At 41.0% G+C, this 288358-nt stretch overlaps 2 protein-coding genes and 1 long non-coding RNA gene across 5 annotated transcripts in view; all 3 read right to left on the bottom strand.

The window, feature by feature from the left end:
* Positions 1–2383, bottom strand: part of LOC311294474 — a 3203-nt gene extending 820 nt beyond the window's left edge. Inside the window, exons 1-2 of the long non-coding RNA XR_014628060.1 lie at positions 2251–2383; positions 1421–1522 (exon numbers count right to left, since the gene is read on the bottom strand). This is a non-coding gene — a long non-coding RNA (uncharacterized lncRNA). The remainder of the gene's footprint in view (positions 1–1420; positions 1523–2250) is intronic.
* Positions 2384–50441: 48058 nt separating this feature from the next.
* On the bottom strand, positions 50442–241344 carry LOC311294160 (integrin alpha-X-like). 2 transcript variants are annotated; one of them, XM_084414877.1, is made up of 30 exons: positions 240718–241344; positions 238362–238482; positions 237644–237738; positions 214757–214812; positions 211479–211593; positions 210881–211014; positions 198687–198832; positions 198443–198596; positions 197800–197932; positions 180163–180236; positions 178472–178607; positions 151001–151149; positions 150658–150783; positions 136441–136659; positions 106941–107071; positions 98569–98729; positions 98323–98483; positions 96330–96458; positions 93139–93212; positions 92211–92343; positions 82043–82144; positions 77283–77362; positions 66105–66191; positions 65963–66023; positions 58285–58386; positions 57766–57834; positions 57515–57619; positions 52925–53023; positions 51649–51759; positions 50442–50998 (listed from the first exon to the last, which is right to left on the bottom strand). In XM_084414877.1, exons 1-30 carry the CDS (start codon positions 240818–240820, stop codon positions 50903–50905), a joined length of 3462 nt encoding a protein of 1153 aa, XP_084271003.1. In that variant the 5' UTR covers positions 240821–241344; the 3' UTR covers positions 50442–50902. The 2 variants fall into 2 exon arrangements, with proteins under 2 accessions (XP_084271003.1, XP_084271002.1); XM_084414876.1 differs by having other exon boundaries at positions 57515–57622; positions 240718–241321.
* Positions 241345–256741: 15397 nt separating this feature from the next.
* LOC311294319 (uncharacterized protein) lies at positions 256742–259480 on the bottom strand. 2 transcript variants are annotated; one of them, XM_084415124.1, is made up of 7 exons: positions 259120–259480; positions 258786–258914; positions 258112–258200; positions 257919–258027; positions 257731–257842; positions 257368–257429; positions 256742–257169 (listed from the first exon to the last, which is right to left on the bottom strand). In XM_084415124.1, exons 2-7 carry the CDS (start codon positions 258843–258845, stop codon positions 257059–257061), a joined length of 543 nt encoding a protein of 180 aa, XP_084271250.1. In that variant the 5' UTR covers positions 258846–258914; positions 259120–259480; the 3' UTR covers positions 256742–257058. The 2 variants fall into 2 exon arrangements, with proteins under 2 accessions (XP_084271250.1, XP_084271251.1); XM_084415125.1 differs by having other exon boundaries at positions 257928–258027.
* Positions 259481–288358: the final 28878 nt, after the last annotated feature.

Here is a 288358-nt window from a genome sequence, read left to right as displayed (position 1 = left end):
AACATAACTCCAGAAAGGCCACACTGCAGACAGGATTTGCATTTCACATGCAAATCAAATTAAATCGGCTAAATTACCTGTGCGAGCAGGCCAGCCTACAGCACAACATCGATGCACCGAAAAAATGAACAATTAATTTACTAAAATTAAATTAGAACAGAATAGGCCTATACCTTTCTAATAAATAAAAAATACAAAACGAAATAAATTAGAATCAAGTCACAAGATGAGGAGCAAATGTGTGCAAAATGCCTAAAGTGCAGGGGAACATATATTCAAAACACAAGCCACAAATAGTTAGATTAGATAACCCTGACAGATTAATAAATAAAATAAAGAAATTATTAAAATAACGATAGTAGCCAGAATTTTCAACTTTGTCTTTTTAACTGCAGAAACAACAATAAATGCTAAACTGGAGTGGCAGTCTTTTTAGCTAAAAATGTTCACAGCATCCAAAAATCAAATTAGAACCGGCTGAAAAGTTTTGAAATCACTCGTACCCTACCTGATCGAGAGAACAAATCCAGTCTTTCACTCTGTCTGTGTCCGTTGGAGTCTTTTCAAATTGTGCGCGCGGATAAAATACATTCTAACGTGAAACCCAGTCTATGCGTGAAACGTATTAACGTTGGCCGGCAGAAGTGCGATAATGGTTTTCCTGATGCTAAATCCAGCCTTGGAGAATATCCTTTCTGATGGTGTACATCCACACTTTAGATTTTCTTATCCCAGACATTGTTAAAGATTTAAATCCTTGCCGCGAAGACGCTCCTCTGTCGGTCACGGATCGAAAGTGAAACTTAAATCTGTCACGGGTGTTTGGATTTATTCACGCACGTTAAAATTTTTTTTATTAAAAGCTTCTTTCTTTGCACATTTTTATATACAGCATTATCATAATAGGCTGAATATTAACGTATTGACATAAAAGCTAGTTCTATGTGAAATTGAGCGCCCTCATGTAGCCAAAGGGGCATGATCCTCGTTTCATAACACCTCTGCGAAGATTCGACCATGAGATCGGTAGTCGAATCAGGCTCCTCCTATCGAAGCATCGAATCTTCGACTATTCGGGGTCACCCCTACAATTAATATAAACTTTCTGACAGTGTGTGTGACATCCGACAACTTTCCAAGAAGTGGCGCAACTGATTTACAAATATCGCGATAAATATGTACAGGAATTGAGGCAGTAGCCAATGACAGCAGTAGGAGTAAAAGCTGCAGGATTGTGTACGAGTATACAAATATGTACGAGTATCGTACGAATTTGACAACTTGTTAAATCTTGTGAATTATTAAGACTTTCAGACTATGTTTGTACTGATTGGGCTATGGGATTTGTGAGAAAAGTTTTAAGAAACAACAAATGCTTGATAAAATGTTTGATTTAGGGTTAAAACCAACACATACATACCATTGCGAATATTTGCCTTTGCAGCTGTCCGTCTTCTCCGTTTACTTCTCCTCAAACAATAATGGAATGACTGAGTCCGAAAGGCCCTTTTGGTCTTTTCAGCTGAAAAAAGAGAAAAGAAAATATCATTATGTATAATATATAGGATTATTTAAAGGGAAAAGTACTGATTTACCTTACAAATATTGGATGTTACATTATAAAGCCTTACAAGCATGGCAAGTGTTGTGGTTAATATGCATTTACAACAAATATCACTTTAAAACTATCAATACTGAGGTAAAAGCATGGTAAGTTTTGTGATTACTGTCCTTACTAAACCAATCACAGTAAAACTAAGGTTACTGAGGTTTAAAGCATGGTAAGTTTTGTGGTTACTGTCCTTTTACCACACCTATCACAGTAAAACTATGGTTACTGTGGTAAAAGCATGGTAAGTGTTGTGGTTACTGTGCATTTACAATAAGTACCACATTAAAACTACAAATAGTGTGGTAAAAGCATGGTAAGTTTTGTGATTACTGTCTTTTTACTACACTTATCACAGTAAAACTAATGTTACTGTGGTAAAAGCATGGTAAGTGTTGTTTTTACTGTGCTTCTACTACAAATACAACTTTGGAACTAATTGTACTATTTTTAATCTGATATGAATATCTAGGCCTATAGCACGTCACGTGACAGGCAGTGTTAATCACCCTGTTTTGAATTAGAAAGCAATGAAACGCAAAGTCTCCGTGGAGATGGCAGATATAATGGCAGATTAATATCGACAAACAGAAAAGACATGATATCACACATTAGGATAGCGTATTTAGGTATTTACTTACCAACATCTGACACACGTGAACTGATGCCAAATATCGCGATGTGTTCGGAACGAGACTTCTTCAGCGCGATTTCCTACTGATAAAATATAATTTTAGAAAATCAATAAACAGCAAAGCAAACCAGCTTCCCTGGCAATAAGACCGAAATAATAACATTAAAAAATACATAAAAATACATAAGATCTCGTGAATAAATGTTGATTAAACAGCTTCTCTGCTGCAGCCGACAGCCAGGCAGAAAGAATCGTGCTGTTATTATCACGAAAGACGCTTCCCATTGAAAATACATTAGTTTAAAAAACGTGCTGGTATTACGAAAATAACGCAATAAACGTGTCCGTGGCACGAATCAATAGATTAAATTACGTGACCATATCACGAACTGCCGTGAGATCACGTGCGTTGTTAAACTCACCGCTGAATCATCACGTGCGTTGTTAAACTCACCGCTGAACGCGCTAAACCTTTGCGGGGACTTTGATATCAGATTGCGAGGGGTTTTAAACATCAAAAACCAGTTGGAGGGCCAGATAAAAATGATCTGGGTGCCGCCATTTGACTCGCCCTGGCATAGATAATATTTTGTAGCCCAATGAGTAAATAATTAAAACAAAATGAACAGCATTAGCTGCTACGTGTGAAAAGAAACCTGCTTTGGATGTATTATGTTCAGGACAAACGTAATAGCACTGCAATAGATTGGCTATATTAGGTTAAGGACCAACGTAATAGCACTGCTTATATTAGGTTAAGGACCAACGTAATAGCACTGCTTATATGTTGGCATGTAACGTAATTGCGATTTGCAGAATAGTTTCCTCAGAACGTATTTCATGTGATACAGGGTTGGCATTGCATTGCACACCAGAACTAACTCCTTCCCATGTTCATTAAAGAGAACATGTTGCATTGCATTGCACAAACGATCTAACTTTGTGCGTTGAAGAATAACATTCTTTCATTGAAGAATAACATAGAATAACATTCTTGCATTGAAGAATAACATATAGGCTATGCACTTTTTGCATTGCATTGCATTGCACACCAGAACTAACTCCTTCCCATGTTCATTAAAGAGATAAAATGTCGCATTGCATTGCACAAACGATCTAACGTTGTGCATTGAAGAATAACATATAGGCTATGCACTTTTTGCATTGCATTGCACACCAGAACTAACTCCTTCCCATGTTCATTAAAGAGATAACATTTTGCATTGCATTGCACAAACGATCTAACGTTGTGCATTGAAAATAACATATAGGCTATGCACTTTTTGCATTGCATTGCATTGCACACCAGTACTAACTTCTTCCCATGTTCATTAAAGAGATAACATGTTGCATTGCATTGCACAAACGATCTAACGTTGTGCATTGAAGAATAACATATAGGCTATGCACTTTTTGCATTGCATTGCATTGCATTGCACACCATAACTAACTCCTTCCCATGTTCATTAAAGAGATAACATGTTGCATTGCATTGCACAATCGATCTAACGTTGTGCATTTAAAAAATAACGTATAGGCTATGCACTTTCTGCATTGCATTGCACACCATAACTAACTCCTTCCCATGTTCATTAAAGAGATAACATGTTGCATTGCATTGCACAAACGATCTAACATTGTGCATTGAAGAATAACATATAGGCTATGCACTTTTTGCATTGCATTGCACACCAGAACTAACTCCTTCAAAAGATCATTAAAGATATAACATTTTGCATTGCATTGCACAAACGATCTAACGTTGTGCATTGAAGAATAACATATAGGCTATGCACTTTTTGCATTGCATTGCATTGCACACCAGTACTAACTTCTTCCCATGTTCATTAAAGAGATAACGTTGCATTGCATTGCACAAACGATCTAACGTTGTGCATTGAAGAATAACATATAGGCTATGCACTTTTTGCATTGCACACCAGAACTAACTCCTTCCCATGTTCATTAAAGAGATAACATGTTGCATTGCATTGCACAAACGATCTAACATTGCATTGCATTGCACAGAAGAACTGACTCCTTCCCATGTCCATTAAAGAGATAACATGTTGCATTGCATTGCACAAACGATCTAACGTTGTGCATTGAAGAATAACATATAGGCTATGCACTATTTGCATTGCATTGCATTGCACACCATAACTAACTCCTTCCCATGTTCATTAAAGAGATAACATGTTGCATTGCATTGCACAATCGATCTAACGTTGTGCATTTAAAAAATAACGTATAGGCTATGCACTTTCTGCATTGCATGGCACACCAGAACTAACTCCTTCAAATGTTCATTAAAGAGAGAACATTTTGCATTGCATTGCACAAACGATCTAACGTTGTGCATTGAAGAATAACATATAGGCTACGCACTTTTTGCATTGCATTGCATTGCACACCAGTACTAACTTCTTTCCATGTTCATTAAAGAGATAATATGTTGCATTGCACTGCACAAACGATCTAACGTTGTGCATTGAAGAATAACATATAGGCTATGCACTTTTTGCATTGCATTGCACACCAGAACTAACTCCTTCCCATGTTCATTAAAGAGACAACATGTTGCATTGCATTGCATTGCACAAACGATCTAACATTGCATTGCATTGCACACCACAACTAACCTCCTTCCCATGTTCATTAAAGAGATAACATGTTTCATTGCATTGCACAAACGATCTAACGTAGTGCATTGAAGAATAACATTTAGGGTATGCACTTTTTGCATTGCATTGCATTGCACACCAGTACTAACTTCTTCCCATGTTCATTAAAGAGTTAATATGTTGCATTGCACTGCACAAACGATCTAACGTTGTGCATTGAAGAATAACATATAGACTATGCACTTTTTGCATTGCATTGCACACCAGAACTAACTCCTTCCCATGTTCATTAAAGAGAGAACATTTTGCATTGCATTGCATTGCATTGCACAAACGATCTAACGTAGTGCATTTGTGGTGGGAAAGCCCTTTACTTTCCCTTATAATTATAGGTGGATTGTAAGCCAATTAGCTGTCCCCATGGGGATATAAAGTGCGACAGACTTGTGCTTGAGGTCAACGTCATTTGTTGACGTCATTGGCGCGCCGCAATGACGTTACTGTGGCTGCTCCCGGCATTAGGTGTGGACATTAGAGAGGTAGGAATGCTTGGTGACTTTATGAGATGGTTTCTAAAATCAGTAACTAATTGTCCTTGGTTGCATGTGTTTTCTCACACCTTAGTAAGCTCTTGATTGCGTGATTGCCATTTCCTCTCGTTAAGTGCAAGCCAGCTGTTCCGTCCCTCGTGTGGATCTCGCACTACTGCTGTGACTGCCGTTATTGGGTGTGTGCGCTCCTTGAGTATGCACGCATCATTCGTCATTAGTATGTCCAACAGGCGTTTACTAGGTTCGGTGAGACTCTATCATCGTAATATTGAATGGTGACATTCTATTTTATTTCAGGTGCTCTCTCTGAAACGTTGGAAAGCGTAAGCTGATTGCTTGATCGCTATTTCCTCCCGTATGGTTCAAACCAACGGATTCGTTTCTCCTGCAGATCCCGCACACTGCTGTGACTGCTAGTTGGGCGCGTTTCACGTCCTGCCCACGGTTTTAAAATACTGCTGCACGGCTGAAAATATTGCTGTTTTGATTCTGTCCTGTTCTGTTTTGTTTGTTTTGTATTGATTTTGTTTTACATTTTCTATTTTTGTAAAGAGCTTTACTTTTCTTTTGGTTTAGTTTTGCAGTGCATCTATTTTGGTGTGGTTAATTTGGTGTGTCTTATTATATGTAATTTCATTATTTTTTTAGTTTGTATTTTGGTTTTGCTGTTTAGTTAATGATCATAACCCGACTGAGATCGGTTGGTTTATTTTTCAGTACACCGTTGGAACCAAGTGTTGTATTTTTCTGCAAACTGTTGAGACTAATTTGGTTTATTTCTTGTAACCTACAATCCATTGCCTTCTTTTAGATTTCTTTAATTTCTTTTGTTTAGTTCTGTTTAATTTAACTTTACCTAGGGCAATTCAGCACCTAACTATTCCATGTGCATTTTAATGACTCTTATTAAGATCTTTTTGCTCTGTGTCGCAGGATCTGGGTGCCAAAGGCAGGGAGGCCAGCTTTATTCCCTTCTACGTGGTGGTGGTGTGTTGTTCACAGTGTGCCGTGTCCATCCGTGGAGTATGGTGTGAGTGCGTGTGTTTGTGTGCACCGGTGAAAGGAATGATTTTTTCTGCTATAAGCAGCATAAACTCCGAGAGCCTGACCCTGCTGGTAAGCCCCAGTTAGCTGGTGTCCCGGTGACCTTTTCTTTTTTAGAGTCAAGACCTTTATGATGAGCTGTGCTTGATTGAGGCCTGATACATTTCAATGACTGCTTTAAAGTGATTGTGTCACTAAATAAAATCAATCATTTTGTATTTCATGTCTCTGAGCGATTATTGATGAAACGAACTTGCGTGTCCTTTTAAAAGACACTAAATTCTCTGGGTGTAACTCCCTGAGTGGCGTAGTTGGCAAATTATTCTCCAGGTCCACCTCCGGGTCGCTACACATTGAAGAATAACATTTAGGGTATGCACTTTTTGCATTGCATTGCATTGCACAACCAGAACTAACTCCTTCAAATGTTTAATAACATTTTGCATTGCATTGCACAATCTAACTAACGGTGTGCATTGAAGAATAACATATAGGCTATGCACATTTGCATTGGATTGCACACCAAAACTAACTTCTTCCTATGTTTATTAAAGAGATAACATGTTACATTGCATTGCACAAACGATCTAACGTTGTGCATTGAAGAATAACATATAGGCTATATGCATGCATTGCATTGCATTGCACACCATAACTAACTCCTTCCCATGTTCATTAAAGAGATAACATGTTGTATTGCACTGCAGAAATGATCTAACGTTGTGCACTGAAGAATTACATTTAGGGAATGCACTTTTTGCATTGCATTGCATTGCACACCAGAACTAACTCCATCAAATGTTTATTAAAGAGATAACATTTTGCATTGCATTGCACAAACAAACTAACGTTGTGCATCGAAGAATAACATGTAGGTTATATACATGCATTGCATTGCATTGCACACCATAACTAACTCCTTCCCATGTTCATTAAAGAGATAACATGTTGCATTGCATTGCACAAACGATCTAACATTGTGCATTGAAGAATAACATATAGGCTATGCACTTTCTGCATTGCATTGCACACCAGAACTAACTCCTTCAAAAGTTCATTAAAGAGATAACATTTTGCATTGCATTGCACAAATGATCTAACGTTGTGCATTGAAGAATAACATATAGGCTATGCACTTTTTGCATTGCATTGCATTGCACACCAGTACTAACTTCTTCCCATGTTCATTAAAGAGATAACATGTTGCATTGCATTGCACAAACGATCTTAACGTTGTGCATTGAAGAATAACATATAGGCTATGCACTTTTTGCATTGCATTGCATTGCACACCATAACTAACTCCTTCCCATGTTCATTAAAGAGATAACATGTTGCATTGCATTGCACAAACGATCTAACATTGCATTGCATTGCACACAAGAACTGACTCCTTCCCATGTTCATTAAAGAGATAACATGTTGCATTGCATTGCACAAATGATCTAACGTTGTGCCTTGAAGAATAACATATAGGCTATGCACTATTTGCATTGCATTGCATTGCACACCATAACTAACTCCTTCCCATGTTCATTAAAGAGATAACATGTTGTATTGCATTGCACAATCGATCTAACGTTGTGCATTTATAAAATAACGTATAGGCTATGCACTTTCTGCATTGCATTGCACACCAGAACTAACTCCTTCAAATGTTCATTAAAGAGAGAACATTTTGCATTGCATTGCACAAAAGATCTAATGTTGTGCATTGAAGAATAACATATAGGCTACGCACTTTTTGCATTGCATTGCATTGCACACCAGTACTAACTTCTTTCCATGTTCATTAAAGAGATAATATGTTGCATTGCACTGCACAAACGATCTAACGTTGTGCATTGAAGAATAACATATAGGCTATGCACTTTTTGCATTGCATTGCACACCAGAACTAACTCCTTCCCATGTTCATTAAAGAGAAAACATGTTGCATTGCATTGCATTGCACAAACGATCTAACATTGCATTGCATTGCACACCAGAACTAACCTCCTTCCCATGTTCATTAAAGAGATAACATGTTTCATTGCATTGCACAAACGATCTAACGTAGTGCATTGAAGAATAACATTTAGGGTATGCACTTTTTGCATTGCATTGCATTGCACAACCAGAACTAACTCCTTCAAATGTTTAATAATATTTTGCATTGCATTGCACAATCTAACTAACGGTGTGCATTGAAGAATAACATATAGGCTATGCACTTTTTGCATTGCATTGCATTTCACACCAAAACTAACTTCTTCCCATGTTTATTAAAGAGATAACATGTTACATTGCATTGCACAAACGATCTAACGTTGTGCATTGAAGAATAACATATAGGCTATATGCATGCATTGCATTGCATTGCACACCATAACTAACTCCTTCCCATGTTCATTAAAGAGATAACATGTTGCATTGCATTGCACAAACGATCTAACATTGTGCATTGAAGAATAACATATAGGTTATGCACTTTTTGCATTGCATTGCACACCAGAACTAACTCCTTCAAATGTTCATTAAAGAGATAACATTTTGCATTGCATTGCACAAACGATCTAACGTTGTGCATTGAAGAATAACATATAGGCTATGCACTTTTTACATTGCATTGCACACCAGAACTAACTCCTTCCCATGTTCATTAAAGAGATAACATGTGAAACCATCCTACTGAACAAATTTATGGACAATGAGTCTTTGAACATTAACTTACTAAGCATACAAGACTGACTTCTTGTGATGTTATATCAGTCAGAGAGTAGTCCATTTTTGACTGATTGAACATATTTTTGGCAAAGAGTCCTCAAAAGGTTTGTTATGGTCCTCCTTCTGATGTTATGTCAGTCATGAAGTAGTCATATTTGACCCAAGGAACATATTTCTGGAAAAGAGTCCTCAATCTTGAACTTTGTATTCTCACTCTTAGACTCCTTCTGATGGTTCATAAACCACATAGAATTCCATATTTGACCTATTGAACTTATTTCTGGTCAAAGGGTCCTCAAAGGGTTTCTTATTATGTTAATTCAGCCATACAGAGGTTCCTATTTGAACTACTGAACACATTTTTGGCCAAAGAGTCTTTGAACATTAACTTTCTCTGCTTATTGACCTCTTAATAATACATCAGCCATACAAAAGCCCATATTTGACCCATTGAATATATTTCTGACCATAGAGTCCTCGATCTTGAACTTTCTAAACATACTCATAGACTGCTTCCGATGTATCTTCTATTCGATCTAATTTTATATTTTGAACATATTTTTAGACATGAGACCTTGAACTTTAAATTTCTAGACTAATTTCTTTTACAATCCTTCTGATGTTTCATTAGCCATACAGTTGTTCAAATTTGACCTATTGAACCCTTGATCGTTCTATACATACTCATAGGCTTGTTCTGATGTTTCATCATTGAGACAGAAGTCCATTATTGACCTACTGAACATATTTCTGGCAAAAGAATTATCAAAGTTTAACACTAGACTGTTTTTGATTTTATATCCACCACACAGTAGTCCATATTTGACCAAGAGAACATATTTCTTGCCAAAGAGACCTTGATCTTATTCTTTCTATACATGCTCATTGACTCATAATAATTGATATACATGATAATTGTCCACAATTGACCTACTGAACATATTTCTTCCAGAAACTTGAACTTTTTATACATAATCATTTACTTCTTCTGATGTTTCTTCAGCCGTACAGAAGTCCAGATTTGACATGTTGAACATATTTCTGACCGAAGAGTCCTTGATCTTGGGCTTTCTATACATACTCATAGACTCCTTCTGATGCTTCATAAGCCATATAATATAGATGGCCATATCTGACCTTTTAAACTTATTTGTGGTCAAAGTGTCCTCAAAAATTTTCAAACTATATAAAGTTATAGACTCCTTTTGATGATAAATCAGCTATTCAGAGGTCCCCTTTTGACCTCCTGAACATATTTCTGGCCAAAGAGTCCTCGATCTTGGGCTTACTATACATACTCATAGACTCCTTCTGATGCTTCATAAGCCATATAGATGTCCATATCTGACCTTTTGAACTTATTTCTGGTCAAAGAGTCCTCAAAAGGATTTTGTCTATCATAAACGTATATAGACTCCTTCTGATGTTAAATCAGCCATACAGAAGTCCATATTTGACCTTCTGAACATATTTCTGGCCAAAGAGTTCTTGAACATTATCTTGCTATACTACAGACTGACTTCTTGTGATGTTATATTAACCAGCCAGTAGTTTATTTTTAACCCACTGAACATATTTCTGGCCAGTGTCCATGAACATGAAGTCACTATACATCTAGACTGACTTCTCGTAATGTTATATCATCCTGACAAAAGGCCATATTTGACATACTGAATTTTTTTCTGGTCAAAGAGTCTAAACTTGACCTTTATATACTCGTTGACTCTTTCTAATGTCACATCAGCAGGCCCGGATCTGATCTGATTTGTGCCCCCTCAGTTTCATTTTTGTATTCATGGTTACAAATGAAATGTTTAACCTTTTGAGCGGTATCCGGTTTGGTCCCATATATGGGATTTTTATTTCTGTGCCCCTGAGAGTACGGTCCCACATATGGGATTTAGAATGTTCAGTGACGTGACATAAAGGCCAGATTCAAATTGTGCTTTGGTTGTGGTTGGTTGGCGCTGAGCCAGAGACGGACATACTCAGCTGATATTCAGCAGCAATAACAATCTATTCAAATATAATTTGCCGACGTGTGTTATTCACATCAGACAAACATAGTGGAAGTAACTATAAAGTTTACTCTATTCTTCTCGGAGTTCACTGGCCACTTTCTTGCACGTATTTCGGGAGAAACTGACAGACAAAAAGACAGGACTCCAAGAAACATGGTGGCGCCCATCTCACGTTATAGATCAAGATCAAGATTATTTATAAAGGTTTTTAATTTTTGAGAATCGGAATATCAGATAGGTGATGACATGGTAAGCAAGTTTGTGAATATTTTGAAATAAAAAAGGAAAAAGGAAATAAAAGCGATCTGTCATACTACAGTGTTATTGTGGCTTGCGGTGTGTCACGTGACAAATATGACGCGTCGCCATGGAAACATTAAGGGGGAACGTTCTAAAATAACAGTCGCCTTGAAAAAACTCACTCTGGGGAGTCAGTTAGAATATTTTATCAACTTAAGCGTGAAAGGGTTAATATATGCATAATAAATGACGCTGGCTTATCTTTTTATTAAGCGAGTTATCAGTGTGTTTTGTTCATTGATGGTATAAAGTTAAGCCCCCTTAACAATTTCACATGCCCCCTCAGTCATTTCATCCTGCAGCCGGGCCTGTACGTCAGCCATACAGAAGTCCATTATTGACCCAAGGAACACATTTCTGGCCAAAGAGTTCTCAATCTTGAACTTTCTATACATACTCATAGACTCTTTCTGGTTTTTCATAAGCGAAGAATTATGGAAGATGTCCATATCTGGGGCGAATTGAAAATATTTTTGGCAAAAAGGTCCTCACAAGTTAACTTACTAAATACTCATAGACTTCTTCTGATGATACATCACTTTAACAGGTGTCCATATGTGACCCTCTGAATATATTTTTGGCCAAAGAATCATTGAACATTAACTCTCTATTGACTCAAGAGTCAAAATTTGACCTCTTTTGTTCTGATTTATCATCAGAAGGAGTCTACAATTTTACATAGTTTAAAACATTTTGAGGAACCTTTGACCAGAAATAATAATAGGTCAGATAGGGACATATGTATTTATATATATTTATATTTATGAAGAATCAGAAAGAGACTATGAGTATGTATAGAAAGTTCAAGATCGAGGACTCTTTGGCCAGAAATATTTTCCTTGGGTCAATTATGGACTTCTGTATGGCTGATGTTACATCAGATGGAGTCAACGAGATGTATAGAAAGTTCAAGTTTCAAGTACCCATAGGCATGAAATATGTTCAGTAGTTCAAAAAGGGATCTCTGTCTGGCTGATTTAACATTAGAAGGAGTCTAAAAGTTGATATAGTTTAAAATCTTTTGAGGACCCATTGACAAGAAATAAGTTCAATAGGTCAGATATGGACATCTATATGGCTTATGAAGAATCAAAAGGAATCAATAAATATGTATAGAAAGTTCACGATTGAGGACTCTTTTGACAGAAAAATGTCCAGTAGGTCATTTATGGACTGCTGTCTGGCTGATTAAACATCACAAGAAGTTAATGATTTTATATAAAAAGTAAAAGTTTATGGACTCTTTGGGTAGAAATATGTTCAGTAGGTCAATTATGGACAATTGTCTGGCTGATGAATCATCATAAGGAGTCAATTAGCATGTATAGAAATTTCAAGATCGAGGACTCTTTTAACAGAAATATTTTGAGCGGGTCAATTATGGACTACTGTCTGGCTGATGAAACTCTTGAAAAAGTCAATGAGCATGTGTAGAAAGTTCAAGTTCATAGACTCGTTGGCCAGATATATGTTCAACAGTCAGTATGGACAATTGTCTGGCCGATGTATTATCTGAAAGAGTCTGTAAGTATGAATAGAAAGTTCAACATCAAGGGCTCTTCAGTCAGAAATATGTTCAATATGTCAAATCTGAACTACTGTATGGCTGAAGAAACCGCATGAGTCAATGAGCATGAAAAGAAAGTCCAAGTACATACACTCGCTGGCCAGAATTATAATTTTTTTAAATGTCATTATGGACAATTGTCTGGCCGCTGTACTATCTGAAAGAGTCTATAAGTATGAATAGGAAGTTCAAGATTGAGGACTCTTCGCTCAGAAATATGTTCATTATGTCAAATCAGAACTACAACATGGCTGATGAAACACCAGAAAGAGTCTATGAGTATGTTTAAAAAGTTCAAGATCGAGGACTCTTTGACCAGAAACATGTTCAGGAGGTCAAAAGGGGACCTCTGTATAGCTGATTTATCATCAAAAGGAGTCTATAACTTTATATAGTTTGAAAAATTTTGAGGACACTTTGACCACAAATAAGTTCAAAAGGTCAGATATGGACATCTATATGGCTTATGAAGCATCAGAAGGAGTCTATGAGTATGTATAGAAAGCCCAAGATCGAGGATTCTTTGGCCAGAAATATGTTCAGGAGGTCAAAAGGGGACCTCTCTATAGCTGATTTATCATCAGAAGGAGTCTATAACTTTATATAGTCTGAAAAATGTTGAGGACACTTTGACCACAAATAAGTTCAAAAGGTCAGACATGGACATCTATATGGCTTATGAAGCATCAGAAGGAGTCTATGAGTATGTATAGAAAGCCCAAGATCGAGGACTATCTCGACTATCTCAAGGACTATCTCAAGATCGAGGACTCTTTGGCCAGAAATATGTTCAGGAGGTCAAAAGGGGACCTCTGAATAGCTGATTTATCATCAAAAGGAGTCTATAACTTTATATAGTTTGTGAAATTTTGAGGACACTTTGACCACAAATAAGTTCAAAAGGTCATCAAAAGTTCAGAAGGAGTCTATGAGTATGTATAGGAATCCCGAGATCGCAGTCTCTTTGGCCAGAAATATGATCAGGAGGTCAAAAGGGGACCTCTGAATAGCTGATTTATCATCAAAAGGAGTCTATAACTTTATATAGTTTGTGAAATTTTGAGGACACTTTGACCACAAATAAGTTCAAAAGGTCATCAAAAGTTCAGAAGGAGTCTATGAGTATGTATAGAAATCCCAAGATCGCAGTCTCTTTGGCCAGAAATATGATCAGGAGGTCAAAAAGGGACCTCTGAATAGCTGATTTATCATCAAAAGGAGTCTATAACTTTATATAGTTTGAAAAATTTTGAGGACACTTTGACCACAAATGAGTTCAAAAGGTCAGATATGGACATCTATATGGCTTATGAAGCATCAGAAGGAGTCTATGAGTATGTATAGAAAGCCCAAGATCGAGGACTCGTTGGCCAGAAATATGTTCAGGAGGTCAAAAGGGGACCTCTAAATAGCTGATTTATCATCAAAAGGATTCTGTAACTTTATATAAGTTTGAAAAATTTTGAGGACACTTTGAACACAAATAAGTTCAAAAGGTCAGATATGGACATCTATATGGCTTATGAAGCTTCAGAAGGAGTCTATGAGAATGTATAGAAAGCCCAAGATCGAGGACTGTTTGGCCAGAAATGTGTTTACGAGGTCAAAAGGAGACATCTGAATAGCTGATTTATCATCAAAAGGAGTCTAAAACTTTATATAGTTTGAAAAATTTTGTGGACACTTTGACCAAAAATAAGTTCAAAAGGTAAGATATGGACATCTATATGGCTTATGAAGCTTCAGAAGGAGTCTATGAGAATGTATAGAAAGCCCAAGATCGAGGACTCTTTGGCCAGAAATGTGTTTACGAGGTCAAAAGGAGACATCTGAATAGCTGATTTATCATCAAAAGGAGTCTATAACATTATATAGTTTGTAAAATTTTGAGGACACTTTGACCACAAATAAGTTCAAAAGGTCAGATATGGACATCTGTATGGCTTATGAAGCATCAGAAGGAGTCTATGAGTATGTGTAGAAAGCCCAAGATCGAAGACTCTTTGGCCAGAAATATGTTCAGGAGGTCAAAAGGGGACCTCTGAATAGCTGATTTATCATCAAAAGGAGTCTATAACTTTATATAGTTTGTGAAATTTTGAGGACACTTTGACCACAAATAAGTTCAAAAGGTCAGATATGGACATCTATATGGCTTATGAAGCATCAGAAGGAGTCTATGAGTGTGTATAGAAAGCCCAAGATCGAGGACTCTTTGGCCAGAAATATGTTCAGGAGGTCAAAAGGGGACCTCTGAATAGCTGATTTATCATCAAAAGGAGTCTAAAACTTTATATAGTTTGAAAAATTTTGAGGACACTTTGACCAAAAATATGTTCAAAAGGTCAGATATGGACATCTATATGGCTTATGAAGCTTCAGAAGGAGTCTATGAGAATGTATAGAAAGCCCAAGATTGACGACTCTTTGGCCAGAAATATGTTCAGGAGGTCAAAAGGGGCCCTCTGAATAGCTGATTTATCATCAAAAGGAGTCTATAACTTTATATAGTTTGAAACATTTTTAGGACACTTTGACCACAAATAAGTTCAAAAGGTCAGATATGGACATCTATATAGCCTATGAAGCATCAGAAGGAGTCTATGAGTATGTATAGAAAGCCCAAGATCGAGGACTCATTGGCCAGAAATATGTTCATGTAAAATATGTACTGCTGTCTGGCTGATATAACATCACAAGAAGTCAGTCTTGTATGCTTAGTAAGTTAATGTTCAAAGACTCATTGTCCATAAATTTGTTCAGTAGGATTTGTTCAAAAATGGACTTTTGTATGGCTGATGTAACATTAGAAAGATTCTGTGAGAATGTATAGAAAGTCCAAGATCGATTACTCTTTGGTCAGAAATATGTGCAGCAGGTCAAAAATGGACTACTGTCTGGCTAATACAACATCACAAGAAGTCAGACAGTCTGTATGTATAGAAAGAATTCTTTGGACAGAAAAGATGTTCCGTAGGTCAAAGAGGGACCTCTGTATGCCTGATTTGACACATAACATATCACAACCTATCGCATTGCACTGAATAACTAACTTATTCATTTTTGCTTTGAAGGGAAATTATTGAATTTACCTCTTGCGTCACAATGCATAGAATAAATGTGCATGAGTGTTGCATTGCACAAACGATCTAAGAATTAGCGTTGAATAATGATGTATTATTATATCTAATTATATCAGTTAGATCTTTTATGCAATGGAATGTAACTTCCAAAAATGGTATTTCTTCAATGCACATCGGAATGAGATAGTTGCTGTATGTTTGCAATGCAAGTGCATATATGTTATTCTTCAGTGCACAACGTTAGATCGTTTGTAACAACACACATATTATCTTTTTAATGAACATGGGAATGAGTTAGTTCTGGTGTGCAATGCAAGAAGTGCATAGCCTAAATAATATTATTCATTGCACAACGTTAGATCGTTTGTGCAGTGCAATGCATCATGTTTGAAGGAAACATTTGATGGAGTTAGTTCTGGTGTGCAATGCAAAGCAAAAAGTACATAACCTATATGTTATTCTTTAATGCACAAGATCGTTTGTGCAATGCAATGCAACATGTTATCTCTTTAATGAACATGGGAAGGAGTTTTTTCTGGTGTGCAATGCAATGCAATTCAAAAAGTGCATATGTTATTCTTCAATGCACAACGTTAGATCGTTTGTGCAATGCAATGCAACATGTTATCTCTTTAATGAACATGGGAAGGAGTTGGTTCTGGTGTGCAATACAATGTAAAGCAAAAAGTGCATAGCCTATGTTACTCTTCAATGCACAACGTTAGATCGTTTGGGCAAAGCAATGCAATGTTGCATAACATATGTTATCTCTTTACTGAACATGGGATGGAGTTAGTTCTGGTTTTCAATGCAATGCAAAAAGTGCATAGCCTATGTTATTCTTCAGTGCACAACATTAGATCGTTTGTGCAATGCAATGCAACATGTTATCTCTTTAATGAACATGGGAAGGAGTTAGTTCGGGTGTGCATTGCAATACAATGCATGCATATAGCCTATATGTTATTCTTCAATGCACAACGTTAGATCGTTTGTGAAATGCATTGCAACATGTTATCTCTTTAATGAACATGGGAAGAAGTTAGTTATGGTGTGCAATGCAATGCAATGCAAAAAGTGCATAGCCTATATGTTATTCTTCAATGCACAACGTTAGATCGTTTGTGAAATGCAATGCAACATGTTATCTCTTTAATGAACATGGAAAGGAGTTAGTTCTGGTGTGCAATGCAATGCAAAAAGTGCATAGCCTATATGTTTTTGTTCAGTGCACAACGTTAGATCGTTTTTGCAATGCAATGCAAAATGTTATCTCTTTAATAAACATTTGAAGGAGTTAGTTCTGGTGTGCAATGCAATGCAAAAAGTGCATAGCCTATGTTATTATTCAATGCACAACGTTAGATCGTTTGTGCAATGCAATGCAATGTTGCATAACATATGTTATCTCTTTAATGAACATGGGATGGAGTTAGTTCGGGTGTGCAATGCAATACAATGCATGCATATAGCCTATATGTTATTCTTCAGTGCACAACGTTAGAGCGTTTGTGCAATGCAATGCAACATGCTATCTCTTTAATGAACATGGGAAGAAGTTAGTTATGGTGTGCAATGCAATGCAATGCAAAAAGTGCATAGTCTATGTTACTCTTCAATGCACAACGTTAGATCGTTTGGGCAAAGCAATGCAATGTTGCATAACATATGTTATCTCTTTACTGAACATGGGAAGGAGTTCATTCTGGTGTGCAATGCATTGCAAAAAGTGCATAGCCTATGTTACTCCAATGCACAACGTTAGATCGTTTGTGCAATGCAATGCAAAATGTTATCTCTTTAATAAACATTTGAAGGAGTTAGTTCTGGTGTGCAATGCAATGCAAAAAGTGCATAGCCTATGTTATTCTTCAATGCACAAGGTTAGATCGTTTGTGCAATGCAATGCAACATGTTATCTCTTTACTGAACATGGGAACGAGTTAGTTCTGGTGTGCAATGCAAAAAGTGCATAGCCTATTTTATTCTTCAATGCACAACGTTAGATCATTTGTGCAAGGCAATGCAACATGTTATCTCTTTAATAAACATTTGAGGGAGTTAGTTCTGGTGTGCAATGCAATGCAAAAAGTGCATAGCCTATGTTATTCTTCAATGCACAACGTTTGATCGTTTGTGCAATGCAATGCAACATGTTATCTCTTTAATGAACATTTGAAGGAGTTAGTTCTGGTGTGCAATGCAATGCAATGCAAATAGTGCATAGTCTATGTTATTCTTCAATGCACAACGTTAGATCGATTGTGCAATGCAATGCAATGCAGCAAAACATATGTTATCTCTTTAATGAACATGGGAATGAGTTAGTGCTGGTGTGCAATAACTTTGTGAAACCTTTGTGGGTGCTGGACAGGGTTTACATTTCAGTTTTTCTCAATTGTTTACACACAAATACTGGTACTTGAGACACAATGACCACAACATGTAACTCATTCACCAACCCCCTGAACCAATTCTGCTAAACTACAAGCACAATTCCTGCTTTACACTCAAATTGCAGTTCTAAAACACACTTTTTTCAAAACACTACACACAATACTCTGCTTTTGGCACAATTTTCATGCAGAAAATCTCTTGTTTTCACAAGGAACACACTGCCATTCAAATTTTCACACTGACTCATCACATGGGCAAACACCCGTCACACAGTTTTACAATTAGCAATCAGAGCTTTAGCATAAAAGAGCAACAGGTGAGCTCTTCAATGGAGCAATGGATGCCAACACTGGATTTTTTTTTTTTTTTTACTGTAACTGTATACAGTCAATTCTTCTGTTGTTTTGTATGTAGACCACTATACAGTTCACACTTTACAGTACAACTTTGTGTTAGTTTGGATGTACATTGTTTTTGTGGGAAAAATAACATATATTTGTTACCATGTATTTATGTGTTCTGAGTATAAAAACAATATTCTCAAATATTTTACAACACACTTATGTATGTACTGTCTGTAGTAAGTGTAACACTGAACAAAAAAAAGGCCTAAGTCATTATGATGAATGGAGAAGAAGTGTTTTACATTCATCATAGTGTTTTACATTGAGCACATCAGTGTTCAACTGGTTCTTATAAATGTCTATTCATATGATGGTTTGTGTGTGTCATTTGAAAACAAAATACCATTTTGAGAAGAAATAACATTGTTTTGAATGTAAAGTTTCATTTTGCAGGAGAATTGAAGGGTTTTGCCCATTGTGTGTGTGTTTTTTGATTTGTGTGTAGAGTTCTGAGAATATGAGGCATGCTTTCAGAAAATGCGTGTAAACAATCGAGAAAAACTGTAAGACAGGAGTATGCCTTAATCTAGTTAATCGTGCATTTCTTTTCTTTTATTCCACAGTTGATGTGTGCAGTTTTTTATTGCTCGCATTAAAATACATTTCTCTTGTTTTGTTTTTTTACAGTTTTTCTCAATTGTTTACACACATTTTCTGAAAGCATGCCTCATATTCTCAGAACTCTACACACAAATCAAAAAACACACACACAATGGGCAAAACCCCTCAATTCTCCTGCAAAATGAAACTTTACATTCAAAACAATGTTATTTCTTCTCAAAATGGTATTTTGTTTTCAAATGAAAACTACTCCTCCTAGGCCATCCAAAGTTCATTCTTGTTCATTTTCTGTGTTCATCATTGTTCATGTTTTTTTTTTTTTTTTTACGTTTCTTCATTCAGATCCATTTGCGATCCATTTCATTCTGAATAAACAAACAAGGCAGTTTACATGATTTGTCCTTGTTGCATTATTCATTGAATAATTAATAAATGCACGCACAATTATCCGTGAACTTGATAAATGTTGCAGATAAGTTTTACTATGCACAAACAAATGCCTTTCAACTTATGTGTGCAAAATTCAGAAGCAGTAAATTAATGTGCAGAAATTTGTACAGAGATTCTGTAGGCCTACTATATGTGTTGTAGCCATTAAGCTCATTTAGTTTCATATTTGTTAAAATATTATAATGTTATTTTTTTGCATGTTGATTATGAAAAGTGAACAGCACGAGTAAGATAGGATGCACAATATTCCGAGAGACTTGGAGTGGGTCAGACATGATTTTGACCACTTCATTAAGTTTTGTTTTGAAGAAAACCTTTCTTTAAAGTGAATTTCGTTTTGTATAAATTGTATCTTAATTTTAATACATTTTTCATCAACAAATTGAATGTATTTAATAAATAAGAAGCAAATATAGCTTAAAGTGAGATAAAAAATATCACTTGCACTGCATGTTAACTGGAGCGCATCTCATCATAAATTAACCGAAACTAAGTGTATGCCTCACAGAGAATATTAAGAAATATACCTAAAGAAGGCTTGAAATGTCTTTAAACGAAACAATTCAAAACGAAAAGAAATAGGCAACACTCTGATGTAATCCATGCATTTCTCCATATAGGTGCGCTCACTACGGAGATGGCGATCGTCAACTTCATCTTTGCTTCATCTCAACTTCCCTGGCGCCACCCCTGGTTATAACGGCCCACGTATTAAAAAAATGGTCGGGTTTAAATCGGGCTCGGGCTCATAATTACAGTTAATGTGTCGGGCCGATTCGCCTCATTCGGGCTTCGCGTCTACCGCGCCGCACGAAACGCCTTCGCGCCGCAGGACCTCCCCAGCAAACACAGAACGTTGGCACAACGTAGCCAACCTTCTAACAACGTTTTAACAACATGGCCAAAAGGTTGCTATAACTACGTTGTGTGGTGAAGTTGTTACAGCGTTGTCACAATGTTGACATTAAACCATCTTTCAGGGCCATTGCTTAAGGTTGTGCCTAGGGTGTCTGGACAACCACTATACTACATAATGTACTCGTCACTGCCCTGAAGCGGGAAAATCAGCCTTTTAAATTCCAACCACCTGTTGGGCTCATTGTGTTCTCGTTCATCATCGAGCAAGGATACGTGAGTATTGCGTTTAGCCTACTTCAGCTATCAAACACAACCTACAGCTTTAATTTCTAATGTGATTAATGAAGCATCGCTCGCACTGTTTAGTTTTTCGTTTGATTTTTCCGCTATTTAGTCTCATTCGTTTCTTTGCTCCTCTGGATTTGTGGATGTTTCCCCGGTGACACCTGCTCGGCTACTGTCCGCCATACAGACCCGGTTTTGTTCATTAAATGTTCTGATCTGCCTTTGCTTTTCATGTTTTATTTATTATACTTAAAATAAATGTGTATTCGTTTATTTTTTATTTTTTTTCACAAATGTATCACTTTTGGAAGTGCAATTTGATTAGGCCTATATGCAATTTTAATAAAGTTGAATTAACGAAACCTTCTGTCATTTTTACTCTTTAAAGTGTAGGCTACACTTGCAGGTGTTGATAGCCCCATTAAATAATATAGATAAACAATAAACGATAAAAAGTATATAATTATCTAACAAAATACACCATATAAAAATATTGTCAGAACGTCGTCTCTCAGTTGTTGAATGTCGCGCAACAACGTTGCTACAGCCCTGTCACGTCTTACAATTCTACGTTGTTACAATGTTGCGAGCACGTAGACAGCGACGTTGCCATAGCAGAAATGCAACGTGCCAGAGACGTTGCCACAACGTAAATGTGTTTGCTGGGTCTAGACGCGCGTAAACGCGTCTTTACATTGACTTAACATTGAAATCACTCGCGCCAGACACTCAAGAGTGAGTGAGTAATCAAAAAACCTTTGCGTTTAGCCTCAATTGAGTAAAACACCGTATGTGTAACTTCGGCCATTCTCAGTGGTGTGACTGGGACACTAACTCTGCTTGTCATCATAGAAACAGATAATCAGATTGTGATGTTTATTCCCGCTTCAGTAATATGCTGAATATGCTGAATAAAAAAAGACCTGCAACCGTCTGGTCTTAGCACTTACGAGGATTTTCTGCGAGCGACTTTACGAACGTTCGTGTTCATTTCACGTGCGTTTCACAAAAATGCACTTAGCACGATCGTTCGCAGCTGCTTTAAGTGCTACTTAAGAGTCGCTGTCCGTTTGTCAAGTGCTGAAATGTCACCTTGTAGAATGGCTTGTAATTGCAGCACACGCTTGCAATTTTAAATGTTTAACATAACTGTTTTCACCTGATGTGCATTTTCCACGAGGCCAATAATCTATAAAAGCACAAACCTACAAGTGGAGACACCAGCAAAATGGCTGAACCAAAAAAAAAAAAAAAAAGAGAAAAAAAAAATATATATTTTTTTTAAAGAGGAGATTAAGGTAATTTTAGAGGAGGTGGAGCTATACAAACATATCATTTTCAGCAGGTTTAAGGGAAGTCATACAAATAAACAAAAACAAAAAAATCTGGGAGGATATTGCTAGAAAACTGACTGCAACTAGGGGCATTAAAAGATCAGGGAAGGAGGTCAGGAAGAAGTGGCAAGACTTTGCCAGCCTTGCTAAAAGGAAAAGGGCTCTGCAGAGGACAACATTTAATAAAACAGGTGGTGGGACCAATGATGGCCAACCAAGAAATGCCCAATACATGGCTGGTTTTCGTGCATGTCAGCAAGTCATTGACAGATTTTTTTTTTTCATCCCTATTTTTCCCAGTCTTTGAAGCATATTACATCTTTTATTTTTATTTTTTATTCATTCATTTAATTTTGATTAAAATTATTAGATTAAATTATTTCTATTTTTTTCTGACCTTTTTAATTATTTTATACATTAATTTAACAAAAAGAAAATAGTAATAAAGTGTACAATATAGTACAATCAAAACCACATTGCATTTGAATAAAGTTAAAGGTGTAATCTGCCGGTTGTCCTGCAGGTGTCCTCATAAATCTGTCTTCTTACGATGCACTTGGGGATTTACGATTACTCCAGAGCACTCGTAGGTCTACGATGATTTTTAAGTGCTACTTAATGCTTTTTTGAAATGCACTTTTAGACAGTAGGTGGCACTGTTGTATTACATTTCACAGAGCTGCCAAGTCAGTGTATAGACTGCATTCGTTTTTGCTAGGTTTGTCTTAATAAATGCAGGACCTGAATTTCGTTTTTTAACTGTGTTTGTGCGCGCGGGAAATATGCTGCGCATAACAATAGAAAACAAGGAGAAACGCGCAGTCACATGCTCAAACAATCAACAACGTCGCTCTAGAGGTGCGTTCCATTTGACCGTAAGTGCACTTCACAGGGTATTCCGCCATCTTAAGTGAGATTCCAATCCGAAGGTAGCGAACATGTTCAGTTCGAAGGGCACTGCGCACGGCATAGGGAATAAGGGGACATCAATACATCACTTCACAGGAAGTGGAGAGCGATGATCACCCAACTGTCATTTCGCGCACCACGTCACCAGTAAGAACGGACATAACTAACGTGTGTAAGTATTCATACATTCCGCCATTGTTAAATGACAGTATTTTTAACGGTTATTGTTGTGAATATTACATATACTATTTTTGATGATTATAATTTACCTCAGTAAATGCAGCCAGCTTAGCTAGTTTGTGAAGTAAAGTGATTTTATTTTAGGTAGTTGTAAAATAGTGCAATATAATTGTAAATATATAATATAATAATAAAAATTAAAATATGATGTAGTCTTATATATATTTATGTTATATCATAATCTGTGCGACTTTCTTTGCTTTTGATGACGTTTGCAGGGCGTTTCAAATGAGCGGTTATTGTCAGTGAAGTCCACTTCAACTGATATACCGTGCTCAGGGAGTAGGGGAGCAGTGAACACTGCGTATGGACCCTGTCGAATGGAACGCACCTTAGATGTGTATAAACAAGTGGAAAGCGCGAGCGCGCCGCTCTCTCCTTTCCACAAGCTTGCTCTCCCGTGGCGTCTGTCATTGCTATGCAAGTTATGCAACCATGAACTGCGCTCTCCATGATGACAAGGAAGTATCAGCAAAAGATTAATTGATTTCTAGCCCTTGCATTAGCTTTACTACTAGATATATTTATGGAGATGAAAAATAATAAGGCTGTTCAGCTGTTCGGCCGAGCATTCAATGTTGTTATGCTGCGAGCTGATCAGTTGGTTCGTTGTTGCCGCGCTCTATCACTCGCACATCATAAAGAGCAAATTGTTTTTTAATGTTTCAATTTAGTGATTAAAATGACATAATTTGGAAGCGGATCATTTCTTCACAAACAGCTCATTATGACTCAATGTTAGAATGCTGCACCTACACTCGATAGTGTGAATAAGATCAGCGCAACGCAGACCACTGCATTGACAGCGTGAAACATGATCTGTCTACGGCCAGGGCTCAGCGGAAGACAGAGAATGCCGGTCCAGCGCTGATTGAGGAATTAAATTTGAAAATAAAAGACAGTTTGACATCTTTTTTCTCGCATCTGTGAATTTATTTTTTAATCATTTGCTCTGAGATGAAGCGAATATATTTGTGCGGGAATTTCTCGCTCTATAAAAGCTAACCTTGCGGGAATGGTTTAAATTATGCGCAATCCCCACATTCCCGCACCAAAATTCAAGCCCTGAAATGGCAGCGGGATGTGTAACTCTAGCATATGGCGCATATGTCATATAAAGTTAGGCAAGGCCAAACAGAGTTATCCATGTTGTTGCGATTGCATCGCTAGAATAAGCTAATAGTGAAACTGATAGCGTTTTTCATTTAATTACAATATGAGGACTGACGGTAGGCTATAAAAATCAGCGTTTCTTTGTAGGTGATGACAACCATCTTGACAGCAGCAATCAAAGCATCGCTAATTACGGTAGACCTTAATTTGAGATAGTAAATTTGTTCCTATTCAAAGGGAACACTCAACCACAGAACAGCTGGGTGAGTTTTGTATTGGCTTATTGGATACAGTAAATTAAGACTGTCAACTTCTTTTCAATACTATTTCATCACCCAAAACACTCCCACTCTCTGCTGTATATTCATAACCAATTATTTCAAAACCAACAACCAAGCCACATAAACAATGCCATTGGCACTAGTCTACATCGCAGACATGTCTCTTAATGCACATGAATTTTCACCTTTTTGAAACAATACATCCACACAGAGCAAATTTGAACTAATATAAACTTATACTTATGATTAATTTTCACACCAAGCAAACTAGGTAAAAAGTATGATATTTGTCTTTCAAATGTAGTGAAGTTAAAGTAAAAAGTTTCCAGAAAAAATAATACTCAAGTAAAGTACAGATACTCAAAAAGTGTACTTATGTACAGTACTCAAGTAAATGTACTTTGTTACTGTCCACCTCTGAAAGCCTATTAACAAAGATTGCATCATTTTATTATTAAATGGCCATGGGATTAAAATTGGATTTTTAATGAGTTTCAGTGGGGACATTTTTGTATTTTGTGTACCTAGTGCAAAATAGTTTTTTTTTTTTTTTTTAAATCAACTGGGGGTGAAATAGTAAAATTCCAATTAAAATGCACACCTGTGCCAAAATTTATGCAGTTGGCATTAACACAGGCAAAATGATCAAAAAACAAAACTGAAAAAGACAAAAATGTCCATAAGGTCGCACAAGAGTTAACTTATGTCTGGCCAAAGAGCCCTGGAACTTTAACTCACTATACTATCATCATAGTCTCCTTATGATGTTACAATAGGCAGACATATTTCTTGAAGATTCCTTAAACTTTAACTTTTTAATCATCATTGACTCCTTCAGATGTTACATCAGCCAGACAATTTTCCATTTTTGACCTACTGAACATATTTCTGGACAAAGAGTCTTTGATTTTCATCTTCTGATGTTTCATCAGCTATACAGTCATTTCAAATATGACTTTAGAACATCCTGTCCAAAGACTCTCTGAACTTTAACTGTATTTACATAGACTCCATCTGATGTTTCATCAGAAAGTCAGTAGTCCATGTTTGACCTACTAAACATATTTCAAGCCAAAGAGTATATTTTTGGCCAGAGACTCATCAAAGGGTAACACATATTAGGCCAAAGATTCCTTCAACTTTAACTTTCTATAGATTAATTGACTCACAACGTGGGTCACAAGGGTTAATATTCACCCTAACTAACTGCTAGTTATAGAGGTTTAAGTTTATAAAAAATGATTGATGAACATTATTTTATATATATATATATATATTATATATATATACAGTGAGGAAAATAAGTATTTGAACACCCTGCTATTTTGCAAGTTCTCCCACTTGGAAATCATGGAGGGGTCTGAAATTGTCATCGTAGGTGCATGTCCACTGTGAGACACATAATCAAAAAAAAAAAAAAATCCAGAAATCACAATGTATGATTTTTTTTAACTATTTATTTGTATGATACAGCTGCAAATAAGTATTTGAACACCTGTCTATCAGCTAGAATTCTGACCCTCAAAGACCTGTTAGTCTGCCTTTAAAATGTCCACCTCCACTCCATTTATTATCCTAAATTAGATGCACCTGTTTGAGGTCGTTAGCTGCATAAAGACACCTGTCCACCCCATACAATCAGTAAGAATCCAACTACTAACATGGCCAAGACCAAAGAGCTGTCCAAAGACACTAGAGACAAAATTGTACACCTCCACAAGGCTGGAAAGGGCTACGGGGAAATTGCCAAGCAGCTTGGTGAAAAAAGGTCCACTGTTGGAGCAATCATTCGAAAATGGAAGAAGCTAAACATGACTGTCAATCTCCCTCGGACTGGGGCTCCATGCAAGATCTCACCTCGTGGGGTCTCAATGATCCTAAGAAAGGTGAGAAATCAGCCCAGAACTACACGGGAGGAGCTGGTCAATGACCTGAAAAGAGCTGGGACCACCGTTTCCAAGGTTACTGTTGGTAATACACTAAGATGTCATGGTTTGAAATCATGAATGGCACGGAAGGTTCCCCTGCTTAAACCAGCACATGTCAAGGCCTGTCTTAAGTTTGCCAATGACCATTTGGATGATCCAGAGGAGTTATGGGAGAAAGTCATGTGTTCAGATGAGACCAAAATAGAACTTTTTGGTCATAATTCCACTAAACGTGTTTGGAGGAAGAAGAATGATGAGTACCATCCCAAGAACACCATCCCTACTGTGAAGCATGGGGGTGGTAGCATCATACTTTGGGGGTGTTTTTCTGCACATGGGACAGGGCGACTGCACTGTATTAAGGAGAGGATGACCGGGGCCATGTATTGCGAGATTTTGGGGAACAACCTCCTTCCCTCAGTTAGAGCATTGAAGATGGGTCGAGGCTGGGTCTTCCAACATGACAATGACCCGAAGCACACAGCCAGGATAACCAAGGAGTGGCTCTGTAAGAAGCATATCAAGGTTCTGGCGTGGCCTAGCCAGTCTCCAGACCTAAACCCAATAGAGAATCTTTGGAGGGAGCTCAAACACGGTGTTTCTCAGCGACAGCCCAGAAACCTGACTGATCTAGAGAAGATCTGTGTGGAGGAGTGGGCCAAAATCCCTCCTGCAGTGTGTGCAAACCTGGTGAAAAACTACAGGAAATGTTTGACCTCTGTAATTGCAAACAAAGGATACTGTACCAAATATTAACATTGATTTTCTCAGGTGTTCAAATACTTATTTGCAGCTGTATCACACAAATAAATAGTTAAAAAATCATACATTGTGATTTCTGGATTTTTTTTTTTAGATTATGTCTCTCACAGTGGACATGCACCTACGATGACAATTTCAGACCCCTCCATGATTTCTAAGTGGGAGAACTTGCAAAATAGCAGGGTGTTCAAATACTTATTTTCCTCACTATATATATATATATATATATATATATATATATATATATATATATATATTGTCACGGATACATCAGCGTCAGCGCCAGCTCCCTACACTCCGCCCACCCGATCAGCATCCCCGGAATACTAATCACCTGCACCTGTCTTCACCACCTGTCATCAATCTCCTGCCACTTCCCGCACTCCTTATAATCACCTCCAGTTCCCTCAGTCCCTTGTCAGGTCTCGTTGAAACCTACTCAACATTCTGACTCTCTCATGCAAACTCAAATACGCTACTTACCTTCTTCAGCTACTTACCTGCCGTCAGCCTGTTCTCCGGATCCTCCGTCTGCTTCAGCTATCCCGCTCCCGATCGTCAAACCTCATCCAGTCATCTACAACCTGAAACAGATAAGAGACTTTGTCAGATCCACCGCATCCATAAACTCTGCTAGAATATTTCACTACTCATCAAACTCACCTGCCGTGACTGTGCTTTGTGTCAATAAACATCCTTGCAACTTACCTGTCTGTTCTGTGCTGATTTGTGACAGAAGACCTGACCAACATGCACGAACCAACAGATCACGGCGAAGAGGAAATCCCCATTCAGAACGCCGGTGTTTCTCAAGCCATTCCATTTCCATCCGTCATTCATTCTTCTTCATCTGCCTCTGTCAGTCCCATGGCCCGGCCAGCGCCCTTCTCAGGCGAGGAGGGGGAGTGCAGCGGATTTTTACTTCAATTCGAGCTGTACATGGAAATGAATGCTTCTCAATTTCCCACCGAGAGAGCGAAGATCGCTTTTCTCATCTCTCTCCTCACAGGACGCGCTCTGCTTTGGGCACGGGCACTTTGGGATGCAAAAGGTAGTGTAACTCAAACTCTCGATAATTTCATCAGCCATTTCCGGGAAGTGTTTTCTCCAGTTTCCAATGCTCTAACCATCCATGATCAGTTGTTCCGTTTAAGACAGGGCCAATCCTCTGTTTCCTCGTATGCACTGCAATTTCGCACACTGGCAGCTTCCAGTGGATGGAATGAACCGGCTCTCATTACCGCTTACCGTCAAGGATTAGAGCCCGAGATTCGTTTACAGCTAACCATTCATGATGACATCATTGGGTTAGAAAATCTCATTCAGCGTTCCATCCGGGTGGATCAACGACGCACCGCATGTCAGCTCGATATCCCTGCACTGCCTCCTCCTCGACCTGCTACTACTGCCAGCCCTTCAGCACCAGAATCCATGGATATCAGCTCTACACATCTATCATCTGTTGAACGTAAGCGTCGTATGGACAATAACCTATGTCTATATTGTGGATCCGCTGGTCATCTGCTCCTCACCTGTCCAGTACGTCCCCCACGACCGGCGGTGAGTACAGTACGAATACATTCGCCCATTTCTCAAATGAAATATACTACTGTCCAGATCTCTTACCTCAAACGATCTCTTTCAGCGCAAGCTTTAATTGACTCTGGGTCCGCTGGAAATTTTATCTCTCTCTCCACTCTTCAAAAACTTCAAACCCGCAGACGATCCATTCCACAAACTCTTCAGGTCCAATCCATCCTCGGGAAACCGCTCGGTCGTGGGAAGATCAGCCACAGCAGTCCAACCATCACTATGAAAATCGGTTGTCTTCATCAAGAGGATTTGTCATTTCTGGTGCTGGAGGGCTCTACGGCAGAGATCATCCTGGGACGCCCGTGGCTGGAACTACATTCCCCGAACATCTGCTGGGCTACGGGAGAGGTCTGCCAATGGGGAATCCGCTGCTTTTCCCACTGTCTGACTCAAGTCAAGAAACCTCGTCACTCATCTTCTTCTTCCGCTCGGGAAATTCCCATGTGTTCGACCTCCATTGAAAGTCCAGCCACTGATCAACACCATGAAATCCCTGCCGTCTACCGGGCGTTCCAGGATGTCTTCGATAAGCAACTTGCCACCAAGCTTCCACCACACCGGCCATGGGACTGCGCGATCGACCTGCTGCCTGGGGCGGTTCTGCCGCGTGGTAAGATCTATCCACTGTCCATCCCGGAACAGAAGGCCATGGAGGAGTATATTAAGGAGGCTCTACGTCAAGATTACATCCGGCCATCCACGTCCCCTGCCGCTTCCAGTTTCTTTTTTGTAGGCAAGAAGGACGGAGGCTTGCGCCCCTGTATTGACTACCGGATCCTCAATAACTCCACAGTCAAGTATCGGTATCCCCTTCCTCTGGTTCCAGCAGCTCTGGAACAACTCCGTGGTGCTCAGATCTTCACGAAACTGGACCTTCGCAGTGCCTACAATTTGATAAGGATCAGAAAGGGAGACGAGTGGAAGACTGGGTTCATCACCCCTGCAGGCCACTATGAATATAGGGTCATGCCCTTCGGGTTGTCCAACGCTCCCGCAGTATTCCAGGGGTTTATGAACGAGATCTTCAGAGACTTCCTGCATCAATTCGTCATCATCTATATAGACGATATTCTCATCTACTCCGCCAACCTGTCAGAACATCACCGCCATGTCCAGTCTGTCCTTCATCGTCTGCGCAAACACCACTTGTATCTGAAATTGGAGAAATGTGAGTTTCATCAAAGTTCTATCCATTTCCTGGGGTATGTGATTACTCCTCATGGGATCACCATGGACCAGAGGAAGGTGGATGCCGTCATCAACTGGCCACAACCCTCCAACTTGAAAGATCTTCAGCGTTTCCTGGGGTTTGCTAACTTCTACTGCAGATTCATAAAAGGTTACAGTCAAATCAGTGCACCCATCACCTCTCTTCTGAAAAAAGGGGCCAAGTCTCTGTCCTGGACCACCGAAGCCCTACTAGCCTTCGAGAAGCTGAAACACTCCTTCAGTTCCGCTCCCACTCTCGTCCATCCCAACCCAGATCTACCATTTCTTGTCGAGGTGGATGCATCAAGCACCGGGGTGGGAGCGGTTCTGTCGCAGCGGCAGGGGGAGCCTCCTCGACTCCATCCATGTGCCTTCTTCTCCAAGAAGATGTCCCCGGCGGAGCAGAATTATGACATCGGCAACCGGGAACTGCTGGCAATCAAGCTAGCACTTGAAGAGTGGAGACACTGGCTGGAGGGAGCACAACACCCCTTTGAAGTCATCACAGATCACCGCAACCTGGAATACCTCCGTGAAGCCAAAAGACTCAACACTCGTCAAGCCCGCTGGTCATTGTTCTTCACCCGTTTCAACTTCAAAGTAACCTATCGCCCAGGGGACAAGAATGTCAAGGCTGATTCTCTTTCTCGTCTGCACCAACCTGATATCGTCAGTTCTACTCCAGAATCCATACTCCCTCCAGCCATGATTGTCAGTCCCATCCAGTGGAGCTTAGACGATCACATTACTGATGCTACCCGTACTGAACCTGCTCCGCCGGGAGGTCCTGAGGGACGGACTTACGTACCCACTCGCCTGCGTCTGTCCCTCATGGACTCCATCCATACATCTCCGGGCTCTGGACACCCAGGCAGCCAACAGACCCTCTCGCTTGTACAACAACGGTACTGGTGGCCCAATATGACCCAGGATATCTCCCGATTCGTGAAGAGCTGCTCAGTCTGTGCCATGGCCAAGGTCCCTCGACGTCTTCCAGAAGGTAAACTGGTGCCTCTTCCAGTACCCACCAGGCCTTGGTCACATCTAGGGGTAGATTTCATCACGGACCTTCCTTCTTCTGACTCTCACACCTGTGTCCTTGTTGTCGTCGATCGGTTTTCGAAAGCCTGCAAATTGATTCCTCTGCCCGGTCTGCCTACTGCCTTTGAAACGGCTGAGGCTCTCTTCACTCAGATATTTCGTCACTTCGGAATACCAGAAGACATCGTATCTGACCGGGGTCCACAATTCATCTCCAGAGTATGGAAAGCCTTCTTCAATCTTCTGGGAGTCTCAGTCAGCCTAACGTCTGGATATCACCCCCAGTCCAACGGCCAGACTGAGCGTAAGATACAAGAAATCGGGAGATACCTGCGGTCATATTGCCATGATCATCAAGACTGCTGGAGCAGGTATCTACCCTGGGCCGAGTATGCACAAAACTCCCTTCAACAGTCCACCACTGGTCTCACGCCTTTCCAGTGCATACTCGGCTTCCAACCGCCTCTGTTTCCCTGGTCAGGTGAGCCTTCCGATGTTCCAGCAGTCCATCATTGGTTCCAGGAAAGCGAGAGGGTCTGGGACTCAGCACACGTCCATCTGCAAAGGGCTGTTCGGAGACACAAGAGCCAGGCCGATGCAAGAAGATCAGCTACCCCATTATACCAACCTGGGCAAAAGGTCTGGCTCTCAACCAGGGATATCCGTCTCCGACAGCCCTGTCGCAAGCTGAGTCCCAAGTACATAGGTCCGTTCGCGATACAGAGGCAGATCAATGATGTCACCTACCGGTTATCACTACCTCCTCACTACCGCATCTCACCTTCATTCCATGTCTCCCTGTTAAAGCCATACACTGATCCTCTTCTTCCTCCTTCCACAGAGTCTGGCGCTGATGTGGTACCTCCTCCTCCCGTAGATCCCGAAGTCGACAACATCTACCGGGTCCAGGACATTCTCGACTCCCGACGACGGGGCGGTCAACTGGAGTATCTCGTGGACTGGGAAGGTTTTGGTCCTGAGGAGAGATGCTGGGTTCACCGTGATGACATCCTCGATCCCACACTCTTACAGGACTTTCACTCTGCTAATCCCAATCGTCCGGCGCCGAGAGGTCGTGGTCATCCCCGTCGTCGGTCTTCTCTGCCCTCAGGAGCTGGCCGTGGAGGAGGGGGTACTGTCACGGATACATCAGCGTCAGCGCCAGCTCCCTACACTCCGCCCACCCGATCAGCATCCCCGGAATACTAATCACCTGCACCTGTCTTCACCACCTGTCATCAATCTCCTGCCACTTCCCGCACTCCTTATAATCACCTCCAGTTCCCTCAGTCCCTTGTCAGGTCTCGTTGAAACCTACTCAACATTCTGACTCTCTCATGCAAACTCAAATACGCTACTTACCTTCTTCAGCTACTTACCTGCCGTCAGCCTGTTCTCCGGATCCTCCGTCTGCTTCAGCTATCCCGCTCCCGATCGTCAAACCTCATCCAGTCATCTACAACCTGAAACAGATAAGAGACTTTGTCAGATCCACCGCATCCATAAACTCTGCTAGAATATTTCACTACTCATCAAACTCACCTGCCGTGACTGTGCTTTGTGTCAATAAACATCCTTGCAACTTACCTGTCTGTTCTGTGCTGATTTGTGACATATATATGTTATATATATATATATATATATATATATATATATATATATATATATATATATAAATATATATCATCAAAGGATAACTTACACTGTAAAAAATTTGTAACACTCCCCAATCAAAAATTTCAATTGACCGATAACATCAAAATTTTTCAATTGGCCCAAGTGAAATTCTGTAAATTCTAAAATTAAATGTACAGATTTTTACTTGGGCCAATTGAAAAATGTAGATGTTATCGGTCAATTGAAATTTTTGATTGGGGAGTGTTACAAATTTTTTACAGTGTACCATGAATTCTCATAGATTGCTTTTGATGGTACATCAACCATATATTAGTCCAAACTTGACCCACCTTGCCAGTCAATAAAAAAAAAAGTTACACATAGGTCCAAAGTAGACAAAACCGTCAATGTAAAAAAAAAACTGTCATAGAAATGTGAAGCTTGGGAGGGTACCAAACCATATAGTAGTCCATATTTGACATATGGATCTTGAAGTTTCTATACTTATGGACTCCTGATTTTATATCCAGACGGACAGAAGTCCATATTTGACCTACTGAATATAATTATTTTGATGTTAGACAGATTTAACTGAGACAGATTTAACTGCTGTGACATAAAAAAAAAAAAAAAATCTTAAAATTAAATGAAACCACTTCTCCTAAAGTAGAACACAGTCTTCTTTTCAATGGATGATATATGCATTCTTTATAACAACTTGCATCATTCTTAATTCTTTCAAGCAGACATATTTATTTGTATAAATTAAATAGAATTAATTCTTATTAAAGCTATTAAAGAGCAGTGAATGTTTTTTTTCTTTTCTTTTGTTGTTTGATTAATATTAAGTGCACCGACTGCATTAGGTTTATTACGCACTGTCACTTTAAGACCGAATGTGCGGATCCAATTGCACTGATGCACATCCGATATTCTCACAAATATTTATGTTCTGTAAAGACATAACGGTAACACTTTACGGTAAGGGTACATGAATTACCATGAATTCATGTATAAATTCATGCATGAATTATGCATTCATTCATGCATTAATATCTCATGAATCATCAGGAACTAACACGAGTTCAACGTTTTTCATTCATGACTTCATGGATGAACAACACCTTAATTAAAACATTAACTAAGAGGAGTACATCATCATGAATTATGATTTATTACGCATGATCATGATGTTTTCTTTGTTCACAGTTATGCCACCATTAATATCACATTGTTCATGAGTGTTTCAAAGGACCTAGTCAACACTTTAGTTGAGGGGCCACACACATGATGAAGTCATTGATAGATAATGCTTAGTTAATGATGTCTACTGTATTGGACAGACCCCAAAATAGACCAATCACAGCTCATAGCACACAAATTCTGTTGACATTCAAATACAGTAGTCATCATTAACTAAGCAACAACTAAAGTGTTGACTAGGTCCTTTGAAACACTGATGAACAATGTGATATTAGGGTCATTCTATGAAAATGTCCATTTTTCTGTCCCTAGCCTTTACAGAAATATTACACTTAAAAAACACTTTAGGGTTACAATTTCTTTACATTTTAAAATAAAACAATATGCTATTTGAACAATTACACCTTCTTGAGCCATCAATGTGGCAATATTTGATTTGTATTAATTATATAGAATTCCAAGCACCACAGAAGTACTCGTCACCACCGTCATGTACAGAGGGAAAATGCTTTATTTTGAGGTCAATAACAGATTTTTACACCATTTAAAATACAATAATGTATACATAACTATCAAATATATTATGTAAATGATATATATAAAAAAAAAAAAGCAGAATAAATATTATACAATTTATAATGAAAGTAGTGGTCCCCTGGAGTTGTGTCACTGGTGTTACCGTTAAACAAAAATCTCTTATTTTGAAATAAAAATCACACTGATGACATCACTTGACTTCCTTCTTCCAATTTCCTGAATATCTATGAAGAAAGGCCCATGGCCTCTTTTCAGTTATCAAAAATCTTCTCATTTATCTCATGATTTCATATGAAGCTTTTAGTTGAACTCACTGGTATGACCTACTTTACTGTTAGGTAATTGTAAAAAAAAAAAAAAAAAAAAAAAAACCTAGAATACAAATGGATTAAACTACTTAATATAGTTAGTATACCATGATTGACAACATGAGGTTTGTTACCTTGCAGCAGTCATTTTGTAAAATGAATTTTTCATGAAAATTGTCACTGGTGTTACTGTCACTGGTGTCACCTTTCTTATGGGTAACACCAGTAACACCAGTGACTCCCATTTATAGATAAACTTTATTCAAATCTATTCATTTTTGATTATATGCCAAATGTAACAATTTAGTCTCATCTACTTAATTATAGTTGAAGAATAATGATCTTTGGTCTTATGCATGCCATTGGTGATTCATCGTGTCACTGGTGTAGTAACAAAAAAAACTTTTTTTGTAAAAAAAAAAAAAATTGAGAAAACTTAGAAGTTTAAGGCAACCAGCTGCAGGACATTTTTGAGTTTTCTCAACTTACGTGTTTGAGTTATCTCAACTTTTCTCAACTTTTTTCATGTTAAATAGTTGAATAAACTTTAAAAACTGAATTTGTCATACAAAATGTAAGTTGGATTTTTTACAGTGTGTCTTTTTTTTCTGTCACATTAAATACAATGTCACATGTAAATACAATGCCAGCAGCCATATCACCCTGTAGCCCAAGACTGGTTGCCCACTGAAGCTAAGCAGGGCTGAGCCTGGTTAGTACCTGGATGGGAGACCTCCTGAGAAAACCAGGTTGCTGCTGGAAGAGGTGTTAATGAGGCCAGCAGGGGGTGCTCACCCTGTGGTCTGTGTGGGTCCTAACACCCCCGTGTAGTGACGGGGACACTATACTGTCAAAGAGCACCGTCCTTCGGATGAGACGTTAAAAACCGAGGTCCTGACTCTCTGTGGTCATAAAAAATCCCATGGCACTTCTCGTAAAGAGTAGGGGTGTAACCCCGGTGTCCTGGCCACATTCTACCCATTGGCCCTTACCAATCATGGCCTCCTAATAATCCCCTTCCATTGAAGTGGCTCTATCACTCTCTCTCCTCTCCACCTATAGCTGGTGTGTGGTGAGCGCACTGGCGCCGTTGTACTGTGGCTGCCGTCGCATCATCCAAGTGGATGCTACACACTGGTGGTGGTTGAGGAGAGATTCCCTGATATGATTGTAAAGCGCTTTGGGTGTACAGTAGTACACATTAAAGCGCTATATAAATGCCTCATTCATTCATAGTAATAATTTGACATCCATTTAATTCTGCTACACTCAAAAGTTAAGATTTAAAGGATTGCATCATTACTTGATTTTAACTGGTTTTCAAATATTTTCATTGTTATAGCAAATAGATAATGAACTAACCTCATTCAAGCACACTTTTAACAAACCTGTTTAAAATAAATAAAACATAATCTCCTTATTTGTTGCATTATTATTATTTTTCGGTAACACTGTCTACATGTACAAAAACAAATTAGAAATAATATTTCACAAAAAAATATTTCTTTAATATTGCCAAAGTAAGGTAACACCAGTGACAACAAATGGTACATGCGGTCTTTAAATAAATGTACAAAAAATATAAAAAATCATTAAACTGTCATTTATGCGTATTCATAAAGTCAAAGGGTAGTCTAATAATGTGGTGTAAGTTTAATGTTAGAAAAAGAAATCAATTTTAAGACATCTTGCCATACCAAAAGTGGACGTTTCTGTAGAATGACCCATTAATGGTGGCATAACTGTGAACAAAGAAAACATCATGATCATGCGTAATAAATCATAATTCATGATGATGTACTCCTCTTAGTTAATGTTTTAATTAAGGTGTTGTTCATCCATGAAGTCATGAATGAAAAACGTTGAACTCGTGTTAGTTCCTGATGAGATATTAATGCATGAATGAATGAATGCATAATTCATGCATGAATTTATACATGAATTCATGATAATTCATGTACCCTTACCGTAAAGTGTTCTATCCATAACCGTGAGTACCCGTTACTTCTTCTAAAAAATAAAGAAAAAGGAAAAAAGAAAAACCTCGCAAACCATCAGTTTGTTGTTTACCTCTCAAACGTGATTGAATTGTGCAGGCGCCACTGATTGGGACAGCCTATCAGCAATCACCTTCAGCTTTCCGCCAAAGTCAACTCCATGGTCAGATTTAGATAAGAGACGAAACCATGGACGAAACAATGGTGAAGACGCAGCAGGTCCATCCCGGGAATGTGCCAACCCGTGGCCCCACCTCGCCAGACTATTTAAATTTTCTGAACAAGTTAATGATAGTTTTCGCTTCAAGTGTTTGCTGTGTTTACCAATGTAAGCACTGTGGCAGTAGTAATGCAATATTTAGAAAATGTACTCTTGTACTCTTGATACTCAAGTACTTTTAAAAACAAGTACTTCAGTACTTTTACTTAAGTAGACATCTGACTGTAATACTTTTACTTGTACTTGAGTAAAATTTAGCAAGGGGTATCTGTACTTTTACTCAAGTAATGAAGCTGTGTACTCTGTCCGCCTCTGACGTGAATACTTTCCAAAATGGACATTTAGATCTAACGTTGTGTGTATTTGTCCATTCAGATGCGAAAGTACTTGCGTGCTTGTATTGCTTTCTAAGTGCATGGCTGCATGCTTCGGGTATGGAATAGAGCTCTCTTTTGCGTCGTCACTCTTATTCAGATCTATCCATATGTCTCATATGTCTGCTCTTCTCTTTCTCCCAGACGTTTACATTAAGGCCATGCCAACTCATGTCCCGCTGGGTAGATCAGCACATTATAATTCAAATGTGCGCATCTACCACAAACGTAGGACATCAGTTCTGACCGGACATTTAACATTTTCGTCTAGTTTTTATTAGTTGACAAAAATGTCAATAGATTTTCGTGATTTTCGATATTCTTCTGAAATCATTATGGCCTGTAGATTAAGGGGAGTCTGATGTTTCCACAAATCTGCATCCAGGATAGGTCAAACTAAAGACCCAATGAAGGAGCATGTGGCACATTATGTGGGACCTTTTGATTTCTGTCTATCTCTTATTTTAATATTCTGTTGTGTTTCCCTTAGTTCCTGTTTCCCTGGTGTTTAGTTTCAGTTTCTGCATGCCCCTGTTAGTTTCTATGGTTACTTATAATAATAAGCTATGTCTTATTTAGTTAATTGTTATCTCCTACATATATATTCCCTGTTCAGTTCAGTCCTCTGTCGGTTAATTGTTTTTTGTAATGTGTAATCCTGACTATTCTCCCACGTTTATAATTACCAATACTTTTACTTTTACTGTTTTATTAAAAGTCGTCACCACTTTTGAATAAGAAACAATCAAGACTATAAAACTCGTCAAAAAACGCGCACACACTCAAACCACCTGACTGCACATCACATTTTTGACTTTATTGATTCTGCTTTTATTCATAATGCAATGGACCGGTCAACGGGACATAAATTAATCCTTAAAGGATGGGACTTTATGGGACATTTGCACAAAAAGAATAAATAACTTACCGTAGCCTATTTTATAAGTCGCTCCGGAGTCGCATATCAGTCAAAAAATGCGCCACGAGGAAGAAAAAAACATATATAGCCTAATTCGCACTGGACTAAGTCGCATTTTTTTTAGAAATTTATTTCACAAAAAATGTTACAGACAGTTCTCCGCTACGGACGTGAGCGCTCTAAAGCGGCACTAAAAGAATGTTTTAAAACTTTCACAGAGACCTCAAACTGAAAGCACAAAGCCTGTCTTTAAATTTAATTTCGTTTTGTATTAATTGTATCTTAATTTTAATCGATGTTTCATCAACCAATTGTCTGGATTTAATAAATAAGAAGTAAATATAGGCTATTAGAAAATAGGCGCTGGCGAACCTGGAGCTCGTCTCATAAATGAACCGAAACTCAGCGTAGGCCTATAAGGTAGCCTATTACCTCACAGACCAAAGACATATAGATAGCTTGAAATGTCTACTTTTAAGCAAAACAATTCAAAACGAAAGAAAACAGACTGCGCTGCTTATGTAATTCGTATGAAATGTGCATTTCTCTCTGGCGCTGCGAAGATCGCGAGTCGTCAACTTCATCTGTCTAGCCGACACTGACATAAAAAATAACTGTTTTATTAGTAAACAATTAAAATGTCTCCTGCTATATTTTACATATTTGCCTGTTCCTTACAAAACACTGACAGTGGGGTTTTTGACTGGGTTTTTTTTTTTTTTTTGAGCAGCTTACGGACAAATTCTTTCGACACACACACACACACACACACACACACACACACACACACAATATTACATAACACTCTGCGCTTATGTTTTAAAAAGATAATTTAACATATAAATAACAATTTTTAAATAGCCCACTTAAAGTGTTTATTACAAATAAATGACTAAATGCTAAAAATTAATAAATTTTAATGAACAAACATATGCGTTGCATTTACAATTCTGTGAAAACAGGGGGTGCTGCAGCATGGAGAATGCGGCCAGCAGCGCGGGCCAGCACAGTACATAAGCACATCATAGGGAGAATATAGAGCGGCTTCGCCGGTCTATGTATAGAGAGTATAACCCCTAGCGCAGCTGAGTGGAGAATAGGCGGCCAGCAACACGGGCCAGCACCAGTGCACAAGCTCGTGATGGGGAATATACAGTCTAATCTCATCCCTTAGTGCAGCTCACCAGAAAAGCTAGTAGTACACGAAAGTAGTCTGCACATGAACGACTGGGCAGAACATACATATCACTTAAACTTATAACAGTTTAGCCTGCAAGGCGGGAACTTCCAGGTTATAAAATCTCACGAATGTAGAGGGGGAGGCCCAGCCTGCCGCCATACAAATGTTGTGAATAGAAATCCCACTGGACCAAGCCCACGATGAGGCCATGCCTCTAGTGGAATGGGCTCTGATGCCCAAAGGGCACTGCAGGTGTTTGGACGCATAAGCTGCTGCAATAGCGTCCACTATCCATCTGGACAGGCTCTGTTTCGAGGCGGCGAGACCCCTGGTGCGCCCACCAAACGAAACAAAGATCTGCTCAGAACGCCTAAAGGCGGCGGAGCGTGTGATGTAAACTCTCAGCGCCCTGACGGGGCATAAGAGGTTATCACTGTCCTCGCTATCGGATGCTGGCAGAGCCGACAGGGAGATGATCTGCGCCCTAAAGGGAGTGCCAATCGCTTTGGGGACGTACCCGTGTCTCAGTTTGAGGATGACTTGAGTCATTTGGTCCGAACTCGAGACATGCAGGGCTAAAGGACAGTGCGTGTAGATCCCCCACGCGTTTTACTGACGACAGAGCTGTCAGAAAAACGGTTTTGAACGAAAGGTATTTCAGATCCACAGATTCTAGCGGTTCAAAGGGAAACTCTTTCAGGGCCTCTAGGACCAGAGAAAGATCCCAAATAGGAACCTGGCTCCTCTAAGGAAGCGGATGATAAGCTCGTTCCTTCCTATTGCACGGCTGCGCGTCGTCTCTGCGAACGCTGCAATAGCCGCAACGTACACTTGCCCAACAACGCCCAACAGCTCTTGTAGGAAGGAGAGCACCCGTGAAACCCCACATGTGTGTGGATCCAGACTCTTAGTAGCGCACCATTTAGAGAACACTGACCATTTAGTAGAAGTAGAGCCTTCTCGTGGAAGGAGCTCTAGACTGCGTGATCGTGTTTACGACCCCTTCTGGGAAATCAACGGGTATCCGTTGATTATCCACGCATGCAGAGACCAGCGCTCTGGATGGGGATGCCAGATTGATCCACCGGCTTGAGAGAGAAGATCTTTCCTCACCGGGATCGGCCATGGGGCTGAGTGCGACAGCCTCACTAGCTCTGGGTACCAGATTTGGTTCTCCCATCGCGGGGCTATGAGGAGCACTGAGTGGCGCGTTTCCCTGATCCTCTTGATTACCTGTGGTAACAGCGAGATTGGAGGGAAAGCATACAGCGGATGGCTGGGCCAGGTTTGGGCCAGCGCGTCCTTGCTCTTTGAGAAAAACGTCGGGCAGTGAGCGTTGTCTTTTGACACAAAAAGGTCGACTTCCACCCTGCCGAACAGGCGCCACAGTAGCTGGACTGTCTGGGGGTGCAGGGACCATTCTCCCGGGGGAATGTTGTCTCTGGACAGTCTGTCTGGGCCGACATTCAGGTGGCCCGGCACGTGCGCGGCTCCCAGCGAGCGCAACGAGCGATGAGCCCACACGAGAAGGCGTTCTGTCAGTTTGCAGAGATTCCTGGATCTGACACCGCGCTGTCGGTTCACGTAGGACACCACGGACATGTTGTCCGAGCGGACTAGCCCAAGCGCTTGAGCGCGTTCTCGACCGCTATCATCTCCAAACAGTTTATGTGGAGGCATTTCTCCTGGTCTGACCACAGGCCAAAGACCGGTTTGCCCTCGAAAAGAGCGCCCCAACCTAAGTTGGATGCGTCCGTCGAGATAGCTTTTCGGTGCGAGACGGCTCCCATTGTCACTCCCCGCTGGTACCAGTCGGCCGCTAACCAGGGTCTCAGTGCTGAAACGCAGCTCTGAGTCACTCTGATTCGTATGCTGCCGGACGCCCAGGCTCAGTGAGGCACTCGAGCGTTCAACCAGCGTTGTAACGGGCGCATACGCAGTAGACCCAGCTGAAGCACTGCTGCAGCTGATGCCATACAACCCAGCATCCTCTTAAAGGGGTCATATAATGCCATTTTTGTACAAGCTAATATGATTCTTTAGGGTCTAAATTAAAAGTTTGTAATATACTTTAATTAAAAATTCTCATTAGTATTGTAAGAAAACACTAATTTTACCTGGTCAAAAACAGCTCTGTTTTCAGCACGCCGTTTCAGTGCATGTGTCTTTAAATGATAATGAGCTTTGCTCACCCCGCCCCTCTGTTCTGTGGGTACACCGTATTAGACATTCTCTGACCGTATCTAACACAATAACCACGTGTTATTCGTTATAAACGTGGGATTATGAATTATATTGAGAACGTCGTACATAGAAAACATGCCGTAATGTACCCTGAGTGTAAACCTTAGACGCATTCATCGTGAAGCCTGCAGCAAGGTTTGCAAATTTCGCAAAGATTAATATAAATACTAATATAAAGGTTAATAAAACATTACACTCACATCTTCTGGAGGTTCAGCAGGAACACGTTGGTACCGATCCGTTTTTTCTCGTTTGTGAAGCTGTCTGGTGTGAAATGATTTGCGCAAACATGAAAGCACAGACGATCGTGGGGAATCCCCGTGAGGGAATCCCCGCGTCAATCCTTTGGGCATATTGCTTCAAAAACAAAACTCAGCCACTGCTTCTTCAACGGCTCGGATTTCGGAACATCCAAATGACTGCTGTGTTCCTTATTACATCTAAGAACAGAACACCACAATCGCTTAGACGCCATTCTACTCCAGCATATCAACAATGGCGGACTACTATGACGACGGCTGTCACAGCTTGCTCAGGGCGGGTCTTGTGTTGAAACACGGCTGTCAATCACAATAGCGGGAGGGGCGTACGATCTTATGACGTCACAATATCGAACGGCTTGATTTCAGAGATGGTCAAACATATAAGGAGATTAAAACAAAACCACTGGATGGATTTTTATCATGATAGGATGGTTGTGTACAGGCACTGCCAACAGACATTTCAGTGCAATCAACTTGTAAAAGTGCATGTACCATTATATGACCCCTTTAAATGTTTTTAGAGGTGCGGCGCTGCCCAACTGGAAAGACGCGGCCAGGCGTCGGATACAGCGTGCGCGCTGTGTCGACAGCCGGGCCGTCATTGCCACAGAGTCCAGTTCCAAACCCAGAAAAGAGGTTGACTGACTGGGCAGTAATGAGCTCTTGGTCCAGTTGACCGTGATACCCAGGCTTTCCAGGTGGCTGAGAAGCACTGTTCTGTGAGAGATAAGTTCTTCCTCTGACTGTGCTAGAATCAGCCAATCGTCCAAATAGTTCAAAATCCGCATGCCCTGACCTCTCAGGGGAGCGAGAGCCGTGTCCATGCACTTCGTGAATGTACGGGGTGCTAAAGACAGGCCGAACGGCATGACGTGTACTGATATACCCGACCGTCGAAGGCGAATCTCAAGAATGGCCTGTGACGGGGTATTATCTGGATCTGAAAGTAAGCGTCTTTCAGATCGAGGGGAGATAAACTAGTCCCTCGGGCGAATCTGCGCGAGGATCTGTCTGGTTGTGAGCATTTTGAACGGTCTTTTCATAAGAGCTTTGTTCAAATATCTCAGATCTAAAATCGGTCTGAGAGCTCCGTCCTTCTCGGGCACGAGGAAGTAACGGCTGTAAAAGCCTGACTCGCTCAGAGAAGGGGGTACCGGTTCTATGGCCCCTTTGCACAGAAGTTTCGCTATTCCTGCACGAAGTAGGTGTGCTACTTCCCCATTCACTCTCGTCTCGGTTCGCGCTTGAAAGCACGGGGGACGGCGAGTGCACCCATTCTGACGCACCTGGAATAGCTTCCCACACTTTTGCATGTACGGCTAGGGGCAGAATGGCCTCCGGGCTCCGATTGCCGCATTCCGTGGGCTCGAGAACCTGATTCGGAGGCGCGGGCGCAGTGCGCGCGCTCTCTGTGCTTGAATACGCCGGCTCGCAGACAGCAATGGCTGGCCGTTTTACACACGATGTCCCGGTGGCATTGGATGGGGAACATATTGTGCGAGGAACGGAGCGCGAGAGCGGCGCCGGGGGTAAAGTGTTTGTCAGTATGTGTGAGCGCTCGAGGGCGGGCACAGGACTTACATTTGTGATATGACCGGTAGGAAGTGGCCGTGTAACAGAGCGGGCAGTGAGTAGGTGCGGGCACGGGGTTGTGGATGTGTAACACTCAAGCGGCTTTTGTCCGCTTTAGAGAGTGGGCTCTGTGAGAGACACAGGGTTTATAGTGCTTGTGTGTAGGGGTGAACACAGAAACGTGGGCACATTTTCTACACTTAAAACACTAACGGCGTGAGCCGGATACCCAGGCATTACAGTCCTTTTGAGATTTCTCTGGGTCATCGTGAAAACAGCGGTTGCGTGCTGGCGAGCGGGTAGTATTCCCAGCTCGTTGGCTGCCAAATACACTTCTGCAGTAGCCTTTCTTAAGGGGACTGACAAAGCGGATGTGTTGTGTTTATCAGTAAGCGTGGGAGCTCACGGGCGGACACAAGACTTACACATAGCCGGTGTGTGTCAGCTTTATAGGTTTTGTCCCCTGGGATAAAAGTGTAGCAGAGCGGGCAGTGTGTAGGTGTGGGCACTGTTTTGTGAGCACATTCCTACATTCAACACTTGAGCGGCATATGCCAGCTCTAGAGTGGGCTCTGCATGAGTGAATGACACAGGGGGAACCGTGCTTGTGTGTAGGGGTGAACACTGGGAAGCGGGCACATTTTCTACACTCAAGACACCATCAGCGTGAGCCGGATAACCAGAACTGTACTCTTATGAGATTTCTCTGGGTTGCCGTAGAAACGGTGTTTGGGTGCAGGCGAGCGGGTTGTACAATGCGCTCGTTGGCTGCAAAAAACACATCTGCAGTCGCCTTCTTAAGGGGACTGACAGAGCGAAGTGCTTTGAAGGCTCATATGTTTAGACACTCATAAATACTCAAGCACCATCCTGAGAGCGGGAGGGTGCGAGAGGCGGGTTCGCTTTCTGTAGCATAATTTTTATCTGCCGCCAGAGCCAGGATTCAAACACGGGTCTCTGGCGCGAAAGCCTAAGATTTCGCCATTGAGCCACAGGGGGGAAACACATAAGCTTTCAGTTAGCGCGAGCATATAAGAGAGCGTCATGTTCTGTGTCGGCGTTTGTTTGCTGGCGTGCATGTATTATAACAGGCTCGTTTACTGCAATATTGATATTTCCAGTCGCCTGAACTTGAGAGGGGACTGAGAAATGTGTGAGAAATGAAGGTTGTTCCGGCCTCGGCGGGACTAACACTCTCTTTCCTCCTTTCGCCGGTGAGTGACGCACGGGAACGGTAAAGACAGCTAGCCCCGTGACCGTCAGCTTCTGACATCCCTTGCAAACGGCGCAGTTTGCGTGGCTCGAACAGAGGGAGAGAGTGGGAAGAGAGAGCGTCATCATGTTTTGCGTCGGCGTTTGTTTGCAGGCGTGCGTGTATTATAACAGGCTCGTTTACTGCAATATTGATATTTCCAGTCGCCTGAACATGAGAGGGGACTGAGAAATGTGTGAGAAATGGAGGTTGGTCCGGCCTCGGCGGGACCAAAACACTCTCTTTTCTCCTTTCACCGGGGTAGCTTTCTTGTAACGTAAAGAAGCTTGCCCCGAGACCGTCCGCTTCTGACATACCTTGCGAACGGCGCAGTTTGCGCGGCTCGAGCAGAGGTAGAGAGAGAGCGGGAAGTGAGAGGTGCGAGGCATTTGAAACAACGCCTTGTAGGAAATTTCTCTTTTAGAAGAAGAGTGTGTGTTGCAGCGGCGAACACACACAGCAGAAAAAGGATATATGACGCCGGATAGCGTAGCAGGCACGGATGGCTGAAGGCGGCGAAGACGAACGGCTTCCTCAGGCTCTGTCCTAAGCTTACTGGTCGCTTGTTTCAACGGCGGCGGCTTCTCTCAGAGTCCAGCGATGCGAAGAGCTTAGCTGAAGACATGAAAAATCTGAATTTCAGCCTGTGAGCCCCTCTTTTATACACGCTAGCCACACCCATTCTGGCGGGCTGAGGCGCGTGGAGGGCGCAAAGCGCCCTCATTGGGCGTGATGTCATGCAGGGCTTGAGATGGAAACCCTTGGCTTCAGATCTCGAGAAAAGACAATTTTACCCGTAGCGTAAGCAACTTACGCAATACGAGAGAACCTCTCGTAAGAGAAACACTTCTACAGCCAGTTATTTTACTTTGAAATGTGTGTTTCCAGGATGGAATGTTTGTTTTTGTTTTGGTCTGTGATGCTGAACATTGGCAATTTGCCAATTTTTATTGTCCATTGCGCTCGTTCCTGTTGCGTGTGCTCAAACAGGCAACCTGTGTGAGCGGCGTCGTCGAGTCTGAGGGAACAGGAGGCGGGAGAAATGACGATCTCCGATATTTTGAATTGGACTGCAGTACCTATTTCAACCACTAGTTGTCATTCTTACAGACTGCACCTTTAGAGTTATAAATGCATACCTGACAGAAGACAGACACACAGCAGTTTTGAGAGTGTTCTGAGTGCTGGACTCAAGACACTGACACAGTACTGTGTGGGGGCTTTCTTGTTACAGAATCTCCCTGACTATTCTGCCAGTGTAAATACTCAGACAAGAACAAAAGAGTTGTAAATATTTACTACACAAATGTTTCTGGAATTGTGTTGGGCCTATTTATGTGCACCAAAGGGTTGCACCTGGTTTCGGGAAGAGGAGTCATGATTATCAGATATCTTGAATGGACACTACCCACACCAGGAGAAAATAATTCTCTTAAGGTTTCAATCGTCCTCATAATACAAATGACTGCAGTGAAATTGAGACAATTTTACCAATCACACTGAGACATTTTAAATACCAAGCATGAAAAAAATAAAAAAAATAAAATAATTTATTCACAAGGTACATCATATATGGTATTTTCTAAGTGAACTTTCAGTGACTTGAGTCAGGGTGAAAGGAGGGGAGTAGGAAGGGTCGCTTATAGATAAGCGAGGAGAGAAGTCTGGGCAAGGCAGTGCTCTTTCTTTGAGATCTTCTCTCCAGATTAGTGAGTTTGATTGTTTTATTGCAGGGTGTTTGTAACAGGAAAGAAAAATCTACAAATAATAGCCTATGTAAATTTATAAGTGATGAATAATTTATACTTAAGATTAGGGGATGCAGACAGCTTTGTAAATGATTTATTCATGTGTTTACACATGACTCTTCTGTTTGCCCCAGACTGTGTTTGTCTATTTTCTGTTACATGTACCCCTCCAGGGCCCCCACCCTCCTTCCTCAGTTGTTACTTATACGGCACAAGGGGCGTAATGTCAGAGTTATGTTCTGTTTTAGTCATGTTTCTTTGTGCTATTGGTTCTGTCATGTTTGCCTGTGTGCCCGATCATTTGACCCAGTTTCCCAGTGTTTCTGATTATTGTATTCGATTCACCTGTTGTCTATGTAATTATCTTATATATGAATTTATACTCCTTGTGTTCCTGCAGTATTTGTCCTGTCCACGTCAATGTTGAGGTATTGTTTGAAGTATGTTTCCCTGAGTGTTTTTGAATTAAAGACTGTTTCCTGATTTATTTGTCTTCATGCGCTACTTATGTACAAAACCCGTGACAGACAAATGTTGTTGAAGACAAAATGCTCTCAATGACAAATGCAGAAAAGTTAGTTTATGCATTCATGACCTCAAGGCTAGATTATTGTAATGCTCTACTGGGTGGTTGCCCTGCACGCTTAATAAACAAAACACATCTCTTTAACCTGGCATACACATCAGAGTCCTGCACGGGTCCGAATTTGTAAATCCGCACCCGCCCGTACCCGCAGTGCTTAAAACCGCATCCAACCCGTTTTCCGACAGCAGCACTAATTAAAATCCGCACCCGACCCGCTTAAAATAGAACCGACCACCCGACCCATAACCGAAATAAAATCAGTTTAGACAATCACATTATAACACACTTACAAAAATGTTTATTGCCAGGTAATACAGAAGTTATTACACGACAATTAACTCAAGGACAACTTCAGCCGAAGCTGTCAAAATGAAGAACATGGCTCACGTAACCACAAAACTGAGTAGACTAGCCTTATAACATTTTACCAATCGAACAGACGTGGCTACAACACTATATCTGCCACGCAATTTCGTCTAGCCTACATCTGACAATTTTGGATTCAAACACGCCCTGCACACCACACATACTTAACAGTGTTAAATTAAAAAAATACTGTTCGATAGAACTGCTTGGTTTGTTACCACAGTTATCTGCGTGCTTCCTCGGCGATGAAGTTTCACATTTGCGGCTATCCAACACGAAAATGCATGCAGCAAAGCCTTTCACAATATTTTCTTCAGATAACTCCAAATTTATCCCACACACTGGACTTGATTTTTGATGACGTATTGTCTTTGTCAACAACTTTACAATCTCCAACTAGCTATTCTTTTCTTCAGCTCCTCAGCATCCATCTCGACGACTGCAAGCAGATCGCACGCGTGGTTATGATGAATTTTTAAAAGTGAAAGTAGGCTATAGAGACTCCTGGGAGGGCGTAGGCACAAATAAACTGATGTGTATTTTAAATTATTTTATCAACTTGAAATACAGGCATATTATTGTAGATGTGTTCCTAAAAATATGCATATATTTTTACGTTTGCACGTGATTGTTGTAAACCCGTGTTTAGACCCGTGTTTCCTCCGTGTCCGACCCGACCCGCACCCGTATCCGACACAGTTGGATATTTTTCACCCGTTTGAGCAAAATTTGCGGGTCACCCGTCGGTACCCGAACCCGTGCAGGACTCTAATACACATAACATTTATATAATTCACATCCGTTAAATTGTTACAGTACGCTGCATCAATTAGCTCAACCGGAACAGGGAACACTTCCCTGTACCCAATGTACTTGCTATATGATATAAAGAATGGCTTCTATGCTAATATTACTCTCTGTTTATCCTGAGGTTACTGTAGTCAGGCATATCCTGTCCACATCCATATCAGATAGTGGACCTGCACCCAGACATGACCACAACGCAGTCCTGAATGTCAGCAGAGATACTGTCAATTAGACAATCCCATGTGAAGGCCTCGTCGACATGACAGCCATCTGCACAGATCCCCAGCACAGACATATGAGCAGCTTTGTCTCCATACTGATGTGATAAATCTGATCTTCAAGCAAAAGGAACTGGATAAAATATTTAAATGCTACCGATCCACAATCTGATATCTGACTTGTTATGCAGCCTAAATCATAATCACACAGTGTTCGTTCATTGGCCTGAGGAGAACTGGCCCTCTGACTGAGCCTGGTTTCTCGCAAAGTTTTTTCTCCACTCTGTCACCTGATGGAGTTTGGGTTCCTTGCCACTGTCACCTCTGGCTTAATTAGTCTGGGACACTTTAGTATTCAGCAATATTATTGGTTTGACTGAACTGACACTATTGGATGAGAGTTTTCTGCAGAACTGCTTTATAGATTAAATTAACTAATTTAATAATCGATAATCTTTACAACGGAACTGAATCGGAACTGAATCAACACTGAACTGACTTCAGATGAACAGTGATTATTTTCTTTCAGAGCTGCTGTATAGCCGAAATTAAGTGTTTGCATCAATGAATTATTGTTATCACTGTAAAGCTGCTTTGAAACAATGACTTGACATTACCCATGATGCTGTACAGAATATTACACTAATCAGAAAGTCTAAAAAGGAATGCGTGCCAAAATAGCTCTTTAGCACTGCCCTCTCCCATAAAGCACTGCAAATCTCTTGTTTGTATATATATGCAAACTTTGCAATAAACTTAAAATGCTTTGTTTTTACATAATCAACATCTGTAAAAGAGTTTTATATTTCTACATATTTTTTAATTCAGTTATGCTGTTCGCAATGCTTCATGAGATTGTAGTTCTTTCCATTAGTAGCCGTGAAGTACACAGTATTGAACCTTTATCTTTTTCTCAGATTCTCAGTTGTTATTTTTTTCAAATCAAAGTTTGTAGTGTTGTGATTCACCTCGTAGCTGATTGGCTTGGTTCATGGGTTGTGGCTTTAATGAAGACTTTTTAAAAATCTCTTTGGAAAAATTCATGGAAAAAAAAATACTTTTCCGAACCAGTGTCGCTGTAAAAGTTGATGGACACTGTTGCAGTCTATATAAGGACTTTGGGTTCTCATAATGTAGGACAAACCAGTGCACACACAAATGTTGGGTTTCCATGTTTTATGGGGTCTTTTTTATAGACATAAGGATTTTTATACTATACAAACAGTATATTCTTTACCCAAACCCTACCACTAAACACAACCCTCATATTTAACCCCCCCCCCCCCCCCCCCCCCCCACACCATTTTTATCAAGCTTGTATATTTAAGTTCAGTAATTTCACTTAAATGACAATTCATAGGTAATTTTCATTGAGCTTGATAAAAATGGTCATTCTAGAAGAAAATTTCAGATGGCACTTAGAGGCTTTTGCATCTGAACTCTTCATATAGTTTTTCCTTTTTTGTATGTTTAGTTTAACCTCTATAATAAAAAGGAGCTGTAGAAAATACAAATCTTTCTCACAGTTTAAGAATTGCAACATTTTATTGCATAAAATGTATTTGGCATCAATTAGTAAAGTATTTTGAGTGTACAGTAGTATCTAAAAGCACAATTTAAACGCTTCATTAATTAACTAATTCATTTCCACGAACGTTGGGTTCAAATAAAAAAATGGCAGACTGCTATAAATGCTATAAATGAAGCTAAAGTACTATACAAATAGAATACATTGGCATCTAAGAAAACTACTTTGGTCAAAACCAGCAAAGAAGTGAAAAATCCATCAGTCAAACATCGGGATTTTGGTCATTTTTGTAAGGTCAGAGAAATACAGAGAAAATTGGCAATGATGGTTATTTTCAGTATACGATCACGTTTATCGTTGTATCGAGCAGCGAGGTGAAAGTACAGGGTTGACCTTTCCTCATACATGTACAAGTTGTCCATTAGATGCAGCACTCTCACCAGGGGCATCTGCTGTTGTTTAGTCAAAGTTGGCTGTAGTAAAAGTAGCTTCACCAGCAGATGGCGGCACTGGGCTGTCTTGGTCATCAGTTGAAAATGTTTTGAAAAAGCCCCTCTGAAAAATCCAGCAGTACAAATAATTATTATTATTATTATTATTTTTTTTTTTTTATTTAATTTTTTTTACAAATAATAGTAATTTAAAAACAACAGATCCACAGGACACAAATATCAACAGTTAAAGGTGAAGTGTAATTTCTGTGGCATAAGCATTGCAAAATATAATTCCATTTACCCAAATATAAAATATAACTCCATTTCAATCCGCCCCATTTACCATTTACATTATCTTGACCCAGTTTATTGTTCACTGACTAGTATTAGTATGCCATTCATGGGGTTTCATCTCATCTCCCACAAAAGTATAAACATTGAGCCCCCCAGGCACCAACAAAATATTGACAATGGTCTGCTCAGATCCATCAATATATTTCTAGCTCAACCTATCGTGAGAGTTTGGTGCATGTCGACTGTAGCAGGATGAACTAGAAGGGCCATGGCTGTTGCGTTACATGGGAAAAGAAAGACCTTAATTTGCTTGTTCAATGTGTTTGGTTAGGGTTAGAGACAAGCTCAGCAGGACACTGGCCCTCCAGGACTGGAGTTAAAGAGCCCTGTCTTACAGTTTTGAAAATTAATATTCAGTATTTTAGGATAAAAAATTACACTCAAGCTTCAACTGTATTATGTGTTATAAACACTGACTTTATACAGCAGCACAAAGATGATCGCCATAGCAATGAGTCCAAGGATGACGGACAGAGAGGCAATAAACACTGTGGGAGCCTGAGATGGGACCTCCAGCTCTGTCACAATCTGTAGAACACAGAGAAACAGAGAAGATGAAAAATGACTCCAACAAGGTCAAATATACCCTCCCAGAAGATGATGTGATATCACTTTCTATGAAGACCATGTTAATAATGAATTATATATCCATTTATACTTATTTATATGCAAGTATTACTGTTTTATAAATATATTTATAAAGACACATTAAGACCTATAATGCATTATAAGAACAGCACAAATTACAGCACAAAACCAGCACAAATTGCATTTATATTATTTTTTATAATTACTTATAAATCAGTGTATAATACTGATTTTCAGTGCATGCGCATTGTAAAAGCAAATGCATGACTTATAAATATTAATTACTCCGTCGTATGGTTACATGAATGTATTTATAAAGATGCAACCAGCGCTGCTATAATGTTATTACATTATAATTACAATCAATTGTTTGTAATTCAGATTTATTTCTGTTAAATAAGTGAATATATTGTTATGTTCTTATAAATACTTATTGTGAGTGATAATACAGTTACTAACCTTTATTAATAAAGTGCTTTAAATAAAGTGAAAACATAGGATGCAATTTTCCTCAAGCAAATGTTAAGAAGTCATGAAGATGTGCTCACTATACATTTTAAGTGGTTTATTTGTAAATGTAACTAATCAACAATAAGAATAATAATAAAAAAAAGAAATTATAAAAATATATATATTTTTAAATATTACATACTAGAAAAACACTGCAACAATATTTTTAAAGTATAATTCCAAACTGCTATACCATGCATATGTTTGAGGAGATATAGATTTTAACAATTAAAAATTACCATTCATGACCTCTAATGCAAACATTAGCCATTAAGGACATAATTGATCACTAATTGGTACAGCAAACAAGTGTCTCTGAAACTATTTTATCTTTGATCATTTATAAATCAATGTATAATGGATTTTGAGTATGCTTTGAAAAAGCAAATGCATGACTTTTAAATAATTATTAAAAATAATTTAAATGTAACTATAACTGTTCTTATAATGCAGTATAGGTCTTAATGAGTCTTTATAAATATATTTATAGAATAGTAATACTTACTTAATAATAAATAAGTATAAATGGGGCTATAATTCATTATAAGCATGGTCTTCATAGAAAGAGGAACTGATGATGTTTTATTTTTCTTACAGAGAGCTGATGAGAGTCATCTGGGGGATATTGGATGTACCTCTCAGTGTCAAATGAGAGAAACCCCCAGCTTATGATCCTAACCTGCAAACCAGACACCTGAAAAACAAGACTAGAAGTCAAAGACAATATTATAATAATATTATATATTAATAATAACCCAACAATATTATTGATTTTATTGCACCGACACTAGCTGGACATCACTGTTTTTCTGCAGAACTGCTTTATAGATGAAATTAACTAATTTAATAATTGATGATCTTTATAACGGAACTGAATCAACACTGAACTGACTTTAGTTGAACAATGACACTATTATCTTTTAGAGCTGCTGTACATGCAGCTGCAATGAACTGTTTGCATCATTGAATTATTGTTATCACTGTAAAGCTGCTTGAAATAATCTGTATTGTTTCAATATAAAGGTGACTTGACTTAAAGGCGGTATATAAATAAAGGTGACGACTTGACTTGACCCTACAATGTAAAAAGAAGAGGCTACAGGAAAAAAAGGGTTGGTATAAGGGATGCACCGATACCCCTTTTTCTGATCACATTATGAAATAAATGTCTTTCTCCAAAACAGTTATTGGCATCCCTAGAATCTTTTATAAGTAAAATATCTCTGAAGTATATTCCCATTAATATTTATAGTTTTTAGCACACCAGGGTGACTAGGAACATAAAATTGTCTAGCTATGACTTCTTGTTTCACAGGTGTACAAATATGAGGAAATACAAATGCCAAATTCCCTTAATCATCCATGACAATGAGTAAAACAAAAGAATGTAGTTCTGATGTGCAGCAAAAGATTGTTGAGATTCACAAAATAGAAAGTGGCTGTAAAAAGCTAAAGCATTGAAAATTCCCATTTCCACCATCAGGGAAATAGTTAAGAAGTTATAGTCACCTAAAGATGTAACAAATCTGCCTGGAATATGGACATGTGTCTATATTGCCATAATGCACGAGGAGGAAAGTTTGTACAATTTATATTGTAATTATATTCAGTTGCTGTCAGAAATAGGGGTACAGTAGGAGTCCATTTCTGTCCCCCAAGGTACAATCTACACTAACGTACCCCATAGGGCTTAATATTGGACCTCAAGGTACATATATGTACCTTTTTGAGGGTCAAAAAGCATTAAAAGGTACATATATGAACCGTTTCTTTTAAAGGTTAAGGTACAATATTGTACCCTTGAGGGTACAGCCCCAGTGACAAGCCATTGTACCCCTAAAGGTACAATTATGTACTTTATTTTCTGAGAGTAAAGGGTATATGTTTAGCTCATGCAAAGTTACTAACAATGTTATATGTAACATTGTATGCAAGTTAAATGTATTATATATATGTATTGTCCCTGTAATCTACATAGAATTTGATTTATAATTTTACATTTCTATGCCTTAAAGTAGGGATGTCCCGATACCACTTTTTGCAGAACGAGTCCGATACCGATACTTTGATTTTTGGTACTCGCCGATACCGATACCGTAACCGATCCCTGAATTTTCACTGCATTTGTAATTTTTAAATGTATTAGTAGATAAACCAAAAGAATATAAATCATATTAGTTGGCTTAATTTGTTCATCAAATTAAAATGTTCAAATGTTTGTCAAAACCAGTGAAATATCAATTATTTAATCCAATCTTGATACTACAACAAAAACTACCATCCTAATTAATGTGAATTTAAAACAAGTAAGCAGTCAGTGACAAAATAAGAACAAACAATCGAATTACAAATAGGACAAATAAATACAATAGAACAAAGAAAGGCTACAAATGAAATAAACAGTGTTTTTAGAGTTTTTCAGGTAGATATAACAGGTACAGAAATTTGAATAAAGTAATCAAATATGAAAAAAAGCATATTCATTACTGTATAAATTATATATAGATAGATATTTTTGTAAAGTTGAAAAGGGTAGCCTATTTAGTCAAGAGCAGTGAGTATTTCTTTGTCCTTTGTTTGATTAACATTAAAACACAGAAGCAGGTTTATCAAACTGCTGCCCCTTTAAGACCGAGCGCACGGACCGCATTTGAACATGGCTACGTTCATTTGAGATACTGTATAACCGACTTTATTTACAGTGGGATACTCGCCAGGACGGGCGTTTTTACATAATTTTGTGTGAATTCGTCCGTACAAGCGCAAGACGTGAAAGACAATTTAATTCAGTATTCGCGCGCTTCGGATGTTTATGTTTGCGTTCATGGACCTTCTTGACCTGCACACGTCCTGTAATAATGTAGGAAACCACGCGTTATACTTAAATCAGGTAACAGTTCATGTTTTACTTTACTTACATATACGATTTAGTTTTTTCATCCAAATAACATGTGCTGAGTGAACGATCAGCAATCAAGAGCATTCAACAGAAGTGCGCTCGCTCTCTATCTCTCTCTCGTCAGTTAACGTTAATAAGCTACATGCCTCGTTTTATTTTCTTTGCCATTGACATCCGACTGAACAAACTTTCCACTGACGTCTGTTTAAAAGGATGTGCTCGATGTGCTCGATCAGCTGTGCCGTTGCGCACTTAATCCACTGCTTGTTTTTCTCTTATCAGCTCGCGCACCACAGCTATGTTACTATACACACGCACCTTGTACGACCCCTGTGAAATGAGCCCAAACCGCCTACATTATACTTTTCTATGCCTCAGTTCACCTCCACAAAGCACTTGCGGCGGCCAGTTTCGTTTTGCAAAATGTACGTGGTATCGGCAAATTTTTATGAGTACGAGTATATGAGGACAGTATCGCCCCGATCCCCGATGCCAGTATCGGTATCGGGACATCCCTACCTTAAAGTCACCTTGCTAAATGTAATATTACCTTTGCACATAAAAACTGTGGCACTATTTCATTCCAGCAGTTTCATTGTATATTAGGCCTTTTGAGGAATCAGATATTCACAGGTATCTCAAGATAATGTTAACTGCTAAACTTTGCAGGACAGTTGGTCTTCAGGAGCAGGGTTGTAGACCTTTTTGTTAATGTACCAACATATCAGAGTTGGTTTATATAACTAGTATAAATCATATTTATATATATTTATTTCTTTGTTGAATGTTTATATATGTATATTTAGTTTAACCTCTATTAACTGATAAAAAGGAGCTGCAGAAAATAAAACTCTTTTTCAAGAATTGCAACATTATATTGCATAAAATGTATTTTATGAAAAACTAAAGAATATAGTTTTGATGTGCAGCAAAAGATTGTTGAGCTTCACAAAATAGAAAGTGGCTGTAAAAAAAAGCTATCTCATTTCCACCATCAGGGCAATAATTAAGAAGTTGCAATCAACTAAAGATGTTACGAATCTGCCTGGAAGAGGACATGTGTCTATATTGCCTAAATGAACGGCGAGGAGGAAAGTCTGAGTGGCCAAAGACTCTCCAAGGATTAGTATAGTTGAGTCTTGGGGTCAGAAAGCCTAAAAAACAAACAAAACAGCTTTTTGGCAGCAAAAATACTAGATGGTATTGGTGCAAACAGGGATAAAAAGTACCCCATGCCCAAGGTTAAATATATTGCTGGATCTTTAATTTGTGGGCCTATTTTTTGCTGGATTCAGATACATGGTATCATGGATTCTAGCAAATACCAACAGATAAAAAATCTAAATCTGACAGTCTCTGCTAGAAATCTTATAACAGGCAGTGATCGGATCTTCCATCAGGACAACGATCAAAAACAAACATCAAAATCAACACAAAAATGTTTCACTGAGCTCAAAATTAAGCTTCTGCCATGACCAATCCAGTCCCCTGACCTGAACCCTATAGAAAATGAGTGGGGTGAACTGAAGAGAAAAATCACCAACATGGAGCTGGGAATCTGAAGGATCTGGAAAGATTATGAATGGAGGAATAGTCTCTATTCTCTTGTCAGGTGTTCTCCAAACTCATCAGGCATTATAGGAGAAAACTCAGAGCTGTTATATTGGCAAAAGTTTTTTGCAGTTTCTGTTTTCCTCAAACAGCGACCCCTAGACCCCTTCGTTTACCATCAAAATGATTTCAAAGCTGTTATATTAAGGTACAAATCTTGCATAGTGTGCCTTTAATCCAAATTATGCATGTGTGCTGAGTGAGCGATCAGCAATCAAGAGCATGCAAAAGAGGTGTGTGCTCTCTCTCTTTTTACCATCAGTTAACGTTAGAAATATGTACCTCGATTTACCTTCTTTTTGATTGACTTATCTAACCGAACTACAAACTTTCCACTGATGTATGTGAAAAGGGGATGTGCACTCGACAAGCTTGAGTGTCTGTGCTGCTGCACGCTCAATCCACTCCGCGTTTCGCTTATTATCTCACGCTCAGCAGATATATATTATGTGTAAATATTTTATTTGTTTAACATTCTATTAATTCTATTTATTCATTTACTTCATAGACATCCTTCTCTGATATTTAGATTCTGCTCTCTGTTTGCTATGTTGTGTTTCTTTGTCACAAGCACTGTACATGCTGCGTGGTATCGGAGTACGAGTACACAAGCGCAGTGTCGGTGCATCCGTAGTTGGTACTAATGCATTTGATACATTATAAGATATTTTTTACCTGTGTGACTGAACTCATATTCCCAGTAAACCTAAAGCTGATTGGTTGATCACTCAACAGCTGGATGGAGCAACAGATGAGATGACACGTAATGGTACTGCAATGCTGCTAGAGAAAAAGATACAACTCCATAGTAAGAAAACCCATAGTAAGAAACCAATTCTTACTACTTACTATAATAAGAAAAAAAATACAGTAGAATTAAAGGCCAAAAAACAAAACAAAAAAACAAACAAAACAACAACACTCACCTGTGTCAGATTGGAGCTTTTGCCATTTTTGGAGGACACTTGGTTTTCACAAGTTGTACCGATTTCATTCTGGCTCACACAGAAGAAGAAGAAGAAGAAGAAGAAGAAGATCTCAGAAGAACAAGTTTGTGGCTGGTCATGAGAGTATAGTAAAAGTAAAACCATCTAACCCTTCGTTTGAGCAATAGTTGAGCAAAAAATAAATAATTGGGTTGTTATCTTTAAAGTTAAATCTTTAAATCTTTAAAACCATTGTTTTCCCACAAAAACTGTTATAAGAGTAGGTTGTGATTTGCTGTTTTCTGGGATGCACAAGGACGTTTACATCCAAATGAGATGCATGAATTGCCATGTGTGTCCCTGAACTCCTCTGAAGGTAACCTGAGTCTTGATGGAAACACAATGCATTTGTAAGATGCAAATGAGTCTGTATTTAGGACTGTGCACTTGTGATCAGATCTCCGGAGGCTGATTTTAAATTGAGTCAAATGTACTGTATGTAAATAGCCTGTCACTCACTATTTCAGGAAGAGACACACTCCATAAGATATCTAACGTCATCTCCACTGGAAATAAAAAGGAAATATTCACAGGTACAGACAACTTTCCAATGTTCTCCACCTAGTGTTATTTTTTTGAAAGGAAGAGAGAAAAGGGTTATGGATTATGAAAAGTCCAGAACTGGTTGTAAGGAAAAATGTAAAATAATTGAGCACAGATTTAGTTAACATGAAACAATATTTGCAACCCTTTTTTATTTTCACAGAAATCACAGAAATCAACTTTAATTGATTTTACAGTGAATGTTAATTTGCAGTGAACTGTGGAGGAACACCACCAGCACTCTGAGTATGGTGACACAATACAACATTCCTACAACATCCTAATACAATGTCTAAATAATGTTGTGGCTTTGGTTAACATTATTTTTTCTGCCTACATGGCTTGGTAATGTCAGATAAACAGAAACCAGCTTATTGCTTTTGGATAAAAGATTACAAAGAGAAGCATTGGTTCCCTTTCAGTCGTTCACGTTCGACATAGTCGACGTCGACTGAATGGGATCAAGCTAGGGAGCCTGTCATCTTTGAGTACTATTGAACGAGCCAATGCAAATTGCATGATTCGCATCACACACTCCGCCCCCGCGGCGCGGGTATAAATATGGAAGTGGATGCACGCACTAGTTGCTTTTTGCTTCGGAGCCGATCATTTGTGATGTCTCTAAAGAGTATTGTTGTATACAACGAGCAAGTGTGTTGGTGTTCTTCTACAGCATAAAATTTCTGTGTTTGTTGACGGCTGGTTAGAGGATGGAAAAATGAGTGCTTCACTGTTTCAGTTCACTGTTCAGTGTTGCCGTGGTTATTCCCCTGTGTGCTCTGGCACTGGTGATGGGTCCCATTTCCTGAAAGAGCAACACAGGTGCGTTTGCGTCTTTTTCAAGATGCCATTCCACCCGTGCGTTTCTGGATGCGATTGTTCCCTGTCCCCCCAAATGGGCGGTCACAATAGTTGTATCATGTGTTTGTAGAATGTATATGTATATATATGTATAATATATATTTGTATATAGTGTATGTGTATATATGAAGCATGCTGAAGCAGCTTTTATGGATAGTTTGTGTTCTCATTGTGAGGATATGAATATTGCGGTGTTGAGATCGAGACTCGCCTTCATGCGTGAAGGTGGAGTCCCCATTACCACGCCCCCCTACGGCAGCGTGTGGGATGGGTGATCAGAGGATCATAGTGAGGCTTCCCCGCCCGGTAACCAATCCCTGTGGGCCCCTCACTCCTCTATCACATCGCAGCCGGTGGAGCCCCCCGTTGAGCGCGCTGATCCCTCTGTAATGGACCGACCAGCCGTTTCATTCGGGGACTCTCCAGAGGACAGGATGCCGATTGCAGCATCGGAGGGTGAGCTGACCTCTGGAAATGATGACTCGGCTGCATTATCTCCCTCTGGGAGTGTAACGTTGCCTGAGCCAGATCCAGAAACATCAGCTATGCTGAATCGGGCCGCCAAGGGTGTCGGGCTCAAGTGGAATCCTCCACCATGTCCCGAACAGTCTCGGTTGGATGATTGGTATCTCGGGATGGGACGCGCTGGTTCTCCGCTCGCCGCCCCAGTGCCTTTCCTTCCCGAAGTGCATGGAGAGCTTACCAGGTCGTAGACGGCACCTTTCTCTGCCAGAAACTGCCCGAATAAGCTTTTCCCCCCTCACTACCTTTGACGGAGGAGCGGTGAAGGGTTGCGAGGCTGTCCCTCCAATATGGCGGTCTGGCGTCCGCTGATTTTTGGATGGGGCCCCTCGTCTCCCCCTAAAGCCTGTGAGTTCTCGCCCGTTCTGACGAGCAGAGCATACAAGGCCTGTGGGCAAGCCACCTCCTCTTGCGTGCCATGGCGCTGCTACAGGTCTATCAGGCCAGGGCACTCATGGACATGCACGAGTGTAGCCCAAACCTTGCGCTCATAGGTGAGCTCCGCACTGCATCCAGCCTCGCCCTCTGGGGCATGAGTGTCGTGGCGTGCGTGATCGGTCTGGCGATGTCCCCGTTAGTGGTCCAGGAGCACCATCGTTGGCTCAGCCTGGTTGTTATGGCGGATGCGGACAAGGTTCGGTTCCTGGTCTCCCCAATTTCCCAGGTTGGGCTGGTCGGCGATGCAGCAGAGAACTGTGCCCAGCAGTTTTCTGCCGCCCAAGCACAGATGAAGGCCATCCGGCACATCCTGCCCCGGCGGCCCGCTGCTGCCTCTACCCCGCCGCCGGTGGCAGTTCCTCCGCCTGCGCGTCGCCGAGGGTGTTCCCCTGTAGTGATGTCAACAATAATCGATTCGGCGATGCAGGGGCATGCACGATTCAGCATCGATGCGGCAAAGTGCCATAATCGATTATGTCACTGTTTTAGGGGTGTAACGGTACGCGCATTCGTACTAAACCGTTCGGTACAAGGCACGCATTTTCAAACCGAACGGTTATTTCAAATGTAAGCGCGTCGCGAGCGCGCTCATAATGTAGACGCTGGCGCGACCACAACATCAAATGGCAAACGCAATGTAAGCGGAACGAAACTGAGCTACTCGTGACGGACTGTTTATCAGTTTGGACCAACGCAGCGCGAGCGGATCTTATACTACACAACGCTAAGAGATCCAGTAAAGAAAGCATTTGAACTCGCCACTAAAGTAATAACATCGCTGCGAGATCTACTGAGAAACATTCATATTTCTCCGTTATTAACGGATCAAACAGCGCTGACGTTGAAACCAGGAAGAAACATTGTGACATGAATGAACTATCTAGTGTCCACAGATCTGCAATATTCACCATGGATTTACTGTAGTAACACTAACTGCAACTTTGGAAGTTTGGCAGGAATAGTAGGCTATAATGCTTTCAAGTAACGTTATGTCGGATTTATTTCGACATTATGAATAACATTGCTGCCCTCAAATGTTAATCTGAACTAAAATAAACATTTGTTTATAAGCACAAAATATTACATTTAATTTTTTCCAAGGAGCTGTTTTGTTTTATATGCTCCTAAGAAGAGTCAATTACAGCTCCATCATTGCTCAAAAAAAAAAAAGGCATACTTTATGATGTTAGTTCAAAAAAACAAAAAAAAAACAAGGAAATTTCTCTGGCATTTCTTTCTTTTTGCTGTATCGAAAACGTACCGAACCGTGACACAAGTGTATCGTATTGAACCGAACCATGAATTTTGTGAACCGTTACACCCTACACTGTTTATTTTCTGGCCTTGAGTTGGACAATAAAGTTGAAATTTAATTTCAAATGGTTCTCAAGCAGAGAGAAGAGAAACATTTCTCATTCAAAGCACTGAAAGCAGTGATTTATGCTTTCTTTTTCAGGTTTGAAAATGCCATATCCAATACCCTGTACCATTCAATTTTATTTTATTTAATGACATTTATGTCAAAGATACAGGAGAGTGATAATACACACATAGCAGCCAATAAAATCTGTTGTTCAATATCTGACTGCTTGTATTGCCTCATGACTGATGAAAATTTTGCCTTGTTGTGTGCAGTAGAATTTTGATGCATCGCAATGCATCGTAGAATCGAATTGAATCGAATCGTTACCTGGTGAAGCGTAATCGAATCGAATCGTGAGGACAGTGCCAATGCACACCCCCTATTCCCCTGCCACCGTTCCCGCTGAGCCTCCGCAGCAGCCTCCAGTCAGGCCTCCGCATAGAGCCGGCAGCAGTAGGGACACCCAGTCGCTCTAGGCCAAGGGCCGGGTGGAGTCTTTGTTTGTGTGTGTGTCTGTTCCACCACTGGCTCCCAAAAAAGGCGGAGCAAGCAGTACCCACTCTTCAAAGAAAGAGCAAATTCCTCTGTTCCTGGGTCCCAAGAGGGCAAGTCTGGCGGTGTGCGACCCTTTAAAGCCTTGCACCCCTCAGCCCCCTCTTGTTTGCCAGCACAGCAGCTGGGTGCGATTCGAGGACCCAGTCATCCGCCTTCTCACGCATCCCTGGCCGTCTTGTGGAGACAGTTAAGTGTTGCACTGCACACTCAGATTGCGCCTTCGGGCCTCTCGAGCCGGGTCCCTGTCCTCCACCTCGCTGCCCCACCTCGTACCATCTGTGGTTCTCTGGCCCCTGGCGCGGTTTTATGGAAGCCTAAAATGCTTCCAACCGGTCCAGCCTGACCTCAAACGGTACCTTCAGACTCGGCTTGCGATTCATTTCGCTCGGCTTCCGCCCAGGCTCAATGATATTCATCATACCTAGGTATTGAGCAGAGATGCTCCTAAAAATTTGTGAGATTCATCACACCTAGGTGTTGTGTGGTGGGTTACGACCATCTTGGATCTGTGTCAACTGAAACGGGCCCTTTTTTGAAAGCCTCCGTTCACTTGCTAAACACAGAGATGCATTTTCAAAAATGCCCCATCCCCAAGCTTGGTCTGCAGCGTTCAACTTGAAAGACATGAACTTCAGATCTCTATCATTCCGCTCCACAGGCCTCCTGTGTTCTTGCGTTCGAAGGTATGAAGTATCAGTACATGGTCCTACCCTTTGAGTGCGCCAGTTGGGTCTTCAAGTCAACTGGGAAAGAGTAAACTCGCCCAAGGGTTGAGGATCTCTTTTCTAGTATGGAGATAGTCTCGGTCCAGTGCATCTCTCAGATAGAGGTGTGTCAGCTCAGTGTTATTCAAGAAGTGAGCAAGGGTCCCACTGAAACTTTTTCAGAGGCTCCTGGGGCATATGGCATGTGGCATAAGCCACACGGCTTCCTCCATATGAAAACTGCTTCAGCACTGGCTTCATGGCTGAGTCCCGAGGTGGCTGTGGCAGAGCGACACGCTCCATGTGATAAACACCCTGGCCTGTCACCATACCCTCAGCCTGTAAACAGACCTTTCGCTTCTCCGGGCCAACGGTTCCTAGAATGAGTGTCCACTAATACCAGCTGAGGGGCCACGTATAAAGGGCATGCAGTAACAAAGGACTGCATTGGCATCTATTGCCTCAAGTTGCTTACAGTCTCCTCGCTTCGAGACACCGCTGCTCAGCGAGCATGTACTGGTCTGAAAAGACAACATTGCGACCGTCGAGCTACGCTCCCCTCACATGTTGCAACTCACACACCACCTCCTCCTTGGAGTCAGAAGCTTCTATGGTCACTTCATTCCACTTATTACTGCTGGCCTGCTCAATCGTGCCACTGACAAGCCTCACGACAGCCTCTGGCCCAGAGAGAGTGGAGACTCCATCCCCAGCTGGCCAGCTGTTTGGGACCACTTTGGGGCCGCACAGTTACATCTGTTGCCCCTCCGGACTCGTCCCTCCAACCAGTGTTTCTTCTCCGTCTGAGTGGATATCCCTCGACACAGAAAAAACTCTGGCCACAGCTGGCCCTGGGGCCCCCTCAGAAATCGTTCCCCAGTGAGCCTTCTTACACTACGGTGCTAAAATCAGGAAGAGATGGAGCAGGTCTTGCTAGTTGGCCCTTATTGGCCCAACCGACCTCTCCTCTCGACAGCCTTCCTGACTCCTTCCTCTGAGTACATTCTCAGGGATGGGGCATGATGGCACCCGCGTCTAGACCTTGGAGAATTCCAGGTCTGGTTCTAGAAAGAACGGGACGCGGAGGTTCTGGTTACTACTGCAAGAATTTTTATGCCTTAGAGACCATCACTTCTGTGAGAGCACCCTCTCAAAAAGAGGCTCGCTCACCCTTAGAAGTGGAGCCTATTTGTTGAATTGAGTCTTCTCTCCATGAGGAGATCCCGAAGGTGTTCGATCACTTCAGTGCTTCCTTCCTGCTACCGGCTGGAGTAAGGGCTGTCTCCTCCACCTCAAAATGTTGTGGCCTCTGTATTGACGCACATCATGATGCAGTAGATACAAATCCGTGGGAAGTATGACTTGATCACCAGGATCCTGAGGGGAGCAAGGAGAAAACAAATAACCTCCTTGCGTCCCCTCTTTTCCCTCTTGGGACTTATCTCTGATGCTACTGCACTGCAGAGACCTCCCTTGAGCCCTAAAGGCAGTGAGTTAAAAATTCAGTTTTTAAAGAAACAGTTCTCCTGCTTGGTTGGTCTCTATCTAGAGGGTAGGGATTTGCCCGCATTTATGGTCAACGAATCGTGCCTGGAGTTCGGGCTGGCTAACTCTCATGACACCTGAGACCCCGGCCTGGATATGTGCCCAAGGTTCCTACCTCTCCTATGGGACCAGGTGGTGAGCCTGCAAGCCCTGCCCCGGAGGAGGCAGACCCATCCCTGGCTTTTCTCTGTCCATCCGCTCCAGTGCGGTTATACATGATCAGAATGCAAAGCCTAGACCTTAGACCAGCTCTGTCTGTTACGGAAACCAGCAGAACCTGTTTCCAAGCAGAGGTTGGCCCACTACATGTGGTTGCCTTCATCTTGGTGAGAAAGATTCCCAAGATGCACATGCCCACCTGAACGGTGAGCTTCTTCTAAGCGAGGGTATTGCTCCCTCTTAGGCGTTGACACAGAGTGCCTCGCTGAACAGATGTTAAATAGAGTTTAGGGCAGGGCGACACCTATACACATTCGCTAGAGAACTAGCCTATGTGTTGAACCATTGCTTCCCGTGGGCTCCCTTCACATGAAGCCAGTTTCACTGTAAGGACAGTTCGAAGTGTCGGCTTGCTGCGCCATTCCCCTCCTATCGACTGGATACGTGTGCAATTCTTGCTCCAGTGAGTTCCCCTTATTAGCCGAACCCTGTCAAGTTCCTCCATACCCTTCGGCAACAGACGTGGCGGAACGTCCGAAACCAGGCCTATCACTCGTATGCACTGGTGGAAACTGTGTTAGGCTGGGTCCATATGTTGTGATCCCTACGGCGATCCCATATGTGTATTCTTCCACGGTACGGCTTCCTCGGCAGAGTCCGCTCTGCCGTCACAGTTCGGTTGATCCTCCCCCCTGTTATAGGCTGGAGTCATCCCAGTGACATTCCATATGATGTACTGCCGGTCATCTGTTCAGTCCATATGTGCATTCCCCACATGTCACCTCCCTTCGGGCAGGATGTGGTTTCCGCAGCGTCCCTTCCTTCCATTGATAGGGTACACTTTTCCAGTGGTCCTGTGGAACAGCAGTTGACTTCCCTGGCCTAAGCCTTGCCCTTCTCCGTCTCAAAATTGCGGGGGGGTCAGGAGGCTTTCCTCCAGGCACTGGAAGGTGGCAGCTCTAGTGGCGCTTTCCATAGCAGATCCCATTCAGTCAACGTCGACTACGTCGAACGTGAACGACTGAAAGGGAACGTCTCGATTGCATATGCAACCCTCGTTCCCTGAAGTCCTTTAGCAACTATGGCTGGACCAACGCTGACTCCGAGTTACTCTCGGCACCTCAGCGAAAAGCAACTAGTGCGTGCATCCACTTCCGTATTTATACCCGCACCGCGGGGGCGGAATGTGTGATGCGAATCATGCACGCCAATTTGCATTGGCTCATTCAATAGTACTCGAAGATGACAGGCTCCCTAGCATGATCCCATTCAGTCGACGTCGACTACGTCTCCATTCCCTCCTTCAGGGAAAGAGGGTTGCATACTCAACCGAGACGTTTCTTTGGCATAATGTGCACAAATTAATACTGCACAATGATACTAAACAGGGCCAATGTTAATTTCATGTCCACTTTAAAAAAAGCACATGATGTGTAATTAGTTTTACCGTGTATACATGCTCAAGTTGTGCTCTGTCAGGATATCTGACAAACCGAGTTGACTCTCCACTGAAACAACAAATAAGTGACATATTAGTAAATAATCACTTACTGTCAAATATAAAGTGAGAAAAGAAAGTTCACACTTACTCATTTAAGATAACATTAACAGGAAGTTTAACTACCACGGATGTAGTAGCGTGATTATCTTGGGTTGTGTCATTGTTCTCATTCTTACTGTTATGGGAAGGAAAATTTGAGGTTAGTTCTAAAAAAGCACCCTAATTATGCAGCATCTTTTTGATTTGGGTAATTAAAGGTGAAGTGTGCAATCTTTCACTGTTAAAATACATTCTAAACTCTGCAGTGCTATAACAAAAACAGCAACAGTCCCACACAAATGATTGCATTAGTTGAGCCAGTGTTGCTGTGTTTGTCAGATGGGGATGGGGAAAGCATTTTAAAAACAAATTTTCTTTTCAATTAAATCTGGTGCCGCTTGTGGTGCAAATCAAGTCACCTTTATTTATATAGCGCTTTATACAATAGAGTTGTCATGATACTGGAATTTCTAATTTCGATACGACTCCCTAAAGAATATTCATATTCTGCCATATGGATATTTTTAATATTATCTCATATTTTTTTGTCCATCCATTGAAAGTCTAGGTAATCAATATTTTCACAAAGTACATGAATCAAGCGAATCCAGGTCTTCTGAAGAGACATGATTGTTTATAATTTAAGATTTCCATGTGAGAAAATTATTAAAGTTGCCATCTTCACTTTCTCCTGTCCAGTTACCACGCAGTGCTACATTCCTCTTTGACAGATTGATTATAACATCTAGAATGGAAAGAAGAGCTTTGCGATTCACACTGACCTTCTCTGCATATGCCATAGCTGTCAACATTGAACATTGAAAATAAGGGAGATTTCCCGGAATCCATCCCCAAAATAAGGGATTTTTTTTTTTACACGATTCTTACCCAAAAACTTTAAAAAAAAGCACTAATCATTAACAGTCTAAAGAGTTTATAACTACACAATATATATTACAGACCAATGGATATGTTTAAAGAGCTTTATTTATTAACAAAGTAAACATTCAGGGTTTCTGCAGGTTTCAGTAAGTCAAATTTAAGACCTTTTTAAGACATTTTAAGACCATAAAGATTCAAATTTAACGCATTATCCAAGTTAGATAGATAGCTACCTCGGGATCATTATGTATCTATCTATCTATCTTTCTATCTATCTAGGATTATCTGATGTGTGTGTGTGAGACAGAGGGAGAGGTAGATATTTTTTTAATACCAAATTGGGTAACCCTTTATTTTACAGTCCCCTAATTACTAGGTATTTACCTAGTAAATACATGGTAAGTTATAGTTGTTTATTGGTAATTACCACAGGTAACAAGTATGTAAATGCAGAGAAACTACAAACTAATTACTAGGTATTTACCTGGTAAGCATATGGTAAATTATAGTATTTTAGTGTGTAATTACTTAAGGTGATTAGTATGCAATTACAGAGAAACTACCAGGGAAAAAAACACCACTGTTAAATATCAACTCAACAAAGTACTGTGTACTTGTTACCTGTTTAGGTTGGTAATAACTCCGATTTAATTGTGTACTTCCTCAGAATGTAGGCAGCCAATTTTTAGAAACACCTCCAGTATTACTCATCAATTCAAGTTAGGTTTGTAGTTATCCTAGGGTTATGTTGGTAACAGTCCATGTTTATTTATTACTATCTTGAAATTAAGACGTAGTTTCCAATAAATTACCTTGTCTTACATAGTTGTTGTTCATTGCTACACCCATTTATAGAGGGTTTATCAAATAATTTACCTTACACTTACCTGGTAACTACCCCGCAGGAACAGTTTTTCATAATGTCATGGCACATCTTAAATACTGGGTATGTTCTTGCAGATGTTTTCACAATTTACTCAGTAAGTAAAGTGCAACAAATGAAGCCTTGTTTATTTCCATGGTATTACCGGAATTGTACCATATAACTTGATCATTCCCTTTTCCATATAGTCAAATTTTTTTACCTCGTATGTCCTGCAACGTTACCAAGGAAAACATGACAATTTACTCAGTAAGTAAAGTGAAACTGTACTGTAAAATGAAGCCTTGTTTATTTCCATGGTATTACCGGAATTGTACCATATCATTCCCTTTTCCATATAGTCAAAAAATTTTACCTCATATGTCCTGCAACGTTACCAAGGAAAACATGACAATTTACTCAGTAAGTAAAGTGAAACTGTACTGTAAAAGGAAGCCTTGTTTATTTCCATGGTATTACCGGAATTGTACCATATCATTCCCTTTTCCATAGTCACATATTTTTTTTATTTTACCTCATATGTCCTGCAACGTTACCAAGGAAAACATGACAATTTACTCAGTAAGTAAAGTGCAACTGTACTGTAAAAGGAAGCCTTGTTTATTTCCATGGTATTACCGGAATTGTACCATATCATTCCCTTTTCCATAGTCACATCTTTTTTTTTTTTTTTACCTCATATGTCCTGCAACGTTACCAAGGAAAACATGACAATTTACTCAGTAAGTAAAGTGCAACTGTACTGTAAAAGGAAGCCTTGTTTATTTCCATGGTATTACCAGACTCTTACCACATCCTTTGCTACTGCTTAAACATTTTTGAAATCACAAACTTTTACCGTGTGTTCTGCAACTTAACTAAAACATTCCAGCCTGGTCTCATTGTTAATACGTAGTATTAACACGTAATTTTCAAAGATAGAAAACTACATAGGCTACAGTTATGAAGAAAAACAACATACGTGTAATCACAATAATTTATTTATTGCGAAAATGTCAAAACCGGTACCAAAAGTCGTTCACATGACGATGTGTTGCAGTCACAGTCCTCTCTTTCAGTATATAATAATTTTGAATGAGGTAATTTACAGAGCAGAATTTAAATGATTAATCCATGAAAATGTTAATCCGGCTTCGCTCTGTGTGAAGGCGCGCGCGGCGTGCTTCTCCATTTCAAATATAGTTTACCGACTGAAATACGACATGTCGCAATCTGTGACGAACATAGACGAACAGACGAGAGCCAATGAGCGTTTGATATCACTGCCGTAAAACATGTCGTAACGCTTCTTGAGGGCGCAATTTTTGAATTTGAATTCATCAACGAGCGCGGGTCCGCGGGATTTGACAGTTACAGACTGCGCTGTTGTTAAAGCCTGTGGAATGGAGATGAAGATCACTCACTGGATAAAGGGCTGAATTTGGATCTCTTTCTTGCAAACGTATGGATTCTAAAGATTTGGATTATATCAAGTAGGCTATAATAAAATTGATGTCTTTTGTGAATTTATGTTGGGTTTTGGTGTATTATTGTTCTATTGGAAAAAAACGCATTTTGTGTCTCACTGTAAATAAACTAAATATTAAAATGGTTAAACGATTAAATAAGGTACTTTTAAGGTTTTAAAGTGTATTCTTGTTTAACTGCATGTATGCTAATCCTCCGAAACGAGTTTGCAGCAGAAGGCACGAACAGAGCGAAATGTTATTAGTCTATTTCTTGAGTAAACTGCATAAATGCGACTGAAAACGTAATTGATAAGACATTTGAATGCAATAGAGTCAAAACATTAATGCCACGATTTTAATATGCATAAATAAGAATGCGTACAAATACGTCGGTATAGAGTTGTTCATACGTAAATAATTTATGTTTTTGTGCTGTTAATGCAAACATTTTACGTTTTAGTGCTGTAAATACTATACGTTTCTGTGTGTATAAAACGTAAGTAAATGTACGTATGGTAGAATTACACTTTACGTAAAAATACACACGTATTCTCATGAGATCACGTTGAACATTCTCAGTAAGTAAAGTGAAACTGGAACGTTACTGTAAAAGGAAGCCTTTTTATTTCCATGGAATTACTGGGATCTTACCCTATAATCTGTAATAGGTACAGTTACGTAGCTATAACAGATTATAGGGTAAGATCCCAGTAATTCCATGGAAATAAAAAGGCTTCCTTTTACAGTACAGTTTCACTTTACTTACTGAGTAAATTGTCATGTTTTCCTTGGTAACGTTGCAGGACATACGAGGTAAAAAATTGTGACTATATGGAAAAGGGGAATGATCAGGTTATATGGTACAATTCTGGTAATACCATGGAAATAAACAAGGCTTCATTTTACAGTACAGTTACACTTTACTTACCAAGAAAATTGTCATGTTTTCCTTGGTAACGTTGCAGGACATACTAGGAAACCAAATAAATAAAAATGTGACTATGGAAAAGGGAATGATATGGTACAATTCTGGTAATACCATGGAAATAAACAAGGCTTCATTTTACAGTACAGCTGCACTTTACTTACTGAGTAAATTGTCATGTTTTCCTTGGTAACGTTGCAGGACATACTAGGAAAACAAATAAATAAAAATGTGACTATGGAAAAGGGAATGATATGGTACAATTCCGGTAATACCATGGAAATAAACAAGGCTTCATTTTACAGTACAGTTTCACTTTACTTACTGAGTAAATTGTCATGTTTTCCTTGGTAACGTTGCAGGACATACGAGGTAAAAAATTGTGACTATATGGAAAAGGGGAATGATCAGGTTATATGGTACAATTCTGGTAATACCATGGAAATAAACAAGGCTTCATTTTACAGTACAGTTACACTTTACTTACCAAGAAAATTGTCATGTTTTCCTTGGTAACGTTGCAGGACATACTAGGAAAACAAATAAATAAAAATGTGACTATGGAAAAGGGAATGATATGGTACAATTCCGGTAATACCATGGAAATAAACAAGGCTTCATTTTACAGTACAGTTTCACTTTACTTACTGAGTAAATTGTCATGTTTTCCTTGGTAACGTTGCAGGACATATGAGGTAAAAAAGTGTGACTATATGGAAAAGGGAATGATCAAGTTATATGGTACAATTCCGGTAATACCATGGAAATAAACAAGGCTTCATTTTACAGTACAGTTGCACTTTACTTACTGAGTAAATTGTAAAAACATTTGCAAGAACATACCCAGTATTTAAGATGTGCCATGACATTAGGGAAAACTGTTCCTGCGGGGTAGTTACCAGGTAAGTGTAAGGTAAATTATTTGATAAACCCTCTATAAATGGGTGTAGCAATGAACAACAACTATGTAAGACAAGGTAATTTATTGGAAACTACCGTCTTAATTTCAAGATAGTAATAAATAAACATGGACTGTTACCAACATAACCCTAGGATAACTACAAACCTAACTTGAATTGATGAGTAATACTGGAGGTGTTTCTAAAAATAGTCTGCCTACATTCTGAGGAAGTACACAATTAAATCGGAGTTATTACCAACCTAAACAGGTAACAAGTACACAGTACTTTGTTGAGTTGATATTTAACAGTGGTGTTTTTTTCCCTGGTAGTTTCTCTGTAATTGCATACTAATCACCTTAAGTAATTACACACTAAAATACTATAATTTACCATATGCTTACCAGGTAAATACTTAGTAGTTAGTTTGTAGTTTCTCTGCATTTACATACTTGTTACCTGTGGTAATTACCAATAAACAACTATAACTTACCATGTATTTACCAGGTAAATACCTAGTAATTAGTTTGTAGTTTCTCTGCATTTACATACTTGTTACCTGTGGTAATTACCAATAACCAACTATAACTTACCATGTATTTACTAGGTAAATACCTAGTAATTAGGGGACTGTAAAATAAAGGGTTACCGAAAAGGGTACTTTTGCATATTATACTGTAAAAACACAGTTATTGTTGATTGTTGTTTTAGTTGATCATAACTAGAGGAAATGATAAGATGATTAAAATGACCAAAATGATCACGGTTATCACAGAATCCTGTTCAAAAAGTACTAATACTACAGAATGAAGTCAATTCAACAAGTTTTATGTCGAAAAACAGCAAAAAACAAATTGATTAGCATCAATATGCACTTTTTGTTTACGTAAACATTAAAATACCATTAAAAATGATGGCCAGATTTTAGAAGAGTGTCTTGCAACATGTTATCTACTAACATGTACAAATTCAAATAAAGTTTTGACAAAAAAGGTTTTATTCAAAGATAAACCTCATATTTCAGCCTTTAAATATTTTTTTATAAAAAGTCAAAAAAGATAAATTACTGACATTTACACATTATAGCTTATATTTATTAGTAGTGTTTGGGTGCACCCCCATCCTTCATGTTGACTGTGCTTTCAATGTTGTTATGGAAAGGGGTGATTGGTTGGTTCCTGTCACATGACCTGCGGTGCGTTTGCGGCATTCTGAAAAGTGTAGATTTTTTTCATCTTGTTGCGCCTGGTAAAAAAATTTGCGCGTCGCTTCAATTATGAGCGTGCTTGCCGCGCGCCTACATTTGAACAAACTTGAGCGCGCAAAAGACGCGATATGTGAACGGCCTCTGGCGAGCTAGCTCATATCAAGCCATGAGCCCCTGATCTAGCGCTCCGCTTTGTAGGCTACAACTCCATACTTTTTGCTACTTTGTAACAACTTTCTGCGGCCAGCGTTTCTGGAAATTAACGAGGGTAAACACTTTTTTAGATCTGTCACCTGACTAAATGAAATTTAAGACCTAGGATGAAAATCTGGCCGTTTTTAAGACTTTTAAAAATACGGGATATTTTACGGGAAAATACTAAAACGGGAAGACAGCGGGAAAAGAGTTAAAATACGTGAGAAACCCGGAAAAAACGGGAGGGTTGACAGCTATGGCATATGCATTGCTTAGAACAGAATGAATGCTTTTCTGTTGCCCTTGTGCAACTGATAGAAAATTCTCAGCAAACTCAGAAGCATTTAGGTGCCCTGGACTAGAGCTGTGGTTAGAAATGATTCCTCGCTTCTCTCCAATAGCATTTTTCCAGTCACGAAATTGTTTATGTATGAAAATCGTGTTTTTTTTTTTTTTTGTTGCAAAATGACATAAAATAGCACAGTAGGTGGAATCTTCTGAAACTAAATATCTTAGCCAAGGATATTTCTCCTCCCACTTCATATTATAGCGTAACTGCTTTTCACCAAACTTTGTTTTAGGGTAATTATGGTTATGTTTGAACCACTTATTCTTTAGAAGGCAGTACTTCTCTTCATCTGTTAGCTGTTTATTTTTCAATTTGGCAGGATCAAATTCATGTAGAAATGTGCGGTAACACTTTATAATAACTGCACGCTATTAATCATTAGTTAAGCATTACTAAACAGTTAATTCATCATTTATAAAGCATTAATAGACATTAATAAGCAGTTTATAAATACAGCTATAAATGCTTTATTCTTGATTTATAAGCATATCTATAATGTGTTTAATAATTGTATTTTCATACTTTATTAATGATCAATTTATCATTTCTAAATAAACTATAGCATTATTTACAAACCAGTTATATTATTTACCATTATTTACAAACTAGGTGTTGTCATTGATTAATAAGATCACTTAGAAAGTGTGAGTAAATGTAGTAAATGCAGGGAGTTATAAAGCATTTAGTAGTGGTCAGTTCACTATTTTGTGAGCTCATCTAAAGTGAGGACTAGTTATGCTTTGTAAAGCATTTATAAAGGAGATTTAAAGACTCAGTTATCTTCTAAACAGAAAAAGGAAACAAACACACACAGTGATACAGAACATAGAAATATTAACAGACTTTAAATCTCCTTTATAAATGCTTTACAAGGCATAAATAGTCCTCACTTTAGATGAGCTCACAAAATAGTTAACTGACCACTACTAAATGCTTTATAACTACCTGAATTAACCCTGAATTACAGTAGAAATACATGTTAATAAAGCATTTATTAACACACTAAGTAACTATTACTATATGTCTGAATAATAATATGTATTTAAACAGTTTATTAATCATTTACTTACACTTTGTAAGTGATCTTGTGAACCACTGACATCTCCTAAATAACCGGTTTGTAAATAATGCAATACTTCATTTAGAAATGATAAATTGATCATTAATAAAGTATGAAAATACAATTATTAAACACATTATAGATATGCTTTAAAATCAAGAACGAAGCATTTATAACTGTATTTATAAACTGCTTATTGATGTCTTTTAATGCTTTATAAATTATGAATTAACTGTTTACTAATGCTTAACTAATGATTAATAGCGTGCACTTATTATAAAGTGTTACCAAATGGGCCTTTTTGACTACCATCAGCTCTCTCCCCTCTCAGCTCTCTCTCTCCTCTCGTCCAGTCTGGTCTCCACTAGCATTGCTCTGTTCATGCAATTTCTCAGAGTCTTTTCCCTTTGTGTCTTCTGTGTTCTTTCTCTCAGCCTCTTTTTCTCTCTGCTTTTCATAACCTGCTCCCTCTATCTCATCTCCTCCTGTCTTCTGTTTTCAACATTACATTCTTTCTGTTCATTTCTCTCTCCATCCTGTTTTTCAATCCTCTTCCAATCAATCCTCAAAATCCTCCGACAAATTACCCCAGTATCTTACCGTCTTGCCCTGCCTAACCATTTCTGTATTGCTCCCACCTTCCATGTTTCACTACTCAAACCTGCTGCTGACCCCACTGAGGGAGGAGAGGAGAGGTCCCAGGAGCCAAGCCCCCTACCCATCCTGGTGGAAGGCGAGGAGGCCTATCGAGTACACCAGCAGCTGGACTCCAGGCGTCGGGGTAACACACTTTAATACCTGGTCGATTGGGAGGGATTAGGCCCAGAGGAACGTTCGTGGGTCAACGCCAGGGACATACTGGACCCCACTCTCACCACTGAATTCTATCATAGCCATCCGAACAAACCTGCTCCCCGACCACGTGGTAGACCCGGATGTCGTCAGCATCCTCGCGCCAGGAGTCGCTCACAGGGGGGAGGGGCTCTGTCACGATCACAGACTCCATGACCTCCCTCTCTGGCAGCCAGAGGGCACTCTCGCCCGAATACTGACTTTCCGATACGAACTCCAATTCCCATGATACAGCATTCCTGGACTGATCCCGCATCCACCTGCAATCAGTGATCACACACGCACCTGCATCTTGTTCCCTACCCACATAAAAAACACACTCACATTGCAACCAGTGCGAAGTCTTGTTTTACTGCTGTGATCAGTTCTGAGCGTTTCTCCCGTGTTTTGCCTGCCTGTGTTTGACCCATTCTGTACTGATCTTCTCGTTGCCTGCTGCCTGCCCATTGACCCACTGCCTTGTATCTGGATTCTGTCTCGCTTGCTGCCAGCCTCTGAACCCTTGCCTGTTTTCCACTACGCTTGCCTGCTCTGCCCTATTGACCTTGCCCGTGCCTGACCTTTGCCTGTCGATCATTCTCCTAAATAAAACTTATTACAAAATGGACCTGACTGATTCTGATGATTCGCAACAAGACAAACGTTTATTAGTTTGCATCCCTGATTATTTCTGTTGGTCGTTTAACATTTATATCGTAAAACAGCTGTCAAATATTAAATGTTGAGTTGTTGAGCTACTTACATCTTGCATAACCGTTAACTGAAGCATCACGCTGTGGAATTTGCACTCAGCGGCAGTCAATGCCTGTGAACATAAACCTGGCCTACTTTGATTTGATTGGTTATCTCAAATATTTTGACATTGACGAGCGCTGTTAGACTGTGCTGAGGCAGGCAGGCAGCTCTGATGAGGTCGGTTATCTTGGCGTTTTGCAATATCCTTGCAGCACCAAGGTAGAATTAATATAATTTTTTTATATACTTTATACTTTTATACACTTTCTCTCTCAACTGTTTAGGTTCACTTACATAACTGACTGTGTTTATGTGAATACGCACCAAGATGGCCATTTTCACATAATATTTTGTGTATTACCAAATACACGGCTTATTTCAGCTTGTTGCGTTTAAGAGCAATAAGTTGCGAAAAATATTGCAATTGTTTAATTTTTTATTTGATACCCGCAAGATGTTTGAGAGTTGGTTTTATGTGTGAGCGCTTTGGGTGGGAGAGCAAAACCTGCGGCAATGAGTAAAATTATATGCATACCCGCAATCCAGGATCGAAATTCAGGGCTGGTAACAGTGAATGTCCACTACAGCGGCAATATATATATACACACTGAACAAAATGATAATGGATTGGATGGGGTCCGAAAACCAGTCAGTATCTGGTGTGACCACCATTTGCCTCACGCAGTGCAATGAGTTTTCTTTCTGGTTAAATAAAGGTAATAATAATAATAAAGTGCCAGACGCCATCAAATGTGAGCATTTGCCCACTCAAGTCGGTTACGATGACGAACTGCAGTCAGGTCGAGACCCCGATGAGGATGACGAGCATGTAGGTGAGCTTCCCTGAGACTTTTTCTGACAGTTTGTGCAGAAATTCTTTGGTTATGCAAACCGATTGTTGCAGCTACTGTCCGGGTGGCTGGTCTAAGACGATTTTGGAGGTGAAGATGGCTGCTGGATGTGGAGGTCCTGGGCTGGTGTGGTGTGGTGGAGACGGCTAATGGTAGAGAAATGAACATTCAATTCACGGGCAACTGCTCTGGTGGACATTACTGCAGTCAGCATGCCAAACGCTCCCTTACAACTTGCGACATCTGTGGCATTGTGCTGTGTGATAAAACTGCACATTTTAGAGTGGCCTTTTATTGTGGCCAGCCTAAGGCACACCTGTGCAATAATCATGCTGTCTAATCAGCATCTTGATATGCCACACCTGTGAGGTGGATGGATTATCTCAGCAAAGGAGAAGTGCTCACTAACCCAGATTTAGACAGATTTGTGAACAATATTTGAGAAAAATAGGCCTTTTGTGTACATAGAAAAAGTCTTAGATCTTTGAGTTCAGCTCATGAAAAATGGGGGCAAAACCAAAAGTGTTGCGTTTATAATTTTGTTCAGTATATACATAGTATATGCAATAACTACATGGTATTGATGCCCCTCTGAAATGTTAAGCACACCCTTAGCACCCCCAAGAAAAAAATCCTGGAGCCGCCATTGTTAAACACACTGACTACAGACACACCCCAAATAGAGGAATTTTAGCATTTGAGTTTAGCCACTGTAGTGGATATTCACCATAACAGCAATACTATTCAACCAGAGTGAATGAGACGAGCGAGTGAGAGGAAGTTGCCGTGCTGTCAAGCAGCTCTAAAAAAGACAATAGTGTCATTATTCAGCTCTAGTCAGCTCAGTGTTGATTCAGTTCTTCAATACCTGTAAGAAACAACACACAGCCCAGTGTAGAAAGAACACATTTCACCTTTAAGTATCAGTTATAGTTTCTGACCTTGTGACTGATGCATTGACAACCAGATGCTCATTTACAGCAAAGGGTGTAGACACCGTGAATGACATCATTAGTGTGGTCTTAGAAAGAAAAAAACAAACAAACACAGGATATAAGCTTATTAAACTACAGTTTACTGACATATGCATCAACTAGCTGCACCTAAACAATATAATAATTAAGTTGGCTTGAGAAAGCCAACTTACTGAAATCCTATTTAAACTTATTATTATTCTGACCCAAATTTTCAACTCTAACCCCTCCTAGAGCTTTAACTCTACATACTCCAAACTCAGCTCAGACCTTCAAACTGTTCTGACTCGGTGTAATATATATCTTTTCTAACTGATCGGACTTACGGTTTTCCTAAAAATTAGGATTAAAACTCGGAAAAATCCCATTGACTTTAATTGCAGAATGTTCAAATTGAGCCAAGGCTACGGTGGCCCAGTAGTGCACAACACAAAAACTCAAATCTAAAATCCTTGAAGCCCTAGACTGAATTCAACTACAATTCTATGTACTAATAAACTCTATCTATCTATCTATCTATCTATCTATCTATCTATCTATCTATCTATCTATCTATCTATCTATCTATCTATCTATCTATCTATCTATCTATCTATCTATCTATCTATCTATCTATCTATCTATCTATCTATCTATCTATCTATCTAATTGTCAGAGTTGAGAGAGAGGACCCAAAAGCGAAAGCAGGTAATAATGTCTTTAATAGAAATTAGGCAATTGGCCGCTTTGGCTGGCAAACAGAAAGTCTCTCATAAATAATCAACAAAAGCAGATGAAGTCCCAAGGCAGGGTAAAACAGGTCCATAGATGAGAACAGCGGTGGCAAGCAGCAGCGGCCGTAGACTGGTGTACTCACGGAACCGATCACAGCATTCAGCGGCAGGTAAGCTGGGCAGAGCACAGATTTAGTGCAAACACTTAAGGCAGTGGAGGTAGACGAGAAGGTCGTATAGACCAGACAAGACAAGACAAGACTTGGTGGTAGAGAGATCAGACACATACGTATACAACGTTAATAATCTGTCAGAGGACAAAGGGAAGACGAGAACTAGAAGTAGTGGTGCTAATCAGAGAGAAAGAGGGGACAGGTGTGGAAAGGATGATGGCAACAGGTAATGAGGAACAGCTGAGTATAAGTGAGTGTATGTGTGTGTGTAAAAGGAGGGTGTGTGTGAGTGTGTGAATGAGACCAGCAGAGGGAGAAAGAGAGAGAGAGAATACCAGGATCATGACACTAATCTATCTTTCTTTCTAGCTAATCTATCTTCCTGTCTTTTTAACTAATTTATCTTTCTTTCTAGCTAATCTATCTTTCTTTCTTTTTAACTAATCAATCTTTCTTTCTTTCTTTCTTTCTTTCTTTCTTTCTTTCTTTCTTTCTTTCTAACTAATCTATCTTTCTTTCTTTTTAACTAATCTTTCTTTTTTCTTTCTTTTTAACTAATATTTCTCTTTTCAACTAATCTTTCTTTCTTACTCTTTCTAACTAATCTCTTTCTTTATTTCTTTATTTCTAACTAATCTAGCTTTCTTTTTTCTTTCTAACTAATCTTTCTTTCTTACTAACTAATCTTTCTTTCTTTCTAATTAATCTTTCTTTCCAACCAATCTTTCTTTCTAACTAATCTATCTTTCTTTCTTGCTCTTTCTAACTAATCTATCTTTCTTTCTTGCTCTTTCTAACTAATCTATCTATCTATCTTTCTTTCTTTTTTTCTAACTAATCTTTCTTTTAACTAATCTATCTATTTATCTTTCTTTCTTTCCAACTAATCTTTCTTTCTTTCTTTCTAACTAATCTTTCTTTCTTTCTTTCTTTCTTTCTTTCTTTCTTTCTTTCTTTCTTTCTTTCTTTCTTTCTTTCTTTCTTTCTTTCTTTCTTTCTTTCTTTCTTTCCAACTATTCTTTCTTTCTAACTAATCTATCAATCAAACTTTAAACTAACTTTAAACTTCGAACTACTTTAAACTTCTTCAAACTCTCTGGTCCGGCTTTCTCAAGCCAACTTAAAGTTTGTCACAACAAACTTTTTTTTTTCTAGTTGAATAATGCTTTTTGAAACTTTTTGATTATTGGGAAATGATTCATTTAAATATTTTTTTTTGCCTTTCTGAAGAAAATGTGAGTTATGTTTTCCTGTGCAAAACTCAATGCAACAAAAGATGTGGGGGATTGTTAGAGGCAAAGATGTGGTTGCTACAATGGTCTAGATGGTTGCTAAGGTGTTTTGTCGAAAAAAGTGAAACATTTTTACCTTTTGGAGCTACAACAGCTTGTCTCTGGGGCAATACCCTCAAAGTGACATCTTTGTACCTCATTTACCCCTAAATGTTCATAGTAGTATGTGCAATATTAGGGTACATATTACTACTGTAAGGTACTAAAACGCACCTTTATGGGTAAATAATGTAGGAAGCACATGTTGCGCCATTTTTTTATTTTTTTTTTGGTTTCTGTTTGATTTTGTTTTAATCAATTATTAGGGAGTTTGAGCAGATGTCTCTTGGAAGAAGAGAGCGCAGGTGGGGCAAGCGGTGGCTCAGATGGGTTAAGCTGAACCGGGTCCTTTGAGCTCTGCGCTAGGGGGAACCGAGTGTGGAGACAGATATAAACCTGCCCGAACGCGATGACTTTCCCCTGGAGCAGTCTCGAGATGAGATGCTTAAAAATGGTCCGAACCATCGACGGTCAGCTTCTTCAACCAAACCGACCGCTCACCTATCCTTATTTTGCTATTATAAAAGAAAGGTTGTACCGAGAGACCCAAGAGACATTTGTAAATGGATACAACCAAATTATTAGTGACAAAACGCCGTCGGGAAATACTTTTCCAGGTGCCTCATTGTAATCTGATGGTGGGGCATTCAGGACAGGTGTCAACACTGAATCGGCTCATGGCCCGATTTTTCTGACCGGGCATTTACGAGAATGTGCGCAGGTGGTGCGCAGCTTGTTGTGAATGTCAGATGGTGAATCCACCGGCCACTCCAAAAGCGCTTGATGTCCTTAGAGAGGCTTGGGAGGACGGACCTTCAGATAGTAAAATGGAAATTCAGTATATCCTGGACCTCCGAGAAAAAATCCACACCTTGGGACAGCTATCTATGGAAAATTTGCTGCAGGCCCAGGACAAACAGAGTCAGTTATATAACAGGGGCACCAGACTGCGTGAATTTGCACAGGGAGATAAAGTTCTTGTAATACTCCCTTTGTTTAGCTCTAAATTCACAGCTCACTGATGTGGCCAGGTTGCAAACGGAATTTGCAGACGTGTTCTCGCCCCTGCCTGGTCGAACAAACCTTATTCAGCACCATATCGATTACCTGAACATAAGAAAAAGATAGTTCAGGATGAATTAAAGGCCATGTTAGAGATGGGGGTAATAAAAGAGTCCCACAGCAACTGGGCGAGCCCAATAGTTTTAGTACCAAAAACGGATGGCTCAGTCAGGTTCTGTGTGGACTACCGCAAATGTAAGGATGTATTGAAATTCGATGCATATCCAATTCCGCGCATTGAGGGATTGCTTTATCGGTTAGGTGCAGCTTGTTTTTATTCAACGCTGGATTTACCAAAAGGTAGATATTATATTGGTAGATCCCCTTAGATCCCCTTTCAGCCTTCACCACACCATTTGGATTACATCAATTTGTGACACATCCTTTCAGGTTGTTTGGGGCAGCGGCGACGTACCAGCGTCTCATGGACAGAATCCTCCGGCCACATTCGGAATATGCTGCTTGATATCATCATTTATAGTAATGATTGGCATCGGCATATTAAACATCAGAGGGCTGTCCTGAGAACGCTGAGAGCAGCTGGGCTAACAGCAAACCCGAAGAAGTGTGCAATTGGGCGTGTAGAGGTAAGGTTTCTGGGCTTCCAATTGAGTCATGGGCAGGTGCGTCCCAAAATTAATTAGACAGCAGCGATTGTAGCCTGCCTAAGACCCAAGACCAAAAAGGAGGTGAGGCAGTTCCTGGGGCTGGCGGGAATCACTGCAATCAGATACAGGTGTAGTTGCTTTGCACTTGACCCACTTACGCATCGCTTGTCTCCTGACTCAGTAATAACAGGTGGTTTGTGTATAATAATTCGGACCTCACCAGCCCGCTGACTGACCTCACTAAAAAGGAAGGGCCAGACCTTGTCCAGTGGACGCAGCTGTGCCAACAGGCTTTCTCTCACGTGAAGGCTGCTTTGTGTGGCGGACCACTTTTACACTCTCCTGACTTCAATCTCCCCTTCTTTTTACAGACATGCGGTTCAGCTGAGTCTTCAATGGTGAAGCGAGTCAGGAGACAAGCGATGCGTAAGTGGGTCAAGTGCAAAGCAACTACACCTGTATCTGATTGCAGTGATTGCCATGGAGAGAATAAAGGCCGACAGCTTGATAGGCCACAGGGAGAGACCGGTGGACTCAGGAATGCACACACTTGTGCGCTTGAAAGCGGAACTTCTGAAGAAAGTGATTTATTGTAAGGAAGCGCATGTTGCACTGTTGTTTTTGGATTCTATTTGATTACGCACTAGTGCAGTGTTAATAAAGAGGACCAGAGTCCACCTTAAGCAGACCTTGACTTCTCATTTCAAAGACCTTTTACAATGAGCAATAGTAATAGTAATACTTTAATTAGCATGACCCAGTAATTTATACATAAACATAGTAAAAGTTTAATTTATGATGGCTTAAATGTTGAGGAAACTTGTCTGGTGGTTTACCAACCTTTGCTCTCTGGCGGAATACTGTTGCACCAAGCTTGCATGCTGTGGAAGTGACGCTTGAGTGCTCTGTGTGATTGGACTCACACCACACCTGTAAACCAGACTACATGACAAAGAACAACATTTTTATTATGTCACTGGAACTTTATTTCTATTGCATGTTACCAGAACAGGCTCCAGCATCCCCACAACCATATATTGAACAAGCGGTTCGGAGAATGGATGAATGGGTATTACAAGATCAGATTGGAATAGAGTCATTTCAATTTATCGAAAAAGACAACTGGTAAAACCTGCCAGTGAAACCAGAGGCTCTAAGAGATCCCAGCAATAAACATTTTACTTAAAGGTGAAGTATGTAGTTTCTGTGACACTAATGGCACCTAGCAGAATTACAAAAATAAAATAATATTTTCAAACAAGCTTGTAAATGCTACTTTCACGTGTCGTGCCTCCAACTCAAACATAACAAAGACAGCTCTTAGAGGTGTTTATGAAGGCATGTCTCAACAGGTAAAAGTAGACTTTCAATAAAAGGTCCAACATATTAGGAATAGTTTTAGCTGTGTTGCTATGTGTCAAGAGTAAGCAGTTGAGTAGACTTAACACTCTCTCTAGAGAAAAAAAGCATTTTGCTTACAATAAACCCATCCAACGTATCTACACCAGGAACATTATTTGACATGATGCGCCACAACTTGAGTTGTTTGAGTATGGCAAGATGTTTTGACGTTTAATCATTCCTAGGATATGATTATTATTATTATTATTATTTTTCAATAATTTTACTAGTTAAAATGCTCATTCTTGATATCAGGAATTAAATTTCCAATAGTACACCCGCACCCGCGCCTTTTACAAATCAAACAACTGTGGTGAGTAGGATCAGTCAACAAACACAGTGAGTAATGTCTTCTGTTATTGTCACTTGCACTTTATGTCACATGTATAGTATAGCATTCTCTGTCAGCAATGAAGGATTTACATGTGATAAATGCAGGGAGACAGTCAGGCTGACGGAGAAGATTTCAGAACTAGAGACATGCATCCAAACTTTAATCGAGGATAGTAAGAATGCAAGGGCTTTAGATACTGCTTTGGATGCGACTAGCTTAGTGAACTCTGTACATTGTTCGGTTCCGGCTGTAGAGCCCGTGATGGGTGACCGTGAGACCTTGTAGTCGCGGGACAAAACACCGCTCTTCCGTTCCGATTACCATAACAAATAGATTCTCCCCACTCAGTGAAACACCCACTGAGAATCCTGTTGAATGTGCCCTAGTTATTGGTGATTCAATTACACAGAATGTGAAAATAGAGACACCAGCCACCATAGTCACATGTTTGCCGGAAGCCAGAGCGCCTGACATCAAAGCAAATTTAAAAGTGCTGGCTAATGCTAATCGTAAATTCTCTAAGATTATTATTCACGTAAGCACTAATGATGTTCGACTTCGCCAGTCAGAGATCACCAAAATCAACGTTAAAGAGGTGTGTGAACTCGCAAGTACGATGTCAGGCACAGTAATTTGCTCTGGCCCCCTTCCTGTTCGCAGGAGTGATGAGATACTTAGTAGACTGTGCTCACTCAATGGCTGGCTGTCTGGTGTCCGCAAAATAATATAGAATTCATAGACTATTGGAAAAGTTTTTGGGGCATATCTGACCTGTTGAAAAGAGATATGAAGAGGTATTCATCCCTCCTGGGATGGTGCTGCTCTTCTCTCTAGTAATATGGCACATAGTCTTAGAGCTCAAACATGAATTGGGGCTTAGGCCAGAAATAGGGCTACCACTTTTATTCACTTGTGCGATTTTTGAGACATAAGTGTTCATTGAATCGACTGTAAAATCGATTTTCCATGTCTAGAGACGTTTCCATTTTAAACGCCAAATATAGGCAAATCCACGGACAACTAACAGGCATTAGGACAAACGTAAAGAGGGTGCTTGAGACGCGCACATGTCAGCAATATTTCTGATGATTTATTGGCATGAAGTTTCGTGCACAGTGACAAACATTGTGTGCAACATTCTCGAAAAACAATAAGCAGAGTGGACTGCCATAACATCAATGAAAAACATTACTGCAGGGGCCCGTTCTTCGTACGTTGCTTAAAACATCCGAGATCAAATTACACATCCAAGATGATATCATCGTGCTAATCATGATCTGGCTAATTAGGTTCTTTGAACACACGTGCCGGATATGATTAGTATAGCTGGATTGAGTTATCTGAGATAATTGTGCGTTCATGCGCTGGTTTAAAAGTGGATATGTATCGATAGTAGAAACATTGATCAGCAACGCTGCTATTGGCTGTTCAGCGTGGCCAAAGAGCGCGCACAGTTTTTCTCCTCAGCAGAGCAAGAACTAATAGTCGAAGTTTAATCGGAATTTTAATGTTTAATCAAAACGCCAGGGAACACCTCAAAGTCTGCAAAAGCCATGAGAGAGGGCTGGCAAAAAGTAGCAGACAATTTAAATCCGTTAGAAGTGGCCATGTTAGATGTTTTTATCACTTATTAGCCTATATTTTTGTATTTTAATAATTGCATAATTACTTTGTTCATTGTAATGTCAGAGTCGCCACACTAGAACATGGGAACAAATAAAAGTGAAGTACAAAAATATTCTACATAATGGTAATTTTTTGTTATATTATAGTGTCTTTTATAAAAGGCACTGTTAAATAAATGGTTGTCTGATTATAAAAGCAACCAAGAAAAAGGCTGCGAAAAAAGAAAGAAAAGATCTTAGTAGCCTACACTGTAAAATAATTTTTGCTGCATTAAATTAAGGCCATATAGTCATTTCAACTGTTAAATCTTGAGTAATGATGAATTGCTTTGACTTGTGAAAGTGAAAATTGATAAACTTATGTTAATGTAAAAATATTTTGCCATGAGTTATTGATCACATTTTTCCTTGTAATGACATTGTGTTTTCCTCTTTTGTGCACTTTTACATAATACACCAACACTTGTATCTGTTCCCAAAAAAAGTGGTGGCTGAAATATGTGCAGTAAGTGGACATTTTCTAACTTTCCAAAGGAAAGAAAGTATAAGACTTTGTAATGTCCATTTGTTTCCATTGCACTGGACAGTGAATAAACCCTCTCAGATAACTGTCATATGGAGGAACTAGCCTTCCTGCAAGTGCATAAATAACTTTACTTAATTTATACTTGTATGCTTTATGGCTGCTATATAAGTTGCAGGATTCCACATCTACAGAAAGGCCAACAGAAGAGTCTGCACAGACAGAGGAGACATAGGCCTACAGGTGGGCAGTGTATAGCCAACTTTTCCTTTTTATTTGTTGCATGAGGCATGTGTCTAATATCTCTTGTTGCAGGCACTTGACCACTGGCTTTTCTTTACAAAGAACAACTGAAATAAAACTCAAGGAACTAAGCATATTTGTCTTTTATTAAACATTTAATGAAAAGTATTTTTTGGGGGGGGGGGGGGGGGGGGGGGGGGGCAATGTTGTGTAATATGGCACATGCAACAATGTCACAGGCCCTGTCAGGTGTGCAACCCTCAGACTTTTCAGACACTGAAATCTTCCCTTTAGTTAGCCAAAGTTCATTTCATTGTGTGCCCTTGTCCTGGCTAGAGCTGCATTGTAACTGGTTTGGGTCAGGGAATGGGGTCATAAAACACCTGTCTGCAGGCAGGAACATGTCATAATCACCTATGAAAAAATGCAGTTCTGTTAGGATCAGCATAAGTGTATGTAATACAGTGAGCTTGATATTTAATTGTGGAATTTTCCTTACCACTTTCAAATAATGTGCTCAAACTCATGTGAATCTCTGAAAAGTCATGCACAGATCCTGGCCATTTTGCTTTCACATTTGTGATATGGAAGATTTTAGTCAACTGCCTTTTTTTTATTTGATATAATATTACTAATCTGGAATATTAAGAATCACAATAGTAACTGGGCTGCACATTTACATGAAGGCCTTGATGGCAGTCTATGGTCTAGCCTATAGTCTATGGTACCAATCACGTTAGTGAAGCCTAGTGACATATACTGTAATCGGCATGGTCATGATTGCATGATCTTCATAAAAAAAATGATAGCCAAAAAAATAAATAAAAATGCTTTAAAACAACATTGGGTCTTAAGTGGCTTGGAAATGCCACAAAAAAAAAAAACCTAAAACTGTTTTTTAAACCTAAAAGTGCCAGGTAAACTCCGATTGACACGACAGACAGCACTTTCCATCAAGTTCTCCGCATCTCCAATAGTGTAAAGGAAAGAGCCACTCGCAAATAATCTTAGGGCAATGCAAACAGTTTGTGCTGTAGTTAAAGCCCGACTCCGACAAGTCGAAAATAAATGTGCGTTTCCAACAAATTAATAATGTAAACGACAATCTCACGAGTCACGAGAAAAAATATATATCTCAGAAAGTGCACTATCGCGCTGCGCTGGACTTCCCGTATCAGCTCCGCTTATGAAGCCGCAGTCTAATCCTGTTAACATGAAATAAGCCTGCTCCCGAGCAGGTTTAAGCTTGCGCACCTGTTGCTATGACAGCAAGTCCAGGATGAGCGTCGAAGAACCAAACAATCCAAGATCATGCCAAATCGCCAACAATCAAATCCAGTTAAGTGACTTAGCGACGTACGAAGAACGGGCCCCAGGCTTCAACATAGCTGTGTTTACGATTAGAAATGTCAAACAAATTTCGCCTACATAGGCGATTGTAGACCGTAGCCCGAATCTGTATCTGTATGCATGAGACTGTCTGAATACTGGCAGAATTCACATTTTGTAGTAAAAAAAGACACATTATGCAGAAGTATAATTTGCTGTTATGTGTGTTTGTCAGAGCCTGCAATTGCTGTGTGACGCGTGTTCGCTGCGGGCGTATCGTGACGTGCTGGACGCGCACCTAGAGAAAGCCGTTAAAAATCGATTCCCTATTTTCCTTTTTCGAAACGTGTTGGTTGGTCCGATCGATTGTGCAATCGATTTTCAAACGTAAAGTCACAGCCCTAGTCAGGAAGCAGACAGACTGGCTAAACCAACCGTCTGCTAGCTGTCTCATGTCACCAAGGTCAGATAAATCACATCACATAGAGACTCTTTCACCTAGATATCATTGTATATAGACTGTGTCTGTTCCCCGAATTAGGACATACAAAAAACTCATAAACCCATTTAAGGGTCAAATTTTTATTGATGTTCAACAAATAAAAAAAACAGATATAATACGGATGAACAAATGATAAAGCTCGGGTTGCTGAATATTCAATCCCTTACTTCAAAAGCACTTATTGTTAATGATTACAGATTATAACCCAGATGTGCTGTGTTTGACAGAAACCTGGCTAAAACCAGATGATTACATTACTTTAAATGAGTCCACCCCCCAAGATTACTGTTATAAACATGAGCCTCATCTGAAAGGCAAAGTGGGAGGTGTTGCTGTAATTTATAGTATTATCTTCAGAATTACTGAGAAGTCTTGTTTTAAATATAATTCTTTTGAAGTGTTGGTGCTTAATGTAACACTATCTAGTGTAAATGATAAATCAAGTTTGAGATTTGTGCTGGCTACTGTCTACAGGCCACCAGGGCACCATACAGACTTTGTCAAAGAATTTGCTGATTTTCTATCAGAGTTAGTACTGGCTACAGATAAAGTCCTAATTGTTGGTGATTTTAATATACACTTAGATAAAGAAAAAGATGCATTGGGATTGGCATTTAAAGACATTCTGAACTCTATTGGAGTTAGACAACACGTGCCAGGACCTACTAATTGTCATAATCATACTCTAGCTCTAATATTATCACATGGAATCAATGTTGATGCTGTTGAAATTCTACAGCAGAGCGATGACATCCCTAGTCTTGTGTATACTTCATTTAGCCAAGGCTGCAAAGTCGACTCCGTGTTACAAATATGTTAGACCTATCACATCTGCCGCTAAAGATTGCTTTATAAATAATATTCTAGGGCTGGGCGGTATATCGAGTTTGTACAATATATCGATATATTTTTTTGAAACGATATGGAATGAGGCCATTTATATCAATACAGCAGTACGATACGAGCACATCTGAAAAATAGCGGAGGATGCAGTGTGAGCTGCTGCAGTGAAAGTACATAGTACAATTTGTCCTGAACATATTATATTATATTATATTATATTATATTATATTATATTAATAAGGGCTTCAAAATAACTGGTAAGATATAGTTAACAAGTTTAAAGCAGCTTGCCCTGCAGATGACAGATACTGTTGCTGACTGACAGATACATACTTGCGCTGTTGAATGCGTTTGAGATGTGGTGCTTTCCTCCTCAGTGCTTAACTAACATTTCACTAGTATATTATCTATCTGTAAATGTTAGAAAGTCAAAACAAATATGTCCATTTCACTGTCAGGAGAGGACGAGCCTTCAGCAAGGGAATCACCACTAACATTCAAGCTTCAAGCACATTCAAGCAAACAATAAATGTGCTATATGTGGAATTTTAAACCTAGAAGTATATTTTTATGAAAGTGACCATTATAATTAGGTAATCAAATGCATGCTAATATAATTAGTTTGTGCTTTTTTATGTTTTATTTTAATTTTTAGTTTAGCCTTTAGTCAATTTAAAAACAAAAGCATTATTTTAGTTTTTAGCTTGTAATGTTACAATGTTAAAATGTAATGTGATTTTAACCACCTTTTTGCACATAATATATTGCATAGCCTACATTACATTCACTATATTTGTTTCCATATCCTTCAATATCAACATAGTTTGTAGGATATCATTGGGCAGGATGTGAAATATATATATTTTTAAATAATAAATATTTTCTTTATCCAAATAGAAAAACGTAGAAAGTACCAAGATATATATCGTATTTAACCAAAAAATACGAAATACGAGATATGAATTTTTGCCCATATCGCCCAGCCCTATAATATTCCTGATCAGTTTCATCTCCTCAGCATCCCAGATAGCTTAGAAGAACTCGAAATTGTGACAGAAACGTGTGTCTCTCTCTTTTCCAGCACTTTGTACTTAAAGAAGATTAAAGAAAATAGAAATTAACGAATTAATGAAAAATAAATCTTCAGCCCCAGACGTTTCCAAGCAGCACAGCAGTAATGACTTTATGAACTTCTTTACTTACAAGATTGATAATATCAGGACGAAAATTATAACTATGCAGCCGTCTACTACAGTATTGCATCAGGAAGTGCATTGTAGTCTCCTTGAGGAAGAACTTGATTCATTCATTGCTATAGGAGAGGAAGAATTTTCTAAACTCGTTAAATCATCTAAATCGATAAACATGTATGTTAGACCCTATACCGACTAAGCTATTGAAAGAGATGCTTCCAGAGGTCATAGATCCTCTTCTTAATATCATTAATTCATCTTTGTCATTAGGGTACATACCAAAAACTTTTAAGCTGGCTATGATTAAAACGCTTGTTAAAAAAACGCAACTTGATCTCACAGAGTGAGTCAATAACAGGCCGATCTCAAATCTACCTTTTCTGTCAAAGATACTAGAAAAGGCAGTATCCTCACAACTATGTTCCTTTTTAGAAAGAAATGGTATCTGCGAGGATTTTCAGTCAGGATTTAGACCGTACCATAGTACTGAGACAGCTCTCATTAGTGTCACAAATTATTTGCTCTTATCATCCGATCGTGGTTGTATCTTGCTATTAGTGTTACTCGATCTTAGTGCTGCATTTGATACTATTGACCACAACATTCTTTTAAACAGACTCGAAAATTATGTTGGCATTAGTGGAATCGCATTAGCATGGTTTAAATCATACTTATCTGACCGTTATCAGTTTGTAGCAGTAAATGAAGAGATTGTATGTTCAGTATGGCGTACCACAAGGCTCAGCACTAGGACCATTGCTGTTCACTCTGTAAATGCTACCCATGGGAGATTTCATTAGAAGCATGGCATTAGTTTTCACTCTTATGCTGATGATACTCAGCTCTATATTTCTTCACGCACTGACTAAACTTACCAATTCACAAAATTAACAGAATGCATAGCTGATTTAAAAAAAACTGATGACTAGTAATTTCCTACTACTTAATTCTGAAAAAACAGAGATTCTAATTATTGGACAAAAAACTTCCTCACGTAATAACCTAGAATACTGTCTAACACTTGATGGCTGCTCTGTCAAGTCTTCGTCGTCGGTTAGGAACCTGGGTGTGCTCTTTGATACCAATCTTTCATTTGAAAGTCACGTGTCTCGTATCTGTAAAACCGCGTTTTTCCATCTTAAAAATATATCTAAATTACGTCATATGCTCTCATTGACAAATGCGGAACAATTAGTTCATGCGTTCATGACATCAAGGCTAGATTATTGTAATGCTATTATGGGTGGTTGCCCTGCAAGCTTAATAAACAAACTACAGCTGGTCCAAAATGCTGCACCTAGAGTTCTTTCCAGAACCAGGAAGTATGACCATATTAGCCCCGTTCTGTCAACACTGCATTGGCTCCCTATTAAACATCGTATAAATTTAAAAATATTGCTGACTACTTACAAAGCACTAAATGGTTTAGCTCCCCAGTACTTGAGCGAGCTCTTAACGCATTATAGTCCTTCACGTCTATTGCAATCTCAAAATTCCGGCCAGTTGATAATACCTAGAATATCAAAATCGACTGCTGGTGGTAGATCCTTTTTCTATTAAGCACCAAAACTTTGAAACAGTCTTCCTAACATTGTTCTGGAAGCAGACTCTGTCAGTTCAAATCTAGACTAAAAACACATCTCTTTGACCTAGCATACACATAACACATTATAGACTTCTACAATTCAATGTTAGGCTGCATAGATTAGGTCAGCCGGAACTGGGAACACTTCCCATAAATCCTGATATACTCATTGCATCATAAGAAGGATGGCGTCTACGCTAATATTAGTCTCTCTGTTTATCCCGAGGTTTACCGCAATCCGCCGGATCCAGGCCGTATCCAGATCTGATGAAGGACCTGCGCCTGGACGAGACGACAACGCAGTCCTGAAGTGTCAACTAGTCTCTCCCCTGTGAAGGCCTCCTTCCCTATCCCTTTACCTCTGTACAGATAAAACATTGTCGGGATAATTCCGGTTCACGTGGCAATGCGGAAGCGATAAAAAAATTCTGTATTATAAATGTTAAGGCCAGAAAAGTAGTTTGTTGAGGGTTGGTTTGTAGGGAAGGACTACACGCCTGCGCACATATATTCAAACGCACATACTTATAGACTGAACTCGTAATACGCATGTGCACACCATCAGCGTTCTCACTGGTTTGTGTTTTTAAAGTTTGCGTAGAGAGAACTTAAAGAGTTTTCTGTTAAAACGATGTTGTGTTAGCCCCTAAGTTAATAACTAATGATCGTTGCGATGGAAGTGAATCAATCAAAACTAAATTTAGCTGGACAATAACTTTATTCTAGAGCTGCTATAAAGCCAAAACAATCTCTGTTACATCTCATCTCAATCTCATCTACATTGTTAAAAGCGCTATATAAATGAAGATGACTTGACTTGACTTGATATCTTCTTCAAATAAAATATATGCAAATAAGGACACTGCTATGACAAGATGAATTATTCTGATACACTGAAGACAATGATGTATACCAAAAATACAAAGAAAAATGGACTATGCAAGAAAGAATTACTATGATTTTATTCTTTCTGTGTTAAATTGTATAATTTGTTTAGATATTGTAGTGTTTGTAAACATAATGAAAATATTATTAGACCTTTTTAAATGCTCTTATTTATATTTCACATAGACCAATAGCTCTGCATAGTTATATATTTGTTGATATTTTTAAGAATACATTTTAAAACTTTTTTGTTCATGATTAAATTTTTGTGAGTTTGTTGTCATATTTTTAAAAATACATCAAGTTGCCCCTATCTTTGTTGTTTGTTTTTCTATCTCTGCTCATATTTTAATATTCATTTGTTGATATATTGAGAGTGTTGTAGGCCTGTGTTTTATTGATTGTTAACTCCCCTCTTCCCACCCTCTACACTCCCACTTTTCCACTGCTTTACACACCCATTTCATGAGTCTTTTTCAAATCTGAGATTTGAACAACCAGTGCTAAAACAGGGGGGTTTCATGACCCTTTAAAAAGTATCTGACCGTTTTGATGTGGGTAAAGGACAGGGTGGTGGGATGATGAAGGAAAAGCTCTGTATCTGTGGAATCTTCTCCGCCATTGGACACCTCCACTGAGAGAGTTACTGGGTAACCTACAGCGCTCACTACAATATCACTGGAACACAGATTAAAAGATACAGTGCCATCAAATCCTTATAATATATAATTAATAGTTAGTTATTCATCAATGCTCTGTCAACTTTGCAGCTGTCTTGATGGTTAGACATGGAGATGTACCAGATTGCTAACTAAAAAACCCTCACAGATCATTATTTCAAGTCATTTTAAGTTTGATTTGGGTGTGACATAATGCAGTGATATCTACATATGGGTGAGAGGTTAACTTTTTTATTCATTGAGCTACTTTTTTTAATCCAACTGATTTGTGCAAATGGAACACACAAATATGTGAGGAATTATTTATCAAATTAACAGCACATTAGGCCAATCATAGCACAATGAAGACATTGCCTCTTCTCACATTACTTTTTCCTATTCATTTCCAATTACCCCACACCAGACCCATGGCACACATTAAGGGGCTCTATTAAAACTCAACGAGCACAAGGGAGGCAAGAAAGCTGCTGCCTCCCACTGATACTGATACTGCTGGTACTATAGAAATTACTATAGTACTATTTGTGATTTATACATTGTTTAATCTCATATTTTGTAAGAGGCACTGCCACCCAAACTCAGATAAAACACCCATGTTTTCTACAGTACGTAAAGTTTTGATGCCTGACTACACTAGCATGTCAAATTCCAGATTGCCAGATTCACAGAATGTGAATACTGCATATTTACTTTAAAAAAAAATTGGTGTGCAAAGTTTATATGAACAAAACTGGCCATCATATCATATTGCTCTCTTGGAGGCATCTATAACAAAAATTAAATGTACACTAACCTCATAAATGATAGAGACACATTTAAATCTGATATACACACATGATCTTCCCCGCACACTTTCTCCAAAACCACCTGGAAAACACAAACATATTCACTAATAGGGTATCATGTAACATCCCAGCAGAACATTCCTCTTAGTAACCACCAGAGGGTGACCTCTCCACAATAATAAACTTTGTGCTTGGTTCCTGTCATTCCTTGCAAAGAACTGTATTGTTTGCTTTGTCTACAATTCTAAATGTTTCTTCTATGGTCGTTGTCTCACCTGTTTTGGGATTATCTTCTTTGTTATCTGGTTGTGGTTTTGGATTTCAGTGTACTGATTGGACTGCTTTACTGTGCATGACCTCTGACTGTCAGACCTGGCAATTGTCATTGTTCCCTTTCAGTCGGGTGTGTTCGACGTAGTCGACTGATTGCGATCACGCTAAGGAGCCTGTTATCTTAGAGTATTGTAAAAACGAGCCAATGGACGTTGCCGTGTGTGAATCGCATCACACGCCCCGCCCCGCAGCGTGGGTATAATTACGTAAGTGGATGTTGTCGGACCAGTTGTCTTTCGCTTCGGAGCCGATCGGTCTCGATGTCTCTGAAGAGTACTGTTGTTTACAAGGTGCGTGAAGGTGGAGTCCCCATTACCACAGCCGCTACGGCGCCGTGTGGGATGGGTGATCAGAGGATCATAGAGAGGTTTCCCCGCCCGGTAACCAAACCCTGTGGGCCCCTCACTCCTCTATCACATCGCAGCCGGTGGAGCACTCCGTTGAGCGCGCTGGTCCCTCTGTAATGGACCGACCAGCTGTTTATTCGGAGAGAGCTTACCAGGTCATGGACAGAAACTGCCTGAATAGTTTTTCCTCCTTCACTACCCTTGACGGAGGAGTGGTGAAGGATTGCAAGGCTATCCCTCCAATGGAGCGGTCTGTCGCGACACAGGTGCACCTGTGTCCGGCGGCTGCTGCCTTTTGGACGGGGGCCCCTAGTCTTCCCCCTAAGGCCTGTGAGTTCTCGTCCGTTCTCACAGGCTGACAAAGCCTGTGGGCAAACCGCCTCCTCTTGTGTGCCATGGCGCTGATACAGGTCTATCAGGCCAGGGCACTCATGGACATGCACGAGGGTAGTCCAGACCGTGCGCTCATAGGTGAGCTATGCACCACATCCGACCTCGCCCTCCGGGGCAGGAGTGTCGAGGCTTGTGTGATCAGTCTGGCGATGTCCAGCTTAGTGGTCCAGGAGTGCCATCGTTGGCTCAGCATGGGTGAAATGGCGGATGCGGACAAGGGTCGCCGGGTCAAGCGGGCCGCTCGGGGTTGGAGTAGAGAGCTCTTGGAGATGGTCACCGATCCACTCCCTTGCCCCAGTGGAGGACCGGGGGGAGTCTTTGTTTGTGTATGTCTGTTCCGCCGCTGGCTCTCGTAAAGCGGAGCCAGCGGTACCTACATTTTCATAGAAAGAGCAATTTCCTCTGTTCCTGAGTCCATAGAGGTTTAGACTGTTGGTGTGCGACCCTGTGCAGCCTTGCAACCTTCAGCTACCTCTTGCTTTGCAAGCCAACAGTTGGGTGCGGTTTGAGGACCCAGTTTCGCCTTCTCACGCACTCTCTGAGGTCATCTAGAGACAGGTAAGAGTCGCACTACACACTCAGACCCTGTCTTGGGCCGCCTTCGGGCCTTCCGAGCTGGGTACCTGTCTCTAACCTGCTGCCTCACTCTGAGTACGTCTCTGATACCTTGGGCCCCCTGTGTTGGTCCATTGTAGCACTGAAAGGTGCTCCCGACCGACTCAGCCGGTTCTTGTATCATCAGACTCGGCTAGACGATTCAGTTCGTCCGGCACCCGCCCATGTGCAGCACTGTTTGTTCAACATCTATGTTCCGAATTGTGCTGCCGTGTGTGCGGTCATCACTTCCTACTGGTGAAGGTTGCGATCGAGCCGTTCCTCCAGCTGATATGAAGATAGGCTTCTAAGTGAGGCCTGTTCTTCATTGTACTCAAACTATAGTGAGTTAGACCATCAGGGATCTGTGTGCTTGATTCGGGCCCTTTTTCAAGCCTCCGTTCAAGTACTACACAGTACGCATTACTAACGCTCATCCCTATGAATGCTCTCCAGCGTGGGACCTGAACGACGCGTACTTCAGATGTCCACTCCTCCGTAAACACGGGTCATCCTGTGTCTCGCGTTGAGGGGTCAAAGTCTCTGTACAAGTCCCTCCCTTCGAGTGCTACATAGCCAGTTGAACCGGAGAAATGAAGGTTCTGTTGTGGTGGTTCAGCTATCTACCTCTGAAAGAGCTTAGATACTATTACTTCTGCGAGAGCTCCCTCTAAAAAGAATGAGGCTTGCTTATGATCTGAAGTAGAACCTGTTAGGTTAGAACACCTAACTTGTGTTAGGTGGGGTTTATATGTTGTGATCCCTACGGTGATCCCATATGTGTATTCTTCCATTGTTTGACTCCCTGTGGCGAGCCTGTGTCTTCCCTTGTCAGAGCCTGCTCTGCCATCACTGACTAGTTGCGTCTCCCCCCTGTTATTGGCTTGAGCCACCTCAGTGACATGCCATATGTTGTACTACCCGCTAAGTTGCTCAGTCCATATGTGTTTCTCCACGTTACCTCCTTCGGGCAGGATGTGGCTTCCGTAGCGTAGACCTTCCAACGAAAGGGTAGTCCCCTTAGTAGGGATCCCTACTAAGTCGAACGTGCCCGACAGAAAGGGAACGTCTCGGTTACGTATGTAACCCTCATTCCCTAAAGGAGGGAACAGAGACGTAGTCCCCTAGCCACTATTGCTGTACCACCGCTGACCGAGTTCTGTTCGGCTCCTCAGTGAAAAACAACTGGTGCATGCATCCACTTCCGTATTTATACCTGCACTGCGGGGCGGGGCGTGTGATACAATTCACGCATGCCAATGTCCATAAGCTCGTTTTTACAATACTCGAAGATGACAGGCTCCCTAGCGTGATCCCAATCAGTCAACACGTCGACTACGTCTCCGTTCCCTCCTTCAGGGAACAGGTTACATACGTAACAGAGACGTTATGTACCCTAATAATCTCTGCAAATGGATCACACTGCTTCCCCAGAGTCTATGTTACAACACAGTATACCGTTATTTAAAAGTAACATGACATCAAAAATGTACCGCAGTTCAATATACTACATGTATGTATATCCTACAGACCATCTCTGTGAACGTGGGCCAGCAGTCAGGGCTCAGCACTGGTCTTAGGCCTCCTGTTCCTGGAATAACTTCTGTTGTTACATTCATCTTTCCAGAGAGCAAGACTTCACGGTAGTCTGAAATACACTCCTGTACGGAACACATAACATATACAAAGAGAGGAAATATATGTGCAATATAAAATATAATATTATAAAAAATAAAAAAACACATTATAAAAAGCCCATACTAATGTCATCGAAATTATTTTGATTACTCTTCATTTTGATTGTCGACTTTAGACATTCTACTAACTATAGGTAACTTTGCAACTACTTGTCAACTAACTCTCATTAATTTGCAACTACATGTCCACTATCTCTTATTAGAGTATTAGTAGACTGTTAGGTTAGGGTTAGTAAAATAATTTGGCATGTACTTGCAAAGTTACTTATAGTTAGTAGAATATCTAAAGTGGACTACTGAAATAAAGTGTTACCATGATTTTTTTTTTTTTTTACTTTTTTGCAAGTCTTTGATGCAAGATTGTATCACATTCAATGTCTCGGTTACTATTGTAACGCCCATTCCCTGATGGAGGGAACGGGACATGGTGTCGATGTCTGACACTAGGGGTCACACTTGGGAGCCCCAAATGCTTCTGATACTTGAGAATTGGCGAGTGGAATTTGCATGCCACTCTCTGGGACATACGGGTATAAAAGGGAGATGGCGTGCATAACTCATGAAGGTTTGTGCCGAGGAGCCGAGTCAGTGTCCCGGCCAGTTCAGCGTTGTGGCAGGAGTGAAACTATTTCTTGTTCCTTCCATCAGGGAACGGAGGTTACAATAGTAACAGAGATGTTCCCTATTTGTCAGTCACTTCGACGCAATGCGCAAAACAAGGAACAGGAGGTCCAAGGGGATTGACCCGGCAGAAACACTCCCGTTGCCCTCATATCGCCCTCAGCACTAGCTGCCATAGCCTTGTGCATCAGGACGAGCAACTGAGGTAACACTTACTAGAAAAGAGTTGTGATCGCAATGTTGCTATGGTCATGTTCTCACAGTGAGGACATGAGCCATCCACAAACACTGTCTCAGCGTGGGTGAGACCCAAACACTTGAGATATTGATCGTGACCATCCGAGGTTGAAAGATATCAACCGCATCCAGAAACACACAGGCGGAAAGGGACCTTTAAAAAGACGCTCTCCATCTGTGTTTGCTCTTTTAGAGGAAAGTGCTCTCTTATGTTTCTGAAGCGCCCAGGGGAACTCTCTCTATGAGCTTGCATAGAAATGACACTCGCTCTGCTCTGAAGAACAAATCTGAATGACTGATGCACGCATTCTCCCTTTTATACGTTGTCGGGATAATTCCGGTTTGCGTGGCTATGTGGAAGCAATAAAAATTCTGTATTATAAATTTTAAGGCCAGACAAGTAGTTTGTTGAGGGTTGGTTTGTAGGGAAGGACTACCTGTGCACATATATTCACGCCTGCGCACATATATTCAAACGCACATACCTATAGACTGAACTCGTAATACGCATGTGCACGCCATCGTTTTTGAAGTTTGCGCAGAAAGAACTTAAGAGTTTTCTGTTAAAACGGTGTTGTGTTAGCGGCCCCTAAGTTAATAACTAATGATTGTTGCGACGGAAGTGAATCAATCAAAACTAATTTTAGCTGGACAATAACTTTATTCTAGAGCTGCTATAAAGCCAAAACAATCTCTGTTACTTTAATTTCCTATTATCAATGTAAAGCTGCTTTGGAACAATCTACATTGTTAAAAGCGCTATATAAATGAAGATGACTTGACTTGACTATACCCATATGTCCGGGGGAGTGGCATGCAAACTCCTCTCACCAATTCTCATTGGCCTTTTATCAAAGTATCAGAGGTGTTTGGGGCTTCCAAGTGCGGCCCCTAGTGTTAGACTCCATGTTGAAGTGACTGACAGATGAAAACATGAGGGAAACATATTTTATGTCTGTTTCACACTAACCGGGATGCTGATGGAGAGAGTAGTGCAGACAGGGGTAATGCTGCTCAAGTTGTTGTTGGGAGTCCAGAGAAATGAGGCTGATCTAGAACTAAATAACAGCCGAGGGGCTCTGGCCCAAGGGTCCAGCTCCAGAGTCACTGATACCATAGCAACAAGAGGACCTGAACCAATGGTATGCAAGAATCATTCATGTCAAACTGATTCTTCATTAGTTTAATATTGTATCTCTTTATCTGACTACCTTACCTTGTACATCACCATTGACAATCTCTTTTACGGTGATACAGATTGTAACTGTGGCAACAGGGGTGTTGAGACCGAGGGGGGCGGAGCAATGAAAGAATTTCTGATGGATGATTGGTGGGTCAACAGTGACATTTATGGGCAAACACATGACAGGCTGAGTCCTGTTAAAATGGGATACAAAATGAATGGGACTATTGACAACATAATTACTGGACAATTGACCACTAACGTAACATACAGTGGATTCAGAAAGTATTTGACTTTCATTTATTTTGGCAGCCGTATGCTAAAATGCTTTATTTATTTTTAATTTTTAATTTTTATTTTTTCAAATCTACAGTCTATACTCCATACCCCATAATGACAAAAAACAGATTTGTGATAACTTGGCAAATTTATTAAAAAGAAAACAAACTGAATTAACCGATGAACCTAAATATTAAGACCCTTCACTCAGTACATAGCTGAAACCACACTGGTTGTGATTACAGCGTCTTTTTTGGGTATGATGCAGCAGCCTTTGCACACCTGGATTTTGGATTTTTCTGCTATTCTTCTTTGCAGATCCTCTCAAGCTCTTTTAGGTCTCTCTTGAGGTATTTGATCATGTTTAAATTCAGGGTCTGGCTGGGCCACTCAAAGGCATCCTCAGATATGTCATGAATCAACTGTTGTCTTGGCTGTGTGTTTAGGGTCATTGTCCTGTTGGGAAGTCCAGCCCAGTCTGAGGTCTTGCGCACTTTAAACCTGGTTTTCATTAAGGATGTCTCTGTATTTTGCAGCTTTCCTTCCACCCTGACCAGCTGCCCAGATGAAAAACTCCCCCACCGCTTGTTACTACCACCACCACCCTTCACCTTTGGGATGTTATTGTGCAGATGGTGAGAGATGTCTGGTTTCCTTCAGACATGATGCTTGGAACTGAGGTTCATCAGACCAGAGAATCTTTTTTTCTCACAGTCTTTTTCAAAGGAAAATGCTCCCATATATGTTCCTTGACACAATCCTGTCTCTGAGCTCTGCAGGCAGACCTCATGCCTTTGTTTTGCTCTGATATGCTTTTTCACCTGTTAGACCTTATCTGGACAGGCGTGTGCCTTTCCAAATATCCAAATGTCAAATAAATGGACTCCACTTAAAGTGCAAAAACACCTCAAAGAAGAATCTGAGAAATGGAATGCACCTGAGCCAAATTTTCAGCATCAAAGGATATAAATGCTCAGGTAATTGTGACATTTCAGTTTTTTCTCTAAAAACAATGCATCATGTGATTCAGTTACAACAAAACAAAAGAAACAATAAGGACTTACCCATCTTTTTCGCCTTGCATTCCATTAAGAAATCAGACGGCTCAGTACCGACTCATATTCTGCAAAAATATTTTAGTGAATTGGAATGTGTGCAAAGGATTGTTAGTGACTGGAGGATGCAAAGTATTCACTTGGATGTGTTCTTCAAAATGTGCAATGTTAGGACACAGCACATGAGTGCGATAACACGATATGAATACTCTGCTGGAGTAACATAGAGATTAGGCAATTACTTTTGATAGTTCCTACAAGCTTGAAACACTGCACTATGTTACTTATGCAAGTCATAACCTAGAACGTCATACCTGATTATGAACTTTAAACTTAAAGGGGAGAATTTACTACAGCCGCCCCCACATTTGAGGAGAAAATGGGTAATCAAGGAAATTCTGTAAATGTCTTCAGTATTACCTTCTAAAGCAGGAAACTTTATCAGGCGGGCAACTGGTCTGATGTAAGTTTAACCACCAACAGACATTTGAATATAAGCCCCAAGCTCTTTTCATTTTGTCATCCTATTTTGACCAGGTATGGGTTGGAGCAGTCAACACCTGTTGAGTAAAAAGTTGGACAGAGCACTCAAAGGTGTTCTGGTAGCAAATCTTCCATTTGCTGGACCTTTGACTGAGCCTTCCATCGCTGACAGAACAGACAGATGATGGTGTGGAATCCAGTACTGTCCCCATATCTCGGCATAGACACTCTTGGCTCCTGGGTGTAACAGACACTCATCAAATCCTTTAATAAGGAGCTTCATTACTGCTTGTCGTGGGTCCAACACAATGGGCTGGATTTGTTCCAGGTCTGAGTTTGCCAGCCTCCTTCATAAGCCCCCAATTTTTAGCATGTTGGTCAGTGGATCCCAGTCAGGAGCAAGACCAATCGACTGTGCACAGGAACTGGTTTCTAACTTCTTCTGGAAAGCTCTTAAGTTTGCATGCCCTTAGCAGAACAGCTTCCGCTTCTCTATTAGTCATAGGATGTGGCTGCCCCTTGAAATGTTTGTTGAGTCACCTCCACTAGTTCCTGCCATATATTGGAATAGGTAGCATCAGGGAGGTTGGAAGCAGTTTTAACTGCCATTAGGCAGTAGTAGGTTAAGCCTTTCAGTTCTGATACTTCCTCTGACTGTGCAACTTCAGGTTTCTTAGACCAGTGCTCTGGGCTCTGTTTCAAGAATCCCTTGACTCCATAGACTAGATGAAGATAGTCATTTCATCCCTTGCGAGCATCGAATTGCTCGAGAGCATGAAGATACAAAGGATAGAAGCTGCCACCTGCGTAATTCTGGAGGGTTTTCACTCTGCAGATCTCTCCAAATGAAGCAGAGAAAGGGTCTGTCATATGGTAGGAGGAGATTGACCTGATGGAACATGCCGTTCATATCTGCGCTTACAGCCACATGATGCTGCCTGAATCTTAGCAGAATGCCCAACAGTGATGGTCCAAGCACAGGAAATTGCAGGAGTTGATTGTTAAGAGATAGTGTGACGAACAATGAGGACTGGATGCAAGATGCAAGTAAAAGGCTTTATTAGCTGATGTAGACAACAACAGGTCAGGCGAACACAAACACAGATGAAGACAGGTGACGCAGGGACTTCGACAGGCAACCCAGTGGTGGTGAATGGTGATCGGTGATCTCAGTGAAGCTTTGCAGGAATCCAGGAAGACGACGAGGAACAAGAAGAATCCACAACAAGGAAGCCAGGAGACGAGCACGGAACAGGGAACACACACCGGGGAAGCCACAACGATCTGACAACATGAGACACCAGTTACTGAACATATAGAGCTGGTAAGTCCCACCCCTTCCACTAACCCCACTGGACCTCTAGGTTGAAAAATCGTCAATGCAAGTGAATGTGAGAAAATAATTATTTTCTGGTCCCGTTTGAATTTTGCCATGAATGTGAACATATGTTGTCTGTGAATTTTTAATATAATTTTTCGTGTGAAGAATGCTACAATTTAGCAGGTAGAAGTTTGATACGGTTAGACTTTGTGTGAGAGCACTTTGTGGACTACAACTCTTCGCTGCTTTCGATTACATCAGACGGGAATCTGAAGAAAGAACAGCCCATTTTGTTTGAATGGTGACATTTGGGTACAAAACACACAGGCATCTCGATCTGTCTCCATAGATTATCGCAGCATTAGCACCGTGATTTGACAAGTGGAGGGAAAATGTGTTATGGGGTGACGTCACATAGGCGACATGTAGTCTTTCTCGTTATGTCTTTTCCACAACTGCTAGCCAAAGAATCATACAATATACTGTCAAACTCGTAACATGAAAAATTATATAAAAAATTCACAGACAACATATGTTCACATTCATGGCACAATTCAAACGGGACCAGAAAATAATTATTTTCTCACATTCACTTGCATTGACTATTTTTCAACCTAGAGGTCCACTTGGGGTTTTACGGATGGGCGGGACTTACCAGCTCTATAAAGGGACAAACAAGTGGTAACAGCTGGCGCTGCTAATCAGTGGTGATCAGCGGCCACGCCCACACACAAACACTCACGAGACGAGAGCGAGACAGTGAATTCATGAACCGTGACAGATAGGCCCTGGTGTCTAAACAAACAGTTGAAACCTTGGCTTGCTGTTATAATAATAATAATAATAATAATAATAGTACCATGACTTCTCTGACTGGGCTGCTTCCCTTTGGTTAAATTTGGCTACATAACCTGCCTCAATGAGCTTAGCAATCTACCCTGACTAGATTGAGGCCTTTTCATGGTCTTTCTGGAGTCTCCTTTCAGTGTTCCTCAGATTTGCAAGAATGGATTGCAACAAGCCTTTGGGTTTAAGTGCACCTGGTTTCCACAGAGGCGGGGTGGCATAATGTTGTACTGCCTTGACACTGACTCAATGAGTTTGAGACTCAAGCAGATGCATAGCCTCTTTATCTTACCTAGACCAGACACCCAGTTTGTCATTGTGAAAGTGCAGCACATCCAGTTGCCATAACCTTTCCACATTTCTGCAGAGAAGATCATCTGGGTGGGCAGTGGAGAGAAAGAAACATTGCTGCACTGGTGCATGGTCTGCGATACACATTACTGCTCAATGGAGAGCCCACTCGAGAGCTGTATGGACTGCTGCTGTTCCCCCTCTGGTTCCTTGGAGAATGGGCTCTTTGGCGGTAATGAGATGAACTTGGTCTGAACCTATGAGCACCAGTAGACGTACCTTGTGAAATGGCTGTAACGGAACTCGCACACCTAAAGGGGAGTTCCGTTACAGGCATTTCACAAGGCATGTCTACTGGTAACGGAACTCCTCTTAGGTGTGCACAACTCTTCAGAAGTGTCTGAACTGGGCATGACTGTTCCACTAGATCAAGACCAAATGCTGTGAATGCTCCAAACACTTGATAGAATTTCTCTGGGTAACCTCTTGGGGAGATTTCAACGGTGAGAAGTGTGGGGTTTTACAGTACGAAGGGCTAGAGTCTCATGTTCACTTCTCCGTTGGAGCTGCTGGATGGCAATGGGTAGGATCATGGTGCGCTGTCTCCGTCATCTAAAATAGCTGCAGACCTCACTGCAGGGTTTCTTTAAACTGCATATTTCAGGTCCATGGGAACAAGAACATTTCCAGCAGTGTTTTTCCTCTGAGATCCAGCAGCGTTTTTCCTCTGCTCTTTGATACTGCTGCATCGAGTGATGTAGTGGTTGTTTCCGCCACAGAAGAGAGAGCTGACTTTGAGTGGTGTCTTCTTCCAAGATACCTTTGGACTAAGGGAGGTTTTAGACCCTGTAGGTGCTGCACCATGATTCAAGCCTGTGATTTGGGTTTTAGGTTTAACCGCAGTCTTCTCCTTTGCACTGCTTGGAGATTTCTCATACTGGTTGCTTTGCACTAACCTACTGGACAGTCTCTGTTGCTGGACCTTGACTTGGAGCCATCCAGAAAAGTATTGCTGGTTGTGCAGGTTAATGTTTGGGGAGTTGAGCTTCCCTTGCAGCTGGAGTTAGTCCTCAAAGCCATCTCTTAAGTGCTTAGATAACAGCATGCTCATTAAGAGGGGGACACGGAGAGCAAAACTCTGGAAGCTGCGAGCAACATTTGGTTTGACCTCTGGTGCTGTGAGGATTGCCGCTATTTCACTCTGAGCCAGCTGTTGGGGTTGACCATATTGTAATTGAAGAGCGTGCATTGCCACTTAATATGGGTATGGGTGATGGCGGCAGGACTGGCCAATCATCTGTGCCTCAGGAAATTTGAGGTGTTCCAGCAAAATGTGATACTTGTATTACTTGTTGTGAGCAGCACATTCCAGGGCCCAGTTTATGGCCGGGCCCCTCTCTGTCCGCAACAGTGGACAAAGGTTTGCTACATTTTGATTGGATCTTGGTGGACTAACACAAACAAACTGTCCAAACGCCATCAGATAAAGAAGTTAGGACAACAGCCAGACACCTCTAAGAGGGCAAGAAAAAGACCTCTAGTACCAAGCCTAGGAAGGACAGGACTTCTTATTGGTCCTCATGCAGTTTCTGCCCTTCACCCATCTTAGTGCCGCCCTGCAAAGCTGAGACATAACAGATATACCGTTCTGGGTCTCCGGTTCATCCAGTGAGACATTAACAGATACAGTCTTGTTCTGAGTCTGTCCTTCAAGGATAGACAGAAACAGATCAACAACGTTCTGAGTCTCCAGTTTGTCCAGAGAGACAACAGATTCCATGATCTGAGTCTACAGCTTGTAGCAACAGATCCGGCCACGTTCTGAGCCTTCAGTCAGTGAGGAAAGAGACATTAACAAACGCTACGTTCAAAGTTTTCATTCAGCGAGACAGTAACGACTACAGCACGTCCCGAGTCTCCGTGCCAGAGAGACAAAAGTGGATTGACAAAGTCCTGAGTGTCTGGCCAAGAGAGGCAGAAGACACACAAGAGATAAGCAAATCTTCACTTCAAACTTCCTTCATCTGCTTGTTCCAAATCATTAGGGACCTTCTGCACCTATTTCAGGGCCTCATCTGCGTGTTCCAGATTTTAGGACCCTTTAGTGCTCCAGGAGATCAGCATCCCACAGATTCGTGTTCAAGACAGTTGAAACGGATTCTAGCTCCTTTCCCCACTGCATTGTCAGGCAGCACAACCAATGGTAGACGTCATTGCCATCGGACTGCTCACTGAACCACGAGGAACGTACATATCACTTAACCAAACCTCTTTCCAGAAACTTTGGCATTGTTGTACATTATCAGTTTATGATTTTCTAATTTACATTAGAGGTAATATAGCCGAGGCTAGTTAATAACAAATAATATTTCGCTTATTTGTTTGATGCATAATTAGGTTCCTCACCTTATTAGTTTCAGAGAAGATAAAACAGTTTATCTTTCCATAAGATACCGTAACTCTTCCATAGCCATACTCAACGTAATCATTTGCATTTTAGGCATCTTATGCACTTTATTCCTTTATCATTCATGGTATTCATTTAATAGTTTTGTTAGTTATTCTTGTTTATCTTTTATCTCTCATCTGTCCTTAACCCCAGGTGCTGCAGCCGCCGTGATGTAAAGTGCAGTCTTGAGCTCCTGGCCTGCAAGGGGCGATAGGGGTATGTGGCAAGCAGAGTGGGGCTGAGAGCCATGGGAACGGAGCGAGGCCGGACTTGAGTTTCTCACGGAGGATAAAAGGAGGAGGGACTACAGTGAAGGACAAGAGAGGACCAGGCCTGAAGTTTACAATGTGTTTTGTTTATTTTACATTTGTGTTTGTTTACTGTAATACAGTTCGTTGTTGTGGGAAGAAGAAGGCGGGAACCAGCAAACATTCAAAGACTTTAATAAATACAAAATGAAAGTAAAGACAGCAGCCCCTCAAGGACGACTGCCGCCACACATAATAAAACGAAACATCAAATAAAACAGTCCAGGCCTGGTCCTCTCTCGTCCTTCACGATCGTCGCTCCCCCGTGAGAGATACGAGACCGGTGCATTGCGCAGGTGTCGCTCATCAGCAATCATGCCACCGGCCTCGCGCCGTTCTCCCACAGCCCTAGGCCTCGTCCTGCTCGCCACATTTACGTTGTATTTTTGTGTACCGCTTTACTTTCGTTTTGTTGTTTATAGTGATCTTGTTGCTGGTGTGGCAGGCTTTTCACTTTGATCATCCTCCTCATCCCCATGATGTGATATGTTCCATCAGCTCCTGGCACCGACACTGTCGTTTTTCATATTATTTAAGTTTACTGTAAAGCGCAACCATGTTCATCCCTTACCTTCTCAGATATAGATTTTCCTCAGTAAACTCATACTCAAGTCTGTGGAGATTATGGCTGGATGCAACCCCCTGGCTGAAGACTGGTCATGATTGACTAGTAATGCCCACGGTGGCTGCTGCTCCTCTCTGCTCCACTGGCACCTCTGCTGTAGGTTGGGAGGAAAGAGCAGGTGGTGATGGCTGTAGTCAAGAAGATACTCCTCCAGATGCTTGGGTGTGCGGCACTGCCGTGAGGGGATGTCTAAAGTCTCAATATGAGGAAGTGAGGCTGATTGCTCCGATGACATCACTGCAGTAGTCGGTTCCAGCTTGAAGGGTTAATGCTGGGGATTGCCCCACTGAATGCTGGTGAATATGTTATTGACCGCTGCAGAACTCTGGTGAGGGAGCCGGATTCATCAGATTGAGTTTGTCCATTTATTGGACAAATACCTGATTATGAACTTAAAATTTAAAGTGGAGAATTCACAGCATGCAGGATGAAGGATGCAAAACAAAGGCTGCTTTCCAACCATCCTTCAAATTAACCTGATTGTCTGATCACCATGCACGTTCTGGGAGTCAACGTGCAGAGGTTTTTATCAGTATGCCAGGAAAGACTACAAACACTTTCACACATTTCATCAGTATTGTCAGCGTATATGAATTCAAATTCAGTACCACTGTATTACTTATCAGTCTATTATTATGAACTAAAAAACTTTATTAAAACTATTAAAAACTTTACTAGGCATTTTCTTGACTAAGTTGGCAAGAATAATCTGCAAAATATATAAACACATGCAAGCACACATACTTGCCTTAGTACTGTAACTGCCCCTCTAGAGCCCACCACTACATCAGTGAGGGAGTCTGAGGTCAGATCCCCTGCAGAGTGAAGAGCGACTCCAAAATACTGTAGGCCACCGCCTACAGCTGCTCCACTCAGTCTCTACATGTAAAAAAGAGACAGACATAGATGAAGAAAAGGCATTTCTGTATTTGAGGCTTTAAAAGTAGTGAAACCTTATGAAGCAGAAGTGTTCTCTGCTATATGGTCAAAGTCATTATCATAATCATCATTATATAGCCAGACACTTGGTGTCCCTGCCAGAAAATCTAGATAAAATCAGGTCAAAATGAAGTTGCTGTTTGTTGGTTTTCATGGTTGATATGGTCTGTTTTTTCCCTGTGGCCAACAAAGTGGCCGTTCCCACAGGATTTTTTAAAAGTTGGTCAACTTACACATATACAGCTGTGTCTTTTACGAATGCACATTTTTCATGCGGCATCATGTAATTCAACAGTCGTGATCATGGTGATTCCCGCAGGCACGCTTCTTTGAATTTAAAGGGGTCCTGTATTTTGCTTTTTCACTTTTTCAGCTTTAGTTAGTGTGTAATGTAGCTGTTTGGCCATAAAAAAAGATCTGCAAGGTTACAAAGCTTGAAGTCCACTCCAATGGGAATTGTTAAATTCTCTCTAACAAAAACTTTTCACAAACTACAACAAATGCATTGTTGGGATAACAATTAGCTTTTTCCAGATCTTGTGAAATCACAATATCCCTCAAGTCAAGTCACCTTTATTTATACACTCACCTAAAGGATTATTAGGAACACCATACTAATAATGTGTTTGACCCCCTTTCGCCTTCAGAACTGCCTTAATTCTACGTGGCATTGATTCAACAAGGTGCTGAAAGTATTCTTTAGAAATGTTGGCCCATATTGATAGGATAGCATCTTGCAGTTGATGGAGATTTGTGGGATGCACATCCAGGGCACGAAGCTCCCGTTCCACCACATCCCAAAGATGCTCTATTGGGTTGAGATCTGGTGACTGTGGGGGCCATTTTAGTACAGTGAACTCATTGTCATGTTCAAGAAACCAATTTGAAATGATTCGAGCTTTGTGACATGGTGCATTATCCTGCTAGAAGTAGCCATCAGAGGATGGGTACATGGTGGTCATAAAGGGATGGACATGGTCAGAAACAATGCTCAGGTAGGCCGTGGCATTTAACCCTCTGGGGTCTGAGGGGTTTTCTGGGCCCTGGAGGTGTTCTGACATGCTCTGACATTTGTGCTTTTTTCAGTTATTTATAAACATGTTAATGGCAAAGGTGTAAATTCACTCTATATAGCACAAACAGGGCTACCATAATATGTGATCAACATGCATGTATATGTTTGAATTTTTAAGAGAATAATGTTTATGCGTGGTTATTGAAAAAATAAAAATGAAAGTTGCTGAAATAAGACCACAAAACACATAGTAAATATGTGTCAATAAGACTTTTGACTAATGAATGTTGTCGCTTCGAGTTCTGGCTTCAAAATGATGTGAAAATCATCCTGCCTAATCGTTCACATAACACAATACATTGATTTACACTTTGTAAAACAGTTTTTTTGTCAGAAGAGGTTTATGCATGGGAGTGGTAATGGCCTATCAATATTAATGAGATTCAGACCAGGGGTGTGACAGACACTCCCCCACATTCCTAAAAAACAAAAACAAAAAAAACTGTTAGCATACATTATCCAAAGTAAACTGATGGGCAATTAATTGTTATGGACGCACAATGTATGTATATATCTGTTGATGGTCCATAGGACAGAGAAATATCACTGTGAGTATCTGTTTATGGGCCATGACCGCACGTATTTAGTGACGCACGTAATGAACGGATCGTTCGCGAACGACACATGCATTTCAAACATTTACACCTGTATTCACAAACATCTGTGCATAAGGCAGTATGGAAGCATGATAAGCAGTGTCATAGTCTAACCAAAACCATACGTTTATATATATATACAGTATATATACAGTGAGGAAAATAAGTATTTGAACACCCTGCTATTTTGCAAGTTCTCCCACTTGGAAATCATGGAGGGGTCTGAAATTGTCATCGTAGGTGCATGTCCACTGTGAGAGACATAATCTAAAAAAAAAAATCCAGAAATCACAATATATGATTTTTTAACTATTTATTTGTATGATACAGCTGCAAATAAGTATTTGAACACCTGTCTATCAGCTAGAATTCTGACCCTCAAAGACCTGTTAGTCTGCCTTTAAAATGTCCACCTCCACTCCATTTATTATCCTAAATTAGATGCACCTGTTTGAGGTCGTTAGCTGCATAAAGACACCTGTCTACCCCATACAATCAGTAAGAATCCAACTACTAACATGGCCAAGACCAAAGAGCTGTCCAAAGACACTAGAGACAAAATTGTACACCTCCACAAGGCTGGAAAGGGCTACGGGGAAATTGCCAAGCAGCTTGGTGAAAAAAGGTCCACTGTTGGAGCAATCATTAGAAAATGGAAGAAGCTAAACATGACTGTCAATCTCCCTCGGACTGGGGCTCCATGCAAGATCTCACCTCGTGGGGTCTCAATGATCCTAAGAAAGGTGAGAAATCAGCCCAGAACTACACGGGAGGAGCTGGTCAATGACCTGAAAAGAGCTGGGACCACCGTTTCCAAGGTTACTGTTGGTAATACACTAAGACGTCATGGTTTGAAATCATGCATGGCACGGAAGGTTCCCCTGCTTAAACCAGCACATGTCAAGGCCCGTCTTAAGTTTGCCAATGACCATTTGGATGATCCAGAGGGGTCATGGGAGAAAGTCATGTGGTCAGATGAGACCAAAATAGAACTTTTTGTTCATAATTCCACTAAACGTGTTTGGAGGAAGAAGAATGATGAGTACCATCCCAAGAACACCATCCCTACTGTGAAGCATGGGGGTGGTAGCATCATGATTTGGGGGTATTAAGGAGAGGATGACCGGGGCCATGTATTGCGAGATTTTGGGGAACAACCTCCTTCCCTCAGTTAGAGCATTGAAGATGGGTCGAGGCTGGGTCTTCCAACATGACAATGACCCGAAGCACACAGCCAGGATAACCAAGGAGTGGCTCTGTAAGAAGCATATCAAGGTTCTGGCGTGGCCTAGCCAGTCTCCAGACCTAAACCCAATAGAGAATCTTTGGAGGGAGCTCAAACTCGGTGTTTCTCAGCGACAGCCCAGAAACTTGACTGATCTAGAGAAGATCTGTGTGGAGGAGTGGGCCAAAATCCCTCCTGCAGTGTGTGCAAACCTGGTGAAAAACTACAGGAAACGTTTGACCTCTGTAATTGCAAACAAAGGCTACTGTACCAAATATTAACATTGATTTTCTCAGGTGTTCAAATACTTATTTGCAGCTGTATCATACAAATAAATAATTAAAAAATCATACATTGTGATTTCTGGATTTTTTTTTTTTAGATTATGTCTCTCACAGTGGACATGCACCTACGATGACAGTTTCAGACCCCTCCATGATTTCTAAGTGGGAGAAATTGCAAAATAGCAGGGTGTTCAAATACTTATTTTCCTCACTGTATATATATATATATATATATATATATATATATATATATATATATATAATGTCTAGTATTTAGACAGTAGGCCTAGGCTATCACATATTTTACCGGAGGCTGAAATATATTTAGACTAAATCACATTACACTTAAGCAGATATTCGCAAATAAGCTACATTAAACATAAGGCAGTATTTTAGCATGATAATCAGTGTTATAAGCTAATCAAAACTGAGTGAAATATATTTAATATACAAATATGTTTAGAGAGTAATAGCCTATCACATTGAAAAAGTTTACACTTGAGCATATACACGAATGTTAGGGATATTGTAAGGCAATCTTTCCTGTAAGATGTCAAAAGCTAGCCAAAACTAAGCAAAATATAGTCTGAAAATTCATATGAGTTCTATATTTTCAGAAAAATAATTATATAACAGTAAAACTTACTCCGAAATTGTGTCCTCGGCGGGATCAATTCGCTCTTCAAAATGCTGCCGTTCGTCGTCCGAGTTACAATCTTCCTCTGAGGAAAAGGTGAATTCTTCCTCGCTGTCCAGAATCATCTGAAGGGCGTCTTTACCGGAGAAGCGTGCCATACTCAAAACGCGATGAACTATCAGTGAGTCTGATGAAGAAACTGTGTTTGTATGGCATTGATCGGGGGGTGTGTGCGATGCATAGATCACCTAAACTATTTACCATGTGAATAGTGCCGGGGGCGGGGCTGCCTCAGCTCATCAGAGATAATGAAGGGAGAGCGAAAAAACAGTACCTCTCCTTGCTTTTAAAGGGACTACATAAGCTGAGAATATTTGTTTTTTATATAAATTACTTCATTTAAAAGAAGAGATTTCAAGCTTCATAAAGACATATCTCACGTGTCTGTGTGAGAAGTATTCGCTGAGTTATGGTTCATTTTCGGACGCATTTCAGAATGGACTTAACTGACAGAGAGAAGGCAGAACTCGCTTCGTGTTTATTTTTCTTTATTTGGCGAAAAGCACAACACTTTGTTTTTATTGTGAGTACACACAAAAATAATACACATTTAACAGGATCGATTGATGTATGAAACTCCAATGGAAAATCAAAGTCAACAGAGTATTTATGATTTTCTTTTACACTGATAAAAAAAAAGCGAGCAGATCACGCCGGCGTGATTGCCGACCTCAGAGGGTTAAACGATGCCCAATTGGCACTAAGGGGCCTAAAGTGTGCCAAGAAAACATCCCCCACACCATTACACCACCACCACCAGCCTGCACAGTGGTAACAAGGCATGATGGATCCATGTTCTCATTCTGTTTACGCCAAATTCTGACTCTACCATCTGAATGTCTCAACAGAAATCGAGACTCATCAGACCAGGCAACATTTTTCCAGTCTTCAACTGTCCAATTTTGGTGAGCTCGTGCAAATTGTAGCCTCTTTTTCCTATTTGTAGTGGAAATGAGTGGTACCCGGTGGGGTCTTCTGCTGTTGTAGCCCATCCGCCTCAAGGTTGTGCGTGTTGTGGCTTCACAAATGCTTTGCTGCACACCTCGGTTGTAACGAGTGGTTATTTCAGTCAAAGTTGCTCTTCTATCAGCTTGAATCAGTTGGCCCATTCTCCTCTGACCTCTAGCATCAACAAGGCATTTTCACCCACAGGACTGCCGCATACTGGATGTTTTTCCCTTTTCACACCATTCTTTGTAAACCCTAGAAATGGTTGTGCGTGAAAATCCCAGTAACTGAGCAGATTGTGAAATACTCAGACCGGCCCGTCTGGCACCAACAACCATGCCACGCTCAAAATTGCTTAAATCACCTTTCTTTCCCATTCTGACATTCAGTTTGGAGTTCAGGAGATTGCCTTGACCAGGACCACACCCCTAAATGCATTGAAGCAACTGCCATGTGATTGGTTGATTAGATAATTGCATTAATGAGAAATTGAACAGGTGTTCCTAATAATCCTTTAGGTGAGTGTATAGTGCTTTTTATAATACAGATTGTTTCAATGCAGCTTTACAGTGATAACAGGAAAACAATGCAACAAAGTTTGTTTAAGCTGTACAGCAGCTCTGGAGAAAACAGTGATGTCATCATCCAGCTCAGTTCAGGTCTCATACAATGGTGTCAATGCAGTTAGATCATATAGTTGAATATTAAAGTAACAACATGTAGTTTTTCAACCTTCATAATATATTTCCAAGACCCTTGTGATGGTACATCGACTTACAATAGGTTGAATGACACGTCTGCCAGAGCCTGACGGGGTCTGTATCGCTTTTACTGGCACTATGTAACTTCGGGGTGCGGGTAGTAACCAGAGCTCAAAAAGAACTACAAAATTCGACTGCTTTACGGCATACGTCACTTCGCCAATCATTTATCTGGTAGCTAGTAAGTTAAACACTAACATGCTAGTTTTAGATGGTTACTTATGATGCTATCGCTATCATTCTCGTTCAGATTTGAGCATTGTAATCGACATGCAAATCGCAAATGTGTGAGTTAAAATGTTTAGTCTACTAAACATGTATAAATTATGAAAGGAGGAAGATTAATAATATTATCATTGCCCATATGAAAAAAACCTGCATGCTTCATATACAGTAACAGCCCGTTCTCATCCCAAGTCGTCATATACTGACGCTTTCAAAATTTCTTCAATATCTGACCTATGTATCTGACGCACAAAGCACCCTTTAGCGTCCATATGAGACGCATAACCCTACCACAGACCTAAACCTACCCATAACCGAAGCGTCTCATATTGACGCTAAGGGTGCTTTGTGTGTCGGATATTGAAGAATGTTTGAAAGTGACGATTTGGGGATGAGAATGCGTTGACAGTAACCGTAAATCATTTTACGACAGCGGTAATGGACAATTCCGCTTCCAACCTGTAGGGCGACCGCAGAGGAAAAGTTCCATGTTGTTGCTTTAAGTGTACCCAACTAAGCAAGCCAGAGGTGACAGTGGCAAGGAACCCAAACTCCATTAGGTGACAGAATGGAGAAAAAAAACCTTGGGAGAAACCAGGCTTAGTTGGGGTACCAGTTCTCCTCTGGCCAACAAATGAACAGTGTATAATTTTGATTCAGGCACCATTACAGGTCAGAAGTCAGATTGGGATCGGAACATTCAAAAAAATTAATCCAGGTTCATCTGGATGAAGATCGGATTCATCATGCTGGTATGGGACGGGTTTTGTTGAGGATCTATGCCACTGGCTGTCGTGTCGATAAGACCTTCACAGGGGATAGTCTGGTTGACACAATCTCTGCTGACACTTCAGGGCTGCGTTGTGGTCATGTCCTCCATCTAATCTGGATACAGCCCGGATTCGGCTGACTAACGGTAACCCCGGGATAAAGAGAGAGACTAATATTAGGGTAGATGCCATTCTTCTTATGATATACAACAATACTATTTCATACATTTATTGTAACCATGTCCACACAGACGCGTTTCGGCCTAAGCCATCATCAGTGTGTCTAAGCCACACACTGATGATGGCTTAGGCCGAAACGCGTCTGTGTGGACATGGTTACAATAAATTTATGAAATTATACCTTGAGAGTGCGGTTTTTCATCTTTATTTTTGATAACTTTTTTACTACTCGCACCCATAAATGATTTGGGAGTTGAGCGCGCCTGTTCTCAATACAACAATACTAACAATCATTTAACTGATTTGATTTAAATTATCCCATGGAATATGCAAAAAAAGGGGGCGAGGCATGGTTGAGCTGCGCTAGAGAAAACAAAGAATACCTGCTTTACTACAGTTTTGTTGCCATGTCGAAGAGACACTGTTTTTCTTCCTAGAGCCGGGGACACACTAAGCTGATGGTCGGCCGCCGGGCATTGTCGGGTGGTTTTTGAGCGTCGGTCGGCTTTAGTTTTCTCGATGTGTTCTGCACCGTTGGCTCTAGTCGGATGGCGTCAGCTGTTTTTCAGCCGATTCTACATGTTGAATCGGCTGCGGAGCTCGTCGGAGCGAGAAAAAAAACGTAACTGATGAAAGCAAACAAACGACGGAGTAAAGAGGGAACTCACTCACTTGTCACTTGTCATCTCATTTGACCAGAGGATTATTTTAATAACATGGCTTTGTGGAATCAAGATATCGAAGACCAGCTAATCACCGTGATCGAGGCGCTGCTTGCTTTGTATATACACAGTTCTAGCTCTTCCGGTTTCCCTTTTAAATGCCGAATACAGACTACTGCCATCTGCTGGTATGGGAGAGTTATGTCCTCTCACGCAAGTGCAGAACGTACACGCTAGTTGGCCGTCGGCTGTAGTCTGTCTGGTGTGTTCACATGCAACTTTTTTTGCCCCTATGCAGGCGACTTGAGGCGACGCCACAGTCGGCTTTCATCAGCGCTAGTTCTTTGACGTCAGTTTGGTGTGTCCCTACCTTAAGGCAGACGAACTTAGAAAACACTGTTCCTGAACATTAAAACCCCAAAGTTTATCTGTGTGCTGCACATTTTATAGAGGACAGGTTCTAGAACCTAAGAGACTACAATGCAGGCAATGCAAAAATACATTGAAGATGCTAAATTGTGAACGGATACTAAATATCTCAAATAGTTTTGCTATAGCGAGGAATTAAAGTAATGTCAAAAAAGTAAACAGAAAGAGTTTATTAAAAATAGGTCTATTGTGCCATCTAGTGTTTTATACTATGTATAAATGGGGTTGGATAAATATTTTTTATTGCTTTTAAACAGTGTTTTAAAGTGCACTAATTTCATTTTATTCCACACTGCATTTGCATCTTTATTTAAACATGATCAAAGTCTACTTGGTCAGTTAGGATACTGTTTTTTTTGTTTTTGTTTAAAATGTTCTCTGTCTCTGTCTCCCTATGTCTGTCCTTCCCCTCCCCCTCACTCCACCAGTCTCACTCTCTCTGTGCCATGTGTGTGTGTGATTGTGGCTGGGTGTTTGTTACAGTGACAAGAGTTTAACCCTTTCATTGCTATGTGCTTTGGCCTGCATTAAAGGATAAATAAATCTCTTAGGCCTTGTCTTTTTGTCTTTGTTACCACAGGTAACAAGTATGTAAATGCAGAGAAACTACAAACTAATTACTAGGTATTTACCTGGTAAATATATGGTAAGTTATAGTTGGTTATTGGTAATTACCACAGGTAACAAGTATGTAAATGCAGAGAAACTACAAACTAACTACTAAGTATTTACCTGGTAAGCATATGGTAAATTATAGTATTTTAGTGTGTAATTACTTAAGGTGATTAGTATGCAACTACAGAGAAACTACCAGGGAAAAAAAAAACGCCACTGTTAAATATCAACTCAACAAAGTACTGTGTACTTGTTACCTGTTTAGGTTGGTAATAACTCAGATTTAATTGTGTACTTACTCAGAATGTAGGCAGCCGATTTTTAGAAACACCTCCAGTATTACCCATCAATTCAAGTTAGGTTTGTAGTTATCCTAGGGTTATGTTGGTAACAGTCCATGTTTGTTTATTTATTACTATCTTGAAATTAAGACGGTAGATTCCAATAAATTACCTTGTCTTACATAGTTGTTGTTCATTGCTACACCCATTTATAGAGGGTTTATCAAATAATTTACCTTACACTTACCTGGTAACTACCCCGCAGGAACAGTTTTCCCTAATGTCATGGCACATCTTAAATACTGGGTATGTTCTTGCAAATGTTTTTACAATTTACTCAGTAAGTAAAGTGCAACTGTACTGTAAAATGAAGCCTTGTTTATTTCCATGGTATTACCAGAATTGTACCATATAATCTGAATCATTCCCTTTTCCATAGTCACATTTTTTTTTTTTTACCTCGTATGTCCTGCAATGTTACCAAGGAAAACATGACAATTTACTCAGTAAGTAAAGTGCAACTGTACTGTAAAATGAAGCCTTGTTTATTTCCATGGTATTACCGGAATTGTACCATATAATCTGATCATTCCCTTTTCCATAGTCACTTTTTTTTTTACCTCGTATGTCCTGCAATGTTACCAAGGAAAACATGACAATTTACTCAGTAAGTAAAGTGCAACTGTACTGTAAAAGGAAGCCTTGTTTATTTCCATTGTATTACCAGACTCTTACCACATCCTTTGCTACTGCTTAAACATTTTTGAAATCACAAACTTTTACCATGTGTGTTCTGCAACTTAACTAAAACATTCCAGCCTGGTCTCATTGTTAATACGTAGTATTAATACGTAATTTTCAAAGATAGAAAACGTACGTTTCGTACGTTTGGATAGATGCTGAAACGTATGATATCTGCAACAATTAAACGTAACATTATTACGTTTTTACAGCTACAAAACGTTAAATATTTACGAATCTTTCATATCATTAAGATATCTGTATAATGTACCTTTTACCGTTTTATAGATAAATGGAAGATCCCTTAACCCTACTCCCAACCTAAACATAGCGTTACCCATTTTATACTGAATATAAAAAGGATAAAACGTACAGAGTGTAGGGAAATGGCAATTTTATTAACAATATAGCGTTAAAATATTTTTTTTTTAGCAGCTAATCCTACTCCTACCCCTAAACCTACCCATAACAATTTCTTAAAACTACATAGGCTACAATTATGAAGAAAAACAACATACGTGTAATAATTTATTTATTGCAAAAATGTCAAAACCGGTACCAAAAGTCGTTCACATGATGATGTGTTGCAGTCACAGTCCTCTCTTTCAGTATTTAATAGTTTTGAATGAGGTACAGAGCAGAATTTAAGTTATTAATCCATGAAAATGTTTAATCCGGCTTCGCTCTGTGTGAAGGCGGGCGCGCTTCTCCATTTCAAATGTAGTTTACCGACTGAAATACGGCATGTCGCAATCTGTGACGAACATAGACGAACAGGCGAGAGCTAATGAGCGTTTGATATCACTGCCGTAAAACATGTCGTAACGCTTCTTGAGGGCGCAATTTTTTTATTTGAATTCATCACGAGCGCAGGATTTGACAGTTACGGACTGCGCTGCTGTGATAGCCTGTGGAATGGAGATGAAGATCACTCACTGGATAAAGGGCTGAATTTGGATCTCTTTCTTGCAAACGTATGGATTCTAAAGATTTGGATTATATCAAGTATAATAAAATTGATGTCTTTTGTGAATTTATGTTGGGTTTTGGTGTATTATTGTTCTATTGGAGAAAACGCATTTTGTGTCTCACTGTAAATAAACTAAATATTAAAATGGTTAAACGATTAAATAAGGTATTTTTAAGGTTTTAAAGTGTATTCTTGTTTAACTGCATGTAGGCTAATCCTCCGAAACGAGTTTGCAGCAGAAGGCACGAACAGAGCGAAATGTTATTAGTCTATTTCTTGAGTAAACTGCATAAATGCGACTGAAAACGTAATTGATAAGACATTTGAATGCAATAGAGTCTCATTAATGCCACGATTTTAATATGCATAAATAAGAATACGTACAAATATGTACGTCGGTAGAGTTGTTCATACGTAAATAATTTACGTTCTCTTACGAGAGGTTCTCTCGTACTGCGTAAGAACTTACGCTTGGGGGAAAGTCTCTTTCCGTGAGATACTGAAGCCAAAAATTATCCTTAATTTTTTATATAATGCAAAACGTGTTGCAGCAGCATACAGACATAGGCGAGGCAGCTTGCGCGCCTATTGGCTGCCCTGCGGCAACTGCAGCAGCCTATCGAGAAGGCCCTCTTGACGCCTTGACCAATGGGGGTGCTTCGCGCCCATTGCATAGCGTCCCGCCGAAATAGGCGTGGCCTAGGGCTATAAATATAGCGTCGAGAGGCTGGTTCACTGATTTTCATCTCTTCAGCGGAGCTCATGCATCGCTGGACCCTGAGAGAAGCCGCGCCGTCTGAAGAAGCCTTTCAGCGGGACGAGTCTGCATCGAAGCCGCTGGCCGCGCCGCCTTCTGCTGACATTCCTGCTGCGCTATCCGGTGCACTATATCCTTTCATTGCTAGTGTGTGTTCGCCCCGCGACTCACACTTTTTTCTCTCTAAAAGAGCCGAGCGTCTTTTTTAAGATGCCTCGTACTTCTGTGGCTCGTGCAGAGCCCCTCTCAGCGACGGGGACCGCCATGTTATTGCGTTTCCTGCCTGGGAAAAAAAAAAAAGACGGGGGTCTCAGACCCATTCTAGATCTAAGACGCCTGAACAGAGCGCTTTCAAAGCGCCCTTTCAGAATGATCACGACCAGACAAATCCTCTCGCAAATTCGCCAGGGGGACTGGTTTGCGTCGATAGATCTGAAAGACGCGTATTTCCAAATACAAATAGCGTCACGTCACAGGCGATTTTTGAGATTCGCCTTCGAGGGCCAGGCATATCAGTACACAGTCCTACCGTTCGGCCTGTCTTTAGCACCCCGTACGTTCACGAAGTGCTTGGACGCGGCTCTCGCTCCCCTGAAAATTCGGGGGATGCGAGTTTTGAACTACTTGGACGATTGGCCAGTTCTGGCTCAGTCTCGTACAGAGCTCATAGAACACACGACCGTTTACTCGAGCACCTCGAGAAATTAGGTCTCAAAGTCAATTGGGCGAAGAGCTCGCTGTCTCCCAGTCAGAAAATATCCTTTCTGGGCACAGACCTGAACTCGCTGTCTATGACAGCTCAGTTACCGCCACAACGCAGACTGACCGTTCAGCGCATGACGGAAAGCTTCCGCTGGGGCGTTATGGTCCCGCTCAAACAGTTTCAAAGGATGCTAGGCCTTATGGCCGCAGCATCGCCATTGCTTCAGCTGGGCCTCCTTCGGATGCGCCCACTACAGTTCTGGCTACAAGCGCGTGTGCCGCGCCGAGCGTGGACTCTGGTCGTATTCGCCTCAAGGTCGATCAGAAATGCGTTTCAGCTCTGAAACCTTGGACGGCGACCGACTGGTACCGGTCAGGAGTAAGCCTGGGGACTTCCTCGAGTGTGAAGGTGGTGTCCATGGACGCCTCCACCTCGGGATGGGGAGCGCTGCTCGAGGGCAGACCGTTCTTTGGCCTATGGTCAGAACGGGAAAAGCTTCTACACATAAACTGCCTGGAAATGATGGCAGTCGACAAAGCGCTCAGGCGCTTCTATCCCCAGATAGCAGGACACCACGTTTTAGTCCGTTCGGACAACATGGCGGTGGTGGCCTTTATAAATCACCAGGGAGGTGTCAGATCCCGAACCCTTCACAGGCTGACGGAACACCTCCTGGTCTGGGCCCAGCACAATTTGCGCTCGCTGAAAGCAGCCCATGTGCCCGGCCACTTGAATTTGGGACCAGACAGACTGTCCAGGAACAATGTTCCAGCAGGAGAATGGTCCCTACATCCACAGACAGTCCAATTGCTGTGGAAGAAGTTCGGCAAAGCGGAAGTAGACCTGTTGCGTCTCAAGAAAACGCTCACTGCCCGATATACTTCTCCAAGAGCAGGGATGCGCTGGCTCACGTATGGCCCCGCTGCCCGCTCTATGCTTTTCCCCCCATTGTGCTCATACCTCAGGTAATAGAGCGGATCAGGGAAAATGGATGCTCGGTGCTACTAGTAGCTCCGTTCTGGAAAAAACAGGTTTGGTTCCCAGTTCTGATGCAGCTAGCGAGCTCTGCCCCATGGCCGATACCTCTGAGGAGAGACCTCCTCACCCAAGCCAAGGGCTCGATTTGGCATCCTCGCCCGGAGCTTTGGGCCCTACACGTGTGGGCCATCAATGGGTACCCGCTCACCTCCCTACGGGAGTGCTAAACACGATCACGCAGGCTAGAGCTCCCTCTACGAGACGGCTCTATTCCTCAAAATGGTCTGTGTTTTCTAGCTGGTGCACAGCCCGTGGCGCGTCGCCCCAGGACTGTGGGGTGACGGACGTTCTTTCCTTCCTACAAGAGCTTCTGGAAAAGGGCAGAACCCCCTTCCACGCTCAAGGTTTATGTGGCAGCTATAGCGGCGTTTGTTAAACCAACGCTAGGCCAGTCACTTGGGAAGAACGATCTGGTCATTCGCTTCCTAAGAGGAGCGAAGAGGTTAAACCCTCCCAGACCTCCTTTAGTTCCCATATGGGACCTTTCCACGGTCTTGGAGGCCATGAAAGGTGCCCCATTTGAGCCAATCCAATCTGTGGATATCAAACACTTGTCCTTCAAGACAGCGTTTCTTTTGGCTCTCGCTTCAGTAAAGCGTGTGGGGGACTTGCAAGCGCTTTCAGTAAGCGCGACATGTATGGAGTTTGGGCCAAATGACTCTATTGTCAGGCTCAAACCGAGACACGGGTATGTTCCTAAATCCCTCAACACACCCTTCAGGTCCCAGGTCATTTCCCTGTCGGCCTTACCGGTCCCTGACAAGGAGGAGGACGCCACTTTGCTCTGCCCGGTCAGGGCATTAAGAGCTTATGTGTCTCGCTCGTCTGTTTTCAGACAGACAGAGCAGCTATTTGTTTCGTTCTATGGGCGCTCTAAAGGGCTAGCTGTGACGAAACAGACCCTATCCAGGTGGATAGTGGATGCCATAGCGCTGGCATACATCTCTAAGGGCCTACGATGCCCATTAGGTGTCAGAGCGCACTCCACAAGAGGCATGGCCTCTTCGTGGGCTTGGTCTAGTGGGATTTCTTTACATGATATCTGTATGGCGGCAGGCTGGGCCTCCCCGTCTACATTTATCAGGTTTTATAACCTGGAAGTTCCCGCTTTGCAAGCTAAGCTGCTGTTGGTCTAATAAGCCAGTACTATCTGCCCCGATGTCGGCTCAGAATACTGGGAACTGTTTGAGCAATTCTCACGGATCGATCATGCAGCCCTGAGGGCAAGTGTAAGACCCATAATTTTCATCAGATCAGGCCAAATTTTGCCCTGACTGTGTGGAACACTATTATCTTAAAGCACCCTGGTGGGATCCTACTTATTCAGGAATGATGCTTTAGCCTCTCTTCCTGGGCTCTCTGTGAGTCCCTGATGATTATGTACCATATGGGCCCCGGGCACATGCCCTTGGGACTTTGGTATTGGATCTCAGCACGCACGGCGTTTTACATTGTGTTCCCCAAGCGTAAGTTCTTACGCAGTACGAGAGAACCTCTCGTAAGAGAACGTACTCGGTTACTAACGTAACCTCGGTTCTCTCTAGAGAGGGAACGAGTACTGCGTATCCTTGCCGTGCCTGCAGTTCGCTCTGGTTCGCTCCGGCGATGAAAACCAGTGAACCAGCCTCTCGACGCTATATTTATAGCCCTAGGCCACGCCTATTTCGGCGGGACGCTATGCAATGGGCGCGAAGCACCCCCATTGGTCAAGGCGTCAAGAGGGCCTTCTCGATAGGCTGCTGCAGTTGCCGCAGGGCAGCCAATAGGCGCGCAAGCTGCCTCGCCTATGTCTGTATGCTGCTGCAACGCGTTTTGCATTATATAAAAAATTAAGGATAATTTTTGGCTTCAGTATCTCACGGAAAGAGACTTTCCCCCAAGCGTAAGTTCTTACGCAGTACGAGAGAACCTCTCTAGAGAGAACCGAGGTTACGTTAGTAACCGAGTACGTTTTTGTGCTGTTAATACGTAAACATTTTACGTTTTTGTGCTGTAAATACGTCAGTATTATATGTTTCTGTGTGTATAAAACGTAAGTAAATGTACATATGGTAGAATTACACTTTACGTAAAAATACACACGTATTCTCATGAGATCACGTTGAACATTCTCAGTAAGTAAAGTGCAACTGTACTGTAAAAGGAAGCCTTTTTATTTCCATGGAATTACTGGGATTTTACCCTATAATCTGTAATAGCTACGTAGCTATTACAGATTATAGGGTAAAATCCCAGTAATTCCATGGAAATTAAAAGGCTTCCTTTTACAGTACAGTTGCACTTTACTTACTGAGTAAATTGTCATGTTTTCCTTGGTAACATTGCAGGACATACGAGGTAAAAAATAAATAAAAAATGTGACTATGGAAAAGGGAATGATTCAGATTATATGGTACAATTCTGGTAATACCATGGAAATAAACAAGGCTTCCTTTTACAGTACAGTTTCACTTTACTTACTGAGTAAATTGTCATGTTTTCCTTGGTAACGTTGCAGGACATACGAGGTAACTTTTTTTACTATATGGAAAAGGGAATGATCAGGTTATATGGTACAATTCCGGTAATACCATGGAAATAAACAAGGCTTAATTTTACAGTACAGTTGCACTTTACTTACTGAGTAAATTGTAAAAACAACTGCAAGAACATACCCAGTATTTAAGATGTGCCATGACATTAGGGAAAACTGTTCCTGCGGGGTAGTTACCAGGTAAGTGTAAGGTAAATTATTTGATAAACCCTCTATAAATGGGTGTAGCAATGAACAACAACTATGTAAGACTAGGTAATTTATTGGAATCTACCGTCTTAATTTCAAGATAGTAATAAATAAACATGGACTGTTACCAACATAACCCTAGGATAACTACAAACCTAACTTGAATTGATGGGTAATACTGGAGGTGTTTCTAAAAATTGGTTGCCTACATTCTGAGTAAGTACACAATTAAATCTGAGTTATTACCAACCTAAACAGGTAACAAGTACATAGTACTTTGTTGAGTTGATATTTAACAGTGGTGTTTTTTTCCCTGGTAGTTTCTCTGTAATTGCATACTAATCACCTTAAGTAATTACACACTAAAATACTATAATTTACCATATGCTTACCAGGTAAATACTTAGTAATTAGTTTGTAGTTTCTCTGCATTTACATACTTGTTACCTGTGGTAATTACCAATAACCAACTATAACTTACCATATATTTACCAGGTAAATACCTAGTAATTAGGGGACTGTAAAAGGAAGGGTTACCAACAAAGCTCAGCGAATCCTATTCACCCAGGCATGAGCTATATATCTTTATAATCATTTAAGTGTGTACTTTTAAATTATCTAATTCAAAACGAAAACAAATATTCTCTGTTTATGTAATCTGTATGAAAAGAGAGAGATGTCAGTTATTCTAATTTCAGCTCATTATCTGCTAATGTGAAGACGCCCACGGAGAGCAGGCGCTATTCAAACGCAAATTATCTGAGGCAATCCATGCAAACTTGTGTACGCCCACATCAACTCTATAAAACTCATCAAGTTTATTCCGATTCATGTACTTTACGTCGTCTTGCGACGCTGTGAGGAATAATACTATCAATAATAATCCTAGAAAATTTACCTCAGAAGTGCTGGTTTAGTTTCACTTTGAGGAGCAACGGATCCAGCTGGGGACTGTGAATAGTAAGTTCTTTATTCTTAAGTGCTTTGTTCTAATCACAATGTGGAATAGTGTCTGTAAACCGCAAAATACTGTTTAAATATGAATCGCGTATCTGTGTGAATGAATGAACTGCACAGATGCGCACTGTTGTTTACAGCACGCATCTGTGCCGTTCATTCACACTCACACTTACATTAGTATTTTTACATGAACACATCTACTAGTTTAGCTTTTACCAAACTATATTGCTATTCTGAGATTAGTAAAAATCGACTGAAATATGTTGAAATAAAATGTCTTTGTAAAAGCAACGTATTAAACTGCAAATTAACATTTATATGCCCTAATATATCATAAAAACAGTGTTACAGACGAAATATGAAAGACATTTCATTGACTAGGTTTGGATAGATTCTAAAGTTTTTACTGTAAAATAGTAGCCTGGGTGCCAGCCCGAACCCCGCCCACAACATTTTTTGGTCGGGAAGTTCGGTCTGGACTCGATCCGTTGAGGAGTAATTATGCTCGACTCCCAGAAGGCCGGGCCAATCAAATTGCCAGGGCGGGCTTTAATCGATGATGGACAGATGATCTGCGGTTACGTAATCACCCACGTCACCAAAGAGCGCTTGATTTGAATTAGTTTACAACAAAGAAGACTGCCGCTGGAGAATTGAAATTTCACGAGTTCACATTTGCAAATAAGTCAGATAGAATAAATGCGTATATTAGATTTCACGAGTTCACACAAATAAGTCAGATGCGTATATGACGTGTCCGAGGAGAGGGCTGTGGGCTCGGTATAGCCATACTCCCCCCGGTATTCCTGGTTGTGAGAGAACAAGCCAAGACAAGAGTGAGGATTCGGGGTGGTGGAGGGATGCTGAAAAACTGTCAAGGAGTGTTAGGTAAGTTGACAGAGTGAATATGCTTCCTCATGCTGATATAGGGTAACGTTAGACATGGTATTGTTTGATGACAAGTTGATATTGGATTGATTATTTGTACGTGTTCCTCCCGAACTTTGTTTATGAAACATCATGTGTAGATTCCGCCATCGCGTCTGTTATAGAAGATATCCACAGTGCATTCATTTTAAAAGAGGAACAGAGAGCCGCGACATTTTGTTGGTTGAAAATATGAATGAAGAAAATGCGTCATTTACTCCGTTGCTCTGATTGGTTGTAGGTCTATCCAATTGAGTGCAGAGTTTTTTTTTTTTCTGGTTCAGTTGAGACACGCCCCATAATTAAAGTCCTATGGAGCAGTATCAGACTCACATTCTGACTAGAATATGAGTATGACGAAGTCAGGCTAGTAAAATAGACTATATTTTAGCCTATAGACTATAGACTATAGACTATAGACTATATTTAGACTATATCCTGGAGCTCAGGTACTTCACATTGCTACCCAAATCCCAGCGATCTTAAACCATGACAAAAAAGTGGACAAAGTTGTTCTGCATGCTGGTGTGAATAACATTAGACTCCGACAATCAGAAATTTTAAAAAAGGATTTTAATGAACTGCTGGAAGCTGTCCGCTACACATCGCCTGGAACAAGGATTTTAATCTCCGGACCACTTCCAACATATAGAAGAGGTAATGAATACTACAGCAGACTATTTGCATTTAATAACTGGTTGGAATCCTTATGTAAGAAGCAGAACTTGGGTTTCATTAACAATTGGGATCTCTTTTGGGAGAGAGCGCGTTTTTATCGTGCTGATGGTATACATCCCAGCAGGACTGGAGCACAATTTTTGTCGAGAAACATCAAAGCAGCATTGGACAAAGTGTGACAAGTATGCAGCATCCCTGTAAGAAGTTATACTAGTGCAAGCAGATCAACAACATTGAAGTTGTTTTCTCCTCTAGGAATAATATAAATAGACGAAATAATCATCGGAGAAAATCGAATTTATTGATGGTGAGAAAGGATTTTAATAACATATGTGAGGCTTCTTTGATAAATGAAGGAAGAATAAAGATGGCACTTTTTAATGTAAGATCAATCACAGGGAAAACTTCTCTTATCTATGATATTTTATCGGAAAAAAGTTTAAATTGTATGTTTTTAACTGAAACATGGCTTGATCAGAATGGGGCTATATCCCTTATTGAGGCATGCCCACCAGCTTATACATTCTTGCAAAAGGCTCGCTGTGGCAAGAGGGGTGGTGGAGTAGCCGCTATAGTTTTGCAGTCATTGCCCTGTAAAGAGATTGTTTTCGATGATTTTACTACTTTTGAATATCTAGCAATAGAAATACTAGAAATTAAATGTTTAGTTGTAATAATATATCGACCACCTAAGCAAACGTGCTTTATATCGGATTTTTCTGAACTTTTAACTCTCTGTGTTACCAACTATGATAAAATCCTGATTGTGGGTGATTTCAATATCCATGTCGATAACAAAGGTGATCGTAAAGCAGTTGAGTTTTTAGAGGTTTTAAATTCTTTTAATTTTACACAACATGTCAATGGACCTACACATAATAAAGGACATACGCTTGATCTCATAATTTCACACGGCATTAATGTAAATTTAAATGAAATAAATGATTTAGCAATCTCAGATCATTTTTGTTTATTTTTTGATTACAAAATTAACACTATGCTTCATCACAAAAATAAAATAGTTAAAAAACGTTATTTTAATACATTGACTTCTGAGTCCTTTGCTAATGAGATTCTACAAACGCCTTTAACTTTAAGTGAAATGCCTACTGTACATGATATGGTTGATAGTTTTAATGCCTCTTTAAAATCAACTCTTGATGTAGTGGCGCCAGAGAAAACTAAAAAAAGATCGATATCTAAAAATATGCCATGGAAAAATGAACGCATCTGTCAGCTTAAGAGGGAATGCCGTAAATCAGAGCGTCTATGGAGAAAAACTAAATTAACTGTTCACCGTGAGATTCTTGTGTTTAATATCTCAGAATATACAAAAACAGTGCGCTCCGAACGACAACAATTCTATTCAAAAATTATTAACGAAAATAACAAAAATCCCAGAATATTTTTCTCCACTATAGATCGTCTTTTAAATAACCGTATAATTGGCTTGATCAGCCCTCGGTAACTATGTGTGAAGATTTTGCTACGTTTTTTAATAATAAAATAATACAGATCAGATCTGCCATTGATCATACTGATAATTTTACTATGGATGAACTGGGAAGTCCTTCACACCACAAAATTGAAATATTCAGGACAGTTAATAAAGAAAATCTTCTCCAAATTATCTCTCAGCTAAATTCCTCTTCCAGCTATTTTGACCCTATACCAACAGTATTTTTTAAAGAGGTATCGCACTGTTTGATAAACTACATCCTTGATATAGTTAATTGTTCTCTGGAGACAGGCATCTTTCCTAATGCTTTTAAATGTGCTGTTGTGAGGCCACTCTTAAAGAAAAGAAACCTGGATTGTTCTCTCTTTCATAATTACAGACCAATTTCTAACATACCATTTTTAAGTAAGATTCTAGAAAAAGTTGTATTGCAGCAGCTTAATAATTATTTAGATGAATATAATATTCGGGAGAAATATCAGTCAGGTTTCAGACAAGGTCATAATACGGAAACTGCAATATTAAAAGTAGTAAATGATCTGAGATTAAATACAGATAAAGGCAATGCCTCAGTTTTAATCCTTTTGGATCTAAGTGCAGCATTCGACACAGTTGATCACTGTATTCTGTTAAACAGACTGGAAAAGTTGGTCGGTCTCTCTGGTAATGTTTTAAATTGGCTCAAAACATACATAACAGAAAGGATGTTTTTAGTTAATATAGGTGACTGTATATCAAAGACGCATGAAATAACACATGGTGTTCCACAAGGATCAATTCTTGGGCCTGTTTTATTTTCATTATACATGCTCCCTTTGGGCAGCATAATTCAGGAATATGACATGAATTATCATCTTTATGCTGATGATATACAGTTATACATCTCAGTTGAGCTAAGAGATACTGTTGTATTAGAGAGGCTGGCTGATTGCCTGTCCAGCATTGTAAAGTGGATGAACAAAATTTTTTTGAAATTGAATGAAGACAAAACTGAAATTCTTATTGTGGGCCCAAAACATGAGCGGGAGAGGATAGAAGCTGGATTGGGTCCCTTGGCCATGCAATCTAAGAAAGAAGTAAAAAGCCTAGGTGTCATTTTGGACTGTGACATGAATTTTAAGTCTCATATCAATCAAGTGACAAAAATGTGTTTTTATCATCTGAGAAATATAGCCAAGATTCGTCCTTTTTTGTCTTTGGATGATGCTAAGAGACTCATTCATGCTTTTATCTTCTCTCATCTTGATTATTGTAATGCTATGTACACTGGCCTACCTAAGGGCTCTATAGCAAAGTTACAGTTGATACAAAATGCAGCAGCCAGAGTACTAATGAAATTAAAAAGGAGAGAACATATTACGCCGGTTTTAATGGAATTACATTGGTTACCAGTTCACCAAAGGATCGATTTTAAGGTTCTTTTATTTGTTTATAAAACTCAGCACAATTTGGCACCTTTATACATTTCTGACTGTTTGTCAAGATATGCTCCTAACCGTAGATTAAGATCCTCTAATGCTAATCTTCTAGCACATTATACAGTTAATTATAAACGATCAGGTGGTGCTTCTTTTAGCCACTATGCTCCAAAAATTTGGAATTCTTTACCAAATGAAGTGAAAGAGGCTACTAGCATTCATATTTTTAAAAGTCAGGTTAAGACACACCTTTTTAAAGTTGCTTATGAGTACAATAATATTATGTGAAGTTGTGTATAATGTCTTTTATTTTAAACTGTTATTTATATGTATTTTCTTTTTATATTGACATTGTGTGAATTTGTTTTTATGTTTGTGAAGCACTTTGCGTTGCATTCCATGTATGAAAAGTGCTATATAAATAAATGTTTATTATTTTATTATTATTATTATATTGCCACATCAAATAAGCTTTTGTTCGCCGATTTCTGGTTATATGTTAAATATATTGGGCCCTATCTTGCACCCAGCGCAATTGACTTTGTACACCGACGCATGTATCATTCCTATTTTGCACCCATGCACAGCGGACTTTTCACTCCACAGACGCACGTCGGTAAACTAGGAAATACATTTGCGCTCCCCGGGGCGGTTCAGCGAAAAGAGGAGGCGTGTTCCGGCGCAAACGTTCCCTGATGCTATTTTGCAGGTTTAGAAAACAATTCCTAGTCTAAACCTAGTCTAAAGTCAGTGGCGCGTTGCACATGATATTTAAATGCTATTTTAAGGGCGCATGCTTGGCCATAATCAATGTAGCGTGTGCACAACGCGCATACACTTTGCTTATCTCATCTACACAGAAGCAGCCGTTTCCATTTTTGCAAATCATACATTATTACAATAGATAGATAGATAGACAGTTTATTATAAAAGCATAAATCTAGCTTACACATTATCATACGCCTGTTTAACCGAAGTTAATTTGGGTGGGTTTCTCATGCACTTGAAATATTGTTAAAATTTTAATTGTTGTTGATTTACATGTGACAACTTTTTAATAAAATAGCTTCTCATTCAATTATTTATTATTGTTTTTTATTAGTGACACATTTGGGGGAGAGGATATATTCCAAAACTTTCTGAAAATACAGTATGAGAATTAACTGCTCAATTACTAGAAATGTTTACCTTGGATATTATACAATTTGCATGCATAAAAAATTTGTGAAAAAAAATAAATAAAAAAAATAAAAAAAATAATTGTTTCCAACTCTAACTTTGAACCAATTCTGTAGAATGGCCCATATAGCCTATTTGAACAGGATTTGTTTCCAGGTATGACTATGCACCAAAAATTTGCTTTTGATTTTCACTTATATTTGGATTATATTCTAAATAAATTAAAAGCAAAAAAAAAATAAATAAATAAAATAATAATAATAATAATAATTATTATCAGAGGCGGACAGAGTACACAGCTTCATTACTTGAGTAAAAGTACAGATACACCTTGCTAAATTTTACTCAAGTACAAGTAAAAGTACTACAGTCAGATGTCTACTTAAGTAAAAGTACTAAAGTACTTGTTTTTAAAAGTACTTGAGTATCAAGAGTACAAGAGTAAATTTTTTAAATATTGCATTACTACTGCCACAGTGCTTACATTGGTAAACACAGCAAACACTTGAAGCGAAAACTATCATTAACTTGTTCAGAAAATTGAAATAGCCTGGTGAGGTGGGGCCACGGGTTGGCACATTCCCGGGATGGACCTGCTGCGTCTTCATCCATTGTTTCGTCCATGGTTTCGTCTCTTATCTAAATCTGACCATGGAGTTGACTTTGGCGGAAAGCTGAAGGTGATTGCTGATACGCTGTCCCCATCAGTGGCGCCTGCACAATCCAATCACGTTTGAGAGGAAAACAACAAATTGAGGGTTTCCGAGATTTTTCTTTTTTCCTTTTTCTTTTTCTTTTTTAGAAGTAACGGGTACTCACGGTTATGGATAGAAATGTAGTGGAGTAAAGAGTACAATATTTGCCTCTCAAATGTACTCGAGTTAAGTCATGAGTACTCTTCAAAAATGATACTCGAGTAAAGTACAGATCCCTCAAAATTGTACTTAAGTACTGTACTCAAGTAAATGTACTCCGTTACTGTCCGGCTCTGATTATTATATATATATATATATATATATATATATATATATATATATATTGCTTATTGTTTATCATATTTATTTTGTCCTCACATTCTTTCTAGTAGTTCCCTCTCAGTGACATACCTGACTGAAAGGCTCATTATGCGGCTCATTATGCGGGTCATTGTCTTCTCAGTTGTGAATCAGAGCATTATTCATGATCATTCACGCCCCATATTGCCTTTCCAAACAAAAAGTGTCTTGCAAAATTTAAATCAATGTATTATTTTATGTGAATGATTAGGCAGGATGATTGTCAGATCATTTTGAACCAAAACCTTAGGCAACAACATCCATTAATCAAAAGTCTTGTGGACACATATTTAGTATGTGTTTTGTGGCCTTATTTCAGAAACTTTTTTTTTTCTTTTTTTTTTAATAACCATGCATAAACATTATTCTCTCAAAAGTACAAACAACATGCTCACATATTATGGTAGCCCTGTTTGTACTAAATGGAGTGTAATGACACCTTTGCCATTAATATGTTTATAAACAACTGTAAAAAAGCACAAAAAAAGCACAGGGCATGTCAAAACATCTCAAGGACCCCAAAAACACCTTAGACCACAGAGGGTTAAATTAAATTAAGATTGTATGTTTGGTTATTGAACCTGAATGAATTTAAAATGAATGTGCTATATTTCAGATCAATATATTTGTTTTCCGTAAAATTTTAACTTACACTTACTTTATTCTCCTCTTAATTATAAATAATTTATTCTATATAAAATAAAACTATCATTAAAAAAGTTTTTTTCAATCAATGTAGTATGTGTAGCGTGCACCCTGTTTATTTTCTTTATTTTACAAAACACATTTGTTGTTATTGTGAGTGTACACAAATAAAAGAAGACCCTTTATAGTTTATAAAGATGTATAAGACTTATATGTATGGCCAAAAATGACAGAGTATTTTAAATTGTTTAAGCTGTTATGGGGAAAAAACGTCGCCGCGTTCTTCGGGCTCAGAGGGTTAAATGAGTCCACCCCCCAAGATTACGGTTATAAAAACGAGCCACGTCTGAAAGGAAAAGGGGTAGGTGTTGCTGTAATCTATAGTAATATCTATAGTAATATCTTCAGAATTACTGAACTTCTTTACTTACAAGATTGATAAAATTAGAGAGAAAATTATAACTATGCAACCATCATGCAACAGTATCGCAACAGTGTCGCATCAGACAAAATGCAAAATTCAAAAATTCCATTCATTCGTTGCAATAGGAAGAATTGTCTAAACTCATTAAATCATCTAAATCAACAACATGTATGTTAGACCCTATACCTACTAAGCTACTGAAAGAGATGCTTCCAGAGGTCAAAGATCCTCTTCTTAATATCATTAATTCATCTTTGTCACTAGGATACAATTTTTTTTTATTAAACCTCTTATTTAAAAAACACAACTTGATCCTAGAGAATTAGTAAATTACATGCTGATCTAAAATCTACCCTTTTTGTCAAAGATACTAGAAAAGGGTAGTGTCCTCACAACTATGTTCTTTTTTATTTTTTAAACTGTATCTGCAAGGATTTCCAGTCAGGATTTAGACTGTATCATAGTACTGAGACAGCTCTCATTAGAGTTACAAATGATTTGCTCTTATCATCCGATCGTGGTTGTATCTCTCTATTAGTGTTACTCGATCTTAGTGCTGCATTTGACACTATCGACCACAACATTCTTTTGAATAGACCCGAAAATTATGTTGGGATTAGTGGAATTGCATTAGCATGGTTACCGTTATCAGCTTGTAGTAGTAAACGAAGAGATGTCATATCGATCACAAGTTCAGTATGGAGTACCACAAAGCTCAGTACTAGGACTGTTGCTGTTCACTCTGTACATGCTACCCTTGGCAAGCATTGGATTAGTTTTCACTGTTATGTCGTTGATACTCAGCTCTATATTTCTTCGCGCCCAGACGAAACTTACTTCACAAAATTAACGGAATGCATAGCTGATATAAAAATTTGGATGACTAGTAATTTCCTACTACTTAATTCAGAAAAAACAGAGTTTCAAATGATTGGACCAAAAACCTCTGCACGTACTAACCTAGAATACTATCAAACAATTGTTGGCTGCTCTGTCAAAGTCTTAATCGTCGGTTAGGAACCTGGGGGTGTGCTCTTTGATACCAATATTTCATTTGAAAGCCACGTTTCTAGCATCTGTAAAACCGCATTTTCCATCTTAAAATGATATCTAAATTACGACATATGCTTTTAATGAAGAATGCGGAACAGTTAGTTAGGCTAAATTATTGTAATGCTCTAATTAGTGGTTGCCCTGCATGCATATTAAACATACTACAGCTGGTCCAAAACGCAGCAGCTAGAGTTCTTACTAGAACCTGGAAGTATGACCATATTTGCCCTTTCAACACTCCCATTGGCTGCATTGGCTCCCTATTAAACATCATATACATTTTTAATATTGCTGATGACTAACAAAGCACTAAATGGTTTAGCTCATTATAATCCTTCACGTCTATTGTGGTCTCAAAATTCTGGCCAGTTAATAATACCTAGAATATTAAAATCGACTGCTGGTGGTAGATCTTTTTCCCATTTAGCATCTAAACTATTAAGCAATGCCTGCACTTTATATTTTGAGCACTTCTTGCATTGTTTTTGCCTCTTCGCGATGACTCGCTTAATTTAGTCCTAATTTGTAAGTCGCTTTGGATAAAAGCGTCTGCTAAATTACTAAATGTAAACTCTGGAACAGTCTGATTACTGAACATTGTCTAGGAAGCAGACACACTCTGTCAGTTTAAATCAAGACTAAAAACACATCTCTTTAACCTGGCATACACATAGAACATTATACATTCCTATTATTCAAATCTGTAAAATAATTTTTAGGCTGCATAAATTAGGTAAGCCGGAAACCAGGAACAGTTCTTATAACACCTGATGTACTCATTACATAATAAGAAGAATGGAATCTACTGTAACGCAGTTCATTGTTGTGGGAAGGAGGAAGCGGGAACCGGTGAACATTCAAATACTAATAATAAAATAAACAAATACAAAATGAAAGTATAACCTATAACAAAACACAACATAAAATCCAGGCCTGGCCTCTCTCGCTCTTCACTGCCGTTTATGCACTTCACTGCTTTTATGCTTCCACTCCTCCATGAGAGATACGAAACCGGTGTTGTCGCACATGTGTCGTTCATCAGTATTCACGCCACTGGCCACTCTCTCACAGCCCTCTGCCTCGTCCTGCTCGCCACATCTATGTTAGTCTTTCTGTTTATTCCAAGGTTTACTGTAATCAGCCGGATCTGGGCCGTATCCAGATCAGATGGTGGTCCTGCGCCTAGACACGACCACAACGCATCCCTGAAGTGTCAGCAGAGATTGTGTCAACTAGAAGGCCTCTGTGAAGGCCTCTTTGACAAGACAGCCATCGGCATCGATCCTCAACAAACTCGTCTCCATACCGGCGTGATGACTCCGATCTTCAACCAGATTGGAATGTTTAATATTCTGAATGTTCCAATCCAATCTGACTTCTAACCTATAATGCTGGCAGAATCATAATCATACACTGTTCGTTCGTTGGCCAGAGGAGAACTGTTAACCTTTGCCAGTGCGCCGGCACACTGAAGCGTTTTTTTTGTTTAAATAGTTCAAAGTTACTATCAGATTTAATGTTATTACCTTGACAAACTATATATCATTAGAAAGATATAAGACTCAAGTTTCAGTATTTGACCACTATTGTATTCTGAGAAACTTAAAGTGACAGTTATGTCTTAATTTGTGTCAGGAGTTATGTAATGAAAAAATGAGTCGATACCTTTATATGAATTATGAGCGTCAGCCGCTCCCATTCATAAAAAAACTCCTGTGTGGTCGTCATGAAAGCGGACGTATCGCCAGCGATTATTAATGCGATATGGCTCAGCTTGTCAGTTAACTACGGCTCTTTGTAGTAAATGCCGCTCCATCTGAAAGCAGGTGATGGCGATTTACTACTAATCAAGGAACCGGCTTTACTGACGAGATGCGCATAACAATCTCTCGATTTAAATCGCCCAGCCCTAATAGACAGGAATAATATTTATTGAATTTATACCCAAATGCGTCGATGTAATCATTATGAGCGCTGGATACTCTGATGTACTGTGTTTTCAATCCATACCAGCAGCCTGAGGGCGCCCTATGCACATTTAGTCCATATATGGAACACATGAAGAAGTGCCGTAATCATGTGACATTCCATTCCCTGACACAAACAAAGCTAACAGAGATCGCTGTAACATGCAGATAAAGACGTTTTGAAGACAATAAACATGATTGCAATGATATTTGATTTACCTGTGTTCTTCGAGCCATGTCAGGTATTTTCATAATAATAGATTATATTTATAATGTAATGCTAATCGATATAGACTTTATCATCGTGCAGAATACTATAAAATAATATATTTTCTGTCAGATTTTTTTATCTGAAGCCAAATCAGATCACAGAAGGTTATTTAAAACACTTGACTTGCGTTATAAAGTAAGTTTGGAGCAAAAACATGGTTTTAATCTCATAAATTGTCGTGTATTGATGGTGTGCTAAGCTAACATGCTAGCTAGCCCTAGGTGCACCTGCCACCTAGCCGTTATTTTTATGATTTTTTTTTTTTTTAAATAGGAATGCTCACTGAAATGTTTCTTTTTTCAAGAAGGGCATTTGATACAGTTTCAAATGTGAAGTGAGAACTTTGATAAAAGAAATGAGGGATTGAAACAGTGTGAATAGCCAGTCGTTAGTAATTATAATGCAGACAAAAGAAAAGCATATTTAGAGCCATAACCAGGCCGGAGAGGTGTGAATGTGTGCAGGGGAGACTGACACTGAATGGGGCTCATTTGCACCACAAAACAATAGAGTCAATATAGAGAATAGATGCTTAGAAGATGACAACAAACATCAGTTTGCAATTTAGAGTCTAATCAAAATGAAGTCATATGACATGATCTTGAAAAAACATTTAACTAAATACAGAGTTTTAGACTTATCATCATCAGATTTTATATATAACATGGTCAGACATAGCTGCAGTGCATTTCTAGATTGATGCAATGTCAACTTCAATTTTATTTTGAATACATTTTAAATACATTTTTAATAACTTTACAAAAATTTGAAGCTATTTATAACTATTTTTTTCATTATGACAATAATTAATTATACATTTACAATAAATTGCCAGGTGTCAGCTTTCAAATGAGATCATACTTGTGCTTTTAGTACAAAGGTTTCATGAACTGAATCTGTTTCAGTTTGGGTATGCCATTTCTGGGGATTTTTCAAAAGTGGGGTTGCAGCCTAACAGGTTAACTAAATTAATAACTTTTATACAACAAAACTGAACCATCACTGAACTTAAGCTGGACTACGACGCTATTTTCTTCTAGATCTGCTGTACAGCAGAAACAAACTCTGTTGCATTATTTTCCTGTAATCACTGTAAAGCTGCTTTAAAACAATCTATATTGTAAAAAGCGCTATATAAATAAAGGTGACTTGACTTGACCTGACTATTCTCTTTAAATTGTAACAGCACAACCTAATCAGACGCTATAATTCAGAAGAATCATCAGGAATAAACAAATATTCTTCGAAAACATTTGACATTGTACAATATTTTCAGTATTATATGCAGTATTTTAATGTACAATTACACCTGAATAGACTGAATGAGAACACACTGCTGCTGGCCCCTTACTTTTCTTTTTTAAGTGCATTCTCAATGGCCACATCTGTAGTAGACAGCCGTCTTTGGCTGTTCCACCATGTGGCTGGTCCAGTTAGCAGGGACATGTATCGACTCGTAGACCATCAAGTTCAGCCTGGTTAGAGTTAGCAGACCACTTTGGACCAGCAACAAACCAGCTTGCCCCCCTTAAGCTGTTATTACAGCAAAAGGTTGCATAACTAAAAAGTGAAATGATTTAAAACAGTATCCTACCTGACTGTATTCTGTTCTGATACCTCCTGGTTGTCCCAAAAATATGTAAATGGCTCCCTTGCCCTTTTCTTCTTGAGGTGCCCCCACCGCTAACTCTTCAAGGCCATCTCCATTCAGGTCCTTTATGGCAGCCAGAGAAGTACCAAACCGGCCAAACTCATTCCCCACTGCCCCACGGAGAAACGTTGAGCAGCTGAGTTGAGCAGTGTCAAATGGGATCTTGGGAGTTTCATGCAAACGTAATAAAGTTGAACAGTTATTTGTGATTATGATGGATAATGTGATAAAGCATATGTAAAAATATAGCTGCAAGCGGCAATTATCGGGGCCAAGCACAAAGAACATGACAAGTCATGCCAACATGTCTGGGAGCATCAGACCAACTGCAACAATGAACAAGTAAAGACATATTAAGATGATTTTAGGCAAAATGGCTGAAAAATCATATATACAGGCACTAGTAATTTGATTAAATGGTCTATTACTTTTGACCAATAGGTGGCGTGACCAAATTTATGTGGTGTGGTCAGAGTGAGGTGACAATGACACATGCAAAGTTTGGTGTAACTATGCCAAAGCATTGCAGAGATACAGCCTCAAGAGTCGTTTTGGCATCATGCCTAAACTTTGTTAATGCAGTAAACAAAAATGGTTTCGTCTATCGACACGAAATCCAGTTCCACCTTTTTTTTTTTTTGTGTCCTCAGAGTGTTTCATACATAAGCGTATGAAATTTGGTGAAAATATTTCATTTCGTTTAGGAGTTATAGACATTAATATGTATGAACACAAAAAACGACCCACACCTGACTTTAATTGCATTTTTTGACATTTGACATTAGCATATTCAACAACCTATGTTTTCAATTTTCCTACGGTAGTTTCATCTCGATCGGACTAACGGTTTTGAAGATATTTGCGAAAGTTGTTTAAACGCTAAATCACAATGCACAACCCATAAGGCAAATCCTAGCATGTTTGGTATCGTTGGACTCGGCAAGGATTCAGGAATCTAAGGAGATGATTCCAGTGAAAAGTCAACCAAATCCAAAGTTATAAGCATGTAAATATTTAATTTTACCACTAGGTGGCACTGGTTAAAAAAATTGTCAGGCTCCTTCAGGACACCGTGCTGATGACCCATACAGAGTCTCGTAAAGATACACTATTTTACTACAATATTCTAAATGGCCAACACTCAAAATGGCAGATATGGTAAAATTGGATATCATTTGATTCGGCATGCTGCTCCCAATCTAACAAGTGTACTTTTTGCTCTTTTTTGGAATTTTATGACAAACCGTTCAGAAGTTATAAACAAAAATAGCAATTTTTCGTATCTCCGGACTAATTGGTGGCACTGCGCCAAAACGCACCATGTAACCTCAGGTCATGCTTGTGATGACATGGACCAAGTTTGGTGTGAATATGATAAAGCGTTTAGGAGATATAGCCTTACGTCTACTTTTTGTCTGCATGGTCTTGAAGGAGGTGGATTTTGGAATTCACTGCTGCTTCAATGTATCTGTAATAAGTGATTATAATCAAGGTATTAATCAATATTTTTCCTTCTAAATATCACATGAGTTGAATTACTTCTCTAGGCTTATGCGATTTTACTTTGTTATAGAAGTTACCATGTGATTACTGAAATGTTCTTTTCATGTATTCTCTAATGTCTGTATTTGATGTCAGGAAAGCAGTAACAGTGCTTACTCTCATTTAGCCCGGCTTCCAGAAATGAAATATGGAAAGATGTTTTGCTTGAGAAAAGTCTTCAACATGTGTTAAACCATATATCTGTTCTTCTAGCTCACCATGATGACTATAGGTCACAAGGGTCATTGGAACCAATAGTTTAAGTGACCATTTCTTAGCTAAAGCTTTACTTTACTGCGTTATACTAAAGTGTCCTTTACTTGGGTGAAAGAACGTTTTATCTTGATGTTTTGAGAGGACTCTCCTGTTTATAGTTAGAGCCTGGCCAAATCCAACCTTGAAGAAGCTGTGTGTCTGTGTGTGTGTTAGTCTTTTTGGTTACAGGGCATTATTGGAGATTGGCTGAGTTGTTGTTCTGGACAGGCTGGCGCCCAGCAACCCAAATCTGCAACCTGGAACGAATTTAGTTCATTTATATATATAAATTAACTAAATTAATAACTTTTTTTTAAAACAAAAATGAAACTGACTTGACTTGGAAGGTCACAACGTGCCTTCAGGGTCCGAGCGTCAGCCGCATAATAGATGGAGATATGCTTCAGTCTATCTGTTTATGTGTGGAAAATGTCTATGTTTATCTATTCTTACTTAGCCAATGAAAATGATTCAACTGAAGCAAGTACGTAGCTTAGGCCTTGGTGTAGGGTATAAGTATAACCTACGGATTCCATTGAGTCTTGAAGTTGACTTCTGCTGATGAAACTGCAAACTATCTTCAGTAAAATTTATTCTATTATTATAATTCTGACACTTGTCTTAATTAATCATTTCTGGTTCTGGGTCTTTGACTGCTACCCCCTAACAGTCTGAAGATGATCTGGTTAAATTTTTGTGAAAATCGGAGCAACGGCCAAAGAGGAGTCTGAAAAAATAGTTTTTTTAGAAAATTAAAAATTTTATGACGGAAAATGACATTGGTTGGAATCACCTTGAGCCAAGGAATCAGTGGAAAAAAGTTTTGTTTCTAGGCCAAATTTTGTTTCTAGCCATAGTTATTAGCAAAAACATGAGTGCAACTTTGGACAGATGGTGGCGCTAGGGGGATCGAGTTAGAGACTCCAAATTTGCAATGGTGGCAGTGTGCCAAATTTCACAAATTTTTACCATACGGTTCTATGGGCTGCCATAGACTTCCAGAGCGGAAGAAATGTAAGAATAATAATAATAGGAGCGCCAATGGATACAATAGGTGCCTGAGCACCTTCAGCGCTTGGCCACTAAAAATGCATTAGCTGTGTTTATTGTCATGTGCGCAACACAGGAAATAGTGAAGTTATTGCATAACTCCTGTATCTACACTACCGGTCAAAAGTTTTAGATCGGTAAGATTTTTAATGTTTTTAAAAGAAGTATCTTCTGCTCACCAAGGCTGCATTTATTTGATTAAAAAATACAAACAAAAAGTTATATTGTGAAATATTATTACAATTTAAAACAGCTGTTTTCTATGTGAATATACAGTAAAGTGTAATTTATTCCTGTGATCAAAGCTGAATTTTCAGCATCATTACTCCAGTCTTCAGTGTCACATGATCCTTCAGAAATCATTCTAATATGATGATTTGAAGATCAAGAAACATTTATGATTATTATCAATGTTGAAAACAGTTTTTTACATTTTTATTTCATGATGCTATGATGAATAGAAAGTTCAAAAGAACAGCATTTATCTGAAATGGAAAGCTTTTGTAACATTAAACACTACCCTTCAAAAGTTTGGGGTCAGTAAGAATTTAAATTTTATTTTGGGGGGAAATAAATAAAAATATAGCTGCGAGCAGCGATTGCGGGCCCAAGCCGGTGGCACCGCCACCCTGGTGCCTTTAGTTACACTAAAGGCACCGGGGTGGCGGTGTCACTGGCTTGGGCCCTCCATCGCTGGAGTATATATATATATATATATATATTTCTTTTTTTTTTTTAAGTGACAAGACAGAATATTACTTATCTGAGATATATATATATATATGTCAGGATTCCATCTCCACCACGTTCATCATCACCTCCCACTCATTCTCTCTCTCCGCCCACTCAGCCTTTCTCCCGTTCATTATCGCTAGAGTTCTTACTAGATCAAGAAAATATGATCATATAACACCAATTCTATCATCTCTACACTGGTTACCTATAAAGTTCCGTATCAATTACAAAGTATTACTACTGACCTATAAAGCCCTAAATGGTTTAGCTCCCCTGTATTTAACGGAACTTCTATCGCCCTACAATCCATCGCGCTCTTTAAGATCACTAAATTCGAGGCTTCTGGTCATTCCTAGGATATCTAAGTCCACTAAAGGAGGGAGGGCGTTTTCACATTTAGCTCCTAAACTCTGGAATAGTCTTCCTGATATTGTTCGAGTCTCAGATTCGCTGTCCCAGTTTAAAACTAGATTAAAGACGCATCTCTTTAGCCAAGCATTCACATAATAATTACCTTTTATACCACAGTTGAATCAGATTGAATGCATTAATATTATGAACAGCAGCTACGCTAATTATTTCCCATCTGCTTTTCTGTTGTTATCTCGGGACGCTAGTCCCGAGATAAATACAGATCGTCAGCTCCAGTTTGTATCCAGCCTCCCATGGAAACTACAGATGCCCCAACACCCGTGAAGAGACGACTCGACGCCCGTGAAGAGACGACTCGACGCCCGTGACGAGACGACTCGACGCCCGTGACGAGACGACTCGACGCCCGTGAAGAGACGACTCGACGCCCGTGAAGAGACGACTCGACGCCCGTGAAGAGACGACTCGACGCCCGTGAAGAGACGACTCGACGCCCGTGAAGAGACGACTCGACGCTGGCGATATGTTTATGCCCTAAATCAATACATGATTAACTAACTGTATTTCTCTATGTACATTTCTGAAATGCACTTTCTGTAAAGCTGCTTTGAAACAATATGTATTGTGAAAAGCGCTATACAAATACATTTGAATTGAATTGAATTGAATTCATTATCCCCGGACTACTAATCACCGTCACCTGTATCCCATCACCAGCACTCCCTATATAATGTGCACTCTCCCTGCAGTCACTTGTCTGGTCTCGTCAATTCATGACTCACAGACTCCCTGAACACTTACCTGCTCACTTACCTGAGACGCGATCGCCTTCCATCTGCCTTCATCGATCTTCCATCATCATCATCATCTGCAAGAAAGAGAGAAAGAAAGACTTTTACTATTCAGCTAAGCATCTCTGATTATCTGTGTTGTTGTTACTCACCATTTGTCTGCGACTCCGAATCATTCTGCAATTAAAGCATTGAACTTACCATCTTGTCTGTATCATCTGTGAACCCTGACAGAAGACCAGACCACCATGCAGAATCCGTCGGAGTCTAGAGAGGATCCCTCAGCGGCTAATCCTCCGGCCGCCGCTGCATCCATTCCCCCACATTCACTTCCGCAACCTCCCGCTGCTTCGTTCACTGCCTCTGCGAGTCCCATGGCCCGGCCAGCTACATACTCTGGTGAGGCGGAGAACTGCAGTGGGTTTCTTCTCCAAGTATCCTTGTATCTCTCAATGAATGAGCATCAATTCCATAGTGATACCGCCCGTGTGGCTATCATTATATCATTGTTATCTGGTCAAGTGCTTCAGTGGGCACAGTCATTATGGAATTCAGATTCTCCAGTGGTCAAATCCTTATCGGATTTCGTTCAACACTTCAAAGAGGTTTTTGGGCAAACTGTCTCCGAACTGTCCGTTCATGATCAACTTTATAACCTCTATCAAGGAAATTCCTCAGTGAGTTCATATGCTCTCCAGTTCCGCACTCTAGTCGCGTCTAGCGGCTGGAATGAAACCGCTCTGATCACAGCTTTTCGACATGGATTGAATCCCAACGTCCGCCACCTGTTGGTTGTGTATGAAGACAGCATGGGGTTAGAGAATCTGATCCAGAAAATAATCCGGATTTCCCAGCGCCTCACCGCTTGTGATCAGTTTGCACCCACTGTAAGTTCTCCGCCCCCGGCTCCATCAGTCACTCCTCCAGCACCAGTTCCTATGGAAGTAGACTCCACCCATCTTTCCGCTTCTGAACGCCAGCGCAGAATTCAACATCACCTCTGCTTATACTGTGCTTCAGACAAACATCTCCTCAGTTCCTGCCCTGTTCGACCTCCACGCCCGGCGGTAAGTTCCATTCCTCTCCCCGAATATTGAGATTCTAACACATACCAGTGTACATATCTTGACCTCCAGTGTGTGTCTCCCAGCGCAAGCCCTCGTCGACTCCGGGTCTGCGGGGAACTTCATATCCACCCAGTGTCTCCAAAAGCTGAATATCCGTCTACGCCGTTTTTCCAGAGATCTTCCCATCCAAACCATACAAGGCAAGCCACTGGGTCGAGGTCGAATTTGCCATTATACTCCCACTCTGACTCTTCGCATCGGTTGTTTACACTCTGAGGAAATCTCTCTTATGGTGCTGGAGGAGTCCACCGCGGATATCATCCTGGGACGCCCCTGGCTAGTACAACATCAGCAAATACTCCACTGGAGAACTGGGGAAATACTCCGTTGGGGTGAAGATTGCCATGTATCCTGCCTCAGTTCCATCAAGAAAATTCATTCTTCATCTCACTCCAAGTCATCTACGGGTGAATCCAGTTTCCAGTCTGCTCCACTTCGGTGGAGAGCCCTGAAGTCCAGGTTCAAGTCGAAATTCCAGTGGAGTACGGGGCGTTCCAGGATGTATTCAGTAAGGTACTGGCAACTAAATTACCTCCACACCGGCCATGGGACTGCGCCATCGACTTGCTACCCGGAGCCACCCTTCCTAAAGGTCGCATTACCCTCTGTCCATCCCGGAACAGAAGGCCATGGAGGAGTATGTGGAAGAAGCTTTACATCAGCAGTTTATTCGACCATCTACCTCCCCTGCCGCTTCAAGCTTCTTTTTTGTGGCCAAAAAGGACGGAGGCTTGCGGCCGTGTATCGACTACCGTCATCTTAACTCACAGACTATAAAATTCAGCTATCCCCTTCCTCTGGTCCCAGCCGCCCTGGAACAGCTGCGGGGAGCATGCATTTTCTCCAAACTGGACCTTATGTCAGGGTTCTGCCCTGGCAGCGTTGTCTGTTTTGTCTCTGTTTAATGTTTCTATGTTTATGTTGTGCTTAAACACATGGCTGTGTCTTTGTTTGTGTTTGCCATGTGCTCCTCTGTCCCTTCCTCCTTGTTTCCCGATACCACGCCCCCTTGTTTAGTTGAGTCTTTGTTTGAGTGTTAGCACTTGTCTCCTCGTTAAGTCCTTGTTTGTCTGAGTGTGCTCACCTGTTCCTCATGTTCTTAGCTCCCTTTATATGTTTGCTCTTTCCCTCTTGTGTTTGCCAGTTTGTTAAATGTTGTACCTCTGAGTACTACTGTGTCTCAGTATCGTTTCTCTTAAGTCTTTAGTGTTTTGTTGTAAAAGTTTGTTAGTGCTCTGGTTACTGCCATTGGCTTTGTCTGTCTTGTACCCTGTTCCAGTCCTGTCCAGCAAGCAGCCCTGTTCTGAGCCTGAGATACCTGAGCGCCAAGCTGTAAGAAGTTCCTGTCTGGCTTTAGCTGGTAACCTCTGGTATCTCTCTGATCTGCCATATCAACACTCCAGCCTACGGACACCTCATTACATCTGCTGCTCTGTTGTTGTCATTGTCTCATCTCTACTTATAGTTTGGATTGCTATCTTTTCCCACCTCGTCGTGTCATCTGTTTGTCAATAAAGCTGTTAATTGTCATCCTGCAATTGAGTCCTCCTTCACAGATCCATAACAGAACAAACTGGCCAATACAGGACTCAGCAGGATGAGCATCAAGGTCCTGCCACCTGCCAACATGCAAGAGAGAATGGCCCGTCATCGTAGTCTCACTGCTCTTCGCCAAGATGGCTTAGGAGTTGGGGGTTTTGCCCAGATGTTTTGGACCTGGTCTAGGGGGCTAGATTATAATGATGCTGCTCTCAAGCATATCTTTAACTCCTGCCTGGATGACCCCTTGCCTGCATGGGAGATGGATTCTCTCCATATTCTGGATTTCTGGGGTTTTGCTAGTTACCTTGGTAAATCGCAGTAAGTGGGGAATGCCGCCAAGCCCACCTGCATCTGCCTTCAACTTTCCCCGCCTGTCTCGTCATATTTATGATCCTCCTCTGGCTTCTACGAGGAGACTGAGATCCAGATGGAATAGGGCAGTCCAGTCCACCACATCTACCTCAGAGCCAGTTAAACCAACCCCCACCACTTCTCAGACATCCAGGTCAGTCCCAATCACTTCAAGATCTGAGTCTCTATCTGATATTAAAGAGTCAGTCAGACCTACCACCACCATCTCTCAGACAATTACGCCAGTTCCAGTTACTTCAAGATCGGAATTACCATCTGTTATTCAAGACACAGTCAAATCTACCGCTGTCACCTCTCAGACAATAACGCCAGCCCCAGTCACTCCAAGATCGGAGTCACTGTCTATTATTCAAGACACAGTCAGATCCACCATAGTCATCTCTCAGAGAATTATGTCACTCCCAGTCACTTCAAGATCTGAGTCTCTATCTGTTCTTCAAGACACAGCCATGTGTTTAAGCACAACATAAACATAGAAACATTAAACAGAGACAACACAGACAACGCTGCCAGGGCAGAACCCTGACACCTTAGAAGTGTGTATAACCTGATCCGAATCCGGCACGGTGACGAGTGGAAGACAGCCTTCGTGACCCCCTCAGGCCACTACGAATATCAGGTTATGCCTTTCAGATTATCCAACGCTCCTGCCGTCTTTCAAGGTTGTATGAATGAAGTCCTTCGAGAATTCCTCAACCGTTTCGTAATAGTCTATATTGATGATATACTCATCTAATCATCTTCGATGTCTGAGCACCATCAACATGTCATCCAGGTCCTCGAAAAATTGAGAGAACACAGGTTATATCTGAAACTGGAGAAGTGCGAATTTCATACCACCACCGTTCAATTCCTGGGTTACATCATCAACCAACAAGGCATCCAAATGGACCAGAGGAAGGTGGAAACCATCCAGAACTGGCCACAACCCTCTTCCGTAAAAGAACTGCAACGTTTCCTTGGTTTTGCAAACTTCTATAGACGATTCATCCGGAACTACAGTCAGATCAGTGCTCCCCTCACATCATCCCTCCAAGGCCGGCCCAAGTCTCTGTCCTTATCTCCCACCGCTATCCAAGCCTTCCAGCGCTTAAAAGAAGCATTCACCACTGCTCCCATCCTCGTCCATCCCAACCCGGACCTTCCGTTTGTGGTAGAGGTGGATGCCTCTTCCACTGGAGTGGGAGCAGTTCTCTCTCAGCGGAAGGGTGAGCCACCCAAACTCCTTCCATGCGCCTTCTTCTCCAAGAAGTTAGCCCAGGCGGAGCGGAACTATGACATCGGCAACCGGGAGCTGCTGGCCATCAAACTGGCCCTTGAGGAGTGGAGGCATTGGCTGGAGGGAGCCAACCATCAATTTGAGGTGATAACAGATCATTGCAACCTAGAGTGTACCTAAGAGAGGCTAAAAGACTGAACCCTCGGCAGGCCCGCTGGGCTCTCTTTTTCACACGCTTCGACTTTGTGGTATCGTACCGACCTGGGAGTAAGAACTGCAAGGCAGATGCTCTATCACGACTTCATCATGCCTCAGTTGAAGACCTTCATCCGGAGCCTATCCTCCCTCCATCCGTAATCCTCAGTCCTATCCTCTGGGAACTCGACCAACAGATCACCCAGGAACTTGCACGCCAACCCGCTCCGCCGGGAGGTCCAGAAAGGCGTATCTTCGTACCTCCACATCTTTGTACTCCCCTTCTGGACTCAGCTCACACTGTTCCGGGCTCTGGACATCCGGGTAGCAAGCGTACCCTCTCGCTCCTCAGTCAACGGTACTGGTGGCCGTCCATCTCCGAGGATGTTTCCAGGTTCGTCCGCGGTTGCTCAGTCTGTGCCATAACCAACACCCCGAGGAGGCTCCCTGAAGGCAAGCTCGTGCCATTACCTCTGCCCCGACGACCGTGGTCACATATAGGGATCGATTTCATGACTGATCTACCCAAATCAGGAGGCTTTACCTGTGTACTCGTCGTTGTGGACCGGTTTTCCAAAGGCTGCAAGCTGATTCCCTTACCTGGTCTTCCCACAGCTTTTGAAGCAGCAGAAGCTCTCTTCCACAACGTCTTCAGGAATTTCGGCATCCCAGAGGACATTGTTTCGGACAGGGGACCCCAGTTCATCTCCCGGGTATGGCACGCCTTTTTCAAGCTCCTCGGGGTCACCGTCAGCCTCTCCTCTGGTTACCATCCGCAGACGAACGGCCAGACTGAGCGGAAGATCCAGGAGATAGGACGTTACCTGCGAACATACTGCCATCAGTACCAGGACAGCTGGAGCCGCTACCTCCCCTGGGCAGAATATGCTCAGAACTCCTTTCGGCAGAACACCACCGGGCTCACCCCCTTCCAGTGTATCCTAGGATATCAACCTCCACTCTTTCCTTGGTCGGGTGAGCCCTCGGAGGTACCAGCTGTCGACTTCTGGTTCCATCAGAGCGAGGGGGTATGGGACTCAGCTCATGTGCATCTCCAACAGGCAGTACGGAGGCACAAGGAATTAGTGGACCGTCGTCGACTCGATACACCTCAGTATCGGCCAGGACAAAAGGTGTGGCTATCGACTCAGGATATCTGCCTCCGTCTGCCTTGCCGTAAGCTGAGTCCTCGATTCATCGGACCATTTACCATCCAGAGGCAGTTGAACGAAGTGACCTACAGGCTCAACCTTCCCTCTCAGTACAAGATTTCTCCATCCTTTCATGTGTCTTTACTCAAACCTTTCACTTACCCTGTCACTCCTGTTCCCTCAGATGACACTTCCACGGATGTACCTCCTCCTCCCTTTCCAGTAGAAGAGGAACCGGTGTATCGCGTCCGTACCATCCTGGATTCCCGGCGGCGAGGTCCCCGCCTGGAGTACCTTGTGGACTGGGAAGACTACGGGCCAGAAGAACGCTCTTGGGTCCTACGTGATGACATCCTGGATCCTACTCTACTCTCCCAGTTCCACGAGGATCATCCGGACCGTCCGGCTCCCAGGGGTCGTGGTCGACCTCGCCGCCGGCAGCGCACTTCTCAGTCGTCGAGAGCCACCTCGGGAGGGGGGGTACTGTCAGGATTCCATCTCCACCACGTTCATCATCACCTCCCACTCATTCTCTCTCTCCGCCCACTCAGCCTTTCTCCCGTTCATTATCCCCAGACTACTAATCACCGTCACCTGTATCCCATCACCAGCACTCCCTATATAATGTGCACTCTCCCTGCAGTCACTTGTCTGGTCTCGTCAATTCATGACTCACAGACTCCCTGAACACTTACCTGCTCACTTACCTGAGACGCGATCGCCTTCCATCTGCCTGCCAACCATCTTCATCGATCTTCCATCATCATCATCATCTGCAAGAAAGAGAGAAAGAAAGACTTTTACTATTCAGCTAAGCATCTCTGATTATCTGTGTTGTTGTTACTCACCATTTGTCTCCGACTCCGAATCATTCTGCAATTAAAGCATTGAACTTACCATCTTGTCTGTATCATCTGTGAACCCTGACTATATATATATATATATTTATTATTATTATTATTATTATTATTATTATTAAAGTTTTTGGATGCTAAACTATTGTTTATTATAGGCTTTGTACTTCACTCAAGTTCCAATATTGAAGGGAAAAATTATCCTCTTCACATGCGCAAAAATGTGCTTGGAAACATCACAGTTGAGCGGTGATTACTGTGAATAGTATGAATTGTACTACTGACTATTTAAACAGAGCAGTGTAATTTTTATATGTTAGGTTTACTATTTTATTATAATATTTTATTAAGGCTATAATGAACAGACTGCGATGTCAAGATTGCAATGCTGGAATGTGTGTGTGTGTGTGTGTGTGTGTGTGTGTGTGTGTGTGTGGCGCGGGTGCGATATAACAGTGGACACATAAAAAGATACTCCGTCATTTTGTTCATAAAGGACATCATTCAAACTGCAAAGTGTTAACTTATATTTGTGTACAGTCGAAATAAAACACAACATTGTGCTTTTGTAAAATAAATTCAAGCAATCTGCCCCCGAAATGGCACTAATTTTAAAATTAAACTAAAATGCTCACGGCTGCACGGGCATTCATAACGGTGCGCGTCCACGGCGAGGAACGGGCAGAACAGAGTCAATGTTTTTTAGTTCATTCCTACTTCCATAGGAATTCATTGAAAACACTCGCCCTGCTCTGCACCATTATCCATGTCAGTGCGGACAAACATATTTTTCTTTCGTTTTTAAGTTAGCGATTCAAAAGCCCCCAGCGGTGTCACACGTTGATTAACCAGTGTTAAAATATTCTCACCGTCACATACCTAGTATATTTTTATATAGATACAATAGGCCTACCTGATTTTGAACACAAAAGGGCTAGCACTATGAATGACATAATTTATTTATTTTTTGGACTAAAAAAACATTCTGGATGTTTTTAAACTTAAACTATTATTAAATTGAAAAAAAAATTTAAGTTAAAATTTAGTTCTGATATTTGTATAATTTTATATAGAAATAAATGGTGTATAATTACATTTTTAGAAGATATGAGGCTTTTAGTGTTTCCTTTTTTGACATTACTTTAATCCCTCGCCATAGCAAAACCGTTTGAGATATTTATTATCTGTTTACAATTTAGCATCTTTAATGTATTTTCATCATGTTGAAAAAAGTTTGGTGGGAATAAAATAAACCACTTAAGAGGAGTGGGTAAAAATTCAGAGGCTGATTTTGCAAAGAAATCTACATTCAAACCAAAATATCTGACTTCCTGTTGCTCGGCGCTAATGACTGTAAATTAGAAAGTTGTCCGGCTTGATGAGAACAATATACATACCAAGTTTTGTCGCTGTAGATGAACCTAACCCCCCACTTTGGTCAAAAGGTGGCGCCACTGAGCCATTCCACCACGCCCGTTTCTGAAACTTTGCACATGTCTACTGGCTAATAAATGTGATGTGTCTGTCGAGTTTCATCCAATTTCAAGCATGCTAAGAGTCTCAAAAGCATCAAAAAAGAATATTAACGTTCGATGCGTTACCATGGCAACAGTATCTAAGATATCAATAATCCTTTCACAGGACTACATCTGCCGTGTGTCTACATTATACACATAAAGTTTGAAGCAAATCGGGTAAAAATAAGAGAGTGATTTCAAAGCATTTTGAAAGTGACAAACTTCCTGCTGCCAGTTGGTGGCGCTATAACTTTGACTCACAATAGTCACATCCATGTGATCGGCCTCTTACAACGAACACACTGCGGAAGTTTCATCAAGATCAGTTAATGTATGCAGAAGTTATAACACACTTCCTGTGTCCCATTATTTTTCATAAATTCGTTTCCTCGCCACGGCCAAACCATTCGAGATATCAAAAATCCGTTCGCAAGAATTCATCCTCAATGTCTTGACTTCATTCACACCGAGTTTGGTGGCGATCGGATGAATTCCCTAGGAGGAGTATTTCACATTACATTGTATGCGTTTTCCAAACAACGTATAATAACCGACTTTCTGTTGGGCTTTTGTAAAACTTAGAGCACGAAAGTTGTTCGGCCCGATGAGATCTATATGTGTACTGAGTTTCATATTATTACATGCAAGTGTGTTTGATTTATGGACCAAGTTTTCAGACACCATTCCAGGGGGCGCTGTCGAGCCCCCCTGCCACGCCCGGGTACCAGCTTCAGTCCGGCCCTGATGGCCGCAGGTTCTGACGTGTGTGCAAAATTTCAAGAGTTTTTGAGCATGTTAAGGGCCCTAAATGTGGCAAAAAGGCAAAAAGGCAAAAAATTTAAATAAAAATTCCTTCCGGAACCAAGGAATCTTCGCCCTTTCAGGGCTTGGGCCCTAATAAATCAATACTTTTATTCATCAAGGATGAGTTAAATTGATCAAAAGTTACAGTAAAGACATGTATAATGTTAGAAAATATTCTATTTTAAACAAATGCTGTTCTTTTGAACTTTCTATTCATCAAAGAATTTTGAAAAAAAATTGTACACAACTGTTTTCAACATTGAAAATAATAATGAATGTTTTTTGAGCATAAAATCAGCATATTAAAATGATTTCTTAAGGATTATGTGACACTGAAGACTGGATTAATGATGCTGAAAATTCAGCTTTCATCTGAGGAATAAATTACATTTTAAAATATATTAAAATAGAAAACAGTCATTTTAAATTGTCCTAATATTTCACAATATTACTGTTTTTTTAATTATTATTATTATTGTTTTTTTTTTATCAAATAAATGCAGCCTTGGTGAGCAGAAGAGACTTCTTTTAAAAACATTAAAATCTTATCTATCTAAAACTTTTGACCAGTAGTGTATATATCTGTATTTTGTTTCTAAATCTCAGCTCCGTCTGAACGTGGTGTTGCTCTTACCATAGAGTTTAGTGGGCATATCCGGACCTCTCCTCCAAATCCATGAACGTGATATAGCGGAGCTCCGACTGCTAACAACTCAGAAGCACCCAACACACACAACTCTGCCCCAAAATATGAGCCCAGCTACAGAGAGACAAACGGAGGAAAAGGAAAAGGTGATGTATGAAGGCAAGCATCAAGGACTGAAAGATGGGAGAGACTACAGTGATAAATGCGTGAGTATATTTAAAAAAAAAATATTGATGAAGTCAATACACAGCATGTGCCAGCTCTGATAAATACATATTATATAATGTGTATAGTACTGTATGTTGCGTATAATGTAGATAAAATTTTACACCTGTGATCCGTATATCCTATGAGAGATGGTCCAGCTGTGGTTCTGATGGTTCTGTGTAAATCCCAGCACCAGCCCAGTGTGTCTATGCCTTGGTGCTCCCGCAAAGTACACAACATGACCATTCACTGATGCCACAGCAACAGAGTAACCTGCAGTAAGAGAAAGCCAGTAAGAGAAAACAGCCACCTCCGAACTAAATACAGTGTCTAATTGGTTAGATCTCATCCAGGAGGCTGGACAAACATTTGAATTTAAAATCTTAGGACACAAACAAAGATTTGGAGTAGAAGACGATTTAGACCAGACATGTAGACATGTAAATGCGCAGGCAAAAGACTGCAGATCAAGATCAGAAGAACATGAGTTAAACAATTTATTTCAAGCCATCTATACACTCTCATCTCACTTTTCTATCTCTTACTTAGTTTCTTTTCTTTTCCGTTGATAGTCTCAGGTCTAAGTTAAGTTCTGCTGTACAGTTTCGGTCAACGATTCCACAGCAAAGCCCGCTTTCAACTTCAAAGACTTTCCATCCATCCGCCAACACACCACGTGATTGACATCAATTCAGACACGACGAGACCGGCAGCCAATCAACGAACCCGGGGGCCGACAAAGATAATCCCCAAAGGAATGCAAAAACAAACGCAAGTAGCCTCCAGACTCTTAGCAGAACTGTTTCTTTGATATAAAATTTAATAACCAGCCTAAAAAACGATAGAAGAGTTAAATGAATGATTGATGGTTTGTTCAGGTCAGGTCTTATAAGTGCATATATTGCTAGAAACTAGGGATTTCATCATCTCACCCTTAAAACTATTTTTACTGCAACTCGTATGAATGTGTGTGTCAAGTCAAGTCACATACATTTATATAGCGCTTTTAACAATATAGATTGTTTCAAAACAGCTTTACAGTGATAATAGGAAATTAAAGTTCCCTTTCATAGTCACTACGAGTTACGTCGTGACGACAAATGGGGTTTCGCTTATAAAGCCTCTCATCTTCAAGAAATAAAACGAGCCAATGGCAAGAAATGCCATGGGTCTGCGGATTTTGCATAGCGTAACTCCGCCCCACCTCGTGGGTATATAAGGAAGTACGCTGGCAACATGCAGATATGTTCTCGCTTTGGAGCCAAGAGTTCTCTTCACTCCTACAAGCCATTCGGAATCATCCTCACTCTAAGAGACGAGCGGCTTTTCAGTGTGTTGGTGCGACGGCGCGTTCCAGCGAGATCGCATTGCCTGCTACTGATCTTTGCAGTGATCTGCCGACAGTGTATGTGTTTCACTGTACTCAGCACTCTACTGATTTTTTCCTCTCTCTAAAAGAGCTGCACGCAGCACGTCTTTTTCAAGACGGTTCACCCGTATATTTTCTGGATGTGGGCGCGTGATCCATCTGCCTAACGGTCACGAGTACTGTTTTGCGTGTTGGGCTTAATCACGCTCGTCAGCGCTCGTGGATGTGTCATGTTTTCATTGCGGGAACATGACCATCGCGATGTTTATACATCGAGACTCAATGATCTCCGAGTGGGTAGAGTCCCCTCTGCCACACCCCAATTTATCTCTTCCTCGAGAGGGGATACTTTGTCTGGTGGCCAGGGTGATCTGAGGGTTACGGTGTGGCATATAACCAGCAAGTCATTCCTCGGGCCACGCCCCCCTCCACATCCACATCGTGGGGCTTCCGTGTGTGCCTGGTTCCTCCCCAGTGTTTTCATTCGGGGCTCCGGCAGATGATGTCATGTCACTCAGCTTCACAAGGCGGGCTTGATTCCTCTGGAAATGAAGATTCGACTTTGTTGCCTCCCTCGGGAGTGCCAGTGTTAGTCGAGTCAGATCCAGAGCTGACGACCATGCTTTCCCTGGCAGCTGAAAGTGTCGGTCTGCTGTAAACTGGACGATTGGTCCCTTGGCGCGGCGTGCGCTGGAAGTGCCTTTCTTCCCGGACGTGCATCAGGACGCCACCGGGTCGCGGAAGTCCCCGTTGACTTAACGCGGCCCACGGGCGTTCTCCGCCTTCACTGCCCTCCTTGGCATGGCGATCATGGTCTGTATGTTCTATGCCACTGTCGTGGCTCAGACATAGAGCCGTGGGTCATCTACACCTCCGAGGCAGTGCTGACCCAGGACTTCTGTCAGACCAGGCCCCCGCGGAACGCTCGTCCTTCCCTGGCCTACACTGTCAGAACGTGGAATCTGACCACGCCCCCACGCTGGGACGCTATGCCTCCCATGTCCGGGCTGGTTGATCCGCCACGCACTGTACCGACCTTGCTCTACGGGCGACGTTGGTCACTGTGAGTTCCCTAGGTCAGGTGATGTCCACATGTGTGGTCCAGGAATACCATTAGGGCTCAACCAGGTTGATATGCAGGAATCTGAGAACTCATTTTCTCAGCTCCCCCATATCCCAGGCTGGGCTCTTCGGCGGTGTTGAAAACTGTTGGGCGGTGTTGAAAACTGTTGGGCGCAGTTCTCAACAGCCCAGAAGTAGACTGAGGCCCTTCTGCACCGACAGCCATCTGTCCGTGTAGTTTCCTTAGTCTGCTTCCCGCCGATGCCGCCTCCCTGCGGCTCCTCCGCCACTAAGCCGGCTAAACGCCAGGCTAAGCAGCACTCCTGAGATGGGCAGCTTGGAGTTAGGGCTCAGTTCTTCTCAGGAGCTGGTAGCAGGGACACTCCTTCCCCCGGGATAATCTTTTGAACTGATGCCCCTTCCTCCAAGCCCCCAGAGGTCCCAGATGACAGTGTGCAACGCTCACGAGCCTCGCGACTCTCGTCCCCCTCTGTCGCCAGACCCCTGTCAGAGCAGGCCCCCGTGGAATGCTGGTCCTTCCCTGGTCTACTCTGGCAGGACGCGGCTAATGACCGTGCCCCCACACCGGGTCGCTACGCCGCCCACGTCCGGGCCGGTCATTCCACCTCGCTGCCCCACCGAGGGACAGTCTGTGGTTCCCATGACCCCGCTGGATCAGTTCTTGGGAGCCTGGCTAGAGCTCCCAACCTGTCCCGCTGGGTCGAGAGAACCATCAGGCTCGGCTATGCGATTCAGTTCACACGATCTCCTCCCCGCTTCCGGGAAGTCCGTTACACTATGGTGGGTGGCAATGCCCTTGTCATGCGTGCGGAGGTCGCTACCTTACTGGAGAAAGATGCGATCGAGATTGTCCCCTCCAGCCGAAATTAAGTCCGGGTTCTCAGCCCCTACTTCATTAGAAAGTAGAAAACCGGTGGGTTACGGCCAATCCTGGACCTGCATGTCTTGAACCGATCCCTTCACAGGCTTCCGTTCAAGATGCTCACGGCCAAACGCATTCTCGAATGTGTGCGGCCACAGGATTGGCTTGCAGCGATCGACCTAAAGGACGCCTACTCTCATGTCTCCGTTCTCCCTCGACACAGACCATTACTACGCTTTGCTTTCGAGGGGCAGGCATATCAGTATGGGGTTCTCCCATTCGGTCTAGCCCTGTCTCCTCGCATCTTCACGAAAGTCGTCGAGGCAGCCCTTGTTTTCCGCTATGGCAACACAGGGATTACACACATCCTGAACTATATCGACAACTGGCTGACCCTAGCTCGCCCTCGAGACCAAGTTTGTGAACACGGGGACCTAGTGCTCCGGCACCTAGTCCATCTGGGCCTTCGGGTCAACCGGGAGAAGAGCAAACTTTGCAAACCCATGCAGAGGATCTCTTATCTCGGTATAGAAATCGACTCGGTCGCCATGTGCGCGCAGCTTACGAGCGAGCGCGCGCAGTCACTGCTGACTTGCCTGAGACAGTTCAAGGGCAGGAGTGCGATTCCACTGATAGTTATCTCAGAGGCTCCTGGGGCATATGACATCCGCTGCCGCAGTAACGCCGTTCGGACTGCTTCATATGACACCGCTTCAGCTCTGGCTTCACGAACGAGTCCTGAGGTGGGCATGGCAACACGGCACACTCCGAGTACCAGTTACTCAGACCTGTCGTCAGACCTTCACCCCGTGGATGAACCTCAGCTTTCTGAGGGCTGGAATACGAGTTTCCAGGCATGCTGTTGTCTCAACAGATGCCTCCACCACGGGCTGGGGTGCCATGTGCAATGGACATGCTGCCGTGGGATCCTGGATAGGACCCCAGCGCCTTTGGCATGTCAATTGACTCGAGTTGCTGGCAGTACGTCTCGCCCTGCACCGTTTCCATGCGTTGCTCAAGGGTCAGCACGAACTAGTCCGATCAGACAATACTGCAACAGTAGCATACTTCAACCGACAAGGTGGTCTGCGCTCCCGCCGTATGTCGCCACTCGCCCGCCACCTCCTCCTATGGAGTCAGAAGCATCTGAGGCCACTTCGATCCATTTATATCCCGGGAGACCTGAACTGTGCAGCCGACGAGCTCTCACGGCTTCAGCCTCTCCCTGGAGAATGGAGACTCCATCCCCAGACGGTTCAGCTGATTTGGGATCAGTTCAGGGATGCACAGGTAGACCTCGGCACGGGTCATGCTCGGCACGGACACACTGGTGCACAGCTGGCCGCGGGGCCATCTCGCTGTGCAAGATCAGGGAGGATGAGGAGCAGGTCATTTTGGTTGCTCCTCATTGGCACAACCAGACCTGGTTCTCCAAACTAGTACTGTTCGCTACAGCACCTCCCTGGCCAATCCCTCTGAGGAAGGACCTCCTTTCTCAGGGACGGGGCACCCTATGGCACCCTCGTCCCGATCTTTGGAACCTCCACGTGTGGCTCCTGGATGGGACGAGGCAGGTTTGAGTACCCTACCACCAGCGGTGGTGGCTACCATCGCTTCCGCTAGAGCAGTGGTTCTCAACTCCAGTCCTCAGGACCCGCTGCTCTGCACATTTTGTATGTCTCTCTTATCTGACACACTCAGTTCAGTTCATGGAGTCTCTCCTAATGAGCTGATGATCTGATTCAGGTGTGTTAAATAAGGGAGACATACAAAATGTGTAGAGCAGTGGGTCCCGAGGACTGGAGTTGAGAACCACTGGCTAGAGCATCGTCCTAGAGCATCGTCCACGAGACATGCCTATGCGTTGAAGTGGAACATCTTCGTCAACTGGTTCTCTTCTCACTGAGAAGACCCTAGAAGATGCCTGATCAGTGTCATGCTTTCCTTCCTGCACATCACAACGCAGTTGAAGGTAAGTCTCTAGGAAAGCATGACCTGATCATCAGGTTCCTGAGAGGAGCAAGGAGACTGAATCCTCCTCGCACTTCTCTCGTTCCCTCTTGGGACCTCTCAGTGGTCTTAACTGCCCTGCAGAGTGCTCCCTTTGAGCCTCTGCAATCAGTGGAGCTTAAGATCCTGTCAATTAAGACAGCGCTCCTGGTTGCATTGGCCTCCATTAAGAGGGTAGGGGACCTGCACGCATTTTCCGTTGACGAAGCGTGCCTGGAATTTGGGCCGGCCTGTTCTCATGTGATCCTGAGACCCCAGCCTGGATATGTGCCCAAGGTTCCCACCACTCCCTCTCGAGATCAGGTGGTGAACCTGCAAGCGCTGCCCTCGGAGGAGGCAGACCCAGCCTTGGCACTGCTCTGTCCAGTGATTACGTAGACAGAACACAGTGGGGCGACACCTAACACATTCACCAGGTTCTATAACCTCTGAGTGGAGCCAGTGGCCTCTCATGTACTCGCTTCAACCAGCCGGTACTAGGACCCGCTAAGGTGTCTTCGCTTGCTCGCCATTCCACTCCACGGACTGGAAACGTGCGATATTCTCCTCAGGTGAGCCTCCCCGAGAGGCCCTGAGTTCCTCCAGCACTGTTGACATCAACGCCAGAGTTATGTCACTGGCAGCTTCGCGCTTGCCTAGGTGCTCAACAGAAATCGAGACTCATCAGACCAGGCAACATATTTCCAGTCTTCAACTGTCCAATTTTGGTGAGCTCGTGCAAATTGTAGCCTCTTTTTCCTATTTGTACTGGAGATGAGTGGTACCCGGTGGGGTCTTCTGCTGTTGTAGCCCATCCGCCTCAAGGTTGTGCGTGTTGTGGCTTCACAAATGCTTTGCTGCATACCTCGGTTGTAACGAGTGGTTATTTCAGTCAAAGTTGCTCTTCTATCAGCTTGAATCAGTCAGCCCATTCTCCTCTGACCTCTAGCATCAACAAGGCATTTTCGCCCACAGGACTGCCGCATACTGGATGTTTTTCCCTTTTCACACCATTCTTTGTAAACCCTTGAAATGGTTGTGCGTGAAAATCCCAGTAACTGAGCAGATTGTGAAATACTCAGACCGGCCCGTCTGGCACCAACAACCATGCCACGCTTACTTAAATCACCTTTCTTTCCCATTCTGACATTCAGTTTGGAGTTCAGGAGATTGTCTTGACCAGGACCACACCCCTAAATGCATTGAAGCAACTGCCATGTGATTGGTTGATTAGATATTTGCATTAATGAGAAATTGAACAGGTGTTCCTAATAATCCTTTAGGTGAGTGTATATATATATATATATATATATATATATATATATATATATATATATAAAAATATAAAGACAGAAAATATTACTTGTCTAACCTTATTCTGATTTTATGATACACTCAAAATATTCCACAACATTGATTAACGTTTATTAACCCGTTGATTAACCGGTGGTAAAATATTCTCACCGTCACATACCTAGTATATTTTTATATAGATACAATAGGCCTACCTGATTTTGAACACAAGAGGGCAGTATAGCACTATGAATGACATGATGTATTTATTTAAAAATAAATAAAAAAAATGCTGGCTGTTTTTAAACTTAAACAATTATAAAAAAAAGATTTTTTTTTTTACATAGAAATAAATGGTGTATAATTACATTTTTAGAAGATATGAGGCTTTTAGTGTTTCCATTTTTGACATTACTTTAATCCCTCGCCATAGCAAAACCGTTTGAGATATGTATTATCCGTTCACAATTTAGCATCGTTAATGTATTTTCATCATGTTGAAAAAGTTTGGTGGGAATAAAAAAAAAAACACTTAAGAGGAGTGGGTAAAAATTCAGAGGCTGATTTTGCAAAGAAATCCACATTCAAACCAAAATATCTGACTTCCTGTTGGTCGGAGCTAATGACTGTAAATTAGAAAGTTGTCCGGCTCGATGAGACCAATATACGTACTGATTTTTGTAACTGTGGGTAAAACTAACCCCCCCACACACTTTTGTCAAAAGCATTTTGAAAGTGACACACTTCCTGCTACCAGTTGGTGGCGCTATAACTTTGACTCACAATAGTTACATCCATCTGATCGGCCTCTTACCACGAACACACTGCTGAAGTTTCATCAAGATCAGTTAATGTGTGCAGAAGTTATACCACTTCGTGTTTCTCTTTTCTCGCCATAAATTCGTGTCCTCGCCACGGCCAAACCGTTCGAAATATCAAAAATCTGTCCGCAATTTAGCATCCTCAATGTCTTGACTTCATGCACGCCGAGTTTGGTGGCGATTGAATTAATTCTCTAGGAGGAGTGTTTCAAATTCCACAGCAAGCGTTCTCCAAACAACCCATAATAGCTGCCTTCCTGTTGGGCTGGCGTATAACTTAAGACTGCGAAAGTTGTTCAGCCCGATGAGATCTATATGCGTACCGAGTTTCATATTAATTCATGCAAGCGTGTTTGATTTATGGACCAAGTTTTCAGACCCCATTCAAGGGGGCGCTGTCAAGCCTCCCTGCCACGCCCGGGTGCCAGCTTCAGCCCGGCCCTGATGGCCGCTGGTTCTGACCTGTGTGCAAAGTTTCAAGAGTTTTTGAGCATGTTAAGGGCCCCAAAAGTGCCTGAAAGGCAAAAAAAAAAAAATTGCTGCGAGCAGCGATTGCGGGCCCAAGCCGGTGGCACCGCCACCCTGGTGCCTTTAGTTACACTAAAGGCACCGGGGTTGCGGTGCCGCTGGCTTTGGCCCTTCATCGCTGCTCGCAGCTATATATATATTTTTTTGCCTTTCAGGCACTTTTGGGGCCCTTAACATGCTCAAAAACTCTTGAAACTTTGCACACAGGTCAGAACCCGCGGCCATCAGGGCCGGGCTGAATGGCCGGGGCCGGGGGTTAGTTTTACTGTGGGTAAAACTAACCCCCCCACTTTTGTCAAAAGCATTTTGAAAGTGACACACTTCCTGCTACCAGTTGGTGGCGCTATAACTTTGACTCACAATAGTTACATCCATCTGATCGGCCTCTTACCACGAACACACTGCTGAAGTTTCATCAAGATCAGTTAATGTGTGCAGAAGTTATACCACTTCGTGTTTCTTTTTTCGTAAAACTTAGAGCACGAAAGTTGTTCGGCCCGAGCCGAACATGAGATCTATATGTGAGATCTATATGTGTACTGAGTTTCATATTATTACATGCAAGCGTGTTTGATTTATGGACCAAATTTTCAGACCCCGTTCAAGGGGGCGCTGTTGAGCCCCCCTGCCACGCCCGGGTACCAGCTTCAGCCCGGCCCGGCCCTGATGGCCGCAGGTTCTGACCTGTGTGCAAAGTTTCAAGAGTTTTCGAACACGTTAAGGGCCCCAAAAGCCCCTGAAACCTTGAAAAACAATTATAAAAGCAAATCTCTCCTAACAGACAAATCCCCCACACCCCCCCCCCCCCACACACACACAGAGACACAGATACAGAGAGAGAGAGAGAGAGAGAAAGAGAATTCTCCAAAAAATCACATTCAAACCAAAATATCTGACTTCCTGTTGGTCGGAGCGAATAACTGTAAATTAGAAAGTTGTCCGGCTCGATGAGAACAATATACGTAGCGAGTTTTGTGACTCTAGGAAAAACTAAGCCCCCATTTTTGACTAAAGGTGGTGCTACTGAGCCCCTCACCACGCCCGTTTACTGGCCAATAAATGTGATGTGTCTGTCGAGTTTCATCCAATTTCAAGCATGATAAGAGTCTCAAAAGCATCTGAAAAGAATATTAAAGTTTGATGCGTTGCCACGACAACAGTATCTAAGATATCAAGAATCCTTTCACAGGTCTACATCTGCCGTGTGTCTACATTATACACAAAGTTTGAAGCAAATCGGGTAAAAATAAGAGGGTGATTTCAAAGCATTTTGAAAGTGACAAACTTCCTGCTGCCAGTTGGTGGCGCTATAACTTTGACTCACAATAGTTACATCCATGTGATCGGCCTCTTACAAGAACACACTGCTGAAGTTTCATCAAGATCAGTTAATGTATGCTGAAGTTATAACACATTTCCTGTGTCCCTTATTCGCCATAAATTCGTTTCCTCGCCACGGCCAAACCGTTTGAGATATCAAAAATCCGTCAGAAATTTATCATCCTCAATGTCTTGACTTCATGCTGACTGAGTTTGGTTGCGATTGGACGAATTTTCTAGGAGGAGCATTTCAAATTCCAGAGGATGCGTTTTTCAAACAACCCATAATAGTTGACTTCCTGTTGGGCGGAGCTAAGAACAGAGTGCGGAAATCTTCGGACCCCGTTCAAGGGGGCGCTGTTGAGCCCCCCTGCTACGCCCGGGTACCAGCTTCAGTTGTTTTTCATAAAAAAAAAAAAAAAATCGGTAACCCTTTCTTTTACAGTCCCCTAATTACTAGGTATTTACCTGGTAAATATATGGTAAGTTATAGTTGGTTATTGGTAATTACCACAGGTAACAAGTATGTAAATGCAGAGAAACTACAAACTAATTACTAGGTATTTACCTGGTAAATATATGGTAAGTTATAGTTGGTTATTGGTAATTACCACAGGTAACAAGTATGTAAATGCAGAGAAACTACAAACTAACTACTAAGTATTTACCTGGTAAGCATATGGTAAATTATAGTATTTTAGTGTGTAATTACTTAAGGTGATTAGTATGCAATTACAGAGAAACTACCAGGGAAAAAAAACGCCACTGTTAAATATCAACTCAACAAAGTACTGTGTACTTGTTACCTGTTTAGGTTGGTAATAACTCAGATTTAATTGTGTACTTCCTCAGAATGTAGGCAAACTATTTTTAGAAACACCTCCAGTATTACCCATCAATTCAAGTTAGGTTTGTAGTTATCCTAGGGTTATGTTGGTAACAGTCCATGTTTATTTATTACTATCTTGAAATTAAGACGGTAGTTTCCAATAAATTACCTTGTCTTACATAGTTGTTGTTCATTGCTACACCCATTTATAGAGGGTTTATCAAATAATTTACCTTACACTTACCTGGTAACTACCCCCCAGGAACAGTTCTCTTACGAGAGATACTCTCGTACTGCGTAGAATACGCTAGGGGAAAATCCTTTTCCACGAGAATACTGAAGCCAAAAAATTATCCTTTAATTTTGTATTAATGTAAAACGCGTTGCGGCAGCATACAGACATAGGCGAGGCAGCTCGCGTGCCTATTGGCTGGTCTGCTGGCAACTGCTTAAGCCTATCGAGCGAGACCTAGAGTGACGTCAGACCCAATGAGGGCGCTTCGCGCCCTCTGCGTCACGTCCCGCCGAGACGGGCGTGGCTTAGGTCTATAAATACCGCTCGCAGGCATTATTTCTCTGATTTTTCATCCTTCAGCGAAGCAACTCACATCGCTGGATCCGAGAAGAAGCCGCGCTGTTGAAGAAGCACCTCAGCGGGACGAGTCGACGAAGCTGCTGGCCGCGCCGCCTTCATCGCCTTCCTGCTGCGCTATCCAGCGCCCATATCCTTTACTGCACTGTGTGTGTGTGTGTTCGCCGGCGCGACTCACACTGTCTAAAAGAGCTGCGTCTTTTTCAAGATGCCTGCTTGTGGCTCGTGCAAAGCCACACTCAGCGACGGGGACCGCCATGTCATCTGCGCTTCCTGCCTGGGTCAAGAACATGCAGCTCTCGCGCTCGCTGATGGCGGCTGCCATCACTGCGAGCTGTTGCCATTAGCGACTCTGAGGACTCGCTTGGCACTGTTCAACGAGACTGCGCCCACACCTGCTGTTGTGCCGCGCCGTAAAAAGCGCCGCGCTCAGCGAATCCCGGAGCCCTCTCTCAGCTGTCAAAGCTCGCCGGTGCGCCCGCCTGCTTCTCCGGTTTCATCAGCTTCACTTCCGGACGGACAGCGGCCGCGGTCTGCCGCCGCTTCTGTCGATGACGCTGATGAGATCGACGCGCTGCTACGAGAGGGGGATTCCTGCTCTCTCATAGCATCAGGCAGTGAGGATTGGGCGAGCTCTGAGGATCCCGCCCCCCCTGCCCGTGCTTCTACGGGAAAGAGAGCGAGCATTGAGGCGGAGCTCATGCGCGTGCTCACTCAGGCCACGGCGAGCCTCGGCCTCGAGTGGATTACGCCTGAGCAGCCTGCTCACAACCGGCTGGACGGCTACTTCCTGCCTGGGGAGCGCGTTTCACCTGCATCCAAGCCAGCGCCTTTTCTTCCTGAGCTTCATGAAGAAGTCGCTAAGTCTTGGGGCTCCCCTTTTTCGGCCAGGACACGATCCTCTGTCTCTTTGGCGTTCTCCGCTGTCGACGACGCAAAGAACAGAGGCTACCACTCCCTACCGCCGGTCGAAGAGGCTATTGCAGCGCACTTATGCCCGCCCTCTGCTGGACGGCGTGCTAAGATGGCGCTGCCCTCAAAAGCCTGCCGCACGACGTCAGCCCTGCTCCGCCGCGCTTTCTCCGCCGCCGGGCAGGCCGCGTCAGCGTTGCACACCATGGCCACGCTCCAGATATACCAGGCCGATCTCCTCTGCCAGCTGGACGAGAGAGGACCTGACGCAATCTGCGTGCCGGACTTGAGGAGCGCTACAGACTTCGCTCTTCGCGCCACCAAGTCAGCAGCACAGGCCATTGGACGGAGCATGGCCTCGCTCACCGTGTCTGAGAGACATCTGTGGCTTACGCTCACTGACATGACTGAGTCAGAGCGCACCGCGTTCCTCGACGCGCCGCTTTCCCCTGCCGGCCTCTTCGGAACCTCGGTCAAAGATTTCGCCGATAGGTTCGCTGAGGTGCAGAAAGCGACCCAGGCCATGAAGCACTTCCTCCCGAAGCGCTCCGGTTCTGCAGCAGGCCGTGCGAAACCGTCTGCTCAGAGCTCACAGCCTAAGCCTCCGCCCGCCGCCTCCTCTTCTCAACGCCGCCAAACCCAGAGCTCGAGACCGCGCTCTCACTCATCCGGCCGCCGCCCCGCCCCGCGTGGCCCGCGGCAGAAGATTGCGTTGAAGACAGAGGCCCCGAAATCGTCCTAGCATGCCTAGGAAAGCGACGGTGTCCAAGTCCCGCTGCGGCCGGACTTCCACCAAAGCTTACCGCTCGTCCAGTTCCAGGAAATGTGACTGGTCCAGCGTATTTAGCAGCCAACAAGCCGGTTCCATTACTCGCTTGCCTGCACACAAAAGCCGTTTTTACGGCTACCCAGATAAATCCCTTAAAGAGTGTATTTTCTGGTGTCCCGGCCACGGCCGACGGTGTTTCATGTGTAGAAAAAATGCCCACTACTCAGTGCCCATTCCTACACACAAGCACAGCCCTTCACACAGGGCCCGCGCACATAAAATCGACTCAGATCGATTGCGCTTCAAATGTAGCAAAAGTGCCCACTACCCAGTGCCCACAAACGCTACTTCCCACATGTCTCACGGTCCCTGTAAATACAGGACCAGTATGCATATGCTCTGCTCACGCGAGCAATGCTGTAAAGGTGGTGTATGTGCCCGCTGCTCTGCGCCCACGCCCACACACAGACATGAAACTAGCCCAGCCCTCCTCCTCTCAGCTAAACACTGCGGAGGAGTCGAGCGCGCGCCGTTATCAGCGCGCCCCCTGCCTCAGATGTCATGAGCGCGACGATCTAGATCTAGATCATACTAGATCTGCGGCAGCTGAACAGAGCGCTTATGAAGCGCCAGTTCAGGATGCTCACAACCAGAAAAATCCTCGCGCACGTCCGCCAGGGGGACTGGTTTGTGTCAATAGATCTAAAGGACGCGTATTTTCAAATACAGATAGCGTCACGTCACAGGCGATTTTTGAGATTCGCCTTCGAGGGCCAGGCATATCAGTACACAGTCCTGCCTTTCGGCTTGTCCCTGGCACCCCGTACATTTACAAAGTGCATGGACGCAGCGCTCGCACCCCTCAGATTACGGGGCATACGAGTGCTGAACTATCTGGACGACTGGCTGATTCTAGCCCAATCTCACTCAGAGCTCGTAGAGCACAGGACCATTTTACTCGATCACCTCGAGAATCTCGGTCTCGCAGTGAACTGGGAAAAGAGCTCGCTTTTCCCCAGACAGATTATATCTTTTCTGGGAATAGAGCTGAACTCGCTGCTAATGACAGCACGCCTGTCATCTCAGCGCACACTGGACATTCGGCGCGCAGCCGGCTCGCTCCGCTGCGGCGCGATAGTCCCTCTCAAAGCCTTTCAAAGGATGCTCGGTCTGATGGCCTCAGCATCTTCAGTTCTCCAGTTGGGCCTTCTGCGCATGCGCCCACTGCAGTTCTGGCTCAGAAAGAGAGTACCACGCACAGCGTGGGCCTCCGGTCGGCTTCGCGTCAAGGTCAATCAAGCATGCATTGCAGCTTTGAAACCTTGGGAGGCAAAAGACTGGTACCAATCAGGTGTAAGCCTGGGGACTTCCTCGAGAGTGATGGTGGTGTCCACGGACGCATCCACCTCGGGATGGGGAGCGCTGCTCGAGGGCAGACCGCTTTTTGGCCAATGGTCAAAGCAGGAGAAGCTCTTACATATCAACTGCCTCGAAATGTTGGCAGTGAGCAAAGCGCTCACGCGCTTTTGTCCCCTCATAAAGGGACACCACGTGCTAATACGTTCAGACAACGTCTCAGTGGTGTCCTACATAAATCGCCAGGGCGGCCTCAGGTCCCTGACTCTGTATAGGCTAACCAGGCGCCTCCTGATATGGGCCCGCAGCAACCTGCTCTCGCTGAGAGCAGCGCACGTGCCAGGGCTCCTAAATATAGGACCAGACAGACTGTCCAGGAACCAGGTTCCGACAGGAGAATGGTCTTTGCACCCACAGACAGTCCAGCTGCTGTGGAAGAAATTCGGCAGAGCGGAAGTAGACCTGTTCGCGTCTCAAGAAAACGCTCACTGTCCAGAATTTTTCTCGAAGAGCAAGGACGCGCTGACCCACGAGTGGCCTCGCCGTCCTCTCTACGCTTTTCCCCCCGTCTCCCTCCTGACTCAGGTGGTAGAACGGGTCAGGGAAGAAGGATGCTCAGTGCTGCTTGTAGCCCCACTTTGGATGAGCCAACCTTGGTTCCCAATTGTGATGCAGTTAGCGAGCACCGCCCCGTGGCCAGTGCCTCTGAGGAGGGATCTCCTCTCTCAAGCCAACGGCTCGATTTGGCATCCTCACCCAGAGCTGTGGTCCCTCCATGTGTGGGCCATCAACGGGTACCCGCTGACCTCCCACAGGGAGTGTTAAACACTATCACACAGGCCAGAGCTCCGTCTACGCGACGTCTCTATGCCTCAAAATGGTCAGTGTTCTCTAGCTGGTGCACAGCTCGTGGTGTGTCACCCCTGCATTGCGGTGTGACGGAGGTTCTCTCCTTCCTACAGGAGCTGTTGGATAAGGGCAGGTCCCCTTCCACGCTCAAAGTCTATGTAGCGGCCATAGCAGTGTTCTCTTCGACCACGCTCGGCCAGTCTATTGGAAGGAACGATTTAGTCATTCGCTTCCTTCGAGGAGCTAAGAGACTGAATCCTCCCAGACCTCCCACAGTCCCTATATGGGACCTTTCTACGGTACTGGAAGCCATGAAAGGTCATCCATTTGAGCCCTTGCAGGAGATTGATCTTAAACACCTGTCTTTCAAGACGGCGTTTCTTCTGGCTCTCGCTTCAGTGAAGCGCATAGGGGACTTACACGCGCTCTCAGTAAGCGCGACGTGCATGGAATTTGGGCCGAATGACTAGAGTTATACTCAAACCTAAGCACGGTTATGTTCCTAAATCCCTCAATACACCGTTCAGAGCACAGGTCATTTCCCTGTCTGCCCTGCCGGTCACTGAAGGAAATATGGACGAAAGCTCCCTTTGCCCAGTCAGGGCGTTAAGAGCTTATGTGTCTCGCTCGTCTGTTTTCAGACAGACGGAGCAGCTCTTTGTTTCGTTCAGCGGGCGTTCTAAGGGACTAGCCGCTTCGAAACAGACCCTATCCAGATGGGTAGTGGACGCAATAGCGCTAGCTTACACAACCAAGGGCATGCAGTGCCCGCTGGGTGTCAAAGCGCACTCCACGAGAAGCATGGCTTCATCGTGGGCATGGTCAAGTGGGATTGCCTTGCAAGATATTTGTATGGCGGCAGGCTGGGCCTCTCCGTCTACATTTATAAGGTTTTACAACCTAGAGGTTCCCACACTACAGGCCAGACTACTGTCGGTCTAGTATGGCCAAAATCTCATAACTGGCGCTGTCAGTTATGCAGCTATTGAGTATTGCAATCCTTGCTCTATGCTGCTATAAGGAAGATAGTGGCTAACCCCCCTCTCTTCCAGGATTCCCTGTGAGTCCCCTGGGTGATTATGTACTGTATGAACTCCGGGCTGTCGCCCTTGAGTCTATGGTATCAGATCCCAGCACGCACGGCGTTTTACAGTAGGTTCCCCTAGAGTATTCTACGCAGTACGAGAGTATCTCTCGTAAGAGAACGTACTCGGTTACTAACGTAACCTCGGTTCTCTCTAGAGAGAGGAACGAGTACTGCGTATCCTGCCGTGCCTGCACGCGCTCTGGTTGCTTCGACTATGAAAAACCAGAGAAATAATGCCTGCGAGCGGTATTTATAGACCTAAGCCACGCCCGTCTCGGCGGGACGTGACGCAGAGGGCGCAAAGCGCCCTCATTGGGTCTGACGTCACTCTAGGTCTCGCTCGATAGGCTTAAGCAGTTGCCAGCAGACCAGCCAATAGGCGCGCGAGCTGCCTCGCCTTTGTCTGTATGCTGCCGCAACGCGTTTTACATTAATACAAAATTAAAGGATAATTTTTTGGCTTCAGTATTCTCGTGGAAAAGGATTTTCCCCTAGCGTATTCTACGCAGTACTCGTTCCTCTCTCTAGAGAGAACCGAGGTTACGTTAGTAACCGAGTACGTTTTCCCTAATGTCATGGCACATCTTAAATACTGGGTATGTTCTTGCAAATGTTTTTACAATTTACTCAGTAAGTAAAGTGCAACTGTACTGTAAAATGAAGCCTTGTTTATTTCCATGGTATTACCGGAATTGTACCATATAACTTGATCATTCCCTTTTCCATATAGTCACAATTTTTTACCTCATATGTCCTGCAACGTTACCAAGGAAAACATGACAATTTACTCAGTAAGTAAAGTGAAACTGTACTGTAAAATGAAGCCTTGTTTATTTCCATGGTATTACCGGAATTGTACCATATCATTCCCTTTTCCATAGTCACATTTTTATTTATTTGTTTTCCTAGTATGTCCTGCAACGTTACCAAGGAAAACATGACAATTTACTTGGTAAGTAAAGTGTAACTGTACTGTAAAATGAAGCCTTGTTTATTTCCATGGTATTACCAGAATTGTACCATATAACCTGATCATTCCCCTTTTCCATATAGTCACAATTTTTTACCTCGTATGTCCTGCAACGTTACCAAGGAAAACATGACAATTTACTCAGTAAGTAAAGTGAAACTGTACTGTAAAAGGAAGCCTTTTTATTTCCTATAACTGTAGCTATTACAGATTATAGGGTAAGATCCCAGTAATTCCATGAAAATTCCATGAAAAAAAAAATCGTGTATCGCATATTAAAATCGTGGCATTAATGTTTTGACTCTATTGCATTCAAATGTCTTATCAATTACGTTTTCAGTCGCATTTATGCAGTTTACTCAAGAAATAGACTAATAACATTTCGCTCTGTTCGTGCCTTCTGCTGCAAACTCGTTTCGGAGGATTAGCATGCAGTTAAACAAGAATACACTTTAAAACCTTAAAAGTACCTTATTTAATCGTTTAACCATTTTAATATTTAGTTTATTTACAGTGAGACACAAAATGCGTTTTCTCCAATAGAACAATAATACACCAAAACCCAACATAAATTCACAAAAGACATCAATTTTATTATAGCCTACTTGATATAATCCAAATCTTTAGAATCCATACGTTTGCAAGAAAGAGATCCAAATTCAGCCCTTTATCCAGTGAGTGATCTTCATCTCCATTTCACAGGCTTTAACAACAGCGCAGTCTGTAACTGTCAAATCCCGCCGCGGACCCGCGCTCGTGATGAATTCAAATTCAAAAATTGCGCCCTCAAGAATGTTTTACGGCAGTGATATCAAACGCTCATTGGCTCTCGCCTGTTGGTCTATGTTCGTCACAGATTGCGACATGCCGTATTTCAGTCGGTAAACTATATTTGAAATGGAGAAGCGCGCGCGCCTTCACACAGAGCGAAGCCGGATTAACATTTTCATGGATTAATAACTTAAATTCTGCTCTGTACCTCATTCAAAACTATTATATACTGAAAGAGAGGACTGTGACTGCAACACATCGTCATGTGAACGACTTTTGGTACCGGTTTTGACATTTTCACAATAAATAAATTATTGTGATTACACATATGTTGTTTTTCTTCATAACTGTAGCCTATGTAGTTTTCTATCTTTGAAAATTACGTGTTAATACTACGTATTAACAATGAGACCAGGCTGGAATGTTTTAGTTAAGTTGCAGAACACACGGTAAAAGTTTGTGATTTCAAAAATGTTTAAGCAGTAGCAAAGGATGTGGTAAGAGTCTGGTAATACCATGGAAATAAACAAGGCTTCCTTTTACAGTACAGTTTCACTTTACTTACTGAGTAAATTGTCATGTTTTCCTTGGTAACGTTGCAGGACATATGAGGTAAAAAATTGTGACTATATGGAAAAGGGAATGATCAAGTTATATGGTACAATTCCGGTAATACCGTGGAAATAAACAAGGCTTCATTTTACAGTACAGTTTCACTTTACTTACTGAGTAAATTGTCATGTTTTCCTTAGTAACGTTGCAGGACAAATGAGGTAAAAAATTGTGACTATATGGAAAAGGGAATGATCAAGTTACATGGTACAATTCCGATAATACCATGGAAATAAATGTAACCCAGGTTGAAATCTGGTAATATATTATTAGTTCTGCTGCCCCTTTAAGAAGTGATCTCATGCCACCCCAGTCATGTGACTGTGCTTGGCCAATCGCGCAGTAGAGCACAAGTTTAATTAGGCTGCAGCTTCTTCCTCATTCAGAGGTGTGGGGAAGCTGATCGGCAGCTGTGGACAGGTTTGTGTTCAACAAACAATTCACTCTTTTGCTTGATTTATTCTTTTAAGTTAAACACATCATTGTAACTTTTAGAATAACATAGTGGCTGCAGGGGATTGTCACCGTCACCAGATTGCCATATGTTTACTTAGAGGAACTGGTGAGTACTCTGAATGAATGAACTACATGCTGAAAGCTAACATGTTAGCCAAATATTCACCAACTGGTTTTGATTAATTTTATGCTTTTGTGACATTTGCGGGTTACAAATATATTTGTTTTCAGTAAGTGTGTTTATATGTAGTAAGGAAATCTGATTATAGTACTGTTGAATTTATTTGAACTTTGTGCAGCCAATACAACTTTAACATTGTACTGTTTATTGTGTTGTAACATTTCTAATTTTGGTTACACACTAAATGAAGGGGATCCATTCATCTAAGATGAGAGTTAAGTGTATTTAAAGTTTTGTGAGATAACCCAAACCATTACTATATAATTCACAAAAGCAATATTATCAGCAACTCAATACAACAAGAAAGAGGATTCTTTATGCAAGAACTTTTCCGTTCAACACAAGTTCAGGTTCAGGCAGAAATAAAGTAAATCTCTCACAATACCAGAAGTAGTCCAGGCAACTGGTGCGTGTTTACAATGTTCCAAAAGTTCAATAGAAATCCATGAGTAGAAGTCCAACTTATAAGGGGTCCAAATCATAAATCAACCACCAGTCCGGGAAACAAACAAAGGCGTAGCCGTGGAATTAGAGCACAACAAAGTCCAGATGAAGTGTCCAAATAGAATGAAGTCAAAAAAGAACCCTCTAAATAAACAGGCAAACACAAATCAAAATATGCAATTGACAAATACAATAAACATAGAATTACAAAATATATACAACTTACATTGAGCTGTAGAACCAATAAGGTTCCTCGTAATAGGGTTTCTTGCGTCGATCTCAGTTGAGCAAAACACTCAAAGACCTGACAATACCTCCTAAACATTCTTACTTGTCTCTTTTAAAAGGATAGCCCTTCCTATAGAAACCTCCCTAGACCCCCTTGAGGTGGGGAGTAGCATTACAATACAAAAATGGAACAGCCTTTCATAACTGTTACACACCCCGCCCTTTAGAGAAAGGTTAGACATAACCGTAAAACTTTTTCAAATTCTCTACATGATAAGTTTCAATCTGCACGGGGTTAGCTGACACTTCGACTTTATAATTGACTTTGTTCAATTGCCTGATTACCTTTGCGGGTCCTCGCCACTTCGGGGCCAACTTTGCCATAAATGCATCCCCTGCCCGAGACACTGGATGAGTACGAACCCAGACAAGATCTCCCTCTTCAAAAGATTCTTCTCGTCTCCTCTGGTTGTAGTACTTCCTCTGTCTGTCCTGAGCTCTTGCAACATTTTCTTTAACTCTGTTCAATAGGGATTGTTGGCGCTCAATGACATTGTAGGCAGAATGATCAGGATCTGGATGATGATACTGGAATTGATCCATGGGTCCTTTCAATTTACGTCCTATGGCAATTTCCGCTGGAGTGTATGCGGTACTCTCTTGCCACGCAGAATTGATTGCAAAACGAAATTCATGAACCCACTTATCCCAACGCCGATGGTTATCTTTGACAAAAGAGGCGATCATGGTTTTGAGAGTGCGATTCACTCTCTCGGTTAAGTTGGTTTGTGGGTGATATGCTGTGGCAAGTTTTTGAACCACTCCCCACCGCTTGCATGTAGTGTTCAGTAGTTGGGATGTGAACTGGGGTCCCCGATCCGACACAAGGTAAGTCGGAGTTCCCCAGCGAGTAAAAATCTCCCTGACAAGAATGTCCGCTATGACATGCGTCTTCGCTGTGCGTAACGGGAACACCTCCACCCACTTACTGCAATAATCCACGACAACCAACAAGTACTCATTCAGTTTTGAGCTTTTAGGAAAAGGTCCCATGAGATCTAAGCCTAACATATATCCAGGTTCCTTGATGGGTGTAGACTGCAGCTGTCCAGAAAGCTTGTGAATGCGGGGTTTATACTTCTGGCAAACCTGACACTGCTTGCAATAATTCCACACATCCTGTCGAATTTCTGGCCAGTATACCACATTAAGCAACCGACGTAATGTCTTCATACGTCCCAAATGTCCGCTCAGTGGGTTATCATGGGCAAATTCCAGGAATTTCTGACGGAGATTTGTGGGAATGACTACTTGCAATCTGCTACCTTTCATTGAGTCAGGAATGCATCGGAACAAAAATTGATTTTGTACAACATAGTGGATGTGATTTGGGTCTTGTGGGGGATATTTTGCTTTTTCCCATAGATCCTGCAGTGCTTGGTCATCCTTCTGTGATTTTTCTAACTCATCCCAGTCCACAGAAAAATCCTTACCCACATCCTGAGCACGACATATTGCAATTGGGCTCGAGAGATCCTCTTCAGACAAGGCACGGGATAATGAGTCGGGAACAACATTGCATTTGCCTTTCCTGTATTGCACCGTGAAGTCAAGTCCCTGAAGTCGTATGGCCCATCTCATGAGTTTCGAAGTAGGTCGAGGGTGGTTAAATACCCAGAAAAGAGCTGCATGATCTGTGATAATTTGGAATTGTCTCCCTTCCAGATACTTCTGCCACCTTTCCACCGCCCACACCACAGCAAGGCATTCCTTCTCTGATACGGAGTACGATCTCTCTGCTCCCTGAAGTAGTCGCGATGCATATGCAATGACCCGCTCACCCAGATCCGATTCTTGGGTCAAAACAGCCCCCAAACCGATGTTGCTTGCATCAGTCTGTACTTTAAATGGTCTGCTAGGGTCTGGTGGTACAAGAACTGGGGCCTTTTGCAAAGCCTCCTTCAGCTTCTCAAAAGCAACTTGGCACTCATCATTCCAATTCCACAATGCATTCTTCCGCTTGAGAGCATGAAGAGGAGCAGCAAGTTCTGAAAAACGAGAAATGAACCGATGATACCATCCAGCAAGGCCGAGAAAGCGCTGAACGTCCTTCAAGTTTTTTGGTGTGGGAAAGTTCTTCACGGCTTCCACCTTAGTCACTTCTGTTTTGATTCCTTCTTCAGAAACCACATGTCCTAAAAAAGACAGTGATTTTTTACAGAGATTACACTTCTTAAGGTTCAGTGTCAAGCCACCTGCTTCCATTTCACGGAACACCGCCTTAAGATCTTGGATATGTTGTTGGATGTCTTTGGAATACACCACAATGTCATCAATATACACGAAGCAACATTTACCAAGCAAATCCTTCAATATTCGGTTCATCAATCTTTGGAAGGTAGCTCCTGCATTCTTCAGCCCAAAGGGAAGACGAATGAACTCATATTGATTATTCCTGGTAACGAAAGCAGTCTTCTGGATGCTGCAGTCATCCATCATAACTTGCCAATATCCACTCCTAAGATCTAAGGTGCTGAATATTGAGGCTCCGTACATTGACTCCAAGATGTCTTGAATTTGAGGCATGGGGAATCCGTCTAATGGTGTTTTGGCATTCAACGATCGATAATCTACGCAGAACCGAACACTTCCATCCTTTTTTGGTACTAGGACTACAGGAGCTGCCCATGGTGAAGTAGACGGTCGTATTATGCCTTTGTTCAACATCGATTCAATCTCCCCATCAATGAAATTTTGTTTTATAATTGGTACAGGATATGGTCTTTTCCTTACCGGGATGGAATTACTAGTCATAATCTGATGTTTGATGACAGATGTTTGTCCTAGGTCATCGGTACAAACAGTGGGCCAGTTCAGTAAGAGACCTTCTAGTTGCTGCTTCTCAGTGCACGAAATATCGGCTTCACTCACCAAATCCTTGATGATGTTTATGGTATTTTCTGACACTTGTATAGTTGATAATGCACAGTGAATGTTAATGCTGGCAGGTTGAAGATAGCAAGAAAAAGGTTGTGGTGACTCCTGTCCAGGAAATGAATATGAAGAACTGTTGAAGTCAAGTTTTAAGCCAATTGACACAAGGAAATCAAGGCCAAGAATGAGTGGAAATGATAGGTCTTGATCCCTCATGATGAACAAACGCACTTGGTATGCATTCTCTTGCAATATACACTCCCAACTGACTTCCCCTAATGCTCGTTGTACTTGACCATTGGCAAGAACAAATGACAGTCCTCTGCTGGATTTCCACGTCTCAGCCTCCTCTTTCCATCTCCTCCAGATGGACTCTTGAATCAGGGAATATGAGCTACCAGTGTCTATAACAGCATCACATGCATGTTTCCTTAAGATTACAGGAAAGGTTAACAGTTTGATGTTACTTTCTGAAAGCATAGCAATGTTATGACTTCCGCCTTTGCCTTTACCTGATCTATCAGAATCTCCTCTTCTGCCAGCTTGCTCAGCATTGCGCTGTCTCCAATAGGCTCTTTCCTCTGCCATGTCTCGTTCCACTAAAGCTCCGACACGTACCAGCTCATCAAAGGTATTGGCCGAGCTTCTCAGAATACTGGCAACTCGAGGATTGCAGTTTCTTAATGTGGCTTGAAGTATTTCTCTTTCAGTCATTGATGGCCTCAGTCTCAAACACATAGCTCTATATTGAAAGGCAAATGTCCGGATGCTTTCACCCAGCCCCTGCTTTCTTTCTCTGATTTTCCTCTCAGCTTCCACCTCATGGTCATCGGGTAGGAAGGAACGAAGGAATACCGCCTTGAATTGATTCCATGTGTTGACGTGGATTTTTTCAGCCATCCACCAGTCTTTAGCAGTGTTCATCAATACAGATGGAAGTATTGACAATATCTCACCATCACTCATTGGTCGCACTGCTAAGTACTCAGTACACCTTTCCAGGTAAGTTATTGGATCTTCAGATTCGGTGCGTCCAAACACCGGGAACTCTAACTTGACTGCTGCCTTATACGGAAATGTTTGAGATGTAGCTGTTACCTGGCCACCTGGGAATGATGTTGCAAAGGCTTGTGAAGCTAAAGGAGTAGACACAGCATTCGGGACAGAACTCATCATAGACTTAAGCTGATTATCCCTCCTCTTTAAGCAATCCATCATAGCCTTACCCATCTCCTGCATCTGTTCTTCTAAAAGTCGCTTCAAATGATCACACCTCCTCTCAATTATATCTGTCAGTTTTTCTTCAAGCGTTCGCTGATTCTGATCAACCGTCTGGGCTTGAATTATTGTCTGTTTGGTCAACTCTCGCATTTGCTCCTCTAGAGTTCCAAGACAATGGTCATGTCGCTGAAGGCAATTTTGAATGTCTTGCTCCACTCTTCTAATACACTCCATATTGTCTTTCTCCATGTTGTCCATTCTCATGCTTAACTGATTTACCCTGGTCGCAATGGTAAGACTGATGAGACTTTCCTCGTCCTCTTCCTCTACTGGTGGAGGTGGCGGAAGATCAGTCAAACCATCATCTTCCTGCACAATCGGCTCTTCAGACTCCGAGTACAAACTACCAAAGGACTGTATCATGTCCTGAATTGGTTCTCGATGAGTTGTAAAAGATGCAGCAGTGAAGTCTGGGTCCGTACCCACATCAGTCTCGGCAATAAAAGCATCCATAATTTCAAACTTACTCTCTCTCTTTACCAGAAGGTCCCTGTTCGGGCGCCATTAATGTAACATTTCTAATTTTGGTTACACACTAAATGAAGGGGATCCATTCATCTAAGATGAGAGTTAAGTGTATTTAAAGTTTTGTGAGATAACCCAAACCATTACTATATAATTCACAAAAGCAATATTATCAGCAACTCAATACAACAAGAAAGAGGATTCTTTATGCAAGAACTTTTCCGCTCAACACAAGTTCAGGTTCAGGCAGAAATAAAGTAAATCTCTCACAATACCAGAAGTAGTCCAGGCAACTGGTGCGTGTTTACAATGTTCCAAAAGTTCAATAGAAATCCATGAGTAGAAGTCCAACTTCTAAGGGGTCCAAATCATAAATCAACCACCAGTCCGGGAAACAAACAAAGGCGTAGCCGTGGAATTAGAGCACAACAAAGTCCAGATGAAGTGTCCAAATAGAATGAAGTCAAAAAAGAACCCTCTAAATAAACAGGCAAACACAAATCAAAATATGCAATTGACAAATACAATAAACATAGAATTACAAAATATATACAACTTACATTGAGCTGTAGAACCAATAAGGTTCCTCGTAATAGGGTTTCTTGCGTCGATCTCAGTTGAGCAAAACACTCAAAGACCTGACAATACCTCCTAAACATTCTTACTTGTCTCTTTTAAAAGGATAGCCCTTCCTATAGAAACCTCCCTAGACCCCCTTGAGGTGGGGAGTAGCATTACAATACAAAAATGGAACAGCCTTTCATAACTGTTACAGTGTTGTCATGCCCTTAATGTTTATTATTTGTAGTTTGTACATTTATTGATTCATTTTGTAATAATTTAGAATTGTGTGCACATGAAAATGATATCTGAGTGTGGAATGAGCTGATGCTTAGTTTCAACTTAGCCCTGTTAATTACTGGTCCTGTTGTTGTACTACAGGCCAGGTTTTTTCTCTCTGTCTGGAGACGAATGATGGCGAGCCGAATTTCTATTGCTGGGAGCCTACCATCCGTGTAGCATCCACTGAATAGCCATCCTACCGACTTAGAGAAACTTGTTCATGCTTTCATCACCAGCAGGGTGGATTACTGTAATGGACTCCTCACTGGCCTTCCCAAAAAGACCATAAGACAGTTGCAGCTCATACAGAACGCTGCCGCCAGGATTCTGAGCAGAACCAGAAAATATGAACATATCACACCAGTCCTCAGGTCTTTACACTGGCTCCCAGTTAAATTTAGGATTGATTTTAAAGTATTATTACTGGTATATAAATCATTCAATGGCCTAGGACCTCAATACATTGCAGATATGCTCACTGAATATAAACCCAACAGATCACTCAGATCATTAGGATCATATCAGCTTGAAATACCAAGGGTTCACTCCAAGCATGGCGAGTCCGCTTTTAGCTATTATGCCAGCCGCAGCTGGAACCAGCTTCCAGAGGAGATCAGATGTGCTCCTACTGTAGTCACATTCAAATCCAGACTCAAAACACATCTGTTTAACTATGCATTTACTGAATGAGCACTGTGCCAATGTTCGTCCGACTGTTTGTACTGTATTTTATTTTTTATTTTTCTAAACTGTTTTAATTATTCTTATTTCTTTTTATTATTTTAATTTCTTCTATGTAAAGCACTTTGAATTGCCATTGTGTATGAAATGTGCTATATAAATAAACTTGCCTTGCCTTGCCTTGCCTACTGGTCTGGTAGGAAGGTTGTCCACAGCCTGTCCCCCACACACTTCTCCATAGACTAGTGCTTCAACCCCACATACACATCCTTCACATGATGAACAATAACTTACGGACTTATCACTACAAACTTCCATAAAACCCTTGTGGGTTGTCGCGCTGGTCTTGTATACCATCTATTGCTGGGACAGTTCTTTTTCTTTTTGGTTTTTGTGTGTGTGTATTTGCTGTAATTTATATTAGTATACTTGAACAACAACTACCAAGTGCACTTAACTACAAACCGGTTCAACTGCAGTCTGTAAATATTTTGGGATTCTTTTCTTTTTCTTTCCTTTCATTATTTCTATTTGTAAATATTTTGTTTAATTATTTTGCAATATATGGTACCTGCACCAAATTTAAACTTATGTTTCTGTGTTGTTACTGACCACCAGCTCCTGTAGACGAATTTAGACTTCTGTTATTTTACTAGCCTAAGACATATTAATATCGGTTAACCGTCTCAAACACCCGTTACATAAACAAGGCTTCATTTTACAGTACAGTTTCACTTTACTTACTGAGTAAATTGTCATGTTTTCCTTAGTAACGTTGCATGACATATGAGGTAAAACAAATTGACTATATGGAAAAGGGAATGATCAAGTTATATGGTACAATTCCGGTAATACCATGGAAATAAACAAGGCTTCATTTTACAGTACAGTTACACTTTACTTACTGAGTAAATTGTAAAAACATCTGCAAGAACATACCCAGTATTTAAGATGTGCCATGACATTAGGGAAAACTGTTCCTGCGGGGTAGTTACCAGGTAAGTGTAAGGTAAATTATTTGACAAACCCTCTATAAATGGGTGTAGCAATGAACAACAACTATGTAAGACAAGGTAATTTATTGGAAACTACGTCTTAATTTCAAGATAGTAATAAATAAACATGGACTGTTACCAACATAACCCTAGGATAACTACAAACCTAACTTGAATTGATGGGTAATACTGGAGGTGTTTCTAAAAATAGTCTGCCTACATTCTGAGGAAGTACACAATTAAATCGGAGTTATTACCAACCTAAACAGGTAACAAGTACACAGTACTTTGTTGAGTTGATATTTAACAGTGGTGTTTTTTTCCCTGGTAGTTTCTCTGTAATTGCATACTAATCACCTTAAGTAATTACACACTAAAATACTATAATTTACCATATGCTTACCAGGTAAATACTTAGTAGTTTCTCTGCATTTACATACTTGTTACCTGTGGTAATTACCAATAACCAACTAAAACTTACCATATATTTACCAGGTAAATACCTAGTAATTAGTTTGTAGTTTCTCTGCATTTACATACTTGTTACCTGTGGTAATTACCAATAACCAACTATAACTTACCATATATTTACCAGGTAAATACCTAGTAATTAGGGGACTGTAAAAGAAAGGGTTACCAAATAATCCTTCCGGAAACAATAGGGCCTTCGCCCTTTCAGGGCTTGGGCCCTAATAATCCTTCCGGAAACAATAGGGCCTTCGACCTTTCAGGGCTTGGGCCCTAATAATAAATGGAGCAATTCCAAGAGGGTCCTCACATCGGTGCTCTGGCCCTAATTAAAACGTTTATTCCCCTTATCAAAATTGAGTATTCAGATGTCTGATATATATATATATATATATATTCCCACCTTCTGCAGTTGATATATTGCAGGTACCATGTATATCCTTAGCACTATTGTGCAAGGCTAGTTACTCACAAAAGTTTAACATATAACATCAGAGCGCTGCATGAATATGAGGATTTAAAGTTTGTGCAATAGTAACCTGTAAAGTGATGATAAAAATAAAATAAAAAATAAGCCAACTAACAGACAATGCGAATGGTCGCTTACCCAGATATGAATCTCTAATGTCCTCCTCCGTATTTGTGGCATTAATGAATGAAGAATTCATCATTTGATGAGTGAAATCCTGCACTATTCCTCCTGACCAGGAGTATGCTCCAACCGCTCCAAACATCCTCAAACCCTATAGTAAAGACAAATTAAACTTCATTTATATATATTTTTTATCGCATAACTAGGAAAGTACCCCCCTGAAAATAAAGCTTCCAAAAGGGGGTTTTCACAGTGATGCCACTGAATAACCATTTTGGGTTCCCAAATAACCTTTCAGTGAACCTTTCTTAAAATAACTTTTTTTAGTGTGAATAATATTTTAATCATCTAAAGAACCCATTTCCACTGTAAATAACATTTTGTGCAGTGGAAAAGGTCCATGGATGTGAACCTTAGAACCATAGAAACCAATTAAGAACCTTTATTTTTAAGAGTGTGGGGGTAAGGCTGGTAGACCATCTTGGTCAAGCTAGTTAAAGCAGGCAGAACATCTTGTACCAGAAACAAAATTCAGCTTAGGGGGCTACCTTATCATTCAAATAAGATTCTTGAGCTCTGTCCACATTATTTTTATTTATTATTTATAATTATTGTTGTTCTATGTACAATGCCAAATCCAGAAAACTAAAATGTAATAAAGTCAAGAATCTGTGATTTGTTAATTCTCTTTAACCTTTATTTAACTGACAAAAGTACAAAGAGACACACTAAAGTTTTCAGTTGAAAACGTTAAATGCAAACGGCCTCTAAGTTAATAAATAGAGGTCGAATGATAGGTGATTTTACAAATACCGATAACTAGGTTGATAACTTGCTGATAACCGATTAATCAACCGATAGTTTTTAAAATAGATACTGGATAAAAAACAAACATAACACTCTAAGTAAAACAGTGCTGAACTGAAACGTGCTAAATGAAATAAATATATAAATATGAATATATTAAAATGAAAAGTTCAACAGAACACATTCTACAGAAAATAATTTAAACATTAAAATATTACAGGTCAAATATGTGTTTCTTTAGCTATAACCTAGAAACATACGTACATTTCATAGGTAACACTTTGCAAGTCCCATTTGTTAACAAGAATGTATTAGCTAGCTTTCATGAACTATATGCATTATGCAATTATTTGAGCAATACAAGTGTTCATTAACTAAAGTTAAAAGATAAAATAAAAATTTACAAATGTATTAGTAAATGTTGAAATTAACAAACTAACAATGAACAATACTTCTACAACATTTATTAACCTAATGTGTAATAATGTTACAAATGGAATCTTATTGAAAATTGTTCATATAAATCCAAAGAATCATGCTTAAATATGGCCATATTTAAATATCTGCAAATACCAGAGCATTAAAATTACATGTATAGCCTCTCACTCTATTTGCTTCTATTTTAGATAACTTGACGATAATCTAATTAAATGTAAAGCTGCTTTGAAACAATATGTATTGTATAAAGTGCTTTATAAATGAAGGTGACTTGACTTGACAAAGACAAAAAATGCTTTCCAGTACTACCAGCTTACTACCAGTTCTAACCAGCCTTGACCAAAATGGAATTCATGCTAGTTTATGCTGGATTTTTCAGCAGGGTCTACTATTTATGTTAACATAAATTATCGTTTTAATTAACAGAAAACATTTTTAAAATATAGTGAAATGTTGCTGACCTCAGAGAGGGCCACACTGAAGCCGCCCTGTGATAATTCCATCTGAAAAGTGCTGAAATTCCCTGTGTCAGTTCCTACAGCAACAGAGAGAGAGAATATTAAGGATTCATCCAATCAGTGCGTAGCAGTCAGTAAGAGGTGAACTATGAATGCTCTGATGCATAATTAATAACTTTGATAGCAGATTTGTGTACTTTATTGAGTTACTCTAAGCTTGTTTGCTCGCCATCGCGGCAATTCCGGCTTCCCAAAGTTCGATTGTTATGTTATATATAATGAGTAATTTCATAGTGTGAGTAATATATCTGGGTGGATTTATGTAGTTATTTGTTTATATTTGTTTTTTTATTTGAGTTGCAGTTTCTTATTTGATATACGTTACTGCCTGTAATGAGACGCTATGGTATGTCATCATGAAATCAAAATTGACCCTATTTACTTTGTTAGCGCATATTACTAGTCTTGTGGTGAACAATTAATCTGTGCAAGTTAATAAACAGCAAAAAAAAAATTGTCACAGTAATCTTTAATCAAAATCTGAAAAGTTACTTCAGGTCTGGAATGGCATTCCTTCTCTGATGACGTCAGTTTGACGGCTTGGGTTGAAAACGCCTTAATCACTCCCCTCAAACCCTTAGTCTGCTATGAGGGAGAGATGGAGAGGATGTGCGCTAAAGTAAAACCCCGCCCTGTATTCAATATCGTTTCACTTTGAAATACGTCACAACACTGGAGAAAAGTAATTTGCAACTTCCGGTTCACAGGGACTTTAAAGGATCAGAGTGCAGAGTATCAAGTCCAAGGAGCATCAAGGAGTTCATCAACCAGCTTACTAATAATAATTTGAGTTGCAGTATGCTGGGCTGCCTAGAGCTAATGTCCTCCTGCCTCAGGCAACATAGCAACCCCCTGGGTCAGATGACTTTCAGAAGGATGATGAGGACAGAGATATTTCTATGGCCCATCCACATGCATTCAGTATTTATCAAGACAAAAGAGAAAGGACTGTTGCATCATCTGATTCTTTAGAATCACCACGCCTGGCTTTAAAGCCTTGGCATATTACCACAGATCAGTAAAACTCACTTTTATTAGTAAACTGGTTAATTAACTGGACATCTAGGGCGTGCTCCTTAAAGATTAACTGAACTGAAATAATCAAAGTTGATAATGTGTTGTTTATGACAATTAAAAGTAAATTACACAAAAAATTTGAATTAAAAATATCAATATAGCTCTTTTTTTAAGCAACACAAAAATTGCGTTAATTCCGATGACGTCACCGGCATGGTAGAACCTGCGAAGGTATATAGGCAGCTGCAGGTCCTATACACAGACGAAAATGAGTCATTTTAATGGCATGGGTATCTGACTACCACCACACGCCCGGCCCGACACATTAACTGCCATTAACCTACCATTTTTTTAATACGTGGGCCGTTATAACCAGGGGCGGCGCCAGAGAATTTTTTAACGCAGGTGCTGAGGGGGTGCTAGATATATACAAATAGTATTAATAAATGAGCAAACATAGGCCACTTAATATTTAATAATCAATTATTTTAATTATCACAATTAAAGTATTAATTGTATTCAATTGAACAAGCAACATTCAGCATTCAATCAAATATTCTTATAGATTTATTATTAATAATGATAATTAATAATTAGCCTAATTATTTCAACATAATATCTCGTTATTTCGTAATATGTAGCCTACCTACATATGTGTGCGTGCAACAAGCAAGATGTGCATTTGTAAATCCGGTGACACGCATGCATTTATTTATATTAATAAACAGTGTCGGCTGCAAAGATTAAGCTGACGATCGCCATCTCCGTAGTGAACGCCCCTACAGAGAGAAATGCACATCATTACATAATCAGAGAGTAGCCTATTTATTTTCGTTTTGAATTGTTTCGTTTAAAGACATTTCAAGCTTTCTATATTTCTCATGTGTGTAAGGCATACACTGAGTTTCGGTTTAGTTAGGATGAGATGCGCTCCAGTTCACGTGCAATGCAAGTGGACGCGCGGACGCCTCGATGATTATAATGTCTGCTATATTTGCTTATTAAATACAGGCAATTGGTTGATGAAAAAAATATTAAAATTAAGATACAATTTATACAAAACGAAATTCACTTTAAAGAAAGGCTTTCTACAATGCAAATCTTAACTAAGTGGTCAAAATCATGTCTGACCCGTTCCATATCTCTCGATATATTGCGCATCCTATCTTACTCATGCTGTTAACTTTTTTATATTCAACATAGATGAAAAAAAAAAAAAAAAAAAAAATTATATATATATTTTAATGAAACTAAATGAGCTTATTTAATGGCTACAACACGTATAGTAGGCTTACAGACTCTCTATTTGTACAAATTGCTGCATATTCATTTACTTCTGAATTGTGTACGTTGAAAGGCATTTGTTTGTGCATAAAACATATCTGACTGCAACATTTATCAAGTTAACGGATGATTGTACATGCATTTATTAATTATTATCTTAGTGAATAAATAATGCAACAAGGATGAAGCATGTAAACTGCGTTGTTTGTTTATTCAGAATGGAATGGATCGCAAATGGATCCGAATGAAGAAACGTAAAAAAAAAAATAAAAAAAAAACCTGAACTCCCTCTGTATCAACAATGTGCCCTGAGACGATGGACATCAGCTAGCTTCAGGGTGGGTAGGACATTGGAATCTGTTTACAGACCTGCTGTGGTTTTATTAGCAGCTAGTAAACGCATTATTATCGAGACGAGTCATGATTTATACGGTTTATATAGTCGGAGTGGTGGCTAGCTTGTGGAGTTTGACAAAAGTGCTTCCAACGTGTTTACGTTAGCTGCTAGCTCTTTCCCTAGGTTGGATCGTTTGGTATATAGCTTGATTTTGTTACTCAATTTCAATGAATGTGTCTCAGTTTTGTTGAACGCTATAAAGCTATATTGAACACAATATGTTTTGTGTATGTGACAACGTTACATCCAGCCCTTTGCTTAGCTTGCTATCATGATAACAGTTAACATACTTCTCTGTCCTCTGCCTTGACGTGAGTGTTTCAGCGCCCTGTCTCTGCGGTTACATAGATAGCATCGGTGGTGTTAGTACTTGCCATTGGTCTATCGGTCTGCCCTGTACTACAGCCTGAAAAGTTTAACATTGACGGAATGGCCTCAGGTTTAGCCTAACCCTCACCAGTGAACCGGTTGTATTGAAAGTACAACTCTCTAAATAGTCTGTCGCTAAAAAATGCTCACTACTGACTCGAAATCCAGGGGCTGCATGCAATGGCTGCTCTGCTAGTGTTGGTTAGCAACGGAGTAGCTTACCATTCCAGTGACGTTGCCGAATGTTGAAATCCAACATGGCGGCGCCCGTGTAACAACAACAACATTTTCAACATACCATTTTATCCCTTTTAACAAATTCTGCCACTTTAAAAATTGTACCAATGAGAATAAATAAAATACATCTGTTATATCACCTTTACTCAAAATTCCAGTTCAGTTAATCTTTAAACTTGATACTCTGCACTCTGATCCTCTGACATAATTAGTCCAGTGTAGAATGCTGCCCTCAATTTAATGCACCTCAATTTCTGACATCCAACACTACAACAATAAGCGACTACAACAGCCCCTAGAGCCTTTCCAGTAGCTGCACCATGCCACCTTTCTCCACATAAGAACAAAGATCATGCACAGCATGCATCTCCTTCAGCATTACTCAAATGCATTTGTTCCAGATAACGCAGCTGCTCAGATTCCCTCAGGCACTGTTGACTCTCACAGAGTTACCCAGGTCACATGGCAACCAATGAGAGAAAGGAGAGCTTGTATTATCACAACACCTCTTACATCTTCCTAAAGTCAGCAGCATGTAGCACCAGCTAACCTTTCAGAGATGCAGACTATTCCTACAAGACAGATGATTTATAGAGGTCCACAGCCAACCATTCCAGATTTTACACAGAGACCCTCGTGAATTTGCCCGTTTTAACCTAGCCTTGGATAACCTACCTTATGAAGCTACAGAGCTATTCAAATACCAGGTTTTGGTAGCTCATCTTCATCTTTAAGCAGTTAACAGATGCTTGTCTCATAGCTGATTCCTTTATAAATTCATCCACTCCCTACTCAAGATACCCTGGCAGCACTCACGGAAAGGTTTGGCCACCCTCACCAACTTGCTCCGAGCAAAAATGTGCCATTATGGATGCATCAGATATTTAGCTTGGAAACACTGTAGGCTTCTAACACTTTACTCTTCAAATCCAAACCCTAGTAGGATTCCATAAGACATTAGCAACTGAAGGAGACATTGGCTCGACTTTTGTCCAAACTCCCTCCAGAACAGAGTGTCCTTTCAGAGAATGTTTCCCAAATGGAACCCCATCAATCAAGGCGTGGCAAGCCGATAAAATGGTCATATAAACCCTGAGAGTGGTGGGGCATGTGCCTGCTGATAATTTATTCCTGCAGGAAGTCCAGAACTGAAGCTGTCCAGAATAGTTAACTAGATCTGCATTACCTGCAATGTACAACCACTTCTCCCTTCAAGCCTCCTCAAAAGTCTAAAATCAGATGCAACCCCCATCTTTCTTGGGAACCAGGAAGCCTGACTCGCTCTCTGGAAGGGGAACATTCTATAGCCCCTTTGACCAGAAGAGAGGTCTGAGGTCTGGCCTTTTTGGAGGCCGCTGAGAGCGGTGAGATGGTCCCCAGTCTAGACGAGGGGGAGAGAGACCTGCTACACTCTTGTTTTTGTGCCTCATGTCTTACAGATGGACCGGGGCAAGGCCAGCAGCCCTCCCCCCCCAGAATGCGGCAAGGAAGGAATTGCACAAATGTTTCTTCACCTCCCGAAACCTGCTGACAACTGGGTAACACTTTATAATAGCGTTCAGTTGTAAGTCATTTATAAGTGGTTAGTTAATGATTAACTAATCTTTTACAAAAACATTCATAAATGATTAGCAAGTGATATGCTAACATTTTATGTATGTTTTGTAAATTCCGTTACATGTCATTTACAAGTGATTAACTAATCATTTACGAAACATGAATATGCATTTATAAATGATTAATGAGTGATATGCTAATTATTTTATGTATGTTTTGTAGATTCAGTTATAAGTAATTTACAATTGATTAGTTAATGATTAACTAATCATTTACAAAACATGACTGTGTTTCATAAATGTTTAATAAATTAAGTAACTTTTTTTTTGTATGTTTTGCTCACATCAGGTGCACAGTGGTTAAAGACTCCATGTTTCAGAGAAGACAGTGGTCTATACCCTCACCAGTCAGCACTTACAATGCAGTACACACTACAGTGTTCAACACCCGTTATAGATGATGTGTAAACGCATGAATAAATCATTTACAACACTTTCTGAATCCCCTAATCTAAAGTGTAAACTATTCCTCACTTGTAAATGTGTTACACATCATTAGTAGATCTTTCTTACCTGTTACAAATGATCTATATGTGTATTCAAGGCATTTACAACACTTTCTGCACCCTCTAATTGCTACATACAAAAAAAAGTAACATGATTTATTAAACATTTATGAAAAGCATATTCATGTTTTGTAAATGATTAGTTAATCATTAACTAATCAATTGTAAATGACTTACAACTGAATAAAAAAATTTAAATAAAATAAAATTAACACATCACTTATTAATCATTTATGAACGCATAGTCATGTTTCGTAAATAATTAGTTAATCATTTACTAATCACTTGTAAATGACTTGTAATGGAATTTACAAAACATACATAAAATGTTAGTATATCCCTTGCTAATCATTTATGAATTTTTTGCAAACCGACAACTGTATTAACCGAGTCACCGAACAGGCCATAAGATGAGATCGGGGCATCAAGCAGGAACACTCTGTCCCTGTCTTTGGCCTCATTTACACTGTCAGTGAAATGTGGCCCAATTCCGATTTTTTTTCTCATATGTGGCACAGATTCTATGATGTTCTATGACCGTGTAAACAGGAAAAAAACGCATGCATTCGGATATTTCGAGATCGGTTTCAGGCCTCATTCATATGTGGAAATAAATTGGATATACAAATCAGATATGTGCCAAAGCGACTGTCATGTAAACAGGCAGATAGGATTTTCTGAGGCATTAGGCTATCAACCGCGGTTTAATGATGAGAGCAACCCCGACACGCATCTGCAAAGGGACGGATGGCCCGACAAAATGTTGTGTCGTCGTAGGAGAGGAATGTGGACAAACGTTGACACAACATATCAAAGGTCGGCTTGCTCAGCCAAAAAAATTGGACCCACTGCTCCTCGTTAAAGCCTGCCACAATATGGTCCCACGGTCCCACCAGTCCTGAGATCTCTCTCGCACACAATAACTGAAGCATATGCACAGGCTGCAATGATGGCCATTTTCCTCCTCCGCCTCAAAATCATTGTGATGTTTGGCAAATGTTGCATATATCACAAAGCTAGCATCAAGCATATTTCGTGTTCGTCCATCTGTGCAAGAGAATTTAACCCTTTAAGCATGCGCGATGTTTCAGATAGTATGGCAAGTGTAAACACATGAATCGGATGTGGGTCACATTTGAAAGAACGTGTAAACGGGTGGTCTAAAAAACTGGATGCAGGCAACAAATCAGAATAAGACATCAAGACCTGCAGTGTAAATGAGGCCTTTGATGCCTGTGAGGTTCAGCCACAGATGCCTCTCTGAGCTGACCAAAGCACCCATTGAATGATCAATAGCACAGGCCATTTGCCTAGTCTACAATGATGGTAAAAGTTTGAAGTTACACACACAAGTTACACACATATGTCACAGCTGGTCACACAAAAAGTGTGCAGCATTAAGTGCAGCTTTTGAAAGGGAACACCATACACTAGCAAGTACATGGGGTGGTGTGGCGCAATGGATAAGACACATGCCTTTGGTGTGTGTCTTTGGTGTCTCACGGGTCTCTCCCCTGTGAGAGACCCGGGTTCGAATCCACTGTGAGACACCAATGTGTCCCTGAGCAAGACACTTAACCCCTAGTTGCTCCAGAGGCGTGCGACCTCTGACATATATAGCAATTGTAAGTCGCTTTGGATAAAAGCGTCAGCTAAATGAATAAATGTAAATGTATTTCACTCAAAAGAGCTAACTGCAGAATGTACCTGGCGATATGTGAATTCCAGCAGAAATCCAGCAGATGACCTCACCCAATATTAAACTCTTTCTGATCTATCAGTGCTCAACAGATGGAACCAAGGACCATCATTCCTACTTAAGTCTGAATCAGCATGGCCTATCACTTCTCCCTTATTATCTCCTGACAACAAAACAAAAAAAGAGCAGCACAAAGGAATCTTCTGTGGCTTTATGACATAATTGGTTGTTCCTGACATTCCTGACCCTACCTAGTTAGTAGAGGCCACAGTTCAGGGTCTAAAAGATACAGGACCACCATCGGCAACAGACTACCAAACCACAGAATGGCATATCCTGCAGAAATCTAAATTAAATTTTTTTCCTGATGAGTTCCAATTGTTAAAGCTAGTAAGCCTGTACATTCCACTAGTTGACTTCTTGCTCTTTCGCCCCAAATTCGACCAATCTTGCCATCTTATCAAGTAGTGGCTGTTTATATCAAGCTGAAGGACTAGAGTTATCAGTTATACACCCTGTAGTCCTTGACACACATCCCTGGGTTACAAAGTTACTGATCCGAGACTATGATAGAAAACTCTGCCATCCAGGACCTAAGAGTCTTCAGAGAGATCAAAATAAACTTTTGGAGACTGAGAGAATGGGAGGCTATCTATAAACAACAACATCTGTGCAGGGACTGTCAAAAATGGAAAAACAAACCAGTTATTCCCAGATCTACAGTTGGTAGTCAACCAGAGGTGCTTTTCCCGTACAACGATGTAACTCGCTGGTACACTACCATAGTACGATGCATTGTTGAAGAAATCAACTAGCCAGTCAGGGGTGCGTTTCCCGAAAGCATCGTTGGCCAACTATGGTCGCAAGTTCCGTCGTTACCAATAGAGTTCAATGGACATTGCGATGAACTTGCGCACCCCAGGACTGTTTCCCAAAACCGTACTGTCGCAAATTGGTCGTTCAACCATGTTGGAAATGATGTCACGCAGGTGGTGGAGTAATAACTTTCTTTAATGAATCTGTTTGAGATCGAATTAATGCTAGATGTTTCGCTATAAATTACGAACATGGCATTTGTGGACTATTTCTCATCTTTCTCAGTTATTTTGCTTTATTTCCAGATTCAAGCATATTCAAGTTCAGTAATTTAACTTAAATGGCAATTAATAGGTCATTTTCATTGTCATTTAAGTGAAATTACTGAACTTATATACACGAGCTTGATAAAAAAATGACCATTCTAGAAGAAAATTTCAGATGGCACTTAGAGGCTTTTCCATCTGAACTCTTCATATATATATATATATATATATATATATATATATATATATATATATATATATATATATATATATATATATATATATATATATATATATATATAAACAATGAAAATGTAAAAGAACACTAAAATTAAAATCCCATCACACATTTCAATGTTTAAATAAAGTGTCGAGGCAGTTTATTTATTTAAAACAGGGTTGCATCGAGTATAGCGTTTATTCCCTTTGCGATGCAAAATGAGAATAATTCTTGCGATATTTTAAATTTGTATTGCCAAATAAATTGCAGCTATGCAGTGTACAATTAAAACACTACAAAATGAAAGTAGTACAAAGCAACATAACTAACATTAAGAACAGTCGTTTTTCTTTGCCTCTCTCACACTGGATCTTTTATTAGCAAGTTGTATTAGCAAGTCTCCCTCACTGTGCGCACCGGGTCTCTATTGAAATTAAATGTTTCAGGGTAGAAACACATCATACAGCTAATAATACTGTATATGTCGCTGCGTGTCATCCACACCAATTACAAAAAACAACTGTAACAAATTATTTAGCCTTTGTTGCCTAAAAGAAACAGAATGCCTTGTTGAATTCACCTTAAAATAAAAGCGATCTGTATCTGCTGCTCACTCGCATTCGTTTCTAGTTGGCATGAATGCGTTTCATCAACAATTCATGTTTAGATAATGCCTATAAGTAACTATAAAGTTTACTATATTCTTCTCCCTGTTCACCGGCCTCTTACTTTAATGTACAGCGGGGGAAATAAGTATTGAACACGTCATCATTTTTCTCAGTAAATATATTTCCAAAGGTGCTATTGACATGAAATTTTCACCAGATGTTGGTAACAACCCAAGTAAGCCATACATACAAAGAAACAAACAAAAATAAGTTCAGAAATTAAGTTATGTGTAATAATGTGAAATGACACAGGGAAAAAGTATTGAACACATGAAGAAAGGGATGTGCAAAAAGGCATGGAAAGCCAAGACAACTGCTGAAAACTTACAGTAATTAAAAAGCAAACAGCTGGTTCAGTCCCAAATGATGGCCTACAAAAAGGTCTCATTGCCAAGGTGTCACACAAGACACATCTCATGATGGGTAAAAGCAAAGAGCTGTCTCAAGACCTTCACAACCTAATTGTTGCAAAACATAAGGATGGCATTGGTTATAGGCGCCATTCTAAGCTTCTGAATGGTCCAGTGAGCACTTTTGGGGCCATAATATGGAAGTGGAAAGACAATAATTTCACCATAAATTTGCCTCGACCAGTGCTCCTCGCAAGATTTCTGATAGAGGAGTGAAAAGAATAATCAGAAGAGTTGACAATATGAAATTGTTCATATTTAGAAATAAAAGCGCTACATCTGTAATACAGCGCTATTTTGGCTGTGGTGAATCAGGTGCCAAGCATGACGCATCACCATGGAAACATGGGGGGGTATCGCGATGCCGGCTCAACATCGTGATGTCTGTCAGCCATCGCGATGGACAATTTGGTCTATCGGCACAACCCTAGTGTAAATAAATCCAAATCGTTGAACGCTAATTCAATGCCAGAATAAAACCCGATTTTAGAATAATGCGTAGCGCCACTCGGCCTGGTGTGCCAAAAAACACAATTATAAACTTCAATATTTTATTCAAAACAATCTCAAAACGCTTTGTGACATTTTGGAAAGCCATGCATGCATTAAAGCCAGATCGTAACTGAAATGTTAGGCTATCTCTCATTACAGGAGCAGAAGCGCTGGTTCTGATTTTAGTGTTTGTTGTTTAAACGTGTGTTGCAAATCTTTAGGTTATAAATTTTATGTGGTCTATCGGTGAAGTAGCATTGATTACTGTTGGGGGGTGGGAAACAAAAGCAGGGATATTTAGACCGTCCCCCCGGCAAATCGCTTACAACCATGTTTTTAAAAACTCTTTCTGTGGAACCCCATTAAGTTTGTTCTTTTCTTTTTTAAAACAGAACTGCTTTTATATTGTTGTCATCTCTATATTTAACTTTTGATTCTATTTTTCTGTTCTTAAACTTTGTTCTATTCTGAACAAAGAATAGAAAAGAATAGTTCTATTCTTGTGCTGTTTTTAAAAAAAAATAAACAGAGATATATAATAGTTCACTGTTCATACAAAAAAAAAGTCTATATGTATACTATGTAGACTATATGATCGTTTGTTTTACATTAACCAAATTTTATTTATTTATTTAATAATAAAATTACTACTTTATAACATGCAGTTTCAATTCTACCAAATTTTTGTTTGTTTCATTATTGCACAGCAAATGTCAATAGTTTGTTGTTGTAGGCTTATTTGGAAATTACCGTAGTTGTAGTATTTCATCCTTAATGTTAATTGACATTAGCCCCACACTTACATTTCAAAATGCAGTAATTGCTGCTATTTTGCAAAATGTCATTTTGCACCACCTGGCGGTCATTCCGCGATCGACTTTGAAATGCGACTGGTTCATTTTAAAGCCATCACGGCACGCGCGGCAATAATCTTGTTGACTACCAACTCTATGTGGAGAGTTTCAAGATGCCATTGCATCATTCACTCAGATCCAGCAACATTTAGTTACTGGAGCCCCACACTTTGGAGGTGTCTGGGAATAAGTGATTGGGTCGGTGAAAAACGCTCTTGGCACCACAGTCAGCTCCCACGTTGTAACAGAGGAAGTTCTCCAGACAGTCCTCATTGAAGTAATGTAGCTGACCTTGACCCTGTTACACCAAATTATCTGCTTATGGGGCAGCTCACTACCCCTAGTAGTTTATCCTGCTACAAAGCTTATGCGTCAATGGAGGTGGAGGCAGAGTCAAGTTCTGGCCGATCAGTTCTTCATCCATCACTAACTGCCTACACAACAGACCCACAACAAGTGGCACACAGGTGCCAGTGGCATTTCTACCATGGAAACGTGGTAATTCTCATTGATCCACAACTATTACAAGCATTTTGGTTGGCATGCAAAGTTGTGAAGACCTTCCCAGGTTCTGATGGCCATATCAGAGCTGCCGAGATTAAGGTTAAGGATAACCTATGTTAGCCCCCTCAGACTGATTAATTCTATAAAGTACCAATATGTATAGCATATTTGTTAAAGTCTCCCTGTAGTCAATTTTATCCCTTAAAACTCACCTTTGATCACCAAAATGAAATATTTAATTTCTATTAATATTTAAATATTTATAGACATGCACCGATATGAAATGTCTCAGCCGATACCGATAGTCGATTATTCAGAATGATATTGGCCGATGCAGATAGTTTGGTTTTTCTTGTGGCAAAAAAAATCTCTCCCAAATAATGCTGCAAACTATAAAGAGAACCCTCTCATTTGGTACACTATAATATTAGAGGTTAAAATTAACTACAGAGCTATTATATTCAACTGCTATTTATTTCCAGATATAATATTTACACTCAAATAAATACACTCAAATAAAACCTGAAATGTTTGTATACAACTCAGTTACACAAACATACATATATAAATATATAATTAACGGTAAATAAGCTTAGTAAAAAAGACTCACGCTGCTGCTTGAACTGAGGCGCAACAGCGATCTGTCACGTCACATTTAAGAGCGTCAAAACAGCATTTATTGTTTGAATTTCATGATAAAATGGACAGAATTTGAAAGATGACTCACGCAGAGAGAGTTCACACTGCTGTTCCGCATGACCCATACGGCCAGACTCTTGGATAACAATGGGGAAGCGTGCCCTACCAGAGGAGAGGAACGCTGCAGAGCCCACATCCTGCCCGTAGGGAGGTATCATGTGGGAGTTACACATATGGACCGGCCGACAGGGCAGTACAACATATGGAGTGTCACTGGGGTGGCTCCAGCCTGAGTAGGGGGAGACAACACCGGTCAGTGACGGCAGAGCAGACTCTGCCAAAGGGAAAGACTGAGTCTGAGCCTGGTCTGAGGTCCTGAGGCTATGTGTTCTGTCTACGTATAGGCGCAGAGTGCAAACCAGACAGAGTGGTAGGAACCTTGGGCACATATCCAGGCTGTGGTCTCAGGATAACATGAGAGTAGGCCACCCTGGTGGTTGATAGGCCACCCAGTGCTGTCCCTACGGACATCTGATCGCCATGCTTGCCTCGTAGCGGCGATTTGAAGCGGCCCAGCGCAAGACGTACTGTTACTAACACGAGGCAGTTGATGTGCCAATGCAGTTGAGGCCTCATCCACAGTCCTGAAGCTACATGCCCATTGTACGTGGACCCCAGCCAGTGGCAGAGGCATCCGTGTGTTATGAAGCTAACACACTGGCAGGACGCGGTGTCTTGTTACAGGACACACACTGAAACTGATAAGAGCTTTACGATCCAAAGGAATGTCCAGAGAGCTGTGAATCTCACTTAAATTCTGGCAGAGGAGGAGAAATAAACCCTGTAATCCTATATATTCTATATATAACCACTTGAGAAATGTGTAAACATGTATCTAATTTTCCCACCTCATGATTTTCTTTTATGTGGTGTGGCTTTTGTATTCTTATAAACTCTATTGGGTTAATGTTTCAGACTTCGCATATTATGGTTAACCAAAATCATATGTGTGGCATGTTTGATCTCTAAAAAATCCAATCTTCGTCTCCGATTTGTAAATCTGCATAACATTTTGCTAACTTTGTGACGCATTAGTATTATAAGCATCTTAAAGATTCTTGTGTTAAACATCCAATCAGATTACATGTTCAAAGACAATGGTCGTAAAAGAATTTCCCTACAAAGGAAAATCCTCTCATTGGCTCTTGCACCTCCAGAAGGTGTTACTTCTTCACACTTTAAAAACCCAAGATCAGCTTTTAGCTATCTCTCTCTTACTCCTGTACTGGAATGCTGATGTGAAGAAGATGCTGAACTAGAAGTTTCTAAGGACCCACCAAGCTTGTGCCAGGCTGCGGCCTTGTCTTTACATTCACCAAAGATACTCTGGAAACCACTGGTTCTCTCTCATCAAGACCACATCAGCAAAGATCAACTGGAGCCTCAACAAATTGCATCAGGACAGTTTAATTCAAATGGGCGAGACATGCAAGTATCAAACTTAGTCTCATTATTTGATACATTAAGTATCCATACCCCTTTTAAAGAAGGGCGTATTAGAACTAAACTGATGGTTTGCTCAAGGCTGTTGATCTGCTGAATTTCAAACAATGCTATAATTTCTTGCCTTCCTGTATTCTGCTTCAGCTCTCTTTCCCTTGGTAAACTGTATGCATGTATGTGTATGTTAGAGTAGTTTAAGTGTTTAGACTAGTTAATAAAATCTTGTTCATGTCACACGTAAAGTTGTCCGTGTCTCCAGCTCATAACTGGAGTCACTAATCATATAGATTTTTGCTACTGCTCTTAGTAGTACTGTAAATTAAGAAAGACATTTCCCATGCCCCGGAAATGTACATTCCTTAGAGTTTAATTAATCCTGAGTGTTCATGGGACAAACAGGTTAACTGATTGTAATATTAATTTACGACATTAAGTTAATTATATTAACTGATCCAAATATTCATAATCAATTATAACCAGTTATTATTGATTATTAATATTTCATAGAGCTAATTTGCTACAACATTAAAGTACATGTCCTTCAGCTCGATAGCTGCAAACCAATCTTGGGGGACGAATGCACCTGAAGATGTGCTTCTGCGTTTTCATCTTGAACAGCAGCCTGTGAAGCCACCACATTTCTTGGTTACAATGAAGTACGGGCTGTAGAAGCCAGTCTTCATATCGGCTGGAGGGACCGGCTCTATCGCGTCCTTTACCAGTAGGACTGTGATCTCCGCTCTCAAGATGGGGGCAGCCTCCTTCACGACTGAGGTGAAGTGGACACCCCTGAACTTGGGGGGACACCAGGCGAAATTAATCCCATAGCCGAGTGGCTCTTGGGACCCTGTTAGAAACTGCACTTTTAATGAGGTTTTGGGAATAGAAAGAAAAGGAAACAAAAGATTCAACGCCCGGCTCTCTTCCAGGGGAGGGAGTGGTGCGGTCACCATCTCCCGAAGAGCAGGGTCGTTTGCACCTCCCCTTGCCTCCTGGTTTGGCAGCGGGCTGGACGGGCTGGGCCGACTTCCTGCGGCTGGCTCCATGCTGTGGCCTCGGTGAAGGCTGCTGCTGTGGCCCAGCGAGAGCGGAGGATGCCACAGGAGGACGGCCTCGGCGACGAGCAGGTGGAGGATCTGCAGCCGGCGGACGGGTGGAGGCAGCAGCAGTCCGCCGGGGCAGGAAGTGTCGAATCGCCTCCGTCTGCTTCTGGGCAGCCAAGAACTTTTCGGCGGCCCGAGATTACAGCACAGCGCAGCCGCAGTCGAGGCAGCGCAGCTGAGTCTTCATCCCCAGAAGACTGTAGCTCCCCCTCCGATGCTGCGATTGACATCTGATCGTCAGCGGCAGCCCCGAAGGAAACGGCTGGTCGTCCATGCGAAGGACCAGCGCTCCACAATAAATAAACTACAGCCAATCCAAAACGCAGCAGCTAGAGTTCTTACTAGAAACGGGAAATATGACCATATTAGCCCGATTCTATCAACACTGCATTGGCTCCCTATTAAACATCGTATAAATTTTAAAATATTGCTGATTACTTACAAAGAACTAAATGGTTTAGCTCCTTAGTACTTGAGCGAACTCTTAACGCATTATAGTCCTTCATGTCTATTGCGATCTCAAAATTCCGGCCAGTTGATAATACCTAGACTATCAAAATTGACTGCTGGCGGTAGATCCTTTTTCTATTTAGCACCAAAACTCTGGAACAGTCTTCCTAACATTGTCCGGGAAGCAGACACACTCTGTCAGTTCCAATCTAGACTAAAAACACATCTCTTTGACCTACCATACACATAACACATAACACATTATAAACTTCTATAATTCAATGTTAGGCTGCATACATTAGGTCAGCCGGAACCGGGAACACTCCCCATAAATCCTGATGTACTCGTTACATCATAAGAAGAATTGCGTCTACGCTAATATTAGTCTCTCTGTTTATCCCGAGGTTAACCGGAGTCCGCCGGATCCAGGCCGTATCTAGACCTAATGAAGGACCGATAAAACGTTGTCAAAATAGTTCCGGTTCACATGGCTACTCGGAAGCGATTAATAATTCTGTATTATAATTTTTTAAGGCCAGACAAGTAATTTGTTTAGGTCAATTTGTAAAGAAAGAGTACACGCCTGCACACATATATATTCAAACGCGCATACCTATAGACTAAACATGTAATACGCCATGTGCACATGTGCACGCCGTCAGCGTTTTCACAGGTTTGCGTTTTTAAAGATTGTGCAGAGATCAAAAAAAAAAAAAAAAAAAAATATATATATATATATATTTTTTTTTTTCCTGTTAGAACGGTGTCGTGTAAGCGGCCCCTAAGTTGATAACTAATGATCTTTGCAACAGAAGTGAATTGATCAAAACTAACTTTAGCTGGACAATGACTTTATTCTAGAGCTGCTGTAAAGCCAAAACAATCTCTGTTACTTTAATTTCCTATTATCACTGTAAAGCTGCTTTGAAAGTCCATATTGTTAGAAGCGCTATATAAATGAAGGTGACTTCACTTGACTTAATTTGAACACTCTAGTCTAGAGGGTGGACTCAAACAAACTCTGAGGAGAGTTCATTTAACACTGTTTTTTTTTTTTTTTGCTGTGGAGTAATATCTCTGGGTGGTGATTTAAATTGTTATTTGTTTACATTTGTGTATATATTTGAGTTATGTGCAGTTTCTTATATCCACCGTTTCTGTCTGTATTAACACATTATAATGCCGTCCATCATATCTAACGTCATGTGCGCACCTCTCAACGAGGTTTACTGCCTATGTGAATGTTATTTATTTAACTGTATCTCTAATATATTTGGTATTGTCTGCTATTTTCAGCCACTCACTGTTACCACTCAAAACTGAATCAACAGTAAACTCGAAACTCTGGTTCAACTGAGTCTTGTGTGTTCCCTTATCGGTCGGTCACTCTCCACGTATGTCGTGACCGACTGATAGGAATCTTGCAAGAGAGGCCAATCTACTTCGAGTGAAACTAAAACGAGCCAATGCATATTGGCGTGCAATCATTTGCATCAGCTGTTCAGCCACGCAGCGCGGGTATATTATGAGCAGCAGTATTTCTGGTTGCGGTTGTTTCCTGTCCTCACTGACGGCCACGAACATTATCTTACATGCCTGGGAAACATGTGAGACTGTTTTCGAGGGTGGTTCATGTTTTCGCAAGGGGATATCACCACGTCGGCATGCCGGTCAACTCTTCTTTCTTCGGAAAGCTTGAGTCCCCTCTGTTGTTGGCCAGCCGCTGCTTGTGTGTAAAAGCATAGCTGCAGGTCTGCTCGACACTCTGGGAGACCGAGGAGATCAGAGAGAGCTTCAGCCGGGCAAAACCTGACGGGTCTCTCGCTCCTCAGCGTGTCGTGTGCCGTCGAGCTGGCGGGCTGCAGTGCGGGTTGTCACGGCAACCCAGCTCTTGCTCGGCGCTCTAGGTGCACGGTCTCCTTGGGTTATCGCGGAACAACAGTGACAGATACACTCTGTGTAAGCCCTCTCCTATCATCCTTCCAGGCAAGAAGGTGTAGAGGCTTGCTCAGGGCGCTGGATGGGGTGCAGCAGCTGTGGCGCTTTGATAGGGATTCCTATCAGTCGGTCACGACGTACGTGGGAGGGAACGGAGACATACGTCCCTTCGCCACATCTGCTGCGACCCACCGGGGCAGCCAGCTCACCGGCTCGGCTCCTCAGCAAAAAACTGAAGTGCAATCGCACCTTCTGCTCATTATATACTGTACCTGCGCTGCGTGGCTGAACAGCTGATGCAAATGATTGGCCGCAAATATGCATTGGCTCATTTTAGTTTCACTCGAAGTAGATTGGCCTCTCTAGCGAGATTCCTATCAGTCGGTCACGACGTACTTCGTCGTTCCCTCCCTCAGGGAACGAGGGTTACCATATGTAATCGAGACATTCTTGCCAAAACACCAGTGCAGATACAAATTCACCTGTTCCAGCACAAATACAGTCATACCTAATTCTCAACAAGAGAGAAAGCGTTTAGGATATCCTTTATTGAGACTTATTTAGATGTAAGTTCTCTACTGTTGCCCAGTACCTTCAATGGAGAATATTTTTTCCCTTAGCTGGTTTAGTATCGTAGTGAGAGCACTGAAACTCTCAGTCTCAAACACAAACTGAGGAGACGAAGCGATCACCTCCAGCTCAGGATAAGAATACTCCTTACCAACCTGTCAAAAAACAAAAGTATTTTATTAATTAAAAATAAGATACCCAGCATTTATGGAATATAATGATCTTCTGTCATGCTTTTAATAATTTTTACCTGTCTCGTTCTTATTTTACTTTGTCTATTTTATGTACAGCACTTTGGTAACCAAAGTTGAAATGTGCTTTATAAATAAACTGAATAAATATTTTTTCAATAGCATTTACACAGTCAATACTGTAAATTACTGTAAAATGGCCAGATTGATTTTCCGGAAAATACACCATATCTTCCATTAAAATAATTCATCATAATGATAATTTACTGAATTTTTACTGGTAATATTAAAACTTCTCATCATGGAAAATTGAGAGAACCGATTTAATGTTATTTCTCAAAAGGTCCTGTCGTGGAAAGTCGTCCTGTCGTCCAATAGAGGAGTTCTGTGCTAACTGTGCTAACCGCACAATAGAGTTTAAACTTTATTTAACCTAGAATATTCCTTTAACTTTATTTCATGATTCATGTTTACCCCAATGGCAAATCGTGTGATGTCTCGTTCATTGGCTTTCAGGATTACATTCTTAAATTCCTCTTTGGGGTCATTTGATTTTCCATCAGTGATCACCAGCAATAACTTCTGAGAGTTGCTTCGCATTCCCACCTTCTCAGAAAACATCTCTTCACTAAGGGGGAATGAGAGAGCAATAAACAGCAACTGTTTGGCTTCATATCATAGCAGAACCCATGTATATTACAATTATGGCAACACTCACAGTACAAAACATATTGCAGAAGGTGTGTATGTATCTCCCTGTGCCTGGGTCACATCTTTCATTAGTTGGTCAGGGTCTCGATTCACTGCAAAGTTCTCAAAATGAAAGACAGCTGACACTCTGGTGGAGAACTTGGCCACTGCCACCTGAGACACAGAAACAATATGAATATGACACCATAGTAATATAAAAAATAAAGGCTGGAATTTTTTGTCATTAAATATTTTTATTCAAACTACATGACTTAAAGGAACACTCCACCGTTTTTTCATATTAAAGGGGTGGTTTACTGCCTTTTTTCTTTGCTTGATTGTGTTTATGGGCTGCAATATAACATGTCTTCGTGTTTCGTTTGTTAAAAAACGCCTTATTTTTCATAAATTTCACCTTTATTGTAAGCCGCTTCCTCCTCTGTCATTTGAACGACCGGTTGACTTCCTGAGTCTATGAAACCACTCCCTCAGAAAGAGGCAATGAGCTCAGATTGGTTAGTTCGGCCGGTGTGTTGTAATTGGCTAAACTGCGTCCGGAATCTTCACGCCCATTATTACCTTTACTGGCGACAGTTACATGTGCTCCGGACCCGGTCAAATGTAATGGTGTCAATATTGCCTCATCAGTTTGAGCCAGAATCAGACCCAGAGAGCGGTGATAAAGAGAGTCAAGCAGAACCTCCGCAAACACGGCTCTTACTAAACGTTTCTGAATGGTAAATTTTTTTTATTATTATTATTTTCTCAAAGAATTTCCATACGCTGTTACTTGAAAATGCTACTGTTTGTTAGCTTTTGAGATACGGTTTCCCCCTGATTAAACATTTAATATAACTGAATACATGACTGAGTAATACCGTTTTTTAAAGATATTGTTTTATTGATAGAATGAACAACCGTTTAACTATTCACAAAACTTACCGGTAGTTTACTCAGTTTGTCGTTTTCTTACATGATAACAGCAGCTGAAGTTTGCTGTTGCGATAATTTTTTGAAGTTTGTACACATTTCTTATACACACAAAATAACATCGAACTAACTAGCTACTATAACCAAACAGCTTTGGCATTGGTTTGCGTTCTTGATCAAATAAAAAAATTACGTCATAAAGTATACATGGAAAATACTTTTACAAAATTTGTACATATTACAAATTCGGATCCAAAATGTTTGTACGCATCTGTCATATACTAAAGCCAGCGCTGTCATTTTTTTACATCCTTGATAAAACTAAAACATTACGTCTTAAATTATACAGGCAAATACATTTAAAATGATTAAATCTTACTTGCAGGTTGTGGCCCAACAACTGCTGCCTCTGGTTTTATAGCTGTAACTGCTTCATGTTGGAGTAATAGTTTCTTGTTGAATCCGACATTGAACTCGTGTAGATTCTGGAAGCTGTCTTCCGTAAAATGCGCAGCACAGAGAGCTAAACTACGATTGTAATTGTCAGGAACATAATCAAACTTAAATTTTAACCATTGTTGACGAACTACAGCGTCTGTAGGAAGCCTGAACACAGAAGACCTGACAGCTACAGCTCTCCACTATAACTCCTCCTCTTCGACAGCAGAACATGTTCCGGAGGGAGGGTTGATGTAAATGTATGGGTTAGTTACATATAAAACCCGGGAAGTATCTCGTTGTAGTCCCATTCGAGTCGTTTTTGTAGGCATTAAACTTCCTGATTTTTAAAAGACAATATCTCCGCTTACGTTGAACTTTCAGCGCAGCAACTTTGCAGATACTGTTCATGCACCAACAGCAACATTACACAGTATTTAAAATGAAAAAAGTGAAATAGCAATCAACCACCCCTTTAAACTATGTTATTCCCTTAACTAAGACGAGTTGATACATACCTCTCTCGTCGGGTAAAAAGGATAACTATAATGTATGGCGGAATAGCACTTGGGAGCACTTCGACTCGGCGCAGTAATATCATCACTCCTGAAAATCGTAGCAGCACGCATCACACACATGACCAGCGTCGGCCAATAGTGAGCCTACGTGGTGACGTGTAACACAGACGCGCTGCGCAAAAACACTACGTAAACTAACTCGAGGCCCAGATAGAAGGAAATGAATAGTGGAATAAAGTCGTTATTTTTGTTGTTTTTTTGCGCACAAAAAGTATTCTCGTCGCTTGATATACTTAAGATTGAGCCACTGTAGTCACTTGGACTATATTAACGATCTCTTTAATACATTTTCTGGGCCAGCAAGTTTCGGTCACCTAGAAGTCTATGGAGGAGTGAGCCAGCTCTCAGATTTCATCAAAAATATCTTAATTTGTGTTCCGAAGATGAACGAAGGTCTTACGGGGTTGGAACAACATGAGGGTGAGTAATTACTGACAGAATTTTCATTTTTGGGTGAACTAACCCTTTAAGCAGCAAAAGAGACACGGTTCCACAGGTGGCGAAGTTAACCTAGTACACTACTGGCTGATGTGGCGATGGCGGCGCGCACAGTCGCAGCGGCCAGGAGCACTCACAACGGGCATGGTTTTTTTAGTTTTTTGGTGGTACTGTGTATCACGTCGCACATTTTCAGTATAGCGGCACTTCAGTACAGCCGCTCTGAACTCTTGCACTTGAGTACTGGAGTACACTACCTGTTAACCGAGTACCTCATTCCTCTTGAGATCACCAGACCATCTACCGGGCCCCCCGCAGGAGCAGGCCGGCGAAGGAGGCGCAGTGAGCGGCGGCGGAAGAGAGGTAAACGGGCTGGCGTATGGGCTAGGCTAAAGGCTAATCCGTTCAAACCACCGCTTCCTACAATATTTCTCTCAAACGCCCGGTCGATCCGCAGCAAGATGGATGAGATCCGGTTACATATAGCAGCAAAGAGGATTATTTACAACTGTTGCTGCATGATTTTTACCGAAACCTGGCTGAACAGCACCACTCCGGACGCTGCTATCGAGCTAGCGGGACGTACCACTTACCGAGCCGACAGGACCGCCAATTCTGGTAAGAAGATCGGCGGGGGACTTTGCATATACATTAACAACTTTTGGTGCACAAATGTTACTATCGTGAATAGATTGTGCAGCCCGGAGGTGGAACTTATGCTACTGAAGTGCAGGCCGTTTTATCTCCCGAGGGAATTCACTGCTGTTTACATCTGTGCTGTTTACATTCCACCGGACGCTAATGCTAAGCTAGCGCTTGCACAGGTTTACAACAGCATTAATAACAGCTTGGTAGCACACCCGGACAGTGTTTTTGTTGCCGCTGGGGATTTTAACCATGCTGACTTAAAAACTGTTCTTCATAAATTCCATCGCAATGTGAAATGTGCTACTAGGGGAGATAAAACGCTGGACCAGGTGTATACTAATGTAGCAGAAGCATACAGGGCCCAGGCTTACCCTCACCTGGGTCTGTCAGACCATCTCTCCTTGCTGCTACACCCACGGTATACACCCAAGATCAAGAGCGCTGGGATTACAACCAAAACCGTGAGAATGTGGCCAGAGGACGCCATCCCTATGTTACAGGACTGTTTCCACCACACAGATTGGGATGTGTTCAAGGGGCAGGGCACGGATACTCGTGAATCGTTGGATGAATATACCACCACTGTCCTGAGTTACATTAACTTCTGTGTGGATAATGTTACGTCTTGGAAACATTTCCGTGTGTATCTCAACAGGAAACCTTGGATGACACATGGTGTTGAACATCTGATCCGAGCTAGGGACAGAGCGCTGGGTTCTAGGGACCCTGATGTATACAGCAGAGCCAGGGCTGCACTAAGGAAAGGAGTCAATACTGCCAAACAACAACACCGGAGGCGTATTGAAGCCTGTTTTAATAACTCTGCAAACTCCAGGCAGGTATGGGAGGGCATCAGGGCCATCACGGACTATAAGAGCAAATCAACATCTTCCTCAGCTGTTTCCACCTTGGCTGAGGATTTCAATCTCTTTTATGCGCGCTATGATAGGGACAACACAGACCCTGTGCTGCCCCCCCTCCCTGCCACTGATCCTGCACCAGTCCTGAGCACTCATGAGGTAAGACGGGTCCTCTGCGGCATTAACATCAGGAAAGCAGCCGGACCGGACGGTGTGCTGGGCCGAGTGCTGAGAGACTGTGCTGCGGAGCTAACTGACGTTTTTACCGCCATCTACAACACATCGCTGTCCACTTCATGGGTCCCTGCCTGCTTTAAGGCAGCCACAATAGTCCCAGTCCCTAAGCAGTCAAATGCCACTAATCTAAATGACTATAGACCGGTGGCACTCACCTCCATTCCTGCCAAGTGCTTTGAGAGGCTGGTCACCACTCACATTAAAAGCGCAATACCACCATCACTTGATCCACACCAATTTGCGTACAGACGGAACCGGTCGACTGAGGACGCCATCGCCATTGTGCTCCACACGCTATTGAAACATCTCGAGCACAAGAACACCTACGCAAGGCTGCTCTTTGTCGACTTTAGCTCTGCCTTTAATACAATCCGGCCGTTTAAACTCCGAGCCAAAATGCACCACCTTGACTTTAACAACTCGCTGTGCAATTGGATTGTGGACTTTTTGACAAATCGAACACAGAGTGTTAGAGTAGGCAAGCACTTGTCCTCCACCCTTTCAATCAACACCGGGGCTCCCCAAGGGTGTGTGCTTAGCCCCTTGCTCTACACTCTCTTCACACATGACTGCTCTGCTTCTCTTTGTTCCAATCTCATTGTTAAATTTGCCGACGACACAACAGTGCTCAGACTCATCAACAACAACGAGGCGGATTACCGGACTGAAGTGCAACATCTAGCGTCATGGTGTGTCATTAATAACTTGTTCTTGAACATAAAAAAGACCAAAGAGATCATTGTGGACTTCCGTAAAAGCAGACACAATCATTCTCCTCTCTCTATTGGAAACGAGGTGGTAGAGAGGGTGTCACATTTCAAATTCTTGGGAGTATCTGTGACAGAGGACCTGTCCTGGGGAACCAACATCACCTCAGTGATAGGGAAGGCCCAGCAACGCCTCTACTATCTGAGGCAATTGAGGAGTGTCAGGATTCCAATACAGCTGATGGTCAACTTTTACAACTGTGCCATCAGCAGTGTTTTGACATATGGTTTCTTAGTGTGGTATTCCAGCTGCACTAAAGCCCATCAGCAGGCACTCCAACGAGTGGTAAAAACAGCGGGTAAAATCATTGGGACCACTCTACCAGAGATTAGCACCATCTATGATACCCGCTGCCTGAAGAGAGTGCACAATATCCTGCGGGACCGGCATCACCCGGCCCATCACCTGTTCCACCTGCTGCCCTCAGGGAAAAGGTACAGGTCCATTGGTGCCAGTAAAGCCAGACTGGCTAACAGCCTGTACCCATATGCAGTGAGGCTGCTTAATGATGCCCTTTCCCCCTCTCCTCCCCCCTCCCATGGACAGTAAACCATACCCTTTTCTGTAATAACTGTGAACTGGACTTTGCATTGTTGCATTAACTACATCTATATCCAACTCTGACCATACTCTCTGTTTTGAATGCCTATTAAGTTGTTCTGTTAGCCTTTTGCTGCTACTAAGAGTGAATGTCACTGGTTCTGTGTCTTAACAAATATACTTTGATGTGCATGTTTACACAGGGGGTATTTTTGCACTGGTGTTAGTGCACTTTAAATATACCATGTACTGATGTTGTATGCTCCAACATAATTTCGTTGCTGTTCCTTGTGAATGACAATGACAATAAACGTGAACTTGATAGAAGGAAATGAATAGTGGAATAAAGTCGTTATTTTTGTTGTTTTTTTGCGCACAAAAAGTATTCTCGTCGCTTGATATACTTAAGATTGAGCCACTGTAGTCACTTGGACTATATTAAAGATCTCTTTAATACATTTTCTGGGCCAGCAAGTTTCGGTCACCTAGAAGTCTATGGAGGAGTGAGCCAGCTCTCAGATTTCATCAAAAATATCTTAATTTGTGTTCCGAAGATGAACGAAGGTCTTACGGGGTTGGAACAACATGAGGGTGAGTAATTACTGACAGAATTTTCATTTTTGGGTGAACTAACCCTTTAAGCAGCAAAAGAGACACGGTTCCACAGGTGGCTTTCTTGAAACTTAAAACACTAGTTATTCAATTTGTATTTTCGTTCTATTGTATTTATTTTTCCGTTTTTATTGTAATTAGTATCTTTGTTCATATTGTATTGCTGACTGTTTACTTGCCTTATGTAATTATTTTGAGGTCCTATTATCACTGTAAAGCTGCTTTGATACAATCCATTTTGTCAAAAGCACTATATAAATGAAGGTGACCACTTTTTCTTATGTTTGGAATCTATATTTCAAATAATGTAAAATGATTGTTAGGCTGCATAAATTCACACCCTATCACACCCGATGTATTCATTACATCATAAGAAGAATGGCATCTACGCTAATATTAGTCTCTCTGTTTATCCCGACGTAATCGTAGTCTTCCAGATCCGGGCTGTATCCAGATCAGATGAAGGACCTGTGCCTAGACACTACCACAATGCAGCCCTGAAGTGCCAGCAGAGATTGTGTCAACTAGACTCTCCCCTGTGGAGGCCTCATCGACATGATAGCCGATTCGGGACGGTAAACCCTGATCTAGCTTTCGTTTCCACCGCCAACAGGACCCTTACTTGATAGTAACCCTTACTTGAAATCATTCTCGCGCGAAGAAGAAAGTGTCAATTGAGGACATACAGCAGATCTTGCTCTTGTTTCTCAGCATGTGGCTGTTTGTCACAAGAAGAAGACAAGCTTTGTTTGGGCAAAGGCTTCAGACTGCAAGGAAAAACACAGCCGAAAAAGCATGCGCAAATGACGATTCTCGTGTCAACCAATCAATGCTTTGGTCTAGCTCCACCCTTCCCTTTAGGTACCAGACTACTGTGATTGGGACCCAACAGAAGGGTAAGGGATAAATTAACTAAGGGTACGTTTACACGACAACGATGTGCTGAAAAACAGTTTTTTTTTCTCTGTACAGATGACAATGTAATCAAAATGATCCCTGTCCACACAGATCTGCAAAAATGACAAAAAAACGTCTCAGGTTACGACTGTAACCCTAGTTCCCTGATAAGGGAACGAGACGATGTGTCAATGACGCTTTGGGAACGCTCCTGCGTGATTGCGTCTGAAGCACTTGTGTCAACTAGTCCAATGGCGAGAGTGGGCGTCACGGGCGGGTGACGTCACGACCAGGAAAGGATAAAGCACATCCGGTATAGAACTGTGCTAGCTTCGAAAAGGGCAGAAGCAAGTCACAGGGATGTAGGAAGTATGGCAAAGGAATGTCAGGGAACTAGGGTTACAGTCGTAATCTGAGACATTCTTGTGTCAATGACGCTCTGGAAATGAGAATACCAAAAACACCATACGAACCAGAGCCTGTCTGTGTGAATACTGCACAACTAAGACAAGAGCACCTGAGAACCTGGGGACACGCCCAGGTCGAAGTAGTAAAACCTTACGAACGTGAGCGGAGAGGACCAGCCTGCTGCATACCACATACAGGGATATCTACATATATAATAAGGCTTCTAAGCCGCCATACTCCTGTCCTGGTCTAAAAGCACCACGGAGGAAACAACCAATTCATTATGTTTACTGTGGCGAGCAGGACGAGACTGAGGGCCGTGGGAGAACGGTGCGAGGCCGGTGGCTTGATTACTGATGAGCGGCACCTGTAAGACGCACCGGTCTCATATCTCTCACGGAGGAGCGGGAATTTTCTTAGTAATGTTAAAATGCACATCAACCGATCACTTGTTTAGCGTTCATGTAAACACTACATTCAGATTCAAAGTTATGCCTGGCCATAAACCCCCCAAATGTGCTCCACCACCTTGGTGTGGAGCCTCCATTCCCCGGGCCTCAGCCCCTGCCTCAATAGGATGTCTGCTCCTACATTCTGATGCCCCGGAAATAAACTGCTTTCAGGGAGAGCAGCTTCCCTACGGACCACAAGAGAATCTGGTGCGCCAGTTTGCATAGTGGACGAGAACGCAGACCCCCTGTCGATTTATGTAAGAGACCACCGATGTGTTGTCTGTACGGACAAGCACATGATGGTCCCTCAGGTCTGGGAGGAAATGTCTCAACGCATTGAAGACTGCCATCATCTCCAGGCAGTTTATGTGCCAAGAAAGATGATGACTCCTCCACAGGCCCTGGGCTGAACGGCCTTCCATTACCGCTCCCCAGCCGGTGAGGGAAGCATATGTCGAGATACAGTAGCAACTCAATGGCAAAGAGCTCCCAACACCGGACCCTGGGATAGGAACCAGTATTTCCTCCATATAACCAAGGCGCGGAGACACCGCCGTGTGATCTTGATCTTATGAAGTGGGTTTCCCTCTGGGAGAACCCTCTGGTTCTTAGCCACCACTGCAAGGTTCTCATGTACAGTAGGCCAAAGGGTATCACATTGGATGCTGCTGCCATGAGGCCCAACAGTTTCTCGAACTGTTTTACAGTGCGTGACTGGCCTAGCTTCAACTTTTTGTGGCTGTGAGGATAGCAGCTACACGAACGGGCGATAATGTGGCTTGCATCGTGACTGAATCCCATACCACACCAAGGAAAGTGGTTCTCTGTAGTGGAGAAAGCACATTCTTCTTGGTATTGAGTCTCAACCCCAATTTCTTCATGTGGGATAGGAATCAGTATTTCCTCCATATAACCAAGGCGCGAAGACCGCGTGATCTTGATCGTACGAAGTGGGTTTCCCCTCGGGGAGAACCCTCTGGTTCTGAGCCACCACTGCAAGGGTCTCATTGAGTCTCAACCCCAATTTCTTATGTGAGCGAGGACGACATCTCGATGCCGGGCCGCTAACTGTTCTGATTCCGCCAGAATTAGCCAGTCGTCGATGTATTTCAGAATGCGTATGCACTGCAGCCTGAGCGAGGCCAGAGCTGCATCTACGCACTTCGTGAACGTGCGGGGTGATAGAGCTAGACCGAATGGAAGCACCCAATAATGGTATTCTTTACCCCAAAAGGAAACCTCAGGAACTTCCTGTGTTGAGGGAGGATGGAGACAGTAAGCGTCTTTTAAATCTATCGTGACAAACCAGTCCTCAGATCTGATTTGGGTCACAATCTGTTTGAGTGTGAGCATCTAGAACTTGAGTTTCATGACACTTCACAATTCAACAGACGAAGATCTAAAATGGAACGCAACCCCCCATCCTTTTTTCGGAACAATAAAGTAGCAGCTGTAAAACCCTGATACTCTGTCGGGTGAGTACATCTGCTCTATAGCTCCCTTCGCTAATAGAGACTCTACTTCTTGCTCCATTACCAGAGCCTGCCTGGGATGTACTAACGTGAGTAGCACCCCGTTGTAACAAGGTGGAGGGGAATCAAACTGGATACTGTAACTTTTCTCTATTATCTGCAGGACCCATGGAGATATATTTGGCAGATTTTTCACTCTGTCAGAAATCTACTAAGGGTACCAGTCTCTCAAGACTGGCCTCTGGTGTTATTGTAACAGCCACTTCGGTGACCTGAAGCATACTGGCAGGAAACTGAACCGAAAACCGAACTGACTGTTTTTGAACCCCCCTCAGAGGGTGCGAGTTTGACACAGAGTCGTGGTGACACTGAGCCATGTGCTCACTGGAGACCGCTGCTGAGGTGTACACCGCTCCACTCCAGTCGGGGTTGCCCTCAGAGGTCTGACACCAGTGGCGTCAGGACCTTGGCCGAAGCCTTTTTCGCAGAAAAAATGGTCCTCAGATCCATCTTCTGCTTCAAAGGCTTCTGTTGAGAATGCCATTCCGGTCCCCAATCTTTCTGAGGGGGAGCACAGGAAACGACACTCTATCCTGTACAAGGAGTTTGTTAATGGCTAGGTCTGCTCCGCCCAGTAGCCCCATTTACGCCTTATCCACCAGTGCCAAGAGTTTCTAACTGGCCTGGAAAGTAATGCCGAGCCTTAAGGGGAGCCTAAGCCGTGACAGGACTGATAGCTCACAAGCGTCTGTTCTGCCTTTGGCATCGGCCATGCCCAAGCTCTTTCAACCCAATTTATTAAACATACATTTTTAGAATTGAAAATACAGACTGAAAGGGTTGATCCGGGATCTCATTTTTTATTAGTGGAGATCGGGAAAAACTGGAAGGCCCTGACATGGAAGTTATAAACTCCAAAACTCATTGTACACAGGGGATTGAGATGGAGAATCTTCAATTCCCTTAACTCGATGCTCAGCACATCCATCTCCTCGGAGGTGGACAGCTGCAGCACCGAATTATACCATTTAATTCCTCAAAATTAAATGTAGTAAAAGATCAACCAGACAAGTTAACAAGGTCTGGATGAAATGCTGAACTTATACATGAATCTAACTAATGAAAGTCAGATAAGCAAATTTAAATGCAGCCCACTTATTTAATTCCTCAGAATCAAACAGCAAAAAAATCAACCAGACAAGTCAACATAGTCTGAATATATATATATATATATATATATATATATATATATATATATATATATATATATATATATATATATATATATATATTATATATATATATATATATATATACAGTACCAGTCAAAAGTTTGGAAACACTACTATTTTTAATGCTTTTGAAAGAAGTCTCTTATGCTCATCAAGCCTGCAGTTAAAAAAAAAAAAAAAAAACACACAAAAAAAACAGTAATATTATGAAATATTATTACAATTTAAAATAATGGTTCTCTTTTTTAATATACTTTAAAATGTAATTTATTTTTGTGATGCAAAGCTGAATTTTCATCAGCAAGTACTCCAGTCTTTGGTGTCTTATGATCCTTCAGAAATCATTATAATATGCTGATTTATGATCAATGTTGGAAACAGTTGTGCTGCTTAATATTTTTTTATAACCTGAGATACTTTTTTCAGGATTATTTGATGAATAAAAAGTTAAAAAGAACTGTATTTATTTAGAATAGAAATCTTTTGTAACAATATACACTACCGTTCAAAAGTTTGGGAACAATAACTATTTTTTTTTAAGAAATTAGTACTTTAATTCAACAAGAATGTGTTAAATTGATAAAAGGTGATGGTAACGATTTATATTGTTAGAAATGTTTTTATTTTGAATAAATGCTGTTTTTATGAATAAATGCTGTTAACGTTTTACTCATCAATGAATCCTGAAAAAAGTATTCCAAAAAAATATATTAAACAGCACAACTGTTTCCATCATTGATAATAACTGAGTATCAAATTATCATATTAGAATGATTTCTGAAGGATCATAAGACACCAAAGACTGGAGTACTTGCTGATGAAAATTCAGCTTTGCATCACAAAAATAAATTACATTTTAAAGTATATTAAAAAAGAGAACCATTATTTTAAATTGTAATAATATTTCATAATATTACTGTTTTTTTTTTTTTTTTTTGGTTTTTAACTGCAGGCTTGATGAGCATAAGAGACTTCTTGCAAAAGCATTAAAAATAGTAGTGTTTCCAAACTTTTGACTGGTACTGTATATATATAGGCTTATATATAAAATAGTAGTTTCAACATACAATAAAAGAATCATAAATTCATAGCTTGCAATACACTATGTATCTCTTTAAGAGAGACATGCATTGTATTTGCATAACCACTCAATTCTTATTGCAGTTTCTTTTAAATAAACAGTAGCATGGGGAAACTCCCGATATAGTGCACACACGTTGGTAATGTTTATGAATGAACATAGCCCGTCCACTATTTTCATTTTTATATAGAGCTACATGATTCTTCGAACATGCTCTTAATTGATGAGGGTGGTGAGTTTTTATTCCCCTGCATCGATGCTCAGCACCTCTACCTCCTCAGAGATAGACTGCTGAAACACCGGGCTCTCTAACCAGGGCGGAAGAAGCCATGGCGCGGGCTTCCGATCCCAGAGAGAGAGCGCTGGAACCCCCGGGTAAAGGCAAAGAAAAGGCAGAGCCTGTGTCTAACCCCTCCGCGAGAGCCATTTGCGAACCCCACAATACCAGCTTCCGTGCTGCCTCGGCAACAACGGGGCCGGTACTGCGAGGAACGCAGTCTATAATCTATAGACTGGCTATGACTTTCAACAACTAGTGTTGACTCCTCCAGAATGAAAATGGGGAAAAATATGGGCAAAAGTTGTGTATCACAGTCTTAAAAGGCATAGACATACACGTGTACATACACACCTGGGCTTGTGTGTCCAAGAACATGGCAATCAAGTTCTTGATGAATCTGATCATCATTTCAAAATTTTCAGCAGTGATACTGCCTGAGTCATCAAACAGAATAACTGCATCCAGCGGGGGAATAACATGACACTCTGAAACACACAAAAACACAATCTGCAGGTTGACATAAAATTACATTGCAGCAGTGTTCCACCTTAAAATCCACCTGAAAACCTAAAGCATATACAATTTGCACATATAATGATTTGGTCACTAATTGCAACCTTACATATATTTAGAATGGATATTATAGTTGGAACACTGTTTTTTATTTTTTTTATTTTTTTTATAAAAGGTTATGGTTGATAAAGAAAAATGCTAAATACATCAAATCCACATTCATATTCCCCCCCATAAAAATACATTCAAAAAATATTCAAAAAATAAATACCTTTTTTGAAAATAGTTTAATAAAATTATATAATAAAGGTAACATATAATTATATGTATGTTATGTAATCATATTTTTTTCCATAAAATGCATTTGTAATGCTTTTATTTAAAAAAATGTTTTTGAACACAGCATTACAACAGTAATTGTTAAGTGTTGTGATACCCTGGAAAGCTGGCTTCATTGTGTTAGCAGCACTGAAGTGAGGGCTGATCTCCACACACTGACCATTGAGATAGTTAAACCCCTCACATTTATGCATCAAACGAGGACCACACACCTGGAAGAGAGCCAGAGAGATGTTATAGAAGAACCTGAACTTTTAAATTAGGAAAATAATTAACTAATGAAATCAAAATTAGCGTTAGAATTAATAAATAAATAAAACGTACAGGACTATATTGAAACTAAGAAAAACTATATTGGACACAACTGCAAACATACAACCTGTAGGCGCCTATCCTCATGTCACATGCAAAGAGACTAACCAATCACCAAGAGGGCATATATAAAATGTGAATAAAATGTGACTGAATTGCAGACAGGAACAAATATTTAGCATGCCAAATATCTCACAGGTGTCTGCGACACATCGTTGATTCTCTCAGATCGCATCTTCGATAATGCACACTGCGTGATTGTCACTTGTGTGAACGAGCACCGATTTGCCTCAGATTTCGGGCATTTGTCTGCGATTAGGCCAAATCTGTCGGTGAGTGAAAATCGGAGCAAAAATTGTGCAGTGTGAACTCGGCATTGGAGGACTCTGGATTTTATCTCTAGAAAGGTCAAGACCACAACTGTGAGGATATCTCTAAATTGCCAGTGCATTGTCTGATTTATTTGTTAACATCATTAATGTGAGTTGATGTAAAATGTACTGCTTAAAATTAAATCAATAACTTATTTCTAATATGATTTCTTTTGTTACTGTGGTGCCGGGTTCTAAATCAATGCAGGATTGTCTCAAAAAAGTCAAATGCCCAAAATGTATAGAAAATGCCCACAAAAATTAAGATATGATGGCAAAAACGTACTTGTATGAGATCTTGTTTTTGATATAACATATGATGTAATTAAGCAATATTAAAAGAGAAAGAAAGCTGTTAATATTAAGTAACTTAATATTAACTGTGAGATCCTTCACGCGCCTTTTATGCACCTGATGGCAGCCCACATTTCTAACTGCTAGATCTGCTTGGGGGAATACTGCATAGGCAGATCTAGTCCGCCAAGACCAAGCATATGCCCCATTTTTTATACTCAAAACTAAAGGGCCAGACACACATAGCTAGTATACACACAGTTCCTATGGATCTATTTTTTGTTTTTGCTTCTATAATAACCAATAATAATTCACAGTCCCTGTGGCAAGCAGGGGCTCACTTTGTTCCAACAGCTCTCGGCCCCGCTCTGTTTGCCACAGTCCCATTGTCCTGGACTGCAATATCTCTGACCTCAACCATGTCAAAAGGCCCAGCACAGAAGAAAACATCTGGGAAATAAAGCCAAGGGGATTTCTGCTGAATCTTGTAATTCTGAACCCTTGTAATAACCTTATAATAACGTGTGCGTGCATATGTGCCTGTGAGTTTGTGTGTAAGTCACAACATGCTTTTTCACATAAGATTCTTATTTCCTTTTTACAGAAGAGAGGAACAGAAAGAGGTCAAATATCTAATGGCTGTGTAAGACAAAAGCCAGTTCCCAAAGAACAGTTGACAGATACATGCCCTAATGTAACACCACACATAAACACCATTACATGGTCTCTAGTCATAATGGAACCACACAATGGGAACGTCCTTGCTGTTAACATATGACACAAAAGACAGCTGTTTGGTTAAACAGAACAGAGTCCTGCACGGGTTCGGGTATTTTGCTCATACGGGTGAAAAATATCCAACTGTGTCGGATACAGGTGCGGGTCGGGTCAGACACGGGCTAAACACGGGTCTAAACACGGGTTTAAAACAATCACGTGCAAACGTAAAAATATATGCATATTTTTAGGAACACATCTACAAAAATATGCCTGTATTTCAAGTTGATAAAATAATTTAAAATCCACATCAGTTTATTTGTGCCCACGCCCTTCCTGGAGTCTCTATACCTACTTTCACTTTTAAAAATTCATCATAACCGCGAGCGCGATCTGCTTGCAGTCGTCGAGATGGATGCTGAGGAGCTGAAGAAAAGAATAGCTAGTGGAGATGGTAAAGTTGTCGACAATACGTCATCAAAAATCAAGTCCAGTGTGTGGGAGAAATTTGGAGTTATCTGAAGAAAACAATATTGTGAAAGGCTTTGCAAATGTGGAACTTCATCGCTGAGGAAGCACGCAGATAACTGTGGTAACAAACCAAGCAGTTCTATCGAACAGTATTTTTCAAATTTAACACTGTTAAGTATGTGTGGTGTGCAGGGCGTGTTTGAACCCAAAATTGTCAGATGTAGGCTAGACGAAATTGCGTGGCAGATATAGTGTTGTAGCCGCGTCTGTTCGATTGGTAAAATGTTATAAGGCTACTCAGTTTTGTGGTAACCATGTTACCATGGTTAGCCATGTTCTTCATGTACCGGCCTTTTGACAGCTTCGGCTGAAGTTGTCCTTGTGTTAATGGTCGTGTAATAACTTCTGTATGACCTGGCAATAAACATTTTTGTAAGTGTGTCTATAATGTGATAGTCTAAACTGATTTTATTTTGGTCGGTTCTATTTTAAGCGGGTCGGTTCGGGTGCGGATTTTAATTAGTGCTGCTGTCGGAAAACGGGTCGGATGCGACTTTAAGCACTGCGGGTACAGGCGGGTGCGGATTTACAAAATCGGACCCGTGCAGGACTCTGAAACAGAACCTGCCGCAGCTCAAGGAGTCAGTGTTTCACTCACTTCAAGGGGTCCTGCGGCAGCCGAACAACTGCCATTTAGATGAATGGGAATGCTAACGGATAGCTCTCTTCAGGTAATTAAGATTTGCTTCCAGGAACTAGCAGACTTATGGCCTTTACTTTCACATGTCTGTGAAATCCACAAGGCCACAGGGTCAACAAGGCCATGTCCCATTTATCATTTTAAGATTCAGGATAAATTCAGAATACCCTAGATATTCCCTTTTACAGACAAGTATGAACTTCACAATGGACTACTACACAACTATGCACCATTATGTCACCAAAATGCGAGGTGAGGGTGCAATGTTTGTGTGTAAGGGATTATGTACATTCAGCCGGTCTTTATCACAAAATAATCTCTGACACCGACATTTAGTGATCTACCAAAAAGCTTATGTAATCTAGAGTCGTGTAATAATATGTTGACAGTAATAATAATAATAATAATAATAATAATAATAATAATATGTATATTAAAGTGTCAATAATTATTTTTATAACCTGTAGTTTATAATCTTTATTATCATAAAAAATAAATAATACTACTTACAATAGCTTGATCTTCATCACAGGCAAGGGACAAGCCAAACGCGATGCCTGGATCAACTGAAAGGGAAAAATAATACCAAGATCATAATGAACAGGAAAATCTGACATTACGTTTTTTACATTTATTAATTTAGCATTTAATTAAGTTGCATTTGACTGCCGTTAAAGACACAACCACTCTGAGCACTGTTAAAGCTGGGGTAGGTAAGAATGGTCTAAAAAACTTATTTTTCAAAATTGTTTAAACTTTATGTATATATCAATACATAATTAAAATGTAAGTATTCTGAAAAAGAAAGTATAAAAATCGAGTGTATGTAGACCTCTAACGACTGTTTTAAAGACAGCTCATTATTTCCATTCAGTCCACCCTCTCCCTTCTGGGGTCCTTCCAAAGCCACGCCCCCAAAACACATGAACGCGCGACTCGGACAGATGAGCTGGAAGACGCATTATTTACCTGAGACGAGCGGAGAGGAAGGAGCGCAGTGCATGTAGCATCATGTCAGAATCACATGTAATAAAAAAACTATCATTATGAATATAAACAAATAAGATGTATTTTAGTAGCCTACTCACTATCAAGCTATCATATCGATATTGGTAAAGTTTAAAATATATATTTTTTGATTCGCTAACGAGCTAGTTATAACTATAAGGCAAAGCTAAAAACAGGTTGCATTGATACACGTTTTTCCATTTCCATTAGTTGCACTGTGATGAAGATGAATTTCGTGTAAGATTCATAACATATAACGTTAGGCCTACTAGCTGTTAAACATGTATTTTGTTATGTAAAGTTCCCCCCACAGCGGAGCCTGCCGTGAACGCGCAGGCTAGTAAACATGCAGGGTCACCGATGACGACGGATAAGGTCGCTAGATATAAGGTTAGCAGGTTTCAATTGTTGCTTTGCACAGTGCGTGACATTTTATCTGTATGTTATGCGGCTAGAGTTTTAACACTGAGTCAATGGGCTCCAACGGGCTTGTTTATCGTCATCGGTCTTTTTCCGTTTACCTGTCTTTGTTGTATGAGCAGGTTCCACTCGAGAAATTGGCAGTTTTGGTTGTTTGTCCGCCATTAGCACAGCTGCTCGCAGTGCTCGGCACACCGGCAATCTTGATTTTGAATGACGGTACGCGCTGTGCAAGAGAGGGGCGATCAGCGCGTACGCGAACTTGATTGACACTGCTAAGACACTCCTCCTGGCTCTGAAGGCATCTGATTGGTTCTTTACATTCGCACCGAATGGCAGTGATTGGTCAGAGTTTTTACTGTCCTGCAGCTGCTACAGAGGTCTGATTGTTTTCATTCCTTTTTCTGAACACATAATGTATTGACTACTCTCAGGATGGAAGGACCATTTCACCCAGTATAAAAAAAAGTGTTTCTGAACAGGATTACCTACTATAGCTTTAATGCTACACTTCAGCAGTTCATGTCAATTCCAATAGCAAAAACTGCTGTAAAACAGTTTAAATGTAAACTTACGTCAAATGTATTTGTATAGCATCTCTTACAATGCAATTACAATCGCATAACGTTTCAAAATAGCTTTACAAGAAGTAGTGCTGATGTTAAGTGTCATGTGTCAGGACTTTTCTGTTTCAACAGTCTTCTGCAGTGTTGAAACGTTCACACAAAAGTTGCCAATTTACTTCCTTTTTTGAGTGAGGAAACAATCCATTTGTCATAGTTCTGAATGTAAAAGCTGTTGATAGCAAAAATAAAAAAATAAAAAAACAAACATGTAAGGAAATATTTGACAGTATCAGTTTAAAACTTCCATTGTGTGATCATTGTGGCTGTATTACCAAAAGCAAAATCCATTCAAATAAATGTGAGAACTTTTATATTTTCCATCTCACATAAGTGGATGTGAAAGAACTAAGCTGAGATCAAACCAAAACCCAGCAGAGCAGTTGTACATTATTCTGATGGTACATTTATTTAACCTGATGGTAACCTAATTTCTAACTGCCTAAAAGGATGACTTCATTGGCTGGGCCCATGAGTTTGAGTTTCAAATTAGTTACCAAGTTTCCAAGGTGCACTTGAAGGTAGCATTAGACAACCCTCAATGGTTAGCAAAAAAGCATAGTCCTCTTTTTAGAGGAGAGGCTTTAGTACTCTGAATAAACAGCTTATCACTATTTGCTATCTTCAATGTTTTCCATTAAACATTCATCTTGGGTTGATCTATATTTGTAGTTTACACTGAAATAAATGGTTCTTTTCATAAGAGAAGTCACAAATAATTTTGTGACAGGTAGGATTCATTGTATGGCACTTGTCATTCATTTTTATATCCACAAACAGTGATTAATTGTGTTGTACATCTCTGACAGCAAATCAATGAGAACATCTCGCCTCTGAAATGAGTCAGATAAGGGAGACAATCAAAATGTGTAGGGTACAGTTGAAACATTAAATAATGTTTGTGCATCACACTTGACCCATATTTTTTGCTCCACACATGCATACTAGTGTCCTCTATATCTGAAGATATAGAAAAAAAAGTCTAGTTTTAGAGGTGAGAATTTTACTTTAACTCTCTTTAACATGATCTGTAGTCTGTCCTCATAAAAACTGTCATATTTCATAACATGACTTCTTTCAGTGTTATCATGCAATTTATAAAAGTATGCGGGGTGGACAGCAGGGTACAGTTGAAAGGCACTGAATCAACTGTACCTTCTGTAGAATCCTATTGTCTCAGATGCTGTTAAGGCCTAGACATTTGGGATGAACAACTACATATAACACCATAATTAGTAATTGAATAAGAGTAAACTGATTAATAAGTATGTGAATTACTGACTGAGTGAATGTTATTTGTTTTGTTTTTGCATTTGTACAATGAGTTGGATTTTAATGTTTTAATTGCTTTATTTAAAACTGTTGTTCAGTGTTTTAAAGATTAACTATTCAAAATTTGAACTCTTAATTTTAAGTGTTCAGTGATTTACTGGTGAACTGTGGGATTTTTAGCCAGCTGTTGAATAACAATTTATTAGTTGTATACCATACAACACAGAACAGGTGAGAGCTGAAATGAATTTCACTTTATTAATCTGTCCACAGGGTGGAACAGGATACAGGGCAGGGCAGAAACCAACACGAGACAACAAGAGAAAAACAGAAACGAGCAAAAATAAAAACGTGCAAAACTATGACTAGGGAAAATACAAACTAACTATATTACTAGAATTTGAAAAGGAAATAAAAGACACACATACATTCTAAAAAAATAAAAACAACTTGCAAACGAGAGAAAAGCAAAATAAATTAAAGCTGCAAGCAGCATTTAGCGGGGTTCAAGCATTTAGGGTCTTTAAGCACATAAGGCAGTTTAGTGAGTTGTCTGAGTTTTTGTTTAGGATTTACAGGCTTTTGAGTTTTTTTTGCCATACCCATTTTCTAAATGATCCTGTTATGGCTACCCAATGGGTAAAGTTAAAGTTTTTTATATAATTAATAATCTAGAGCTTCCAGAGAATTGTACTGCACTGGTATATTTCCGATCGGGCGAAAAACCTAGGACTAGTTCGCAAAAGTAGGTTTTTAACATAATCGCAAGTATTTAATGAACAAATTGATTGACAGCAGTAGTTCTTGAGGCAAAGTTGTTCAGTATGAGGAGATCTATCAAATGATATGCATCACGTGATTACATAGCCGTAAAACCTGTTAGCGTCAACTAGTGGCTGATTTTTCAAAATTCTTACAGACCTCTAGGGCCACGAGTCGAACATGCCCACCGAGTTTCGTTCTGATCGGCCTCCGTTAAGAGCAAACTAACAGCTTTGAATTAAAATGGTGAGGTATCCTGTTGTAAACATCAACCATGCCTGTTGACAGTTCTCTTTTGTGGGAAGGGAATGAAAAGTTCTCAAATCCGCAGCACAGCCTCAGACATAACATTTATATCCATGATCTGCCATTTTCACTATTGTCCTTGCTTGCTTCTTCACAATACCTGCAGATCTTCTGATGATTCGGCTGTGCAGGTCCACATTAACACTGCCTGGCCTAGAACATGGACTGGAAAATGCAAATTTGGGGGGTATAAATATTAATGATCCTGACTCCAACGTCACAGTCGGTGTTATGGTGGGATTCACTCATTTTTCAGCGGTCTTTTGCAAACAGGAGATTTACACATGAAGGAGAAAACAATGGTGTTTGAGGCTCATGGTATGTCAGTTCCATGTCCAGAACTCTTATCATTCAACTATGCCAAGATAAATACAGTTTTCAATTGTATGGCACCTTTAAAATAGATGATTAGTAATATAATGCTTACTTGGAGTCTGAAATGGCTTTAACAAAAGAAGAAAAATATTCTTAGATTTCTGTTCATTCTAATCATGTACAAATAAAGTAGCACAGTAAGATTACATTTATTTGAATGCATTAGTGAGTGTGTGATTGTGCTGTGTGTGCAGAGTGTCAATACTAAAAGTGAAGGTTTAGTTGATATCTTTGGTGATAATATCTGTAGTAATCATAAAAAAAAACACTTAAGAAATAAAGAATTAAAATTACAAATAATATTCTATTAAGATATGAGTTACAATAACATGATTTGCAATAGTAATAATATCAATAATATATGCACAATACACACAGATTAGACTATCAGGTCTGTGTTTTACAAAAACATTAGTATTGCAGCCAATGTGAGTCTGTGGGATTTATAAACAGACAAAATATGATTTGAAATGTTATTTTAATGATTTTATTAAGTTTAAACAATATTTCAAATGAAAAAAAAAATTTAAAATAATATTTTAGTGAGCAGAATGAACCAATGAGTGTTCTTCTTCTGGTGGTTAAAATGTAAATGAAAACAATAATACTTAAACGTATTACTTAATACACTAAGTAACTATTAGTAAACGTAAGTCATACTTAATACACTAACCATGCTTGAACACACACATGCACACACATTTTGTTGTAGATGGAGATATTTAAAATAAAAGATAGGTAACAAAATGATAATTGCAAATCTCCTCTGTATAACACCATTTTCAGATTTCAAATTAATCACTGAGAGGCAGAATTGTTCAAACTGAGAGCTCAGTAAAAATGAAGTGATAAACTTTGACAAAACATGACTGTGTTATAATAGGTGATTTTCATGCAAGTAATTTGATATAGTCCAAAAACTAATGCAAAAGCACAGATGAAAATATTTTATTAAGTAGAATGTCCTGCAGAGGGCAGTAGAAGACCACTAATTGACTCACTTTCATTTGAAAGACTTTTTTATCCACCAGTAAAACAAAGCAGTTTCTTCATGTTCTTTCCATTAAGCATGCTTACACAGACAGACACACACACAAACACAAACACATCCACACACACACAAAGACAAATATGTTTTCAATGTTTTTAGGATGTGATATTGTGAAAATATCTTCATCTCCTCATCTTGAACAACTTTGCCTCAAGAATCACTAATGTCAATCAAACCGTTCATAATCATAATAAAAAAAGAAAATATATACAAATATCATAATAAAAAAAAAAACATCATAATAAAAAAGATTGCTTCTTAAAGCATTTGTTTATTTCCCAATACTGAAGCGAATTAAAAGATCATGCGTAATCCTGCTGCTCCCTCTAGTGGACAACAGTGGTATTATAGCTTACATTTTACAGTTGAAGTGTTTGAATGAATGGGAATTTGTTTTTTTACTTATATCTCAGGAACCAAATGGCGAAAAATTCTGAAACTCAGAGCATAGATAGTGCTTGAGGAGCCCTGTTGAATGAGACCATCAAGGTGTTTTTGGGCGATTGGGGCTGGGAGTTATGACTGTTATAAGGCACATCTGTTCGGGCTATTATCTCTGGAATGCCCAGGGCAGATAACACCACATTTGAATCGAAGCTAGCCAAGGACGTGCCCTTTCCAACGAGCTCTTACACAATGTTCGGGGTGGTCTGGGTCGGGAGTAATGGGCGTTCAAAATCGGGGGTCCCGCGGGCTGGCGATGCGCGGGGGGCGCGCTCCCGAGGCCCGCGACGACCCGTTTCGATCAAGAGCCCGGAGAGGTCCTCACCATCAAAATTTGAGCGCGCAACGACTTTCCGTTTTCGAGTTATGAATGAATTTGTATTCGGGGGCGTGGCTTAAATGCCGTTATACTTTCGTTTCATTTCATTCACTTACTTTCGTCCATTTCCATATCTCAGTGTAACACAATTGTCAATAGTAATACTCAATAGATGAGTTTTGACAAAATGTGATTGTAAATGTTAAAATAATGATTTTATAAAGTCTAAATATGAATTGTATAACAATATTAGGGAGTAGTATGATGAAATGACAGCAGGGGGCAGTAAAATACCACTTATTGGCTTAATATGTCTTTATATTCATATAAAATCACCTTTTGAAGAAGTTAAACTTTTTTTCTGATAATTATTGCTCTAGAGAGTTCAGAGAATTGTGCTGCACTGGTTTTGAACATTATGATATGAACATTATACGATAATAGATAGAAGACACCATTTACAGCAAATACAGGCAATTTACCATAGGAAATATATGGTTTTAAAGCGTTTTAACAGTTATAGCGCCAACTATGGTCCGATCTCCATAAAATTTTCCATGCTTCTTTAGCAGGTTATGACACATATGCTCATCAATTTTTGTGAAGTTCTGAGTTTTCGTTTAGGATTTATAGTTATAAGTATATAGTTTAGCAGTTTTCTGCACTAAAGCAAACCAGTTTTTCCATGTTAACTCAATCATGCATGCTTACACACACACACACACACACACACACACACGAAGACAAATGTTGTTGTTGTTTTTTCAATGCTATTGGGATATGTCATTATGAAAATATATTTGAATGGTCTATAAACATTTCACAAAGTCTTTGTTAGCTATTAATCAGAAGATTCAGAATTTATTCAGAAACCTAAGACTACACAAACACATTATGTTGTAGATACAGACATTTGAAATATATGATGTGATAAAACTGTCAATACTAATACTTTAACGGACGGATTTTGACTAAATGTAATTGTAAATGTTAAAATAGTGATTTTATAAATTTTAAACAGCAGGGGGCAGTAAAATACAACTTATTGGCTTAATATGCCATTATATTCATATAATTTTCACCTTTTTAACTGTTATAGAGGCAAATTTTGTCCGATCGGTCTGAAAATTTTCATGCATGTTCAGAGTGATATTTCACTGGCTTTTTAAGAAGGTCTGAGTCATTCATTAAAGAGATATAGGCTTTCGGGGACACTTGGTAAAGGCTACATTTTGAAGTGAACCTATTATATCTATCCAAATGAAGTAGTTCAACTTTTTCTGACATTTATTGACCTAGTGAGTCTAGAGAATTGTATTGCACTAGTTTTGAACATTATGATATGATAACTATATGATCAGAGATGGAAAAGACCATTTACAGCCAATACAGACAGTTTACCATAGGAAATATATGGTTTTAAAGCTTTTTAACAGTTATAGCGCCACCTTTGGTCCAATCTCCATAAAATGTTGCATGCTTGTTAATGATGTCATGTCACATATGCTCACCAACTTTTGTGAAGTTTTGAGTTTTCATTTAGGATTTATAGGCTTTTTAGTGTATTTTGCCACGCCCATTTTCTAAATGACCCTATTACAGCCATACAAATGCAAAAGTTCAACTTTTTTTTGATAATTATTGATCTAGAGAGTCCAGAGAATTGTCCTAGACTGGTCTGGTTCCGATCGGGCGAAAAACCAGGGACTAGTTCGCAAAAGTAGGTTTTTAACATATTCATGAATATTTAATGAACGGTTTGATTGACAGCAATGGTTCTAGAGGCAAAGTTGTTCAGGATGAGCAGATCTATCAAATGATATGCATTTTGTGACGATAAGTGTAACACTACGTGATTACAGAGCCATAAAACTCGTTAGCGCCAACTAGTGGCCGATTTCATTCAAAATTCTTACAGACCTTTAGGGCCATGAGTCGAACATGCCCATCGAGTTTCGTTCCGATCGGCCTCCGTTAACCTTGTCTAATAGGTGCTCAAACTTCATTGGCTGATGGCGGCCATGTTTTTTGAGATACACTAATGTCCTCATAGATATACATGGCACCTTGGACCAAGACACTGCATACCAATTTTCAAGTCAATCGGACTAACGGTCAGGTGGTTATAGCCCATTTTATGTTTTTTTCATGTTATAGCGCCACCATGTGGCCAATCGCCGCGATTTTTTTACTGTGACCTAAGATTGACCTCTTACACATGTGTACCGAGTTTGGTGAAGATACCTCATTTACTTCTGGAGTTATAGCCATTTTAGTAAAATAGGCTCCGCCTTCTTCGAACGTTTTGGCGCCCCTTAGCGACCGTGAATCGAAATTTCAACTTTTTTTCGATAATTATTGATATTCAGACTACTGTGAACATTTCTGCACTGGTTTGGTTCCGATCGGGCGAAAAACCAGGGACTAGTTCGCAAAAGTAGGTTTTGGACAAAATCCAAAATGGCGGAAAAATTTGCATACCGGAAATAAAATACCTCCTATATATCTTGTTCGGCTTGAGCCAAGGATTCCAATGATGTATGACACTTAAAGCTGAGACAAATGGTTATTGAGATATGAGCAAAATAGTGATTTTTTTTTGTTTTTTGCGCTATAGCGCCACCTATTGGCCAATCGGGCTCATACTTTGATAACCTCTCCTCGATTTTTGTACTACCTTGTGGCCAAGTTTCAAGTCTCTAGCTCTTACGGTTTGGGCTGCACGATGCGTTTTAGCGGAGAAGAATAATAATAATAATAATAAAAATCCTTACAATTACAATAGGGTTTCAGCACTTCGTGCTTGAACCCCTAATTAAAGCTGCAAGCAGCATTTATCGGGGTTCAAGCAGTTAAGGCCTTTAAGCACAAAAGCATCAAAAGTGATTAAGTTTTATTTAGCAAGCATGTAACTACTGACATAATAGATGGAAAAGACCATTTACAGGAAATACCATAGGAAATATATGGTTTTAAAGCTTTTTAGCAGTTATAGCGCCACCTATCGTCCGATCTCCATAAAAATTGGCATGCTTGTTAATGATGTTATGTCACATATGCTCACCAATTTTTGTGAAGTTCTGAGTTTTCATTTAGGCTTTATAGGCTTTTTAGTGTTTTTTTGCCACGCCCCTTTTCTAAATGACCCTATTACAGCCATCTACATGCAAAAGTTCAACTTTTTTTTGATAATTATTGATCTAGAGTGTCCAGAGAATTGTCCTAGACTGGTCTGGTTTCGATCGGGCGAAAAACCAGGGACTAGTTCGCAAAAGTAGGTTTTTAACATATTCGTGAATATTTAATGAACGGTTTGATTGACAGCATTGGTTCTTGAGGCAAAGTTGTTCAGCATGAGCAGATCTATCAAATGATATGCATTTTGTGACGATAAGTGTAACACCACGTGATTACAGAGCCGTAAAACTCGTTAGCGCCAACTAGTGGCCGATTTCTTTCAAAATTCTTACAGACCTCTAGGGCCATGAGTCAAACATGCCCATCGAGTTTCGTTCCGATCGGCCTCCGTTAACCTTGTCTAATAGGTGCTCAAACTTCATTGGCCGATGGCGGCCATGTTTTTTGAGATACGCCAATGTCCTCATAGACATACATGACACCTTGGACCAAGACACTGCATACCAATTTTCAAGTCAATCGGACTAACGGTCAGGTGGTTATAGCCTGTTTTAGGTTTTTTTCATGTTATAGCACCACCATGTGGCCAATCGCCGCGATTTTTTTACTGTGAACTCATGTTGACCTCTTACACATGTGTACCGAGTTTGGTGAAGATACCTCATTTACTTCCGGAGTTATAGCCATTTTAGTAAAATAGGCTCCTCCCACAACATACATTTTGGCGCCCCTTAGCAACCGTGGATCAAAATTTCAACTTTTTTTCGATAATTATTGATATTCAGACTCCAGAGAACATTTCTGCACTGGTTTGGTTCCGATCGGGCGAAAAACCTAGGACTAGTTCGTAAAAGTAGGTTTTTGACAAAATTCAAAATGGTGGAAAAATTTGCATACCGGAAATGAAATCGGAGATATACGTTTTGTCCGGCTTGAGCCAATGATTACAGTGATATAAGACACTTGAGTCTACGACAAACCGTCTAGGAGTTATTAGCGATTTCATACTTTTGCTTACTATAGCGCCACCTATTGGCCAATCGGGGTCATAATTTGTTAACCTCTCCTCGATTTTTGTACTACCATCTGGCAAAGTTTCAAGGTTCCAGCTCTTACGGTTTGGGCTGCACGATGCGTTTTACGGCAGAAGAAAAATAATAAAAATCAGCACAATTACAATAGGGTTTCAGCACTTCGTGCTTGAACCCCTAATAAATTCTACGAATAATTGACTGGATCTAAAAACAAAAGAATCAAAATGACACTGCAAACTTGCAGGAAACTAGAGTGAGAAATAAGACCTAAAAAACTAGAGGGAAACAAAATAAGATTTGGGAGAACTGGGGCCTGTACCATGAAGGTAGCTGAACAAACTCGGGGTTACAGGATTAGTTTTGAGTTGACAAAACCAAACCGATGCAATCAGGCTTTATTGGTACCATGATGCAGCTCATAAACTTTCTCTGTCAACTCAGGCTTTGATCCTTAAGCTATGATTACTCCACGCGCGTGCACATAAAAGAGTGACGTCGACACTGAACAACCAATCGCGGGTAGAGCGAGAGCGATATATTTTTCCGCGGAGGAGCAAGAGATAATCATTCAGAATTACGATGAATTTAAATATGTATTTCAAGCTCGAAACAATACGGTCTCTGCTGCCAAAGCAAGAGAAGACTGTAGGAGAAAGATTGCTGATTGTTAATGTGTAAGTTAAACTAATACGTTCTATATTTATGTAAAATTATGTATATATGTATGTGTAGCCTATACGTGTAATATAACCTATAGCCTATTTTTATAATATATAAAAATGTGCATGTACTAAGAAAGATTAATATTCATTGATTTTTAGATGCAACCCCAACTCCAAATGTTCTTGGCAGCAGATAAAGACAAAATATAAAAATATAATTCAAAGTGATGAGTATTTACCACAACCTTTTATTATTTTTGTGAACGTTTTATCACAAACACTTGTTTGCAGCAAACAGAAATAAAGAGTTAAATTCAGAAAACCAGAATACACTGGCGGAGGAGTTGGCTCTGAGTAAGCAATAAGGGAGGACCGATTATGGATGTGATTACAGGTGCTGTACAATCTGACCCTGGTGCTGGCTCCGTTAAAGCAAGTAACACTGGGTACGTGTGCAATACATTACTACTTTTTTAAGTTTTAAATATGGCCAGGCTGACTGTATGTTCTGCAGTAGAGGGAAATACAGTGTCCCTGTTGAAGCCAGCACACATACACACAGTCTCCCACACAGAGGTCAGTATGCAGCAGACAGAACACCAAACATAACCTGCTTTACAACAGTTATGCTTTACATTGGCCTATTTTTATTTATTAGGGTGGAGGAAATGAAGACACTCTGTCTGTGTGTTCTCAGACAGTTGCTGATGTGAATGCACTGGGCTTTTTATTATGGCAAACATTTGAATGTGTGGCATAAAAAAGGGACTGGCCCTTACACATCTCTTTTATTGTAGGATTTTTCACAACCTGCCCCAGAAACTCTACCTCAATGGGCTTCAGAAGAAATGTGTAAGGATTTAAAACCCTTGACATAAATTACAGTCAGTCCTGTGTTTGTAGGAAGTCAAGGAACTTTTTGTGATCTGATGAGCCTCCAGAAAACTTGTAATGATCATGTTTGTGGTGGAATTATGTTTCAGGTGGAAACAGACTCAGTCAGGGCCCTGTACAAAAGGAGTCTTGAACTAGACTGCACACTAAAGGAGACTTGAACTAGACTGTTCACTAAAGAGTGTCACTAAAGACTGTTTAAAAAAAAAAAAAAAAAAAATTGGAGATCAAACAGCTGGATAAAACGGATCTCAGTATGTGAACTTATTTAACCAAGTAACACTTTAGTATGAATATTTATTAATGCAAATTTGTCTTGCTCTCTTTCTCCCTCCCATCCCACAAAACCAATAAAACAGTTTGAGACCTATCTGCAGTTTCAATGTGCTTTTATTAAGTGTAATATTGTATGGTGATTGCATCTACATCTGCACCAGCTCTGGTGACTCTGAAGCGCCGAACACAGTTGAAACGTGCCTTTAGGAGGCCAAAGGTCATCTCTATCTTCACTCTGGTTTTACTGAGGGCCACATTGAACCAGTGCTGTGGCCCTGTCTGAGGGTCATGATAGGGGGTTATTGTGTAGGTTTTTCTATCTCAGTTCAAATTAAGTGTTTTGTACTGTACCAAATTTAACTTGCTTTCCTCAAAGCGCTGACACAACAAAGACTCACGGAAAATTTGTGAGTCAAGCACTGGAGCCAGGCCATTTGGCATCCAAACTTGTGATCATACGTTCATGACCACCACAAGTCGTCTGCAGATGAAATGTTTAGTAGATTATTGTTATATCTGTTAATGTTACTATTAATTTAAAGATTCATTTCACAGAAAATAATCATCTCACATATTCACATCATCTCTACCTGAACATTAAGGCTGTGATAGGACTTCCTATTAACATAATCTGCCTCATGTTCCCCTAGAACAGTGGAGATTGGAGCAATAGACTGCATACATGTTGCAATGACTCTAGGGAATCATATCACAGAATAATAATAAAAAAATATTTAAAATAATTCTTAACATGTATTGTATAATACAATTGTGAAATTCTTTTTTTTTTTATTTTATTTTTTTAAGTGTTCATGTGATGTCACCCTATCAATATATCTTACCGGCAATTTTATAAAAGCCCTCTTTTATGGACATGGTCGATGAATGTCCGGGGAACACTATTAATGAAACTATTCTGTACTCCTGCAGAGCGAGGACCACCTTGCGAATGGTTCGACAAACATATGTTTTCCCCTAGCTTCTGTGCGTCACCCACCGTGCAAGTATGTACCACTTGCAAAAAAATGCAACGCAATATTTGCGGCACAGTAAGTGCATGGAAAGGCAAGGGGATTTTGTCATGCTAAAAACTTTTTCTTTACGAAGTGCTCGTCTAATAATTTACGCTGAGATGTCACAGGATTTGGAAGAAAAGGTGAAGTCATTGCAACAGACACTGGGAATAAGTTACGTCACCTATATGTTTCTTTGCTCTCAGCTGATTGGTCAAACTTCAGTCTGAGATCTCGAATCCAGAACATAACCTGCCCCGGAGCAGGTTTAGCCGTGCAGCGTAAGATACCATGGCGACGAACACAGATTAAAGCCAAGCTACTTTCATAGTACCTAAAACCCAGGGTTGGCGGAAACTAAACTGAAACATAGCTGGCTAGCCACCTAAACCGGCTTCATGGTACAGGCCCCTGGAGCAAAAGACTGGAACTTGTCAAAAGTAAAAAAAAACACAGGAACAAGGGAAACTTGAATATCAAAAGAATAACAAAACTTGGAGTTCCATAACAGCCAGGAAACACAGGGGGCGGGACTGGGAGGGAGGAAAATAATCCAGGGAAATAGTTTGAGTGACCAGTGAGGTGCCGGCTTCAGGAACCCATAAGGGCCAGATACTGTAACAGTGAGGATGGGATGGGGATATTGTCTGTGGCCCTTCTGGTGACATGGGCTCGCTCCACTGGTGGGTTCTTGAAAATGGTCTTCATGTCAGAAGCAGTCACAGGGACAAACTCTTGATTTAGGAAGGACATTGGGATGAACTCAGGGGCCATGACTGCATTAGCAGGGAGGGTGAATCTTTGGGGAACGGACCTGCCACGGCCCAGGTCCGCCCACGCCATGTCACGACCCAGGCCCGTCCACGCCATGCCACGACCCATGTCCTGTCCCCCTGCACGGGCCTGGCCCACCATCCCTCCCCCAAGACCTCCTCCGCTCCACCACCCTCCTGGTATTATGTTGTGTTTTGGTTTTGTTGGGGCGTCAGGAGACGCCCTTAGAGGGGGGGATTCTGTCACGATTTTGGGTTTGTTCTTGCCATGTTTCTGTGTCTTGTCATGCTTCATATCTGTCATGTGATTCCCTGTTTGTCATGTGATCCTGCCATGTGTCTTGTCATTGGGTAATTGTCTGATCATTGTTCACAGGTGTCCCTTGTCTTGTCTTTAGTCTGTGTATTTAAGCCCTCATGTTTGTTATGTGTCTTTGTCTAGTACAGGGATGGGCAACCTTCGGTCCTGGAGGGCCACTGTCCTACAGAGTTTAGCTCCAACCCTAAAAAAAAATAAAAATAAAAATAAAAATAAAATCACCTGCCTGTAATTTTCTAGTAATCCTGAGGACCTTGATTAGCTTGTTCAGGTGTGTTTGATTAGGGTTGAAGCTAAACTCTGTAGGACAGTGGCCCTCCAGGACCGAAGTTGCCCATCCCTGGTCTAGTATTAATTCCTGTAACCACTCTTGTGCAAGTTTTTATTCATAGCTTTTTGTCTTGTTTCATTCCACGTAGGGCTGGGCGATAAAACGATAACGATAATTATCGCAATATAATTTTTCTCTATAAAACGATATCAAGAGTTCGATAAATGTTCGATAATGTTTATGCGCCAAAAGCGGAACGAAACTCATTTGAACAGCGCGCCACACGGATCATAGTCCAAACGGCAGCGCAGCGCGAGCTCACAACAGCCGATGCGTTTACTCTGATCGGTCACGAGATCCAGTGAGAAGCGCTTGAATTCAACGAAGAACACAAATGTCTCAGTGATTTAAACCAGTTTAAAGGCAGATAAAACAGCGCTGACAAACAGGAGAAACACTGCGCAACGATACTGTCAGAAGGCTTTTTCGTCTACAAATTCCCATCATTTACCATGGATTTACTGTAACGTTAGCCTAGTAATATTAACTGCACCATGAAATGTGGGATATACAAATTGAATTGTATTATATTATTAATGTAGACAATGTATTAAAGGACTAATGGAATATAATAACAGTATTTAATAATGTATTTAGGCTGCTGTTTTTCATACAAATACCATAGAAACCATAAAGTTACATTTTGCCATGATAGTGAGGTGTTACAGGCTATGCCTGGTTTTATCTGTGGTTATCATGATCTAAATGCATGATACTGGATGACCAATGGTTAAGTTTAATAAAACTTAAACAGTCAGAATATTACATTTTACCACATAAAAATTTGCACATGCAGAAACTAAGAAATTAATTGTCCAATAAAGATATTTATTTTGTTAAGGAAAAATGACAAATGTTTGAATGTTCTACCTCAGATTTGTGAAATGTTCACCTGTTTGGTAAGTGTTTGTCATGATATGTTCTGACAATAAAGAGTAGTTTAAAACCACAATTAACGCTCTTGTTTCTACAGCTTTCACTTAGGAGCAAAAATCTGCCTTTAAACTTGAAAGAAATAAAGATTTGACTTTTATCGTGATAATTATCGATATCGATTATCGACTGATATAAAAACAATTATCGTGATTTTTTTTTTTTTGCCCATATCGCCCAGCCCTAATTCCACGCCATGCTTTTGTTTCATGGTTTTGGATTATTTTGTCAATAAAGCTGCACTTGGGTTCCCAAGGCTTGCCTTCAGTGGTTCCTTCTTACAGTGAGAGAAATAAGAACTAAAAAAATAGAGGGAAACAAAATAAGGTTTGGGAGACCTGGAGCAAAAGACTGGAGTGAAAACACAGGAACAAGGGGAACTTGAATATCAAAAGAATAATCAAACAAGAAAAAAATATATCTAGCACTTACTGACAAGATCTGCAAGCAACGTATACACACAATGAACGCACACAAGGCATAAACCGATCCAGCAAAGACATGAGGGTGCTCCTTTCCCTCATGTCTTTGCTGGTTCGTTTAGGAGCAGAGCACAAGAGGAACAGGTGAACACAATTAGGCCAATGACGACCAGACAAGGACTAAACAAGGGGGTGTGGTAATGGGAAATAAGGAGGCGGGATGAGGGGAGCACATGGCCAACACAAACAAAGACAGAGCCATGTGCTCAAGCACAAGACAAACAAGGAAACATTAAACGAAGACCAAACAGGAGCCTGACAGAAGTTTTTTTTGTTTGGTGAGATAATAAAATATTAAAACTCAAATCAATATTTTGTGTACAGTTATTTAATTATGTCATCCGGTATCACGGACTTGCTCACTCATTTCATACAAATGCAGCAGCTGCTGTCATTTGCGACAATTGTTTTATATGGATTATAAGATAACAAACAGATACAATTTTAAAACTAGTTTAATCTCAAATCAAAATCTCTTATATCCACATAATTATTTATGTAAGGAAATGCCGTGTAATAAGGGGTATGACTGTACCGTATTCCTATTTCCGACTAGTTTGAACTTGCCGCTTGCTAGAAACTGCTTTCTCCCTGGAAGTTTTGCGTTTAAAGAACTATAATAAAATATTTCGACTCAGATCAATATTTCATGCCTAATTATTTACTTATGTGGCATGTAGCCGTGTTATAAGCGGGATATTTTACATTCAGCCGGTTGTTATCGCCGAATAAACCCCTTCAGGATGATATAACACCAGATCACCTGTCAGGGTTTATTTTGGAACAATACAATACAATACAGGGTACAATTGGAACAAAACTACTCCTGTGGAAAACGTACTCGGTTACTAACGTAACCTCGGTTCTCTCTAGAGAGGGAACGAGTACTGCGTAAGTCTTACGCTAGGGGAAAATCTCTTTTCCACGAGATACTGAAGCCAAGAAATTATCCTTAATTTTGAAATAATGTAAAACGCGTTGCGGCAGCATGCAGACATAGGCGAGACGGCTTGCGCGCCTATTGGCTGCCCTGCGGCAACTGCAGCAGCCTATCGATAAGGCCCTATCGTGACGTCAGTACCAATGGGGACGCTTCGCGCCCAATACGTCACGTCCCGCCGAAACGGGCGTGGCCTGGGGCTATAAATATAGCATCGAAAGGCTAGCTTACCGGTTTTTCATCGCCGGAGCGAACCGGAGCGCGCGCAGGCACGGCAAGATACGCAGTACTCGTTCCCTCTCTAGAGAGAACCGAGGTTACGTTAGTAACCGAGTACGTTCTCTTACGAGAGGTTCTCTCGTACTGCGTAAGTCTTACGCTAGGGGAACACAGTGTAAAACGCCGTGCATGCTAAGATCCAGCACCAAAGTCCCAAGGGCAAGTGCCCAGGCTCATATAGTACATGATCATAAGTGACTCACAGAGAGCCCAGGAAGAGTGGCTAGAATAGCATCATTCCCATAATAATGTAGCATCCTATAAGAAACAGTTATAGTGATGGTATTTTATTCAGTCAGGGCGACCCCGGCCTGGACTGATGAATATAGTGGGTCTTACACACTGCCCATAAAGCTGCGCGATCTATAAACGAGCGTTTGCTCAAGCCATTTCAGTATTCTGGGCCGGACACATTCGGGGCAGACAGTACCGATTTTAGACCGCAAGCAGCTTAGCTTGCAGAGCGGGAACCTCTAGGTTATAAAACCTTATAAATGTAGACGGGGAGGCCCAGCCTGCCGCCATACAGTTATCTTGCAAGGCAATCCCACTAGACCAAGCCCACGACGAGGCCACGCCTCTCGTGGAGTGCGCTCTGACACCTAATGGGCACTGCAAGCCCTTAGAGGTATCTGGATAGACTGTTTCGACACGGCGAGTCCCTTAGAACGTCCGTAGAGTGAAACAAAGAGCTGCTCCGTCTGTCTGAAAACAGACGTGCGAGACACATAAGCCCTTAACGCCCTGAACGGGCAAAGGAAGCTGGCGTCCTTCTCCTCGTTAGAGACCGGCAGGGCAGACAGGGAAATCACCTGGGCCCTGAACGGTGTGTTGAGGGATTTAGGGACGTACCCGTGCCTCGGTTTGAGTATGACTTTCGAGTCATTTGGCCCAAACTCCATACATGTCGCGCTCACTGAGAACGCTTGTAAGTCCCCTATGCGCTTTACTGAAGCGAGAGCCAGAAGAAGCCAAAGACAAGTGTTTGATATCTATTGATTGGATTGGCTCAAATGGGGCACCCTTCATGGCCTCCAAGATCGTAGAAAGGTCCCATATGGGGACTGAGGGAGGTCTGGGAGGATTTAACCTCTTAGCTCCTCTAAGGAACCGAATGACCAGATCGTTCCTTCCCAGTGACTGACCAAGCGTTGGTTTAGAAAACGCTGCTATAGCCGCCACATAGACTTTGAGCGTGGATGGGGCTCTGCCTTCATCCAGTAGCTCTTGTAGGAAGGAGAGAACCTCCGTCACTCCACAGTCCAGGGGTGAAAAGCCGCGTGCTGCGCACCAGCTGGAGAACACTGACCATTTTGAGGAATAGAGCCGTCTCATAGAGGGAGCTCTAGCCTGCATGATCGTGTTTAACACTCCCTCTGGGAGATCAGAGGGTACCCGTTGATGGCCCACGCATGTAGGGACCAAAGCTCCGGGCGAGGATGCCAGATCGAGCCCCTGGCTTGAGAGAGGAGGTCCCTCCTCACTGGTATTGGCCATGGGGCAGCGCTCGTCAGCTGCATAAGAACTGGGAACCAAGCCTGGTTCTTCCAGAACGGAGCCACCAGTAGCACTGAGCATCTGCTTTCCCTGATCCGCTCTAATACCTGAGGTAGGAGCGCGACGGGGGGAAAAGCATAGAGCGGGCAGCGGGGCCAGACGTGGGCCCTGCTCTTGGAGAAAAACTCCGGGCAGTGAGCGTTTTCTTGAGACGCAAACAGGTCTATCTTCGCTCTGCCGAATGTCTGCCACAGCAGTTGGACTGTCTGCGGATGCAGTGACCATTCTCCTGCTGGAACATTGTTCCTGGACAGTCTGTCTGGTCCCACATTCAGGTGGCCAGGCACATGCGCTGCTCTGAGCGAGCGCAAATTGTGCTGAGCCCATACCAGGAGGCGTTTCGCTAACCTGTACAGGTTTCGGGATGTGATGCCTCCCTGGCGATTTATGTAGGCTACCACTGACATGTTGTCCGAGCGGACCAAGACGTGGTGTCCTGCTATTTGGGGACGAAAGCGCCTCAGCGCGTTGTCGACTGCCATCATTTCCAGGCAGTTTATGTGCAGAAGCTTTTCCTGTTCTGACCACTGGCCGAAAAACGGTCTGCCCTCGAGCAGTGCTCCCCATCCCGAGGTGGAGGCGTCCGTAGACACCACCTTCACACTCGAGGAAGTCCCCAGGCTTACACCTGACTGGTACCAGTCGGTCGCTCTCCAGGGTATCAGTGCTGAGACGCATTTTTGATCGACCTTGAGACGAAAGAGACCTGAAGTCCACGCTCGACGCGGTACTCGCGCTTGTAGCCAGAACTGCAGTGGGCGCATGCGAAGCAGACCCAGCTGGAGAACTGTAGATGCTGCTGCCATGAGACCGAGCATCCTTTGAAACTTCTTTAGCGGGACTATAGTGCCGCGGCGGAAGGTTTCTGTCATGCGCTGAATAGTCAGTCTGCGCTGTGGCGATAGTTGAGCTGTCATTGACAGCGAGTCCAGTTCTGTGCCCAGAAAAGATATTCTCTGACTGGGAGACAGTGATCTTTTCGCCCAATTGACTTCGAGACCCAGATTCTCGAGATGTTCGAGTAAAATGGTTCTGTGTTCTATGAGCTCTGTATGTGACTGAGCTAGAACCAGCCAATCGTCCAAGTAGTTCAAAACTCGCATTCCCCGAAGTTTCAGGGGAGCGAGGGCTGCGTCCATGCACATCGTGAATGTACGGGGTGCTAGGGACAGGCCAAACGGTAGGACTGTGTATTGATAAGCCTGGCCCTCGAAGGCGAATCTCAAAAATCGCCTGTGATGTGACGCTATTTGTATTTGGAAATACGCGTCTTTCAGATCTATTGACACAAACCACTCCCCGTGGCGAATTTGCGAGAGGATTTTCTTGGTTGTGAGCATTCTGAACCGGCGTTTTGAAAGCGCTTTGTTCAGTTGTCTTAGATCTAGAATGGGTCTGAGACGCCCGTCTTTTTTCGGAACCAGAAAATATCTGCTGTATAGCCCCCCTTCGCTCTGAGCTTGAGATAAAGGCTCTATTGCCCCTTTGCTCAACAGTTTCGCAATTTCGGCACGAAGTAGATGTGCTACTTCCTTTTCTACCGTGGTTTCGATTCGCACCGCGCAACGGCGGGGACGTCGAGCGAACTGTAGCGAATAGCCTCTTTCTATAATGTTCAGCACCCATTCTGATACACCGGGAAGCTTTGCCCACGCATTTGCATGAATAGCTAAGGGTTGAATGAGATCGGAGCTCTGGCCGTGACATAGTGGCGGCCGGAGAGCTTCGGTATGCTGTATTATAGACACCGCATTTGCAGCGCTCGACGCGGGGAGTGTGCTGATCACAGCGGGCGGTTCGCCCGCGCTCGTCTCTCTCATGGCGGGTAGCTGAGAGACGGCGAGCGTGGGGGAAACCGAGGGATTCGTCATGTCTGTGAGTGAATGTGGGCGCAGGACAGCGGGCACATTTGCACTGAAAACACCGTCGACCTGAGTCGGCTGTATGTGTGTTGGTTTCGCTTTTACAGAAACCGAGAGACATGCTTGTGTAGTGTTTGTGGGCACTGGGATGTGGGCACGCTCACTACATTCTGTGCGCAATCGACATGAGTCGATTTTATGTGCGCGAGCCCTGTGGGGCGGGCTGTGTCTGTGTGTAGGAATGGGCACTGGGCAGTGGGCATTTTTACTACACTCATAACACCATCGGCCGTGGCCAGAATACCAGAAAATACACTCTTTACAGGATTTATCTGGGTCGCTGTAAAAACGGCGTTTGTGTACAGGCAAGCGGGTAGTGTAACCGACTTGTTTACTGCAGAATACACTGGAACAGTCGCATGTAATGGAACTGAACGAGCGAGAAGTTTTGGTGGAAGCCCGGCCGCAGCGGGACTTGAACACCGTCGTTTTCCTAAGCTGGCTAGGAAGACTTTGAGGCCTCGGGCTTTATCTCAATCTTCGGCCGAGGCCCACGCGGAGGGGGGCGGCGGCCGGCAGAGCGAGAGCGCGGTCTCTGGTCCCGGGCCTGTCGACGCTGTGAGGCGGCAGCGGGGGGCGGCGGCTGCGAGCTGCGAGCAGACGGCTGTTTAGAGCAGCCTGATGCGGAGCTAGAGCGCTTTGGCAAAAAGTGCTTCATGGCCTGCGACGTCTTTTGTACCTCGGCGAATCTGTCCGCGAAATCCTTGACGGACGATCCGAAGAGGCCAGCAGCAGAAACGGGGGCGTCGAGGAACACAGAGCGCTCCGAGTCCGGCATTTCTGAAAGCGTCAGCCAGAGGTGTCTCTCAGCAACGGTGAGAGAGGCCATGCTCCGCCCTATGGCCTGTGCAGCGGATTTTGTAGCGCGGAGAGCGAGGTCCGTAGCGCTCCTTAAATCCGCCACGCTGATTGCTTCCGTGCCTTCCTCGTCCAGCTTTCGGAGAAGGTTAGCTTGGAAGATCTGGAGAGTGGCCATAGTGTGTGACGCTGATGCAGCCTGCCCAGCGGCGGTGTAAGCGCGACTGTGCAGGGTAGATGTAGCGTGGCAGGCTTTTGATGGTAGCGCCGTCTTAGCCCGCCGTCCAGCAGAGGGCGGGCAAAGATGGGCTGCTACTGCCTCCTCCACCAGAGGAAGAGCGAGGTATCCTCTGTCTTTAGCACCGTCCACCACGGAGAATGCCGCTGAAGCAGAGGAGCGCAGCCTGGCTGAGAAAGGGGCGCTCCAAGACTTTGCCAGTTCTTCATGAAGCTCAGGAAGAAACGGGGCGGGTCTTGAGGGCGTAGAAACGCGGTCCCCTTGCAGGAAACAACCGTCCAGGCGGTTGCGTGTAGGCTCGGCGGGCGCGGACCACTCGAGGCCGAGGCTCTCTGTGGCCTGTGTGAGCAGACGCATCAGCTCAGCTTCAATACTGGCCCGTTTTCCTGACGACTCGCGGACAGAAGAAGGGGCGAGGTCCACAGAGCTCGCCCAATCCTCACTGCCTGACGCCAGGATAGAGCAGTTGTCCTCCTCGAAAACTGCCGCTTCTTCTCTGTCATCTCCGAACACACACTAGCAGTGAAAAGGATATGACGCCGGATAGCGTAGCAGGAACGGCGGCTGAAGGCGGCGCGGCCAGCGACTCCAGGTACAGTGCTCGTCCCGCTGAAGGCTTTATCCACGGCGCGGCTTCTTCTCTCTGGATTCAGCGATGCGTGAGCTCCGCTGAAGAGATGAAAAATCGGTAAGCTAGCCTTTCGATGCTATATTTATAGCCCCAGGCCACGCCCGTTTCGGCGGGACGTGACGTATTGGGCGCGAAGCGTCCCCATTGGTACTGACGTCACGATACGGCCTTATCGATAGGCTGCTGCAGTTGCCGCAGGGCAGCCAATAGGCGCGCAAGCCGTCTCGCCTATGTCTGCATGCTGCCGCAACGCGTTTTACATTATTTCAAAATTAAGGATAATTTTTTGGCTTCAGTATCTCGCGGAAAAGAGATTTTACCCTAGCGTAAGACTTACGCAGTACGAGAGAACCTCTCGTAAGAGAACTGTGGAACATTTGAATTTCTACTATTTATGTGGTAATAATTTTGTTAGTAGACAAAAGAAATATCACATGAAAAAAAAAACTAGTTTTTGTATGGTAACGCAAAAAGTGTTCCAATTGTACATGGTCTACTATTTGATGTGCCTCCGCTTCAAAGCACACTACAGTACTAGCATGATATGAGTCCAGTGTTTTTATGTACTGTAATAGTGTCAATGTTGTGCAGTCTCACCTGTCACCGGGAGCAGCATGCATTTATTACCACTGTAAGAACACCTGTAAAGACCACCAGTCCCATTATGAAAGTGAGGGTCCGTCACCAACACACTAAAAGAGAACAAGAGAATTATGCAAAAGGGAGGATGTGCAGTGGTGAAACAGGATTTTCATGCAACATTAGCTGTGTCTCATTTGGAAGGCTGCTCCCTCAGGAGGTCGCATACGTCAGGATTTCTCATTTTAGAAAAGTAACCATTATAAAACTGACTGTTATACCTCATGGAGCATAAATTACAGTAATATCTCTCTGGCTTTGGAATGGAATGGTTAAAATGAGGCAGCTTCAATGACGCATGTGGACAACAAAGGTCACAGCCTTTGAAATAAGACAGCTATTATTGCACAGTGGTGTTAACTTTTGAACATGATGATTCACACTGCATGTTCTGAGATGTACTGTCCAGGGGAGAAGGCTGGGGAGATTTTTTTTTTAGACATTTCCTCACAGAGGATTACTTAAGCACAACCTCATCATTTTCCAGTCAACAGATGTTTTATCATCAGGGTCAATTGAGCCAGAAATTAAAGGTCACATTGTAAAATAAAGCAAAATAAATCTCTGAATCTGTATGCATAACCTCTCAAATAATGACAAGTCCACATGTGCAGCCATTACCATTAGTAGTTTATTCTACCTTTTGCAGAAATTAAAAAAACACAGGCTTTCCTACCTGTCACCTTGAGTTGGTCCAAAATGACAAACCCTATGACCGAAATGAGAGCCACCCTCAGGCGCAGTGAAAACTCTGGCATTCAGTGTCTCTAAACTGAACCCCAACGAATGACATGCCACTGGGGGATACAGAAAAAAAAAGAAAACATGAACAGATTACAAATCACTGATAGAGTGCCACAAAGTACAAAAAAGTACTGTGGTGGTATAGTGATGGTATCAGATCATAAAATCATGGTACTTTTACATAGTCGGTGAATGGCGCGAGTTGTCCCACAGTCCTATAACAGCCTGTTTGATGGCAAGTTTCATTGTGAAAGCTTATGGCATACAGTGTGACAACATGCCCCATTGAATATGATTTGGGAATGAATTTAGACATCACATAAGACATGCATGGCTAACCACTTTGTCAAAGGTAGGTCTGCAAAGGATGACAAAGAAAAAGGTTTCACGTAAACTGTAGCTTTTAGCTTTTAATTCAACAACATAAAAGGCAGAAACAAAGCAACAGTGTTTACTTAAACACATCCAACAGCAGACAATGAGTGGAGAGAACTGAAGGTCTTAAATACACAGGGAAATGATCTCAATACAAAAGAGTAGTGCTCTAATTAGTAACAAAATGAGTAACTATGACAACTAATAATGGCGGGAACATGGGAACAAAGACAAGCAAACAAAACATCCATCATGAAAATGAAAGTGAAACAAATGTAAAACGTGACACACAGTCTACATAGGAGACGGAGGAGCTCCTTTTTTACCTTTTATATGCAGATTTATGTTCATATACTTTCGTCAAAAGTCTAACGAGTTTGGAACGATGAGGATGAGTAAATGATGACAGAACTTTTATTTTTGGGTGAACTAACCCTTTAATCAAGTGATAAGTTAATTTGAAGATCTTTCAGAGTTGTAGAACACATGATATTTTAAGAGATTAATCTCTATTACAATGGATATTAGGTTTAATCAAATTAATTATTAATATTGTAGCAAGTCTGAAGAGTGTTTTATGTTCTATTCAGTTATGTTCTAAATATGTTCTTTTCCTGTGTTAGGTGTTCTGTTTGTGTGAGGCTTTAAGGGGGTGGGGTGTTCTTCTGAAGAACAAGCTGGCACAGTTATGTGTGGCTGGTAACTGGAGGGAAAGTTGTAGTCTGCAGAAATTTGTTCGCTGTGAGGCAGGAGCATCAGCCACACAGGTGCTCATAATAATAAAGAAGTCTTAAAAACCGTTAAGTGAGTCTATTGTTTTCTCCGTTCGCTGCAATATGATTTTGTCTTCACTTTCGACCATAAACTGTCATTCAGTTTTTCATTAGTTTTAGTGAAAAACAGCAAATGTGAAATTAGTGAATAAATAGGCTACACAGTTGATGCTTTGATGCAATATGCACATGATATATGCATACAATCATATGTTTATCAAAACCAGCAATCAAAAGCAGTTTGTTTACACACAAACACACCAACAAACACCCACATACATATACGCACATGCTCAGATTCACCAACTGCAACCAAGAAAAATAATCAAACTAGTTTTTTTTTAGACTTCATCCTATCATCTTACCTTTTTTCTACATTTTATTGCTTTGCTCATCATTGTTACAGTATGTGTTCTTTTCAAAATCTTCAATGCTAATTCACGTACTGTTTAAACTCTACGTTAAAATATATAAATATATACATAAACATATAAATGGTATAAATTTTTTTTTGCTGCTTCAGACCTGGGGTGCATTTCCCGAAGCATCGTTGGCCAACTATGGTCGCAAGTTCATCGCAATGTCCATTGAACTCTATTGGTAACGACGGAACTTGCGACCATAGTTGGCCAACGATGCTTTCGGGAAACGCACCCCTGGTCCATTGTAGTGGAAAGGAAAAAAATGGGTTTGCACAAGTCTTGTTTTTTTAGACTCATTGGTGAAGAGCAAATATCAAGTGGATTTTTATTTTCCTCAGTTGAAACAAATTCAGGTCTGAATGGGTTCACTACAATAAAATAAATAAAATAAAATCGCTGTATAAGTTTTGTAAAGTGTCCGGATAAGACCATACATCCTGTGGCCCAAAGAAAAGTAGGCTATTTGGACACTTTTTGACTTAATATGAATGTCATTTCATTAGAAATGAAATATCAAAGCAAGTGGTAATTGCAAACAAATGTTATTTTCTAAGAAAAGAAAACTTTGAAAACCAACTTACTTTTAAGGTCATGTTAGCGCATGGATTCATACATTTTATATTAGGCCTACATTCGTACATTTTCAAGTGTTGGTTAAGTGTGCAAATACAGTGGGCCACTGTATTTAAAAATATAATAGACAAATTAGATTACTTACACAGGAGAAATCCGAAAAATAAATAAATTAAAACCACTTGATATAGGTGAAAAATCCAGTACATGGTCGGTTTGGGCTGCAAGGATGGTTTCAATTGATACATATTTATCAGAGATTGTTGAGGATAAAGAAAAAACTTTTGAGTAAAAGCAAATCCGTTCAATGTACACAAGTTCCGCAATAAGAGTGAAGTGAAACGAAGCTGTGATGCTGTATTTGATGTGAGGTATCATGTGGGGGTTGTAGCACGAGAAAGTTCCGTAAAGGGCGATGAAACCGCCCACCAGGCACTAGCAGGCAGTGTGACGAAGCAATAGCTAAACAATGAGTTATGAGGGATACATTGTCAAAAGCCCCTGCATGATCCGGTTTCATCAATCTTCACGGAACTTTCTCACGATACAACCCCCACATGATACCTCACATCAAATACAGCATCACAGCTTCGTTTCACTTCACAAATAAAATAGGTTGTATAATATTTGTTTTGTTATCCAAGTAGGCAACTTAAAATCCGTCTGTCTGCGCTGCTGGCTGTGGTAACGTTAGATGACTGGACCGTTGATCTTACACACGCGCACATATTCCACAGCTTTTGTGTCGCGTATTTAGTCAGCTGTTAAATACCGATTTCTACCGACAGGTGGCACTGTTTTAAGATGTCTGGCAGGGGTAGATTGGGGTGCAAGTCGGCAATCATTAAAAAGAATATATTGTGCACAGCTCAGCATCAGCATCAGCATCAGCATCCAAGTTAAAGAAAATAAATGTTATTCAGTCGCAAGCATTACGAATAAGTTGTGGGGCATTCAGAACATCCCCTGTTCCAGCAATGCAGATAGAAATGGCAGAAATGCATCTGGATGTTAGGAGGTTACAATTAAAAATGTCATATTGGAGTACACTAAAGGGACACGATGAGAATCACCCAGTGAAAAAGATCCTAGAAAAATGCTGGGAGTATGGAAAAGGAGAAATAAATAGTTTTGGATGGAATGTAGAAAAAGAAGCCCAGAACATAGAAATAAATAATATAAATATTAGTCCCACAGTGGTAATACTATCAATACCTCCATGGCTTTTCCCTAAACCTGATGTAGGTCTAACATTGCAAGACAAGATGAAAAAAAAGGAAATAATCATAACAAAGGATATAGTTGTGAAGCAGCATCTAAGTCAAGAATATTACAATAGTATTAAAATATTCACGGATGGATCTAAGAATCCAGACAGTGGACATACAGCAGCAGCAGTTTACATTCCCCATTTTAAATATAGTATTGAAAAGAGAATTACAGATCATGTTTCAGTATACACCGCAGAAATGATTGGAATTTTAATGGCACTTCAGTGGGTGGAAGACGTTCATCCTATGGATGTAGTGATTTGCTCAGACTCCTATTCAGCTTTAATGAGTATAAACAGTGGAAAGTTAGCATCCAGGCAGGATATTTTGTATGAAATACTACAAAATCTGTATAGAATATACAGAATAGGAGTAAACGTTTCATTTGTATGGGTTCCAGCACATGTAGGGAAGGGTAATGAGGAGGTTGATCAGTTGGCAAAGATATCTCTGAAACGCAATGTAATAGACATTAATGTATCATTGAGTAAAACTGAAGTTAAAGCAATAATAAAATCTGCTCTAAACAAAATGTGGCAACAGGAATGGGACAAGGAGACAAAAGGAAGGCATCTGTATAAAATTCAAAATAAAGTTGGGGTTGAGAGAAATAAATACGGAAGCAGAAAGGAAGATTCCATAATATCTAGGCTTCGAATAGGGCACACATGCCTTAATTACTCACTGTTTATCATAGGAAAAAGAGATTCTGAGAATTGTGATAAATGTGGCTTGTCAGAAACAGTTGAACACGTGTTGATTCATTGCACAGAATACAACAGAGAAAGAATCAATTTGACAGAATCATTAAGCTATGTAGGTATTAATACATAATAGCATATTTCAAAACGCACAGAAAGAGACAAGGGTTTATAGTGCTTTAATGAGGTATCTAAGAGAAACAGGATTGGTTAATAGAATATAGTTTAATTTTAATTTTATTATTATTTTCAATTTTTATTTTTATTTTTTTGCGAGAGGGGGTTCAGCGAAAAATCGGCAGCTGGCAGCAGGAAGTAGCTGCCGTTGACAGCCGGAAGTAGCTGCCGTTGACAGCCGGAAGCCCTGCCATATTAGGAGGGACCTGCTATTTCGTGACAGCCAATCAGTATCGTCCAACGTAGTAGCAACCAATCACATTTAACTTTAAGTCAAGCGACAGCAGCCAATGGTGGCGCCGGCGAATCTTCAGTAATGGCGGCGGTGTTTGGCTCGGTAAGGTCGTATATATTATCAGATTAATAAATAATTGTTGCTCTGTACGTTGGAGTTTAACTTTTATGTTAGAGACAGTGTATCTGTGACTACTTAAGTTGAATTGGTTAATTTAATCATTTGTAGAAAGTTAACGCAGCTTGTGCACCATTTGTGAGGGGCTATCATTAACTTCTAATACTACGTTACCATTATCATTAAATATTAGCGTTTGTTAACATGTTAACTTAATCTATTGATTAGAATAAAGCTCATGCTGATTTATTGGAATTATTGACAAGCTCAGCCTTGATGATACACGTGCAACGCTAACAAAACATATCCCAAATGTGCCATGTTTTAATACAAAACACCATTTTAATCAACATTACTTCACCATATTCTAAACTTCTGTTTTTTGTAGGTTCACCAGAGCCTGTCACAGATTGCTGGGGACGGACAAACATACTGCCAGGAAGGAAATCCATCCAAACTCACTGGTATGTTTTCACATAAGGAACATAATGTTAAATGTATTATATCCTGTCTTGATCAAAGCAGGCAAAAGGCATACTGTTTTTTTTATCTTTTTATTTTTTTTATACAAATTCTAGATTGTATCGAAAATTTGACATTTCAGTGTCTATTTTCTTTGTTTGATTATTTTTTGGATGGGACCCAATCACCAGATGAGACCAGAATATGTGTGTATGTATGTATATGTGTGTGTGTGTGTGTATGTATGTATGTGATATGTATATGTATGTATGTTAAATTATTTTATATATATCTATTCAAGATATACTGGAACTGTTCACTTTTTCCATATAACTTTCACCCCCAGTTTCACAGACAAGGCTCAAACTGGTCCCAGACTAAAATGCATGTTTAACTGAAAGCAAATTACACTTGCATATCTTAAAATGTCAGTGCCATTGTTTCTTTTAAGATTCACAACAGTAATGTTTTTTTCTAAGGCATATTTATAAAAGTCCTAATTGCACTAAGGCCTAATCTTGTCATAATCTAAACCCTATCTGTGAAACCGGGCTTCAGAGGTTTACATATTAGTCCAGTGGTTCAGTTCAACACTTTGTTCTCTGGCTTTAGATGGGAATAGACAGTGGCATTTAAAAAATAAATTACACCTGCTTTTTCTCTCGTGTGTATAAAATAACAAACTTTTTTTTTTTTCGTCTTTTTAAGGTCAATTGCAATAAAGATGGATCCGGGATCTTGGAAGCTTGTTAAAAATAAGGGTTTGATTTCATGTTGCAACAATTTTGATTTCTTTGCTATCTTTAGTGTAGAAATAAAATATTAGTTTTTCCATTTAGATTTCTTTTTTTCCAGGGTGTTCCAGCTCAGTTGGGATCTGTGGACTGCGGTGTATTGATGCTAATGGTAAGTTATTACAGTGGTTTTGTTTCCCCATAACTTTTATTTTACGGATAACCCAACATCCATAATTGTCATCAAAAGACATCAGGCTGATCCCAATTAATTTTGTTTTTCAGGTGTGTGTGTGTGTGTGTGTGTGTGTGTGTGTGTGTGATTTCTGTAAAAAAAAAAAAAGTCTCCCTTTGCTTTGAACTTTGATCGTCGTAACTTATTCATATTGCAGATATTGTTTATGCTCTGACAGCAACATTACTCTAAAGTTTCTTTCTTTCTTTCTAACTTGTCTATCTTTTTCTAACATCTGTCTTTCTTACTAAGGTTTCAGGGGTCAAACACTATGTGATCTGATTCACAGAATTGTACTTTTATGTGTATTTCTTAAAAGTGAACATTATCTGTACTACTTTTGGAGGAACTGCGATTCCCTTGTGCTTTTGTGTGTGTTGAATGCTCTGTACAGGTCTTGTAATATGCAACAGCTGACCCCAAGACGCCTTTCTACGACCTCCAAGGTCATCACCGGACCATCTTGGACTCGGATGACAATGTCGACTTACCCTCCTATCTGTACATAAGTGTAGAATTGTTTTAACTTTGTTCTTTTGCCAATGAGAAGTAGCCAACATGTATGTACTGATGTCAATCATGCCTTCAGAAATGGTATAACTGGTGTGAGATTTTGTGTACAGTAGAGTCTCTGGCCTGCGACCCCGTGAGAATTTGATGCCTGGCTCTACCGATGAAACTATTCTTCAGTAAATTTGTACTTATTTGATTGAACCTCACGACTCCTGGTCTTCTTTCATCATATCTGGTCTTGGGTCTTTAAGCTGTAACACTAGAAACTTAGTTTTTCTATGAACTGTAACATCTAGTTCAGAATTGTTGTTCATTCTGATTTCAGAACAACAAATATCAAGCCTGTTTTTAAAGTTATAGCTGTTTTATAAAACAAAGACAAGAATGTATGGAAATACTACAGATGTAAAACTGAACTTAAATGATAGCAAAATATGTTTTTTGGGTCATTGAGAATTATTATTATTTTTTTCTTTTAGACAGGACATTCATTATTTGTTTAATGAATGTTTTTGTACGTTTAATAAAAATACAATATTATATAGGCATTCATTTATGTATATATTTCATTATTTGACAAACATGTACACATTTATACACGTTCAAATTCATAATTTCAAGTGTAGCTTAATGTTTGTTTTTTGTACTGTCTATGATCTTCGTTACTTAATTTATATTTGATAAACCTTTTTAAATCAATTACAAAATAATTACAAATGTAAGTATTTTATTTAAATAAGTACTAAAATGATATATATACATTGATATAATAATTTATTTGCCTTGCTAAAAGCGGCATCCACCTCCGACTTCCGGTTATTAGCGGCAGCTGACGTCAGCTGCCAATGGCAGCTACTTCCTGCTGCCAGCTGCCGATTTTTCGCTGAACCCCTACTGTTTTTTGCTTCACTCGGTTAACGCTTCACACTCCTGTCCAGTTGGTGGCGGTAAATGCACCTTTTAGCTGGTTTGCCAACCGCCATAAAACTCCGAAAGAAGAAGAAGAAGAAGAAGAAGAAGGAGGAGGTGGGACTGTTGTCAGACGGCAAGCTTAAAAAAAAACACTACTGAACCTACTAACTAGGCTTAACCCGTTTAATCCCAAATTTTTTCTTGCAATTTGAGTACATGCATTTTACTCCTTAGACCTCCCTAACACACAAACGTTATGCCCTCTTTGATTTTATGTTGGTTAAGTTTGTGAAATATTAGGTTTTATACTCAGTCACAAAAGTGACCGGTGCACGTGCACAGTTTATTTTTTTTATTTTTTTTTTATCAATGCTATTGGTCACCCTTTACGTCTGTCTGTCTGTTTTACAAATATTTTGCCAATTAAAGTTCTTAAAACGAGCTTGTGTAAATCTTATTCGATCCTCAAGCTGTCAGTAAGCTGATAACGCCGCCCCCTCTGTATTCACTGAATCAACTGAAGTTCCACAGCAGCCGCACAGTAGACAGCAGCTGAACAAAGTTTTGCGAGGGGTAAATAAATATCTTGTTGTTTGAATAAGTACTACTAAACACTATGTCTATAAAGGCTCATATTTTATTTATTTGATGTCTGACTCACTGACTGAGACATGTGGGACGTCGCCTGAGAGAGAGGGCTAGCATTTGCCATCTAGTCATAGCCAATAGCCTACACTTAAATAGCCTGTGCGTGCATACAGTAGTTCATCTTTTATAAAATGCGATTTTGGCCAAATGTATTTTACAACAGGAAAAACTGAGCGCCCCGCCTATATCTACAACAAACTAGTTTGTAACCTGTTGATGAAAATGTAATGTGATGCCGGCAGGGGCTGGCGCCGTTTTAATGACGGACAAAAAAACGCACATTTGCACACATTCGCTGGTCAAAAACTATATATTGATAAGTAATACAACAACATAATTTGTTTTTACCATCGGAAAATCATAACAGGTGCCCCGCGCTGTTTCGTACTGGAACTTACACAAAGCGACGAGTGATCCTCGTCACCTAGGTAACATATATTTTTAAGAAATTTCTTCTTTGATTTATGATTGCTGATACACTTAATTTATTAACATTTAGGCTAATCACGTTATGGTAATAATATTAAATTATGGTTAATTCAAGGCTGTTAATATGCACGTATTCGCTATCTAGCTAATTTTTTAATCTATAGTAGGCCTATTCTATACTCTCCGCTCGTCCTCACATGTATAAAATGTAGTAAAACATGGTTTTACTACAGTAATGTTGTAGTAGTAACTAAAAAAAAAAACATTACAGAAGATCACTGTGAAATCTTTATATTTTATCATGCATAATGTAATTCATGATTTAATTCATTCCAAGGCTTCATTTATTTGATCCAAAATACAGCAAAAACAGTAATATTGTGAAATATTTGTACAATTTAAAATAACTGTTTTCTATTTTAATATATTTTAAAATGTAGCCTAATTTATTTCTGTGATCAAAGCTGAATTATGGTTGTTATTAATCGTGAATAAATCTGAAGCTTTTGAGACTATTTTGTGTTATTGAATTTGTCATGAAGATGTGACCATTTCTTCCTTTTATGTAGGCTTACTAAATAATCTTGATATAAAAAAAAAAAAAAAGGGAGGGGGGTGCCCTTTTTCAGTTTCAGCACATGCCCCTCAAAAGGTCTGTGCACGGCCCTGCCGGTGGGAAACACCATAGTCAGAATTCATGCAAATTCTTCAATTAGACCTATTTACACAACACATTCCAAGACATCCATAACCTGGATGTCATTTCATGAAGGAGGCTTAGTGAGGTGAAAAGGTTGTCATGTACAAAGTTACACCCTGGAGGAACTTCTGCTTGTTCGGCTAGACCCCTATGGGCTAGACCATGACTACACTTGAGACCCTGTCCTAGGCCAGTTTCAGGGAGATGTGTGTGCACTCATTCAGTGCACTAAAGATGGGCCGTACGTTGTAGAAAGGGTTGTATGTGGTCATGTGTGGGGCACACCAACTGGTTCTCATGAACATCTGCCTAATCCTCCAGATAGTTCACCTCTGCATCGCCATTCAATAGTCTACCTGGCAAATGGGCCATTTCACCCTGGTACTCCCTATCTGAGCCATCACTATCACAGTCACGTATGTCTAGAAGGTCCAACACATATAGTTTCTTGGATACTGATAACTACATTGAACAAAATTTTAAACGCAACACTTTTGTTTTTGCCCCCATTTGTTAACTGCGCACAGCCATTGTGGCCTGTGGAATGTTGGTCCATTCCTCTTCAATCAACAACCTGATCAATCTATGCGAAGGAGATGTGTTGCACTGCGTGAGGCAAATGGTGGTCACACCAGATACTGACTGGTTTTCGGACCCTCCCGGACCCCCCCTATACATTAAAACTGCACGCTGTCTAATCAGCATCTTGATATGCCACACCTGTGAGGTGGATGGATTATCTCGGCAAAGGAGAAGTGCTCACTAACACAGATTTAGAAAGATTTGTGAACAATATTTGAGAGAAATATGCCTTTTGTCTACATAGAAAAAGTCTTAGATCTTTGAGTTCAGCTCATGAAAAATGGGGGCAAAAACAAAAGTGTTGTGTTTATAATTTTGTTCAGTGTAGGATTAACAGCCAAAACCTGTGTTTTCAATTGAAGCACTGTGTTATACTACCGGTCACATTTGTGACCGTTAACAAATTTACACGTCTTACGAGCTAAATATATATGCAGGAGTATAATTCTCAAAATATATCAGTAGTAGACCCTTCAAAGAATATATGATAGTTCTATCTGTTAATTAAGATACATACTACTTTTTTTAGTAGTCTGAGGAAGTCATGTGCAAGCAGGAAGTAAACTGATCTGGTCATGTGACCTTTCACACTAGTCACATGACATTAATCAATTTTAATCAAGACAATCTATTTTTTCATTTAAAAGTTGAATTTCTTGGCCAAAGCCAATGACAACATTTTTAGAGCTTCCAGAAATAAGAAAAAAAGATGTGGTCACAATTGTGACCGGTGGGATTAAACGGGTTGTTTGCAGTATACAATGTGTGTAGTTTTTACGAAATAAAATAACTGTAATCAATAAAATGTGCATCATAATTATGTAAATACACGCACCCCAGACAGCAACATAGTGTCGGCCCAGATCTGGTAGGCTACACATGGATTCCACACTTACCAGATGTGGGCCGAATCTGGGTCGACACTATGTTGCTGTCTGGGACGTTACAGATATGGCCCTCAGGCCAGCTGACAGTCTTGCCTGGGCCTGGGACGAGATAATCTTTGATGGGATCATTTAGCACAATTCACACCCCGCGGTAATTCAGGAGAAAAAAAAAAAAATCTCCAAATGCTCCACGTGAAACTGCGGTCTTCCGACCTTTTACTATCGTGTCAATTGATTTTGATTATGCGCGAGGGAGAGAGAGCAAGACAGTGCTCGACGTGTTGTTTGAAGACGCGAGAGTGCGCGCACGGCTGGGGCGCTCTCTCTGCTCGTTATGCGCCCTGTCAGGCGCAGCAGTCATTCTATTCTACATCACTCACCGATCAAATAAGGCTTAGACGGGACAAAAATCTGCTTTGGCGGCAGCCAAAAAAAATTCAATGCAGGAAAATGTCTCCAGTTACTATCTAACCTCGGTTCCCTGAGAGGCGGGAACGAGACATTACGTCAGCGTGATGTGGGAACTCCTCCCTTCTCCACTTTTGCTGAAGTCTTACTTGGCTAACGCCAGCTGTGGACAGCTGGCCAATTGACGCAAAGCATGCAAATACTGACAGGTTCGCGGGCAGTATAAAATGCATGGGCGCGGCAATTACGCCAGAATCACGACTGAACGCTAGCACAGCTCATAAAACAGCGAGCACGGCGGCTAACGTAATGTCTCGTTCCCGCCTCTCAGGGAACCGGGGTTACGATAGTAACCGGAGACGTTCCCTTTCGAGGCGGTAACTTCAACATTACGTGAGCGTGACGTATATGGGAACTGTATAAAATCACCGCCGTAAGAGCAGAGAGAAGCCCACATAACGGGGTCAAGTTACACCACTCGCAAGAGACAGACAGTTCTTCTAGCCAATAGCCGTGCTGCTAGGGATACTCGTATCTGATAGGAGGAACTATACAAATGGCGTGTCTGCTCAACCTTATAAAAATTTGCATATCCCAACGCAATGAAAAGGGAAGGCTGCACTGATCAGGACAGACACAACACATTAAGCACTCAAGCATGAGAGTTAAACACAGGTGTCCACGGCGTTAGCTGCATCAATAGTCATAAGCACAGAGCTAGCAACATACTGGTAACTACTGCATAGCTAATTATAACCACTCTTAATACATGTGTAAAACTTCAAATCACCGAAAGCATTTGTGACGCTACAGAGGGTACATCCAGCTTGTAAAACCTGGTGAAGGTGTTCTGAGAAGACCAGCCAGCAGCAAGACATAAATCCTGGATAGACATACCTCTAGACCAGGTCCACGTCGATCACCCTCGTCGAATGAGCCCTGATGTTAAGGGGACACTCTTTCCCCTGTCATTTGTAAGCCAAGTAATAGCGTCCACAATCCAGTGAGCAAGTCTCTGTTTGAAACACTACGTCCCTTAGTAGATCCACTACAACACGAACAGCTGGTCCGACTGACGAAAGGCGGCCGAGCGATCCACATACATCCGCAAAGCCCTGACAGGGCAAACAGCGCTCTGATCGTCAGCGTCACCCGAGGCTGATGGCTCAGCAGATAAGGCGGACAGGGAAACAACCTGTTCTCTTAACAGTGTATTGAGTGACTTCGGAACGCAGCCAGGTATCGGCCGGAGAGTGACGTTGCAGTCGCAAGATCCGAAACAGATGCTAATCGTCGTTCACCGAGAACGCGTGTAAGTCTCCAATGCGCTTCGCCGAGGCGAGAGCAAGTAGTAAGGCCGTCTTCAGGGAAAGCTCCTTAACTGCAATCGAAGCTAGGGACTTGAACGGTGGTAGAGATAGAGCCCTCAAACCAGAGCTAGATCCCACAGTGGCACGGAGGGCGGCTGTGAAGGACACAATATCCTCGCTCCCCTGAGAATCTGATCACCAGAGCGTGCTTACCGATCCATTGCCCGTCAACCGGGGAATGAATAGCAGCAACAGCGGCCACATACACCTTCAGCTTGGATGGCAACTTCCGCTATCCTTTCTGTGCTGTAGAAAGCGCAAACATCCGACACGGAACAGATCCCCTGGTCAATAACGATGTCCTGGCGCCATTTTGTTAAAAACTCCCCATCTTAGAGCGCAGAGGAGCTTGTTAGAAGGCACGCGCGCCTCCGCGAGTGTGCTCAGCACTCATGAATGCAGAGTGTCCCGCTCATTCAAGGTCCCCTCAGCGGCCACATATGAAGGTTCCACAGCTCGGGGCTGGGGTGCCATATCGTGCCGTTCGCCTTGAGACAGCAGGTCCCTCTTGAGGGGGATTGCCATGGGGGAGCCACCATTAACTCTCTCAGGTCCGTGAACCAGGGCTGATGAATGCAGAGTGTCCCGCTCATTCAAGGTCCCCTCAGCGGCCACACATGAAGGTTCAACAGCTCGGGGCTGGGGTGCCATATCGTGCTGTTCACCTTGAGACAGCAGGTCCCTCTTGAGGGGGATTGCCATGGGGGAGCCACCATTAACTCTCTCAGGTCCGCGAACCAGGGCTGATTCGGTCAGTTCGGGGCCAAGAGTATCACTGACGCTCTCTTGTAGAACAACAGCCCATAGCGTTGCTCCTCTGGGAGTGCTCACAGCTGATAGGCAGGGCCAGACCCATATGAGCTGCTCAGCTCAAGTACACCAGATTTGCATTTCAGCTAGAATCTTAGGCTGTACTGAACAATACAGAGCAGCAAAGCATCATAATGACATATCAGTATATACATAAACACAGCGTCAGTGGCCGTAGCGACAACAACTGTGAATATACACAGTTAAATCACAATAGCCAGTTGCACTGAAGGATACAGGGCATCAACACGACATAAATACATATCAGTATGTAGAGAAGCACAGTGTCAGTAGCCGAATAGCGCCGACAGCTGTGAATATACGCAGTTAGATCAGAATAACCAGTTGCTCTGAAGGATACAGGGCAACATTACGGCATAAACATCAGGATGTAGGCTACATAAACACAGCGTCAGTGGCCGTACCGACAACAACTGTGAATATAGGTAGTTAGATCAGAATAACCAGTTGCACTGAAGGATACAGGGCAACATAACGGCATAAATACATATCTGTACATAAACAGGTCCCCATGAGGGGACCACGTTAGTAGCCGTATAGCCCCGACAACTGTGAACATACGCAGTTAGATCAGAATAGCCAGTTGCACTGAAGGATACAGGGCAACATAACGGCATAAATACATATCAGCATGTACATAAACACAGCGTCAGTGGCCGTAGCGACAACAACTGTGAATATACACGGTTAGATCAGAATAGCCAGTTGCACTGAAGGATACAGGGCAACATAACGGCATAAACATCAGTATGTACATAAGCACAGCGTCAGTGGCCTTAGCGACAACAACTGTGAATATACGAAATTAGATCACAATAGCCAGTTCAGTTGCACTGAAGAAAACAGGGCAACATAACAGCATAAACACATCTCAGTATGTACATAAGCACAGCGTCAGTAGCCGTAGCGCCGACAGCTGTGAATATACGTAGTTAAATCAGAATAGCCTGTTGCACTGAAGGATACAGGGCAACATTACGGCATAAATACATATCAGCACACAATCACAGCGTCAGCAGTCGAAGCGGCAACAACTGCGCAACCCCGTAGTCAAGACAGAAGACTAGGAGATAGAGGATACTCTCACTCACCGAAGCACTGCTCTGTGAAGATCAGCCGGTCAAGTCAAGTCATCTTCATTTATATAGCGCTTTTAACAATGTAGATTGTTCCAAAGCGGCTTTACAGAGATACAAGGATAGTTTAAAGTAACAGAGATTGTTTTGGCTTTATAGCAGTTGTTGAATAAAGTTATTTTCAAGCTAAAGTTAACTTGATTGATTCACTTCGGTCACAACGATCATTAGTTATTAACTTAGGGGCCGCTAACACAACACCGTTTTAACAGGAAACTCTACACAGACTTTGAAACGCGAAACCTGTGAGAACGTTGATGGCGTGCACATGCGTATTACGAGTTCAGTCTATTGGTATGCGCGTTTGAATATATGTGCGCAGGTTTGTAATTCCCTACTAACCAAGCCTTAAAAAAACTACTTGTCTGGCCTTTTTTTCCCGACAACGCTTTATCTGTAGAGTGGTAAAGGGATCCTCCATAAGGAGAAACTAGTTGGCACTTTAGCACCCCGCTATGACATCGGGTCCAGGCGCAGGTCCTTCATCAGATCTGGATACAGCCTGGATCCGGCAGGCTGCGGGAAAACCTTGGGATAAACAAAAACACTAAAATTAGCGTAAATGCTATTATTCTTATGATGTAACGAGTACATCAGGATTTATGGGAAGTGTTCCCGGTTCCGGCTGACCTGATCTATGCAGCCTAACATTGAATTATAGAAGTCTATAATGTGTTATGTGTATGCTAGGTCAAAGAGATGTGTTTTTAGTCTAGCTTTGAACTGACAGAGTGTGTCTGCTTCCCGGACAATGGTAGGAAGACTGTTCCAAAGTTTTGGTGCTAAATAGGAGAAGGATCTACCGCCAGCAGTCGTTTTGATATTCTAGGTATTATCAACTGACCGGAATTTTGAGATCGCAATAGACGTGAAGGACTATAATGCGTTAAGAGCTCGCTCAAGTACTGCGGAGATAAACCATTTAGTGCTTTATAAGTAATCAGCAATATTAAAAAATGTATACGATGCTTAATAGGGAGCCGGTTGCAAACATACAACCTTAAAGACGCGCGTTTTCAATAGACCTTGAAGAGGTTTTCAATAGACCTTGACAAGAGAGCTCACGGAGGGTCTTCCCTCCTTGAAGTGCTCGGTTGATGGGTCTCAGGTCCATTATCAGACGGAGTCCTCCATCCCTCTTGGGCACCACGACATAGCGGCTGTGTGCTTCCATTCTCAGAACGGTGAGGCAAAGTCAGTGACGCCTGACGGGGGTGGTCTGCGTCTAGACTGAAGAGAATACCTGTTTTGAATTATCCTCAGTAGCCATGGTGAAACGCCTGGAATAACTGTCCACGCGTCTAGAAATTGACACTGACTGTTAGTTCTATGGCCGCTGTTGCCAGTTTTTTTCATCAGGAGGCCAATATAGGCACGGACTGCGTCTCCGCTCTGCTTGGGGCAGGGCGAGTGACACAGTGTTGAGTGTATGAGGAGGAAAAGGCCCTTTGTGTGGAGTGATATGTGCTCTTATTGTGGGGCTCACACAAACAGCACACAAACATTGCAAATGTCGCCTACAGGAACAGAGGGGACATGATGCAGAACACAGCGCTTGGGGCAGGGCCCCCAACGAACTCTCTCCTCCTTTTGGATGGTCCGTAGGACGAAGGCTTGGCAGCCACGGACGGCTGGCGGAGCCGAACAGCTGCTCAGCCGATCACCTTAGGCAGGACGAGGTGCCGACGAGGATAGAGACCTCGACGAGGGCTGGAACGACAAATTCGTGACTCATAGCCTTCGTGCATCTGTGCCTAAGAGAAATGTTCAGTAACTGACTCCATGGGGTCACCAAAGAGGCCGGAGGGAGTGATTGGAGTCTTTTTTTTCCAGCCAGATGAGCCGTGAGCCGAACGGACGGGCACAGATGCACAGTGACGGTCTCCTAGACGGGGGGCGTGCACACAGAGCCCTGGGCTTCCGCCTCATCCTTTGCGCGACTTTACCATATGCTCATGGACGTTGTGGAAGTCCTCCTCCTTGAAGAAGCCGGCTCGACTGGAGATACCAGACTAACTTCCTTTTTACAGGAGCCTTTCGCGTCGAGTCCAGCGCGTCCGCGAAAAGGACCGGTGCTTGAAGACGGCAGAGGACTATGGCCCCAGGCCTCATCGTCACCGTCGTTTCTGGGTGGGGGAGGGCCCACCAGCGGCTCGCTGGCGGCAGTGGGCCTCGACCCCGTAATAGATTCAAGAACCCTCTCGAGTGCACACCGGCAGGTCGGCGCAGTGTACGCACGTGGAGTCCGAGAAGGCTGCCTCAGCATGGGCCAAGCCCAGGCAGGCGGCGCAGTACTCGTAGGTGTGGGGCGGGTCGATGGGGCCCGCACAAATCCTGCAAAGGTTAGCCATCGGATGCGAGGAAGAAAAGGTTAACTAGTCCTCAGGTGAAACTTCAACGATGACAGCGTGAAGAAAGAGATTCTGACGTAATTGCCGCACCCATGCATTTTATACTGCCCGCGAACCTGTCAGTATAAACCCCCCTCCTACCCTGGGCCGGGACAACAGACCCGTTTGTCCCCCCCATCGGCGGGCGTGATGGCCTGGCCAGTTATGAGGTCACCGAGACTCAATTAGTCCTATCTTGTCAGATTTTCCTACCTTAGCGCTAAATTATAGGCATATCTATCAGTTCCTGAAAAGTGAAGCCAAAGCGTATCGATCGCCCCCCGGTGACTGGTCCTAGTATAGGTCATAAACACCGCCTCCCCATGTTATTTAACGCGATGTGAAACCAACTAAACAATTAAATTACACTTAAATATATTTTTTTCCAAAGATGGTTTCTGTCATTTGCTGTAGTTTTTATCACGCTGATGTAAGTTCAAGTGTTTGTTTTTAAAATAAGTTTGTTGTTGTTAGTTACTTGATGCTATAAAACGGTTGTGACGTCATGATTGACAGCTGTGATTGACAGGTTCTCTGAGCGAAGTAGTGTTACTTTTTAAATATGTGGTTAGTAGTTGTATTTTAACCTTATTTTAACAAGCCTCTTGTCGTACTGCAATCAGCAGACGGAGGAACGGAGCAGACAGAGGCCACTTAAAAAAGTGCAGGGGCGTGTCCTTGCGATTGATTCTGCGAGAGTGAGGGCGGGGCCTTGATTTCACGGCTTTACTTCCTGCTCACTACCGCGCAGACTCAGGTCCCGAGATCGCTACTGCGCAGACTCAGGTCCCAAGATGTCAGCGCTATATCGGGACACTGGCGGCTTCACTTCTCACCAGTGGAAGGAAGTGAAGGGGCGTCGTCCATCTTTTTTACAGTCTATGGTTCATCCTACCACATCGTAAAATCCTACCCCGGATTCCCCGGTTTCTGTTTTGCGTCTGTGACTAGGCTATACAAAATAATTCAGTGTAACTTTGCCGAAGATTCTTATTAGGCAATGGTAGGGTGATTTTACAGTGCAAAATACCTCATCAGATTGTTCTACCAGTATAAACAGGTAGGATGATTTTTTAACGATACAAAATACCTCATCAGACTGTCCTACCAGTATGAAATAAAGGATGATTTTACGGTGCAAAATACCTCATCAGATTGATTTTACAGTGCAAAATACATCAGACTCTTCTACCAGTATGAAATGAACAGGTAGGATTATTTTATGGTGCAATAACCATCGTCAGATTGTCCTACCAGTATGAAACAAACAGGTAGAATGATTTTACTGCGAAAAATACCTCATCAGATTGTCCTACCAGTATGAAATAAACAGGTAAGATGATTTTACGGTGCAAAAGCCCTCATCGGAATGATTTTACGGTGCAAAAAACATCATCAGATTGTCCTACCACATGACATAAACAGGTTAGATGATTTGACAGTCTAAGTCTTTAATCTGTATAGTTCCTGGACAAATCTTCCAACTCACCCTAAAACAGATGATAATGTAAATTGATCATGTAAATTGAAATAAGATTAGTTATTGAGATAATTTATAATCAAGCAGAACAATGTAGAAAAGAGAATATTAATCAAATTAATAAAAAAAAAATTCAAAATCATGCAACACAGAGGCACAATACAAAACAATAAAATTAGTTATTCATATAAAAATGGACTAAATAAGACCGCATTGTGTTGCAGACTACTATCAATTAAAATGATACAGGTAAATACACTCAAACTATTTAAAAATATTTTTTCCCCACACATTGTTTGCACAGAACCACATTTAAGCTATTCTTTTTGAAATTGCAACATTTAAAATGTGCCCATCTATTGCAGCTCTCACACTGTACCTGAAAATAAAAGAGATTAATATATTAGTACATCTAAAACAATGTAGAATATAAAAATATGAAACTACAATTTATATTAACTTTTCATTTAAATAACAAAATTCTACAAAAACAAACAAACAAACAAACAAACTAAAAAACATGGCACATAAAGGACAACTTTCTTTTTGGTGTGTGTATTATAAGTTGTTTGTATACCATTTCAATCATTCTTTTGTTGGGATCGTCTTCCAGCATGCTGCAAACCACACAGTACTCCTCTGCATTAAAAAGTTAAATATGAATTTATTGGGCAATCATATCGTACTAAATGTCAACATAAACGCCATGAAAAATACCATCTCAGACCTGTTCTGAAATGACATTAAATCATTCTTGCATTACTTTTTGCGTCATATTCTACTCTATGATTTTCTTCTCTATCCCCTCTGTATCTTTGGATATTCTTACTTGATTAAATGCATTTTTCAGAGTGAAGACAGCATCTACAGAGGTGTACTACATGACATACTGTACATTACAATACATACATTACTACGGTATTACAGAATTAACACTCACCTCGACATCCAAGAAGTGTGCAGGCTACTTTCATGCATGCTGATTCAGGCGTAGTCTGAACATTACTGATCGTTCCTGCCAGCAGGTATTGTTCAGCAAACTGAAACATTAACTGACAGACAATTTAATCCAATTCTTTATAAAGTTTCCAGACCTGAAGCCACTCTTGCAAATATATGAACACATACATTCAATACCAAAACTCCACAACTGCTGGAATCCATCTGCGGGTTGTGTTTCAGGGTCTGTAATTGCCATTGGGCTGTTTGTTCATCACACCTCAGTTTTAAAAATTTCCTAGATGTCGTTGAGACATTTGTACTGTTTAGAATCGAATATCTTCAAAAATAAATAAAGAATAAAAAGTTCTAACAAGGTTACCTCGAGTTCCGCAGAACTTTACGTGCATAAGAACCTTCATTTCCCATTGGGTCGATCAGAATGAGTGTTTTTTCAGGCATGTTGATAATCTAGAATATAATGTCATGCAATCATAAAAAAGGTTATGAAATATTTTTAGATCACCACTTACAACTACAGGAAGCTGCTTGGTATGGACACTTTCAATCTCTGAAAATACTTCTAATGTAAATGGAATAAATAAACCTTTAAATTATTGACCTAAAGCATTAAAGAATGTCTGCAGATTATGAAGAAATTGTTAGGATGTGACAGACTTCAAGAAAGAGAAATGCGGTAAGTGTCAACACAGTGCTTTAGTTAGTTGCAGGTGAATATCACACAGGTAAGTGAATGGTAATGGTGGAGATAAACATTTTAGTCGATGATAGACAATGGAATAGGAGATTAACGAGCTGGAAACATGAATGGTGAGTGCAACCACACACACACACATCTTATTGTTGCTGATGAAGTAACTGAAATGTCTTTGTCTTACAGAAAATGGAGAGTATGTTAGGGAGACAGTGAATAAGGTTCACAGGAGCAGGTAATCCAGAAACAAAGTAAGAGGATATACACAGGATATCATAATTATTAATAATAATAATATAGAATTCATAGACAATTGGAAAAGTTTTTGGGGCAGACCTGACCTGTTGAAAAGAGATTCCTCCTGGGATGGTGCTGCTCTTCTCTCTAGTAATATGGTACATAGTCTTAGAGCTCAGGTCAGGAAGCAGACAGACTGGCTAAACCGACCATCTGCTAGCTGTCTCACGTCACTAAGGTCAGAGAAATCCCATCACATAGAGACTCTTTCACCTAGATATCATCATATAGAGACTATAATATAATGAAAATTTTTATTCATTCATTGCTATAGGAGTCGATGAGGGCTTGTGCTGAGGCATATATATTGGAGGTTAGGACATGAACAGTAGTGCGTGACAATGTTTCAATCTTTGGTGGTAATTGGATTGTACTCACCGCCGGGTGTTGGGGTCGTACAGGACAGTCATTGATGGCATGATTTTCTCCCCCACAGTACCGACACAGACGATGTTGGATCCGGCGTTGACGCTCCGCATGGGTCAGGTGGTAAGTGTCGAGTTGCATGGGCTGTGGTGCTGGAAGAGCGACAGATGGTGCCGTGGGTGGAGGACATGTAGCGGAAGATTGAGATGCACAGGCGATGAGGCGTTGTGATACACGGATGGTCTTTTGTATGAAGTTTTCGAGCCCCATCGAATCGTCATACACTACCATTTGTTGGCGAATGTTGGCATTGAGCTCGTGGCAGTAAGCTGTGAGTAGAGCGGTTCCGTTCCAACCGCTAGATGCCGCCAGGGTACGGAACTGGAGAGCATAGGCACAAACAGATTGTTTACCTTGACGAAGATTGAAAAGCTGATCATGGATTGATAACTCAGACACTGTTTGGCCGAAAACTTCTTTGAAGTGTTGGATGAAATTGGAAAGGGATTTTGTGACTTGAGACTTAGAATTCCATAAAGATTGAGCCCATTGAAGAGCACGGCCAGACACACTTCTTCATTAGACACACTAATGAAATCACAAACGCCACTCTGGCTGAATCGCTTGGGGAATTGATGAGCTTGCATTTCGAAGTACAGTGAACATTGTCAGGGCCGGTTCTAGACATTTGGAGGCCCTAGGCAAAATTCATGTTGGAGGCCCCCCACCCCCAATAAAAAACACTTGAAACAAATATGATTCCTAACCTTTATATTTATACAACATTTAATTTTAAATTTAGTATATTTTTACTTACACAGTACATAAGTTTGGACAAATTACTATTTTTAATGTTTTTGAAAGAAGTCTCTTATGCTCATCAAGCCTGGATTTATTTGATCAAAAATACAGAAAAATAATATAGCGAAATATTATTACAATTTAAAATAATGGTTTTCTATTTTACTATACTTTAAAATATATTTCTGTGATGCAAAGCTGAATTTAGTGTCACGTGATCCTTCAGAAAACTTTATAATATTCTGATTTATTATCAAATGTTAGAAATGGTGCTTAATATTTATTTTATAACATGTGATACTTTTTTTCAGGATTTTTTGATTATTAAAAAGTTGTTTTAAAAAAGTCTTCACTATCACTTTTATATATTTAACACATCCTCGCTGAATATTCCTGTTTTTTTCTGTATTTTTGATCAAATAAATGCAGGCTTGTAGAGCATAATAATAAACTTCTTTCAAAAACATTAAAAATAGTAATGAGTCCAGACTTTTTACTGGTAGCCTACTACATCAAACTTTATCTAAGGTAATCTCTTTTTTGTTTAATGAAGATGTTATTGTTCTTGTTGTTATTTTGCTGTTTTATTCAGTTTATTCACAGTTCCAGAATACCACTTCAGTAGATGAACGTGCTTTTATCATTTTTTTCATAGCTGCGTTATGGGCAGGATTTTTCCCTCCCATTTAATCAATATTGACTGCAGATATTGTCATATTATTAATATCAGTAATATGTTATTATGTATTGCATTGCTACCTTAAATATGCTATACACAAATCAAGTGGAAGAGAAAGATACGATCGCTACTGAGCAGGAAAAAAATTCTAAACTAATATACGTGTAGGCTATGATGTTAGGGTATTATCTAATCATCAGCATCAGAATATAGAAGATAGACCCATAGATATGAGATCCTTTATTTGAAACATTTAAAAATGTTGCAGTGTGTTGGTTTTTTAACTTTGAATACAAACGTCTTGTCTTTTACTTTTGTAGCTTTTTTTACTAGTCAGCTCCCAACGCGATGTTATTCATTGTACGCGCAAATTCAAAGCGTCGCGTCTGGGCACGTTAATGACGCTCGCGCTCTTTTAAACTCGTAGACTAACAAAGCGGTGAATGATTTTTCCAGAAATGACGCTGATCTACAGTAGCCCAAAAGTTTATATTTAAAATATATTGCAATCACTCCAAAATCGATGACCTGCATTACGAGCTGTGCTTCTTTGCGTGCCTATTTAGGCTTTTGCTTCGCACTCGCAGCACCTGATGGATGCGTTCGTTGACCGCCTCTGACCGCCGCTGACGTCCCCTCGGACTTAACTGCCTGGCGCCTCTATACATGGGCTGGCGTTAATGTGACGTAATGTAACAGTCTATGGTTAAGATAAACATCGTCACTATTTTTAGTTAATTAATAAATTTTGAAATAAATTGTAGATAGGACATTTGTAAAAAAAAATTGGGCCCCATCCCTCCAATCGGGCCCTAGGCACGTGCCTAGTTTGCCTTTGCGTTAATCCGGCTCTGAACATTGTAGGATGAAACCGCTGCAGTCCAGGCAGCTGGTGGTACAACAGGTGATCGAGGAAGAAGTGACTGGCTTGCGGTGTGCAGGACATCAGCGGGAATGGTGGGTGGGTTATCCGGGTGTTATGGAAGTAATGAGAGTCGAACAGCATGTACCAGCTCAGTGAATGGATCGCTTGGTGGATCCATTGCTGATTCCATGGGGTTCTGCATATGGTCTGGTCTTCTGTCAGGTTTAGAGAAGACTCAAACAGGTGAGTAAATAAAACAAGGTTTATTGAGAACAGAAGCACGGAACCAGCAGATGTAATGGTCATGCAAACTTGAGATGAAGATAGAACTTAGCTGAATAGTCATATGAATGTCTTTGCAGGTGGAGTGGGAACCAGAGTGGAGAACGGATGATGAAGATGATCAACGGAGAAGGCAGATGGCAGATCGGAATGAGGATGAGTATCTCAGGTTGGTAGATCAGGTAAGTAACAGGCAGTGAGTCTTGTGCATCCATGTAAAGACGAGACCAGACACTGAACAGAAGATGAAGGGTTGTATTTAAAGGGAGTGAATGATGAGGTGATGATGAGGTGCAGGTGTGGTGAATCAGTATTCCGGGGAGAGTGAACGAGTGGGCGGAGTGTGCAGATCTGGTAGATCCCTGACAACTATGTCTTCGGGTAACCCATAGAATCGAAACACGTTTTTAAGCTCAGCAGTTTCCAAGGCGGAGGGGAGTTTGGGCAGTGGAATCAACCACGCCTTGGAGACGCCTTGGAGAATTGATCAACCACAGTGAGAATAGTGGTTGACCCCCTGGAGGGTGGAAGGTCAGTGACAAAGTCTATGGCAATATGGGACCAGGGTCGTTGTGGAATGGGTAAGGGTTGTAGCAAGCCTGCAGGCAATTGTCTTTCAGATTTAGTGGTTAGGCAGGTTGCACAGCCATTGACATACTTGGTAGCATCTGAGTTTAAAGATTCCCACCTAAATCTGTTTTGCAACAGCTGGATAGTTGCCTGGACTCCCAGATGGCCTGAGGTGAGTGAAATGTGTACCCATTGTAACACACAAGGTCGAAGAGTCAAGAGTCTCAGGCTGGGCAGGACAGGACCTGAACAAACACAAGACGCACAACAGAACTGGGGAGAAACAAGACAAGAACAAAACCACTAAAGGCAGGGCAAACACTGGAGTTAAGTGACTGAAAAACTAAACCTATACATATAAGGGAAGAAAACTAACAAAAGACTAAAGTAAATAACTAAAGTAAAACAAGTCCATGACAGGAGAAAGCTAGGTATTAGATAAATGTAAACCCAGGCTAAATAATAAATCAAAGAGAAAAAGAAAGTAACAGTAACATAAACTAAATATATAAATCTGAGAGACAGAACCAAACAAAAACTAGAATAGCTCAATTAAAGAAAACTAAAGAAGACTAAATAATAAACAGAAGTTAGACTAAGTAATATCAGCAATATCTGTCCAGAAACAACTTATTGGAACCGTTCCAGTCTGGATTCAGATCTGGACACCACACAGAGACTGCTCTTGTACGGGTCACCAATGACCTTCTTGTTTCTGCTGAAATGGGTGCTTGCAGCATTTTAGTCCTGCTAGACATTAGCACTGCTTTTGAAAGTATATGTCATATCATCCTTCTTGACAGGTTGCGTGTTTTGTTAGGCATCTCTGGTGTTGTTTTCGAATGGTTTGAATCCTATCTAACTGATAGTTTTCAATATATTTGTTTGGGGAAAAACAAATCTGAGGCAACATTAGTTCAGCAGGGCATCCCACAGGGATTTGGACCTACTTTGTTCTGCATCTATATGTTGCCGCTTGGTGACATTATTAGAAAGTACGTTCTGGGGTTTCATTGCTATGCTGATGACACGCAGATCTATGTTAGCACACTCCCGGATCCTAATCTCGCAATTACAGCTCTTACCGCATGTCTGGAAGAAATAAAGGTATGGATGCATGACAACAATCTTAAACTTAAATCAAAAACGGAACTGTTACTTGTTGGTATGCTGGCAGCTTTGCACAAACATAACTGTCTAAATCTGTTCACTGATTCTGAGTTATTGGCTCCAGCATCACAGGTGCGAAATCTAGGTGTTATCTTTGATTCACATTTGTCATTTAATGCCCATATCAAAATGGTTTCAAAATCTGCATTTTTTTTTTTTTTTATCTCAAAAATATTGCCAGAATTCAACCTTCTTTATCGCTGCCAGATGCGGAAAGGCTTATCCATGCATTATGTCGAGACTAGATTATTGTAATGCACTTTACTCTGGTCTCCCTGATAAGTATATTAAGAAATTACAGTATATTCAAAACTCGGCCGCACGTCCCTGGTGAAAAAAAAAAGAAATGCTAAGTATACTTGCAGCCAGATTAATTATCAGTATACTTCAAGTGTGTTAATGATTAGTTAACTTGAAGTGTGCTATTTTGAAACAACTAATTTATATTTTACAATAAAGTATATTTTAGTAGTAATTAAATAGTAAAGCATAACTTTAAGTGTATTTAGTGTACTTTTGTGTACTATATTGAAACAACTTTAAGTATACTTAATATACTTTAAGTATTTGCTTATGTAGGGAGTAATTACATGCTTGATTAGTGATATTAAAGTGTAATTTATTTGTGTTACAAGTACATTACAAATTCATTATGAGTGTCTTCGAAACATACAAACAATATTGACACACACAACTGTTCGGCAGCATATTTCCCCTGTTCCCTTTCAAAAGCTACAATTGATGCTGTGCTGCTTAGCACATTGGGAACGTCTTTAATCGTGACCAGCTGTGAATATTGTGTGTAACACAATACCGGAGGTAAAATAGCCTCGGTCGATGACGTCATCGGCGCGCACCCGCAACGTGAGGCTATAAATAGATGAGCCACAGGTGCATCGTCAGGTCTTTTGTCTTCAGAGGCCATTCTGTGTATGTGTGCATCAGAAGCATCTCTTACTCTCTATCTGCTACAGATCTTGCTAGGAGTTAGTTTTCAACTGGCAGTGTGCAGAATTTTCTTTTTTTCTCTCTTAGCTATACAGGTAATAGACCAAACACTCACAATCAACGGGCCTCGAGGCCAAAGGGCTTCTAATGTGCGCGGCTCCGTCACTGAAGCCAGACCCCAAAAAAAAAAAAAAAATCACGGGCTACACATAGTGATGGCCAAATGAAGCGTTTCGAATCATTATTGCTTTCTGATACAATTGTGTCGAAAATGGTTCATTACTCGAAGCTTCATTCAGATAGAAATTGCAGCACCATCTCCTAGTGAAGTAAATGTAATGCAACAAAGCTGACAACCATAAAATGCAAGTAGGCTTATATGTTAACGCCCCGTTTATTACGTGTTTACCGAGGCGATCAAAGCTGAAACAGTGTTAGTGCTGTGAAACTCATTTATGTAGGTGATTTTTACAGATACTGATGAATTTCATGTGTTCACCTTGATAATAAAACATTAAAGCATGATGTGTGTGTGTAATTATTTCTTTAGACAAGGACAGAAGATCAGACCAGCTTAAAAAAAAGTTGAAAACCATCACAGAATTTCTAATGGTTTCTATTAAAATACCAATAGGAACCATTGGCTTTTACCATTTAAACCACTACAGAATTATTTTTTGTAGTGTGTTTGGGACATATTCCATTAGGATTTAATGCCCCCACCAATAGAACCCAACACATATCAGTAGAGACCCACAGAGACCACTATAATTCCCATTACAACCAATAAAATTCCCATGAAAACCATTAAATCCAATAGAATTTCTGTAATGATTTCTATAGTTTTTTTTAGCAGCGCAGTATCATGTGTGAAAGCTTTATCTTGTTTAGCTGTGGGAAGCAGAACTCTATAACTTGTTAACTGGTGAGACTGATATTTTTGTATGTTGAAAAGGATGTGCTTGTGTAACTGGTTGTACTTGTATAATGTAGCAGAGGGTTTTTGAAGTTTCTGTCTTTGATGCATGTTTTTATGTTCATATGTTCTCTAATTAATAATAAAAAAATATATATAAAAAAAAATGTGGCAGAGGGTGTGCTTTGGGTACATGCAGAAGGCTTAAACAAAGTGTTCATTAAATGGTATGGTTTTTATTCAGAAATATTATTTTCTCCACAGTCTTTGGTGAAAGGCGATTTCTTTTTTTTAAAACAATTTCACCAGCTTTAGAGAATATCCTCTCGCATGGAACAGATGATGCAGGAGTACACAAAAACAGTTTAGAAAGCTGGTATGAGGATATATTGCTTTGCTTTTATAAGAAATACAGCCGCCAGGTTTCAAACCTGTCAACACTGGATTGGGCTGTCAAAGCAGTCAGGTGGTTCACTACAGGAGTGAACCAGTGTGTTTGCTTCAGAAGTCATTTTCACGTGACTAGTGACGTAATGGTCCGTGTACGTTTTGATAGTTTGTTTTTTCGTTTGAAACACAAAACAAAATAACGAGAAACCACCTGTTTTTCGTTTGTCGTTTCAAACCAAAAACAAAGAAACGGTAAAAAAAGAGCCGTTCTCCCGTTTTTGGTTCTGAATCCAAAAACGAAAAATGACAAAACCAAAATCAAATAACGGTCCGATTTTGTTTTTTTGAAATTCCTTTTTCCATTTTTCGTTTGAAGATCTACATTGAAATATAGACAGGTTGGCCACGTGACCCGGAAGTAATAGTAAATATGGCCTATCAAAATAAAAGCCAAGCTTTTAGAATGGTCATAATATTCAGCGCTAACGTTATACCAGAGTAACGTTAGAAGAAGAAAAATCAATTAATAAATAGCCTTATATAAACCTGGACCGGAATAAATATGTTAGCAACAGTAGTTTTTTTTATTTTAATTTTTTACAAATTTTATTAACATTTTGTCAAATTACAATTTTAACACGTATACGAAATTGAATCAATATACAGGTTCATATATCTGATCTTAACAAGGTGAAAAAATAAAAAATAAAGAAATAAAATATAAATAAAATAACAAAACACATAGAAACATAAATGAAAAACACTTAGGGGTCTACTTATGCATTAAAGTTAAAATAATGAAATAATTTGATTTTTTTGTTTAATTTGTTGTTCTTTTTTTTTTTAATTTTCAATGCTGTCCCAATATTTTTTAAGGTCTGTAATTTTGAAATTGTAAAAGGAGGGTTTGCTTCTTTGCCAAATCATTTTGTGCAGATAATATTTAGCTAAAATAATTAAGTTAATTACATATTTTTCATTGGCTGATAAATATGGCTCAGTGACTATAAGAAGTATTTCAAATTTGCTTAGAGAAATATTCTTTTTTATCTTTTGGGAAATAAATCTTTGTAAATGGGACCAAAAGGAAGCTACAAGGGGACAATCAACAAAAACATGCTCAATGGTTTCTCCTTCACAGCCACAGAAAGTACAAATGTTACACACAGTTGGAAAAAAAGTACAGATGTTTGCTTTTGAAGGGTAATACCTGTGAACAATTTTGAATAAAACTTCTTTGATTTTATTTACAATAATATACTGATGAGGTAGCAGGAAGATCATGTTCCATAGTTTCTTGACCAGTAAAGTCCATCGGTGTTTACATATAGGAGTACTGGTAGGATCAAGTTGTAACAAACTGGACTTGCAATTTAACTAAACCAGTAGTCACTTAAAAGTTCAGGGTTCTCACAAGGCATTAATGAATAAGGGGAATAACTGAATCAACACTTGTAATCAGACAAAGATAGACATAAGCAGGTTAACCAACAAAGTATATTGATAACTCAATAGTCAAATCAGAAAAAATGACACTTATCCGAGAGTCCTTGATCAAATAGTCCGTGCTTGAGAAGTATTGTCCTTATGTGTGAATCCTTAGTCCTTAAGCCCCAAAAAACGAATCAAAATGTCCAAAAAATTATAATAATCCTCCAAACGTGATGAAATAGCAAAAACACCCCAAAAAACCAAGTCTTCTCTTGAATCTCGATGGGAAATTAATCCATAAGCGACTTCAAAAGAGAAGGCTAAAAAAAAGCACCAATCCGTTTGATTCAAACAGGATCAACTCACATGCCTCCCTTCTCAACTTGCTTGGCCATTTCTCTTAAAGAAGGCCTTCCTTCCCCTAGGTGCTCTCCTGTCAAAATAAAAGACCATTTTGCCTACTACAGGATGTTTCTCCACCAAACATAAAAGTCCCACATACAAAAAAGACAGAGAAATTCAACTAGGGCCTGAAACCAATTAAATCATCCCTATACATATTTTACACATTATCTAACATTCAATGTCTTCCTCACATTGGTAAAATAAAGTATATTTATGTATTTCTCTTAGCCCTAATATAGTGTCACAGAGTGACCCCCCCCCCCCCCCCCCCTGCCAGCGGCTACTGAGGAAGACTTCCCCAGAAGGGTTTTAAATTAACAACGTTCACTGTCTCTTCTTTGTCATTTGGATGAATCCATCTGACTCGGTAATTCACTGGGCCAAGCTTCGTCTTCACCCTCGCTGGCCCTGACCATCGTGGGGCTAATTTAGAGGAGAAATAATCAGAAGCTTTAGAAACAGGATGGGCCCTCACCCAGACCAAGTCTCCCACCTGAAATTGTGTATCTCTCCTGTGGGCATTATAGTACTTGGCTTGTCTAAGTTGTGCCTTCCTCATAGATTGTTTAACTTCTTCAGCGAATTGATGCTGTCTTTCCATTATTGAGTAGGAAGATTGAGAGGGGTTTGGCGAATAGTGGACCAATCTCTCAAGAGGTCCTTGAAGTTGTCTACCCAGAGTAAGCTCCGCAGGAGTCCTTTTAGTAGTTTCATGTTTGGCATTATTTATTGCAAATCGAAACTCTGCCAGCCACATGTCCCACTCTCTGTGGTTCCCTCCCACATACGAAGCCATCATAGTTTTCAAGGTCCTGTTAACTCTTTCGGTGAGGTTGGTCTGTGGGTGGTAACTGGTAGTTAATTTCTGAGTTACTCCCCAGTTTCTGCACAAATCAACCAAGAGTTGGCTGAGAAATTGTGGGCCTCGATCTGAAAGGATGTACAGTTGTGTTCAAAATAATAGCAGTCCAACATATCTAACCAGATCAATAACTGTTTTTGGTAGAAATTATATTTCTACATGGCAAATAATTAGCTAGTAGGTGTAGTAGAATAATAGAAAAACAACAGACCCAACAGTAATGACATGTATGCTGCTAATTCTGTATAATAGAATCATTAATTGAAAGGGGTGTGTTCAAAATAATAGCAGTGTGGAGTTCAGTTATTGAGGTTAATCATTCTGTGAAAAAACTAGTGTCAATAAGTGGCCCTTATTTAAGGGCGAAGGCAGTAGTGGACTGTACATGGTGATTATAGTGCATTTCTCTCTGAAGATCTGAATAAAATGGGCCGTTCCAGACATTGTTCAGAAGAACAGCGTACTTTGATTAAAAAGTTGATTGGAGAGGGGAAAACGTATAAAGAAGTGCAGAAAATGATAGGATGCTCAGCTAAAATGATATCAAATGCTTTAAAATAGCAACCAAAACCAGAAAGATGTGGAAGAAAATGGAAAACTACCATTCGAATGGATGGAAGAATAGCCAAAATGGCAAAGACTCAGCCAATGATCAGCTCCAGGGTGATCAAAGAAGATCTAAAGTTACCTGTGAGTACTGTAACAATTAGAAGACGCCTATGTGAAGCCAAGCTATTGGCAAGAAGCCCCCGCAAAGTCCCATTGTTGAAAAACGACGTGCTAAAGAGGATACAATTTGCCACACTGACTGGCCTAAAGAGAAATGGCGCAATATTTTGTGGACTGATGAAAGTAAGATTGTTCTTTTTGGGTCTAGGGGCCGCAGACAGTTTGTCAGACGACCCCCAAACACTGAATTCAAGCCACAGTACACTGTGAAGACTGTGAAGCATGGTGGCACAAGCATCATGATATGGGGATGTTTCTCATACCATGGTGTTGGGCCTAATTATCGTATACCACGGATCATGGATCAGTTTGAGTACATCAAAATACTTAAAGAGGTCATGTTGCCTTATGCCAAAGAGGAAATGCCCTTGAAATGGGTGTTTCAACAAGACAATGACCCCAAACACACCAGTAAGCGAGCAGCATCTTGGTACCAGACCAACAAGATTAACGTTATGGAGTGGCCAGCCCAATCCCCGGACCTTAATCCAATAGAAAACTTGTGGGGTGACATCAAAAATGCTGTTTTTGAGGCAAAACCAAGAAATGCAGATCTGTAGTGCAATCGTCCTGGGCTGGAATACCTGTTCACAGGTGCCAGAAGTTGGTCGACTCCATGCAACACAGATGTGAAACAGTTCTCAGAAACCGTGGTTATACAACTAAATATTAGTTCAGTGATTCACAAGAAAGCTAAATCTTCAAGCATTTTTCAGTTTATACAGTAAATGTTTGATTTTGTAAAGAAAAATGCAGACACTGCTATTTTTTTGAACAGTCTAATATTCCTTTTTCTTCACTTTCTATAAAGTAATAACAAATTTGATCTATTTTTCTTCATGTTTTGATTTTAGAATAGAATATGCAGTGTTCCCAATGCATTTGTGTGCATTGAAATAAAAGTTATTATTAGGATTTTGAGCTTTACTCACTTTTTTAATCAGACTGCTATTATTTTGAACACAACTGTACTTCGGGACCCCCCACCGATTGAAGATGTCATCCTTTAAGATTCGACAGATGCGTGGAGCCTTACTGTCTCTCAAAGGGAAAAGCTCAACCCATTTAGTAAAGTAGTCCACCACCACCAAAAGAAAGATATTGCCCTTCTTACTTTTAGGGAACGGTCCCATAAGGTCAACGCCAAGCATATGACCAGGCTCATTCACCACAGTCGATTGGAGGAAGCCCAAAGGTTTTAAATTGGAAGGCTTGTATTGCTGACACACAACACACTCTTTGACATGTTGCCACACATCCTTTCTGACTTCAGGCCACCATGCTACCTCCAAGATTTTCAAAAGGGTCTTCATCTTCCCAAGATGAGCTCCTAAAGGATTGTTGTGAAAGTAGTCAATGAAAGTGAGGACAAGGGACTTTGGCACCACCAGCTGGTATTTCGCACCACCAGCGTAAGGTATAACCCGGTATAACACGCCCTGTTGGATATCCCATCTTATCCGATCCCTTTGTTCATTCTTCACTTCTACTTTACCCATCAATTCCTTTACCTGCTCGTCTTGATCTTGAGCTTCTGCTATCTCAGCCAGAGAGGATGGCAACTCAAAGTTCCATGAGAAGGTCCTCTTTGCTACACATGCAGCCACAATTGCTTGATCTTGGATAGACCTAGATAGGGCATCAGGTACTACATTCATTCTACCTTTCCTATACTGAACTTGGAATTGGAATCGTTGTAGCCTCAGTGTCCATCTGGTAAGTCTAGATGTTGTCTTTGGAGCATTAAAGGCCCACGACAATGCTGCATGGTCAGTGTATACTACAAAGGGTACCCCCTCCAGGTAGTGATGCCATTTTTCTACTGCCCATACAACAGCTAAGCATTCTTTCTCCGAGGTCGAATAGTTTAGTTCTGCTCCCCTTAGACTTCTTGAGGCATAAGCGATAACAAATTCTTCATTATCAATCTTTTGCACAAGTACTGCTCCAAGTCCGATGGCACTGGCATCGGTTTGTACTTGAAATGAATGAAGAAAATTTGGTTGAGCCAGCACAGGGGCTTGTTGCAGGGCTACTTTCAAACTCTCCACACTCTGCTGACATTCTTTGGTCCAAACCCATGGAACGTTTTTTCGCTGCAAATGATATAAGGGGGCAGCAAGCTCAGCGAAATGAGAAATGAACTTGTGGTACCATCCTATCAGGCCTAAGAACCTCTGCAAGGAAAGAAGATCATGAGGTATGGGATAGTTGGTAATAGCAGATGTCTTTTCCGGATCCACTTCCACCCCTTTTCCTGAGACTACATGGCCCAAGAATTTTAGCTCGGTCTTGAGAAAATGGCATTTCTTCAAATTCAGGGTCAAGTTGGCCTTCTGGAGTCTACAAAAGACCGCTTCAAGATCCTGAAGATGCTGCTGTTTAGATGGAGAGTATACAATAATATCATCGATGTATACAAAACAGATACTGCCTCTCAACCCCTCTAATACCCTCTCCATGAGACGTTGGAAAGAAGCTCCAGCATTTTTCAGACCAAAAGGCATTGTCAAAAAATGATATAGGCCAAAGGGGGTGATGAAAGCAGTCTTTTCCTGGCTACTCTTCTCCATCTCCACCTGCCAATATCCTGATTTCAAATCCAGCGTGCTGAAATATTTTGCTCCATGCATGGATTCTAGAATATCATGGATGAGGGGCATAGGATAAGCATCTTGAGGCGTTTTAGCATTTAAACGCCTATAATCAACACAGAACCGGAGGCTTTGATCAGGTTTAGGCACAAGTACCACTGGGGATGCCCAAGAAGATTGTGAGGGCTCAATGATGCCATCTTGGAGCATCTTTTCAATCTCTTCCCGAATTAAATCCTTCTTTAGAGGTGAAACTCGATAGGTTTTGCACCTAACTGGGAGGTCATCAGTGGTTATTATCTGGTGGGTGGTTAGGTTTGTCTTCCCCAGCTTGTTGGAACAGACAGAAGGCCATGCGTACAGCAGCTGTTGTATTACCGGAGGATGACTCTGTATCAGGTCATCCCTCAATAAAGATTCCACGACAGTTACTGACTCATGTACTCCAGACTCTAGGGGCAGTGCCATAAACACACTGATAACCTGTTCCTCCTGCTGGCTCCATAATTGTTCCCCAAGGGGCTGGCAGAGAAAAGGAAACACAGTCATCCGTCCATTGATACACAGTTCATAACTATGTTCTCCCACATGTAAACGTACTCCAGTTTGACTTAAAAAATCCAGGCCTAATATAAGGGGAAAAGCAAGCTGCTGGTCTGCCATCACATAAGTGTCAACTGTCCACATCATTCCATGCCACTCATAGGTAATATGGACTCGGCCTTCTGAGGTTTGGGCCTTCCCATCAGCTAACATGAAAGTCCTGTTGAAATGTTTCCTCAGTTGCTCACCTGGCTTAGCCAACACTTCCCACAGCTGTCTCTGCATTAAAGTGAATGTGGAGCCAGTGTCCAGGATAGCTTCCACTTGCTTGCCCCGAATTCCCAAAACCGCTCGAAGCAACGGAGGGGTGGTAGCCTGCACCAAAGCTAGATGTTGACTTGGTCCAGACAGGGGTTTGGAGACATTGACATGACGGGCTGTTGGATTCTTCTTCCCTTTTTCATTGGCTTTCATCTGATTTATTTTGGCCCAATAGTCTCTTTTGGAATTAAGATCTCTTTCCACCAATGACCCAACCTTGACCAATTGTTCCACTGTATGCACAGCACCCCTTAGGCTTCCTGCTAGAGAAGGATTACAGTTATTTAGGATTCTTCTCACCACTTCTTCCTCAGGAAGGTCAGTCTTCCACTTTAAGCATAATGCCCTATAGTCATAAGCAAAATCTCTAATGCATTGATCAGGGGTCTCATTTATAAAACTGTGCGTAGGAACCTTACTAAAAGTGTACGTGCGCCCGAAAGCCAAAAATGGCGTACGCAAAAAAATATTCGGATTTATAAAACCGTGCGTACGCCAGAACCTGCGCAGAATTCACTTTATAAATCCCAGTCAGCGGAAGATTGTGCGCACATGCGTCTCCACCCCGACATAACCATATATGGAGCTTACAACGCCTAGTTTTACTATGCATACCCTCATCTGCATATAATTTGCATATGATTATTCATCCACGTGATAACGTTTAACGGTACAAGACACATTACATTAATAAAAATCAAGTAGTTGCCTATCCTTGCCTTGTTTTTGAATACATAAATCAAATAGTGTAAAATACATTTCAGAGAAAGTTTTTCTCAATCTTTTCCACTGGCCGAATTGTATTTTTAATTGATATTTTTAATGGAAACAGATGGGCCTTGGGCATTATTTGCACTAAACTATTTTCTCAGACAGTCTGGTATTATCATGATAAGCAGTTATCTCTGTGGTTAAACATTAAAGCACAGCACGCCACAGGAAAAGTGTTCAAAAGCATCGCATCCACAACAAATATTTCTATTGACTGAATTTGAATATAAAACTGTTGTAACTTCTCAGTAATGATTTCATGTTTAAGTGCTTAACTCCATTAATTTGAATGGCATATTTAATCTAAATGTTTATATCAGAAGTAAAACATAGTTTAAATCAATATTTTATTTATTTAAACTGTTATTTGCGTCAGTTCCACTAAACTGCTCAGTGCGCTCACTGGCGCGGACATTTAAGAAGGGATGGATATTTGCTTCAAGTGGCAGGCTTGGTGAGTGAAATTATATTTGTATTATCTTTCTGTATATGTTAAATTTTCTTTAGATTTTCTGTCTAAAAGTGACCAAAAAGACATTTAACTCCAGCTCACCATCGGTGTCGCCAATTCCCTTTGTCTCCAGAATGTGCGTACGCACGGCTCAAAGTTTGCTTAAAGGTGCGCACATTCTCCCGTCAAGTTTGTTTTTTATAGATCACAACCTTTGCATGGGAACTGGCGTACGTACGTTTCCAGCCCCGTTTTGTGCGTACGCACGCTTTATAAATGAGGCCCCAGGACCTTGAATCATAGCTTTAAGTTGTTCTTCTACCTCAGTGAGATAGTCAGTGGGAAGGAATGCTCCCAAGAAGGCTCTTTTAAACTCATCCCAGTTATGGATCTTGTTTCTTTCTGCCAGCCACCAACTCCTGGCAGGGCCAGAGAGAACAGCATTAAGGGTGGCTACAAGTTCGGTGTCTGACAAGTGTCTGAGTGTCAAAAAATTTTCACATCGCTCCACAAACTCCACTACATCACTGGTTTCTCTGGTTTCTCCAAAACTAGGGAATTCTAAATGAATTGGGGGTTTAGGGTAGGAAGCAGTTGGTATAGTTGACTGCATTCTTTCACTGTCTAAAGTGGCAGTCCCAAAAAAAACGGTTAATTGGAGTGCTGGTTTTCCTGATACGGTCAACTTCCTTTTGCCACTTTTCATCCCTTCTTTGAAGACAGTCTATAACTCCATTCTCTAGCTTAGCCAAAGATCTTCGCATGAAATTTTCAATGTCATCAAACCGTTGATTCACCGCTTCTCTGAATACAGCTTCACGGTTTACTGCACTTTCACTGAATGTGCGAAGACCATCTTTCAACGTGTTAATTTCAGCACGTAATTCCTGGACTGATTGAGAGAGGTTTGATATTACTAAATCTGTGTTTTCAATCTCATTTCTTCCCGGATTTACAACAGGTTGAGCCTCATCATCACTCTCTTCAGCTTGACTGTCAATATACATTCCACCCAACAGTGAGCTTATCTCTACCACGGATCCTGGATTCCTGTATACATTTCCAGGGGGAGCAGGTTTGAAAGGAAGGGACTCTGCTACACCCACCTCATCTACTGGAATTAACTCTGCCTCTGAATTAGAATTAGCAGTTTCCATTGTAAGTATAAAACACTGTTTGACCAAAATGATAAATAACAAATCAGATAACACAGTTAAATCAATTCATTTCAATACCACCATTCACATGAGTTTTCCCCGTACGGGCCACCATCTGTAACAAACTGGACTTGCAATTTAACTAAACCAGTAGTCACTTAAAAGTTCAGGGTTCTCACAAGGCATTAATGAATAAGGGGAATAACTGAATCAACACTTGTAATCAGACAAAGATAGACATAAGCAGGTTAACCAACAAAGTATATTGATAACTCAATAGTCAAATCAGAAAAAATGACACTTATCCGAGAGTCCTTGATCAAATAGTCCGTGCTTGAGAAGTATTGTCCTTATGTGTGAATCCTTAGTCCTTAAGCCCCAAAAAACGAATCAAAATGTCCAAAAAATGATAATAATCCTCCAAACGTGATGAAATAGCAAAAACACCCCAAAAAACCAAGTCTTCTCTTGAATCTCGATGGGAAATTAATCCATAAGCGACTTCAAAGGAGAAGGCTAAAAAAAGCACCAATCCGTTTGATTCAAACAGGATCAACTCACATGCCTCCCTTCTCAACTTGCTTGGCCATTTCTCTTAAAGAAGGCCTTCCTTCCAAAGTGTGCTCTCCTGTCAAAATAAAAGACCATTTTGCCTACTACAGGATGTTTCTCCACCAAACATAAAAGTCCCACATACAAAAAAGACAGAGAAATTCAACTAGGGCCTGAAACCAATTAAATCATCCCTATACATATTTTACACATTATCTAACATTCAATGTCTTCCTCACATTGGTAAAATAAAGTATATTTATGTATTTCTCTTAGCCCTAATATAGTGTCACACTTATCTGTAAGTGTAATGCCAGAAATAGCAGGAGAACCGACTGTTACAGATAGAGAAGTATCTGTCTGTATGCTCTGTGCTAAAGAAACAAGACTAACAGGAATAGACTCAATCACCATTTCGAATTCTTCTTGAGATGTATCAATACCATATTTTTCCATGAAGTGCTCATAAGAATAAAATTCATTTTTTGTATTTATCAGATTGTTTACTGTATTCAGATTACTCATAAACCAATTATTCAGAAAGAGTGTTTTGTTTTTGTGTAGTATATATGCATTGTTCCAAAGAATACAGTTGTGAGGGGAGAAATTGTGTTTAAAGATAACATAACATAACAAGGTTTGTTTATGAAAATTGCTTAATTTCACGGGGAGTTTTCCTACCGAAAAAGGACATATCAATAGAAAGTTAAGACCACCAATAGTTTCAAATAAGCTGTTTGGAATAATATTCCACATACTATTTGGACACTTGAGGAATCTTTTAATCCAGTTGATTTTTATAATTTGGTTAAATGAAGTAAATGTCAGTACATTCAGACCACCTTCAGCCAGAGGGTTTGAGAAAACAGACCTTTTAACCTTGTCAGGCTTATTCTTCCATATAAATTTGAAGAGAATTTTATCAAATTGGGAACAAGTGGATTTTGGAACATCTATGAGAAAACACAAGCTGCTCTTGACATCCCTTCTGCCTTACTTAACAGAACTCTGCCATATATGGATAGATCTCTGGCAGACCAACAATTAAATTTGGTTTTGATGGTCTGAGTCACCGGGAGCATATTTGGGTCCAGAGTTTCTCTAGGATTTCTCGATATTTTAATACCAAGATAAGTTATAGTGTTTTTGAGCGAGATATTACATATTTCAGATTGGCTGCTGTCTTTTAGTTTAGTTTTAATCCTGATACTTTTGAGAACTTAGATATTGTAGATAAAGCTAGGGGTACTTGTTCGATATTTTGCAAACATAAAGTAGTTAGCAACAGTAGTTTATTACAGCTATTTAATATCGTGCCTATCCAGACATCACCAGTCACGTTTAATGAGCGCATTGTTTGGCTCAATACAGTTGGTAATATAGGTTAACCTAAGAACTTATTGTGTGTGCAGAGTTGTTACTGTTAGCGCTATATTATATAATTAAATTTGTATTTAATGTGGTTTCCACCGTAATGGACAGCGAACTGACAGCGATTGAATGAATACTTGTCAATGTGAATTCCCACGTGACGTCATGCGTAGGCCTAATAATATCAGTCCCTATCTCGTCTTTGCCATTCGATTGACACCCTCGTAAAACTTGTGTTGGTCCTCAAATATAATTTTATCCTAACGCATCATATCTATTTTCAAAAAGCCCAAGGACACGCTGTTACCTCGCTCACGTTATACAGTGTTAATCAGTCATTTAAATACTGCCACCTGCTGGTAGAAAGGGGGAACAGTTATCCATTACGGTGGAAACCACATTAAATATACATTTAATTATATAATATAGCGCTAACAGTAACAACTCTGCACACACAAATTGAGCCAAACAATGCGCTCATTAAACGTGACTGGTGATGTCTGGATATTAAATAGCTGTAATAAACTACTGTTGCTAACATATTTATTCCGGTCCTGTTTAAATAAGGCTATTTATTAATTGATTTTTCTTCCTTTAACGTTACTCTGGTATAACATTAGCGCTGAATATTATGACCGTTCTAAAAGCAAGGCTTTTATTTTGATGGGCCATATTTACTATTACTTCCGGGTCACGTGGCCAACCTGTCTATATTTCAATGTAGATCTTCAAACGGAAAAATGGAAAAAGGAATTTCAAAAAAACAAAATCGGACCGTTATTTGATTTTGGTTTTGTCATTTTTCGGAGAACGGCTCATTTTTTACCGTTTCTTTGTTTTTGGTTTGAAACGACAAACGAAAAACAGGTGGTTGATCGTTATTTTGTTTTGTGTTTCAAACAAAAAAACAAACTATCAAAACGTACACGGACCCGTAATGATACAAGCTCCGAAGCAGTGGTTCATTGCAAGGACATTGCAAGTTTGAAGCAAGCTTCGAAGCGTCGGTGTCAGTCGTAACATCACTAGCTACACACAATAAACGCGCATAAGTCATTGCCGAACTAAAATATGGCTACAGCTTAGTAAACCAACAGGCACCTACTTTTACGAGGAGATCCGCCCAACTAGCATAGGCGCCGATACCGTGGGTGCTCCGTGGGTGCTACTGCCAGTAGGCGCTCTGGCTACATTCATTTAAAATGAATCATTGCAGTTGGTGCTATGTGAAGCGTCTGTCACACTGTGATTGGTTATGTCGCTGTCAGTCTAGTAGTATCGCCCATAGATATCTATGGTATCGCCTGCTCCATATCCTATCCACCAATCACAGCGTTTCTCGGATGAGTGACCCTGCTCTGTACGCAGCTGCAGAGCAGTTCTTTTAATTCTGTTCCTTCTGAAGAATTAACCGCAATGGTGAGTCAACAAATCTAATTTTTACTGTGTGGACTTGTGTGACAGAGTCCTGCGCGGGTTCGGGTAGCCTACCCGCAAATTTTCCTCAAACGGGTGCGGATCGGGTCGGACACGGGGGAAACACGGGTCTAAACACGGGTTTAAAACAATCACGTGCAAACGTAAAAATATATGCACATTTTTAGGAACATATAAAAAATATGCCCGTATTTCAAGTTAATAAAATAATTTAAAATCCACATCAGTTTATTTGTGCCCACACCCTCCCAGGAGTCTCTAGTCTGACTATAGGCCTACCTACTTTCACTTTTAAAAAGTCATCATAACCGCGCGCGCGCGATCTGCTTGCAGTCGTCGAGGAGATGGATGCTAAGGAGTTGAAGAAAAGAATAGCTCGTCGAGATGGATGCTAAGGAGTTGAAGAAAAGAATAGCTAGTGGAGATGGTAAAGTTGTCGATAAAACTGAAGAAAACAATGTTGTGAAAGGCTTTGCTGCATGCATTTTCGTGTTGGATAGCCGCAAATGTGGAACTTTATCGCGGAGGAAGCACGCTTATAACCAAGCAGTTCTATCGAACAGTATTTTTCAAAATTAACACTGTTAAGTGTCGGCCGCTGTCCATTTCCTAAGGTTCTGAAATCTGAAATGCAAACATTTTTTGATTATTTTTTTTTTATTTTTTTTTAAGGGCGTGCGCCCATGAGCACCCACGGAGGAAAACATAAATCGGCGCCTATAGCACACACTGCCAGTTCAGCATTTGCGATGCAGCTCCCAAAGCTTATCTGTTAAAGGGCAATAAACATAAGTTTCCCAATCACGCTGACCAGGGCTACCGTTTCAAACACTTAAAGGGGACATATCATGCCAAATGCACTTTTTTAGCCCTTAAATGCATTTTGTTGTATATTTGGAGTGTTTAGAAGTACAGAAAATATGAAATTATTCTCTTCAGGTGCTTCGTTGATATCTTTATATTCTGTTTTGGTCATATTTTTCAACCTGTTCCGATTTTTCTGTTATCTATGACGTTTTTTGAACTATTACGTCACAGTATTTGCAGCGGAACTGCCAAATAAGGACATTGACTTCCGGCCCAACACTTCGAGCAATCCGCCATTTTTATTTCTCGCTGCAATTTTGTAGTCCAAGCTAAAGGATGCAGAAGTTACGAGAGGGTAAGTTAAAATGTTCGGTTGTTGGATGTAGTAACTCACACGCTTCATTACACCGTCTAATGTAGATGAACTGCCGCGCTTGTGACAAGGGCGCATGTTTAACTGAAAGAACGAGCAGAGAGAGAGACCCGGTCGCGCGCGCGCTCACTCTCTCTTCAGAGCCAGGCGAAAGTGTAAACAAGACATCACCGTCTCCAAACTAGACGCTGTCTTGCTCTCTCTCCCTCGCACATATTAATCAAAATAAATCGACACGGTGGTAAAAGGTCGGAAGACCAAAGTTTCATGTGTAAATACAGTACACACCAGTGCGATACATCCATATGAAGACGTTGTTCTGCAGGTTCGTCGTCTTCATTTTCATCTCGCTCCTGCTCCGACTCTGGCTCGAACATGTAAGGCTGGCTGGACAAGTCTTCCGTTGTTGACATTTTGTTAATAACGTGTGAATAAAAAGTTTCTGTGCCGCTAGATAATCGTATCTCTGCTATCAAACTACAAAAATGGCCGAACGGGGTGGAGTTGAACCTCTGCAACCTGGAGAGGGGGCGGGGTATGAAGTGTCTCAATTGTATTTAAAGAGACCGCACCAAAACGAGTTGCTCTCAGACGCACATCAGAAAAGGGGTAGAAAAGAGGCCTGTGGAGCTATAATAATGAAGAATTCAGACCCAAGCATTGCAGTTCCGCTTTATATAGACTACAAATGTATGATTTATATGTAAAAAGGAACAATTTAAAAGCATGATATGTCTCCTTTAAGTTATCCTACGCACCTTGGTGGGAGGACGGTATCTGCGAGAACGGTTAGTAATGCTTCTGTTCAGTCGCCAGTTACTTTCTACAAAATAGCTGATGGTCAAATCACCTAATCCCATTTTACGAGGCTCACATCACATCAAAGCACTTTGCAGGGATACATACCAGTGATAAAGCCGACGTTGTGTTTGTATGTTGCCGCTGATTCGGGCCACTCTCCAAAATCACTGCACACCAGTGCACTAATCCCGCATGTACTCGCTGAAAATCTATGATGAGAACCAAATTTCAAGTAAACACCATATACTGTGATAAAATATACAACTAGCAACGTCTACCAGCAACACCAAACAATTCGAGCTTACCGCGTTTCCACTCCCCCTGCCTGACAGCTGAGTCCAATGCGCTATTCTACCCCAACGGACGTCATCATTTATGCTGCGTGACTCTGGGTAATGAAGTCCCACTGGCTACATATATATATATATATATATATATATATAATGTATATAATGTATATGTATTTACATGACGTGTCTTTGTGCCCTCGACGTCGACCAATTCGACTATCGCGGGTGCGAAGGCACGCGATTATATGATGCTGCCTCAGATTGGAGAGATGCTTGTGGGCTATCTCTCCCCTGGGATTGCATTATCACATGCATTTTCAGTGGGTCAGGCTGGTATTGCGCTGTACACCATGGCTGTGTTACAAGCATACCAGGCTGATCTTATGAAAGATTTAAACAGATTTGATTGTCTGATTGATATTTGGCTGTATTTATTGCTAGTGAATTAAATTATAAATATATGAGAAATCAGACATTCAATGCAATATATCAAATTATTGTATTAATATATTGTCTGGCTGTTCTTTGGCCACATTTAATTCTGAGGAATTCATATTGAAAAAGCCATCTAAAAGAGAAATGATGGACTTTGAGAGTGCCGAGGTTTCCAGCGAAATGTTGAATGTTCTTTTGTTTCCTGTTATCACCAAGGACACAGAACATTTAACATTCCCCTAACAGGAAGTATTAAAGAGACTTTGGCAGCGTGAAAGCTACTGCCGGGTATCTCTTTTTGTGTCCTAAAGACAGTAAAAAGGAATACGTTGCCCTCTTCGTTTTAACGGTGTGGTTCCCACTACCATGAAGCAGGAGTAGGTGCAACTGCTGTCTTAAGAAAGAAAGAAATGGGGGACGGCGTCCGTTTTTAGATCATTGAGGCTTGAACTGTTCTGTCAGAACGCTCAAGTTCAAGATGCTAACTATCAAGAAGATCGTGTTGCAAATTCAGCATCGCGATTGGTTCTTCACGGTCGATCTTAAAGACGCATATTTTCACATAGAAATATTGCCACAACACAGGAAGTTCCTGAGGTTTGCTTTTGTGGGCGAAGCTTACCAATATCAGGTCCTTCCATTCGACCTAGCCATGTTACATAGACGATTGGCTGATACTGGCCCAGTCTCAAGAGCTTGCGCTTCGACATCGAGATCGATCCCCGCTCATCTTCTCTCTATGGGGCTGAAATGCAACACCAAGAAGAGCGTACACTCTCTTCCCCAGAGGGTAACGTGCTTGGGGGTTAAATGGGACTTTGTCACCATCGGGGGCACAACTGTCCCCCACTCGTGTCAAGACCATTTTAAACACCCTAAAGCAACATCTGGCTAGGTGAGGACATTACATAGGTCTCATGGCAGCTGCGTCCACAGTGATCCATCTGGGCCTTTTGCACATGAGACCATTCGGTTGTGGCTCAAAATCGATATAAAATCCCCAAGGGCAAATAAAGGCAAGAGCATGCGCTGAGTGCTTCGTGTCCTTTCTAAAAATCCATGTTTATGGTAAATCACGCGCTGAACGCTTCGTGTACTTTCTAAAATCCATGTTTATGGTAAGGGTTACGCTCTGTGGCTTTGTTCCCTTTCTACGTGGTTCAGACCCGGTTCCTCATCTTGGGTCCCACTCTAGGTGTGTCTTGCCGCCGCAGAATGCTTACGACAGACGCCTCCCTGTCGGGCTGGGTAGCGGCCTTAAGTGGTCGTCCAGCCCAAGGGATCTGGGGAGGCATCATCTCGATTGGCAAATCAATTGCCTCAAGTTGATGGAATATGTATTTCTGGTGCTGAAATACTGTCTCCTTCAGTTGAGAGGCTGTCATGTCCTAGTGCGGGGGGACAACACAGTGGCAGTCTCTTGCATAAATCACCAGGGAGGTCTGCACTCACGCAATCTGAACAGAATAGTTCAGAGTGCTTCGTGTCCTTGCTAAAAATGCAATTTTATGGTAAGTCATCCGCTGAACGCTTCATGTACTTTCTAAAACCCATATTTATGGTAAGGGTTACGCGCTTTGGCTTCGTTCCCTTTCTACGTGGTTCAGACCCCGGTTCCTCACTTTAGGTGCGTCTTGCCATCGCAGAATGGCGGTCAATAGCGGTCTTAAGTGGTCGTCCAACCCAAGGGATCTGGGGAAGCATCATCTCGATTGTCTTGTCTCTGGTTCTCGGGATAATATCTCTCCTCGAGGGTCTGGTTGAGACCCCCTTTGAACCTCTAGAGTCAGCGTCTGACAAACTTCTGACCCTAAAGATGTTTTTTCTTATGGCTATAACTTCTTTAAAAAGAATCGGGGACATGCAGGCTCTGTCGTTTTCATCATCCTGCTTAGACTTTGCCCCAGGAATGGTGAAAGTGATTTTGCATCATCATCCTGAATACCTGCCAAAGGGTCCTTTCTCGACTGTACATCCGGTCACTCTTGAGGCCTTCTGCCCTCCGCCGTTCACGACGCCGGAGCAGGAGAGATCTCACAGACTGTGCCCAGTCTGTGCTCTTCAGACCTACGTCCACCGCACTAGCCAGTGGCGTAAGTCAGAGCAACTGTTCGTCTGTTATGGGGGCCGTTACAAGGGGCTGCCGCCACCAAGCAGACCATGTCACATTGGTTCAGGGATGCTATTGCTCTTGCCCATGAGGCGCGCGGTCAAGTATCGCCAATGGGTTCTAAGGGCTCACTCCACCAGGGGGGGTCGCCTCTTCAAGTGCTCTGGCAAGAGGTACCCCCTTGCAATTTGTTTGTGATGCGGCAGGCTGGTCCTCTCTGCACACATTCATAAAATTATATAGTTTGGATGTTCATGCCACTCCGGGCTCTCACGTCCTTGAAGTCGACATCACAAGCTAATGTCTGAGGCCTTTTTGCATTCTTGTGAGCACACCTACACAACCGTAAGGGGTCCAGACACCTTCAAGCACGGCGGTGTGGGTATTCTCGTTCCCAATGCGCTAAGCAGCGCAGCATCGATTGTAGCTTTTGAAAGGGAACTGTTACTTGACTGTAACCCTGTTCCCTGAAAAAGCGGAACGAGATGCTGCGCTGCATTGCCGTGCTGAAGATGTCCCAGGACTGCTCTTCAGACAAAATATCCTGACGATGCACCTGTGGCTCATCTATTTATAGACTCGCGTCGTGGGTGCGCGCCGATGACGTCATCGACTGAGGCTATATTACCTCCGGGTCAATTCTATTGACGTGTTACACACAATATTCACAGCTGGTCACGATTAAAGACGTTCCCAATGCGCTAAGCAGAGCAGCATCTCGTTCCGCTTTTTCAGGGAACAGGGTTACAGTCAAGTAACCTGGAACGTTCTTTATGAACTTCATTGGCTTCCAGTATCGGCACATATTGATTTTAAAATCTTGATTTTAACATATAAAGCCATTAATGGGATAGCGCCGGAATACCTCTGTAATCTAGCTCCTTACATTCCAATTCATTCTCTCTGCTCTTCCGACTCTTCTACTCTTCAGCAGCCCACATTTAAATTGAAGTCGATGGCTGGTCGTTCCTTCTCTGTTACAGCTACACAGTTGTGGAATAAACTTCCTCTGGTGATTAAAAATTCCCCAACACTGGACTGTTTTAAGAAGTCTCTAAAGACCTATCTTTTTTTTAAATGTTTGTTTCTGAAATGTACATTCATTAACTTTTGTAATGTTTATTTTTATTTTTATTTGTATCTCTTTTTTTATATATATTGGTACTGTATATTGTTTTTGTAGAGCTTTGGGTTAGAGAAAAGCACAATATAAATAAAATGTATCATCATCTAATAAATGCCCAAAGCAAAAACTGCAAGGATACAAGTAGCTATAGAGAACTTTGGACAATCACACCTGGGATACAAGATAACACAATACTAGATAACTGTCTAAGACAGGAACACAATACAACAATCCCGCAAAGACAAGCAGCAAGGAAGCACAATATAAAGGGAGTGGAGCAAAGGAGGACCAAGTGAACTCAATTAGTGAAACGAGGCCTAGACAAGAACTAAACACGTGGTAAGGGGAAATTAGGAGGCAAGACAAGGGGAGCACACGGCCAACATAAACAAAGACAAATCCATGTACTCAAGCACAAAACAAACATGGAAACATTAAACAAAGATACAAGAGCTGCCAGGGCAGAACTCATGCCAGTCTATTGCGTCTTACTTTCTGTGCAGTGAGGACATTCCCCTGCAAGAGGATTCCCCAGTGCTGCTCACACTGTGAGAGTGAGCACAACACTGACTACACTCATCTGAGTACAGCGCTAAGTATGATGTTCTCCCCTGTGATTATCAGCTGAGACTCATATAGCATATTTCTTCCTAAAAAGAGCTGCTTTTCGCCGCCCTTTATTCTAAAAAACGCTGCGCCTCCGAGTGTGTCTCTTGCCGGGGCCACGCCTACGCAAGCCGCGTTCATCAAAGACTAGTGCTTTGGCGTGTGTTTGTCTTCATAACACAAGAACACTTAGGCCTATCTTTAAAATACAAACAAGACCTTTAGCTGGGCTCATCTCGTTGAAGCTTGCATGTCCATTAAGTTCTTAGCTGGGGGGGTTTGTTGGTTAGCTCAGACTGGCTGGAGCCCACTCCATTTATGGCCCTAGATTAGACTGTTGATTTGGGTCTGGAGTGTTGAGTTCTGCGTGGAATTATGTTTGAACGAATTATCTGTAAGATTCATTTGTGTTTGGTTCACCCTCAAATCCTACAGTGGCTATCAGGTGAGACTCAGGTGAGCATATCCCTTTCTAAAGCGGTTGTTTTACAACTCCACGCCAATGAGCGTGTCACTTGCCAGGGCTGTGCCAACGCAAGCCACGTTCATCAAAGAATGTTCTGCGGCTCAGCAGCAACCCAGGTGCAAAGCGGAGCCGCAAGCCACGCCTTCGCCCATGGCAGGCCATCCCCGGAGTGTTGAGCTGGATTTTGGGGACAATCAATTGAGATTACTCACTACGCACTTTAACAAAGTGCATGGATGCAGAACTCTTCCCCTGAGACAGAAGGGGATGCGCATTCTGAATTATCTCGATGACTGGCTCATCCTGGCCCAGTCAGAGGCAGAATCGATTTCTCACAGGTCATTGCTCCTCAGCCATTTGGAATGTCTAGGACTCAGAATTAACCTAGCCAACAGCTCACTGTCTCCCAGCCAGAGAATCTCTTTCCTGGGGGCGGTCCTCGACTCAGCCCAAACATGGGCCTGGCTAACACCCGAGCATGCTAAGACTATCCAGCAGCTCGCAATATTGTTCAGAGTAGGGGCCTTTTCCCTTCTCAGAAACTTTCAGAGGATACTAGGCCTAATGGCTTCCGCATCGTCAGTATTTCCGCTGGGCTTGCTGCACATGAAACTCCAGGTCTCAACTCACGCTTGCGATCAGGTCGCCTTCGCGTCAAGGTGAACCACGGCTGCATCAGAGCTCTGGCCCCTTGGAAGGGCCCCAGCCGTTACCGGACTGGAGTAAACATGGGGTTGGTCTCGAGGAGGAAGGAGGTTACTAGAGACGCTTCCAACATGGGTTGGGGAGCTCTGTGTGAGGGCAGACCGACTTCCGGCTCTTGGTCGAGCACGGAAAGACGTGTCTTGCGTAGACGGCCGTACTATGATGCACACGACCTGGCGTTCGTCGCTTCAATCGAAATAACCTGAATATATTGGCAGATGCCCCGCCCCCCCCCTTGGCGGGCTCTGTGCACGATTCTGCGGGATGCGCCCTGATGGGCTCGCGCAGATACGCCACTTCGCCATAGGTTCATGCAGTTCCCACTGCTTAGCCAATAAGCGCGTGCATTTCACTGCACTGTTATGTCTGTGCAGTATCACTGCATTATTGAATAAAAGGCTTCAATAAATTGGAGAAAAGGGAGTTTTCCCCATAGCGTCTAGCGACACAAAACTCATTCCCATTATCTCAGGGAACCGAAGTTACGTTAGTAATCGAGACGTTATAACCAATACAAACCAATACTATTTTATTCTGGAAACAAACTTTGTTGCATTATTTTCCTTTATCTCTGTAAAGCTGCTTTGAAACAATCTGTATTGTAAAAAGCGCTATATAAATAAATGTGACTTGACTTGAATACAGACAACTAGAGTGCTGGTAATCATTGTGTTTTGTTCATACAGTGTGTTCAGGTGGTTGTTCTCAGGGCCTAAGCCCCTTATCTCTTCTGACCCTAGCAACTCCCCTGGTGTATACTGAACTACAAAAAATACTTTTCTTACTTAGTCTTTCTGTTTTGTTTCCAGTTCAAATATCTAAATAAATCAAGATGAATTTACTAGACAAGTAAAATGGCATAATATATTACGTCTTGTTTTGTGAAGAAGAAAAACAAATGATTGAGTTTTTTATATATAATCTTAATTCAAACAGAAACAAGATTAAAATCACGGAGCAAAGTGGACATGACACTGACACCGACAGACAAGACAATTTTATTACGAAATTTAAATAATAAATACTGTTTTGGTGCTCTTTAATGTGGCATGACAGATCGCTTAGAAGGTAGATACAGAAACAACTTACCGAAATGTATCATGTCTCATTGAATCGCTCAATCAGTGTTTCAACTGTGATAAGAAGTCAATAAAACAGCTTGTAAACAATGTTACAGGAAAGCCATGTTAGTTAGCTGAAAAAATGTACTATAGAGAGGATTATTTTTTGCTAAACATACTCTGAACTATATTTCATATTTATTTTATTTTTACTCATTTATCATAAAAAATATAACATTGTTATTAAACTTTATAATATTTTTATAACGTAATATTTTTCTGCATCATTTACTCACTTATTTCTTCTGCTGAATACAAAAGAAGATATTTTGAAGAATGTCAGTAACCAAACAGTTGATGGGGCCCCATATTTTTATTTTATTTTATATTTTTCTATGGAAGTTAATGGGGTCCATCAACTGTTTGGTGACCAACATTCTTCAAAATATCTTCCTCTGTGTTCAGCAGATGTATGAAATTCATACATGCTTGGAACAATTTGAGGGTGAGTAAATGATGACATAATTTTCATTTTTGGGTGAACTATCCCTTTAATTTACATTTTTAATAATAATACCAGCTGACAGGTCTCCCTGTATTTACAGCATTAGTAGACAGATTTTTTCCTTGAGAAAAATGTAGCTACTCTACCCGATATCCAAATGAATCGATATTGAATCAAGATTGGAATCGTATTGCAAGCTTATGAATTAAAATCATGAAATTTTGTCAAGCACTAATAAAAACAGCAGTTATTGTACCATGTAAACATTGTAACATGTTGTCACTAAACTTAATTGAAATTCTATTTAGTTACCAAATGTTTTGGCAATAAGAATACACTGATGCAAGGTTTTTGTGTGTTTTTTTTTTTGTTGTTGTTGTTGTTGTTGTTAATTCTCACTCCAAGCTAGACTCAAAAGTTGGCAGCCCTGTTAAAATGTATTATAATTGGAGCAAACTGCTGCATACTCGGATGAATGTACACAGAACTGCAACCGCCGAGGCCAAGATTTTCGCTAAATAATAAATTTTTGGTTGTTTCTCGCCAAACCCTTACATTCAGAACACTCGGAATATACAGCACGAGTTGCATGGGATTATTTTAATACAAGTTTGCATCCACTTTTAAAAAAAGAAAAGACGTTTCGGGGAGAAAAAGGAATTTGGGGAAAATAAAATGGACATTATATGTATTATGTGATATCTTGACCTGATTTTTGCCG

Source organism: Rutilus rutilus (assembly GCF_951802725.1).
Source record: "Rutilus rutilus genome assembly, chromosome: 7".
NCBI classification, from domain to species: domain Eukaryota; kingdom Metazoa; phylum Chordata; class Actinopteri; order Cypriniformes; family Leuciscidae; genus Rutilus; species Rutilus rutilus.
This window is presented reverse-complemented; position numbering and strand designations above follow the sequence as displayed.

What these genes read in the sequence shown, in the direction of transcription:
- LOC311294160 (XM_084414876.1), bottom strand. Translation starts at nt 240,820, where the DNA reads ATGTATCAATTGAAACCATCCTTGCAGCCCAAACCGACCATGTACTGG. An exon ending in GTCAATGCATCAGTCACAAG is followed by an intron (nt 66,192 to 77,282) that starts GTCAGAAACTAT and finishes TTCCCATAACAG; the next exon opens with TAAGAATGAGAACAATGACA. An exon ending in GTGTGTCTCTTCCTGAAATA is followed by an intron (nt 57,835 to 58,284) that starts GTGAGTGACAGG and finishes TGTGTGAGCCAG; the next exon opens with AATGAAATCGGTACAACTTG.
- LOC311294319 (XM_084415124.1), bottom strand. Translation starts at nt 258,845, where the DNA reads ATGTACCATATTACTAGAGAGAAGAGCAGCACCATCCCAGGAGGAATC. An exon ending in CACACTTCTTGGATGTCGAG is followed by an intron (nt 257,430 to 257,730) that starts GTGAGTGTTAAT and finishes TTTTTAATGCAG; the next exon opens with AGGAGTACTGTGTGGTTTGC. An exon ending in ACAAAAGAATGATTGAAATG is followed by an intron (nt 257,170 to 257,367) that starts GTATACAAACAA and finishes TTTTATTTTCAG; the next exon opens with GTACAGTGTGAGAGCTGCAA.